The following is a 288,358-nucleotide window of genomic DNA, read 5'->3' on the forward strand; positions in this document are numbered from 1 at the left end:
TTGGGACCTCGGACTCCATCTCGTCCTCTGTACGAGACGGTACAGAGGACGACAGTACTGTCTCTGGACAAACCGACCCGGCTGGGGAGGTTTGTTCAGAGACGATGGTACAGCGTGAGGGTGAGACTGCAGTCGCAGAAAAATCTAACCCGGCTGGGGAAGATTTGTCTGCGGCTGATCTCGCAACCGAAGCTGTGGCTGAAGTGACGGCCAAAGCTTTGGTTTCGCTGGTCCCATCCATTCAGGAGAGTCCTCTGAAGGCCACTTTCTCAGGGTCCTTTGAATCACAACGTTCCCCGGATGGGGAACGTTTGTCCTGTGCTCATTTGTCTGAAAAACCGTCTGTGAATGTAAAGATTTCCGTTGATGTCGAGGTTTCCTGTTCCCCTAATGTTAATTCAGTAGACTGCGTTGGGTCGGATCTGCCAGATGTAGGGACGACATCTGAGGGACCAGGACAAGCGGAGGAGAACTTCAAGTTCTCCGATGAGCTCCAGAACAGCTGGGTGAACGCAGCGTTCCAGAGCGTCCTAAACCTGAGCGTCACCAAGCGGTGTCTCGCTAAGGAAAGGATTTTTCTGGAGGCATCGTCCATCCCCTGCTGTGGGAGTCTCCTCCTCTCTGCTGTCCATCAGCCCGGCAAACATTTTAGTCAACAAGACCTTTCCCCAGTTCTGATGGAGCTGAGGGAGAAGAAGCTGCCGTCGGATGTGGGAAAGGACTACGACACAAAAAGTTTGCTGGAGTCTGTGCTGGTCTGGCTGGATTCGTTTGGCGGCGACACAGATAGAGAGTTGTACGACAACGACTCCTGCACTAACTGTGGAGCCACTTCCCTCAGGCGGCTGAACGACGGCGCCCTCATTGCCCTTCCACCAGTGTTATTTTCAACCAGTATGCCTATACTGCTTGAATACTGGTTGGATTTGGCGTGCAAACGCCGTTGTTCAGGCTGCGGGTCACCCTGGCAGAAAAAACATTGCCTGACCGATAACAAGGTCCTGGTATTTTTTCTGCACAGGTTTACCAGGGAATACCAAACAAAAGCCACCCAGACCATCGATGTCCCTGCAGAATGTGGGACGGAGACGTACCACCTGTCCTCCGTCATCTGTGCCGATCCTAAGCTGACAGACGTCTACTGTTACTTAATGAAGGGAGAACGAACCGTGAAGGCAGACAAGGAGCATGTCTTCACTGCAGACAGCGACTGCAGTGAAGACATGTCCAACAACGGATTCATTTACATTTACGAGAAGAGATGATCAGACACCAGAGGACAAAAGGTAAAAAGATTCGACAGGTTTCCTGTTAGCAGGTTTCTCTCCGGGCGCTCCGGCTTCCTGCCACAGTCTGAAATCTCCACTGAAATGATCCAGTAGGCAGAGGTCCGATCGATCGATCGATAGATAGACAGACAGATCGACAGACAGATCTATAGATAGATCTATAGACAGATAGATAGATCTATAGATAGATAGATCTATAGATAGATAGATAGATAGATAGATATAGATAGATAGACAGATCAATAGATCAACAGATCTATAGATAGATCTATAGATAGATAGATATCTATAGATGGATAGATCTATAGATAGATACAGATAGACAGATCTATAGATAGATAGATCTATATAGAGACAGATAGACAGATATATAGATAGATATCTATTGATAGATAGAGAGATAGATCTACAGAAAGATCTATAGATAGATAGATAGATAGATAGATAGATAGATAGATAGATAGATAGATAGATAGATAGATAGATAGATAGATAGATCTACAGAAAGATCTAGATAGATAGATAGATAGATAGATAGATAGATAGATAGATAGAAAGATCTACAGAAAGATCTATAGATAGATAGAAAGATCTACAGAAAGATCTACAGAAAGATCTATAGATAGATAGATAGATAGATAGATAGATAGATAGATAGATAGATAGATAGATAGATAGATAGATAGATAGATAGATAGATAGATAGACAGAAAGATCTATAGATAGATAGAAAGATCTACAGAAAGATCTACAGAAAGATCTATAGATAGATAGATAGATAGATAGATAGATAGATAGATAGATAGATAGATAGATAGATAGATAGATAGATAGATAGATAGATAGATCTACAGAAAGATCTATAGATAGATAGAAAGATCTACAGAAAGATCTATAGATAGATAGATAGATAGATAGATAGATAGATAGATAGATAGATAGATAGATAGATAGATAGATAGATAGATAGATAGATAGATAGATAGATAGATAGATAGATAGATAGATAGAAAGATCTATAGATAGATAGAAAGATCTACAGAAAGATCTATAGATAGATAGATAGATAGATAGATAGATAGATAGATAGATAGATAGATAGATAGATAGATAGATAGATAGATAGATAGATAGATAGATAGATAGATAGATAGATAGATAGATAGATAGATAGATAGATAGATAGATAGAGAGATAGATAGATAGATAGATAGAAAGATCTATAGATAGATAGAAAGATCTACAGAAAGATCTATAGATAGATAGATAGATAGATAGATAGATAGATAGATAGATAGATAGATAGATAGATAGATAGATAGATAGATAGATAGATAGATAGATAGATAGATAGATAGATAGATAGATAGATAGATAGATAGATAGATAGATAGATAGATGGATCTATAGATGGATGGATGGATGGAATCTACAACTAGACACATATGGAGGACCAAATCTGACATAATAAGAAATAAAAAATAAATATGTAAACAAAAGAATATATATATATATATAAATCACTCAAATTTTATTTGTATAGCACACTTCAGCAGCAAGGCATTTCAAAGTGCTTTACATAGTTAAAATAAAAATAAAAACAGTTAAACAGTGAGAAAGAAAGACTTTTTAAAAAGATAAAACATTAAAACCCCTTTAGGACTTCAGTTAAACGTCGATTAACTGGGATTCTAACCCTCAGGGACTTTAGTCAAAAACACCGTTTGACAAGGACTCCAACCTCTAGGTTTTTAGTTCAACGCCGTCAACTGGGACTCTAAACCCTGTAGAAATTTAGACGTTGTTTAACTGGGACGTTTTCCTGGGGGGCTTTACATCATTAAAACGTAAACAGTGAGAAAGAGAATTAAAAAGAAATTAAAAAGTAAAGATAAAAACATTAAAGAGATTTTTAAAAAAGAAAAAGATTAAAAAGGTAAAAACATCAAAGACATCAAAACCCGCACTCTAACCCTAATTTAGTCATAAGCAACTCTAAGCTGGTGTGTTTTTGTTGAGATTTAAAGGCACTCAGTGTTTCAGCTGTTTTACAGTTTTCTGGAAGTTTGTTCCAGATTTGTGGTGCATAGAAGCTGAATGATGCTTCTCCTCGTTTGGTTCTGGGGATGTAGAGCAGAACCAGAACCAGAAGATCTGAGGGGTGTAGGCGGTTGGTACAGCAATAACAGATCTTTAATGTATTGTGGTGCTGAACCGTTCAGTGATTTATAAACTAACATCAGTATTTTAAAGTCTATTCTCTGAGCTACAGGGAGCCAGTGGAGGAACTTTAAAACTGGTGTTATGTCTCCATCTCCATATATATATATGGAGACAAACTGGTGTTATGTCTCCATATATATATATATATATATATATATATATATATATATATATATATATATATATATATATATATATATATATATATATATATATATAAATACTGCTCAAAAAAATAAAGGGAACATTTAAACAACACAATATAACTCCAAGTAAATCAAACTTGTGTGAAATCAAACTGTTTTCCATGTCTGGCATATAACCATTAATTTTAGCTTTTAAACTGGTTATATTGATCCTGTGTCCAGACAGAGGGATAATCAGTAGCCCAGCATCATGACCTGTTTGTTCTGAAGATCCTGCAGCTTCCACTTCTCTTCCTAACATGGCGCCTCCTCACCCCGACTCTCATACTGATAGGAGGAACCACAGAGCTGTTAGGTTAAAGCTCATCTTCTGAAGTTGGGATATTTTTCCTCCAACAGGTTCCAGAGGAATCACCTCAAACCAGATGTTGGACTGGATTTTATTTCACTGTTATTTGTGAATGTTAGAGCCTCATTTTCAACAGTGGAGCTATAAAGGTTGAAAAAGGCTATCATTTTGGAGAAAATCTCAACAACATCAATATTTCCACAAAATAAGAGGCAAAAAAAAAAATTGTTTGATAAAGGAAAAGCCTCTCAGACTCTGAGCCCGACAGCACCAAACTATTTTTTTATATTAGACAATTAATTTAATTACACACAATTATCGCGGTAGAAGCCATTTGTTTGAAACATATTTACCGTGTTTGATGTTTGTTAAACATATTTACCGTGTTTGATGTTTGTTGTAAATGACGTATATTCACAAAGAACGAGGTAATTAGTCCAAGTTTGTCGTTTATTGAATGTTCAGAAACTACAGCGGCTGTGATGAGCCAAGACAAAGGTAAAACAACCTGAACAGGTGATCAACTCTAAACCACTCGCACATTTTTATTCTCCGTCTCTCTCTGTCATTTAGGCACACCCGTTGCCATGGCAACCTCCTGCGCTCCACAAGCCGACCAGAGATTATGTTAAAAACGTTCAGTCCATTATGATATTAGGTTTGCAGGCTTGATATTTATTTTGCGATCATTAATAAGCCTCTCATGAACACAGAGGTGGTTGATGAGTTAATTTTAAACTCCTGCTCTGCTCGTTATTTTGGTAATGGAATCGAAACGCACAGAATTGCGCAACACCTTGTTGAAACAATAATCACTGAGATTATTATTGTTGTTGGGTCATTAATTTGAACACGTTATGTTGATTTTTTTATTTGTTCTTTAATAAAGTTAGGAACGTTTTGATAAGGACCCAGAGGAGGACGTTCTGCTCTCAGCCTCCTGACGCCGTTCAGTTTGTCACCTCATGCTGAGATCGACTCAAAACCCTCAGCGATCGACGTGTTGCAGCCCTGCTCTACAGCACGAACAGTTCAGAAACAATATGGAATGGGAAAAAAGTTATTTATTAACTGATTAAGTCGTGTTTTAGATTGTTCTTGAAAAACGAATCAGTCACGGCTGATTAGTGGGTGAACTCACTGCTGCACAGTGAACCCACTGATTTTATACAGCAGACAGCCGCTCCCCTCTCTTGCAGGTACTGCGTACCCTAAATCTTTTAGGGGTACGCAGTACCCCGCTAAATCTTTTAGGGGTACGCAGTACCCTGCCGTACCCCCCTACTTTCACCCCTGTCTAAGACCAACTGTTTTCATCGGACGCAGCTGTCTTCTGTTTGACCTTTGACTCTAAGACTTTTACCGTTTGCTTCCTCTGTTTTCAGTCAGATTACTCTGACCAGAAACAGATAATCTGTAAACCAGAAACGGATAGAAATGTTTGGCAGCTAGTACCAAAAACATTTAAGTATTTTTTGTTTGTTTTTCTTGTTGCTCTATATTTATTTTACTTATTTTTTGGGAACTGAGCCAAACTGCAGGGAGTGACAGTGACGATAAAAACATAAAATTACCAGAATTAACAGTGGCAGTAAATAAGTCTATGTTTTAACAATGTTGATTTAAAATGTGGGGTGAAATTAGTTATATTGGTGCTAAAATCTTCCTAGATTGTTGGGTTGCAGGTTTATTAGCCAGGATTTATTAGCATGTTGCTAGCTTTCAAGTTAGCTAGTTAGCTGTCCAGGGTAGTAACTTTTCAGGAAGCTAGTAAGCTAGCTAAGTTTTCATCAACACATTGGATATATTGCTGAATTTCTGTAAGAAGCTGTAATTAGCTAGCTAGTTTGCTTTTAAGATATATAGCAAGTCAGGATCATAGCTATTACTAGCTACAATCATCTGCTAGCTGCTAAGCTAGCACAGTTCTTTGCAGGCTGTTTTCTCTTTTACTCATTAATTTCTTATCTATTCATATTTTTGTAGCTCCAAGCCCAGAGCTAATTTTCATAATATAATAAGAAATCTCAGTTTTTATGTAATTTATTTATAAATTATCTCCTTAAAACTTTATATTTATTCGTGTTTTAGCTGATTGTGATTGTTGTGCAGATTTTATTTTTTCAGAAAAACATTCAATAAAATCAACAGTTATGATGTAAAAATACAAAATGTGTTATTTCTTAGGAAACACTCTGTAGCAGTTTGTCTTATTCTCTTTTGTCTTTCTGACTTTTTCCAAAAGTAATGCTTTATAAAGTGATAAACAAAAATTAGCTTTGCCCCAGTTTGTAATGAGAGAAAAACAAATGTAAATGCTCCATATTAAGCCCAATTAACTGCACCATTAACCATTATGTTTGTTCATTTTGCTATAAACAACATTCAATAAAGAATCGAGCGGAAACACTCGAGCTGTACGTAGTTCCGTCTTTATGACTCGCTCCATGAATGAATTAGCATCTAAACTGCAGGGATTTTACAGCCTTTTCCTCAGCGAGTCCAGGTTCTGCCGCTCTGCTGGGCTGGCATCGGTTCCTGTGATCCATCATCTCGCAGAGTCACCTCCGCCTCACGCTTCTCCACAGGCTGCTGCTAATTAGGAGAAGCACAGAGACGTAGCGACGCAGCTCCGGTCTGATGAAGAGACATCCAGAAGCAGAAACGCTTCGGGTTTAATTCACTGCTTAAAAAGTTCTCAGAAAATCTCAGGTTTTCTTTATGTTTAAGATGAAATGTTAATCATCTGTGGGACTTTTTCTGTATCGGCCACACCGGACGGTTCTGTATGGAAGCCAATTTCCGCCATGCAAAAAAAAAAAAAAAAGATGAACAGGAAGTCATAATTTCGACTTTCAAAGTCATAATTATGAGATTTAAAGTCATAATTTCGACTTTCAAAGTCATAATTATGACTTCCTGTTTATCTTTTTTTTGTTACATTGCGGTAATGGGCTTCCATAGTTCTGGGAACTAATTTCTCATAATCTTTGGGGTTTCCAGTTGAAGTATAAGAATCTCTTCCTGGAATATTTGGTTCATTTCAAACTTGTTCTCTGTTTTGGTGTCCAAATAAGTGGAAGTTGGACTCATTTTTATCTAACTTTTACATCATTGACGTGAGATGTGTTGTAATCCTGCAGCAGAAGAAGACAGAGGAGTTAAATCCAGACGTAAATAAAGGCCAACAATTAAAATGATTGTAAACTAACAAGACGTTTCACTGACCTGACGAGAAATGGCTTCTGTTTTTATCAGACAGAAGAGAAATACCAGAAAATCTAAAATTTGATGCTACTCCGTTTTTATTTACATTTCATGAAGAAGGACTTGGTTGTTTCCATGTTGTTTCCTTCAGAGGTTTTTTGTGCGGCGCCCCCACAGGCGAGGAGGGGAAATGAAAATGAAACAAATGTTTAAATTTTGGGACTAGCACTAGATTTTACTTTTACATTAGAAGATTTTTTATGTAATTGCTTTGCTAAAAAAAAACAAACTATGTTGATCATTATTGGTTTGTAAAAGCCATAAAAAGGATAAAACGTATCAATACGTTATTTAGACACTATATCACCAACAATTTAACAGATAATTTTGTTAATTTTTCAGGTTTCATTGAAGATGGGAACTGATTTTCACCCCGGCCCGTTCCAACATATCTCACATTCCAGTGTCAGCAGCCCTCAGTCTCAGTGATTCTAAGCAGCTCCGGCTCCGCGGGTCACGGACTTTACTTACCTACACGTCACTGTGAAAAGATGGACGCCGCGCAGAACCCCGTTAAAAACCCCGAGGTGTGCGTTTCTCCACATTTACTCAGGCTCAGGTTTTTCTGTGACTTTGTGTATTTGTCTTCTCTGAGGTCACGTATACAAAGGAGCTGAACTGGTTGCCACACACAGACCCAGAGCAGATCGAACGGGGGAACGTCGGACCTCCCACGTCTCCGAGAGCCGACCTGTCATCATGCATCTTCCTCACACCCCGACTCCTATTTCACCTTCGTTTGAGTGTTTTTCAACACTTTTCCAAACCTTTTTATTACTCCTTCTTCTGAAGGTGAGCGTCCGGATGCCGTTTGGAGGAATACACACGACTCCTCTGGGAGAAACCGTAACATTTCCTCTTGTGTGAGAACTGGATTCATGCGAGAAAAAGGGAAATCGGCGACTCTTCGGTTGGTTTCTGACGCATCGTTTATTTCAATAACACCGGCCTACATGTGCGCTTCTCTCTGGACGCCAGCAGAGCGGAGCTTTTAGTCTGTTAAGTGACTGTAACCGCCTCCAGCTGGGCTGCACAGACCCGAACAGTCGCACAGCGGATGGAGAAGTGGAGGGAAAATGATAAATGCTCCTTCAAATCAGAAACAGGCAGAGAAAAAAAACACTTTTTCAAAGCAATATCTTCAAGTACATGTATACAGACACACTCTGTAGAAAAGGCCAAAAGGAAAGGGAAAAGGTTGATGGAAAGTTGAGTGGAAGGAAAAAAATGGTAGAAAAAAGTGAAAAAGAAAGAAAGAAAGGATTGTGAATCAAGTTTTATTTTTATTTTTCTCAGTGATCCAAAGCTTCCTTTATTTATTACATGTTATTTATAATAAGTTGTATTATAATGAAAAGTTGAGTGGAAGGAAAAACTGTTAACTGCAATTCTGTTTCATAAATTCTTCAGTATTTGTATTTTTTCCTAATATTTATGGGGAAAATTAATTATTAATCAGTTATTTGGAACTGGAAATGAACCAAAACTAAAATTCATAAAGAGTTTATCATTCATATATTTCATGATATATTTATGTAATTTTGTCTCTTTTGGCCTTCCTTACACCTCAGGTTTCAGATAACTGTGATTCTGAAAATCATTTTGTGACCCTCGATTTCATACCTGACGACCCTCTGGGGGTCCCTGCCCCTCATGTTGGGAAGCCCTGATTTGAACGGTTCCCTCTAACCAAACAGCGGCGCTGAAACATCAGATCAGGTCGAATTAATCAGCTTTTGTCGACTCGACCCGCCTCTGTGATGAGTAAACTCAAAGTGAATCATACTCTACGTGTGTGTGTGTGTGTGTGTGTGTGTGTGTGTGTGTTTTGTTCTGGCAGACTGTAATTGATAACGACTCCATTGTCTCGGCCAACACAGTCGTCTGAGAGGCGTAAATGAAGCAGGACAGGCTCGTTGGCCGGGAGATGAGGTGATTATCGCTCATGGATTAGTCCTGCCTGCCTGGGTGAGGTGGAGCAGCGCCGTCAGGCTGCCTGCTGCGCTGCGTGTGTGTGATGAGTCTTACATTGCGCTAACACATAGGTGAACCCGGTGACCCCAGGTGTTTGTCACTCAGGTGTTCGGTGCTGCAGCTGCTGCCTTTTGGCTCCGCGCCGTTTCCACGTGTTCGTTGTTTGTCATGGTTTTCAAAGTCTTGAGCTTCCACTCTGAAGGCTTCTTTTCCTCTTCAGAATGTGCATCCAGGAAGTACAAGGGTTTTTTTTTGCCCCAATGAAAAATATCTGAAAAGTGTGGCATGCATTTTGATTTAAAGGGGCAGTATCGTGTAAAATCGACTAATTTTAGTTTTACATCATGTTATGATGTTTCTCCCTAATAAAAAACCAACCTGGTGTGTTGCTTTGATTCTTTCATGCATGTTTGAGAAATCCCTGAATCTCCATGGCAACCGTTCAGCCTGGGTGGACGTAGCCCCGCCTTCAATGACGAAGCTCCTCCCCTGAGCTGCAGGTTCCAAACTTCAGAGCTGAAGGTTTGTTGGATTCATCAGACCAGAGAACATTTGTCCTCTTCAATAAAGCAAATGGTTGATTTTCCCACCTGAGCTGTTAATCTCTGCAGCTCCTCCAGAGTTATCATGGGCCTCTTGTAAACTCCTAGGATAAACGATAATCATAATTTTATAGCAGTGAAACAGTTATAGTTTCTATATTAACAAGTTAAAATGAGTGAAAACTTGAACAAAATAAATTCAAATCTATTTGAATCTGTTGATCATGAATTTTTGTTAATAATTTTCCGGGTTAGAAATCGCTAACTGTGCGAATCGTAAAGTTGTAATCATAACCATTAGTTCAGCTAACATTTAACAGAAGCTAATGCTAAAGCGCTACACTGAGGCAGTCTTTAGTAAAAGCCAGTTTTAAACAAATTCAAACATATTTTATTGAAATGTTACAGCTCATTAATTCAGATACATAGTGATGGCTGTTGGCAGGAAAGATCTCCTGTAGCAGTCTGTGTTACGGTGAACTTGAAGAAGCCTCTGACTGATGCTCTGCCTTCCCAAGACAGTGTCACGAAATAAGAATATTGAGTGGGAGCTAAAGCTAAATCACTGACTTGGTATTTAGCAAAACCAAATTCCAAAGTGTGATACGGTGTTTAGCAGAAGCTAATGCTAAAGACAAATAATCATTCTATTCCATTCACTCTGATGTTTCTATTTTCATAACAGATACAGGAAAATTAGCCTCTGCTCTGAAAATGTTCAAATATTTAATATCGCATTAATTGACGATATTAAAAGCAACTAAAACGATTCAGGCGATGCATATTTAGTTAGCAGAGGATGCTAATGTCCATGTAGCAGGAGAACTAGCTGGGTTGCAGATCTGTTTCATCTCCGTGTTGCATTTCCCATCTGCTTTGCTGCTGTGCAACAGAAGCTGAGAAAGCGTCAGTTTCCAAACAAATCGTTTAGAAACGTGGCGTCGGCTGGAGGCGGCAGATGGAGGGGGGAGGCTGACGCAGGTTGTCACCGATAATAAAATCCTCTCCTGATTCCTGGTTCCTCCTTTTGGGAACAACGAGATTCACTGGATTCTACCGGAACGCTGAGAAATTACTGCACGACTTTTCATCTGTCCTTATGATCAGGCATGATGTGCTGCTCCACACCTGCTAGCTTCATAAAAAGCAACAGAGCTAAATTTTTAGTTTGTAGTTTTACTATTTACTAAGCTAGCTGGATTAGTTTGTAAACTAAACAATTTGGTCAGATCTACATATTTACCTTGCTAACCTATTTAGCTACTAACTGAACCAAGCTTGGGGCTAAATATTAAGCTTGATGCTAAATATTTAGCAATAAAACTAAATAAATAGTTTGGTTTATCTATTTTACTATTTACTGAGCTAGAGCTAGCAGGTTTAGGTTTTAGACTATATTTTTAGTTCAGATCTAAATATTCAGCTTGCTGATTTGATATTTAGCTACTAATTAAACTGTTTGGATCTAAATATTTAGCTCCAAACTATATATTTAGTTTGCTTATTTACTATTTACTAAAATAGCAAGTTTAGTTTGAAAGGTAAATATTTAGTTCTGAACTAAATGTTTAACTTGCTAACTTAATATTTCTAGTTTGAAGCTAAATATTAAGTGCAAAGCCAAATGTTTTGCTCTAAACTAAATATTCAGTTTGTTATTTCACTATTATCCTAATTTATAAAATTAGTTTAGATTTTGTTTGCCAGCTATTTCATTTGCTAACTGCATGTGATTTTGATTGGCTTTGATTTCCGACTCCCTGATGTTGAAATCTGCAAAAAAAGTTTGTATTTTATTGTTTTTAATGGTGTGAAGATGTTTTTTCATGAATTACTTGAAAGATAAAGAAAACAGTGTAAAGTTTTTGACACGTTTTAGGTGTTTTACATGAGAAACTGCATTCATGAAGTAAAAAATATATATATTTGTGTTTTTCTTGAGGAAAAAATATTTATTTTTTAAATCTAGCATTTTTGGGGATAGAAAATGTATCAGCATCTCTTATATGAGTGGAGGACTGAAACTAATGATTCAATTTATTAAAAAAATAGAGAAAACATCAGGAAAGACAACAACTTCTGTAAAACTGCATTTCAGGGATTCAAAAAACAAAAAATAAAATTTTTGATGCAAGGTGAGGACTGTAGTTAGTCATGACATTCATAAAATTTAAATAAATATGTAGACTACAGGTTATTAGAAAAGGATTTTTTTTAATGGGTTCTCAATAAATGTTCAGTTTAAGAAGGCTTTCCTACTTTGACCACAGTGGGGCGCTGTGGGTCAGAAGCCATCAGTTCAACATGAGTTTTTATGCAGAAATCCAAATAAAATCAAGTTTAAATCACCATAAAAGTAAATAGCAGATCTTTTATGATGCATCTGGAGCGGAGTTGTTTTTACACACTCAGGGTTTTACTGAGTTTTGACCAAACGGATATCGAACCTCCAGACGAAGCGATGCGGTCCGCGGGAAGCGGCCGGGATCAGGGAGCAGGTCTGGGAATGCAGCAGCAGAGCAGCTTGTTGCTTCAGTAAGTCAAGCTGCTGCCATTCAAACATCCCAGAGCCAATGAGAAGCAGCGCAGCTCCAAACTCCACGCTGTAAGAAATGTCTGCAGCAAACAGCAGGGGGATCACAGGCGAAGGGGCGGACCGAGCAGGAACGGCGCCCTGGGCAACCACCCCGATCTCAAACTAGGATTTATACAATATCTGTTCGTTATAGAATAACCCACTTCAGCTTCATTGACTGGAGATTATAGTTTATTGATAACAGGAATCATTTCTAACTGATTTAATGTGAGAAAAAGCTTTTTTTCCCAGTGTGTGTCTGGTTATATTCTTATTTTCATTCTGGTGGTCCAGTGGTCGATTCTATGGAGTGCCAACAGGAACATAATTAAATAAATAAATAATTAATCAAATGTTTTAATAATTTATTCAGCAGAAAATTAATTGACTAAATGTTACTTAAACATTAAAAAGCAAACTTTTAATCGCAGATGAAGGTAATTGATTAATTATTTCATTGTTTGTGGTCCTGCAACATCAATGATTTTATCAATCAAATTATCCCATCAAAGACAAGAGGTGAGGGAAACACTGATCTGATACTCCACCAGTTTAATCTGACTCTTAAAAAAACATGGCAGCTGCTGTAGTGGAGGATTTTTATGGGCTGATTTGATTTGTAAAATAATAAAACACAATGTTTAATTTTGTTTAATTATCTGCATTGGCTGCTGCAAGCTTATCATGGCCACAGTAATCATGGAACCTCTAATCAATGATTCAATTATGTATTTATTTGTTTAATTTTGTTCCTTTTGGTCCTCCATAGAATCAACTATTGGGACAAAAGAGTGAACATAAAAATAACCAAACACACAATGTTATTCAAGGTGTGTTAATGTAGCTTCTGATTTGAGCTATTGTAACAACAAAGTTTGCAAAATAATGATTTTTTTAAGATACGTAATAAATAAATTCACTATCTAATTAAAGTTGATTTATTTAATGGTACATTGCATTAAGCATTTAGTGCTGTTACATGTATATTAATGAATTCACAATATATTGAATAATTACCTGACAAACATCTACTTATTTAATGATACATTTAATGGGCATAATTATATAATTTTGTTCTTTCTGACCTTCCATATGTTCCTTTAATGTTTGTCCAGATTTCAGCAGGAAAACTGCTGTTATATATGTTTTACATATTTGTTGACATATGCAATAAATTCCATTAAATATTTATATATTTTGATTCATTTAATTTTGTCCTTTCTGACCTTCCAGAGTTTCCGTCAATTTTTGCCCTGATGTCAGCAGGAAAGTTGCTGATATATTTGTTTTAAAGATTTGATGATATATAAATGAAAACATGTATGTAATGATTAATTTAATGCATCTGTTTATATAATTTTGTCCTTTCTGATCTTCCATATATCCCTTCGACATTTTTCCAGATTTCTGCAGTAAAGCTGCTGCTGTAGGAATCAGATGGACGGATTTGTTCTCAGTTGCTGTGGAAATTGAGCCTGAAGACTCAACAGGAGAACATTTCTTCCAGCGTGCGGCGGCCGGTGCGGTAGGAGGGAGTCCGGGGGAGAGAGAGGGAGCGAGGAGGGGGTTGGTCCGGGGGAGAGAGAGGGAGCGAGGAGGGGGTTGGTCCGGGGGAGAGAGAGGGAGCGAGGAGGGGGTTGGTCCGGGAGAGAGAGGGAGCGAGGAGGGGGTTGGTCCGGGGGAGAGAGAGGGAGCGAGGAGGGGGTTGGTCCGGGGGAGAGAGAGGGAGCGAGGGAGCGAGGAGGGGGTTGGTCCGGGGGAGAGCATGGCAGCGGCAGCCACAGCGCTGCTGACTTGGTTCTCCTTCACTTAGACCCGAAAGCACCGCGTCCTGTGCGCTCCTGGCGCAAACCCCGCGCGTCATTCTGTTGTTTTCTTTCCGCCTCGCTTCACTCTTTTTGCGTCAAGAAGCCGAGACCGGGAGCGGCTGAGAGTTCAGCCCGGATCCGGAGAAAGCCGCCCCTCCTCGGCCGCCCTGAAGCCTCCGGACCGGAGCAGCGGCGCTCCATGTGCGACCCGTCGGTCCGACAGCTGAACCCGGAGTTACGCCGAACGGAACCGACCCGAGATCTGCTGATTTGACAGAAAGCAAGCAAACACACGCAGAGGAAGGCTAAGTTAACGCTCCGCAGCAGAACCAGAACCAGAACCAGAACCGGACCTCAGCCCAGCGCAGACATGCCGCAGGTGGAAATGATCCTGTTCCTCATCCTCATTATTGGGATGTGCGTGTTCGGCCAGGACCCGGCGTCCAAGGTGGTGTCGGACCGCTACGCTGTCTTCTGGAACCGGACCAACCCAAAGTAAGTGTCCCGAACCGAACCGAACCGAACCGAACCGGGAGTCCCCGGAGCGGCGCTCAACTTTCAGTAAAGGACCATTTCACCGCGTTTTAAGGGAGGAACTTTGATCCGCTCCAGTTCGGGATCTGGATCCGTTTGACCGACCGAACCGGGACCGGATCATTCTGCACTGACTACAGATTCTGAAAAACGCATTTGACATTTTATGGAACCTTTATTTTAGTTGTGAAAACACTAAAAATGGAGCATTTTCAGCGCTGCTCATGCATTGATTTTCAAACCTGGACTGAGTTGTTTCCATTTTTCTTAAATCTCTTTAAAAAAAAAAATTTATTTGTTTTATTTTCAAGGAGAAATCAACAAAAATGACACAATGTAATGGTTTAGACTGAGAAACCAAAATACTCTCAGGTCAAACACATAAGAAAGTTTAATTCAGGACTTTTAGTACCTAATTAGAGACAAACTCTTTACAACACATGCAGAAATTGAGGAAAGTGTCGTTTTTATTGCAGTAAAACCACTTTGGATTGAAGCAATTGTCAAAATTGGACCAATTTATTCTGCACTCAAGTCAGGTTCTATAAAATCCAGTTTACGATCCGTGAAGAAGTGTTTCCAATGCTTCCAGACCCGAAGCGTGAAACTCATTTCTGCAGAGACGCACTGATCAGATTTCCAGCAGGACCGATTTTTACACGATTATTAAGCAGAAAACAGAAGAAATGAGCTGAAGTTTCTCTGATTGAAGCAGAAATCAGATGGAAAAGGAAGGATGCAAAACCTTTATTCAGATTTTTTTAATCAAACATGACTATAATAGGTTGGTTGGTGTGTTTATATACAGAAAATGATGATATCTTTAAATTTAAATTAATCAACTGACAGTTTTTAACCTTCGTCTGATTGGTTCGTCTCCACTCTGCAGTCAATTTATCCAGATTTCATCGTCGCGTAAATACAGAACGAAACAAGAACTTCAAGGTTTTTCAGATTCTGACCGATAAAATTAAAGTTTCCCAGATCGTAAACTCTGTTAGGAAACATTTGTAGGCGTCGTAGAATCATTTAGATTTTCAATTTGGCGCTAAAATGTTTAAAAATATCATAAACTAAAACCTGTAATGTGACTCGACCACTAAAGTTTTAAGATTCAACCTAAATATGAGGTTTAATAATGTAAAATCATTATTATCTCTAATTTGTGTGAAACAATTCAAAGCAGGTTCTAGATCTAGATTTTAATGAATATATATTTACTATTTTTTGTCATAAAATAAACACTTAAAACGGAGCATAAATGTTTTTTAGAATGACATAAATAGTCCAGGTTCAACCAGTTTAAGTGTTTATATTCAGATCATGTTTGACCCAATCTGAGGCGGTTCTGGTGCAAAACGTTCACATTTTTTGCATTTTACTCCTAAAATAAAAGTTTCACGGATCATAAATGTGTTTCGTATTGAATCTACAGTCAGTGTGGACCAGTTGGACCAGGTTGAGTGTTTCCCTGGAAAGCAGAGCGTTATCCGGTGTGTCTGTGTTGATGGAGCCACGATGTGGCCTGAGCTGCCAGCTGCTGTTTGGAGGCTTTATGCCACTGATTATCAGCTGCTTCAAACTTTCTGCTTTGCTTTCAGACTTTTATGCGTTTGTTGACTGAAAGGCTTAAGACGGTTCGCTAGAGTGACATTTCTGGAGCTGCGAGCTGCAGGCCGCCTCCCCGCATGAGTCAATGCCACATGTTTGGCGTTTCACCAAAAACACAGTGACTGTGGGAGCAAGAGTGAGTGTGTGTGTGTGTGTGTGTTTGTGTGTTTCTGCAGCGTTTGGGGTTAAATCAGCATTTTCTTCCTCCAGGATAACAAACGTGTTTGTTGGCCCTCAATAAAAAGCTGTTTCTGTGTTTCTGTTGCCGCTTTTCCATTACAAATGTGTGTAAAACTTTCTCCACATTTCGCTAATGTGGAAAAAAAAATCTAAATTTGGATGTTTTTCCATTAAACAAGAAACACAGCGTGAATGATTGTTCCCGCGATGTCATAAAAGAAACATGCCATCATCCTCCCACCACTTCCTGTCGTCATCTTTGTCATTTCTGGCAGTGGAAACATCTGATCGTAACTCATGATGTGAAAAAATGTTTCCATTGCAGTTTTACGAAATAAACCAATTTCAATTAAGCTCAAAAAACACTATTACTTATGGCAAAAACTTTTGATCAAAGACATATTTGGGGTATTGTCATTAAACAAAGTTTTATTTGCTCAATTTTAAGATAAATGGAAACTTCAAGGCCACATGCTAATCGGGGTGATTAAGTGAAAATTAGAAAACTGAAAATTATGATCAGCATCAGTTTGTCCTCGTCTGTGTTTCTGTGTTTTAAAAAAAGAAAAGTCATGGAAATCATTTCTGTCTGTTTTGCCGTATCCTGGCCGTCGTCGTCTTTGATTCTCATCTCCCTTCGGTGCTCTGTCTGGACTTTCTCCCATTTCCTCTGGTAGAATTAAACCAGACCAACAGGAACAGAAGGAGAAGTTGTGAATGATGACGTTGATTTTCGGCATGTTTTAGATTTGCGTTTTGTACTTTTAGCAGCGGTGGCGGAGGAAGTGAAGGAAGCCGTTCAGTCCATGTCGGCCACTTTCACAGCCATCTTGTTCGCCTCGGCTCTTCTGCCTTGGATGGTTGTTTACAGCACAGGAGATTTCTGGTGCATCGAACTGGTGCATCAAACTGGTGCATCAAACTGGTGCATAAAACTGGTGCATCAAACTGGTGCATCAAACTGGTGCATTGGGCATGTTGAGGCCAAAAGTCCAGGAAAAAATTGTGTCTTGATAGGCGAGAGATCAGATCCTTAGACGAAGAAAATAGCACAGAGCAAGAGGCTTGTTTTTACCAGGCTTAATTAATCCTGTTCTTAGCTCAGGTAAAATTTAGTGCTAACTGCTTAATTTACCATAAACATTAAAATAAACTTTATATCAAAGTTAAAAAGTGATGTTTACTTTAAACCTCAAGCTTTAAATGCAGCCGTTTAAATCAATGTTGGCTTTTCCCTTAACATAACTGACATAACATTATGTAATGTTTGTTTTAGCACTTACTGTGCTCCGTATTACTGTCTTCAGCAATAAAACCAGCCGGCCAAACGGACTGGACTCCGCTGAGGTTGCTAGGCAACGGGCTGGACTCCGCTGAGGTTGCTAGGCAACGGGCTGGACTCCGCTGAGGTTGCTAGGTAACGGGCTGGACTCCGCTGAGGTTGCTAGGCAACGGGCTGGACTCCGCTGAGGTTGCTAGGTAATGGACTGGACTCCGCTGGGGTCTCTAGGTAACGAGCAGGGATTCACTGCAAATGCTAGGTAACGGGCTGGACTCCGCTGGGGTTGCTAGGCAACAGTGGCTGCTGATTTGTGACATTGCATTCAAGAGGTTTTTGAAACGGGTCATTTTCCAGAAATTAATAAACACCTGTGTGTTTTTTATTTTTTTCTATTTTTTGATTTTCGTTGAGTTGCTATTAGAAACACAAAATCGTGAATTTTATTTCGTCTTTAACTGGTCTAGAGGAATCAAAGGGCCACTGTAACTCTCTGTTAAGTATTTATTCTGGCCTATCACATCGTTTTACTTTCATCCATTTATTGTCATGGAGGTGAACTGTTAAATGTACCATGAGATTGACTTCAGGTCCTTCGTTTCTCCACTTTTTCCTGGCGTTGAAACTCTTCCCAGCGTCCAAGTCTTGTTTCTGGGTTGCCATGCGCTGCCGTCCAAACCCCCTCCGCCCCCCTCGGGCCCTGTGGGAGCTCCGCATGCCGGGGTCACACACTCGGCTGTAACCAGGCGCGGCGCGGGTTAAGCGGCGCAGAGGGGGCCGTTGTCAGGGTCAGAAACGGGGCGCCCCGCCTGGGCTTTGTCCCCCCCAGAATGGAGGGCGAATAAATGAGTAACTCCAAATGACTTTTTCCCTTTTCTCATTCATGACTTTGAAGCTGTATGATGTAAACGAGGGCCATGCTGGAGGCACGGAGGGCCCCTCTGACCTGCGCTGCCGTCATGCAGCTCCAGCCGGTGTAGCAACCTGCTGCTGCTGCTGCTTCACCCCCAAACCACAAACTCTTCTTCTGCTGATTCTAGTTTTCCTTCTTCTCTGTGGCGGAGGAGAACCAGCAGTCCACACTCAGCCATTCATGAAATCCCCCAACAGGAACCCTGGAATTGAAATGGGAACCGAGTCGTGAAAATGGAAATGCGTTGACATTTTCATGCCTTGCTCCCCCCTCCCCACCCTATTGTTTTAAAGAAGCTGAAAGGATTCCTTCTGTAATTTAGATAAACATGAGCTCTGGTTTGTAAAGCTTTGATCACAGAGAGAGAGAAAACGTTCCCGCGCTGATGGGAAGAATCTGAAGCTAAAATCTTCAGCATTTCGGTTTCTGGTCAGAGTTACTCCATTCGGGATGTTATCACTTGGTAGATTTATTTTGACTGGGGGCCAAAATGGCAAAATTTGTTACATTTTCACTCTGCACTGTGTCAAACCAACCAAACCTGTTCCCCTCCTGGCCTGTGGGGGCGCTGCTCCAAGAACTACTGAAGGAAACGACACAAAAACCTGTGAAGAAAAAGTGCAACTTTCGTGTTTTGTCACAAAATATAAACAAAGCTGAAGTGAGATTGCAGGATTTCTTTTGTCTTGGGTAAAAAAATCTATGAGCCATTTCTACTGGTAGCGCTAAGCTAACACATTTGTTTTTGTTGTATTTACCCAGAATGCTCTGTGCTGTAGTCCACTTCCTGCTTTTAGTGCAGTGTCCGGTTCACATATTCAGTCAAACTGAACCAGTTTACTTTTTGGGACTTTCTAAAGTTCGAAGTTTTTATCAGACCGTGTTTTTATCATACCGTGTTTTTATCATACCGTGTTTTTATCATACCGTGTTTTTATCAGACCGTGTTTTTATCATACCGTGTTTTTATCATACCGTGTTTTTATCATACCGTGTTTTTATCATACCGTGTTTTTATCGTACCGTGTTTTTATCGTACCGTGTTTTTATCATACCGTGTTTTTATCGTACCGTGTTTTTATCATACCGTGTTTTTATCAGACCGTGTTTTTATCGTATCGTGTTTTTATCGTACCTTGTTTTTATCGTATTGTGTTTTTATCGTATCGTTTATAATTTGTTGTGATGATTTTACTCCACTTATTGTCTAAATCCTCCCAGAACTGCCTGTTCTGGGAGGATTTGTTGTGGTTTTTAGTTTTTCTATTTTCTCCTCTGTTTGTTCATTGAGATCATCGAAACATCAGGAAGTCTGGAGATTTGATTAAATGCCGTCACTGTGAGCAGATTGGACACAAATCACTTTTTATGTGACTGGTGTCCCAAAGAATCGTATTGCAAATGGATTTATTTTCCAAAGCAGCGTTTGTGTCGGTGCATGCAGCCACATTCACAGTCACATAAAAAAGAAGTAATAAATGATTCCTATCATCACTTTTATCACTGTAACAGTAAAACTTTCAGTCCAAACCCTCAAACACGAGTGTTGAGTTTCCGCTGAACATAAACATAGAAATAGTTGGAAAATCGGTTTCATCTGAACCCATTTAGTTGTTTAAAGAAACTTTAATCTTCAGTTAAGCAGCTTTTTTGTTTCTAAATTCAAACTTCAACGTTTCTTTGATGTTAAATCAAATCCTCCTCACGTCTCTAAAAATACATTATTGCTAAAGATTAAGATGTTTTATAACCAAACTGGTTACAGTTCATGGATACCATCAAACTAACAACCACAATATTTATGTATACAGACGGATGATGACGGGTCAACGTGTTCAGATCAATTCAAAATATAAGATCATAAGAATCAGATTCCTTTTTTATTTAGTTGGAGGATAAAACTGATTCTGATTATTGGTCCACCGATTGATCTTTTATAAAGCTCAACTTATCGATTCCGATTTTGGCCGATACCATGTTTTTGTCTGAAATGTTGCTCCATATACCAATAAAGTTACTGAATTGGCAGCAATGGGGCGACTATTAACTGTAAATGTGCAGACATGAGCCGGTCGGCCGGTTTGTCAGTCAAACTTTTCTCAATCAGTGGTTGATTTTTAGACTAACATCGGTGGATCAGATCAGCTACACATGTAAAAATCTGCCGATTACGGATCTCCTAACATTAAAGAAATCGGCACTGATAAATCGGTGCACCCGTAATTCTGATGTTAGTTTCTATAAATCCGTCTGGTTCTCATAAATCCTGTTTTGTGTTTATGGATCTTATTGTTGTTTAATCAAGTCAGAGTTTCATCTCCTGTACATTTATGAAGAAGTTTGACTGAATCCAGTTTTCTCTGAAGTGGATTAACTGACTCTGTCTCCACTGCCTGGTATCTATAAAGTATTAGTGAAGTTTGCTTTGCCCTGGAATGAGTTGGATGGACCAGAATAAACATCGACTCCAGGAAAGTCAGGATCAGGACGGAGCCTCGTGGAGCATGTTGCCTTTAATCCGTTGATTATCACTAACAGTCGTGGGACAAATTACAAATCCCACCATCAATGGGCTCAACTGGAAAGTGGCACCAGAAGGAAATTACCCCCAGAAATCCAACCAGGAAAAACACAAAGTGCAGCTTTTTCCAGGCAGAAAGTGAAATGAGGCCCATATGTTCGCCGTCAGCCGCCTTGGAACCCGAACGCTGGAGTAAAGTGTAAGAGTCGGGTATTTACTGCTGCTCTGACAGGCAGCCATTAGTGAATTCCCCGCTCAGCGGCTCTTTAGCTGCTTCATTAGAGCCACCCGGGTCCATATGGTCCGCCTGCAGCCGCCGCCTGTTGCCCAAGGTGTTTATTTGTTGCTGATAGGCGGATCAGCGGAGAATCGGGGCCGGAGTTCCTTCCCTAATCTCGCTGGCTGTTTGTGTCTCCAAAGCCATGGAAACTGATACCGGCTCCGTCATGAAAGAGGCTCTCTGGGTGGGACGGCGGCCCGGACAGCTGGGGAGGGGGGAGAGAGAGCGCAGCGTCACCCCAGGGGTCTCCTTTAATCCCTGATAATTCCCAACCGGAGCTGCAGCAGCAGATGCAACATATTCCTCCTCAAGACAATGAAGGAATCTGCTCAGGTTGCCGTTTGCTTCACGTTCCGTCAATAGATCCGAAAATAATCTGATTAATCGCTAAGGCTAACTTTGCTAGCTTGAAATATAGATTTACAAGCAGTTGCTCCTTCTGCCAAACAGTTAAAATGGAAATAATCTGATTTAGTTGCAGCAGAAAACAACAGCGACTCAAGGAAAATGACTCCAATTCATACAGTAAAATATCCAAAAGTTTTACTCAATAAGAGTAAAAAGTATTTGGTGATCAAATTATTTAATATTTAAAAATTACATCATCAGACGGAACAAAATATAAAGTTATGTAAAAAATAAAATTATTAAAATGACAATAATTTATATAAGCAACTAAATCAGGATAAATGTCCAAATCAGTTTCTTTCAATAAAAAAACTGATGAAACTTTAACAGAAGCTGCAGGTTTGTGAAGTTTTACTCAGTTTAGTGTAGAAATGCTTCATAATATAATTAATTTAGGAGTAAAAATACTCCTAAAAGTTACTCATATAAATATAATGAGTTGCCACCGAACTCTAAACAAAAGTAGCAACAAACTTGTACAGATTTACTTAACGCGTATCGTTGATGTAAACAGTAACGCTCTGATTCTGTTCGCCGCAACAAACGTGGAAAAACTCGCAGAAAAACCGTTGAAGAATAACTGAAAATCGCTCGTTTTCCTCCTTTCCTCGCTCTCTGTGCGTGCGCGCAGTCGTTGCCATAGCAACTGACAACAAGTTACTTTTATGCACGAATCTAGTTTTGTTTAAATATAAAATGATGTAATCTGATGATGTCGTAATTTAAACAGAACCTCTAAAACCGTTCGAACAGAATCGGATCGTGACTCTAAAAAAATCAGAATCGCTAAAATGTTCGTATCTGTGCTGAGAAGTCCTCTGAGATGATTCAGATTTTCCCACGTTGACCTCTGCCCCTCCGCTCTCTTTTTAATCTCCACTTTGGGGCTGGACGCCGTGTTTTTTTTCGCGCCGGGTTGTGATATTTTCCCAGCGGCATTGTGAGCTGCCCCGTTTGCATTGTTCCCACTGTTTATCCTCGCTTTCCCCTCTCAGCCTTTTCCCGGCTCCCCGCCGCTCGGATTAAGAAACGGACACAAAAAAAAGTGAGGAAGGAAAAAAAGAGCCAACCATGTCCAAATATTGACTGGGTCTCGGGACGGAGAGGTTTCTCCCAACGCCGGAGCGGCTGAAAGCGCCTCCTTCCTCCTGCCACAGGACAAATATCTTTTAATATTTTAACATTAAAACCACAAACTTTAATGTTTGGCTCTGATATCATGTCAGTCCAACACATAAAAAAAAAAAAAAAAAAAAAAAAAAGAAAATCTGAAAAGTGAGGCAGGCATTTGCATTTAGCTCCCTTTTACTCTGGAGCCCAGAACCGTATTTAGAAGGACGAGGACTGGAACCTGTTTATATTTAAATTTATCATCAGTGATGGACACAACTATCTACAAACCTAGCAGCGCTAACTCTAAATCACTAATCATAAGCTTTAGCTGCGTTAGCACTACTAGTATGGGATGCAGCAGAAGCTGAAGCTAATGTGCTATATTAACATGGTATTGAGCGTAAACTAATGCTAAAGCGCTTTACCAACATGCTATTTATCAAAAGCTAAAGCTAAAGCACCACAACAACACAGCATTTAGCAGAAGCTAGAACTAAAGTGATATACTAACATGGGATTTAGCAGAAGCTAAGTCTAAAGTGGAAGCTGGAAGCTATTGCTAATGCGCTATATTAACATGGTATGTAGCTGCAGCTAAAGCTAAAGCTAAAGCGCTCTACCAACATGGTATTTAGCAGAACCTGAGACTGAAATGCTATAGTAATGTGTTATTTAGCTAAGGCTAAAGCGCTACACCAACACAGCATTTAGCAGAAGCTAATGTACCGTACCATTATGATAATTAGCAGAAGCTATAGTGCTAAATCCAACCACCGTGTGCTAATGACACCATGTGGTTCACCGTGGTATATCGCCCCCTACAGGGCTAACTGTATCCATTCATCTCAGCTGGATGGAGCTAAATCAGGTCCATCCTGGATAAAACCAGAAGATGGAAAAGAGTTGAGACCCGTTAGGAGTTTTGTCTTCTAAACACACAGAAGGAGTTGACTTGAACGGTTCAGACCAATCCATCCTCATGTCGTTGAATGGTCTAGTCCAAGTCAGGACTGAGAATGTGTGGAAAGACTCGTATCAGATGCAAATTGTGGGTCTGAGCTGTAAATGCAAATGGACGACCCAGTTTTTCTAGATTGTATTTGGGAGAATTTTCCACTCCTTTGTGTTTGTTGACATGAAACCCAGAGAGAGAAAACACAATGCCGTCTGCGGCTGCGATGAGAAAACCGTAGGAAGCTGCTGTGTGTGAGGGGAGGCCGTAACCCGAGGCGTCCAGGCCCAGGAGTCTGGAGGTGGGGTCACACTCCGCCTTTCCACCCGCAGGAAGCGTCAATCTCCAGAGGCATCAAAGGGAGCGCAGTGAATGTGATTTCCTGCCACCGCGCGCTTCACAAACCTCCAGTAAACAGAGGCTTATCTCCCGTTTCATTACAGAGGCCCGCAGCATTATGCCTCCTTCGCCACACTTCATGTTGTCAGGTTGCCCATCAGTTTTGCCCGACATAATCAGAGACTCGACTTTCTGGTCAGGTAAGCTGTGAATTTCACACTCGGCTTTCTGCAGCGGAGGGGCGTCGTCGTCATGAGGCGACACCCCCCTGTCCCTGCAGAGGTCGGCCGCCTGCGACCTCCCCGCCCCCCGACCTCCACACACCCTTCATGCTCTGACTAATAAGGCAAAAGGCCCCAGGCTGCCAGCGAGTGATTGACAGAAACGACTGACTGCTAATAAGAACGGCAGCTTTTATTGCTGCAGTTTGCGGCTCTGCGGACACGTTAACAACCAGAACAACTTCTTACTGTTTAATTTTATTGAGGTTTTTAACTGGCTTTACACTAAAAAAACATGCTGTATTTGCCAAAAATGAAATGAAAGGAATCATTACTCACAGAAAAAACAAATTAAGTCAGTTTATTTCCCAGTGTCTGTGTGACAAAAGACAAAACAAACTAATAAAGCTTTTTAAAAGCTTTAAGGTGGAACACTTTGGTCTAAATTTGGTCTTAAATTGGATTTTGATTAAACGTAAAACACAGAAGAGCTTTGCAAATAATTAAATATCTAAGAAATGACTTGGAGGTTATTTGTTTAAATAAAACAACATTAAAAGAGTGTGCATAATCCACATTTAATGGTAAACAAATTATTCTTAATGAAAAAAAGATTGTCATTTTCTAGTTCAAAGTATTTCAGCAAATAAATGTAATTTCCTACCAAATGTTATCTATAAATATTAACTAGCAAAACTCAGCACATTAGCTTGTGAGTGCTAACGCTGCTAACGTTAATAAAAAGATTATAAAGCACTAAAATTAATAACTTGAATATATAGTTTATTTTTATGTTAGTGGTAAATACACTTTAGTTAGCCTGGGTAACATTTAGAACTGATAACATTTACTAGCTGGCAAATGCTAATGCTGCTAATGCTAAAATAAACATTAGGTAACGTAATTAATGTTAACGTAAACATTACATATTTATTAGTTGTATTAACATAGTCACATTTAGAATAGCATTTCCTAGCATATGAGAGCTAACGATGCTAACGCTAACAGTGATCACTAATTTATCTACCTTTATTTTAATGCTAATGGTGAAATAAACATTATTTAGCTCAGTTAACATTCAGACCTGAGAACAGCTTTTACTAGCTTATGAATGCTAACGATGCTAACGCTAACAGTTAACACTAATATATCTATCCTTATTTTAATGCTAATGGTGAAATAAACATTATTTAGCTCAATTAACATTTAAAGCTGAGAACAGCTTTTAGTAGCTTATGAATGCTAACAAAGCTAATATTAAAATAAACAGCCATTCTGTCAGGCTTTCTTCAAGGGCAGCTAACACTTTTAAATAACCTTAAAAATTCACCCACAACGCTAAAAACGTCAATCACCAATATATTTACTATAATGCAAATAATCTGCTGCAGGAAACTAACGAGTTCAATTAACTACCCAACGTAAAAACTCTCCATGCTAACCAGTAGAAGGTGGTTAGCATGAAGTTCTGAAATTTTAATAGTTTTAATATAAAAACCATCCAGAAAGCCCAGAATAAAAATCACATTCCTCGTAATAAGAGAGGCGAGATTTGTGGATCATGACTGAATTTATTGGATTGAAAGTTATCAGAGACTTGGAGTCTCTTTGCCGGTACTTTTAATTTGTTTTTATAATGAATTATGAATTATAATATTAAATCTCGGATTTCATTTAGCCGTATATTATCCTCTGAAGACTTTATATTTCCCCGCTTCCATTTCCTGTGGTTTGGATCCATTTGGACTCATAATATCTGAGACATGATGATCAAACTAAATCAACCCTTGAGTGAACTCCACTGATAGATGTTGCTTATTAAGGCAATGAATCAATGGTTTTCTACTCTAGACTATAAGAAATGCGTATAAAATCACTTCTAATCTTTGATGTTGAATTCAGCTGGTCAGTAGAAAAGCCTCCAAATTTGGTCAAACTCCCAAAGCCGCTGCTTACAAGAATGTTTGTTGAACTAATTTGTCAAAGTTTCCAAGGACTCGTTGGAGTTCAGTTCCTGGAATTTGCAAAGAAGATGCCACAGAGCTGAGAAAACGATGCCTCGATGCGACCCATTGTGTCCAGATGTGAAACAGTTTGGCTTCTTCAGGTCTAATCTCTGCACAGAGCCTCACTTTTTCCTGCCGTTTTAATCTTAGTGGGGGCTTCTTTGTGTACTCTGTTAAATGCGAGTGGTGAAATGGCATCCCCTGTGTCTTTGTAGGCACCGGTGAGGGTATTAGCAAAGAGGCTCTAAGGGGCTTAAGAGGTCAGTCTTCCCTTTGTGTGGAGACACAAAACACTTCCTGTGGGACCCTTCACCCCTCTCTGTTCCTCACTCAGAAAGCCAAGCCCTGCCTGACCATTCACATTAATCAGCCTTAGCGCCTAATGACTGCAGGAAAGCCTCTGAAAAGTGCTTCGAAAAAAGGTCCTAAAGAGCCACTAAGCTGCTAACAGACTGGCCACAGCTGATGCTGTTTGCAGGGCATCACTAAGCATCAAAGATAGGCGGCTGGGGGCTCATCCGTCCCTACAGCTCCTCTTTAATCCCCACTAAATCTAATCTAAAACTTGAGCTGAGGCTCTTTCAGTCTCCTTGATGCATGAAGGTGTTCTTACAGGTAACCGAGCCACGAGGAGACTTCCGAAGCATCAAGAAGGTTTCGTTATAGATCCTTTACCAATAAGGACGACTTCAATACACCAAGACGTTTTCTGTATAGGTCACTGCCCTATGATGACAACTTACAGAAAGAAGTGAGTTTTTTGGCAAGTGACCCAAAATGACAGATTCAGTACATAATGAAAGTTCCCTCTTCTGTCATTTACCAATAAGGTCCCATTTGATGCACCTAGAAGGTGATTTTATACCTACAAAGACCAAGAAGTTGTCTTTTATAGGTCACTGCTCTATGATGATGCATCACCAAGATGCACTTTTATGCACCTGGGCTATTAGGATGTGAATCGAAAAGTGTTTTCTTTGGTATATTACCCAGAATGGCACCTTCCACACCATTAAGAAAGTTCTCCTTTAAAACATTAACCAATAAGGACCCATTCATTGCATCTAGTAGTTGTCTGTATAGGTCACTACCCTATAGTGACGCTACAGAGCTGCACTTCTACGCAACTGGGTTACAAGGATGGAAAGTGTTTTTTTGGTATATTACCCTAAATATACCAAAAAAGAAAGTTAATTTTTACATCCTTTACCAATTAGGATCCATTCAATGCATCAGGTGGTTATATTTATAGGTCACTACTCTATGGTGACATATTTAATACATCACAAAGATGCAACTGGCCTATAAGGATGTGCATCGAAAAAAGTGTGTTTTTTTGGTAAGTGACCCAAAATGGGACTTTCTATTATTCATGAAAGTTTCTATTTATGTCATTCACCCCTTACAACCTGTTCAGTCCATCTAGAAGATGTTTTTATAGGTAACTGACCTGGACTTTTGCTCCTTTTCCATTTCATACAGTTAAAGTTTTCAACTCTCTAAAAGTAGCTCGCCTTTCGCCGCAGGACATTTTGTACCGACTGACGTTAGCTGGGTTGATGGAAAACGTTTAAAACTGGAAATAATTCCTCAAACTCACAGGACAGTTTTGTTGTGGTGAGTTTTGATTTTTCTGAAAATGAGTTAAAAGTTAAATGGAAACACGTTTACTGAGTAAATTCTGGCATTGGAAACATTTTTCTGCTCATATCAGCCATTTGCACCATCTGACATTAACACACTTTCTGTATCCTGGTTGATTCCAAACATGGTGGATGGAAAAACAACTAATTCACATTTTCTCTTTTGTGAAATTTCTGGAAGAATTGAAATCTGAATTTTATAAACAACTCCTTTGGGTATGAAAGGATCAATGAGACGCTTAATACAGGAAATACTTGAATTTCTGCCTTCTGCTGTTTGGGTTTGTGTTGGTCTGTGAGGTTTGAAAATGGATTTTATTCTCTACCGATTCAAGAATGAAAACGAGCCAAATAGCCACTTTGGAAGCAGCTGGATTAAATATGCTAATGCAAAAAGGAGCAAACTGCGAGTAATTACCTCCATAACGGGTCATTTCTACCCGTTATGGTCAGGTTTTCGCAGATGCTTTGACTTTACAATAGTTTTCTATATTTTACTCAAAATGCAGTACGATTTGGCGAGTACCAATATACGTTTTTTATCAATTTATTTAGAGTAAATGAATATTTTAAATCAGCCACCTTCTGGATGTTTCATCAAGCATTTTCTGCTGTAAGTAAATATAGTTTTATGACTAATAAATCCCGTCAACCACAGTGGATTTGTTGTTATAATTTGATCTGGGGTCATAAAATGTCGGTTTTTAAATCAGGATCAGATCCACAATCAATAAAAACAGAACAATCCAAAGTTTTGGGAACATGATGTGCAGCTAAGTTGTGGCTTCTTTTTTTTTTTTTTACGATTTTTGTCACAGTTTATCTCCCTTATTCTTGAAAACACAGACAGTAAATTGGCTCAGAGTTTTTAATCCTGCTGAATGATTCAGATATTTTCTTTCAAGCGTCATTGAGTCCAATCTTGGACCTCAACTTTTAGCCGCTTCTGCGTCCAATTCGTCAGTTTTTTCCCTCTGAGAGGGAAAATCTTTGCTGTCTCGTCTGGTTCGAGTAAAACGGAGGTAATGGGGATAAACCGGGGGTCACATCGTTCACAATTAGCGCTTGATTAAAAAGCCAAATCCTGATCATTCTGACAGCTTGGGCCCGAGAGCGAAAGTTTTCTGGAAGTGGAGGAGTGTTTGTCAGCGCGGCTTTGGAGCGACGCCTGAAGCTGAAAGCGCGCAGACCTTCTCGCCTGATGCTTAATGGCTGCTGACTTGTAGCTTTCTGTGTTTCTTGGAGGGAAGCTGATGTGGGAGTTTCCCAATGAATCAGGGTGACAAAGCTCTGGACGAACCAAACGAACCAAAACCTCTCGGATGAAGAAGCGTCTTTTAGTCCCAGACTTGTGTAACTCCTCAGGTATGAACCGTTTTTTTGTTTTCAGATGAAGTAAATCTGATTTATCAGCAGTTTGTTCCCTGAACTTGTCCGGACCTTCGTTCTGTTTCCTCATGTTGGGTTTCTGCTCACTTTGTGCTCTGGGACCCATGAAATATTCAAAAAGCTGTTTGTGATCTTTGACAAACCTTCACACGCAACCAGGAGAAATCCAGGTCACGGCTTCAACACCGGGGTCGACTTTCCTTTTTCTTTTTTTTAAATTTGCTCCTTCGTTTAAACGAATCCCCTCCTGGACAGAATTACTGTAATAAAAATGTATTTTGGACAGTTAAACTTAACGGGTCATTAATTGTAACCCCTGACTCAGAACATCTCTGTCTTCTCCCTTTTCCTACGGAGGCGTGCGGCGCGGAGCGGCGGCCATTTTCCAGGTTCGACTCCATCTTGTTTGAGGGAGTAAAAGTAGGTTAAGAATCTCGGGACGTCAAACAAACGTCTCCTAATCTGTCCTGATCCGACGGATGAAAACCTGCGCCGTCGTTTTTGGTCTTTTGTGTCGTTTAGGAGGCGCTGAAGTCAAATTGAGTCGAAATCTGTAACGGTTTTTATTTTAGGTATTTACAAGTAAAATAAAAACATTTTAATGACTGAAACGTCACTCAACTTCAGAAAATTTTTTTAGTTTTTAGTAGAAAATATTTATCTGCTTCTGTTGATAATTTAGTTTAATAAAAAAAAAAACTGATGATGAAATACTGAATAAACTTTAACAATCCTTAATTTTACCTTTTTTTTTTTTTTGATCAACGTTTTCAGTTCTCAAATTAATTGAAACATTTTGATGTAACTTTATCTTTTATTTGTGGCTGAAAATCACTCAGGTTTATTAAGCTGCTTATAGAAACATTTTAATATAAATCTCAGGTCTAAAAGTGGTGAAATTTAGATTTTAATTTAAAAAAAAAAAACCTTCAAGTAACAATATTTAGTTTCCTAATTTTGATTAAACCTTTTTTAAACCGTTTAATCAGTTTATATAATCAGTTTATATATATATATATAAAAGTTTATTTATCTTTTCATCAGTGCTCATCTCTGATTTTATCAGGGTTTATTTTATGAATATTTGCTAGAATTTATTTACGTTTATTTGGAAATTTTGTTTCTGAACAAAAATTGTAGATAAAAATAATTTCTACAAAAAAACTTTGTTTTGGATCAAGTTCAATGTCAAATGTGTATGAAAATAGTGAATAAAATTTATGGCTAATAGAAGAAAAGTCCAGTTTAGTAACTTATTATGTAAATGAATAAAGAATAAACTACACTGGAGCCACTAAAATAATGAATTTTATTATTTATCTATTTATTTATTTGACATTAATCAACATCATTTAATGTAAATGTGTCCCAGTTTGCAGTTAAATCCAGTGTTTATGAATAAAAGCAAATTAAAAGTCAGTTTTCACCAAAATGTAAATAAATATTCACCAGTTGCTCAAATTTTAGATTTTTGTAATTGTGAAAACAAAAACTTTTAAAAAAACTGAAATTATGTTATTAAATCTCAGAATAACAGATAAAAACTTTGAAGTTTGGGATCCGGAGAGTTTTTACCTTTTTCCTCTTTCATAATTTGGACATTTTTGGCTGAATTTTGCTACAATTTTAAAATTTTATTATTTCCTTTTTTTTCATTTGTCTTAAATTGAACAAATCAAATAATTATCATGTTGATTTGTTTACAAATGTGTAGAAATTTCAGTAGAAAAATTTGGCAAAACCTAAAAAGGTTAAAGGTTAAAGGTCACTGTAGTGAATATTGGAGCAACGTTTACATTTGGTGACTTTTAAAACGGTTTGATTTAGGGCTGTTGTAAACAAATATTTTAGTAATCGAGTAATTTATCGATTATTCTTACGATTAATCGAGTAATCGGATAAAAATTTTTATAAAATAAACTATTGGCAAATCTGCAACAACACCAGTTAGTCCAGATCAGTCCAATATCTCCGTTTTGAGCATCCCTAACAATTAAATGTTTGTAGTTTAGAAAGTTTACTTTAACCTGAAGAAAAGTTATACTAAGATATTAAATTATATTCAAATAATAAAGTGGCAGGCTCACAAATATGCTTATAAAAATGTCTATACTCCAGCTTTTAGTTTATGTATTTATCTTCAGTGAGTAATACACATACACGTAAAACAACTAAGTAAACAACTCATTTAACTCTTTAACATTTTATTAATAACAATGCAATAACATTAAACCTCCAGTAAAGTTTCAAATCAGTAGTACAGCAAATCTCTTGCTTTTTTTGTTCTAAAGTTCAAACAGAAAAGATAAAGAAAATACTTGATTTAAAAATAAAACAAGTTTAGTCACAATAGTAAATACTGCATTTTATACAATATATTTTAAGTCTAAGGTGCAACAAATATAGAATTACTACAAAATATGAATCAAAAATTTCTAATTCATACGTAACAGTAGCGAGAAGAAAAAAGATTGTAACTTTTCAGGATGGAAAGACACCAATAAATAAATGCTTTTCAGCTTATGCCTGTAATCTGTTGCTGCGTATTTTTATTAACAAACTTACATTAAGTCCTGCATAATTTCTCTCAGTTCCACCCTCACATACAATTTACACTACACCCGGTTAAGTAACCGCTATGTTTACGCGGTAGATGTAACGTTAGCTAAATAATGTCCCTCAATTTACATCTATATCATCACAGAACGTAGTTAGCAGAGAGAACATAAACGTTGCCTGTTGGCCACCGTGTACGAGTTGGACTCACGTAGCGGCTGTTTTCTCTTCAGATGCTGCAACATTGATGTCGTTTTGTTGCGGTTCGCAAATTCTGCTTTGCAGTGGATGCATTGCGCTGTGTTGTCCTTTCTGTTTAGCCTAAAATGTTCCCAAACTTTTGACATTTTTTGTCGCTTTCAGGGTTCTTTCCCCTTCTGAGCATTCTCCGGTTCCCTCCATAGCTACAAACTTAGCACATGTGCTCCAGGCGCTAACGGAAGTGGTAGCGTTGTGCAACACAAAAACCCTCCGGCTAGACCAGTGTGCTGCGTGTTTAACAGCATTGCTTATAAACGTCTTTATTCATGTAATGTTTACATTTGACTTAGTAGCCAAATAACCTTATAATTACGTTTTTTTATAATAAACTTTAGAGCTTTAGACAAATCAAACTAGGGCTGAAACGATTAATCGAGTTACAAAAAAATCCTCGAGGAAATTTATCTGCCTCAAAGCTTCGCTAAATTTTATTGTATTGTAATGAAAATAGTTTTGGTCCATCTGTGGTTCTGCTTAATTAATTAAGTTTATTTGCATAAACCATTTCAGCAGTTCAAAGAGCTTCATTCAAACAACGACAGAGAAACAAACGTTGCGTTTAGTTCAGCGTCGTCGTCATAAATTATATCGGCAAACTGACAAATTTCTGTGTTGCGTAAATTTGAACGATACGTTAGGAGCAAAGAGAAATACTGAGTTTGCTTTGGTCTGAGTTTGAATGTAGAGACTCGTATTCGTGTTTATGACACCAGTTTTCCAAACTTTTGGGGCCAAAATCCCCAGATTGAAAGTCCAAAATGAGCATTTTTACCAAAACCATTTGACATTTACTTTGATTTTTTACATCCATTTAACCTTTTGGGACAATTATTTACCATTTTCCTGCTTGGTTTTGGTTCATTTCCAGCAATAAAAAATGATAAATTTCTTTTCCAGCCTTTGTTGCGAGTCGCCCAGCTGAGAAGCTGCTGGAGCGACTCAATGCTGCAAAACCACAAAATCTACCAAGTATTTTTGGTCTAGTCCAAGTTTCTCTGTACTCTTGAAATGAGAAAACTCGACTTAAAAGTAACTTTTCATGAAGATATAAGAGCTTGTTTAAAATCAATATTTTCTTTTAAAAAGTTCTGGTTCTAATTGCAGATTATTTAACTTTGATAAAATGTAAAATGTTATAAAATCTGCCAGTGGAACCAGAACTTCTCTGTCAGTATTAAGGAACCAGAATAAAACCAGCTCCTCTGTCTTGTTTTAAAGTTACTTTAGTGTTATTTTAAGAATGCTGACATGTTTGCACTGGAAACTAGAAATACTTGGTGAGATTTTGTGTTTTTGCAGTGATGCTATGATGACGATAATGTAGTAAAGTTTTCATTTAAGACACAAACTGTATGTGGAAATCCTACAATTAGTGTCCATTTCAGCTGCACGGCCAAATTTGCACCATTCCACGGGCCACATACGGCCCCTGAACCGCGTGTTCAACAGCGCTGTGCTACAGGAAAGCTCCTGTGTTTGGTTTTACTCCCAGTGTTCCCAGTTCCAGTCTGTCCTGACCTACTAACACATTGCTGGTGCCGCCGCCGCACTGTTAGCATTAGCATTAGCCTCGGTCCCCCTCCTCCTCCATGTCTTGGCTCCATCGGGGCCCGGAGTTATTCTAGTGCATAATTGATGGAGGAGTTAGAATAGCGGAAGTAATGCGATGAGAGGGTGCAGCCAGGCGGAGCGGGGCATCGCGTGCGGCGGCCTGCAAACATTGCAGGGGACGAGAGGAGGGCATCTGGCGTAACAGGTCGCCATCTTGGCCAATCGCGACCCTGCTCTCCTCCACCAATCACGCGTCTCCACTGGAGCAGAGTACTACGTCCTCATGTTTCTTTATTTTGGTGGTTTTTAAGTTTCAGATCGTTAGTTTTTGGTTTCTTTAGGTCGGTTTTTTTGGGGGGGTTTTCAGAGCCAACATGGCGGATATCACACAAAGAGAAGCTAACGGCTAAACAAGCTAACATTGTCTGATAACCTGCCTTCACGGCTGCAGAGACACGGAGCGGCTCGGCAGGCAGCAGGTCAGAGAGGAAAAACTGATTTCACAACAAAAACATTAAAACAACAACAAGTTTTTACACTTTGGAAAGTCAGAAACTCAGTCATGAGGCTGTAATTTCCACCGTTTGGCTCATTTCACTGAAAACAGATTTTAGTTTTACATTTAAAGAATCAAATACGTGGGTTGTTCTCAAACATTATTTTTAATTTAAAGTTTTTTTTATATAAATTATTACACTATTTTATGTTTTATTGTTTAGCTTTACAGTATTTAATTTTTTTAGAAATAATATTATTAATAGGAAATAGGTTTTTTTATTTTCTTTATTTCATATTTTGGAATAATTGGACTTTTTCTTATTATTTTACCATACCGCTATCATGTTCAAGATAAAGTTAAATTAATTGTTCCATGTTATTTTTAAATATTTTTATTATTCTTATTTTTAATGACTTATTTTTATTGTTGAAACAGTTATTTTTACTTTTTTTTAATCAACTTGATTTATTTCTCCTTTTTAAAAACAACTGTAATTTATTCTTATATTTATTTCTGAATTGTTTCATCTTAATCCCAAAGAAAATGCTAAAAAAGTTTATCATCCTATCAATAAAACCAAGTGGATCATTTCTTCTGGCTAAAAGTTTGTTGAGGAGAATCAATTAGAAACTTGTTTTCATCACTTCGTTTCCTTCCCGGTTCGTCTCTAACGAGGATTTATTGCCGGCAGAGAAAGTTTTGAGCTGCTGGGCTCTCCGTATGAAAGGAGTGAGTTCTGTGGAGCTTCGTCTCGTCGTCGGCTGAAAACCTCGGATCCGTCCAAGCGGAGCACTTAGACCCGGAGCGAGCCTATTAACTGCAGCTCATAAAGATGTTTTATTTGTTTCCTGAGTGTGCCGGATGCTTAGGTCTCCATCAGAAACCTTTATGACTCGCTGCTCATATTTCTGTCTCTGGACGGAGGTGAACATTAAGTTTTAGTGGACTTCAGTCTGGTCACAGAAAGTTCACTGACTGCAGAGTGATGCTGCTGGTCACATCAGGATGTTTTTAATGGCTGCTGGAATAAAATGTCTGACAGATCAATAGAAAAAATATTTAAAATGATTTTAATGGTACATTATAGATAAATTATGTTTCAGTTTAAAAATGGAATTTTCTGAAAAAGTAATAAATTACATACGTAAATAGTTTCCACTTGGATTTTTCATTTAAAATGTTTGATACAGAAAATAAACGTTAATGTGACGGTAATGCAAGAAAAAAGTAAAATATTAGAATAACTAAAAGATCAATACAGTTAATAAGTAAAAAAAAAAATATAGGATGGACTAAGAAATCAATTTTTCACTCTGGTGTAATTTGTAAATATATACACGATAAATCAAGTTAATAAATAAGCAAATATGTAATAAAGCTAAAAAACAAACTAATAAAACTACTTAAAAACTGTATTTCACGATGGCGTAATTTGTAAATATCTTATTTTTCTTCAATCGATGATGAAGCTCTAAAACTTTAAATGATAATTTAAGTTAAAAAGTAAAAATGTAATTTGGTAAGCAGCTCAAACGAAGAAAAATATAAATAAAACTAGAAAACTATTTTTTACAGGCGTCATTTGTAAATATTTTATTATATTTTAAGTCGTTGAAGACGCATTAAATTCTTCTATAAACTAAATTTATTGTTTTATCCTGTTTTCTTTAGTTGTAAAAGAAAAACTTAAAGATTGTAATAATAAAAATGGTAGATTTTATTTAAAATGCCCTTTTTATGTCGATATCTCACGAGTTGAAGATTATAATTAGGGTTTTTATTTTTCTAATATTCAACGTAACATTGAAGAGATAATAACCGAAGCAAATGAAATAAATTTAATCTATTGAAAACGTATTAAACGCAGCAGAATCTGTGATTATTTCACGTTTTCATTCAAACTTCATCAGACATTTTGACCCACATGTAGCAGGAAAGTAAATGTTTTAGCTGCTGCTGTGATGTCATCGAGAGAGAGAGAGAGAGAGAGAGAGGGAGAGACGCATCAGGCTGGAGATGCTCCTGTGGTCACATGATCTCCTTCCAGCAGCTTCAGACACGCGATGCTCAGGGGGGTTGGAGGAGCCGCCGCCGTACGGAGGTCCAACCCGCTCCAAACTTTGCCCAGCAACCGAGCCGCTCGCTCACGGTTGACACACTTTCTCACCTGAAATGTGTTTAAAATGTTCAAATCTGCTTAATCATGACTGACTAAATTACACAAAGTCGTCCAAAAATCGGTTTGCTACCAAAAAAAAAAAAAAAAGCTAATTCAAGCCACCGTTTTTCAAAAATAAACAGGTCGAGATCCAACCAATCAGGTCGATTCGTAGTCGTTTGGTAGCCAATGAGGCGCGAAGCAGCTGAGCCCTGATTGGCCCCTGGGAGCCCGGATAACCAAACGCCAGCGAGGAGATAATGATGATGATGATGGCCTGAAGGAAGCCAGGCTGGTTTAATGCGACGTGATTAGCCGTTGCCGTGGCAGCAGCGTGTTGCCGTGGCAGCCGCGTGTTGACGAGTTCGGTCACTATGAGCTCCGACGAGGAGGACAGGAACATCAGCTTTCTGTCATTTATCTGCCATGAATATGAAACATCTGGACAGAAACTAAAGGGTTAAATACGATTTTATTCAGATTTTAAATATAAAACTTTTTTTTTAAATTCACAAATAAAAAAAAACAATTAAAATGATGTCATAGTTTCAGTTTATGATACATTTTTAAAGTTTGTTTATTATTAATTTGAATTCTTGAAACTTTTCAACTGGAATCTTGTTGGTAAAAAATTCCAGTTAAACTTTGTAATATTTGTGAAAATTCCTCCTTTTTCTTTTTTCTGTAAAGTTGAAGCGTTTGCATAAACTATATAAAATATATGTCCAATCATCACCTAAAATCTGAAATATCAGTTTTGATACAGAACTTTTAAAATGTAAGTAAACAATGAAGCTGAATGAAAGTCAAATAAATTGGTGGAAATTCTGCAAAAATTATGCTGAAATTTTAAAACGCAAACTATCTTTTCAATTGTTCAGTCAAAATCCAACAATCTGAAATTCCAATTAAAGATAATTAGCTGAATATTGACATTTTTTTCTTAAAAGGATCTTTGTGAGCAAAATGTTTCTGAATTCACTCAACTTTTTAAAATTATTTTAAAAAATTACTAAATATTTTCCCAGGAGAGGTTTAGTTCTTTGGTGTCAGTTTGAAGCTCAATAAAAGATGATTTACAGTTAAATAACTTATTTATTTTGTAGTTTTCAGTTACACATGCTTTGTTTCTTAAAAAGCACAAATAAAAAATGTTGAATTTTTTTTTACATCCAAACATTTTCCTAATGTTAAAACTTTGTAATAAAAGTTTGTGGAAAAAAAAGTGAAATATTTGAATTTAATGTAAACATCTTTAAAATATAATCTGGAAATTAAAGTTTCCAAAATGATCACATGAACTTTTCCACTCTTTTATTCTGAAATTCGCCCCGTCGTTCCTCCTGTTCGCTCTTTGACCCAGTTTTTCTCAGATCTGGCTGTAACGTCTCGTCTGCGTCGGGTTTAATTCGCCGCCGGTTCTGCGGCTGCAGGCCCGTTTCACCCGCCTGGACTGTGGTGGGATCTCGCGCCGCGCATGGCTGCACACACACTGTGCAGACTGTGTGTCGCATGTTTATCCTGTAAGTCAGATGTTTGATCACAATTTGTGATTAATCAGCCGTGAGAGCTTTTGAATTGAGTGCAGCTTTTCGTGTCGGGGAGCTGCAGCCTAATCCGTCGGGCCTTTTCTTCAGGCGCGTCGTGACACGGAGCTGCTTGTTCCTCTCTGGGGTCGCAGGTGTTTCTGCCGAGCGTCTGATTTGCTTTTCCTGCTTCTAAAAGTCAAGAAGGAGAAAGAAATGATGCAAAAACCCCAGAGAAATTACAGAAGTGCAGCTTTCGGTTTGTCTCCTGACGCGTAGGAAGCATCAAACCCATGGAGGAAGGCGCTCGGTCAGGGAGAGCAACATTTAACGTAGCTTACGCAAGGAGACACGGTGTTGGTAGCATCATGCTGTGGGGGCCGAGATGGAGCTATAAGCTCTAAATGTCTTAAGACAAGCTAAGATGGTCATCGACATACAGCCAGAGATGCAATTAAAGGGTTTACATTAGAATATATTAGAATGGCCTAGTCAAAGTCCAGACCTAAGAAAATGTGTTTGCCTGTCACATTAAATCACATTGAAGTTTGTGGTTTTAATGACAAAAACAAAGTAAAACAGTAAAACTATCAGGATTGTTTCTTTTAGCTTGTTAATGTTAGCAGGACTGCAGATGCTAATTAGCTTTAGCTATAATTTGATGTGGCGCCTCGAATGGTGACATTTATGTTTCCCCTTTTAAATAAAGTTAACATCACATATAATGTTTATAATTAGCAATTTACGGTTAGCGCAGCTAACGTTACATTTTAGCTACTGATTAAATAAAGTTAACATCACATATAATGTTTATAATTAGCACTTTGCGGTTAGCGCAGCTAACGTTTTAGCTAGTGATTAAATAAACTTAATATCACCTAGAATGTTTATAATTAGCACTTTGCGGTTAGCGCAGCTAACATTTTAGCTAGTGATTAAATAAAGTTAGCATCACATATAATGTTTATAATTAGCACTTTGCGGTTAGCGCAGCTAACGTTTTAGCTAGTGATTAAATAAACTTAATATCACCTAGAATGTTTATAATTAGCACTTTGCAGTTAGCGCAGCTAACGTTTTAGCTAGTGATTAAATAAAGTTAACATCACATATAATGTTTATAATTAGCACTTTGCGGTTAGCGCAGCTAACGTTTTAGCTAGTGATTAATGGTTTTCACACGTCTGTAACCGGATTTGTTAGTTAAGTTACCTAAATAAATGCAACTACTTCCATGAAACTCTGTCGCTCTTGATGTTTTTGAACACGTTCTTTGTTTTAGACTCAGAAGCTCAGCTGGTTCAGCTCGGTTCTGACTGAAGCGCGTCGGTCGGAGCCTCTCCGCATGGCGCGTCCCGGCCTTCACCGCTTCCTCCCCACAAACTGCCCCGCTTTTGTTGCGGCGGCAGAATGGATTCGACGCGTGTGAAGCCGAACGTGGTACCAGGAGGCCGGAGCCCTTTATCTGCCGGTGTTCTCACGGGGCGAGTGAAAAACCGGCCCTTTGTGTCCGGGGAGAAGAGCCTTCCTTCCTCTGACCTCATGGCTGTGCGGCGTAATGTCAAAAGGCCCCAGCGGTTGGTGAGGCCAGGCCGCACCCACTGCGCTGAAGCGCCGCTCATTCCTGCGGAGGAGGGAGAAAAAAGCTCCTTGTAAACAAATGTTTGGATCCCACATGGTGGACCGCCACTAATTGGACCTTGGCTGCCTCAAACCGGCGGTTCTGCCAGTCCAGAAAGTACATTTTCTGTTCGCTGCCCCCTCTGAACCAAACTGCTGCTTTCCAATTAGGCGAGCGCGTTTTGGCATGAGCAGGTTTCACATGCGGAGCGTCGGAAGAGACGTGAGAGGCAAAGAGGAGGAAAACACTGGAGAAAAGGAAAAGGGTTTATCAGCAGAGTGGAAAACAGACACGATGATACCAGAATATAGTCACAATAATGTGGAAATACAGAGAAAATAACAGAATAAAGTCACAATAATGTGGAAATACAGAGATAACAGAATAAAGTCACAATAAAGTGAAAATAAAGGGATAATAAGAGAATAAAGTCACAATAATGTGAAAATAGAGATAACAGAATAAAGTCACAATAATGTGGAAATACAGAGATAATAACAGAATAAAGTTGTAATAATATGAGGATTAAATCATCATAGCTCCAGAATAAAGTGATGTCAACCAGAATAGTTGTAATAAAGCAAAAATAAAGTCATAATAGCATGAAAATAAAGTGACTTTACCATGTTATCTCTTATAAAATTAAAACATACTGAAAAAAAAAAATATATATATATATATATATATATATATATTTTGGTGTTTATTAATCTATTTATCAGCTTTTAAACCTGCTTGTTTCCACACAATCAGCTTTTAGCTCAGCGTTTATCTAATTACGACGCGCTACATGATCATCGTAGCGGCTACGCTAGTCTGCAAAATGACGACGGCAAAAGTTCAGAGAAAATATCAGAATCAACGATTATTGAATTAATTTATTGAAAACTGATTTGTTCTGTTGAGTATTCGATACATAATCAATGTTCATATAATCACAAAACTTAATTTCTGTACATGAAAATTAATCAAAGTGTGAAAAAGCTGAAACCACCATTATATCTAATGAAAACTAAACTGAAACTGAATGATTTTTAATTAAAATAAAGTAATAAAAACTAGGAGTCACACTGTAAAAACTAATTAAACTAGATTATAAGTGCCATCAGTTCTAATTACACTTCAAAATGAGCTTGTTTAAAGTAAATAATTACTTCGTATTGATGAAAAACAGACATTTTTCCCATGCTAATGTGAAATAATCTGCCGGTGGAGTTTAGCACGTTTTCATCTGAACCAATTAATTATTTATAAGCTTCTGTTTCGCGCTGAAAAGTTACTCATAAGTTAGTTTTGTCTTTTTTTAAGTGCAGTGAGACATTTGCTCCAGGATATCTGGTGAGGTTCTGTGTTTTCGTGTCGGGTTGGATCCGGATCCTCCGTCCAGCTAGCCTCCCGCTTAGCGCCTCCTTGTTAGCCAGGAATGTGGAAGCGCCCCGTTTCTGCTAAACTTCATGGGAAAAGCAGCGTCGCTCCTTCCGTGGAGGAAGAAGCGATAATGGATTAAGTGTCTGCTGTTTCCCACCCGGGGATCGAACCACCTCCACCCCCTCCATCTGCAGAGCGGCTAATGGGCATGGCTAGCATAGCGCGGCTTTAGACCCTCGTCCTCCGCCGTGAACTTGGCTTTCTTTGCCCCATTCATGTCTCTTGTTGGGTTTTTTAAGTGTGTTCACTTTGGACGGCGATGAAAGGACATGGGATCTTAAATCACTTAATGAGGGGAGACAGGCAGAGCTTTTGTCAAGCTTGTTCTGGGGCTGCGTCCAGCCAGCGGCCTGTAACGGGCTCTGACACCTCGCTTCGCTGCGCACCCCACTGTGTGTGTGTGTGTGTGTGTTGGTGCTACGCCAGCGTTGCTTCAGTCTGCTTGGTCCATTTTTTACTCCTCATCTCACGGTTCCTGCCTGTTTATCTGGTGAACTCTGTGGATCTGGGGAGCAGGAAGCGTTTTCCTGCAGGCGGCGAAGGCGGAGCCCCCGCGGTCGGAGGAAGTGTCGGAGGACGGCGGCTGAATCCCTGCGGCGGTTTTTGGCCTCGGCCGTCAGTTTGCATGTGCTGATGGAGAAGGAAGGGAAAACCCAGAGCAGGAAATAAACAAGTGAGAGGCAAAGATATGAAGAGTTTTACTTCGTATGTTAGTTTTATTCAGTTAGTTTTAATTAGTTTTTAGAGTGTTTGCTAGTTTTTATTAGTTATTATCAGAGTGGAGAACCCATAAGTTGTAAGAGTGTAATAAATATTAGTTTGTCATCTGCATATGAACTGACATGGAATAATTTGGTGGTAGAAACCAGATGTGGGGAGTTAACAGTAGTAATACTGACACATATTTCTTAGTAGAAAGAATTTTGTAAAAAGTGATCAAATTATCAATCATTTAATATTTAAAAATTACATCATCATCATCGGACAGATCAAAATGTAAAGTTAAGTGGAAATTTTGGTATTTTGAGGACCAAAACAACAATAAATCACATACGGAACAAAAACAACAAAATCAGGGAAAAGAAAGTAAAAAAAACTTTAACAGAAACTGCTGGTGAATTTTTGCTTAAAACATGTTAGTAGAGATACTTCATGGTAAAATGACTCAGTTAAAAGCAAAAAGTACATTTTCTCAGAAACAGTTGCTCACCGAGCGGCCATCTTGGTAGGCAAATGCATCACAAAGCTGGACCTGAGTGACCAAAATGAAAGGATGTCGACTTTCCTGACTGATAAATATAAATCAGCTATTAATTGATATATTAATATGATGGTTCTGACCATCAATGACCAACAAAAACAAAATAATATCAGCTTTTCTTCCTTATCCATTAAATATTGTTGATTTTTTTATGATTTGTTTATGTTTATAAAGCTGGTTAGTATTTTTATGACCAATTCCTTCATATATTTTTGTTTTATTTGTGTTTTTTTTAGTAATTTTTTTATGTGTTGCAGTTTGGAAACTCTTCCATCTTGAGGATTTGAACAAACAGCCACTAGTGGAAAACTCCCCCAGTGTCGTATTTGGTCAAACGTCAGTGGAAATATGTGGTTTCTGATTCGTTTTCTTGGAAATGAAACGAAAAGGGGAAAAACTGTAATGGATGAATGTGGCTCTTTTAGAAGTTTCTGCGTTCTGTTCATCATTCCACGACATCTTATTGGACCGACTTCGTACTATAAATGGACCTGCTGGTCAGGAATCCGGTCATTTTTTAAAGTAATTTGTGGAAAACGTTAAAGTTTTTCTCCTCCTTTCATCCTGGTAAAGTGATATTTTAATGGTTTAATTGGAAATGTGCTTTATGATGCAGTTTGAAGTGACGAAAGATTAAAACTATTAATGATTTTATGACGGCCAAAACAAATCGGAGGAGGTAAAAGGTTTATTGGAGGAATTTGTTTCATTTGTCATGTTGTGACAGGAAAACCTTTTTGGACTCTTTAACTTGGATTTCACTCAAATAGGAGTCCATCTCATGAAAACAGTTAAAACCAGAACAGACTTTGTAATTTACAGGTTAATATTTTACATTTTATCTGTATTATAATTTAGTTTTACTTCCGTTTCTGTTTTTTCTTCTTTAATAACATTTAGTTGTCAAATGAAGGTAGATACATCAGCTAAATTAGGTAAAATTAGCTACACTAGCTAGCAGTGCTCAGAAAACTTTTAATATTTCACTTTAAAATCCAGTTAAGGATTATTTATGTTAGCTGAGTTTGCTGAAGTAGCTGGAAATAGAAAGCAAATTTTAGAAAACTGTAAAATTTAACTTTAAAATCCAGTTAAGGATTATTTATGCTAGCTGAGTTTGCTAAAGTAGCTGGATATAGAAAGCAATGTTTAGAAAACTGTAAAATTTACCTTTGAAATCCACTTAAGAATGATTTATGTTAGCTAAATTAGGTAAAATTAGCTAAACTAGCTAGCTGTGCTCAGAAAACTTTTAATATTTCACTTTAAAATCCAGTTAAGGATTATTTATGTTAGCTGATTTTTTGAAGTAGCTGGACATAGTAGCTTGTTGTTGTTGTTTTCTGTGAAAGCGTCACTTCTGATCAGGGTTTCCCGATTCTTCAGAACAAGATGCTGAAGTCCGTTTCCACTCTTGCTAGCTCTCTGCCGCACGTCTCCCTCCAGTTTTCCTGACATCTCTTCCTGCGGTGAGCGTTAGCGCCTCCATGGCTGTGTGGATTTGTCACTTTTTGCTGCTCGCTGTCTTTGATTCCCTCCTGCTTCCTACCACCAACTGTCTCGTTTCCCTCTTTCACACGGCCGCCTGCATGCTGGTGTGTAGCTACAGGACACCTTTTACTCTTTCACCACTGCCTCGTTTGCCAACTTTCATTAGCACTCCAGCTTTACAGGCGCTACTACTTAGCAGGCTGGGGATGAACTGCTCACTCCTGCAGCTCATGTGCGACTCACACATGTGTGAGTGATTGCGTGTTTCTAAAAACCCAGAGATTTATATGTTGTTCTCAATTTAGCCTGAGTGCCGCCGATTGTTGGCTGTCGGACCTCTCTGTTCCCCTCAGCTGGCTCTGGTCCGGCTCTTTTCACAGCCACACAAAACAAGAGGAATGCAGCAAAGTTCCCATGGTAAATCACATTCGCATTTACATACGCAATGCCTGGCCAGGAGGCTCCTCACATTATGGGACGGTTTGGGGTTTTGGCCCCCCAACATGGAAGTCCATTAAAAAGCCATAATGGTTTTCTCTGATGTCGCTGTAGGTACCAGAGGATTTACAGCTCACAAGAAAACACTTTCCAAATGTTTGTAATGCGAGAAATTTGTTTGAAACACTTATTTACATCAGATAATTTAGGTAAAGTTAGCTAAACTAGCTAGAAGCGATCAGAAAACTTTTAATATTTCACTTTAAAAACCAAATAAGAATGATTTACATCAGCTAAATTAGGTAAAATTAGCTAAACTAGCTAAACTAGCTAGCTGTGCTCAGAAAACTTTTAATATTTCACTTTAAAATCCAGTTAAGGATTATTTATGTTAGCTGAGTTTGCTGAAGTAGCTGGACATAGAAAGCAATGTTTAGAAAACTGTAAAATTTACCTTTGAAATCCAGTTAAGAATGATGTATGTTAGTTAAATTAGGTAAAATTAGCTGAACTAGCTAACAATAGGAAGCAATGTTAAGAAAACTTTAATATTTAACCTTAAAATCCAGTTAAGAATTAAATTGTTAGATGTCTTTTTAATGTTCAGTTTCTGGTTGTTTTTGTGTTTTGATAAAACTAGACGCCACTTTTATTAAAGTAGTAAAAATTTAAAAACACAACTGACAACTTTGAACTTGATTGCTGGAATAGTTTTAACAATAAAGTCAAATCTTTAAATGTATCTTAATATTATAAATCTTTAAATAAGTGGTGGGACTGAATAAAATGTTAATTTCACGTTTTGTAATTAATTAATCGCACATTATTGAAAACTATTTATCGACAAAAAAATAGCTAAAATTAACCGTTTGGGTTAAGAGATGTCGCTTGTGCATCAGATTTAAAGGAGTACCAGAAACATGCGAATACAAAGGTTCCGCTGGGAACTTTCCTTAAAAAAAAAAGTTATTAAATCTGTATAATTATTGAATTGAAACGAACTGGACCAACAAAACAGATATTTCTTTAGTAGAAGAACTTGCTTTAGTGTTTTGAAAGAGAGTAAATGCTGGATTTCCTGGATATTTGACAGAACAAATTAATAAAACACCAGCCAAACCACCTCGTGTCTAAGTGTTTGCAGGAGCAGGGCCTACTCAAAGTTTTCCTGCTGCATTCCTCACAGCAGAAATCTTTCTCCTCCGGGTTTCCTGACCTTTTCTCCACCTGTTGGGCTCAACAGACTCGGCGGCATTCAGACAGAAAAGCTTCACGCTGCCAAGCCAACCCTGCAAAGTGCTGCATTGAATTTGCAAAGATAAATATGGACCCTGGTTTGTGCGTCCAGACATTGTGCCCGCCCCCCCCCCCCCCCTCACCCCCCGCCGTCCGTCCGTCCGAATCGGGCCCATGAGAAACCCGCGACTTGAAAGGCGTCGTCTGCAAACCAAGGAAATTCTGCTGACACCTAATCAGAAAACGGAGCGGCGCGGACGGGGTGGAGAACGGCTCACAGCGATCGGCCCGGGTTACCCTGAAGGAGCGTGACCTTTGTGACACTGATGGGATCTGAGACAAAGGAGGCGCTTTCACCATCTTTCTTCTTTTTGGGTGTGCGACGCCGAGGGGCTGGAGGTGACGGACGTCTGATATGAAACCGGTGGCAAAACTAACCGCAAACATAAAAAAAAGACAAAAACTCTGAGCTCCTTCTGGCTCTGCTGTCCGGTTTGCAGCCCAACACTGCAAAAACACAAAATCCTACCGAGGAATTCTACTCCAGTTCCGACTGCAAAACAAACTTATAATAGTTCACTGGCAGATTATTTAACGTATTACAAGATATTTTACCATTAATCTGGCAAAAGAAACTTAATTTTTCACCAACATTAAGAAATTATTGGCTTAAACTTGTAAGTTAGTTTTCTCTTATTTCAATTGTAAGATTTTGTGTTTTTGCACAAAATCTTGTGCAAAAACACAAGATTTTTGGTACTTTACCAATATTTGGGTAAAGTACCCAAATATTGCACTCAGCTAATAGTAGTACTACCTCAACATACTTTTAGTCAAGTAAAAAGTAGCCATCTAACAAATTACTATAAAAGGTACAGCATAGTTTTCCCAAAAGGGTTACTCTGCTGATGTCATAATTAAATAATTTCTCACTAAATACTTTATTTTTAGTTCAGTAACTTCTCAGGTGGATACTTTTAACTGTAGAAAAATATACTAAAGTCATGTTTCGATTATTAAGAGTAAAAGTTTTGGTAGTTTATAAAAGTAAAACTATTTCTAAAAGTAATTCCCCCCCCCCGAAAAAAGTGACTCGTGTGAAATTATAAATCATTTAATATTTAAAAATTACATCATCAGAGGGACCAAAATATAAACTTAAATGGAAATTTTGGTATTTTAAGGGAAAAAATGACAAAAATTCATTTAAATGATGAAAAAATTATTTTTTTCCAAATCAGTTTCTATCATTAAAAAACTTTGTTTCTCTGTCTGCTGAGTTTTTGGTCAAAACATGTTTGTTTTTTATTCAGTGTTTAGAAAATCCAGAGCAGAAATACTTCATAATAATAATAAAGTTACTCAAATCCCTTTTTTACTAAAAAGAAGTTACCACGGTAACCGTAACTACACTCTAAAAAGTGGTTTTTTTTGGGCTGAAGTTCATCTTATGGACTTATTTACATTAATTTAACTTAATTATTTTGCTTTTGCTACGATAACTTACTGTTTTGTGTTCATTTAACTCAAAGCTTACACTCTAAAAAGAAAATAGTTGAACCAACTTATATGAATTGCTTCCATAGGTAACAAGCAATTCAATTAAGTTTATCCAACTTAATTTAAGTTTAACCAATTCAATATATTCTAATCATTCAACCCAATTTGTTAATTTTATTTAACACATTTATTAAGTATGTTTAAGACAACAAATTTAAGTCACTCTTACTCAAATCATTTATTTTCTTTAATAAACATTTAAAATCTCTTTGTCTTAATTCTACAGAAAGTCAACTCAAACTTTTAAGTTGTTCCAAACTAAATATTTTGAAAAACTCTTTTTACAGTGTCCACTAAATACACTCTAATTTAAATCTTTTCCTTAAAGGACCTTTTTACTTTGACTTTACTTGAAATAATTAAGTTCAATATTTGTATCCCACGTCTGACCATGACTCAAGCTACCAGGACAGATTCCCCAGTAGGTGACTGTGGCTCTGTGGGTAGAGTCGTCGTCTTGTAATCGGAAGGCTGTAGGTTCGATTCCAGCTTCTTTCGGCCGATATGGATACTGGTGTGTGACTCTAATGTGAAGTCACTGCCTTAAATCTTAATAAATTTGTTTAACAAATTGAGTTGGATGATTAGAATATATTGAATTGGTTAAACTTAATAAATTCAGTTGGACAAACTTAATTGAATTGCTTGTTACCCATAGAAGCAATTCAATTAAGTTGGTTCAACTGTCTCTTTTAATAGTGTAGTTTCCACCCAGCTCCGTCCACACCCAACATTTCACACCCAGTAAAACGTCCCAGTAAAACGTGTTTCTCTTTCCCTCCTGAAGCTGGTCAGAGCTGGAGGCCGACCAGTAAAACCAGTCTCTGGGATCCACTTGGACCGGCTTTGATTTGGGAAAATACGCTTAAAAAACGTAAATGAATGGAATTAGACGGAAGAAACAGTCGAGTTTTACTCCCTGAGGCTCATTTAGAGGGTCGATCTACCAGGTTCTACACTGAAAAAAACACAAAATCTCAAGCCTTTTTCTACAGTAAATATCTTAATACATTTTAAATCAGACAAAACTTAACTTACAGGTAACAGGAGCAACATGAAGGAGCAGGTTATGAGTCAATAATCAGTTAATATTTATGAAACAAAATCCAGATTACTTCATTTATAAGATGAGAACATGCAGTGTTAAAAGTGAAATTGCTAGTAACTATTAATTTTAAAATCAATATCAAGAAATTATTTATTTAAAACCATCTGGCTAAAATGTTTCCACTAGAAACTAGACCAACAAATTTGGTAAGGTTTTGTTTTTACAGTGTACCGAGATCACAAATGTCCTCAAAGTGTCTGTGGATCCTTGAAAAGGCTTCAAATTGACTTATTATGGAAATTTCCACTCCTTCTAGAAACTGTAAGCACTTAAAAAACCCACTCAGACAGTTTTAGGCAATAACTTAAAGCTTTTAGTGTCTGGAAAACAAGCCGTTTGAAAAACTTACAGAAAGTAAAGCCACAAGTCAGCGGGTACTTCCCGTTACCTAGCAACCCCAGCTGAGCTCCAGCATTTTTGGTCAGCTGGTTTTACCTCTGTATATGCTGTTCAATGGCTGCTGGAAAAGAGAAGCGTTTTGTTTTGTTTTTTTAGCATCCTAAAACCACTTGCTGCTTTCTTGTTAGTTGCACAGGAGGCTCTACTAATGCTATTCATACAACTGTGGTTGCATAATTGTGCATCTGTTTACAGCCATTTTCAGATGTGAGTTTAAATATTAATTTGGGGGAGCGGCGATTATTTGGATTTAAAGTGACAGGACGCCATAATACTGTTAAAATCTCATTATATAAGAATAATTTTTTTAACAAAAAAATTTAATGAGCATGTTTTGTATAGGCCATAGACGTATCCTGACCTGTTCAAGGAAACGTAACAGATAAACTTTCATCAATCAAGTTTATTTGTATTCCTTATTTCAGGCAGTTCAAACTGATTTACATCATGGAAACTAAACGATTGTGAAAACCAGCAGCAGCCATTGTATTTGACAAGCGATTGTTAATATCAATATTCATCAGACTTTTGGGACAATGTTTCATTTATCGTGGTTCAGAAGCTGCTCTAAGCGGTTTGGGTTTTTAGTTTTTATTTAAAGGAACTCAGTGTTTCAGTTGTTTTTCAGTTTTCCGTCAGTTTGTTCCAGATTTGTGGAGCGCAGAAGCTGAATTCTTGAACTGAATCCTCTTGTATCCTCATTTCAACTCGTCATGAAAACGTTGTCAGCGCTTTATTTAGGACGACCCAAAGTCTCGCCGCGCATAGAATCAGACGCCGGCCGCCACTCGGCTCGTCACGCTTGAGCTGATGCTGCTCCAATCCGACTCTCCGCGTAGGGCGATTAGCCGCGGCGCGTCGAAACCGACTCGACCGCTGTTCACCTACGTCTGTGTATCGACCCTCAGAGATAAGAGCAGACGGACTCCCACGCTCACAGGCGTTTGGTGTCTCAGTGTGGACAGACGATGCTTTGACTGTTGACGGTTCTGTTCGCTGGTTTCTGTTTGATCACCCACTCAGGCCCAGATTGCTGAGATAGCACTTTCCCCTCTTGCTACTTTCACGGGAGTTTTCCCTCTCCAGCTACGTCATCGCTGTAAATTTGTCATGTTTGATAGAAAACAGGTGAGCTGGACCCGATGGAGGGGATCTGACGCATGTTTGTGTTGATGTTTGGAGGATTATTGTGTCTCCCTGTTGAAATCAAGCTGGTTAAAAGTCGTTCTTCTCTCCAGCAACAACAAAAAAAAATCCAAAGAATTTCTTCACAGCGAGCTCTCAGTGCTACATGTGGATAAGTAAAGACAGGCACACATTCCACTTTCCTCTTCATTCGCCTGTGCAAATCAGATGTGGAATAATACTCGGTTCTGTTTGATGGGAGAAAACCTTAGTTTCATTGAAGTACGCAAAATGCTAATGCTAGCTGTGACGTCTTAAAACAGAAGAATCGGCGACAGAGGAGTCATCCAGCAGAAAGAAAACTTAAACAGGAATTTTATTGGTTGGATGTCATGAAGGACTCAGTGGATCTGATGCTGATAATTAGAAACGAAGCTCAACTAAGATAAAATATGGTCAGTATTTCAGCAATATGCTAGTGACGTGTGGGGTATCACTACATTGAATTAGCTTTACACATACTCAATTCAGTATGCTAATGTGGCTAATGTATCAGAAATGAGCTAAGATTCTTATTTTAGCTGTAAGCTAACATTAGCATGAGGGCTGTTACCAACATGCAGAGCAACTAGCATGTTGCTCTACATGGGGTTTCACTTGCATGCTAACTGTGACTTCATTTATTATGCTAACATTAGTGTATTAGCTAAAATGAGCTAAAATGCTAAAATCAGCCTAGATTCTGTATGTAGCATGTGGACGTACTCTATTTAATATTCTAGTTGTGGCTAATATATGAGAAATTAGCTAAAATGTTTATTTTAGCTGTAAAGCTAACTGACATGAGGGCTATTACTAGCATGTAAAGCATGTAGCATTTTGACACTACCAGTAGCCTGTGGGGTTTGACTTGCATTAGGACCAACAGTGACTTACTCCATTTATTATGCTTACATTAGTGCATAAGCTAAAATTAGCAAAAACACTAAGCTTAACTTATATTTTATTGGTAGCATGTGAGGTTTTTAATAAAGTTATTTTTTATTGATCCTAAGGGGAAATATTTCCGAAGAAATTTTAAAGTGCGTGTCAGTCAGACCTGCATTAGGGTTTCTGATGATGAAAATTAGCAAGGTTAGCTAAAATATAGTCAGGCACATGTTAGCAATATGCTAGTGATATGTTGGGTGTCACTAGCATTGACTTACTCCATTTATTTTCAAGCTAAATTTTCTCCTAATTTTATCTAATCTCATTCATTTCTAAATATTTTGACATTCTTGTAATATTTCGACTTTATTGTAATGTAATATTAACGTAATATTACGAAATCTTTAGCGTACAACTTTACTCTGGTAGTATAGTGACTTTATTCTGGTGTTATTACTTTTTTCTCCTAATATTATGACTTTATTCTGTAGTATATTGACAGCATTGTCATACGACTATTTCCTCATAATAATGTGACTAAATCCTGTAATTTACTTTTTTAAGCTAATCCTCAGTCGTAAGAAATGTAGCTTATGATTAATTTTTTTTTTCCTTTCACAAAAAATTGGCCTGAAAAAAATCCGTTCAAGTTTTCCTTCCTTTATTTGTCAGTTTTCAGAATAAATTGGATGTTCCACCGGAAACGACTCAGGGCTCGGATGAGGTTGGATTTCCACTGGACCCTTCAATCGCCGTGGCGACAGCAGGAAACATGGCGTCAACGTCAGATCATACAGATTTTTAAATGGAAAAACCAACATGGAGGCTTTATTGGCTCGTCTTTCTCTTGTTATTCCGTCGCCTTCGTGTCACGAGGGGTCGGCCGGTCTTGACCCCGTGACCCCGGTGTTATTTAAAAGCTTTTGTGCGATGGCGGCCATTGTCCGGATGTCATCCTTCAAACAAAACGGCTGTTCACGGAGCGCCGGAACAAAAACGCAGCATCCTCGGCTGTCAAGCGCCCCGACAACAACTCGTTTTGTTTTTACCGTCGGGGGCGGAGGACTTCTCACCCCGGATCAAAGCCGGATCAAACATGGCGGCGGTCCCGGTCCCGACACGAGAGAGAGAGAGAGAGAGCGGGAGAGAGAGAGAGAGAGAGAGAGAGAGAGAGAGAGTGTGATTTGTTCATGAAAAGCCCGCTGTGGGCGAGCTAGCGTGGATAATTAGCGTGTACACAACTATGTCAGCTGGCCTGTGATCTCTCCGTGTTCGTCTGGCGTGTGGAGCGCCATTGTGAGCTGAGTGTGTGTGTTTATGTATGCTGTGTGTGTGTGTGTGTGTGTGTATGTGTGTGATATCAGAGTTCCTGTCTGTCTGGTTCTGGTCTCGTCTTCATGTCAGCTCAGCGTCTTGATTTACGGCGGCGGCGGCTCCGCTAACAGCCGTTTACGTTAAGCTAGCAGGAGGTGAGGGAAAGTTTGGAGTTCAGTTTCCTCAAGTGGTGTGTCCTTTCCTCCCTTCCTTCCTTTGGTCCTTTCTATCTTTTCTTCCTTCATTTTTTTCCATTCTTTGCTTTTCAGTAACTTTACTGTGCTGCATCCTCCCTCCTTTCCTTTAGTCCTTCCTTCTTTTTTACCGCATATCGTCCTTCGTTGCTCTCTTCGTTAGTTCCTTACTTTGTTGCATCCTTTATCCTTTCCTTTTGTCCATCCTTCTTTCTTTTTTCTTCCTTTCTTCCTATTATCTTTACCTTGTTACAACCTGTTTTGTTTTAGTCTTTCCTTCTTTCAGTTTCATTTTTGCTGAGTTTTTCTGAATCCTGCGCTGTAGAAACTTCTTCCTTCCACTCAGAGTGAATTTCAGTATTTTATCTTTTCATAGGAGCATAAATGAAGTTTTTTACAGTAAAACTGAAAGAAAACTGGAAGTTGGGTCTCTGTCCTCCCAATCTTTGTTTTCCATCTATGTTTTGTTTTTTTGTTTTCTCGTTCTTTCGGTTGATTAAAACCTGATTTCCAGGAAGCCGTTTCAGACGGAGATAACAGCGAGGCGCGTTATCTGTGTTTGAAGTCCAGAGCGAGTCCTGCGTTATCAGCGAGGCGCGAGCGGGGGGTCGTGACCTTATCGCAGCTCCTCTTCCTCCCTCTTCCTCAGACGGTCAATAAAAACTCAGCGGCCGACCCAAACAAAGAAGATCAGAGGAAATCCTCCGCAGCGGCTCGATGCGCCGCTCAGCGCCGCGCTTTGAACAGGCGGGACGCCCGCTAGCGCGCGGGAAGCCGATAACCGATGAAACGGTGGGTGACGGCGGCGGCGGGGCGGAGGCGTCATCGACCTGTGGGCGTCCGGTTTCTTCTTCTTTGATTTATGGAAACCCGTTAAAAACACAGAGGTTGGCACGCTTTGATTTCCCTAATCAGGATTCACATCTAATGGAGCCAAAATGTGTGAAAGTGACACAATCTGGAAGATCTACTGGCGATCTTTCTTTTTCCTGCTTTACGTGAAAGTTTCCTTTGTGAACAAGTTTTGTATCTTCTTGCAATGAGTTTCTCAGTTTAACAAGTTTCAGATTTAATTATAACCTTAAATGTTCTCATTTCTCATTGGCCATCCAGTTATAACAAAAAAAACTTATTTTAACTAGTTTTGTTTTCTGTTGTAGTGTTAGCCTTTTGACTAGCATACGGAGATTAGCGCTACAATAAAGTCTAAGAAATTTTTCACTATAACTATTAACAATATAAATTTGCACCAGTATGAGACTATGTCTGAATGAAAAAACAATTTAAATAATATTATATTTAGATCCAAGTACAGATTTTTATTTTGTCAGGTTAACCTAACAGAGAATCAGTGATTAACTCGCTTAAGCAACAGATGGTTGGCTTATGATTGAAGAACTAAAATGTCTTGTTCTGCTTTCCAACAAAACCAAACAACAAAACGAGATAATTTTATCTGCATATCTAAATTCTCATTAGTTACTTTGCTCACCTTTGTGAAAATATTTGTATTTTTTATTCTGTAATGTATTTCTCGTTCCAGTCGGTTCTTATTGGAGGTACATGAATTTCCTGATGGGCGCCGTCCCCTCATGGCCACCCGTGGCTCTGCCCCTGTGGAAACTCTAAACATAAAAAATGACCCTGTGAATGATTATGTCTTTGTTCATTTGGCACATAAATTGTCATTTTACTGCACAGCAAACATCTGCTCTGTCAACACAGCTCCCAGAGACAATGTGTGCCAAATTAAATTAAAACCATCAGCGCTCAAACCGCCAGAAGCCTCTTTTTTCCCCTTGAATCGTTAACAAATCTGGACGAATTGCATCGCATCATCACTCTGATGTGGGCCTTGCTGTCCGCCTACTTCCAGCTCATGTCTTTGGAATTCGCCTTGCTGCCATTATTTGGGGATTTTTGAGGTTTAGTTCACCAGCGGTGGAAGAAACGCGTTATTTTCACCCCAACACTCCTCCGTAATTCATGCCCCGTGTTTAGCCGTGCGGTAACAGCCATCATCTGTTTCAGAGCGTGTTGGGGAAGTCATTCAGTAACCCTCAGCACATGTGACTCGTTTAGCTAACACGGCTATTAGCTACGCTTAGTTTTTCCCTCTGCCTCCCTGGAGGGAGGCGAAAAGTAAAAATGAAGGTCGTTTCCTGGCCGCCGGCAGTTTGAGTCGGTGACGAGACGAGCAGGAGAGTCACTCGGTCCGGTCCGGTTGAGATTTACAGCGAATGGCCGCCATGATGGGGAAAAGATCCCCGTTTACTGCTGAAGGATGGCAGCTGGTTGCCAGATTGGTCAGTTTCAAGTAAATACAACGTAAAACCTGCTCATGTTAACCCACACACACACACACACACACACACACACACACACACACACACACACACACACACACACACCACACACACACACACACACACACACACACACACACAGATGAGTTAATTTCCACCAAAAAACTCAGAAATCTTCTAGAAAAAAACTTACATTTTGGAGTTTGAAAGTTTAAAATTTGCTAGAAAAGAGCTCAAATTTTGAGAAAAACTTGATTTTTTTTTCTAGTTAAGAAATGCGATGTTTCTAAGTGTATAAAGTTTAAAAAAAAAAGATTTAGGGATTAATCTCAGATTATTTTTTTTTTTGAAAAAGAAAGGACATTTCTGAGCTAAGAAGTAAACAATCTGAGATTTTCTAAAAGTTTTGTAGGAATAATTTGGACATTTCTGAGTTTCAAAGGTCAAACATTTTGTAAACTCTGTAAAATTCCAAACGTTGAACATTTTTCTGACAAATTTTTGACTTTCGAAGCTCAGAAATGTTTTTTTCTAGAAGATTTCTGAGATATTCTCAACATTTTTTAACTTTTTCTGGCAGACTTTTTAAATTTCATGAATTCTAGCAAATTCCTTGGATTATTCTCAAAATTTGAGATTTTTTTTAAATCTCAGAAATAATTTTTTTATGTAAAATGTCTCAGATGAATCTCAAAATGTCCTATTTTTTCTAGCATTTTCTTTTTCTTTTCAAATCTTCCAAAGATTTCTGAGTTTTTTGGCTAAAATCTGTTTTTTCTACCTTCAATGGCCCAATTATTTGTTTCATCCCTAATAAAATCTCTATATTTATACACATATTATTGACCACATTTATAGAGTTGTGACAATTCACTACATTTTTGGTATTTTGACCAGAACCAGATCCAACTGGGACTGAAAACAGTTTTTGCTTTTGTGTGAATGTGTCATTATAAATCATAAAGTTTCTGTTGGATTGCACTTGGTTAAACATTTGCTAATCATTGATGATGTAATAGCATTTTATTAAACGTTTTGATGACAATTTTCCTCTGAAACATTTATGAAAAACATTAATAAGCCCTCAGCTGTATTTTTCTGCACCAACCTGGCAACCCGCATGTGTGTCAGAGGTCAGGGCTCGTCCTCCATTTAGCTAATGGCCTGCTGTCTTAACGACCCACCGACCGACCGAGAGTTATGGCTGGTCTGGAGCTATGCTGGGAATACTGGGAATGCTGGGAATCACCTGCTTCACTGGGATAAAAGATCTAAAAACCACAAACCAAACAAAACGGGAGCAAAACCCAAATAAAATCACGACACTCGGTTATATTTTGGTAAATGTTTTATTAATTTAGATGAATCAGGGATGGAAAATTAGACATGATTCTCATAATTCTGTGATTTATCTCCTTATTCTTGTCAACTTTCTCATATTATCACCACTTATTTGTTGTAATACTTCTTTATTCTTTATTTTTGCACAGCTTGCTGTAAAGTGGTTTTATTCTCTGAATATTTCAGCTTTATTTTATTCAACTTTTCTCAATATTTTCACTTATATTCCTGTAGTTTATGCAGTTTTTCTCACTCAGTCACATATAAAACAAGGTCATTTTCAGTTCCTTTTCTGTCGTTTTGTTAAAATTTTCTCCATAAACGTTTTAATCAAATCCAGGAATCTCAGTAAATGTTGTCGCCTCATAAAGTCTGTAATCAGATTCCCAGGATCCAGAGTAACGATCATCCTCTGCATCCAGCTGCAGCTGCAGCTTCTCCACAGTTTATTTATTTGTGTGCGTTTGGCTCTGGCTGTTTGTTTAGGTAGAAAATCCCCGGCGGGGGAAGCGGAGTGTCAGGAGATCCTCATCGGTGTTTGTGGAGCGGATTATGAGGGATAAGAGAGCGACGCTCAGACAGAGGCAGTCCATTTGCAAACAGCAGACAGTTGGGTTTCCTCCTCTTCCTCTTTGTTCTGCGCCGTCGTTCAGCGCTTTCATCCAGCGGGCCCGGCCGGCCCGGCGCCGCCAGGCAGCGGCTCCTCGGGGAGCGCGGCGGAGCCAGGCCGGTGGTACCGGGACCACACACGCCTCGTTAGCCGCGCTGCTCCAGGTACAGCTGACAGATCTGCACCTTTACTCTGAAATGACTTTATTCACAACACAAGTCTGGTTGAAACGTCTGGAGCCGCAGCTTTTATCAGCCACACTGTGTTGTTTCCTCAACTTCAGCTACCAGAACAATTACAATCTTTTTACCTCCCAGCTAATCCAGTTGGTTTCAGATCCAATAGTTTTCTAAGTCGATTATTATATTTTCACACCTGATAATCTGTTAGACTCGGTTCTATTTGGGACCAAAGTTGCAACATTTCTAACATTTCAGCTGCTGTGGTTCTGTTTTGCTTTGCACTGTGTCAAACCAACCAAACTAAGTGAAAAAGCTGTTCCCCTCCTGGCCTGTGGAGGCGCTGCACCAAGAACCACTGAGAAAAACTCCATTAGCACCTCAGACTACATCTTCCTTCTTTGTGAAAAGTAAACAAAAGGAGCAGCGTCAGATTTGAGTGGTTGTAGGATTCCTCTCTACTCATTTCTCCTGCTATCACTGGACTGGTGCACTTGTTTTTGTTGGATATTTACCCAGAATGCCCTGGGGTTTCGCAGGGCAGGCACATGTGCCACATATCCTAAAATTCCCAATTCCGATGTTTTTTAGCCCCACAAAACCACTTCCTTTTCTGGAACTATCTGAAAGCGACTCAGTCTGAGCCGCCATGTCTCTTTTCATCCACACAGCGCCCCCACAGGCCAGGAGGGGAACAGCTTTTCAAACAGTTTGGTTCTTTTGACTGCAGTGTGAAGGCTGAAAATCTAACAAATGAATCTGCTGCTGAGGAAACAACTTTAACTCAGCTTCAGTTCCTAAAGTCAGGTAAACACCGTTTAGCAAATGTGAATGAGTGAAAGCGTAAAACGTTTAAAACGTGGAAATGCTGCCTAGTCAAAGTTTATCTATCTGACACATTTATACCAACATCAGCTGATCAAAGTGCTTCACCGGTAGAGAAATGAAGAAACAGGAAGTAAAACTAAATGTTGCTGTAACACCAGAAGCCTTTTCTTCCTTTCCTCCCGGTGTGGCGGCTCCGTCTCCAGTGGGTTTTGTGACCCGCCGCTCCTTTCTGCTCCTTATCTCGTCGTCCACCAGCCTGTCGCTGGTCCTCCACAGCTCACCTCCAGCTGTCAGGCCCGAATCAGGCCCAGCAGACCAGGAACAAATGGGTTCTGTCACACGAGGGACGGCGATACGCCTGTCATGGCGGCGACGGCGGCGGCTTCGCCTGAACTCGGCCTCTTCTGCTGTTTTTATTATCTGAGGAATGAGGGCGAAAAGAGGCGAAGGCGGCGCTGACAGGCTCCTCTCTACGGCGACACCTTCTGCCGAGGATTAGCGCCTCGGCCGCCGACCGCAGAGCGTTTCTCTGATCTCTGATCCACAACGGAGCTCAGGTCTGAGCCCAACACAGGCTGGAAATCCCTGCTTCACTGCAAAAACACAAAATGTCACCAACTAGTTGTGGTCTAGTTTCTACTGCTAAAAACTAACTACAGCTAAACTACAGCAAAACTAACTAAACAGTAACTTTTCAGCAGCTTGTTAAACTAGCAGTTTTATTACTAATTAGACATTTTTTCCCATGTTATCAGAGAAATAATCTGGAGAAACTCCAGAAAATTTAGTTTACTTCACTTGTTATAAAAATGTTTATATTTATTTCAAACAGACAAAAAGTAAAAACAAGAAAAATAAAAGTTATTTTGCCCATCAACGCGCAATTTTACATTATTTGTTAGAAAAGAATCAGGAGGAGAATAAAAGATGTTCTTAACCTACAAACATTTAAATCTACGGATAAACTGAAATTATCCCCACATTAAATGACACTTAAACCTCACATTCTCATCCTCACAAAGCAAAATATTTACACATTTTTAATATCAGATGCAACATTTTTGGTCTTTAAATATGATTTAGAAGACGTAACGCCTTGAAATTGGGCCTCTGTCTCTTTAAGAGCTTCTACTTGAAGCTCCGCCTTCAGGAGGTCATCCCAACATGGCTCCTCCATTAACCCTTTAGCAACGTTCATACCAGCATTTCACTGAGCAGGTGTTTGCTAATCGCTGCAGGCTAGTCTGAAGGAGCTGAGTGGGGGAGGAGTTTTGTCCTCGGAGGCGGGGCTAGGGCCAACCAGGTGTTTAGCACAGCTGAACGGTTGCCATGGAGATTAAATAAGTTATAAAACATGGTGAAAGAATCAGGGAAACACCCAAAGTTTGTTTTTGATGAGTGAAAAACGACACGCTGTAAAGCTGGTAAAAGGTTTACTTTCCAACACACTGACCCGTTAAGCTTCTCTCACTTCAAGTGTAGCAAGATATCGTCACTAAAAACAATTGGTACGGTTTAGCAGCATATACCTGCTGCTATCGTTTGAATTTAAAGAGAGGAAGTCAGACTGAGCTGAACCTTCGCTTCCTTCATCCACGTCTCATTTCTGCAGCGTTAAACTGAACATCTTCACATTCGGGAGACGGGTTAAACGTGACCAACTAGCAGTCTGAACGACACAATCCTGATCTTTTCACACCTCAAAAATCTGATCTGAGTCTCTTCCATACGGGGAATTAAATCAGAAGCAATAGATTTCAGAGCGTCTGCAGCCTGAATGGCCATCGGTCCAGGTTTCACTTTTATCACATTAAATCTCCACAAAAACCTTTTAACCTTCTAAATTCAGGAAACACATCTTGACGCTTCCCTGTCAAAGATGGCGGCTCCGTTTTTGGTGTTTTCTCCGTATTTGTTTCTCCTTCAGTCGTTTTAATCTTACGTCTCGTCACCAGTTTAGGAAACGTTTAGAAACTGTCAGTTTTTGCTGACCGGAGCAGTTTTTGATGTGTTTGTTCGTAATTTATTGGCTTCAGATTCAGATTTTTGTGTTGGAAGTGGAAAAAAAAACAAAACAAACGGTATAAAATAATGAACCGTAAACAAATTGGGCTGATTCTGCTGGATGGATCCTCACAGGCAGATTGCAGCAAGCGCTCAGATTGTTTGGCATGAGGGAGATGCAGCTTCACCGCAGAGTGTTAATGAGAAGCAGATCTGAGGTGTGTGTGTGTGTGTGTGTGTGTGTGTGTGTGTGTGTGTGTGTGTGTGTGTGTGTGTGTGTGTGTGTAGCCGTCTCATCTCCGGTGACAAAGGATTGGTCGCTTTCATTTACAGCCGACTTTACATTTAGATATTCAACATCCGCTTCAGTTTGTGCTCTTGATGATAAATGTTGTTGGAGACATGAGAAGTTTAACTTCCTCCCTTCAGATCTTTGACTTCTGGTGACATTTTTGTTCCTAATTAAATGTCAGATTTATAAAGTATCTCAGAACAAACATCTCAAAATCATCCATAAAGTTTAGAAACACCTTAAAGTTTCATTTTGAGGTCAAAACTTCAAATTGTGAATGGGTGAGGTCGACGTTACCTTCAATCCAATATGGCCGCCGCTCGCATGAAACGGTGAAAGTTTCAGAAATTATTTTTTTAATTTGTGGTTTTTATAAAACGAATCAATATTTGAACCAGAAATATTTTCCCTTTTAGAGGAAAAAGTTTTTATGCTTTGACACAACCTCAGTTTGTTTTTTATTCTAATGAAAGGAAAGTGAATTTTTCCTCCAGATTAAAATCTGTAAAGTGCGGCCTGCATTTGTGTCCATCTCCTTTTACTCTGATGCTCCTAAACAAAGTTCAGCTGTATTTTGGAGATGAAAATGTCTCAATAGACTGTATGGAGCTACATTGGGGCCATAAAGTTTGTAGTTTTGAACACAGCTCAGTTTGTTTTCAAACCAATGAACTGGGCTCATTGGTTTGGAGCCAATGAGCCCAGCTGGGTTCAGCCCTTCACTTCACTCCATGTCTGATTGTCTTGCATCCTGCCACGAGGGAAACGGCGAGAGATCGAACACTGAAACCAGGGACTGAGGGAACACGATGCTGGTCCTTCCTCTTGCTTTAACTCACCATCAGACGTGGGCAGAAATTACACTGGAGTAAAAGTAGAACTACTTCAACTTCAACCGACCAAGAAATAACTCAAATAAGAGTGAAAAACTCAAATTGACCAAGATGTAAAGTAAAATGGAAATTTTGGTATTTTAAGAACCAGAACGACAATAATTTGTGTTAATACCAATAAATAACAAAGTTAGGCAAAAGAAAATTTTCCTAAACCATTTTCTGTCAATAAAAACCTGATGAAACTTTAACAGACCGTCAGGTTTGTCTGAGTCTGCTGAATATTTGGTTAAATGTTTCACTTAGGACTCTGTTTCAAGTAAATAATTTCTTAATATTGATGAAAAAAGTTATAGTTTCTCTTATATGTGGGGAAAATATCTTGTTATAAATTAAATTATCTGCCAATGGAAGCAGAAATCAGTCGTTAATTTAAAACAAGCTCTTGCATTTTGCTGAAAGATTATTTGTAAGTTAGTAAAACCAAAATACTCTGTAAGTTTTTGTGTCTTTGCAGTGCGCATTATAGTTTAGCTATAATCTGAAACAATCCTAGTAATAAAACACGTTTTACAGACCGAAGTGAATCGGTGAACCAACTGAAAGGGCTTCCTGTGTTCAGCGGTAAAAATGGCCGACATCCTCAGTGTCTGATAAGTGATAAAGGTCAACGAGGTCATTTACATTCAGCTCATGTGCCGCCTGTGAAACCTGCTTCACATCTGCTGCGGCGCTGAAAAGAGCAAATGCTGCTGCGCCCAATTAGCAGCCGTCCTCCAACAAACACGTCTGTTTCTGTTCCTGGAGGTTTTAGGACGCTCGTCTTCACTGCCAGATTCATTTACTAACATTTTACTCAACTAAGAGTAGCAATGCTTCATGACAAGATTAGTCAAGTAAACGTTTTTCAAGAAAAGTAACTAGTTGCTACCCAACTCTGCTGGTTTCCAAGTGGATTTTAAAAAAGAAACCTGAATGTTGTAGAAACCCTGAGTTTATTTCCATTCGCAGCCGTTCCAGCTGATGTTCTTCAGCTCTTAGCGGGTCGGAGCCGTTTTCCCCGAGGCTGGAGTCTCATTTTTGGAAACAAGCTCTCGAGTTGGGGGCCCCCAGCAGCCACACACACACACACACACCCATCTGTGTCCCGCTCCGGGTCTCGTCACCTGACACCATCTGCATGCTAAGAGGGCCGTGAAAGCCTCTTCAGGCCGACCTGCACACACTGCAGGGCCCTCTGCGCCGTCCGGTGACAAGTGTGGTGGGACGAGAGCCAGAAGGCAGCAGGAATGCTGTGTGTGTGTGTGTGTGTGTGCGTGTGTGTGTGTGTGTGTGTGTGCGTGTGTGTGTGTGTGTGTGTGTGCGTGTGTGTGTGTGCGTGTGTGTGCGTGTGTGTGTGTGTGTGCGTGTGTGTGTGTGTGTGTGTGTGTTCCCTCACAGATGAGCCAAGAATTGCTTCATCCAGCTTAATAAAGGAAGTTCTTGTTTGTGCAGCTTTCTCAGCCCATATCTGCTGTTTCTGAAACCGGATCTCCTTTAGCATCTTTTTGTTTTTATTGCTGATGAAAATCCTCAGCATGGAAGCTCACATATTTACTATTTAGTGCATTTCTTCTCATGATTTATGGTTTAGAGATCAACTGTCAAACTGTGGGAACAGTTTAAACCAGTTTGATATAACTCAATGTGTAGCTGCTAGCTAAAAATGTTAGTTTTTCTAACCTTGAACAGTAATCATAAACATTAGTTACAGTAATCGCTACACTAATGCTGTATTTAGTGGAAGCTAATGCTAAAGTGCTTCATTAACACTATTCATCAGAACTAGTGACTAAACTTAGACTTATTTCTACCATTTGATTCATGCTAATTTGACCGTATTTTACCTGCTTAACCTACTTTTTGCTCATATTTTTGAGTGAATTTTCACTCCATAGTATTTACTAAATGTCTTTGTTTTGATATTGCTTTATAAATGAAGCTGAGTTGGATAAATTATTATTTTTGTCATTAATCTGCAGTCATAGACCAAAAACTTGAATATGTTAAGATAAAAGAAGCTTCCAAACTTTATTTTACAACATAATTTGGTTTGTAACCATCAACAATGCAGGTTTTTCTACCAATCAGCTATTAAATATTAGCAATAAGCTGCTAATATTTTCACCAATATTTGATCCTTTTCCTGTTAAAACGTTTCTTATTTTCGTTCTGTGGGATTACAGCTGGTACCTGTAGCTAGCTTAGCTTTGGGTCTGGACATGTTTCACACGTAAAGCCACAGAGACTCACACACCTGTGTGAACACGGGTCGGGTCAGAGCCGTTTGTGTTACCTGAGTGATGCTCGCCGGGCTGTCAGGGCAGGAACGAGGCGGGTCAGCCGCCCGCCTGCAGGGCGCGGATCGGGTTTCCATCTCAGCGGAGGCGAGGCGAGGCGAGGCCCGCTTTGTGCCCCGCAGGTGTTAAACTGAGGCCTCTACTCAACCGGGACGGCCCGGTTCTACGACTGGACCGGGTGAACATAAGAGATGGCTTCCTGTTTGGGTTGAGTTGGAATCGCTTGAAGAGAAATACAAGGTGGGAAAAACAGCTGCTGCTTGGTTGATTAGCATCAAAACGGCTGGTGCTTCATAAAACTCTGAGGATTTTAGTTTAATCTCATATTTTCTTAAAACATTTCATGACTTGTTTTTGGTGAAAGTTCACCAAATTCAAATACAACTGAAATTCTTCAGGACATTAACTCTTAATCTGCTGTCACTCTGTGTTTGTATGTTTGTTATATTGTGATGATTCAAAGAGGATTTTATTGAACATCACAGTTTGTGTGTCACCACTATGAATAGAGCATCTATACTGGGATCAGTGCTGTGACGTTCACAGCGTTCGGCTTCTTCTCTTTTTATACAAATAATATAGACATTTTTCCATTTAGATTAAAACAATCTTCTTTTCTGTGCATCTTTTCCACCCAAAACTCATTGATTAGCGTAGCTTTAGCTTCAAATTCTGTAAATAAAATCTCCTATAAATATTTTTTAAAAATTGATTAGTAGACAGTATTTTTTTAGTGACAGATGATCAAACATTCACTAAAGTAATGCTGTGTTACTACAGGTTGGGAAATAACATTCTTTATTTCTTATTTAAAACAGGAATTGAATTATTTTCTGAGTTATGTTTGTAAGCTGCCAGTTTTTTGTTTTTATCAAATTGATGATCAAAAATAATCGATTACTAAAATTATTTACTTCCAGTCCTAGTTTTTACAAAAAGGTTGTATAATAAATACTAGCTTATCATCTGCGTATAATATAACATAATATTCTGCTTCCATGGTAGGAATTTGGTGTAAAACGACGTTTTGAAGGCGAAGCAGCAGCTTTTTGCTCCAGGTTTTGTTTAGGGAGACTCGGCACATGGTTGAGGTGTTTGGCAAATATTCCTGCAGCGACGGGGAAACAAAGAGGGCAGTAACTGCCCCCAGCTGGCCAGGGCCCCTCGCTGGGTTAATATGGCCGCCCTGCCAATTACGTTTGTATGACAGTTTTCATCAAAGTGCTTAACAAGCCCTGTGAAAACGGGAGAAAATAGTCCGTTTGAGAAACGATGGCACTGAAAGACTTGGGCATGTTTAACAGTAAGGTCTGTGTTGAGAAATGGTTTCAACTGTGTATTTATTTCTACAGCCAGGAATGTTCGCTGCTTTGATTCGGTTTAATTAAAACCAAACAGCGTCGTGTGGAAAACACGGAGTACGTCCAAATGTTTGCGCCTGTGCGGTTGCTAGCTGCTGAAAGCCGACCTGTCCGGGTAATTGGCTGTTGTTCGGAGAGTAAACAGTTTCTGAGACGTGTTGAGCACGTGAAGTGCTTTCTGTGAGTGTAAAATGTGTGTGTGTGTGTGTGTGTGTGTGTGTGTGTGTCGACTGATGTCGGTCACTTTAAACCCTCTGACTTCAAAATGGACTCTAATATCCAATCGTTCTCCACTTTATGATCATTTCAACGTAAAACACCAAATAATTCTCGTGTGATGTGGTAAAATATTGTAAAATGACTCTTTAAAAGTTTAAATGTTATTAAAACTCTGACCTGGGGCGACCAGGTGCTTTCAGCAAAACCAAACGCTATCCTCCCAAAATCACCTTACTCTCACATTAAGCACAAATCATTAAGCATTTCAACTGTTGCCATGGTTACATTGGATGATAATTACTGACGTTTATTTACAAGTATGGCAAAACAGATTTGAAATTTAAAAACACTTTTACTCCAGAGTTTAAATCTTTCTGTAAATGCTGAAAGCAGAAGACAGACAGGATCTCCTGTAGCAGTCAGTATCACATCAGATGTGAAAACGCCTCTGACTGAAGACACCTTGTTGTTTTATGATAGTCTTATATGTAGGGTTTCTGATAACATATTTGCCAAAATTATAGTTTCCAAGCTAAATATTTCACTCAGAATTGAGCATTTAGCTAATTTGCTAAATCAAGTTCAGATAACCGGAAGTGAACTTTCAAAATTCCATAGTTCCATTGAGCAGCAGTGAAGGGAAGTCCGTTACGCTAGCTGGAGTTTATGTAGAGGATCTCAAAACACAGCTTTTATAAATAAGATAAAGGGTGTTTGTTTGTTAAATCTTAAATGCAATATGTTTATATTTATGTGCAATTTTGGCTTAATTTCTACTCTGTATTTGTTTTTTTTCAGCAATTGGCCTTTTTTTGAGTCCAAATCCCCCCGTTAATAATTAATCAATTTATAAATTAATTGTCTGTTATGTCAATAATCCATTAATGCCTTCAATGTTATGTTGTTTATAATATATTTGTGAGTAGATTTCAATTTAAAAGTTGTAGTTTTGTCTTCATTTATTGAATTAGAGGGCTACAACAATCAGTTCACGGGCCAAAAATGGCCCGCGACCCCTACTTTGAACACCCTTGGTTTAGCTATTTAGCTATAATTTAAAAGGAAATAATTCATACTATTCAAACAATCCCAGTTTGCTTGATCAAACCAATGTTTTCCTCTGGATGAAAGTGAATCCTGCATCATTAAAGGACTCAGATTTATCGAGGTTCTGGCCCGGCGGCATCGATTACACTCAAAGTCGTCTCAGAACTCTGGTAATTCTGAGGAAATCAAACCTGCGGCTGTTTTGCTAACCGGATGGTCTCTCCCACCACTAATCTCCCTCATCCTCCGGCCTCAGCCACTAAAAGACAGGAAGGATGGGACATTAAGAGCCGAAGAAGAGAAAGTCGTAAAAAATAATGACGTCTTCTGGCGAGCAGCTGAGCAGTCCAGCTATGTGGCTTCGCTCCTGTCAGACGGTCGTATCTTTTTACAGCGATGCTAATGGTTATGGACCAGAATGAAAACGACGACGGCGCTCTTTGCCTCTCTCCACTAACGGCATGTAGGACATCAGAGCTGCTAACAGCGCTACGGAGCGGGCCGGACCAGAGGAGGTCCAGGTCCAGCTCAGCGGTGCTCTACGTCTGAAAAAGGAGAGCATCAACATTCAATGGAGGGGAGGGGATTTATATATCCTCACAACCCCTGGACTCACGTTTAATCTGAGTTTAGTCCCTTTTGAGATCCGTTTCTCTTTAGATCTGTCATTTTCAATTTATTTCATTCGGTTTTTCACTTTTTTATGTTTTTTAGTAAAACCTCTGATATCCCACCACATGAACATCTGATTATTTCTGGACTGGACCATTAAAACTAATGTTTTACCATTCTATTAGAATCTATTTCTGAGGTCAGACACTGATGTTGGACAACAATGCTTGGCTCTTTTTTCTTTTAAATCTTTCATTTTCAATTTTATTTATGTCTTTTTAGTTTTTTGGCATTTTTTCTTTGTAAAAGAAGCTGTGAAACGTCCTAAACATTTAACATGACTATTTGTGAACTTTCTGAGTACGGTCAGAAAATACCACAAACATTCTTCCAAAATTAATCTCTGAGGTCAAACACCGATGTTGGATGAGAAGCCTCTTTTTTTCCTTATAAATCTTTCATTTTCTATTTTGTTCAAAGAAACTCAGAAATTTCCACATTAATTTCAGTAATTTTTCATAAAAAATAAGGAAATTCTCTGAGCTTGAAAAGTTGTGAATTAGAAAATTAATTTTTAGTTGAGTTTCATAAATTTTCTAGAAAAATAAGGATCTTGATAATTTGTGAGTTTTTGACTTTTGGAAATTTTCAGAGCACCAAAAATCTAAAATGTCCTTTTTGTTTTCTGAAAGTGCCTCAAATGTCTGAGTTTTTTTCCTCACAATTTTATGACTCATGGAGCTCAGAATTTCCTTGTTTTTCTCTTGAAAATTTCTGAAATTTTTCATGCAAATTTCCGACTGTACGAGGTTAGATAATTTCTTTATTTTTTCTTGAAAATTTCTGAAATGAATCTCAAAATTTAGGTTTTTTCTCACAAATTTACGACCTATGAAGATCAGAGAATTTCCTTGTTTTTTATTAAAAACTTTAGAATTTTTGCAGAAATTTACACCTTTTTTGTATCTTTATTGGCTCAAATATGATTTCTCTGTTTAACTGAATTGTTCTGGACTTGAATTTGTTGGCTTGATGCTACATTTGTTGGGGGAAAAGCTGAACTGGGATGAATAATCCCATGTTTTGTTAAATTTTCTCTCATTTTCTGAGGCGATAATTGCGTCATCAGGAAGAAAGAGAAGAAAAGGAGTCTGAGCAGCAGGCTTGTATCCGCACTTCCAATAACAATTACATGAAGTGTTGTGTTAAATGAGGGGTCCACGGTTCAGGGGCCGGGGCTAATCGCTGCGGTCTGCACCCTAAAACACGGCGATAATGACGGGATTTGGCTGTAATTCAACCCAGAGGCTCGTGCAGCAGAGGTGCAGAACCAGAAATAAAGCCAAACTTTCAGCTGTGAGGTCGTCAGGAAAAGAGACACACATCTGTCTGGACGCCGCCGGTGAGGCGATCCATCAGCGCCGCCTGTGTTCCTCCTTTATGGCGCTCTCCATCATCACATCCACGCCGTAAATCCTTCTTCAAACCGACACGCAGCCGCCTGCATGTGGTTCTTATCCAGCGATTTTTCCCGGGTTCAGCTGAGGTAGCCGTCCCCGCGGCGCTGACTGGCGATCCGACTCCAGGTACGGAGTTCACTGTGGGAAAGATGGGAGCTTTACGCGGACGGAAGGAATGTTTTGTTTTAATGCTGATCAGCTGTTGGAAAGCAGCGACGGAAAACAGTTTGTTTCATCCAGAGCCACATTTCTGCTCCTCTCTGCGGCCATTTTGGTCAGAATACCAGGAGAGTCTCACTGTGAAGCACATAAAGATGGATAAAATTATGCAAAAATTAGCATTGCTGCACATGTTTTTACTTTGTTTTGCGCCAGGAATGTATTATTTTTCTTGACTCTTGGTCAGGGGCTAAACAAAATCATTTCAAGGGCCACAAATGGCCCCTTTTCCACACTTTGAATACAGTTCAGGTAGATTTTTTTAAGCAGATTTTGACTCATTCTTGTTATTTGACTAAATATTTACCTTAATCAGCCTGAAAACTGAACCATAGCAGTATTTGCTCTTATTTTCCCAGGCTCTTATTTTGAAAATGTGGTTAAATATGACCACATTCAACCATTTCTGTAGTTTGATACAATTTTAAACTTTTGTTCCCAAATTGATTAAAAGATGTCAACAACAGACAACACAACATGAATGAAAACATCGTGTAAACAAAACCTCGACAATGTTAGCGAGTAAGCTAACGCTAGCTCCAAGATCATGACTAAAAACATCTGGATCATGTGATTCCCAAGACCAAAATGTCAAAAACAAAGTCAAACAGTGAAATAATAATATTCAAATGCAGTATGGTTATGATCTCAAGGAGCTAACAGCTAGCATGCAGCGCTAACAGGAGAAATGATGCTAGCTACTGCTAGCAAAACAACTCAGCATTATATGGCCAGAATAAAGTCGTAATAATATGAATAAAAACTGAACTGAATAGCAGAAAAAATGTCTTGATGAATGTTTTAGAGCCAAGTTATTTATTGCACTGAACATTAAAAATGATGCTAAATAACAGCATGTCAGACGGGGGAAGAATTAGTCGTAAAGTTTCTGTCTTTTCCTCATTTCCTGCCATAATTTCAGCTCCATCTTTTTCTCTCTCTCTCTGTAAATCATCATCAGCTGTTTGAAAGCTTCTATCTGTAGGAAAACATTTCATTCCCACTGACGTTTCCAAACGACGCGCCGTAATCAGCAGAGTCATCCTGCGGGTGTGGATGTAATATACAGCCTGTGAAACCGACCCGGACTTCTGAAGGTGTGAATCTGAGCCGCGGCCCGATGAAGGCGGTTCTGATGGACGAGACTCTGACAGGGAACCGGGGCGAGCGATGGAGCGGGCCAGGTGGCGCTGCTGGCATGCTGGGAACGCGCCGCCTGCGGCTAAATTTAGCGGCTTTACACGACGCTGCAGCCGCGGCTTTTTCTGGGTCCAAAGGACGGCGGACCCAGAACCTGTCCTCAAGTCAGACGGAAAAACATTTGGCACAAAGTCAACTAAACTACTGAGTAACTGATCAGGAAATGTTTAAAAATGACATCATCAAATGGACCAAAATATAAAGCCAAGTGGACATTTGTACGGATAAAATTTGGCAATAATTCGTATCAGTAACAAAAAATAACAAAATCAGGCAAAAATAAAATGTTTCCAAATTGGTTTATTTCAGTATAAAACTTCTGTTCTCACCCAAACACACACAGCAAATTCAGAAGTGTCAGATTACCAGTGAAAGTGTGGAAGGTTAAGAATACAGTGTTGATACAACAACATGAGTGTTAGATTCCCTAAGATGTTCCACAGAGTTACTCCAGTCCAGTGTTGGTTTCTAACTCAACACTCAGTCTGGTGTTGGTTTAGAAACCTTATATAGTAGGTGCTCCATTGTTGACTCATGGTTGCTAAAAACTTTACCAGACTGACTGATTTTAGTGACACTGGGTGTAAAATATTGAATAAAATGTTGACTGGCTTTATTTTCACTCTTATATTTGACTTTATGACACACAAAACAACAAATTAATCGTCCTTATTTTCTCCAGGTGCATTCTGGGTAAAGCTTGTCACCAAGGTCATCATCAGTCACTTGGCAACAAATGGCAAACTAGCTAGATTGGGTGCTGTGGTGGCGCAGGGGCAAAGCGCAACCCATGTACTGAGATCCTAGTCCTCATGCTGGTGGTCACAGGTTTGATTCCTGGAGTGAATTGACAGAAAAGTGGGTAATGAGAAGAAGGGGAAGACCAGGAAGTGAACCCATTGAAAACTAGAGTCTTCATATGCGGGCTGTGCTTAACCACCACAGCACACCCTGCCAGTAGCATTCTAAAACTCAGATTTCTATGTTGTTCTATTCTTTACAGTGTTCTGTGTTAGATTAACACATTTATAGTGTTAACTTTTGACAATATCCATCCATCCATTTTCTTACACCCTTGTCCCTTAATGGGGTCGGAGGGTTGCTGGTTCCCATCTCCAGCTAACGTTCTGGGCGAGAGGCGGGGTCACCCTGGACAGGTCGCCAGTCTGTCGCAGGGCAACACAGAGACACACAACCATACACACACACACTCACACCTAGGGACAATTTGGACAGACCAATTAACCTGACAGTCACGTTTTTGGACTGTGGGAGGAAACCAGAGTACCTGGAGAAAACCCACCATACACAGGGAGAACATGGAGACTCCATGCAGAAAGACCGGGAATCGAACCCAGAACCTTCTTGCTGCAAGGCAACAGCTCTACCAACTGCGCCACTGTGCAGCCTCTTTTGACAATATACACTAGTTTTTGAGTAAATTAACACTGAAGTGTATTTGATTTCAGCTACTGAGTGTTGATTCAACTCTATCACAAATAACTTTGAAAAGTGTAACTTCTACACCATCCAGTGTGAACCTATATAGACACCTTAAAACACCTTAAAAGTGTCAAATTTAACTCTGTAGGAGTTGATGGAACATTTCCAAATTTGCTCTGCATTTTGCTCCTAATTTTTAACTTTCAACAAATGAAAATGTCACAAAGTTGGAGGGTAAAAAGTCGATGATCTTAAATGCTCACTGTAAAAACTCTGTTAGCTAAATGAAACCTGGAGATGTTGGTAATTTACTGCTCTGCGCCACGGCAAAGGGAAACACAACCAACAAAAACCGTTAAAAAAAACAACTAAAACCCGTTTTTTTGTCTCTGTCGTTTGTGCCGCGCAGACTCGTTGCCATGGCGACTGACAACAGTCAGGACTCGACACCAAAAAGATTCAAAACCAAAGAACAGAAGATTCAGTTTGTTACAGTTTTATGTCTTCAGGCTTAGTGTTTATTTAGATCATCGATAAGTGATTGTTGTGGTGGATTAGCTGCTGCTGCTGTTAGCCGAGCTAACAGAGTCATAATAATACGAATAATGTGACGATAAAACGACACAAAGGCAGTAATGATACGAGAATAAAGTCAGTATCAGCAGAATGTCTGAATAATTCAACAGTAGAAATAAAACAAGAACAAAACTGTAATAAAATATAAAAAAGTTGTGAAGTTAAACTTCAGACTGACTTCTAAGTTGAACTTAAAGCGAAATGGAAGAAAAAAGGTTTAAATACGGACCTGTGTAGTACATCTAATGAAGAATTAAGAATTTTAATTATGTGGCTTTAATCAAATTTGGAGGCCTAATGTTGCGACAAACTCTTCCTCCATTAGCTGTTTTAATTAGCATTAATCCAGAATGTCACTTTCTATTGTTTCCTTGTAATTTGCAGAGTTGTAAAGACATCAGAACAAAAGTTTTACAGGGAATTAGCAAAATAAAAGCCTTTCAGAAGCTTTTGTCTGGTTTGTATCCAGTGAAAGATGAAAACCAGCAGGGAGAGCTGGTGCTTCTCTCCCCGTCGCTCAGGGATGGGAACCGGAGAAGCTCCGGGCCTGTTGAGACATCGTGAGTGAAACTGGGCCAAACAAATAAACTGGGAGCAGAACGGTTTCATGTGCAGACCGCCTAGATGGCGTACCGGACCAGAGGGAGCTTTAAATCAAACATGTTCCCTCAGTTTCTGCTCACGTCGTTTCACCTCCTCCGCTTCTTTCACTCAGACTCGTCTGTTTCTTCAGCTCTCAGGCTTCGGTCCCAGAACAGGGCCGGAGGAAGCTGACCGGGGGCCCAAAGGCCCCCTGGGCCCCCGATGACCAGCAATTCTTTTCTCTTCATTTCTACAGCAGAGAATAGAGTTTAGTGAGAAAATAACTAGAATAAAGTTGTAATTTTATGATTTTATTCTCGTAATATAACAACTTTATTATCTATTACTGTATTAGATAATAAATTATTACATGACCTTAATATATTAAATTATCAAAATGTATTATCCTAAAGTTTATTATAAAGTTAATAATAATGTAATTATAACCTGAATAAAGATATAATGTTACTTTATTCTCATAATATTGTAAATTGATTATCAAAATCCGATTTATTTCTCATTATTTCAACTTTATTCTTTCAATAGTATGATTTAATTCTCATAATATAAGGCCTTTATTTTGAAAATATGATTGTTTCTCGCATCCTTTCACTTTTATTCTTGTAATATTACAACTTTATTCTCAGAATGTGACTTTATTCTTGTAATGTCATTTTTCTTGTTTTTTATTATTATAATTTTGATGGCCCTGCTGCTCCTACTACTAATTACAAGAATAAAATCATAATATTTTGAGAATAAAGTTGTAATTTTAAGACTATTTATTGAAGCTTTAAACTCGTGTTTTGTCAGAAACCCCCAGAGTTTCCCTTAAGGAAGATTCAGACATTTTAGTTAAAAATATAAACATAAATAATTTCAATAATTCAGATTATTTTTGGTGTGAAGCGCGTTGTGGGCGGAGCTTCGCTGCGGTTGAACTGAAACGCTTTTCCAGGTTTTCGCCTGTAGACGTGTGGGAGATCTCACTGGTGGATAAGTGTGTGTGTGTGTGTGTGTGTGTGTGTGTGTGTGTGTGTGTGTGTGTGTGTGTGTGTGTGTGTGTGTGTGAAAGCCTCCCTGCTTTGTCACAGCCGGTGATTGACTCCAGACGTTGTGGGTTCCTCTCTGCCCCCGGTTTTTCAGAGTTCAGAGGGCGGCGGCCCCGGGCGCACGGGGGCGCGGCTCCCCGGGGTCCAGTAAAGCGATAGGGCCGCGCGGGGGGGGCCGGCTCGCCCCCGGGGAGGGAGGTCAAAGGTCAGCGTTGGGGCCGTGTTAGCCAAACAGGCTTCAGGTGGGGCCTTCCTGCTGCTTTAACATCTGGATCTCCGGGTCTTTCTGCTCCTCTTAGGAGCCAAAGTTTATGTTTTTAGAATAAAGTCGGAGAGTCAAAAACCAATTATTGGTTTAAAAAAAAAACGATTTCCTAATAGATTTATTTTACTTTTTCCTTTGGTAAATATTTAATGTTGACACAAATGTTCCTAAACACAAAGTCAGGTTTTTACCCGCTGAACGTTTTGAGATTAAAGACGTAATTTTAGCAGATTAAAGTCGCAATGTGACCAGAATAAAGTTGTAAAATTACAAGAAAAGCTTTGATGCAGTCATCAGGATCTGGTCTGACCAGCTCTGAAGGTTTTTCTCCATAATCGTTTCAAAATTCTGCAACTGAAAACAATTAAATTCTGGTGTGTTAAGAGAAATATTACAGTAAATTAAATTATTGATTATGACTGTTCTTTATTATTATGGCTTTTTTCTCAAATTATGACTTTGGCCTCATGATATTGACTTTATTCTTGTATTATTGGAATTTTATTCTCACAATATGATGACTTTTTTTACCTGTTACTACACATTTGTTCTCGTAAAATGACTTTATTTTTATGTTATTGATATTTTAAATTCATATTATGACGTCATGTATCAGTAAGACTTTGTTCTCTTAATGACTTTGTTCCCATATTACAATTTTCTCATAATATTACTACGTTGTTCTTCTTTTATTTTCGTGTTATTACAGCTTTAATCTTGTAATATTATAACTATTATTGTGTTATTACAATTTTTTTCTTGACTTAATTTAAGTACATTTATTTAGGGATAAATGATAGTTTTTAACTAAATCTAAAATGTTTTTGAAGGTGTTTCTGTGAACCTTCTTGTTTTGTGTCAAAATAACACGATTCAAAATGGGAAAGACCAAAGAACATGTGGCACTAAGAGCACTCCCTATAACTACAGTCAGAGCAGCTTTAATGAAACATTTTATTAACATAACTTGGTGCTAATTCAGTTGAGTTTGTGTTGAATTAAATGAAACCCATTTGGAAGCTGGTTGGGATTACCAGATGATGCTCAGATTATCATCCTGAAGCCCTGGGAACATGTGAAGATAATCCAGCTGTTAACAGATCTCTGCCTCCCTCTGGGACCAGTTGATGCTAAAACTGGGTTCGTGGAAGTTAATTTAATAAAAACAGACGCTGGATGAAATCTGCCGTGGCTTCATCCTAAACGCACCGACGGTTTGCGTCTGTGTCAGTTTCCTCCTTTCCGACGCGGCGGCAGGAACATGAGCTCTGCTTCGCCATCAGTCGCCTGCAGACGGGAGGAACAATGAGGCTCAGCGGCGCGGAAACAAATCTGCTGCATTCTTACGTAAGGAGATAAAACGATGCAGGAAGAACTGATGCTGGTTCTGGATGAAAGCAACAGAGTCACTGGACTCAACAACAGCATGTCTTATAATACTAATGCAACTAAAGAACTTATTTTTTACTTTATAAGTTAATCAGACTGGAAACTAAATTAGCAGATTTTAGCTAGAACAGTTTGTAACATATTGTAATATTTTAATTTTCTATTTTCACCTGTTTGTTAATTTTGTTTGTTTCCCCAAAACAGTTTAGTTTATGTCAACTACATCTATTCAGCTAGCTAAACAGCTAGCTGCGCTAACCCTAAAGCGCTCATCAGAAACATAAATTATGCTAATGCTAATGCGCTACAGCAACATGTTATTTAAAAGCTAACAGGCTAACTTCTCAACAGCCGATAATCAAAACTTCAAACACAGTTAGAAATTTATTCAACTGAAAGTTTTAACTACTGCTTATGGGAAGCTAAGTGTGCCAAATGCTAAAAGTTATCAAAAACGCTAAAGTGCTAAACAAAAAAAAAGCTTCTACACAACTTCAATTAACTGACAATTTACAAAACTACCAAGTGAATTAGCGCATCAGAGTTAATGCTGAAAGAAACTAAATTATTTTAAGGGAAGCTAAGTGCGCTAGATGTTTTAAATTAGCAGAAGTGCTAGCACGCTAAAAAATTAACCACAACTTCAACAGACGTTGAACTGAAAGTTTACTAATCATCCAAGTAAATTAGCGCTTTAGATTTTGCCTGGAAACATTTGTGTGTACAAACTGCGTTCCAAATAATTAAATTCCTTTTTTAATTAAGAAATACACATTTTACTGCCTAAAACTAAATAAAGTTGTTTTCCTTTAGCAAATTTCAACCAGGCGAAGCTAAAACTGGCCTTTGAACATATTTACAGACAAATGATTTATACAGTTTTGGTTTAATTACTGTTTTTTATTACTAAATTAGATGGTGATTATTTAAATAATTGGTTAATTGTGACTATTTATTTCTATTGAGGGTTTTTTTTTAACAGGTTAATGATCTAAAACATGTGGAAAAACCCAAATGTTTAATTAAAAACCAAATGATGAAGTCAGCCTCATCATCTAATTTAATTTAAATTTTTTAGTGAAGTCCAACATGGCGGCGAGGTCAGACTCCGACCAAACAGCGGCTCTCAGGCTGAATAATTGGCTGTCAGCGACCTCTGACCTCATCTCAGAGTCTAAGGTGTCGGATCGATACGAAGCGGAGGAAGATAATCAGCTCGCTCAGTGATGATGATGATGATGATGATCAGAGTCTGACCGAGGAGCGATCTGATTGGTCGAGACGTTTACTCAGAAACATTTAAATGATAAAACTGAGAGGTGAGTTTTGATTGAGCCCGGCAGCAGCTCTGCACGTGGGAAAGGCTGGAGTCCAGAACGGATTCTGTTGCCATGGAGACGGGCTCGGCAGTAAAACGCGGGTCCTTGGTGACGGGGAAGGTCCGAACGTTGTCCTTCTTTTCTCTTCTTGCATCAGTGAAACTTCAGGAATAGTTTTTCAGCAGCTCTAGTTTCTGTTTCCGTCACATTTTCAAACTGAATCTGAAGAGAAGTTGAATTTGATCGATTCCAGCGACGAGTTTCGACGAATTAGATCCAGAAATTTCTCTCTCTTCTTTTTTGCCATAATCTCAATCGTTCGGTTCCCTTTTGGGTCTGAGCGACGGAGCGCTGCTGTTTGCCTAGCAGATGACTGACGCTAAACTCCTCTGACCTCTGACCTTGAACGACCCCGTCAGTAATTAACCTGCTGCTTTCTTCCACTTGTCTCAGTCAGTTTGTGAAATATTCATCCAGACGGGTCGGATCAGATGGTGACAGCAGTTGCACTGCAAAAACACTAAACGTTTTCCTGACATCACAACCTGCGTTTCCTTTACACACAAAACATCATTTTGCAATTAAAATTTTTTCTGCTAAAAACTTTGTTGATATTTTGATCATGTCGAAAAAAACTGTTTCACAGTTGCAATGTTTCAGTTAAATATTAAATATTCACTCAGTCATTTCCTGTTGTTGTCTTCGTTGTTTCTGCCAGCAGCAACTTCCTGTTGCTGATCATGTGGCTCATGTGATGCAACAAACTTGACTCCTTTGCAGTTTTGACCAAGTAAACAAATTTCAATATGGCGGAAAAACTTTTCAGCAAAAAAAGTGTTAGTTTTTTTTTTGGCCTGTGCAAAGTTGCTGAAATTGTCTTTGTCGTTTCTGCCAGCAGTAACTTCCTGTTGTTGATCATCATCGTGTGACGTGAAAAACTTGTTTCCGTTGCAGTTTAGACTGAATGAGGTCATTTCAAATCATCTCCTCCGAACACATAAAAGCTTTTAGCGAGGTTTTTTCGAAATTGTCGTGTTTTCAAGAAGCAAATAAATTTTCGTAATTCATATTTATTTGCTCAATTTTAACGCTGATGGAAACACAGTTACACAAATCATCAAATGGTTGCTATGGAGACCTGACAACGACAGGATGTCCGCCTCTTCTCTGGAGTCTCCATGTCTCTTCTGGAGTACCTCAAGGCTCTAGTCTCAGTCCCAAACTATTCTCACTCCATGCTGACACTAATTTAAGGAAACATTGCATCTCTTTTTAAAGTTATCTTTTGCCTAATACGGAGTCCAATTAGTGACAAATCTATCTTCTTTTCCTGTGTTGTTGGAGTCTTATTTATACAGTTTACCTAAACCCAAGTTGACTTTTTTTTCTGCCAGAGTTTAACGTCCAATCAGATTAATTTGTTCTCAGCTTCATGTCCAGCTCTTCGGTCAGAGTGATTGGTTTTCACTCCGTTAGCGTTCTGGATTCGATTTCTTGACTGTTACGGCCTTTTGTCTTCAGTCGCACACTGAAACGACTGTGTCTCTGGTCTCTTGAAGTTGTTCCTGTTGGTGATTTTAGGCGGTCAGGACCACCGGGGTGCATCCATTTTCCCGCCTCTTGTTGTGTTTTCAACCATCTCAGATGTCTTCCCACGAGCCGAAATGTGTTTTTAATCTGAGCCCAATTATTCACCTCCTCTGGTTTTGTTCCCAGCAAAGACTCAGACAACTGTCTGCAGTTCACAGGCTCCGGTCTGCTGTCAGCGCCCAGTCGGACCAACCGGGCCCTCTGGCTGATCAGTGTGTGTGTGTGTGTGTGTGTGTGTGTGTGTGTGTGTGTGTGTGTGTGTGTGTGTGTGTGTGTGTGTGTGTGTGTGTGTGTGTGTGTGTGTGTGCGAGATTAACCAGTTAAGTTGTAATGAGTTGAACTTCCCACTCGTCCAGAGCTGTGAATGATGGGACAGGTGGAATGAGATGGCCAGACTGTGTCTTGTTTTATACGGCTCCCCCTACAGGCAGCGATGTGGAAGTGCAGTTAGTAGTTTGCTGGATTTGTTGGTTTGTTTTCTGTTTAGTTAGTGCCGACCAAAATATAGTTTTTTTGAGAAGGAAAAACAAAATGTAAATGTTTTCATGAAAATGCGTGTATGATAAAAAGGATAAAAAGAAATCACATATTTCTGTTTTTTTTTTATTTATTTAAGTCAGTTTTGGTCCTCCGTAGATAAATCTCTTCTGATATCGCTGAGAAGTTGGCCCTGTCCTGACCCGGCCGTGTCCTGGAGGAAAACAACGGGGAGGCTTTATGCTGCTCTCCGCCTCCCTCTTACCTTCCTCTGCTCTCTTGTTTTGTCAACATTCATCTTCTTACAAATTATCTTTTGCTCTCCTTTTCATTTCTTTCTGCTCTCCTCCCACGAGGCCTTCGCCGTTTTTCATCGTCATCGTTTCTTTTCATCTCTGTCCGTCTTTTTAGATTTCATCCACCATTACGTCTTACATTGTCTCCTCTTTGCCTGTTTTAATGCAGCAAAAAATATGTCAAGAGTCGAGACGAGCATAAAAATAACTACTTGTATTTTGATATTGCCGCCATTTTTGAGCGTTTTAATCAATTATTGCCTTAAAAAGATTAGAATTTTTCGTCACCTGGATGAAGTTTATGTCACATAAAATGTTCTTGACTTTGGACATCCTGTTTATAGAGCCTTATAGTAATAAAATGTATTAAAATCAAAAACTGAAAGGAGATGAACTGACTGAATGGTTAGCATTAGCTTCTGCACACTTTTTGTGTTTAGCTGTTTAACTTTACCCTCTGCTGGTTTTTTAATGTGTTTTGAGGTTTACCATTATTTTCGTTAAAATTATTTTAGGTGTTTAGTGGTCTAGCGTTCTCTTCAGCTAATTTTTATGTGTTACAGATTAGTGTTAGCTTCTTCTGCTAATGTTTTTACGTGTTTAGCGATTTAGCATTAGCGTCTGCTAATTTTTTATGCACTTAATGGTTTAGCCTTATTTTCTGTTAGCTGTTTTTATATGTTAGTTGTTTAGCATTAGCTTCTGCTGGTTATTTTATGTCATTAGTGGTTTAGCCTTGTTTTATGCTAGTTGTTTTAATGTGCTTAGCAATTTAGCGTTAGCTTCTGCTAATTTTTTAATATAAGATTCTTGTTTTGCCAATTAGTGGTTAGTGAATGAATGTTTTTTCTTAGCTGTGCTCATCACTGGTGAAAATTATTTTTTATGACTTTCAAAAGTAAAAACTTGAAATCTCCAACCTTCTGAGTTTTTTCTATCAGATTTTTTTACTTTGGAGCGTTGAAATGTTTTCTCTTTAAAACTCAATTATTCATATTAAGCAGATTGCTGTAATCTTGAATCGTGATCCGATGAAGATAAACATAAATACAGTGAGGAATGTAATCACTGGCATCATTCAGACAACTTGAAACAATATTTTCATGCATTTCAAGTTGCGAAATAAAACACTTTTACTCTCAGTTCCAAGAGTTTCCATCAACATCTCCCAGAAAGCGGCTTGACGTCTGGCTGAGTTGTAGGTTTGGACAGGAAACACACAGAAAATCAAATGAAACAGCTGATGGAGCAAGTAAAACACGAGACTTGTCCTCTCTGAGTTTCCTTACCTGCTCCAGGCCACAAACACAACAGATGGGGCTCAAAGAAAGCAAACAGGTCTGGGGGGCAGCTGACAGAAAAGAGGGATTATCCCTGATGTGTGCTTTGTTAAGAGCTCCGGTTACTGATTCATCGATTAGCTCCTCCAAAGTGACTAATTCATCCAATCAGGGAAGATTAAACACCAAGACAAATGCATTTAGGATTTAGAGGCTTTCGTTTGGCTCGTTATGACACATCCATCACCGATTCTCAGCCGCTAAAGCATGGCTCTTTTTTATTGCTCATCACTCCTCCCGCCTGCGTTAATAAAAAGCTCCGACTCTCTTCACCTCCCGCTGCTCAGGAGGAAAACTCAACTGGTGAAATTGTCTCAATAAGCCTTAATGATTCTCTAAAATGCCTACAACAACAAAGCAATTTAGAGAAATAGAGGAATAAATCTGCCCTGTAATAAAAACAAAGCAAGCTGAGGAGAATGAATTCATTCTTCAGAGAAAACGGGATTAAAGGAGGAGAGCAGAAGGCTGGGATTGTAGAAATGTCTTCTGCTGCTTTACGTCTCGAGTCGGTCTGGATGTTTACGGCTCTGGTTCTTTTCAATATTTCACTTGTGCCACTCAAAAATCTCCATCTGGCAAACAGCTGCTCATCTGCTGGTGCTTTTCTATCTCTGGAGGCAGTCCGAACCGTCTGGACCCGGCAAACCGGCTCTGAGCTCCACGGCTCAAACAAAAACAAGATGGAGGAGGAAAAACACTCAGCAGACGCTGCGCTTCCTTTCACCTCACAATCAAGGAAACGCATTTACCTAATTAAAAATAAAACACGTTTTCAATTATGTTTTTGTGCTGGGTTGAGGTTATTTATATTGAAATTTGTGTTTTTTTGTAAAACTGCAATGGAAACACACAAGTCAGACGATCAACAGGATGTTACTACTGGAGGAAACGACAAAGAAGACAACAGGAAGTGGTAGGAGGATGATAGTGCAGCGTAATTTTATGGATTATGGCGTGAACATCTTGTACATGTCTGATTTTATTTGCGTTTCTTATTTAATGAAAATTGTGCTATTATAAAATTGTGCTATTTCAACATTAGCTGAATATCAATGAAATCATCTGACATCAAACTAGGTGCAAAATTACAGAAGAGGATTATGTCCACTGGGGGAAAAATTATTCTGACTTTGACTTTTGAAAATCTTTTTCTCCAGATTTTGACCTTTTCATTTTTTTTCCTCAAAATTTTTACTTATTTTTCAGAGCCTTGATCATTTTCTCAAAATGTTAAGTTTAATTTTAGAAATCTTTTTCTCTGTATTTTGACTTTTTCTCCAAATTCCCAGTTTCTTTGTCTAAATTTCTTACTTAAATTTTAGAATTCTTACTTTATTCTAAGAATACAGACTTTTTTTTTTACCCAAAATTCTAACTTTTTCTCAGAATTCTGACTTTTATTGTCAGAATCTTTAATCTCAGAATTCAGATATTTATTTTCTACGTGTCAGACTAAAGTCAGGATTCTGACTCAAAAAACAAGAAAAAGTTTATTAATTTAATTTTTCATGGCCCAATTTTAACTTGAAGGGAAGAAAAATGTTTAAAAAAAAAAAAAAGTAAGGGGGCCAACAATTCGGCCCTGAGGAACACCATTTCTAACCAGATTGCTTACATATATATATATATATATATATATATATATATATATATATATATATATATATATATATAAATCCGAGTTGTGGGTAGACGGTGGTTAGCAGCTTTCTAATTTTGCCTCTACAAAATGATAGGGATCAGGCTGAGGCATACTTTGTGTGAGCACCTTTAATTAAAATGTTTACACAGTGCATCCTGAGCTGTGTGGGAGGTAATTTGTGCACCTACCAGGTTGAATGAACTGGAAATGTGAGGGTTAGGCTGATTAAGAAGTGGTGCATCCTTTGCATTGTGAGCCTTCATGCTGACCTGTATTGACTGGTGAAATCCAGAGGGGATTTCTGACCATTAGGCTGCAGAAACCACCACAAAAAGACGGCTTTATTTGTTTTCTTCATTTCGCCACATTGCAGCTCTCCTCTCTATCTCTCCCAGGTGAAATCTTTCAGTCTGTTTGCTATCAACACCCCACCCGGCTGATCTCTGGTGGTATTTCTGCAGCGCTCCACAGTGATTTGTATTGATCTGTTGTGGCTATAGAGGTGGATGGGATTCAGACGGACTTTCCAATCAGATTTTAACTTAGAATCCAGCTGTCCCTTACCGCTGCTTGGGGGTGTATTTACTTTACATTTTCACACTGACGTTTTCCAGAAATATTGTTTTCAGAAATGTCAGTCACAGAAGTTTTCATACAGTTTTATTTCCAAGTGGATTTACGTTTTAAATCTTCTTCACCTCCACTGCAAAAACACAAAAAAACATCTAGAGTAGTAAACTTGAAATAAGACAAACTAACTTTTTAAGCCAGTAATTCCTTAATATTGATGAAAATGTATTTGATTTTCTCACGTGCTGGAGCTCATATCAGACATTTTGTAGAAAAACAAGCATTCCGATTTCTGAGTTAGAAAAACGTAAAATTTCTAGAAAATACTTGGAAATTTCTGAGTTTCAAAGGTCAGAAATGTTCTACTTTGGGCTATAAAATCTTCAAGTTTTATTCTAGAAAATGATTTTCTATAGAAAAGTTGCAAATTTGCTAGGAAAAAAAACTTTTCTAGAGAAAATCTTGGAAATTGATGAGCATCAAAATACTTTTTTTTTTTACTCCAAAATTTCCATGTTTTTTTATGCAAAATTTCTGACATTAATTAAAAATGTTCAACTTTTTTCATTTTTTTAAAGCAATTTTTCAAATTTCAAACTCAGAAATTTCCATGTTTTGTTCTCCCACATTTCTAGAAAAAGATGTGGAAATTTCTGAGTTTGAAAAGTCACAAATTTGCTAGAAAAAAAATACTTTATAGAAAACACTTGTCACTTCAAACGAGAACATTTTGACTTTTCAAACTCAGAAATTTCCTCTTTTTTTTTCAAGAAAATGTTCAGTTTTTACCAGCAAATTTTCAACTTTTCAAACTGTGACTGTTTTCCCAGAATGTTTCTGAGATTAACCTGAAGATTTCAGATTTTTTGCTGAGTTTTGTTTGTGACTCTGTGGCTCATTTAGCCTGATAATCAGGAGGAACAGCCAACCCACCAGTGGAAGTTTCTCAGCATCCTCGGCCGTTCTCCGGCCCACCCCCTCTCTAATTATAGCCCAGTAAAATGTGAAACCAAAGCCCTTGTTGTCCCTCCGCCCCCAGCCGACTGCTTTGGCTCTGGACAGCCTCAGTTTCAGCAGAGCTTGCTGATATTATGACTTGAAGCGGTCAGTATCAGGATATCCCGCTTTGTCCGCTAGCCGCACTAAGACGTTCATGTCGGCCTCCGCTTTGTTTGTGTCAACTGCTGTCAATCAACGCCGGCCTGCAGAAGTAACACCTGAGCTTAGCCGGGATCGGGAAGGGGTTTGACTAATCCCTTTGTGGGAGAAAGGTGTGAAATAGTTTGTGAAAGTCACGGTGACCCGGCTCAGACGGAGACGTTTGGATTTATCTGCAGTGTTAACAAGCATCTCAAAGCAAAGCAAGTCTCCAGCGACTCATTAGGTTTCCACTCTGCTCTTAAACCTGGAATGAACCTGGGTGGTCAGCATTTTGTTTGTGTTTTCAGTGCAGGAAGATCAATTAAAGCTGTTCACACTGCAAAGACACAAAATCCTACCAAGTATTTTTGGTCTCGTTTCCAGCGCAAACATTTTAGAGCGCTTGAAAAAAAGACAAAACTAACTTACAAGTAACTTTTCAGCAAGAAACAGAAGTGAGTAAATTCTTAATATTGACAGAAAAAGTATTGGTTCACTTATAAAATGGGTCAAATGTTTTGTTACAAGTGAAATAATCTGTACGTTACCTAGCAACCCCAGCGGAGTTCCGTCCGTTACCTAGGAACCCCAGGGGAGTTCCGTCCGTTACCTAGCAACCCCAGGGGAGTTCCGTCCGTTACCTAGCAACCCAAGCCTGGTCCATCTGATTATGCAATTTTTTAAAGACTAAATGTTTGATCATTTGATCAGAGTTGACTTTTTACCAAAAACTTTTTTATTCTTACTTGAGTCGTTTCTTTCACAGCTACTTGAGTAAAATCACATCGAACCAGAGCTGCTCTTACTTGTTTATGATTTTTGGGTACTCTACCCCCCCTCTGTACTTTGGCAAACACATAAAACTCACTGAGCTTTAACCGTCAGATCCTGATAACTCTAGACGCTTCTCTTAATTTTGAAGATGTCCTTCTGGTAAAATTCTGTCTTTATTCTGTCAATATGACTATAATCTAATAACTAAATAGAAATTCTTGTAGCTTGTAGCTACGAGAGCCTCACCACTCCCTCCACCACGGCTGCCCACGGCTGATGGACACCGCTGGAGTATTGAAGACATCCTTAGCATGTCAGTGATACGCGTTCGCAGGTCATTAGCAGCTGCAGGCAGTTCGGGCTCTGAAAAGGCCTCAGCCTCTCCTGCGCTGGTGGGAATATGTGTTTCCAATCACTCCGCCTCAGGAATGAATACCTGGCATATGCTGTGGTTGCAACTCGTCTCTCGTCCGATCGGTTTACAGTAAACAGCAGGCGGAGAGTCTGCATGTAGGCTTGGGAACAGGCCTGTTTCTCACAGATTTAACAAGAGTTTGGGGTTCGTACATTGAGCTGTCATCTGTGGCTAATGAAAATCTCAGTCTGCGGCGGGATCCTCCTAAAGCTGCTAACGGCCCGTCCTAACCAGGGGATTAGCTCTGCAACGCTGGGGGAGTTTAATTTCAGCCGCAGCATAAGTCATCTCAGCTGAGTGCCAGCATTGATAAATGGCTAAAGACTGACGAGTGACGACCATCAAAGGTTTCTGCTGGGAGGTAATTGCTACAGGTTCAGACTGACATAACGAGACCTTCTGCGTCTTCACCCATCTTTCATTCTGATGTCTTTATGTCCTCGAGTTCTCCTGTAATAGCAAGGAAATCTCCCAAACCAAACAATTAAAGTATTCCTCCAAAGGAAATTTGAGGATTTCCTGAAAGATGTTTACAGGAGATGCACTGATTAGGATTTACCTTCAGGTTCTTGATCTCTAGTGTTTGTAAATCTTATTTGTTTTTAAGAACTGCAAGGTAGGAGGATGTAAGAGCACCCTGGCCTTTATTTACTGAGTAGCCATAGTTATTTTTGATGCAGCTGCTGTAAAACAGGGTTTGTTTCAAGTGGCCTAAGCTAGCGTTTTGTATGGTTAGCATAGCTAGCAGGGGCTAAAACAGCAGAGTGAGTGTGTTGTAATATAGGAATATATTATATACATAATAACGTTCCTTAAAAATCTTGATTTAAAGTTTTTGACTGGTCAGTCAGCAGTTTGGGCCAATCAGGCTAAAAATTGTTTTTTGTTGTTAGCAATTTGCACTATTAGCAAAGCTAGCTAAGCAACATTTTCATTTCACACTTTTGCTAACTTTGAAAATGTTCAGCATGATTAGTTTCTCCATAAATAGTGTTTGTGAGTACGTTCTTTATTTCCTCATTTAGATTTTAAATTGTTGTTTTATGACTTTCAGTTGACTCAGAAAAACAGGCCAATTGCTGGGAAAAAACTATTTATTCAGAACAGTAATTAAGCCACAACTACACAAAATATATTTGCATTTAATATAAAAAAAGGCCTTTGTCTGTAAATATGTTTTATTTATTTCATTTAGCTTCACATAGTTAAAATTCCCTAATGGTTGCTATTGCATTTTAGGCAATGAAATGTTTATTTTCCTATTTGTATCTTTCCAAGTATTTCCAATATTGCATCAAAAGACTGAAATGTTCAAATCAAAAAGCTGCAGGGTGTTTCTGCCTTGGTATTTGTTAAGTCTGTTCCTGGAAAAAGGCTTGAAAACCTCTTAAAAACCAACAATGTCCATTTTAAATCTGCTGATTTTCCCCGTCAAACACTCACCATCACTGTTTGTGTCCCTCTAGATTTTACCGGGGTGATTACCACATCGACGTCTGCATCAACGACTACCTTGACGTCTACTGTCCGCACTACGTGAGCCCGGTGTCGGACGATCGGGCCGAGCGCTACGTCCTCTACATGGTGAACTACGACGGCTACAGCTCCTGCGACCACACCGCCAAGGGCTTCAAGCGCTGGGAGTGCAACAGGCCTCTGTCGCCCAACGGGCCGCTCAAGTTCTCCGAGAAGTTCCAGCTCTTCACTCCGTTCTCCTTAGGCTTCGAGTTTCGCCCCGGCAGAGAGTATTATTACATCTGTGAGTATTTAAGTTGGTTTAAGGTTCCTGTGATCTTCCTAATTACCTGAAAGTTGTTGTTTGTGGTACGTTAAAACTCAAAATTACTTCAAAAATTGTGATTTTTGAAGTAAACTTGGGTAGATTAGAGTGAACTAGATGTTTTAAATAAAAAACGAGAATTCAAAGCTGACTATGTTGGTTAGCTCAAAGTTTTCATGTCGTCATACAAGGGATGTGGCACCGGGCGCAGGGCTGTGGTGGGGGCTGGGGGGGTGGATGGGGGCCCAGGTCTGGGGGGAGGGAGGAATGGTTTCAAGTCGCTTAAATGTCTGATTATAGACGGAGAAAGTGCGCCCTCACCTGTTGAGAAAGGTGTATTTAATGTTAAAGTTACCTTCCCCAATGGAATATATACTAGTCAGTCCCAATGGCAGTTTCACTCACAGTTTAGCCAAAATGCTTCCTGGGTAAAGAAATCAAAAGACAAATGCGCCCCCCCCGCAGTCGATGGACGTAAGGGGCCCGGTGATTCGTTAGGGGCCCCGCCCCCCGGCCCGACGCTGACTTGTTCCGCTAGTGTGTAACACAATTCGCAGAAGCTAACACCATTAGTAGCAGCTAACATAAAATCAAACTGGATGATAATGAATTGATTTTTAAAGTGACAAACAGCTCGAGTTAGAAACTGGAGCTCTGTGCAGCTACGCCTTCGTTCTGGGTGGCAGTTTGGAGCAATACTCAAAATTCACAACAAAACCAAAACTTTAAACTATGGAGAGTTACAAGGGACAAATTTAAATCATTAATTTAATAAATAAATGTTTAAATGTCCAAATAGGTCACTAAAACATTAAAATGCAAATCATATGCAATACAAATAATTAATCACCATCAATATATATTAGTCAACCATCAAAATCATCAGTTTAATTTTGTCTCGTTTAGCCTTCCATACATCAGGAGACTGATATAGTTGAAATCAGCTCAGCTTTCTGCTCCTCCTGAGAAGACTCACCCAAACAGGCAGCGGGGAAGTCGTGTTTTCATAAGTGAAGTCAGCGCCCTGCAGGGAGAGAAGCGCTGGGCTAAACAAGACACAGTGGTGGGTTTGGAGATATTTGGCTGACATCTGAGGTCAGCCTGAGACTTCAAGGGTTTTAACAGGAACCAGTAATAAAGTGGAGCGAGTCAGCCATGTTTTGGCACCAGAGCGCAGAGGAAAACAGGGATAACCAGACACTCTGAGGAGGAGGAGGTTGTTTTTATATCCATGCACCCCCTGCTGTCCTGCTGAAGCTTCGTAGGCGTCTGCTAAAATTAGAGTATTAGAGCGATAAATTCAATTTTATCAATGAGTAAAATTACACTTTTGGAGATTATGGAAAACTTGTCTGTTTCACAGCTTCTATTTGTTTGGATTTTTAATTCAGGTCAAGTATAAAACAAGCTACTAGGACCAGAGCGAGTCTGTAAAATGTTTTAAATACAAATATAAAGTCGTAACATTACAGAAAATACTGTGAGAATAAAGCAACATTACCAAAATATGATCGTAATGTTAGGAAAGTGAAGCAGTAACTTTATGAGGACAGCAAAGTCTGTCGCAATTAATCACAAATAAAATGTTTTGGTTTCCATGTGCACTGCAAAAACATTAAATCTTACCAAGTATTTTTAGTCTATTTTCTAGTGCAAATATCCTGCTACATTTAAAACAAGAAAAAAACAACTTAAAAGTTACTTTTCAGCAAGTTTGTTTTAAGTAAATAATTCCTTAATATTGACAAAAAAAAGTGCCAGTTCTATTGACAGATTATTTCACTTATAACATGTTATAAATTAAATAATCAGCACATTTTTATAAATATTAGGGAATAACTGCCTGAAAAGTTGGATTTGTTTTATTTCAAGTGAACAAAGGAATTTGCACTAAAAACTAGACTAAAAATACTTGGTCAGGTTTTGTGTTTTTGCAGTGTATCTCCTTTTCTACCAAAAACTGGATGATAAAAGTCTTCAGTCTGGTTCAACTAGCTAATTTTTTAAAGGACAGTTTTGTTTACTGAGTTCAATATTCACTTTATTTGTTGTTTCTGTTGTGTTGTTTATTTATTACGAATATTTAAAAGCCTTCCAGTTCCAATGTTTAATGTTCTGTAGGGTTTAAAATTTAATGGTCTTGGAGAATCTGTTCTTGCATTACTATTATAACGCCGTCACCATTATATCTCCTTAAAATGGTCTCAAAACAACAATGTTATTGTTTATCGCCATAATTACTGGGACAATTTATCACCCAGCAGAATAAAATGAGGAATGTTGAGCATCCTGTGAAGTTATACTTTGGTGAGGTTTTGGCCTTAGATCACTCTAAAAAACACATTTTTCTCTTAATTTTATGATGTTTTTCTGGTAAAACCATCTTTATTGTGATAATATGACTATATTCTTGTAATTAAACAAAAAAAATATCATTCTGGCCCTAATAGTCTGCCATAAAACTCACAAAAGGAATCATAAATTAAATCTGGAATAAAAATCAGTGGATTTTATGTTTAAGCCCCATTGTCCAGCCCTAGTTTACGGTCAGTGAAGGTGTTTTATAAGTTGTTTTGCTCTTTTGATCAATGTTTGGAGATAAAACATCCCCAAGAGTCGCCTGTAAGGCTGCATTGTTTAGAGAGGCTGTGGTCTCGTTAGACTCATTCCAGGGAATTGTTGATGTTGCCGTAATTCCTTGGAAGTCAATAAGTCAATTCATGGCTTTCCAAATTCAGCTTTATTTGTCCAACTGGCTCTGAGTTCTGTGAAGGCGAGGCCCGTTTTGTCTTTGATGGTGATTGATCGTCTAAGGAGCGAGAGCGACCCAGAGACAGTCCGTGTGCCTTTGGGCGGTTTTTGGGCGCTGACTCAGATGTGTGACTCATCTGTAAGATCTTTGTTTTATCTTTAGTGAGCGCAGGAAGAGATGACAAACGAGGAGAAAACACCTCTGGGAAAATGTCGGAACATACAGTCCTGCCATCATGGGGGGTGGCTAATGTAACATCCAAGTTTCCCTTTGTTCCTTTTCACGGAAACAAGGAAACGTTTGGACGGTTGTGTTCTTAAAGGCTTTGGCGACACAAGCAGCGTCCCTTTTGGATTATATCACCAAGTTATGGACATCATCGAGTCTTTGTCGTGATTGACACCTGTTTTAAGCTGCATGCAGGGCTTGATTGGAGAGTCTCCACCAGCTAACCACAGATTGTACTTCCCATCTCCAAAGGGAAAGTGTAGGATGTTGGAAAGGAGGCTCCATCCGGATGCCAAACCTCTGATTCATTGGGAGCGGTGCGGACTCTGTCCTTGTTCTGGCTCAGTCGGGAGAAAGAGTAGCAGAGGGTTGGTTGTCCGGTCTACATGTGTTTTCTGGATTTGGTCCCGGAGCCTATGACCGTTTCTCTCAAGGGACCTTTCAGGTACCGCCAGTTGGTTTTTCCTGGTACTTGTTTCCCCAAAGCAAGAGTTGTGTCAACATTTTGTGTCCAAAATGTTGACACAACTTTGAGACTTGACACCTGTTTCCACCAGTGTGGAAAACCAACCATATGTCGTCAACTGTGGGCGTAGTAGCAGACGTATGCGTGTTACCACTTTGTTTTTCTTCGTGATTACACAATTGTGGAAATCCAGTCAAAGTCAACAGATGTCCGCCTTTACTTTCAGCGTACAATGTAAGGCGTTTGCCAAGAGATTGGGAAGGTTGGGATGAGAGCCAGTTCCTCTGATAGCGCGTTTCTGCAGAAAGGTTTGGGCGCCTTCAAATGTCGGTGCCTTGTTGAGGAACCAAGCATGCATTGACAACAGTGAGCATAATACCAAGATGGCGGCGCTGGCAGATCTGTGCGTGTTACTACTTTGTTTACATATCTTCCATTAATCCTTCAATCTTTTGTGATTACATGATTGCAAAAATCAACAATTCTACAAATGTTTTTCACGTAGATCAATTTTTTTCGAGTTTATTTGACAAAAATTGAAAAACATTGGGCTTAAGGGATGCTGACTCCCACCTGCAGGTGGCAGCATTTCTTACTTCTACTACACTAAAGACGAAAGATAAATCCTACAAATGCTAAAATCTGACGCCACTCTGTCAGTGTTCACATCTTCTGAAGAAGGAAGTTGCATTCAGTGTCTTCAAAGGTTTTCATGTTGTTTTTTTCAGTAGTTCTTTCTGTGGCGCCCCCACAGGCGAGGAGGGGAACAAGATTTTCAAAGGTTTTGGTTTGTTTGACTCACTGAGAAAAAGACTGAAAATGTAACCAATATCACAATTTTAGTCCCCAATCGAACTGAAAATACTGGACTATCAGTTGGGAAAACACCTGATAATCCTGAAGCTCTGATTCAGTTCTAACACTGAATAAAAGCGTTAACAGAAATTTAGCTTCCCTACAACAAATGCCTGTTAAGGTTACTTTCCAAGGCACTGCAGTCGTGTCAAACTGCCTGTTGACCATTGTCTAAACACAAACAATACGTCTCAGTGAACACAGGCGCCTCTTTGTGCTCTGTGAGGCTCATTTGCTCATCAGGAAGACGGGATGGGTCTTCATGTTGCCAGACAGACACCTGGGGGAACCCCGACCCGGTGTGGGTTCAGCGTTACGGCCCGTCCATGGAGGTCAAAGGTCAGCGGGATGACAACGAGCGGTGAGCTATGAGCTCCTTGTGGTCTGGTGTTTTTCTAAGAGAGCCGCAGTGGAGCTGGGGAAGCCTGATCCTAATCTCAGGGGATAGAAATCCAATTTTCAGAGGAGACAGTTGAGAGTCTGGCTCTCCCTGTGTGAGAGCGATGACTGTCTCCCTGCAAAGCCTTTGTGCTTCAAACGGCGGCTCTGTACAGTCGCCGCAGATCTACATCGATAATGACGAATCCCACACACACAAAAGGCTTTGTTCTCCGAGATAACCTGATCATCACAAGGAGAAAAACCCGGTGTTTATATCAGGATCCGTTCTAATTCACCCCACAGTCACCAAATCCTGTCTTCTGATCCGCGATAAGGCGCGACAGCACATGACTGAACATGTAGAAATGCGTGACCAGGAATTTCATGCCGCCGTGATGGAGAGGGGCGGCAACACGAATGACCCGACCGGCAGCGCGGTGTAGAGTTGCAGGCAGAGCTGGAGTTACAGGCCGCGTCGCTGGAGGACAGAAAAGCCAGACTCTGACCTCGGAGGCAGACGTGAGAGAGGAGGAAGAGGAGAGACGGTCGGATGGCGTGTGAGAGTGTTGGAATCCGGGAGGGGAGGGCGGAGAGGTGGGAAACACGGGAATAACAATGATTAGAAAAACAGAAAACGATCTGCTAATGAAGCTAAAACTGTGAACATAAAAACCTACTCAGGATTTAAATCTGCATTTGATTATTTTTTGTTTCATCGTCTAATTTTACAAACCGTTTATTTCCAAGCTTAATAACAACCTTGGTGTGTTGCAGTTTCAACAGACGACATACGCTCCACCTGAAGACTGTATCAACACTGAATTAATTAGCATTACGAGGTAAAGCCTGTTACCGTGGCAACCGGTACAGACACGTTGCATTTTATCGACACATCCGGAAATTTCACACACAGGTGCAGAAGGCTGCAGGGCAAAGAGACGATTGTTTTACCGTAGTCGAACATTTCCGTTTACAAAATGAAACCTGGAGATGTAGCTGTTATTTAGCGCCACAGCGAAGGGAAAAACAATGCAGAAAAAAAACATTCACCGCTCCTATTCTTCCTTTTTCTCACTACAAGCTGACCTGTTGCCGTAGCAACTGACTGACAACAGCTCCACTAAGCGTGTCAGGATTCAACGCCAAGAAATACCCAAATGCAAAGAACAACAGAACATTCAGTCTGTCAGTTTTACGTTTTCAGGCTTGATGTTTATTAGTGAGTGATCATCTGAACTCAGCAGTGGTTGATTAGTTAATTATGTATCTGCTTTGCTGACGAACTGTTGGAGTCAGCAGCACATCTACATGTTAAGGTTGTCAAAGTCAAGCTAGCAAAACTGAGCTACTTCCCTTTCCTTTGCTACTTTAATTTTTTTCTGACTTTTCTAATATATTATACTATTTTCCATTATTAACTTTGCTCTATTTGCTAATGCTAGCATCTAGCAACAAGTTGGCAAAGCTATAAATATCTTATCGGGGCTCAATAAAAAAAAATATTAATTAAAAAACGTACTCCAAGCTATATGATGTATGTGTATATATACAAAACCCATTGTGTCATATATAACAAATTGCATCGATGAAAAAGTACTAGTGCCACTGGCAGATTATTACACTTTTAACAAGACATTTTATCTGTTATTTGTGAATTAATCTGACAATTGAGATAATATTTTTTCATCAATTTTATGAAAGTATTGATTTAAAACAAGATGAAAAGTTAGTTTAAGTTTGTTTTGTCTTATTTCAAGTGTATAAAGCCATCTGTATTAGAAAATAGACCAAAAGTTAAAATAAACGTATTTATTTGTAGCAGAATCTACTCTCCAGAGCTCATCCTGTATTTTATAGGAGACAGGAAGAATTGACTGATTTTCCGTTTTTACAGGAGATTCCCTAACAGACAGCCAGGGAATCCTGGATGAGAGAGCGCCTTTAAAAGAAAGAGACAGTTTAGTTCGGTCAGGTTTTGATCCAGAGGAGAAACTCGATCCCTGCTGTGACTGACAGCGCTTCTCTCGTTCATTTCCTTCCCGGCCAATATTCCTCTCGTGTCGACGCTTAGCGAGGATTTTTGTCTCTCCTCACTCCACGTCTGATAATAAAGTGTCTTTTGAAATAAGAGCCGAGTCGGTGGAAACCCTGACACAGTTTGCCTCTTTCAGGAATTTACCGCTGGCGAGAATCCATCACGGACAAACCGCAGACACGTTTACCAACAGATGCACATATGTGGCATACACGCACGTACAAACGCTAAAATACCCAGAATCCTCAAAGGTTGTCTGGTAACAGATCAGTGGAGACTCAGACTCTTGACCAGAGCTCAGTAGTAACTAGTTATATTTACTTGAGTAACTTTTTTTGGGGAAAAAAAATACTTTTGGAGTACTTTTTACTTTTACTTGAGTAATTTTATTACGAAGTATCGCGACTCTTAAATGACACCTGGAGATGTAGGTATTGTTAATTTACTGCTGTGTTCTACTGATGGTGTTGAGGTCGCCCTTTTTATTTATACTTTAATTGAACATAACACACCCAATTCCACATCACATCTACATGTTAAGGTTGTCATAGTCAAGCTAGCATAGCTGAACTGCTTCCCTCTGCCTCACTAGTTTTTCCTAATTAAGACCTTTTCTTGACCTTGTTGTCTAGTTGTGATGGTGTTGACTATTCATATCACGTTTTCTTCATATGTCAGGTGTACATATTAAGATTTTGCATGTTATATCGACAACTTAACAGCTAAAACCAATGCTAGTCATCGTCAGCTATGATGCAGGACGTCACTCTGCAAAGGGTTTATACAAATTATTCTCACTTTGGTCTTTAAAATACCAAAATTTCCACTCGACTTTATAATTTGGTCTGCCTGATTGTGTTATGTTTAATTATCAAATGACTGATAAGTTCATCCATTAGTCAGTACTTGAGTAAACCTTTTTGCCAAATACCTTTTCTAATTTTACTTCAGTACAATCTGCCACTGCTACTCTGCCCACCTCCCCTGTTGACTTGCAGAAAATGTTAAGAGGTCATGTTATTGTAACACGTCTGCGTTGGCACTGAAAGAGCCGACAGAGGATAAGTTCACGTTAACAACACTGTTGACAAGAGCACAAGCTACTTGGAAATGAATTCAGAAGAAAGGGTTTTAATCTCTGCCTTTCACAATCAGGAAACACAGGAAATGAGATTCTGCAGGTGAGCGTAACGCCGTGCCACACAGCAGCAGAAATGGCTGCCCCAGGCCAAATTAGACTTGGAAATATGAGGGTGACATTGACATAAAATATGGAGGCTGAAACACTCACATCAGGGCGAGCGGCGAGCTCCGACAGCGCCATGAAGCTCTTCAGTCGGGTTTTAAAAACATGGATAAGTGTGGAATACCTCTAATGAAGAAACCATCGACCTTGTCGGATTGTCCATTCTTCCTGTTTTTGACTAAAAGTAGGTTTAGTGAGTGAAGAGATCTTATGAAAGAGGGTTTCCAGCGTTAAGCCCTTCAAATCTGGGGCTTTGTTAAGCTATCATATGCATTTTGGTATTCTGGTACTTTTACATGACATTCTGTAGCATAAAAAGTGGGAAATGTCACAAAATGTGAGCCTGGTAGAGTTTAGGAAACTTTCAAAAACATGATGTTTTAAATATGACTCCCAGTACAATGTCAATACAGCTCCGTGACTGCAGAAGCATCAACTTTCTCCATAAATTTAGAAAAATCAGTCGTGGTTCTGACATTTATTCTGGTATTTATCACTTTTAGGCTACTAATTATGACTTTAATTCTCCTAATTAGATAAACATCCCAGCAAAAGTTACATTTCTTGTTCTGGTGCAGCAGAACACTGTGAATTACACAGCCCCCAATACAGACACATTATTCACAAAAAGAGAACATAGAAAGTATTAAAAGATGCTGTAAGCAGTATTTCCTCACATTGATTTATACTGGGTAAATAGATGATGCTACTGCCCAACTGAATTTATTTTACATGCGTTTAATTAAAAAATGACTGTTTTAAATATAAACTGATTCGAGGAGTCAAAGAGTAACAATCAGGATAATGGGCTCAGCTGGAAATTACTCTGAGAGTACAGTGCTGATGCCTCAGAGGCTGAAAAACCTTCATTTTATTATATCACTCATTGTTCATTATGCCTTTTGTCGAATTAGGTTCAAGTGCAGTAATGACGGTGACATTTAGACTGACATTTTAATGGCATTTCCCATGCTCACACCGCCGCAGATTAGTTCACAGGGGATCCTTTAACACGTAGCAGTGAAGGTAATGTGTCTGAAGTGTTCTGGTCTGACACGTTGTCTCGTTTTCTGCAGCCTCCATCACCGACGTCAGAGGAAGGAGGAGCTGCCTTCGGCTCAAGGTCTTCGTCAGGCCCCAAAGTGAGCAGCACGTTTGTTGTGTCTATCACCAGATTTCCCATTCTGTTTGGAGTTTCTTCGCTTTAATTCGGCTTGTGATCTGGCTGCTGTGACGATTGACGTATCTAATCTTCAAATCTCTCTTTCTTTCCTCTTTGTTTTCTCAAGACAATTGTGTGAAAAACTCTGGGAGCTCGCAGGAAGGAGTCGAATTTGACGAGAACAGTCACAACTCACTTGAACCCAGAGGTTAGTGAGAGTTTACTGACAATACTGACTGGATTTGGATGGTTAAATGTGCGTTTTTTACCAGTTTGGCAGAATTAAAGACAAAAAAAAAGTCAAAAATAAGAAAATAGTCATAATGTTATGGCAATAAAGCCATTATAATACAACTTTATTCTCAAAATATCATTGAAAAATTGGTGGAAAAAAAAAACATATTTCAAGATTAATCTCAGGAATATTATTGTAAAAACACAAAAATTTCTGAGTTTGAAAAGTCAAAAAATTGCTGCAAAAATTTTTTTTTACATTTTCTGTGAGGAAATTTGCTTCTTTTCTTTCTATGGCGACATTTTGAGAATAATCTCAGAACATTTCTAGAAAAAACAAGGATATTTCTGAGTTTGAAAAGTCCCCAAAAACACAAAAAAAAATCTGAAATTTTCAGATTAATCTCAGAGATATTCTGGGAATAACAAAACCAAACAAAGTCAAATGTTTTCAGGAAAATATCATTCTGAAATGTAGACATTTTCTGTGATTAATCTCAAAATTTCTTAGAAAAGAAAGGAGTAAATTTCCACCAGAAAACTATCTACAATGGCCCCAAATATAAGAATAAAGCATAGTGTCATCATGTTTTTCCTCAGACTAAAATACTTTATTTTCACGATTGTGACTTTACTCCTCTTTTTCTATCTACAGTATAGCTAAAACATTATTGTAGTCACATAAAGTCCAAATAAAACATGTTAAAATGTATTTTTCCTAGTGTCTGTAAAGGCCCAAACATCAGAAAACTCTTAACAGGGAGACAAAATGTCAGCATTTGCTGTATAATTGTGTTTTAGTTGAACGTAGTGACGGTTAAAACTCAAGTAAACCAGTAAAAAACAAGCCAGGTTTAAATTAAAAATGTCCCTTTTATCCTCTCTTCAGATGGAATCAATCACGAGTCGCCGGAACCAGCCAGGCAGGACGTGAACTCTGCCGGTCGGCGGCGGTTTTCCATCCTGCTGCTCAGCTCTGCCCTGATGCTCCTGGCAGCCATTTTGTCTTTATAGCGGCCGAGGCTCCTCACCGGGGAAAGGACTGTCCTGGTTGGACCACAGCTCGCCGCTCTACACCTCCCTCTTTAAGGAGCACTTTTTAAAGAAATTTAAAAATAACAGAGGAGAATCTCTCTGTTTGACAGGGGAAGAGACTTCGACAAGCGAAGCCTTTTGCTTGTTTTCGTCGACTTTGTGACTCTTCGCGGCGGAAGAGCCTCGCTGTAATCCACAGCACGCCGATACTTTCACCGTTATTTTTAAAACGTTCCCTCTCGGGACACCGTCCGTCTACACAAACGCGACACTAATTAGCTCGAGTAGCAACGAAGCACAGCAGGATCCTGAAAAAAGTTTACAGACATTTTTTTTCCCTCCCCTTTCTTGTGGTTTTTTTTTTTTTTTTTTGGGAACTACGTGTCACTTCGCTGCGGGAGGAACAATGGCGGACGCTGCTGCTGTGATGACTTAACCTTCCTCTCAGGTTAGAAAGGACACATCGTCACGGACTGTGGAGCCGTTAGAAAAAATATTAAGGAAGCACTCATCTCTTAGTGTTTGGACAGAATCAATTTAATGATCAATTAATGCATTTATTTGTCGTTTTTTTATTTTTTTTTTATTTTATTTACCATGTAATTGTAGCAGCCAACACGGGTGTACAGTAAAGTATTTGAACGGAGTCCAGGCAAAATGGTGGACTCCTTGACCATTTTGCCTGGACAAGGAGTTTTACCAGGCAAAATGTTATTTTCCTATTTATTGTGCTTTTTTTCTGTTCTGGTTTAGTCTGCAAGTGCAGTTAGAACGGTAATAAAAACAAAAACCCATCACAGGATGTTGGCTCATACTACACTTACGTTTGGAAAAACAAAAAAGGGAAAAAAATAAGAGTTTGTGTCCGTTTTGGAATGATCACATGTGATGGATCTAGTTGTTTTTAACAAAAGTTTAGGAAAAGAAGAAGAGACTGGTGTGCATCAGGGTGTAGAAATCGAGTATTTGTGTTTTGAATTTGCCACTGATGAATGTCACGAACGTAGTTTTGCTGTTACACTCTTGTTTTCGTGGATCACTATTTACACCGCTACTGTAAATACAGGCAAATTTAAAATTCAGGGATGTATCCGTGCCGAACATGAGATCAATAAAAAGAACAGCTTTTTATGCCAATCTAGAGGGAAATTCCCCTTGATTAATACAAAAGTACGGAACTCAGCAAGGGCCAATTGCCAAAAAAAGAAACAAAAAGGATGAAGGTGGGGAAATAGTTTAAACTATTGGTAAATTGCTTATTTTGCTTTCACAATTTAATATTTTTAAAATAGACCCCACACCAAGCACCCAACTTAACACTCCTCGAAATGTTTAATAGATAAAACAATTCACAATTTCAGTAGAATAATTTCTACCTATAATTTGGTTGGATGATCTCAGTAGAAAACTCATAAAGAAATAAGAAATAAATGTTTTTCTAAATTGTTGGTGCCGCTCTATAAAAAAATAATGTGAGAAATTCACCTTGAATAAGGAATATGTTACCTGGTTAGTGCCAAGAGAAAATTAAAGTTATAGTAAGCTCCCAGTAAGCCGTTTAAATATTTTCACGTATGGATTTTATATTTTTATTATTCCCTCTACAAACAACTATTGATGTTTCACGAATTCAAACTTAAAAGTTTAATATCTTTAAAATAAATCACATATACACTCCTCTCCACAATTATTAGCAACACGAGTAGAGTTGAAAAAATGTTTTTTAAATTAATCTATTTTTGCACTAGCACAACTCCAGCTTGAACATTTCTGAAACCTCAAGCTTTTAATTTTGGCACATTTTTTGAGTCTTGGATAAAATAATCAATGTTAATGTTTTTGTAATATAAATAATTGGTGGCACAGGTTTTGGCATTCTTAATTTTTCTGACAAACAATTTCAGGAAAATTCCCTTAGGCAAGTAAAAAAAAATATGGAACTCAGTTAGTGCCAGATGTTGAAGTGATTTTAAAAGTGGGGAAAATCAGGTCAGGTCTTAAAGCAGATTGCTTTAGTAAGCAGTTTGGACAGATTTACTTATGTAAAATATATATTCACTGAAGTTTAGAAGTTTCATTAGCTTTGAATGTCCATATATTTGAAATAATTCACACATCCAAACACTGTCTAAAATAATTGGCACTTCTGGTTAAGATGCATAAATCAATAAATTGGAGTGAAAATCTTTAGTTGGGATTTTAAAAAATTATTCATTTACAAAAAAAATCTAAATAATTGGAACCAAATTATTATTATTGCCCTTAATTATTAAACTAATTGAATAAATAAAATGTTACCTGATTTCCAAAACCATAATTGTTTTTGCTGATGGATTTTCTATATTGTTATTTTTTTCGTCAACAAATATAGAGAGCTGTTCATACACTGCAAAAACATAAAATCTTAATTTTGGTCTAGTTTCTAGAATATTTAAGATAAGACAAAATTAACTTTTCAGCAAGATATGAGATTGCTTAAGTAAACAATTCCTTAGATGAAAAAGTGCTAGTTCTATTGGGAGACAATTTCACTTATACACATTTTCCCATGTAATAGGATCAAAAATACTTGGTAAGATTTTGTGTTTTTGCAGTGTATGTTAATATCTTCAAAATATACTTCCCACAAATATTGGCACCCCCTACAAAAATATGTTTTCATTTTTACAATCTGGCACAACCTGGGCTCCGTATTGGGTGAGATTTATCAGTGAAACGGCAAAAACAATTTACAGCGCAGGCAGCAGAGTTGGGTTGCCGGCTGAGTGATTCAGTTTCTGTGTTTGATCCTGGGTAACGTGTCGTCTGAACAGAAAATACACCATGTACCCCTGCGTAGCGGTTATTTCTGGAATGAAAAATTGACCCCCAGAGAAGAAGGAAAACACAGAGTGTGGTCGATGCAACCTGAGCCTCCACCAGTAAGGGGGAAACGGGGGACTATAAAACGCGTGGAGATGGTTTCAATGCTACGCTCCATTCATATTCAGTCAGCTGGGAAAGCACAAAGCCTCGTGTTGGCTGCTTTCTCCAGAAAGTTCAAAAAATAATCAGGATTTACACTGAAAGTCAAATAATCAAAAACGTAATGAGTCACTGGGGAATTTTAATTAAGGTTAGCATATGTTTTAATTAACACATTTTAAGAAAATTATTTTGTTACTGAATTAAGTGTGAATTTATTAAACTTTGCATTAAAAAAATACAATTTAAGTTTTCAGAATACATTTTTAAAAATATTAAAAGAGAAGCTTTAATAAAAAAAAATTGAGATGTCAGAATAATTTTTACGAGAATGTAATTATGTATCATATAAGTGTAAGATATGTAATAATTACAAGTCTTGTTAGAATTATAACATTTTTGAACTCTTACAAACTTTTACAAAATAGCAAAATAAACTTTTTTATCCTAATTTTAAGTGAAAATTGTTTCTATAAAAGTTTTGAGAAATGTCCTTTGTGAAGCTCAGTTTTTGTATTATTTAGAGAATCAGAGAAATTCCCATTGAGGAGTCAAGCTAACATCTAAACTTTCATTTTTCACTTTTGTCAAAGTAAAAAATGGTTTTCATATTCAATTTCATAATCACTTATTCTTGCTATATATATTTCTTTTTTAAAAAGTGGAACCACAAATAGCTCTGATCCGATAAATTTAGGAGCTTTCAATTAGCTCTGCTTAGCTAAACTGGTTACTTAAATTGAGTGAAGCTAAAAACTAAACTGTCACTAGCTGTAAGTTTACTGTTAGCTTGAGTATGTATATGTTTGGCTAGCTGTTGAATAGCTTTTAGTTAGACTCCAAGTAGTTGTCAACTTGACTTTAAAAAACTATTAATTTGACACTTTCTTTAAGTAGTTAGCTATACTGATGTTAGCTTAACTTTGATTTGCTATTAGCTTGATGTTGACAAACTTGAGCAGAAATAAGCTTAGCATTAAGTATCTGTTAGCATTATTTTAACTAGCCCCATCAAGAGTATTAGCGCAACTCTAAGTAGTTGTTAGCTAGATTTTGGTGGATGTTAGCCCAACGCTGATTAGCTTCGAGCCTGGTTATATCTGAACTTGACTACCCCAATTTGATTTGCTATTAGCTTGATGTTGACAATTAGTTTGACTTTATGTAGCTGCTAGCAATAGTTTAGCTAGCTCCTATCAAGATATGCTATCAGCTCAACTCTAAGTAGCTGTTAGCTAGACTATGATGGTTGTTAGCCCAGCTCTGAGTAGCTTAGCTCGAGTGCCTCAATGAGAATTTCTCCTTGATTCTCTTATCTGAAATAACATTTACCAGCTTTCTAGTCCAAAGAAGACAACAGTTGAACACAAACCCATTGTAGAAACATTTTACATTTAATTTATATCTTTTAATTTTGCCAATTCCCAAACGGTGAAACACTACTGCTCAAAAACTCAAACATTTCATAAAACCCTGCCTTCTTTTTTTTTTTTTAACTAGTAAATCAAAACATTCATAATGTTTGGTAAACTGAAACTGATGAGTAAAACCGCTGGAGTTCCAATTTAAAATGTAATTCAAGATCTCTTTGCTAATGCCCTTCAGCATACGACATTTGGAGCTGATTTTGTTTGTTTTAACTGGGTAGAATTATCGCCTTCATCCGTCAGCGACCTTTTTCTAGATTTTATATATTTTTTTCTCTCTTCCTCACAGTTGTATTTCTGTTTGGACTGAATTTAAACCCAAGGGTGAAACCAGACCACTGTGGTATTCACTTGAAAAGACAAAACATAATCATTTAATTCATAAACTGATGTCATGAATAGCTCAAAAACAAAAAAAATGGAGTCAAAGAGGTGAAATGGTTGAGTGACTTTTCCTGTTGAGACTTAACATTATAAACACATCTCGGGTTAAATGATCGCCTCCCGTCGGCCTACAGTGACAAATACCAGTCGGATCTTTTCCTGGATACTGTGTATCCCAACGGTTTAGTCTGTTGTAACCCACTCTGTGTCTCTCAGCACCTCTTTTTAAGGACGACTCAGTCGACGCATTATGAACAAGTTTGATACCGAACTTGCCGCCGACTTTCATTTTGTATGTCTTTTGTATAAAACAAGAAAAACAAACGGCCTCGTATCTGTAGATATGTTTGTCCAGATAGCTCGTATCAGACATGCAGTACGGTCGCGTTGCAATCATTGATCGCCGAGTGGAAAGTAGGTGGGTCTGTCCAACTGTTTCTGTTTCAGGCTTCATGGTTCTGTTTTCACATTCAGCTGTTTGTTATGGCGGAGTGTCAGGGACATTCCTGGAAAAATAAAACTACAAGAGTAGAGCTGCAGTTTTACGAGAATAATTCTATTACCAGAAGAACATCGTAATATTATCACTGTATACAGTTTTATCCTTGTGTCATTTTGATTTTATGCTCTTAAAATTATAACTTTACTCTCGTAATGTTATTTTAAATTTTCTTTGCATGGCCCTAATAGTCTGTCAGTTTTAGAATCCAGTCAATGGGTTGGATTTCATCAAATACTCATGTTTTATTATGAAAATCTGCAACATGGACGGTGAAAACGTTTCCTGATGGACTTCTTCTTCTTCGTCACCTGATTTAGGTACCTTGTAGCTCCTACCACCTCCTCCTCCTCGTTTTTCATCATCTGTTCTTCTTTATCTAATAATCTGACGTGTGTTTTTGTCGGTGGGAACATTTTTTGCTACCACAGAAAGACGTGGCTGTGGCACAGAACCGCACACTTGTTTTAACGCTGTAGTGACTGAACCTTGTGCCTAAACGAGCCCCGTCTAAACTCTTCTAACGTCCCGTCTCTCACCAGACTTTTCTACAAGAACATGGCCATGTCTTTGTAAATACACGTGTTGGAGCAGCTATGACTAACTGAAAGAAACAAAAAAAAAAAGGTTTAATAAATACTTCTTTGTGGTTGTAATTGCGGTGTCTGATCTGTTTCATTAATCTCGCCGTTGAGTGCCAGGTTGCGAAGTGGAAAAACGTCCGGAGAGTGTGATGTTTGTCTTGGTTGGGTCTGGGGGTTGAAGTGGCTGTACAGCTGCTCCCCCTGTAATCTGGCGGTAATTTGCAGACTGGAATAACAAAAACAGAAGTGGCTTGAATTAATCTTGTGGGAATGTGCAGCGCTTCGGGGAGTTCTGCCAAGAAAACGCCGTCTCACGCGGTTTTGTTGCTCCTCGCTCCGGTCTGCCTCCTTTGCTGTCGGCTTCAATTTTTCACCTGCGCTCTCCGTGTCAGACCTCCTCGTTCCTCCCTGCTGTAACCGGCTGCACGTACTTAAAGATGGGATTGTGTTTAACAAGGATCAACGCAAATACGATGACAAGTCATCAGGCAGGACTCTGAAACCTTCTGGCTAGCTGTTTCCACTCTAAGGAACAGCTAGCAGGATCGTGGACCATATTGAACATTGCTACGTTTACACCTCAGGTCTTTATGCTACCTTGTGATCCTTTTTTTGTTGTTTTGCAAGGCCTTCATACTACTGTATTTTCTGCACTATAAGGCACCTAAAAACCTTCAATTTCCAACAGTGCGCCTTATATATGGACCAATATTGAGCCACAACAGGTCTATCAGCTACGGTAAGCAGCCGCCAACTTCATTTTCGCCCGTAGAAGAAGAAGCGCGTGGTGCATGCTGGGATAGTTGTCAGAACGCTGGTTTGTAATCTATTAATAAAGTTTGACTGACCTATCTACCTACTGACCGTCTAGAATCAGGTCGTCTGCAGGTCATTTAGCATCACGTTCTCCACCAACATGCTGAGCGCTAACGGATACGGGTCGCCATCGTCCGGTCGAGGAAGGCTCTCCTCGCCAACAGGAGTCGGACTGTTTTGTTGATATTCCCTTGAGTGCAGCTCCATCTAGTGGATGCATAGCGTAACTCCAGCCTCTACTGTAGCGTCTATTCTATGCATAAAATACGGTACTAATTAAATGTGACCACAATTGGACTTTTGTGTGAACGGTTTACAACCCCAAAGTGACCCGGATGCATGTAAGAAGAAAACTGATGTCAAACATCAACACTGTTTATAAAAATAAAAATGGACGGAGGTGTTTATTGTTACAAACTCATAAGACAAATGAAGCTAATAAAAAGACAACTAATAGCATCGACCTTTTAGTTGAAGTGAACTCTGGTTCGGTTTGAATGCGTATGTGAACACCAAGAGGACTGGAGACCGCTGCAAAGGCAGGAAGTGGACTACAGCGCAGGGCATTCTGGGTAAATACAACTAAAACAAGAGAAATCCTACAGCATCTGACCCTACTCCATTTTTGTTTACATTTCGTAAAGAAGAAAGTGTGCTCTTCAGAGGTTTTCATGTTTCCTTCAGTGGTTCTTGGTGCAGCGCCCCCCACAGGCCTGGAGGGGAACAGGATGCTAGCTGAAGATGTAACAGAGTTTACCGGAACATCAGGAGTAAAAGAAATACCTTAAATGTGCGTTCACACCAGCCCTGCTTAGTCCGCTTTAATCAAACTCTGCTTTGTTTGCCCAGAAAGTTCTGTTCGTTCGGGGATTTGTGAACGCATAATTTAACTTTACTTTGTACAAAAATAAGCTCAGCCCACAAACCTCGGTCTCGGTTTGGCTGAAGTGAACTCTAGTGCGGTTTGAATGCATATGTGAATGCCAAGCAGACCAGAGACCACTTGTGGACTGTAGCTCAAGGCATTCTGGGTAAATGCAACCAAAAACAAATTGATGTTTTGTCAAAATCTGCAACAATTTGTCTGCAAATGTAAATGAAGAAAAGACAAACCAGGAAAAAAGTTTGTGAAATCTCTGAGTCTAAAAAAAAAAGTTTTCTTTCTACACTAAGAGTCAAGAAACCCAAATTCAGCGCCACCTACAGGCCTGCTGTATACATGAACATGAACATGCATCCATTCCTGTGATTTGGCTCCCTCCGGTAGATCTTGTGCTCCACGCTGTCAGGTGGAGAACTGTGGGAACGTCTCCTGCTGGCCTTCCCACTGATAACCAGCCTCCTGTTATCTGCAGCTCTCAGGGCCTGAGAAAATAAATCAGTCCGCCTCTTCTCTCCCGCTCCTCGTTTCCCAAACACCTGTATCAGCCGTTGAGACGCAGATCTTCTGTAAATCCTGGAGCGTGTTCTCTGTGACGATGCAAAGATCAACACGAGACTCGAGCAGCTGCTGATTATCCAGCAGGGATCGCTGCGGTTGTGAAAGGTTCCCACGTGTTTGTTTGGTCTGGGGTTACAGATGTGTTGGGTTCATGCAGCTGAACACAAATTATCCCGTTTCTGGACAACAGGCTTCGGTTTCAAAGGAAAGACGTTTCAGCGGGAGGCTGATTAGCAGCAGAGGCCACTGTTAAATCACAGCACAGTTTGATTTAATGTTACACAGACAATTTCTAACAACGATTTATTACTTTTTCTGACCCTAATTTCAGAATTTATGAGGAGTTGTTTGTAAAATTAGAGTCAAAAATGAACAACAATAATTTACATTACTTAGCCTATAATAAGATAAAAACAAGGGCTCATGTTTTCACCATATTCATTCATTCATAAATGTCACAGTTTCAAACTAAATATATAGTTATGCTAAACATTTGTCATCAAATATTTAACATGCTAACTATTAAGTTTGCTAGCTAAATATTTAATTTGCTTACTAAACATTTGGCTAGCAAATTAAATGTTTAGTTAACGAGCTAAACATTGTGTCAAACCAAATATTTGGTTAGCAAACAAAACCTTAATATCTAACTAAATATTTAGCTAGCAAATGAAGTACACTGTAAAAAGAAAAAGTTGAACGAACTTAATTGAATTGCTTCTATGGTATATTCTAATCCAACTCAATTTGTTAATTTTTAAACAAATGTATAAGTCAGTCTTACTCAAATCATTGAACTTACACAACACTTTTCCAGTCACTTTTACTACTCAAAGCACTTCATATTAGAGTCACATTCACACACCAATATCCACATGTGGCAGGAAGAAGCTGGAATTGAACCTACAACCTTCTGATTACAAGACAACGACTCTACCCACAGAGCCACAGTCACTTACTGGGGAATCTGTCCTGGTAGCTTGAGTGGGAAACAAATATGGTGTTGAACTTAATTATTTCAAGTAAAGTCAAAGTAAAAAGGTCCATCCATCCATTTACACCCTTGTCCCTCAGTGGGGTCAGGAGGGTTGCTGGTGCCTCTCCAGCCAACGTTCCAGGTGAGAGGTGGGGTCACCCTGGACAGGTCGCCAGTCTGTCGCAGGGCAACACAGAGACACACAACCATACACACACACACTCTCACACCTAGGGGCAATTTAGAGAGGCCAATTAACCTGACAGTCATGTTTTTGGACTGTGGGAGGAAACTGGAGTACCTGGAGAGAACCCATCATGCACAGGGAGAACATGGAGACTCCATGCAGAAAGACCGGGAATCGAACCCAGAACCTTCTTGCTGCAAGGCAACAGCTCTACCAACTGCGCCACTGTGCCGCCCTATTTCAAGTAAAGTAAAAGTAAAAAGGTCCTTTAAGGAAAAGATTTGTAACTTTTAAATTAGAGTGTATTTAGTGGACACTGTAAAAAGAGTTTTTCAAAATATTTAGTTTGGAACAACTTAAAAGTTTGAGATAACTTTCTGTAGAATTAAGACAAAGATATTTTAAATGTTTATTAAAGAAAATAAATGATTTGAGTAAGAGTGACTTCAATCTGTTGTCTTAAACATACTTAATAAATTTGTTAGATAAAATTAACAAATTGAGTTGGATGATTAGAATATATTGAATTGGTTAAACTTAAATTAAGTTGGTTCAACTATTTTCTTTTTAGAGTGTAAGCTTTGAGTTAAATGAACACAAAACAGTAAGTTATCGTAGCAAAAGCAAAAGAATTAAGTTAAATTAATGTAAATAAGTCCATAAGATGAACTTCAGCCGAAAAAACACTTTTTAGAGTGAATTTACTAAACTACATATTTAGTTATTAAGCTAAATATTCAGTTTCAAATCAGGACAGTTTAAAATTTTCCAAGTCCAGTCGGACTGGATGGAGAAAATCTGTAAACATAAAATGCTCTCAATTGGACTTTGGGTGTTAACTTTGACTAGGCCATTCTGAGACATACTGGGAATGTAGAACCTCCAACTATTCTTGAAAATACTAAAACTCTTCTAATTTCCTGAGGGGAAAATAACAAAAATAATATTTTTGCTTAAAATTTCAGTCTAAAAATGTTTAAAACTCTTATGGGTTTTTTTAATCACAAATGTTGTGAAATATCTCAAAATTTGCCAAATTAAGTTTAAAAATCTAAATTTTTGCAACGTGTGATAAATTCAGTGTAGAAACCAGGAGGATGTACGTGATGCAACGTTCTTAAGCTCATTAGAGAAACTTTCCTCTTTTAAAGAAGAATCATTTAATTTTTCTCATTTTGGGAAAACAAACAGAGTGAAACTTAAATCTGTTACTGCTTTCCATACATTTTCTTTGCCGCAGCATTAATCTCCTCGTTCCGGTTTAAATAAATCCAGATCTGAGGGAAAAATCCCCCCTCAGGAATCTAAGCTGAGTGGTTTCCAGGTTTGACGCTTTCCGACTCCAGACTCGTTGTTTTCCCGATCAGTTTTCCTCTGATCGGAACGTCTCGTCTCGATTTGATGTCATGGGGAGAAAACGCCGCTCCCTCCACTTCATTTCCCGGATCTTCCTCCGTAGAGCGCCGGGTCGAGGTGAATCAATCGTTTTTCCTCTGGTTTTGAACCAGCAGCCAAACGCTGCGAGTTGAGCTGGCGACCGTCTGAAACCCCGAGGATGAACTCATGTCAGGAATCATCGCAGAGCGCGGCGTGTTCCCCTGATGGAGGCCACAACGGCACGGCGGCCATTTCTGCCCCTGCTGCCATGATGAAGCAGTTCGATGTAAGTTAAAAACAGAGGCTGTGAGCTGAATGAGACGCTGGAAGCGCAGAGAGCAGAGCGACGATCTGCTGACGGGGCAGAAGACGCCGAGCTCGGCAGATTACATCCAACAGCTGCACAGAAACAGGGCGGGGAGGGGCGACAAAGGGAGCTGCGGGGTGGAAACCACCAGCTGATTGGTTGATTTTATTCACCTGGTTAAAAAGGTTCATCCATTCATCCACCTGAAAACTGAAACTTTGACCTGCAGTAAATCAGGAGTAGATTTTATGCTGTAATCAAACATAATCACTACAGTGATAATCACTCAGCACCACTGAGCCAACGGCGTTGGCTCAGTGGTGCTGAGTGACACGGTGTTGGCTCAGTGGTGCTGTGGGACACGGTGTTGGCTCAGTGGTGCTGTGGGACACGGTGTTGGCTCAGTGGTGCTGTGGGACACGGTGTTGGCTCAGTGGTGCTGTGGGACACGGTGTTGGCTCAGTGGTGCTGTGGGACACGGTGTTGGCTCAGTGGTGCTGTGGGACACGGTGTTGGCTCAGTGGTGCTGTGGGACACGGTGTTGGCTCAGTGGTGCTGTGGGACACGGTGTTGGCTCAGTGGTGCTGTGGGACACGGTGTTGGCTCAGTGGTGCTGTGGGACACGGTGTTGGCTCAGTGATGCTGTGGGACACGGTGTTGGCTCAGTGGTGCTGTGGGACACGGTGTTGGCTCAGTGGTGCTGTGGGACACGGTGTTGGCTCAGTGGTGCTGTGGGACACGGTGTTGGCTCGGGTGCTGTGGGCTCAGTGGTGCTGTGGGACACGGTGTTGGCTCAGTGGTGCTGTGGGACACGGTGTTGGCTCAGTGGTGCTGTGGGACACGGTGTTGGCTCAGTGGTGCTGTGGACACGGTGTTGGCTCAGTGGTGTGGGACACGGTGTTGGCTCAGTGGTGCTGTGGGACACGGTGTTGGCTCAGTGGTGCTGTGGGACACGGTGTTGGCTCAGTGGTGCTGTGGGACAGAGGAGAACCTGAGTCGTTCCCATCAGCTCATTCAGTTCAAACTGACATGAACTTCATGGCGTTTTGTGTTTAATCAGGAGTAAAAACTCGTTAAATCGTTTAACTCTTGTCACATTAAAGTGCGGCACAGCGCCATCTGCAGGCTGTCAGTGTATTTGCAGCACGTTTACAATGAAAACTGCAGCCTCAGCACGAAACGCGGAGTTTGGTGAATGATAAAAGTTATCAAAACAGAGGATGCAGATGTGCTGACCAACGCAGCAGCTGCAGCGTTCAGCCCTCAGTAGCTGCAGCACAACAACAAGCTGAGGCTCATGGGACGGCAGGTGTTCGCTCCGCCTGGGGCCCCCAGGGGCCACCTGGCTCCCACCAACACAAACAGTATGGAAGGACACACGTCCCCCATACGACGTGGCGGCGCGGCGTCCCAGGAGCCGACTCACAGACGGGGCAACTCCACACACACACACACACACACACATAAAAACACACACACGCCGCTGAGACAAAACTGGTACAAATAACTGGAGCAACAACGTTCCACATGTCAACATGGCCGATTGATTTTATGATTGTCATAAAATCAATATGTCAAAAACAGTTTTTATGTGGTTTTTGGTGAAAAAGAGTTAGAGCAAAATGGAAAAAGGAAAAAGTTTTATTTATATATTTCACTTTTTCAGCAATAAAGCAGCTCAAAGTGCTTAAACTCATTTTCCATTTGTGTCGATAAGACAAAAAAAGTGCCAAAAATCTTAATTTCAGAAATGTACAAGAAAAAAACTGTTTCAAAAGTCAACAATTTGCAAGATAAAATCAGAAATATTTAGATTAATTTCATAAATTGTCTGGAAAAAAGACACATTTACATAGAATATAAAAATTTACATAGAATGTTTTTGCAGCAATTCCCTTTTTCTGCAGATTTGTTTTTGTTCATCTCTGTTTTATTCTTCTTACAACGTGAAATTCCCACGTTGGAAACCAAAGTAATGTTTATTCTTTTGTGTCCTGGCTGCTGTTTGTGTTTTCTGCAGAAACCTGTGCTAATATTACTGGCATGAATATCGAATTACATGTTAAATGGAAACACTGGTTTCACGGGGATCTGAACCAGTTCAGTTTCATGTTGTTCACATATCCAGTGGCTAATGGCGGAGGGTCTGTGGCCAATGCCACTGAAGAACGGGACCATAAGTGGAAAATCTCAGCACAATGAGTCATTTTCACATAATATCTAAGTTGACAACCAAGCCTGTGTAGAGTGCAGGCAAAAGGAAATGTGCTCCTATGTTCAGTCTAGTCTTTAGAAATCAATGGCTAGCAATTAGGAGGCCCAACTAATGCAAATGTAGTGGGAAAAGGACAAACACCAATTACCCGCCTGGCAGCGTCTGCATGTTTTTACAAGCTCTTTGTGTTGAGACCAACGTTGGTTTGGATTTTTATTATTTCAGTTGTTTTTACGGCGATAAAACGACTAAAACCAATAAAGAATGAAGGAATGACATCTAGTGCTTACTTTTCCGTCTGAACAATCTTTTTTTAATTGGCCTGAGAAACAGAATTTTAGATTTTCGTCGATTTTAAACAAGAATTATCAACTTAACAGACATGAATTAGCTCAAGTTCATCCCAGTTTGTTATCATCTGACTTGCTGAAATAAATTAACTCTCCAGTCATTAGAACATGTTAAAGGTTTCAGAAGGCTTTGCTGTGGAGAAAAATAACTAAACTAGAAAATTCCTGCAGAAATTTTAAAGGGGCATGCCAAAGTGTGCCCGTCGGCTTTGAGCCAGTGTTTTTATACTAAAAATTAGCATTAATGCTAAAGAAAGCTGCAACGTAGTCAATAACCTGTGGAGAGGCAGAAGCATGTAGAATAATCTGTACTTGTACCATTCATTATGTTAAAATTGATGCATATGCTAAAATTAGCCAATATGCTAATGTTAGCTCAAATGCTGGCAGTAGGATGTGGAGCAACACGACCATGTTGTTTTAATTTTACTACTCTATTCAGTATACTAAACATTTCTAATTAATGAGAAAATTAGGTAAAAGCTAACTTTAGGTAAAAGTGCTAGTGCACTAGTCATAGACAGTGAAATGCTAACTTTTGTACAAATGCTAATGACCTGCCTTGCTGAGCATCACCGCTCTTTTCCTACGACTACTCTTCCGCTCTCTGTCAGGTTTGTGATCTGTAGCATCACAGGCGCTGCGTCTGTGCCGCTGGTTCCTTAAAGGAGCAGCGACGTTATTTTCTGTCCATAGACTTTTAATCAGCTATTTATTCTTATTTATGTCAGATTTTAACATGGGGGGACATATGTGTAATGGTTATAGTCTTGAATCAGTAGTATAATGCTGAAAACACAAGCAGTTGTAAATACCAGTAAACCCTACAGTGCAGTCCTGGGGAGCTGCAGTTCCAGACACTCTGTTCTTCTGTTGCTATGGTAATTAATCCCTGCAGCTGTGAGAGCCAAAGAGCGGGAAAATCCTCTTCAGACACAGTTTCTATACTTGGGAGACACCAGGCGTCAGTCTGAAGGACCCTGACAAAAAGCATAAGCCCTAGCAAATTTTTGTAAACATTGTACATGAGCAGGCATGTGTATCTATGTTATGACCAACTTTCAGACCAATAGGGCGATATTTATGCCTGTGAGGGGGATTTAAAAAGGGTTTTTGAGTCAGCCATAAACAGTCCTGTGTGTGTGTTTCATAGAGAAAGATTACTGATTCTGTGAGACACAAAATCTCAAATTTTTTCGTTTTTATTAATTTATGTAATCATTTTAACTCCAATCCCCAATAAAAGTAATAGCTCACTTGCCGGGATTGAGCCGCACGTTTTGATACCACTTTTGTGGGTCAGCATGCAGCGGTACGAGCCGCATTAACGGTAACGGAAGAATAATAAATTATATTTACTAGAAAATTCCTGCAGAAATTTTAAAGGGGCATGCCAAAGTGTGCCCGTCGGCTTTGACGCAGCGTTATGATGTTAAAAATTAGCATTAAGCAATCATGCTTAAGAAAGCTTCAGTGTGGTCAATAACCTGCGGGGAGTCAGAAGCATGTTTTCTTAAGCTGTACTGTACGGTAGTATGCGCATTTTTGCTCATTTTAGTATGTTGCATAAGCTAAAATGAGCCAAAATGCTAACAATAGCATGAAAGCTATTGGAGCATCAGTAGCATGTTGTCTGTCATTACTTGCGTCACACATGGCAGACCAATCCTTGCTCCGACCAAGCTTCCAACCAAAAAAAACCTGACCTGTGTAACAGGTCACAAACACGACAAAAGTCTTTTTAAATCCTGAAATTATTCAAATAAATTCTTCATAAACCCAATATATTACCCGGATAACAGTTTATATATTAACCTGATAACAGTTTATGACGGAGTATTTCCTTGCAAACGGCTACGTTTTTAGCCTTAGCTCTCTGCTAAAAGGAAAAGTACAACACGATGAAAATGTAAGAAAATAAACACAAACTCACCAAAACCGATGTAACTTAGTTCTCATTAAATCCCAGTCAGTTTTCGACCAGGTAATTTATGTTTTCTCAACTATATTAAGCTTTTCGGTTCATCACCGCTCTTTTCCTACGAATCCTCTTCTGCTCTCTGTCAGGTTTGTGATCTGTAGCATCACCCAGGCGCCGCGTCTGTGCCGCTGGTTCCTTAAAGGAGCAGCGACGTTATTTTCTGTCCACAGACTTTTAATCAACTATTTATTCTTATTTATGTTAGATTTTAACATGGGGGACATATGTGTAATGGTTATAGTCTTGAATCAGTAGTATAATGCTGAAAACACAAGCAGTTGTAAATACCAGTAAACCCTACAGTTCAGTCCTGGGGAGCTGCAGTTCCAGACACTGTGTTCTTCTGTTGCTATGGTAATTAATCCCCTGCAGCTGTGAGAGCCAAAGAGCGGGAAAATCCTCTTCAGACACAGTTTCTATACTTGGGAGACACCAGGCGTCAGTCTGAAGGACCCTGACAAAAAGCATAAGCCCTAGCAAATTTTTGTAAACATTGTACATGAGCAGGCATGTGTATCTATGTTATGACCAACTTTCAGACCAATAGGGCGATATTTATGCCTGTGAGGGGGATTTAAAAAGGGTTTTTGAGTCAGCCATAAACAGTCCTGTGTGTGTGTTTCATAGAGAAAGATTACTGATTCTGTGAGACACAAAATCTCAAATTTTTTAGTTTTTATTAATTTATGTAATCATTTTAACTCCAATCCCCAATAAAAATAATAGCTCCCTTCTCGGCATCGAGCCGCACGATTTGATACCACTTTTGTGGGTGGGCACGCAGCGGTACGAGCCGCATTAACGGTAATGGAAGAAAAATAAAGAAATAAATAAAGAGACATTCTATTGGGTGTAGAACAATAGGTGCCTGCCATGCAATGCATGGAGGCAGTACTGACTTGCTTCGCAAGTCAGTACTGCTCTCCTTATGCATTGCTATGGCATGCCCCTAATAATAATAAAGAGACATTCTATTGGGTGTAGAACAATAGGTGCCTGCCATGCAATGCATGGAGGCAGTACTGACTTGCTTCGCAAGTCAGTACTGCTCTCCTTATGCATTGCTATGGCATGCCCCTAATAATAAAGAGACATTCTATTGGGTGTAGAACAATAGGTGCCTGCCATGCAATGCATGGAGGCAGTACTGACTTGCTTCGCAAGTCAGTACTGCTCTCCTTATGCATTGCTATGGCATGCCCCTAATTAAAGTAAAACCGTTGGTATATCTCAAAATGTAACAATCCATTTTGTTGTCAGAAAAGTGAAAGTTTCATTTCTTGCAAGTGTTTAATTATAAATTTTATCCTGTTGAGGGCAATATACTAACGTGTCATCGTAAAAGTTGTTGTTGCTTAGCGCTTTAGCATTAGCTTCTGCCAAACACTGCGTAGATGTAGCATGTTAGCAGAATAGTTTATGATCAATGCTTTACATTTAGCGTAGCTAGCGTCTTACCTATCAGTTTTCACCACTGCAAATATCTAAGAATAAAAAAAACACATGTGCTAGCTTTTTAGCTAGTACCTCCCACTACTGCAGATATATAAGGATATTAAAAACAAATAAAAAATACATAATTGTAAATTTTTGGGTCGCAGCTAGCTTCTTAGCTAGCTGCACTGCAAAGCAGTTTTTAAAAAAAAGACATTTGTAACGTTGCGAAGTGGAAAACGTCCGGAGAGTGTGATGTTTGTCTTGGTTGGGTCTGGGGTTGAAGTGGCTGTACAGCTGCCCCCTGTAATCTGGCGGTAATTTGCAGACTGGAATAACAAAAACAGAAGTGGCTTGAATTAATCTTGTGGGAATGTGCAGCGCTTCGGGGAGTTCTGCCAAGAAAACGCCGTCTCACGCGGTTTTGTTGCTCCTCGCTCCGGTCTGCCTCCTTTGCTGTCGGCTTCAATTTTTCACCTGCGCTCTCCGTGTCAGACCTCCTCGTTCCTCCCTGCTGTAACCGGCTGCACGTACTTAAAGATGGGATTGTGTTTAACAAGGATCAACGCAAATACGATGACAAGTCATCAGGCAGGACTCTGAAACCTTCTGGCTAGCTGTTTCCACTCTAAGGAACAGCTAGCAGGATCGTGGACCATATTGAACATTGCTACGTTTACACCTCAGGTCTTTATGCTACCTTGTGATCCTTTTTTTGTTGTTTTGCAAGGCCTTCATACTACTGTATTTTCTGCACTATAAGGCACCTAAAAACCTTCAATTTCCAACAGTGCGCCTTATATATGGACCAATATTGAGCCACAACAGGTCTATCAGCTACGGTAAGCAGCCGCCAACTTCATTTTCGCCCGTAGAAGAAGAAGCGCGTGGTGCATGCTGGGATAGTTGTCAGAACGCTGGTTTGTAATCTATTAATAAAGTTTGACTGACCTATCTACCTACTGACCGTCTAGAATCAGGTCGTCTGCAGGTCATTTAGCATCACGTTCTCCACCAACATGCTGAGCGCTAACGGATACGGGTCGCCATCGTCCGGTCGAGGAAGGCTCTCCTCGCCAACAGGAGTCGGACTGTTTTGTTGATATTCCCTGAGTGCAGCTCCATCTAGTGGATGCATAGCGAACTCCAGCCTCTACTGTAGCGTCTATTCTATGCATAAAATACGGTACTAATAATGTGACCACAATTGGACTTTTGTGTGAACGGTTTACAACCCCAAAGTGACCCGGATGCATGTAAGAAGAAAACTGATGTCAAACATCAACACTGTTTATAAAAATAAAAATGGACGGAGGTGTTTATTGTTACAAACTCATAAGACAAATGAAGCTAATAAAAAGACAACTAATAGCATCGACCTTTTAGTTTAAGTGAACTCTGGTTCGGTTTGAATGCGTATGTGAACACCAAGAGATGGAGACCGCTGCAAAGGCAGGAAGTGGACTACAGCGCAGGCATTCTGGGTAAATACAACTAAAACAAGAGAAATCCTACAGCATCTGACCCTACTCCATTTTTGTTTACATTTCTGTAGAATTAAGACAAAGATATTTTAAATGTTTATTAAAGAAAATAAATGATTTGAGTAAGAGTGACTTCAATCTGTTGTCTTAAACATACTTAATAAATTTAGATAAAATTAACAATTGAGTTGGATGATTAGAATATATTGAATTGGTTAAACTTAAATTAAGTTGGTTCAACTATTTCTTTTAGAGTGTAAGCTTTGAGTTAAATGAACACAAAACAGTAAGTTATCGTAGCAAAAGCAAAGAATTAAGTTAAATTAATGTAAATAAGTCCATAAGATGAACTTCAGCCGAAAAAACACTTTTTAGAGTGAATTACTAAACTACATATTTAGTTATTAAGCTAAATATTCAGTTTCAAATCAGGACAGTTTAAAATTTCCAAGTCCAGTCGGACTGGATGGAGAAAATCTGTAAACATAAAATGCTCTCAATTGGACTTTGGGTGTTAACTTTGACTAGGCCATTCTGAGACATACTGGAATGTAGAACCTCCAACTATTCTTGAAAATACTAAAAACTCTTCTAATTTCCTGAGGGAAAATAACAAAAATAATATTTTTGCTTAAAATTTCAGTCTAAAATGTTTAAAACTCTTATGGTTTTTTTAATCACAAATGTTGTGAAATATCTCAAAATTTGCCAAATTAAGTTTAAAAATCTAAATTTTTGCAACGTGTGATAAATTCAGTGTAGAAACCAGGAGGATGTACGTGATGCAACGTTCTTAAGCTCATTAGAGAAACTTTCCTCTTTAAAGAAGAATCATTTAATTTTTCTCATTTTGGGAAAACAAACAGAGTGAAACTTAAATCTGTTACTGCTTTCCATACATTTTCTTGCCGCAGCATTAATCTCCTCGTTCCGGTTTAAATAAATCCAGATCTGAGGGAAAAATCCCCCCTCAGGAATCTAAGCTGAGTGGTTTCCAGGTTTGACGCTTTCCGACTCCAGACTCGTTGTTTTCCCGATCAGTTTTCCTCTGATCGGAACGTCTCGTCTCGATTTGATGTCATGGGGAGAAAACGCCGCTCCCTCCACTTCATTTCCCGGATCTTCCTCCGTAGAGCGCCGGGTCGAGGTGAATCAATCGTTTTTCCTCTGGTTTTGAACCAGCAGCCAAACGCTGCGAGTTGAGCTGGCGACCGTCTGAAACCCCGAGGATGAACTCATGTCAGGAATCATCGCAGAGCGCGGCGTGTTCCCCTGATGGAGGCCACAACGGCACGGCGGCCATTCTGCCCCTGCTGCCATGATGAAGCAGTTCGATGTAAGTTAAAAACAGAGGCTGTGAGCTGAATGAGACGCTGGAACGCAGAGAGCAGAGCGACGATCTGCTGACGGGGCAGAAGACGCCGAGCTCGCAGATTACATCCAACAGCTGCACAGAAACAGGGCGGGGAGGGGCGACAAAGGGAGCTGCGGGGTGGAAACCACCAGCTGATTGGTTGATTTTATTCACCTGGTTAAAAAGGTTCATCCATTCATCCACCTGAAAACTGAAACTTTGACCTGCAGTAAATCAGGAGTAGATTTTATGCTGTAATCAAACATAATCACTACAGTGATAATCACTCAGCACCACTGAGCCAACGGCGTTGGCTCAGTGGTGCTGAGTGACACGGTGTTGGCTCAGTGGTGCTGTGGACACGTGTGGTCGTGGTGCTGTGGGACACGGTGTTGGCTCAGTGGTGCTGTGGGACACGTGTTGCTCAGTGGTGCTGTGGGACACGGTGTTGGCTCAGTGGTGCTGTGGGACACGGTGTTGGCTCAGTGGTGCTGTGGGACACGGTGTTGGCTCAGTGGTGCTGTGGGACACGGTGTTGGCTCAGTGGTGCTGTGGGACACGGTGTTGGCTCAGTGATGCTGTGGGACACGGTGTTGGCTCAGTGGTGCTGTGGGACACGGTGTTGGCTCAGTGATGCTGTGGGACACGGTGTTGGCTCAGTGGTGCTGTGGGACACGGTGTTGGCTCAGTGATGCTGTGGGACACGGTGTTGGCTCAGTGGTGCTGTGGGACAGAGGAGAACCTGAGTCGTTCCCATCAGCTCATTCAGTTCAAACTGACATGAACTTCATGGCGTTTTGTGTTTAATCAGGAGTAAAAACTCGTTAAATCGTTAACTCTTGTCACATTAAAGTGCGGCACAGCGCCATCTGCAGGCTGTCAGTGTATTTGCAGCACGTTTACAATGAAAACTGCAGCCTCAGCACGAAACGCGGAGTTTGGTGAATGATAAAAGTTATCAAAACAGAGGATGCAGATGTGCTGACCAACGCAGCAGCTGCAGCGTTCAGCCCTCAGTAGCTGCAGCACAACAACAAGCTGAGGCTCATGGACGGCAGGTGTTCGCTCCGCCCGGGCCCCAGGGCCACCTGGCTCCCACCAACACAAACAGTATGGAAGGACACACGTCCCCCATACGACGTGGCGGCGCGCGTCCCAGGAGCCGACTCACAGACGGGCAACTCCACACAACACACACACACACCATAAAAACACACACACGCCGCTGAGACAAAACTGGTACAAATAACTGGAGCACAACGTTCCACATGTCAACATGGCCGATTGATTTATGATTGTCATAAAATCAATATGTCAAAAACAGTTTTTATGTGGTTTTTGGTGAAAAAGAGTTAGAGCAAATGGAAAAGGAAAAAGTTTATTTATATATTCACTTTTTCAGCAATAAAGCAGCTCAAAGTGCTTAAACTCATTTTCCATTTGTGTCGATAAGACAAAAAAAGTGCCAAAAATCTTAATTTCAGAAATGTACAAGAAAAAAACTGTTTCAAAAGTCAACAATTTGCAAGATAAAATCAGAAATATTTAGATTAATTCATAAATTGTCTGGAAAAAAGACACATTACATAGAATATAAAATTTACATAGAATGTTTTTGCAGCAATTCCCTTTTTCTGCAGATTTGTTTTGTTCATCTCTGTTTTATTCTTCTTACAACGTGAAATTCCCACGTTGGAAACCAAAGTAATGTTTATTCTTTTGTGTCCTGGCTGCTGTTTGTGTTTCTGCAGAAACCTGTGCTAATATTACTGGCATGAATATCGAATTACATGTTAAATGGAAACACTGGTTTCACGGGGATCTGAACCAGTTCAGTTTCATGTTGTTCACATATCCAGTGGCTAATGGCGGAGGGTCTGTGGCCAATGCCACTGAAGAACGGACCATAAGTGGAAAATCTCAGCACAATGAGTCATTTTCACATAATATCTAAGTTGACAACCAAGCCTGTGTAGAGTGCAGGCAAAAGGAAATGTGCTCTATTTCAGTCTAGTCTTTAGAAATCAATGGCTAGCAATTAGGAGGCCCAACTAATGCAAATGTAGTGGGAAAAGGACAAACACCAATTACCCGCCTGGCAGCGTCTGCATGTTTTTACAAGCTCTTTGTGTGAGACCAACGTTGGTTTGGATTTTTATTATTTCAGTTGTTTTACGGCGATAAAACGACTAAAACCAATAAAGAATGAGGAATGACATCTAGTGCTTACTTTTCCGTTGAACAATCTTTTTTTAATTGGCCTGAGAAACAGAATTTTAGATTTCGTCGATTTTAAACAAGAATTATCAACTTAACAGACATGAATTAGCTCAAGTTCATCCCAGTTTGTTATCATCTGACTTGCTGAATAAATTAACTCTCCAGTCATTAGAACATGTTAAGGTTCAGAAGGCTTGCTGTGGAGAAAAATAACTAAACTAGAAAATTCCTGCAGAAATTTTAAAGGGGCATGCCAAAGTGTGCCCGTCGGCTTTGAGCCAGTGTTTTATACTAAAATTAGCATTATGCTAAAGAAAGCTGCAACGTAGTCATAACCTGTGGAGAGGCAGAAGCATGTAGAATAATCTGTACTTGTACCATTCATTATGTTAAAATTGATGCATATGCTAAAATTAGCCAATATGCTAATGTTAGCTCAAATGCTGGCAGTAGGATGTGGAGCAACACGACCATGTTGTTTTAATTTTACTACTCTATTCAGTATACTAAACATTTCTAATTAATGAGAAAATTAGGTAAAAGCTAACTTTAGGTAAAAGTGCTAGTGCACTAGTCATAGACAGTGAAATGCTAACTTTTGTACAAATGCTAATGACCTGCCTTGCTGAGCATCACCGCTCTTTTCCTACGAATCCTCTTCTGCTCTCTGTCAGGTTTGTGATCTGTAGCATCACCCAGGCGCTGCGTCTGTGCCGCTGGTTCCTTAAAGGAGCAGCGACGTTATTTTCTGTCCATAGACTTTTAATCAGCTATTTATTCTTATTTATGTCAGATTTTAACATGGGGGGACATATGTGTATGGTTATAGTCTTGAATCAGTAGTATAATGCTGAAACACAAGCAGTTGTAAATACCAGTAAACCCTACAGTGCAGTCCTGGGGAGCTGCAGTTCCAGACACTCTGTTCTTCTGTTGCTATGGTAATTAATCCCTGCAGCTGTGAGAGCCAAAGAGCGGGAAAATCCTCTTCAGACACAGTTTCTATACTTGGGAGACACCAGGCGTCAGTCTGAAGGACCCTGACAAAAAGCATAAGCCTAGCAAATTTTTGTAAACATTGTACATGAGCAGGCATGTGTATCTATGTTATGACCAACTTTCAGACCAATAGGGCGATATTTATGCCTGTGAGGGGGATTTAAAAAGGGTTTTTGAGTCAGCCATAAACAGTCCTGTGTGTGTGTTTCATAGAGAAAGATTACTGATTCTGTGAGACACAAAATCTCAAATTTTTTCGTTTTTATTATTTATGTAATCATTTTAACTCCAATCCCCAATAAAAGTAATAGCTCACTTGCCGGGATTGAGCCGCACGTTTTGATACCACTTTTGTGGGTCAGCATGCAGCGGTACGAGCCGCATTAACGGTAACGGAAGAATAATAAATTATATTTATAACTAGAAATTCCTGCAGAAATTTTAAAGGGGCATGCCAAAGTGTGCCCGTCGGCTTTGAGCCAGTGTTTTTATACTAAAATTAGCATTAATGCTAAAGAAAGCTGCAACGTAGTCAATAACCTGTGGAGAGGCAGAAGCATGTAGAATAATCTGTACTTGTACCATTCATTATGTTAAAATTGATGCATATGCTAAAATTAGCCAATATGCTAATGTTAGCTCAAATGCTGGCAGTAGGATGTGGAGCAACACGACCATGTTGTTTTAATTTTACTACTCTATTCAGTATACTAAACATTTCTAATTAATGAGAAAATTAGGTAAAAGCTAACTTTAGGTAAAAGTGCTAGTGCACTAGTCATAGACAGTGAAATGCTAACTTTGTACAAATGCTAATGACCTGCCTTGCTGAGCATCACCGCTCTTTTCCTACGACTACTCTTCCGCTCTCTGTCAGGTTTGTGATCTGTAGCATCACAGGCGCTGCGTCTGTGCCGCTGGTTCCTTAAAGGAGCAGCGACGTTATTTCTGTCCATAGACTTTTAATCAGCTATTTATTCTTATTTATGTCAGATTTTAACATGGGGGACATATGTGTAATGGTTATAGTCTTGAATCAGTAGTATAATGCTGAAAACACAAGCAGTTGTAAATACCAGTAAACCCTACAGTGCAGTCCTGGGAGCTGCAGTTCCAGACACTCTGTTCTTCTGTTGCTATGGTAATTAATCCCTGCAGCTGTGAGAGCCAAAGAGCGGGAAAATCCTCTTCAGACACAGTTTCTATACTTGGGAGACACCAGGCGTCAGTCTGAAGGACCCTGACAAAAAGCATAAGCCCTAGCAAATTTTTGTAAACATTGTACATGAGCAGGCATGTGTATCTATGTTATGACCAACTTTCAGACCAATAGGGCGATATTTATGCCTGTGAGGGGGATTTAAAAGGGTTTTTGAGTCAGCCATAAACAGTCCTGTGTGTGTGTTTCATAGAGAAAGATTACTGATTCTGTGAGACACAAAATCTCAAATTTTTTCGTTTTATTAATTTATGTAATCATTTTAACTCCAATCCCCAATAAAAGTAATAGCTCACTTGCCGGGATTGAGCCGCACGTTTTGATACCACTTTTGTGGGTCAGCATGCAGCGGTACGAGCCGCATTAACGGTAACGGAAGAATAATAAATTATATTTATAATAACTAGAAAAATAGCTGTTCCTAGCGAAACAGCCGTGAGAATGCATATTTGCAGAATGACTGCTGCAGAAATGCAAGAAAAAGTAGAGAAAAGTTTAAGGAGTAGAAGAAAGTAGAAGAAAGCAGAAGAAAGCAGAAGAAAGCCGAAGATAGTGGAAGAAATAGAAATAGTTGAAACTATTGAATAGTGAATATACTATATTAATATATTTAATAGTGAATTAATAGTGAATTATACTGCATAAATTATACAATTATATAATATATAAATTATAGCAGAATTCAGCAGAAGCAGGAGTTTGTGTGCAACCTGAATTATTTGAAAAAGTCAAAAAGTGAAACAGAGTTTAAGAAAGAGCATAATTGAAACAACAGGAAAAAATTTGTGCAATCCCAGGAATAGTTGAAACAATTGAATAGTGAAACAGTAATAAGTATAACAAGCAAAGCCAGTGATGCAGCACCTGGGATTGCACAACTTCTCGCTAACTGCACTGGTTGTTATTCTATGAGAGCATGCTCCGTCTGTCTGTACGTCGCAAATAACATGGTTAAAAACATTCAATGTCTTAACTGATTTCCCATAATTAATTCCAAGTATTTAATGTACTGTTTTATAGTCACCAACTGTGTGTGTATCGTGTTTCGTGTGCTGAGGAGCGATCGAAAACGGCATGTTACTCGAGACGGCAAACGCCATACAGATTCGAGGTGAGGTATTCAGTTCTCTGCCTCATCGCTGGGGGCGCTCATGAACCCAGATATTGTAACTCCACAAACGAAGAAGGGAGAACGTAACGGCAGAGAACGCCAAGCAGAACGTCAGAGACATTCAGGAGCACTTGGATATTTCACTTCGAAAGATTTGGCACCAGTTTGGCACACACACACTATATATCAGTGACGTACGGTGAGGTTCATTGCTGGTGAGGCACTGACTTATGACTTAGACACCATGCATGCTATTGGACCTACGGAAATTTCGCGCATGCATACAACGCTGTGGGGCAAAAAGACTAATATTTACATGTCATCTATAGCCGCGTTAACTCAGTGAAACTTCAATGTAGGTATTAATTTCGTGCTATGATCCACAGCAAAGTGATCTGTTTTCCCCAAGCTACGCAGACTCGCTGCCATAGCAACTGACAATAATGCCACTTTATGTTTTAGGATTTAACACAAAAAAAATCAAGAATTTTGCACACACAACAAATCATTCAGTCTGTTGTTGTAGTACGTTTTAAGCTTAATGTTTATTAATAAATTATTGCTGTGGTAGATTAGCTACCGCTTCTACTTTACTGAATTATTTAAACATTAACTGTAGCCCACCAAATGCACATTTCATTAAAAAACTAAACAAAAACATCTTATTGCTGTCTTACCTTTACCTATCAATGAAATCCATGCACCCCTAATTCTGCACAAAAATATCTGTTCATCCAAAGCCAAGTTGATCCTCGGCATGTCTTTTCTACTCGGTTTGAGAATCATCAAACTGTCTTGAAGTAAAACCTTCAGCTCCGGTGTTGGTCTTCCTTTAGTTATCATCTCCTGCTTCAATTGAAAATCCACTTTAGAAAACTGTTTAAGGGTAGAAATGTAATCTTTCATGTTCGGAGGAGAGAAGAAAACAAATATATCGCTGTACTTTACTTATTTACTGTGTGGCTAGCTCCATGGCTAGCTCACTGTGTATTACTCTGCAGTTGTGCAGTCACAATATCTGGGATCATGAGCGCCCCCAGCGGTGAGGCAAGAGAACTGCCTGCCTCACCTCGAGTCTGTTCTCTGCCGATTGTTATCGCTCCTTCGCACACAAAACACGATATACACACACAGTTAGAGACAAAAAACAATGTGCATTATATACATAAGCAAAATTATGGAAAATAAGACCATATATTAAATGTTTTTAGCCATTTAATTGCTGGCGTACAGACAGGCTCCCATAGAATGGCAGCCAGTGCAGTTAGCGAGAGGTTGCGCAATAGCACGTGAGGCTAAGCTCGCTGCTTCCTCACCGGCTTCGCTCCTGAGGTTTTACAGTCATGTTTTTGGACTGTGGGAGGAAACCGGAGTACCCGGAGAAAACCCACGCATGCACAGGGAGAACATGCAAACTCCATGCAGAAGGACCCCAGGCCGGGAATCGAACCCAGAACCTTCTTGCTGCAAGGCAACAGCTCTACCAACTGCGCCACTGTGCCGCCTACCAATTAAACCCAGAAATTAAATAATAATTTCTGGGTTTTTGCCAACGCTAAAGAGAACACTCACCTTTAATGCTTTTCTTTATTATCATTATTTATTTTTTTAGCTTTTAAAAAGAGGCTTGAAGTCATATATAAAGTATATATGACTTATATATATATATATATATATATATATATATATATATATATATATATAGTGAAACTTAGTGAAGGTATACCAGAATTCAGCAGAAGCAGGAGTTTGTGTGCAACCTGAATTATTTGAAAAAGTCAAAAAGTGAAACAGAGTTGAAGAAAGAGCATAATTGAAACAACAGGAAATTAGTGCAATCCCAGGAATAGTTGAAACAATTGAATAGTGAAAGTAATAAGTATAAAAAATTAGTGGAAACAGTGAACCAGAAATATTTGAAGGAGTAAAACAGAGGAAAACCAAAGCAAAAAGGTTTAGAAGAAGTAGAAATGTTTGATATATGAATTTATAAAATTGATTAAAGATTGTAGAATATCTTAAAAGATAGTAAAACCCGTAGAACCAGAAGGCAAAGAGAAAAGTAGACAAGCAGAAAGCATAGACACAGATAAAAACAGAGCACAAGAAGAAAATACATTGAAAGAATAGGAGAAAGTGTGACAAGGTTGTACTCCAGAGGAGTTTAACAGAAAACAGTAAATCCTGTTGCAATAATGGTAATAATTCAATAAAGTAGACACTATGGCTATATTTTAATGCATAAAATATTTCTCTACAGTGAAATATGTATGAACAGCATAATTTTGTTTGTCAAAGAGCAGAAAAAGTGAAAAAACGGCAGTTCGCCGAATTTCCCCATTCATTTCAATGGGCAAAATATTTGCACAAAAGTGCAATTATTTCAAAAAGTGCAATAGTGAAGGTTACCAAAAGTCATAGCACCATTCTCCTGAAGGAGCTGAACGTTTTGATATATAATTTAGTACAATTAGTGAAAGATAGTGAAAGTAGTTAAGCGACAAAAAACGTACGGAAGACAGAATAATAATAACTAGAAAAATAGCTGTTCCTAGCGAAACAGCCGTGAGAATGCATATTTGCAGAATGACTGCTGCAGAAATGCAAGAAAAAGTAGAGAAAAGTTTAAGGAGTAGAAGAAAGTAGAAGAAAGCAGAAGAAAGCCGAAGATAGTGGAAGAAATAGAAATAGTTGAAACTATTGAATAGTGAATATACTATATTAATATATTTAATAGTGAATTAATAGTGAATTATACTGCATAAATTATATAAATTATATAATATATAAATTATAGCAGAATTCAGCAGAAGCAGGAGTTTGTGTGCAACCTGAATTATTTGAAAAAGTCAAAAAGTGAAACAGAGTTTAAGAAAGAGCATAATTGAAACAACAGGAAATTAGTGCAATCCCAGGAATAGTTGAAACAATTGAATAGTGAAAGTAATAAGTATAAAAAATTAGTGGAAACAGTGAACCAGAAATATTTGAAGGAGTAAAACAGAGGAAACCAAAAGCAAAAAGGTTCAGAAGAAGTAGAAATGTTTGATATATGAATTTATAAAATTGATTAAAGATAGTAGAATATCTTAAAAGATAGTAAAACCCGTAGAACCAGAAGGCAAAGAGAAAAGTAGACAAGCAGAAAGCATAGACACAGATAAAAACAGAGCACAAGAAGAAAATACATTGAAAGAATAGGAGAAAGTGTGACAAGGTTGTACTCCAGAGGAGTTTAACAGAAAACAGTAAATCCTGTTGCAATAATGGTAATAATTCAATAAAGTAGACACTAGTGGCTATATTTTAATGCATAAAATATTTCTCTACAGTGAAATATGTATGAACAGCATAATTTTGTTTGTCAAAGAGCAGAAAAAGTGAAAAAACGGCAGTTCGCCGAATTTCCCCATTCATTTCAATGGGCAAAATATTTGCACAAAAGTGCAATTATTTCAAAAAGTGCAATAGTGAAGGTTACCAAAAGTCATAGCACCATTCTCCTGAAGGAGCTGAACGTTTTGATATATAATTTAGTACAATTAGTGAAAGATAGTGAAAGTAGTTAAGCGACAAAAAACGTACGGAAGTCAGAATAATAATAACTAGAAAAATAGCTGTTCCTAGCGAAACAGCCGTGAGAATGCATATTTGCAGAATGACTGCTGCAGAAATGCAAGAAAAAGTAGAGAAAAGTTTAAGGAGTAGAAGAAAGTAGAAGAAAGCAGAAGAAAGCCGAAGATAGTGGAAGAAATAGAAATAGTTGAAACTATTGAATAGTGAATATACTATATTAATATATTTAATAGTGAATTAATAGTGAATTATACTGCATAAATTATATAAATTATATAATATATAAATTATAGCAGAATTCAGCAGAAGCAGGAGTTTGTGTGCAACCTGAATTATTTGAAAAAGTCAAAAAGTGAAACAGAGTTTAAGAAAGAGCATAATTGAAACAACAGGAAATTAGTGCAATCCCAGGAATAGTTGAAACAATTGAATAGTGAAAGTAATAAGTATAAAAATTAGTGGAAACAGTGAACCAGAAATATTTGAAGGAGTAAAACAGAGGAAAACCAAAAGCAAAAAGGTTGAGAAGAAGTAGAAATGTTTGATATATGAATTTATAAAATTGATTAAAGATAGTAGAATATCTTAAAAGATAGTAAAACCAGTAAAACCAGAAGGCAAACAGAAAAGTAGACAAGCAGAAAGCATAGACACAGATAAAAACAGAGCACAAGAAGAAAATACATTGAAGAATAGGAGAAAGTGTGGCAAGGTTGTACTCCAGAGGAGTTAACAGAAAACAGTAAATCCTGTAGTAATTATAGTAATAATTCCATAAAGTAGACACTAGTGGCTATATTTTAATGCATAAAATATTTCTCTACAGTGAAATATGTATGAACAGCATAATTTTGTTTGTCAAACAGCAGAAAAAGTTCAAAAACGGCAGTTCGCCGAATTTCCCCATTCATTTCAATGGGCAAAATATTTGCACAAAAGTGCAATTATTTCAAAAAGTGCAATAGTGAAGGTTACCAAAAGTCATAGCACCATTCTCCTGAAGGAGCTGAACGTTTTGATATATAATTTAGTACAATTAGTGAAAGATAGTGAAAGTAGTTAAGCGACAAAAAACGTACGGAAGACAGAATAATAATAATAATAATAAAGAAAAACAGAAACACTATAAGTGAGAATGCAGAATGCATTCTCACTGATAATAAAGAAAAACAGAAACACTATAAGTGAGAATGCAGAATGCATTCTCACTGATAAAGAGACATTCTATTGGGTGTAGAACAATAGGTGCCTGCCATGCAATGCATGGAGGCAGTACTGACTTGCTTCGCAAGTCAGTACTGCTCTCCTTATGCATTGCTATGGCATGCCCCTAATTAAAGTAAAACCGTTGGTATATCTCAAAATGTAACAATCCATTTTGTTGTCAGAAAAGTGAAAGTTTCATTTCTTGCAAGTGTTTAATTATAAATTTTATCCTGTTGAGGGCAATATACTAACGTGTCATCGTAAAAGTTGTTGTTGCTTAGCGCTTTAGCATTAGCTTCTGCCAAACACTGCGTAGATGTAGCATGTTAGCAGAATAGTTTATGATCAATGCTTTACATTTAGCGTAGCTAGCGTCTTACCTATCAGTTTTCACCACTGCAAATATCTAAGAATAAAAAAAACACATGTGCTAGCTTTTTAGCTAGTACCTCCCACTACTGCAGATATATAAGGATATTAAAAACAAATAAAAAATACATAATTGTAAATTTTTGGGTCGCAGCTAGCTTCTTAGCTAGCTGCACTGCAAAGCAGTTTTTAAAAAAAAGACATTTGTAACTACATTTTTGGGTAGTTAAGCTAACGTTTTGGCTAACATTGTCCATCCATATTTAAGCTTTTTTAATTTTTTAATTAAACATACATCAATGTACATTTTTGGGTAGTTAAGCTAACGTTTTGGCTAACATTGTCCATTATTGCTCATATTGAAGCTTTTTTTTTTAAACGTACATCAATGTACATTTTTGGGTAGTTAAGCTAACGTTTTGGCTAACATTGTCCATCCATATTTAAGCTTTTTTAATTTTTTAATTAAACATACATCAATGTACATTTTGGGTAGTTAAGCTAACGTTTTGGCTAACATTGTCCATCCATATTTAAGCTTTTTTAATTTTTTAATTAAACATACATCAATGTACATTTTTGGGTAGTTAAGCTAACGTTTTGGCTAACATTGTCCATTATTGCTCATATTTAAGCTTTTTTAATTTTTTAATTAAACGTACATCAATGTACATTTTTGGGTAACGCAGATAGTTTTTTATCTAGCACTGTCCATCACTACAAATATCTAAGAATTTAATAAAAAACATCTCCTTTGACAACATCAACCTATGGAAGGTTGAAAAGCTAGATGAGTAGACAGAAATGCCTGGAATAATCTCTGAATCTGACAAATGACCTTTTAAATAATCTGAGGTATTCAAGCCGCCTTTCTCCGCTTGACGTCTGTGGTTTTCTGCAGAGGGCAAACATCTGTCCTCGGCGGCTCGACGCGCCACTAAGAGCTTTTGTTTGTGTGGACAGTGACAGTGTGTAGGACGTCTGGCTGAGTGGGCAACATGCTGCGATGCATGCTGGGAGCCTGAGGCTGGAGGATATTAATTAGCTCAGCCGAAACAAATACATGAAGCGCACAAAAAAAAAAGAGGCTTTTAAACAGATTAGTTTTCATTCTAACTAAATTAAATGCACCGTGATGGTGTATTTTTCTTTTTGGATCGAAAAATACACTCATCCAACCGCAATTTTTCATGGAGGCACGTTAAAACAAGCTCATGTTGCATTTACAGGGAAAGATGAAACTGAAATGAATCTTTGTAAGGCGATCTCAGCACAGATAAGCCCATGAAATGCTCCACAGTGAGGCTATAAACCTGTTTTCTAACGTATTATAGGACTCTGTACTGCTGCTCAGCATTAGCTTTCCCATCAGGTTTTTAACACTGATTAAAATTCTTCGCACTGTGAATTGAAACATCTCTTTGTCTCAGCTGCAGTGCTTCTGCAGCCTCGTATTTAATCATTATTTTATAGTGAAATGTTTTATTTCTAGTTGTTTTGGGATTCGGTCTGACATCAGGGCATTGTTTTGTTAAATTACGACTAAGTGAAACTGCCTTTCATTAAATAATTCACATGAATTTGCCACAATATTAAAATCCTCTTTGTTGTGCAGAAGCGGCTCTAAATAACCGCGATGTTCACGTCAAAGCAACGTCTCCATGAACTCCAGGAAACCGCCGCGCTGCAACAACATGATCGTTGCTAATCACTTCAGAACTCAGTGGGGCTGAAGGTCATCAGTGTTTCCTGCAGCTAGAGAGCGGCTCTGCTTTTCCAATATATATATAATCCACATCACACTTCTTCTGTCTTTAATGTTTTCCGTTAGCTCGTTCTGTAAACATTCACTAAATGTTAGCTGTGCTGTGGCTGGAGGTCTTCAGTTAGCGTCCGCCGTGAAGTTCTCCGTAAAATATATCTACATTTTATTTTTAACTGAAATGTTGTTATGGTCGCAGCAGTAACTTTTAGCAGTCAGTGCCCAGATCAGAGATATTTAGCTTCTAGCTAACGATTCTTATCAATTGACTATTTATTAAAAGTTAACTAAATGTTATAAATAAATAAACTTTTTTCCTTTCATGTTTACTAGCTTTGCAGCTACATTCTTAGCTATCTTTAGCAAACGTTCCTAAACGTTTGCCTGATTTATATCCAGTAAGTTTGGAAATGTTTATTCACTTTTAGCCAAACTAGCCAGTTTTTCATCTTACATTTCTATGAAAACAACTATAAACTTCACTAAGGTTTGCTAAATGAACCTTTACAGGACATTACTTAATCTTAATCTTTTTTTATGTCCACTAAGTAAATACAAAATGTTTGCAGGTAAATTTCTTGGGTAACATTTTATTTGAAGGGGCTGAATAAGACTGTAATAAACATGTCATAACACATGACATGAACATGAATAAGCCTTCATGAATATTTATGACTGTTGTCATAAAGCGTCATTCAGTAAATTATGACATTTGATACAAAGTTGACATTATTCAAAATGTCTTTATTATGACAACTTGACATTAACCAATAAATCATTACTGTTTAAACTTTACCTTTAATTACATAAAGTTACCTAATTTTTAAAGTGCAATCAGTAATACTTTTATAACAAATTTACATCAGTAATGATCAAGCTTATTCATGTTCATGACATGTGTTACGACATGTTTATTACAGTGTAATGACAGTCTTATTAACCTTATCAAATGAAGTGTTAACATTTCTTGCAGCTTTTATCCAGTTTTCCAGATGTTTCATCGCCTGACTTTATTTTTTGTTTTCCAACCACGATGAATTCTGAAACTTTTCCTAAAGACTTTATTTTGAGCAAGTTTCAGCTAATGTTTCCAAACTGCTCACCTAACTTTTACTTTTTATATCAACAGAGCTTTTACAAAAGGCTTGCTTGATGCTCTAGCTAAACGCTAACCATCCATCAGCGTTTAGCTAGTTTGTGTTAGCAGAATCTTAGTTTTAGTAAATATGTCTATTCAGAAACCGTTTGCTAAACTCTGAACCTTCCAGAAACCTTTTCCCAGACGTTTCCTTTCCCATTTTTTTTTTAAGTCAACATGTTTGAAAACAATTTTCTGAAAGCTGCAGTTAAGTTTTCAGTAGTCTTTAGCAAACATCACTTATCCAAATTGTTTTGCTAACAGAACATTAGCTGGAGCTCTGGAAACACTTAGGCTGCAGCTTGTTTGTGTTTACCAAACATTGATTTTTACATGTAAAGTTTTGGTGAAATGTTCACCTTTCCGTAACGGTTAGCAAATGTTTCCAGAAGCTAACGTTCCCCAGACATGTTCTTGTGTCAACAAAGGTTTGCAGCCGACGTTTCTGTGATGTTTATCAAATGATTCAGTGTGTTTTCAGGAGACTTTACACTAAACGTTAGTGGATGTTTCCCATTTGTTGCATGAAAAACTGATATTTTTACCTAAAGGTCATAAAACCTGCAGCCGTCAGAGAGGCTTGCCTGAACTTTCTCTGAAGGTTGTGTTCTGTCCAACCCTCGAGAGAAACTTTTCAAATGTTCCCTTAAGGTGAATTTTAATTCTAGAAGTAAGTAAGGCCATATTTTCACTCATTTTTCCTGCCTGTGTTGCTACTTTACATTTCACCCTGACTCACGGCGCCTATAATTTATCTCAAGCTTTAAAAATTCACCTTCACCGAAACCTAAAAGCAGCAAGGAAGCACTAAGAGCGACGATTTACTGGGCCACTAAAAACCTCAAAGGGCGCAGCGTGACACGTGCAGAAATCACCGCCGCTGCTCTGCGGTGACGAGGTGAAGCCGTTCCTCTGAGGTGGTGAAACGAGCACTTCAAGCCTCCATTTCCGGCCATTAAAACCAAAAAAAACCCCGATTCTGCTGTCGTTAAGAGGCAGCTGCGTCTGCGAGGGTCAGCCCTGAGCCAGAGCCGGGCTCTGATAGCGTGTCTCCAGCTAATTGTGAGCGCGATCATTATGCCTGATAAAGAAAACCATAAATCACAAAGAGAGGCTTGACCTGTGGCTGCCCCCGGACGTTTGGAGGAAGAAACTCTCAGCGGCCGACTCAGAAACGTCTCATTATGTCTTCAGCTTGACAAAGCACCAGCGCCATCTTTGGCTTTTATTCTTTGGTCAGATAAAAGCAAAACCTTCTTTCTTCACTGGAAGCATCAATGAGTGAAAGGACTTAATATTCAGTCTTTAAGTCACGTTTACGTCCATCTTGTTGGGTTTTATGAACCTCTGCAAACGTTTTGCTTTGGATTCTTCGATTTTTGATGTTTTGAAGATTTTCTATTTTTTTCCCTTGATTTACTAAAGTTCAAAGTGATGTCGGTGCGCCCGCGGCGGCCATCTTGTTTCTTTGGGTGAAACTAAAATTGTATTTCCTACATATTGAGAATATCATCTGAATATTAGGAAAATTAAGTAGAAACTTTATGAAAAGTCTAACACATAAAAAAATTTTAAAAATACGATGAGGATTCTTGAGCATCTTGTTACGACAAAGTATTAGGACAGTCTTAATAAAAAAATAAAAATAAAGTTATAATATTACAAGAATGTAGTTGAAATAACGACGATTTCAAATTAATATGAGAATAAAGTCGTAATAATATTACTTTGTATCCTTGTTTTACATAAAGTTACTGGGGGGAAAATGGAGACAGCGAAAGGAAACTGAACTGCACGTAAACAGTCTTCACCCCTTTCAAAATAAGAGCATTTACATAAACATCTAACTACCTGCAGTGTTCTTAAAAGCCGATAACCAAAACTGCAACACAGATGTTGAACTTTATTCAGCTGTAAGTTTACAAAACAGCCAAGAAAATTAGCGCTTTAGGATTTAGCTGGAAGAATTAAGCTAGCAAAATGCTAACACGCTAAAGTGCTAAGCAAACTGCAGTCTGCTCTGAAATGATTGGTTTCCTTTCCTATGCTGGAGCATCTGGACATTAGCATCTTGAATAACACAGCTGCCTGCTCAGCACAGGGAAGCACGATGATGAGGTTGAACCTTGACCTTAGCTACATGCTAACCGTCCAGAGGCCTGGTTTCTCTCTGTTCCTCCCAGCTCACCTCGGTCCTCTCATCAAGTGTAATGTGTCCATGTGTTACTGCAGGCTTTGACATTCTTTGCTGTTTTTCTTAACACACGGCTGCTTTTCTCTCCACACGTTGAAAGCCAAAGCAAATATTCCCTTTCGCTCCACGGTGAGCTTGAATTATTAGCCAGGAGCGGCTCTGCAGGAGCCAGCAGCCGGAAACTTTATGCCACCACCGCCGACTCCAACTCATCTGAAGATTAAGTAGATGAATAAAAGGCTTTATTTGGTTATTAAATCTACTTTCATTAGGTTTTTAAAGTGTCCACATCCCTGGACAGTCAAATGAGTCAACAGTGACTGTACACGTTAGCATTTCCAGATAATTCCAGATGTCTGAGGATAAAGCCACTGAAAACATCTGCAAACCCGACGTTCCATCTGATTTAACCTCCAGACAGAACAGAAATTATTTTTAATGCCATTTAATGCCGTGCACTTTAATATTTCCATTCCAAAGGTCAGAAGTTCACATGACAATTTAACACCATGTAAGGAAACCAGAGAGCCCCACAGCCACGCTGAGCTAATCGTCCCGACTCGGTGAAACTATCGCATTTATCAGCAGCCATGATTGTTTGGCTGTAAGGCTGCATTCCCACCAGTTTGGTCCAGTTCGTTTAGGGATGTGTGAATGAGTAAAATTAAGTCTAAGGCCTTAAAATGTCTTAAATTGTTGAAAAAAAAACGGCATGTTAGCCTTAAATATGTTAATTATAAGTCTTAAATTATGTCGTTGCATCACTATTTAACCTCAAATATTCTATGTTTTTTTTTTCCTCGCAGGATTTTTCGGTCAGGCAAAAGTTTGAGTTAGTGGTTGAGGCTACCGCTAACTAGCTGCTAATATAGCCTTAGTAGCTGGCTAGCTTTTTGGCATCTACTATGAATGAAAGCAAATGTTTTTGCTATGCGTGATACAGCAGGATCCCCCAACCATAGCCAATATATATATATATATATATATATATATATATATATATATACCGAAATGAAAGTATAAAACATGCAAAATAGGTTTCCTTTAAAAATCACATTTTTGTTGATTTTTTTTTTTGGTTGATTTTTTTCGTATTTAGTGACTAAAAATTTTAATTTTTGTTTTTTTTTTTTTTTAGATGACCTTCTTTTTTCAGATAAGTAAGAAAAGGATAATGCATCAATATAAGCATTTATTAATAAAGACACTGAATGTTTCAGGGGATTTTTTCCCATGACTTTGTGGCATTGAGCGGTCTGGGACGCTGGGAACGGTGGCTGATTACTGGTACCAGTTGACAAATGGATCTCTGCTTCTCATCCGTTACACCATGTGAACATCTGACAGCAGCCAGACCGCCTGGTACTGTATGCAGTGCAGCATGGGAAACACAGCCAGGTGTCACTGCAAAGCTACGCTAATTAGCCCGGTAATGAAGACGAGGAATGTCAGACGGAGAGGGCGGCGCGAGCTCACGACGACGACGACGCGGAGAAACGTCCGAACACAAGCTGAGAGTCTGCAGGACGCCCTGCTGAGGCTCTGCTGGTCCCGAGGGATCCGGTTCAACGTTTGCACATGAGAATATCTACAGTCCGTCCGCTCTGCTGCTGAAAGGTCAGAAACAAAGGTTTCCTTCTTGTTGCTCTTGTGAAGCTGATATTTGCACAGGTGCAGCTGCAGAATCTTCCTGCAGGTCTTTTTACAGTCAGGCAGGAGGTTTTATTTCCCGTCCAGACCATGAACTCACCTCCAGTAGCGAAGGGGGAAAAATCTAACACATCTTATTTCAGATTTGAATTTATTTACTTATTCTTTTTCACTTTCTTTGCTAAAAATGAGATTACAAACAGGAGTGTGTCTACATTTTTGTTAGAGGGATTAGGCAGCAGCACTAGTACAACAGTAAATTTCACCCAAACAAAATTTAGACTGATCTCAGACATTTTCTAGAAAAAAAAAACTACAAAATATTTGAGCTTGAAAAGTCAAAAATTTGCAAGCAAAAAAATCTAAATTATTTTCGACAAATTGTTCTCACTGTATCTTGTTGGCTGCGCAGGTGGCTCCACTTTCGCTTTTCAAAGATGCACGCTTGTCTAATTGTGTATCTGTTTGGATCCATTTTCACGTGCGAGTGTAAACGTTGAGCTGGGTTTGGATTTGGATTGAATTTAAAGTGACAAGACGCCCTAAAACATCTCAGTCTGGACTGATCAGACTAAAATCTCATTGTTGGACTTTGTGCTAAAAACGTAACAAACATAATTTGTCTGGCCTATAAACCTATCTTAACCTGATCAATCATAATAGGTTGTCTTTAATAACAGGAAATGTTGGTAACTTAAAAAGCCGAGTGGAAATTGCAGCCTCATTTTTTTAAGTTGAACCAAGAAAACATTTTTTACAGTGTATCAAGGCGCCCTCTGATGCCTGTCTGTTAATCACTACTTTTTCAGGGCACCATTAGTGCATCCCACCATCTCTATGAAACCTTTATTTGACCCCTTTGAAACACGGGGAAAGTCAATATATCGATGTTTTTTTTTTTTTTACTTTAAGCTAAAATCAAATTTCTGACCCAGAAGCAAAACCAAATCAAACCGAGTTGATTGATGATGAGCAGGAAGGAGAGTCTGGATGAACCTCACTGCTTTTATTACAACAGATAATCCTCTTCAGACTGATTCATGTCTGCAGGAAAATACGTAACCATCACCTGTACGCATGATACAGGCGTATGGGGACAATTCATGCCAAAAAACAGCAGAATCCATGCTAATGAATGCTAATTGTGCATCTTGCATGATTCTATGGTAACGGTTAAAGATGCAGGACATCAGTTCCCGGCAGATTTATCCACAGAGTAAATATTTTCCAGTTTTTCTTCTGTCTGGTTCTGATAGCTACACACTCGTTTCCTTTTAGGGGTTTTCCACGTCTCCATCCATCAAAGGGAGGATCCATCACAGAAAAGAAGACGGAGAAGCAGCAGCTCCATTGGCCAAGACTGTGATGCACAAAAGAGGAATTTGGCTCCGTTTTTAAGGCGTCAACAGATATCAAGTAAAATATATGAACTTAAGATGAGATGAAATAAGGATAAAAGAACGAAATGTACATGTAATTTCAGCCAAATTGATCATTTTTATAGACTAAGAGACTCTTGGACGTCCTGAACCTTTTTTCTTTCTTCTCTGCAGCTGAAACTCCTTTTAACGGCTGTTTCTTGGATCTTTTGATGCCTGCTGCTGCTAACACAAGATCATCATTTCAGGAACGTTCCTCTTCCAAAGCAGCCGTGGAATCAGAGCATGAAGGAATGCCAGTCTGAAATTTTAAGATTGATTTCATGTATTTTCTACAAAAGATATGAAAATTTTCTCAGGTAATAAAGTGGAACATTTTTGATTTATGGAAATTTTCTGTGTTTTATGCATCTCGACTTCAGAAATGCATAAATTTCTGAGATTTTTTCTTACAAATTTTCAACTTTTAAAATGAAAAAAATTGCAGTATTTTTCTAGAAAATTTCTGACATTTTCTCAAAAATTTGGGTTTTTTGAAACTCAAATTTCATTAAAAAAATTCTGGAAAATTTCTGAAATTAAAATTCCTGTGTATTTTCGAACATGGGAATTAAAAAAAAACCAAAAACAGAAATGTTCAAAACTCAAAAATTCACCACTAGCTACAAAGCCAGCTATGCTAATCCTAAAGCGCTGATCATTAACGTTTCTTCCACCAATGCTAACACAGTATTTGGCGGAAGCTACTGCTAAAGCATTACATCAACATGGTAGTTAGCTAAAGCTAATGCTAAATCACTAACTTCAAGTTATATCTCCCCTTAAAGACTACAACCATCAAGCACCAATTTAATTTTTACATTCTAGTTTATGTGTTCTACATTTTTCTTAAACATTGTTTTTTTTTATCTACTGTCCGTGTTTTATTTATTAATTACGTCAGTTTTGGCCCTCCATATGTATGTTTCTTGTTTTAAATAAAGTTATGGGGGGAAAAAGAGAGAAAATGAGGAGGGGAAACAAAACTGCTGTGTAAACAGACTTCAAAATAAGAGCATGAATTTAAACATCTCACTACTTGGATATTTTTTAACGGTTTATAACCAAAACTTGAACACAGATGTTGCAGCTTATTAACCTGAAAGTTTACAAAATAACTGAGTAAATGAGAGATTTAGAAATGATCAGGAAGAAGTTACTGTAGGGGAAGCTATGTGTGCTAATGTTTTCAAAGTTAGCTAAAATGCTAAACAAAAACTTAGCTCTGCTATTAGCACATTAGCTGAAATGTGCCCACCAATGGAAATTCCCTAATGAGAGGATCTTTGACCTCCGGAACGTTTTGTTTAACGTTCTGGTTGTGCATTTTATCATTTATCATAAACCAGCAGTGATGCTGCAGCATGTTTGCATCTGTTCAGGGAGCAGAACCTGTTCCAGAACAACCCGAGCTGCAGCGGAGGGAGGCAATAAAACGGATTGTAAACCGCTGAAACAGGAAGACGTTTGGATCCCAACACATCTGCGGAGTTTCCAGGTATTTACGAGAAACACCAGCAGGTTCTGGTGAGACAGAACTAACAGACAGTTATCTGTGAAAACCAGACGAAGTCAAACCACAGACGATTTAACCGAGTCGTTGGCTGACCATAGGAAGGAACAACTCCTTTTCTACAAGGAAAAACGTACAAAAGCACCAGAACCAGGCTCAGAACCAGCCTTCGTCTGCTCTGGGCTGAGAAAACAGGAAAGAAACACAAAATCACAACAGCTAGCAGTTTGGGGAAATGCTAATATTACTGCTAAGGGTTCCACTTGTAAAGATACACAGTCAGAAATTAACAGTAGTTTGAGTTACTGAGCCTGTCAGAGAACAAAATGGGGGTTAATTTTACAAAGTGATACTTAGGTAGCTAGCTTGTAGCTACTACTTAGCAAGACGAGCTACAAGTGAAAGATTTAGCTTACAAGCAACATATGTAGCTCCAAATTCAATAGTTAGTTTGCAAACCAGTTTTCAAATCACATAATTTGTTAGCATGCTAAGTATAAGCTTTTGCTTCTGTCTACATATCTAGTTAGCAAGTTAGCTTCAAACAACATAGTTAGCCAGATAAAATATATATCTAGCAAGGTAGATTCAAACTAAATATTTGGTTAGCAAAATCCCGTAGCAATTTAGTTAACAAAGGGAATATTTAACTCCAAACAAAATATTTGCTTACATACAAATATTTGTTTAGAAAATTAAATATTTAGCTCCAAAATAAATACCTAGATTAAAGCTAATATTTTTGCTTCAAACTACGTATTAAGTTAGCAAGCAAATTATTTAACTACAAAACATTTTGTTTGCCAACAACTGTGACATTTACAAAATGAATCAGATAAATGGTGATAAATGAACCTCATTTTTTCTTATGTCAGGCTAAATAATCCAAATTACTGCTGTTGATTTTTGACAGTGTAGCTACTAACAGCCTCCCATAAACCTCAGCATGCTAGCATCTTGACGCCGTGCCAAAGTTAGCATTAGGCTCAGATAACCTGCGTGGCCGTCTATAGATTTACAGTCCTGCTGCGGTCCGAGCCTCCGAATGATGAATAATGAAAACAGGCAAACATAAAACGACCCCATAGATTCGCTCTTATTAGATCCTAAAAAGCTCCGGATTCAGAGCGGCGAGGATTTATGTCTCGCTTCGTCCTGCTTTCATGTGGACGGACCCTCAGTGTCCTCCTGTTTCTGTCGTTTGCATTAAGCTCAGAAAAAACACAGAGCTGAACCATCAATTACAGGATGAGGCCGATTTTTGGCCGTAACTCTGCAAAGTCCTGCAGAATGTAGCCGACTAACGGCGGTTTAATGGACGATCTGTGACAAAGATGAACAGGAGCCTGAATCCTGACAGCAGAAGCTGCTAATTAGCTGACAGAGCGAAGGCAGACAGACGGCCGCACTTTGATTCCCATGTGGCAGAGCGGAGAGAAATGAGGGGAGCAGGTTTCTGCAAAGAAATCTGCTCAAATTAATTAAAACTAAACTATTATAATGAAAAAAACTGGAAAAAAATCTGGAAAACACTTTGAAAGTCAAAAAATGCTAGAAAAATTCAGAAATTTTTAGATGAATCTGACATTTTCAAGTAAAAAACTTGGAAATTTATAACTGGGAAAAGAAAATTCTGACTTTATTTTTGACAGAATTTTGAGGAAAAAGTGAATTTTTTTCCCTTGAAATTTCTGCATTTGAACAGCCAAACATTTGCTGCAAAAACATCTCAAGAATGTTTAGTTTAATTTGAAATTTTCTGAGTTTCAGAAGTCCAGAATTTTTTATTTTTGTAACTTTATTTTTGAGATTAAGTTCAAATTTTCAGCTTTTTCAAGCAAATTTTTTTGACTTCTCAAAATCTGTTTTTCCTCAAAATTTGCTGATATTTATCTAAAAATGTCTTAGTTTTTTTCTAGCAAATTTGACTTTCCAGATCAGAAATTTCCTTTTTTTTCCTCGAGATTTTCAGGGATTAATCTCCAAATTTTTGATGTTTTCCCAGGACATTTTTGACTTTTGAAACAGGAATTTAAAGAAAAAAAATCTAGAAATTCTTAAATTAGCTTTTCCAAGTCTTTTCTAGCAAATTGTTGACTTTTTACACTCGAACGTTTCCAAGATTTTTCTATAAGATTTTTTAGCTTAAACTCAATATTTCTGACATTTTTTTTCTAGTAAATTTTCTACATTTCAAACTCAGTTATTTCAGTGTTTGGTGGAAATAGACTCATTTTGTTGGCGTCCTAACACTCCTGTTAAACTCATGAAATTCCCAGATCATCACTAGCACGAACCAGAACAAGATGGCGGATGATCATCAGCATAACGAGCTCTGATCGCCGCCGCCGCTCGTCACGCTGCTGAAATAGAAACGTGTCACTGCAAACAGACTCAACATGCCAAGTTCCATTATTTCAAATCCCTTTCTCATTTTTCTCTGTGATGAAGCGTGACAGACTCAGGCGTTGTTGTAGGGATCTGCATGGAAAACGTCTCGTGTGTTTGGCTTCTGGAGGAAAGTAAATTAATTTGCAGAATAACTTTAAATGTTTGTCACAGAGGAAGTCAAAATAAATCTTTGTTTCACGAACCTCGGCTGGTTGAGCCATTAAAAACGAGCCGTCGCTAGTCATTAGCCTAGCGCTGGTGGCAGAGCTACGGAGGAACATTAGGGCCCGATGAATAAAAAAGATGTTTGTTTTTTCTCAAAATTCTAATTTTCAGTCAAAATCTAAAAAATCTTAAGTTTATGTCAAAAAGTGATTTTCAGAATAAAAAATAAAAACAGATTTTTATTGTTATGGGATTTTAAAACTGGATTCTGATGGATCCGTTCATCCATCCATCTGTTCATCCATCCATCCATCCATCTGTTCATCCATCTGTTCATCCATCCATCTGTTCATCCATCCATCCATCTGTTCATCCATCCCTGAATCTCGACAGTTAATCTGGAATATTCCAGTGAATCTCCCGACCCGGATGAACCAGTATTCCCAGTCTGATTCCTGAATCATTCCCACCCTGGTGAACATCCTGGTTTTCCCGTGTTCATTGGCTCTTTACAAACTTTAATCTGCCTCCTTTTCTCCTCTAAACATCATTAACTTTTTAATTATTTGCTCCTCACAGATCATTTCATGTCTTTGTCTCGTGTTTTATTTCCAAAATCCTCATTTCCAGGCAGGACAGAAAAGCCCTTGTGGATTTAAAATTAATTAAAATAAAACTTTCTGGATAATAGCAAAAGCTTCAATTTATTTTCCTTTCATATTTTCCTTCAAAGGTTTCATCCGCTGCACCCGAAACGTTCTGCCCACCTTGAACTGCTGCTAATCGATGTTGGGCCATGAAGCCCGTCTGCGGCGGAGCCTGGATGTGGAGCCGAAACCGGAATATTATTATTCCGGGCCGCTGGAATAACTCCCACTTAATGAAGCAGATGGTGTTTCTACCTGGGACGTCCAGACGCTCCGGAGGCGGGAATTAATCCCACTTAGAGTCTGAAAAGAGATTCATGCGACTCGTAATAAACACCGAACTGAACTGAACCGAATCGAACTGAATCAAACCAAACCAAACTCAACTCAACTGAACTGAACTGGTTCAGAAAGGTTCCTGTAATCCAGCTCAAAGATGGATCCACAGATTAGGATTAAAACTGTCAAAACATTATTACATTCTGAATAATAAGTTTTTTTCAGATCTCCTACTTTCTTCTCAGATTTATGTGTTTTTTCACATTTTGACTTTTTTCTTATTCGTGATTTTTTTTTTTTTTTTTTTACAAAATTGTCTTTTTTTCTCAGATTGGAATCTTCTCAGAATTCCGACTTCTCAGATTTATTTTTTTTTTTTCACAGAGTTCCAACAATTTTTTTTCTTGAATTTGCGACTTTTCCCAAATTTCTATTCTGATTTTTTTTCACAGAATCCAAATTTATTTTTTGTCTCAGATTGGAATTTTCTCAGAATTCTAAATTTTTTTCCCTTAATATTCTCACTTTTTGTCTCAGATTTCCATTTTTTTTTTTACTTTTTTCTGTTTTTTTATTACTTTTTTTCATTCTCAGATGTATCTTAATTATGTTGTTAGTGTGCAAAAACACTCAAAAAACTGTTCCTGAATTCATATACCTGGATTTTAAATGTCAAAACTCCTGAGATTAAAGTCAGAATTCAGTTTAAAAACAGTCGACATTTTTTCTAGTGGCCCTAATCCTCTACATACCGATCTGGGAGAAAACCAGAAGAAAAAAAGTGTCCAGCTCCATGTGTAGGTCCTTTTATAAGGTAATGTGGACTCCTGCAGTGCAGACTGAAGGCTCGGGTTGGAACCTTGTTAGCAAGGAAAACACTGGAACATGACGGGATTAAGCAGGAATGTGAGGAAAACCTCAAACTGGCTCCAATTACTGCATTCTGTCCTGTAAAATAATAAGTAATTATGACTAAAACGAGCTGAACTGATGGCAGGAGGGTCATAAAGGAGCCGCTGTTGGGAAATGAGAGTAAAACTCACTGAGTCACGTTGGTCCAGAGAGACACAAACAACCCAACGATTTCTAGGTGGCCTAGTCAAAGATTCACCTCCTAAAAAACACTACAGGACAATGATGGATGGATGGATGGATGAATGGACAGATGGAAGGAATGGATGGATGGATGAACAGATGGATGGATGAACGGATGGATAAATGGATGGATGGATGGACCTATTTGTTGTTTTCCTATAAAATATTTCCCTTCTCTTCCTCTCCCAACAGGAAAGGCGGCCATCTTTGACCTCCTCTCCCTCCCCTCGCCTCTTCCTCCTCCCTCCCCAGCTGAACCTCCTCTTTCTCTCTCTCTCTCTCTCATTGGTATTTGAGCGATGTGAGCTGCTGCCTGGCACATTTCATGGCTAATCAATGCGATCGCCGCCGCAAACAGCCGATCAATCGTCCAGATCGCCGCATCATCCGCTCCGCCCGCCGCCGTGAGCGATGGCGACACCTGTAATTGGATTCACTCCGTCAAACAACGGAGGAAAACCGCCGGTTCAGAAAAAAATGAGACAATTACACCCAACAGTAATGCCCTGCGTTCAGAACGGCTCATATTTATTCTGAGAGGCAAAGCGGAGCAGAACGTTCAGCAGGCGCTGCTCAGACGTGTTTTATTGAATTTGTCAGGCTGTTTCCTTCTCAGAGGCCCGATCTTTTCCTCTATCTCCTGTATCCATCACACACACACACAAACAAAATGAAAATGATGGGTTTCTCCCAGCACCCCGCTCGACCCCTGCACCAGATTAAATCTGACACTCACGACCAGCTCTGACAGCGGGGGAAAATGCTGCGGGCCGGCCGGGTCTGGCTCAGGCTGAAGTGTTAGTTTGGAGTGACGGACTAATTAGGGCTTTCCTGCGTCTAGCTTTATTTTCATATTTACTCCAGGAGCCAAGCAGCATTCCCAGACCTGTTCGGGAGAAGGCAGGTATTCCTGGACCGGAGGAAGGCAAAGACGAGGCTGAAGACGGGATAAAAGCCACAACCACGCCCTCTGCTGGCGAAAACAGGCACCGCAGGAGCATCAGGCAGGAATCGGGTTCAGTAATTTAGATGATTATGGAGTAAAACTGACAAAAATAAACAATGAGTGCTGCCTCCAGACAACTGCAGCTGTCTGGAGGCAGCACTATCAAAATATATCGAATAATTGGAGTTATTTATTTCTAAAAACAAAAAAAATGGGATTCATTTATACATCTTTTCAGCATGTTGTTGACCATTTCAACATGAAGAATATTTAGATACAAACTAAATATTTACTTAGAAAACTAAATGTTTTCTAAATATTTAGTAAGGAAGTTAAATATTTAGCTGTTAGCTACATATTCAGTTAGCAAACTACATACTTAGGTGCACCGGTTAGATAAGTATATTGTATTTAGCTTCAAACTAAATATTTCATTTGGTGCTAAATATTTAGTTAATTAGTAAACTAAATATTTAGCTCCAAATTAAATTGTTAGCAAACTTCACACTAAATATTTGAAGCTAGCTAAATATTTAGTCATTTAGATCCCATGTGTTTTTACTGTGTCGGGTCCGGTCCGGTCCGGTCGGGTCGGGTCCGGTCCGGTCCGGTCCGGTCGGGTCCGGTCCGGTCCGGTCGGGTCGGGTCGGGTCCGGTCCGGTCGGGTCGCTCTGAAATCTGAAACCTGCTCAAATCTGACGCCACTCCATTCATGTTTACGTTTCATAAAACTGGAAGCTGCGCTCAGCGTCTTCAGAGGTTTTTATGTCGTTTCCTTCAGTGGTTCTTGGTGCAGCGCCCCCACAGGCGAGGAGGGGAACAGGTTTTTTATTTAGTTTGGATAATTTTATACGGTGCAACATGAAAGAGAACGACAGCAGCTAAAAATGTAACAAATGTTGCAACTTTGATCCCAAATCGAACCAAATCTGCCAAAATATCAGGTGTGAAAACACAGTAAACTTCAGAGCCAAAACCATCAACCAGCTCTTATTCTCTTCTGAACTCAGACTCTGAAATGAAAATATTTTACTAAGCGAGCCGATAAATTTATGGAGCGACTTTCTCTGCGCTGCAGTAAATCATTCAACATTGTTATTAACATCAAACATTATGGGATAAATCCCTGCAGCTGTAATAAAGCAAACAGCTGTTAGCGGCCAAGAGTCCGCGGCGCTTTCAGAAGACGAATGGGATGAAATCACACGGATGGAAAACATCCCTCAGGTCAAAACGCATGAATACCCACAAGCCTTAGCATGTACAACACGTTACTTTATCACGAGTCGTATTTCCTGCGGCGTCGTTTGGGACAGATTTGTCCCCGGGGACAATAATTACACCCTCCAAAGTTTAGCTTTTTTTTTTTTTTTTGTTCCTCTGGTGATTTCCTGCCCCATGAAATTAGGCCTGGCTGCGTCCATTCATCATCCCATTACCTCCGACTGCTGCCTCTATATATAGAGCCGCTGTGGAAGGAGAGCAGAGAGGAAGGTGGCAGCAGCAGCAACATCAACATCGCCAGCAATCACACAATCACCGCGCGTGATTACGGCTCGTTAGCCGAAGCAGAGAGCTTTCCAAGGAGCAGCGTTGACCTTTGTGTTGCATCTCAGAGGAAGATGGCATCGTTTACCGTCTCAGATCTCCGATAGCTGCTTTTATTTACTTATTTCCAACATTTAAATTGGTTTTTCTGATGGAAGCTTTTCCTTGTTTCTAGCTAACATAAACTCTGATATGAAATTAAAGCACAATAAGTGAATTAGCTGCAATATTATTTTATTCTCTCATTCAAAACAAGAAAGTCAATGTTTTACATGTAGATATTTATTAATAATAATAATTTTCCCCATAGCACTTTATAATTTACAGTGCTTATAAAAAGTATGTTTTTATTTCTTTTACAAAATTGATTATGAGCAAAAAAATTTACAAAAAACAAACTTTAATACCAAAGTGAAAACTGATTTCTACAAAATGACGACAATGAGAGAAAATATTTAACAAAGTGATTGAATAAATATGACAGAATACTAAGAAAAAAAAATAACTTTGAAAAGTAAAATTATGAGAATAAAGTCTTAATATAACAAGAATAAAGTAAAAAATTACAGCTTTATTTTTGTAACACTATGACTCAATTCTTGTTATATCTTTTATTTCTTAGCCCCATCTATCACTCCGTCATACATAAATATTCACCCCTTTAAACTGTAGCTAACCTCTAAAAATAGACACATTTTGGCCAAATGATCTGGAGCTCCACTTAGGTTGCTAGGTAACGGGCAGAACTCTGCTGGCGTTACTAGGTAACAGCACAGCGCCATCAACTGCAAATTAATAATTGGAAAGTTTTTTTTAAACGGCTCATTTTTCAGACACTGAAAAACATGACCTTATTGCCAAAAGGACATCTCAGTCATTTTGTTAAGTGTTGAAGTTGATTTTAGGAGCAATTTAGACCCAAATGGAAGCATGAGTGTGGGAATTTTCCCTTCATTTTGTCTTATTTTTGATTTCCTAAACATAATATTTATGCAGTCACTTATTTTACTGTTATTATTTTTAAAGAAATCATGTTTTACTTTGAAATTATATGGTCTATTTTTCTATTTTCTTGTCTGAAAAGCCACATTTTTGCAGTAAAACATCCAAAGGGGGGTGAAAACTTTTCACAGGAGCTCTGAGCTCATTTTCTTCCAGGAAATACGTTCAGAGAGCGACTATTAAGATAAAGGTTAAACGTGTTAGACTAACAGTGACCCATGCTGGTAGCGCAGAATATGATGGGGACATGTTTGACTTTTATGGGGAAGAAGAAACAAGCGGCACCACTTGTCCTGCTGTTTATTTGACAGACCCGTCAGTCGGAGAGGAACCTTTTAACCGACCCATAAACACACTGCGCCTGCGGTTTAAACAAAGTCTGAGCCCCAACACTTCGATTCTGCGTGAGAACAAGACTCTCTTTTAGTCCTACAGCAGCAGGGGGCGAGGTTTATTTTGAAAGGAACAAGTAGGAACACATCTATGAAAAGAGTTTGACCTCTGACCTTACGCTGAGTTTAGATTAAAAAGGTGGCGGCGGGTCGGACCCAAAAGGCCGTCGGCGCTGCGGCGTTATGTCGGTGGGAAAACGACGAAGCGGTGAGGGGTCACGGCGGGGTCACGGGGCCAGATGACATATTTCTGCCTCCAACATGTCGGATCTGAACGTGTCAGTCTGAAACTTTACGCTTTAACGTAAAAACGACGGAAACGTTTACAGGAAACGGAGCAACGCAACATGTTGCTGTGTGGAAACATGACTGATCGCCGTGGAGACGGAGCTACAGAATGTAATTCATCTCACTGGGCTGCAGCAATGTTTCAGCTCTAAGATGTTTATGGAGCTAAAGTAGGGTCAAAAAGTTTGGTCTAAAAAAAATAAACTGAAAAAATAATTTTGAGACAAAAAACAATTTGAAACTCAAAAAATAGTGAAACTGAAAAATAACTTAGAAATAAAAAAATACATTTATATATATTTGAAACTGATGAAAATGTGAAATTTGAAAATAAAGATCTGAAACTAAAAGAAATATTCTGAAACTTAAAAAAGATTTGAAACTAAAAATAATTCTGAAAGAATAAATATTTGAAACAAAAAAATACTTCAAACTGAAAAATAATGTTTTCAATCAAGAGAAAAGGGAAACTGAAAAACAATTCTGAATTTGAAAAAAGATTCAAAATTGAAAAATTATTGTAAAAACAGGTTTAAACTAAAATAAATACTTGAAACTGGAAAACAAATTTTAAAATGAAAAATAAAATTAAAGCAGAAAACTAATTTTGAAATAGAAAAAAAAAACTGAAAATTAATTTTTAAATTAAAAAAAAACTAAAGCTGAAATTTTTTTGGAATTTTGTTTGTAAAAAAAATCAATTAATTGTATTAAAATGTTTATTGTATTAAATATTGCGTAATAATCCAATTGAAATGAATGTGTCAAATTTCAGGTCCTAATTAACTGATATACGAGGGACGAGTTGGTCCATATTTGAGAACCAATTATTTAGATTTTTCTACAATCTGATCAGTGACATGTGGCTTTGTGACCTAATGTTTCATTTTCTATGAGGACCAGATAGTCAATCTCACTTTGACAACGGTGCCAACCAACACCAATCCAAGGTCCACAAATGGCCCCTGCACCGCATTTTGGACACCCCTGCACTCTGACGAGCATTTTCAGGTATCACTTTGAAAATATGCAGATTTCCTAATGAAATAAAAGCTGAAATCCAGAGTAATTTTGACAGATTGTTTAATCTAAGGAGACAGTGGGGAGGTTTTCCTGCATCGTGTGGGTTTCAAACAGTTTTACGAAGATTAACAAGCAGTTAGCTTCCACCTCCAGCCCCATTGTTCTGAATCTGAGCAATAAGGAAGCAACAATGGAGGAGTGGGCGGCTGCAGCTGCATGTTTGACTTTACTGGGCCTCAGATTTGTCCGTTTGACGACTCAGCCGGGTTTTCACCGCCTACAACCCGAAACGCAGATCAAACAGGATCTAAAGCTGCATCAGAGCCAAACCTGTTGGGAAACATTCACACAGAACGCAAATAACAACCAAATACCATCATTTCACCCCAAAAAATCCCATTTGGGGTTCGAAGTGGAACATCTTTTACTTTTAAAAGACATTTTCAAGTTTATGTAGAACAGTTTGGAGATTAATCTCAAAATGTGTTGTTGTTATTACGTCTTTCCCGCAAGATATTAAACTATAGGGATGATTTGATTTGATTTTTTCTCATATATCACCAGACAGGCTCCAAACGATTTGAACTTCAAGAGTAAAATATTTATTGAGAAAAAATTCAAGAAATTTTTGAGAAAAAAGTTTGTTTTTTTCTAGAACATTTTCAAAATGTTTTAGAAGACATTTCTAGACAAAGTGGAATTTTTTTCCTGTATTGAAATTTTTTAAGTTCAACTTTTGAAATTTAAAATTTTTCACATTTTTTTCCTAGAAATTTTCAGACATTATTCTCTAAATTTCTGAGATTTTTTTTGCAAAATGTTGTCTACTCCTTTGGTTTTTCTAGTAAATTTTGGACTTTTTAAACTATGAAACGTTAAAGTTTTTTCTAGGAATTTTGAGATTCCTCTCAGAATTCCTGATTTTTTTTTTCTAGCAAATGTCTGACCTCTCATACTCGGAAATAGCCAATTTTTTCTAGAAAATTTCGTAGATTAATCTCAAAGTTCAGAGTTTTTTCTAGCAAATTTTGGAATTTTGAAACTCAGAACTTTCCATGTTTTTTCTAGAAAATTTCTGAGATTAATCTCATAATTTCTTGTTTTGTTTTCGAGCAAATTCCTGACTTTTTAAACCGAAATGTTCAGTTTTTTTTCTGAAATTTTTTTTTTTTTATTGAGCTCAAAATGTATATATCTTTTTTTTTGGTGTAAATTTAATCGTTTCTATCCATTTAAAATGGCCGTAAACTCACCATCGTAGAACCGAACATCAAGCCCTGCAGTGACTTCAGTCATTGTGTTGGTGGGAAACAGCAGCAGGCCAACAGGAACCGGGCTGCAGATGGTTCTGCCGTCTCTTTCCTCCGATTCAATACACAGAAGCAATAAAGGAGTAAATAAACAGTTCAACCTTCATTAAACCTGAAGATTTGTGGCTGTTATTGGTTTTTTTTCTGTTGGTGAAGCAGCAGAGGGCGGTGGGAACGTCAGGACTCCGTTTCCCCACGGTGACCGGCCGGCCGCCTCCTGCACCGTTAATATCCATTTGAACTCGATCTGCTCGGCTCCGTGTGACGCCACATCAAATACTCAGCCTTCGCTTTTGTTTTGATGTTAAGGAGAGCTCAAGCAAACCCGCTCTGATGTTCTTTACCTCATAAATGTCTCCCCTCTCCTGCTCTCATCGTATTTCCTCGCCGGTATGCGTCTCCTCTCCCTGCCGGGAACTAACTCGAAGCACGTTTGAAAACAAAATGGCGGCCCGGGCCGAGACGAGCCGGCGGTTGATCGTTACAGGGGACAAACTAAGTCAGCGGATGGAAAGGCATGTTTTCACTTAAGGCTAGTCAAAATAAAAGTGATGAAAGACATTTTACAATAAAATAAAGTATGTTTAGAAAACATTCATAAAGGAAAAGTAGTGAAAAGCAGGAATACCAAATACCTTTTAAGTGGGCATGAGCCAACACATACGCAGCCTGACGTGGTTACTCCTGTTCATCTTTTTACTTTTTATTTAATATTTACCACTTTGGAACCAGCTTGTGAAGAAATAACCAATTATATAATTATATTCTGTTTTATTCTAAAGCTAATGATGTTCCAGTTATTATTCAAAGCCAGTTAGTCTGGCAGATTCGGTTCAATCGGAGACCAAAATTTCGACATTTGTTCATTTTCGGCTTTTGCGGTTCACTTTCACACTGCATTGAGTCAAAAACACCAAACCTGTTCCCCTCCTCGCCTGTAGGGGCGCTGCAATAAGAACTACAGAGGAAAACAACATGAAAACTTCTGAAGAGCACACTGAGCACAACTTCCTTTTTCACAAAATGTACATAAAAATGCAGAGGCGGTTGCAGGATTTCTCTTTTGTTTTTAGCTAAAGACCACTAGCTAATTCTCCTGCTAGCGCTAGACTAGAATGTTTGCTTTGGTTGTATTTACCCAGAATGCCTGGCGCTGTAGTCCACTTCCTCCTTTTGGAGCAGCACCAAGTTTATGTCTCTTGGTGTCTGGAAAATGAAGCGCTTCAAAAACCTTTCGAATGTAATGTCCCTTGCTGTTACCTAGCAACCTCAGCAGAGTTCCAACCGTTACCTAGCAACCCCAGCAGAGTTCCGACCGTTACCTAGCAACACAATCTGAGCTCTAGTGCATTTGGTCCACTGGTTTTGCTGCTTCACAATAGCTGCTGGAAAAGACGTGTTTCGTTGTTGACTTGCTGTCATGAAACCGCTTGCTGCTTTCTTGTTGGTTGTGTACGAGACTCCACTTCTGCTTTTCTAAGATGTATGATTGCATAAATGCGCACCCAAATGAGCAGCATCTTTTTTGGATTTAAAGTGACAAGAGGTGCTGAAGTCAAAATGTAAAGAATAAAGTTCCTCCTTCTCCAATGCTTCCTAATGACTTGACAAACTAGTTCAAACAAACAAACAAACAAACAAACAAAATACCTTCTGGTCAGAAGAGGAAATAAAAACAAATCCGCATCAAGTAGGAATGAATTTGAGCAGATCGAGGATCCTTATCACAACCTGCTAAAGATGACAGCTAATGAGTTTAAAATCCAATCAGGTGTAAGCGTTGATGATCATGGCGGCGGCGATCGCTCAGCAATCATCATCATCGCCGCCGCAGTGATGAGGACAACAAAACCCAGAATGTGATTACAGCGAATGGGAGAGACGGAGGCGGCGGACGTTGGAATTGGAAAATATGAAGGTACTTTGTATTGATATACGCGGCGAGATTTAATTTACTTCCAAATGAAACATTACTCGTTCTCCAACCTTACCAGAGAAATGAACATTAAGGCTCCTTAGGAAATTACAGATTAGCGTCTGATTGGTGTTTTTACACGTCGGTTCTCAACACTCACAATGTTCCTGTTGTAGGAATAAAAAGTATCATAATGGAGGAAAGTTTGAACCTTTGAAAGGTGAGAAAGTTACAAAAAAACCATCATGAACATGTTTAAACTAGAGTTTCGTCTCTTGGGGTCAGAATGACGTCTTGCTATTGTCTGAACTTTTCACCTTTGACCTTTGCGGTGTTGATTTTCACAGATTTTAGTTCTCATTGATTTTTAAGCTATTTCTTTAACTAAACTTGTTTTATTTTTCTACAGATCGTAGCTTAAGTTCAACAGATCTGGGCAGGATTTGTGTCGAAAACACACAAACATTGACGAGTTTATCTGGGAATCAGAGCCTGGAGGGAAACCAAAGAGCTTTTTATTTGTTTTCCCAAAGTGTTCCTGGCTCAGCGTTTCTGTTTTCTGTGAGAAGCAAAATCATTCATGCTTGTTAAACTTTTAACACTTTATGACAATAAAACTACAAAACCCATGTCAGTGTGTCGTTTTGGGTTTTAAGGAAATTCATGAATGTAAATGTGAAGGAAAATACAAAATGTTTTGCATAAGAGTCCAAGTACTGTGGTGAAATCATTTCATATTTAGATTTTGTTCCTTTTTTGTTCCTCAGAATTGAGACCAATAGTTTCCAGCATCTTCAGGATGTTTGATGTGTTTTTCGACCAGATTTACACAATTATGGAGCTAAACTGGTGCCAAAAAGCTTGCTAACTAAACATCCCATCCATCCGTTTTCCTACACCCTTTTCCCTCATTGGGGTCGGCAGGGTTGCTGGTGCTGATCTCCAGCTAACATTCTGGGCGAGAGGCGGGGTCACCTGCTTTTTTCTGGAAAACAGAAAAAGTTTAATACTGAAAATAAATTGAAACTATAAAATAATATTAAAACTGAAAAAAATAAGGATAAAATAAATTGCGTTGAAGATTAAAATTAATTTTAAACCTTCTGCTTTATTTTTCAATTGAAGCTAGAAAAAAATTTTGAAAAAAAAGTTTAAACTGAAAGATAATTTTGAAACGAAAAAAAAAAATTTAACTAAAATTTAATTTTAAAACTGAGAAAAAGAATTGAAATTGAAAAATAATTATAAAACCAAAAAAATTATTTTGAAACTGTAAAAGCTAAACAGGTCATTTTAAAACTGAGGTAATAATTTCAAAAATTAAATATAATTTTGTAATAAAAAAATCATTTTAAACTAAAAAATAATTTTAAGACTAAAAAATATTTTTAAACTGAAGAAAAGTTCAAAACAAAACAAATTTTATGGCCCCATTTTAGTCCCATATTGGTCTTTTTGTAATGCAACGCTGCATAATAAAGTCATAATTTTGAAGTTAGAATCCAGATTTCCACTGAATCTGAAGCTGTTCATTTCAACAGTGGAGCCAGAAATATTCAGGAGAACAGGACGATGTGTTATAGATCTATAGAAATAATACATTTAAAGGACAAAAGTTTGAAATCCCAAAAGGGAATTTTTTAAAAGTAATTAAATATTAAGCTGTCCATATCCAGGAGTAATTCTCTCTTAGTTTCATTTAAGAATTAATCTCATGTTTAATCCAAACTGGGCTCAGATTAAGCAACTGATTTATTCTAGTGCTTTTTATAAACGTCTTGCAACCTGATTTAACTCTACAATTATGGATGGATGGATGGATGGATGGATGGATGGATGGATGGATGGATGGAACAATAATCATTTGTTCCCTTGAAGCAGCTGATATATTTGTTACATGAAATTCTCACAAAATGAACAAAAACATAAAATAACTTCAAGTTTGGATCAGAAACGGCTCATTTGTACAAACAATAAAGTTTAAAACAAAAGAAAATTCATTATTTTTATCTGTCCAGATAATGAAATCAAAAACTTTCATGAATAATAAAACCTTGTTTTTACACATTTTTATTGTCTAAGGTAGAAAAAACAGAAAGATATGAAGAACACAGATGATCAGATCATCTCCAGTTTCCTGACTTTAAAAGTAAAAACAATAAATTCACCAAACCAGCAAACTATCAATCATAAAACCAATCAATCATCTGATCAATAAGGATCAATTTGTCCTTCATGCTGAGATCATCAGAGCTGCTGTTTGATCACAGAGATCTTCATCGGTTGGATCTTTAGTGTTTTATCAGTACTGAAGAATGGAAACATCTTCTGAGTGAAGGTGTGTGTGAAGGTGTGTATGTGTGTGTTAGTATCCAGGTCAGAGAAGGACAGTTTTCCTCTGTCCCAGTCCAGATTCACTCTGATCCTCTGGAGATTCTTCTGGACTGAGAGACGAGTGGAAGGAGCTGGTAGAGAAGATGCATAGTATATACCTCCAAAGAGCCAAATATCGAACTGGCCACACTTTATCTCTCCCTTCCTGTTCACAGATTCTTCTAACACACCGAGTCTCCAGACTCCACTGTCTCCAACATCAACATCCCAGCTGTGGTTCCCCGAGTTAAAACCCTCAGAACTCAGAACGGAAAACCAGTAATAATCAAATCTCTCTGGATTATCAGGAAGCTGCTGTTTCTCTCCTTCAGTCAAACCAGTCAGATCTTCAGACAGATGGAGTTCTGTACCAGCCGTGTTTGGGTCCAGAACCAGAGGAGTGTAGGTCACCATGGTCTCCATGTTGCTCCAGATGTTGAAGGCCAGGTTGCCCAGATGTTTGGCCTGGTCTATCAGAGCTCCTGAGGGCAGCTGTGGATCCTCCAGCAGGGGGCAGCGCTGGACTCTTTCCACTGCAGCCTTGTAGTTGTGCAGGAATGAGACGTCTGCAGCTCTCAGCTCCTCCTCTGTGGCTCTGACTGTGTCTGAAAGAGCTGCTATCTCTCTGCTCAGAGCCTCCATCTTCTCCTTCATCATCCCTCTCTTCTGCTCCTCTTCCTCCCTCAGTGCAGCCAGCCTGGCCTCCTCTTCCTCTGCTAGAAACTGATGAAGCTGCTTAAACTGATCCCTAATCTGCCTCTCTGTGTGTCGGGCCTGGACCTCCAGGTGTTCTGCTGTCTGATCAAACTCCTCCTGAACTTTCTTCCTGAGCTCCAGCTTCTCCTTTAAAGGCTCCAGAGTTTCCTGAAGCTTCTTCTTGTGTTGCTGAGCAGCTTCATCGATGGGTTTGAATTTATGGTTTTTGTGTAAATCTGAATGACTGCAGACGACACACACAGGCTGCTGATGGTCCAGACAGAAGAGTTTGAGTTTCTCAGAGTGCAGAGAGCAGAGACCCTCTGAAGCTGTTTGGTTTCTCTGCTGTAACAAAGACTCACACAGATTCTTCAGAACCAGATTTAAAGGTGGACGTTCCTTAGAAGATCTCCTCTTACAAACTGGACACTGTTTTACTGGTTTCTCTCTCCACCAGTCCATCAGACATTCCTTACAGAAGCTGTGGCTACATGACAGAAGAACCGGATCCTTAAATATTTCCTGGCAGATCGAACAGCAGAGATCCTCCTCTAACCTGGAAGCCATTTTGTCTCAGAGTGAAGCTGAAACCACAGCAGACAGAAAGTTAAACCAGGAAGTCACTTTCTCTCCTGTAGAAACTTGATTCTCTTACTTTCACTTTGATTTCCTTGGTTTTCCTCCTGCAGCAGTCTGTGTTTCAGCGTCTGGTTCCTCAGTTTTCTCTCTGGTCGCCTTCAGTCTAATGATGGACCATCTGGATCCAGGCTGGTACCGAGTAAAAAGGGGGCGTGTCCCATGAAGTCCCGCTTCGAGGCTTGTGTCATCTTGCTGAAAACCACGTGACTGGCAACAAACGAGGCCTCGCATTGCCTGGGTCACGTGACTGCTTCATTTTGCGTGACGGTTTTCAAAGTAAAAGCGCGATGAGCCGCGCTGCATCATGGGTTGTTGTCTATTTGGTCTCGCATCAGAGGAGGATATTTGTCTTCAGTGGCCAAAATGAAATGAACATTGACCAACATATTTGATGTGTATTGATGATGATCATCAAAATGTAATGTTTGTTACTGGTTTTCTCAATTGTAGATTATTTTGTTTTTTATAATTATATTTTTGTGATTTTATGATGTAAATCTCTTTGAACTGCATAGTTGCTGAAACGTGCTACACAAGTAAACTTGATTGTCTGAAATGGAGCCAGAAAGAGGAAAATCTCTGACATCTGGGAAAACTTTGATTTTATCCTCACAATAAAATTATTCTTAGATAATAATTAACCCTCCACCTCCCAATTTCTCACCTTCTGCAAAGTTCCATTATTATTTGTAGTCTAATTAGCAAAGATATATCAGTCTTTCACAGCAGAAACAGATTTAATCCTGTTGCAGAACTAAAATTCAACATGTAGCCAAATATAAGGGATCAGAGCCAATTATAAATCCAAGAAAAAGCCAACACCCCAACATGCACTGCACTCCCAAGACACTAAAACTTCAAATGTCTTTATTGTCAAATGAGTCTATGCAGGGCCGTGCAGAGACCACTAGAGGGGCAGGTGCTCAAAAGAAAAGGGCCCCTCTAACCACATTATAGGACAGAATATTAACAAAGCTTTCAGAGTTTAATAAACAATGATAAATTACAAAATTGTGAGACATACAATCAAAGGAGAATCTCTATACAGAGCATAACACTACGCCTATGTAAGATATTTTATTAGTAATTTCTTTCTGGTCTATTTTGTTATAGGAAAGTTTTGTCATATTCAAACCCGCAACTCAGAGCTGGACCACCAGACATAGTTTGTCTTTACATAATTACACTATTAAAAATATAAACAAGGGAACAAGGCAACCATTTAGTGACTGTAATCTATAAAAAGTGCTGCCTGTTTGCTGCACTTGCTGAATGCAGCGCTGCAGGAGGTCTCAGGTTATCCGACACGTGAAGCCGAGCGCTAAACGATGAAGAGATCAGCTGATTTTATCACCGTCTGTCATCATGTCAGCCACAGACTCCACACCTGATCGGTCGCTTTCTGCTCCCACAGCCTCGTTCTCCATCAACACAAAATGATCTGACTTCTGTCATATTCGACTCATTCATTCCTGCTCACGTCTAATCACTCACCTTTCTGCTTATTGGTGTTTTTACAAATTTATTCCACTTTTGAAGGAAAGTTGCAAAACTACAACTGAACTTTATTTAGACGTACCACAGCAAACGGGGGAAACACAAACGCAACAAGCCACACTTTTCAGATTTTAATCTGTAACTTTCCTTCATTAGAATAAAACTCTAATAAACTGGTTTGTGTTCAGTCCAGAACATGGAGCATGATAACTTCATTCTCCTCCACAATAGAAAACATTCCTGCTTCAAATGCTGATTCATTTTGCAAGAACAAAAAAAAAATATTTCTGCAACTTTCACTGTTTCGTTGACTGGCGGCCATATTGGACTGAAAGTCAACATTCAAAGTTTTAATTTTTTACCTGAAAATAAGACTTTAAGGTGTTTTAGAAACTTTAGAATTAATTTTTATGTTTGTTTTGAGCTACTTTCTAAATCTGATATTTAATTAAGAACAAAAATGTCACCAGAGGGACACGTGAAGGCAGGAAGTCACCTTGGTTTTGGTTCTGAGTTGATTTAATGTTCTCATGTCCGCTGTAATAATTCACGACCCCTGCAGCTGTAAATGTGACTGCAGACCAACATCCCTCACTCCAAATGAAGCTCCGACTCTCAGCGCGGTAATGACGGATAATTCATCCGAAGGCTCTAAAATATGCAATTACTCTGCAGCCGCTCCGGATCCATCGATCACCGCGATCCGCTCGCAAACGTGACGCTTCTGTCAACGCCGGAGTCAAGAAACAGACAGGTGGACGTCTGGTTACGATTTAATGGTCTTCAAAATCCAACGTAAAGTAGCAAATGTAAAATACGGAGGGAGGAAAGTGTCGTAATGTTGCTTTGTTTTACAACTTGTTAAATTTTGTTTGGGTTTAGGTCTGGACTTTCCAACTCATGAATTATAAAAATTTCAAATGATTACAATGGATTGTGAGGTGTCTATGGAGAACTAACTCCACCAAAATTGTCAAAAATTCAGAAATAAAAGGTTTGATAAAGTAATTAAAGTGACAAATGTTGCAAAAAGTAAGAGATTTACCAATTAATTGAATTGAACAGTATGGCAAAAATAATAATTATTATTTTAAACAATAATAACATTATCATGATTAATTTTCCATTTCATTTTAAAAACTTAGTTTTACTAGTTTTATTTTTTTCTGTTTTTTCTATTCTGACTTTTGAAAAACATTTTTGTCTTGTTTTATTATATTTTATTGATTTATTTTTATTTATTCACTCTTTCTTTACCCATATATCAATTTGTTTTCTCTAAATTTCTTTTTTGCATTTTTTCTCGTTATTTTCTTCAGTCAGTTTCCTTTTTTCTTTCAAAGAAAAAGGGAAACTGATGAAGTAATAAAAAATACATTTGTAAATAAAAAGGCAAAAGGAGAAAACAGGAAGAGAGAAAATGGACAGAGGAAATACTGATATAAAACATGAGTAATTTAAAAAAACATTAAGAGTAAATCTGTTCAGAAGCAGCTGGTTAGGATTTCCTGCGGTCTTTGAACGCATCAGGGTCTCAGCAGCTCATCAGTGAAAACACATCAGCGTTTATTTACTCCTGTGAAGCCACTCAGCACAAGAAGCGTTAGTGTCCATTACCAAGTTGTTCAGCAATAATATCTCCGCTGAAATTATGAGTGTCATTCAAAGCTGGCTTTTAGCATAATGGAGTCATCAGAAATTAGCATAAAGGCTAATTTGTTTGATTATGCGTGAATTTGGGGAATTAGTGTCTAAATGATGACGGCTGTGAGGTGCTGGGTGTTGATAATGTGTCCATCATGGCGGCAAATCACCGACATGCTGAGAAAATCTGGTGAGTTTCATCTCTGACATTCATGGTTTATTAAGTCGCTCCTTCCTGTGACCCGGTTCTGGTTCCGAACCAGGAGAAACATCCCAATGGGTCAGAAAGATCACGATCATTTAACCACCGATGGTGAAAAAAATGATAACTTTGTGGATAACAAAGAGATTTCAAGTGGACGGCTTGTGAATGACTAAAGCTGAATTTCTTCCGGAGGGACCTTTGTATGGAACTAAATTGGGGCCATAAAATTTGTTAAATGAAAGCGGACAAAAAAAATTGAAACTGAAAAAATACTTTGAAACTCAATAAGGCTTTAAAACTGAGAACAAATTAAAAACTGAAAATAAAGATTTGAAACTGAAACAAAATGTTTTGAAACAGAAAAAAATGTAAATTGAAAGTATTTGAACTTTGGGTCATCTGTCACTTTTAAATATAGTTTCCATGGAAACAATAAGGATATCACAAAATTCTAGAAAGAAAACTTGTTAGACTGCAGAGGAAGTTCAGCAGAGAAATTATGGGATGGTTCAGATTAACTGGAACAAAAAAAATGCATTTTAAAACTAAAACAAAGGGCCTAGGGAAGATTGATGCTGCCAAAATTACCAATAAATATAGAAATAAATGGTTTGATAAAGTGATTATAGTGCCAAAAATATGCATTAAATTATAAGTTTATTTTCAACAGTATTGATTTAACATTACACAAACTATATTCCTAACCCTAGCCCTATCCAAAGATTAGAAAAATAATTAAATAACACTGTTAAAGAAAAATTGAAACAGCTTGTTTCACTATCATTAAATAAGTTCAGAAAGTTTTTTTTACATTTTTGGTGCTATAACTGGCACATTAATTTATTTCTATATTTCCATTTTTGGTAAGATCAGCCCTCCGTAGAGGCAACATGTAAAAAACACTGAAGCCAACACAAGATGTAGAAAAGTTTTATTAGTTTTTACAGTATGCAAAATCATCACCTGTTAACCAGATAGTCATCTCAAACACAATCAGTTTTATAAATAAAAATGTCCCATCATCTCACAGCCAATCAGAAACATCCCCTGTAGTGATGTCATCAACCTGAGCTTGAACCCGATCAACAGGAATAAACCAACTGAATGATTCCTGCAACCCAAATTACATTAGAACCAAGAAAAAGGCAAAAAATAATTATTAATTTACAAACATTCAGGTTAGACTGGCTGGTTATTTGTTCTGAAAAAATACTAAATATAATAAAAAACTCAATAAGAAATCCCTTCAGCAGACGGTAAAAATGTGTTTTAATGGCTGGAGGTTTAACTCGGTCAGTCCAGGCTCCAGGTTCACATCCTGGGAGGAACGAACGCACCAAATAAAAGTTCTGGCGCAAAATAAATCATTTAATGTTCATTTTATGTCTAAATGTCAAATACATACAAAGTAGGAATAAGTTTGGTTCTCCTCTTTGTAGGCTTTTGTGTTTTATTTAAAAGGACAACAGCTTTATTGTGCTTTTAATAAAACTGTTGAGCTTTATTAAAGGCACAAACATAAATACCTGAACATTTATGTTCGGATATTTACGTTGAATTTTTAGAGAAAATCCACCATTAATTTTTACGTCTGCACGCCTATATGGAGGACTGATTGTGCCATAATTGAAAATATGCAAATAAAGTAATTAAAGTGCCAAATATTGTAAAACAAGAAGGGAAAAAAATACAAAGAGGAAATATTAGAGGACCTAGGTAAAATAAACATTTGAAAAAATACAGGAGATGAAAAAATAATGCAAAAAAAGGAAACCCTTTGGAAGTAAACTTTAAAATTAATAATAGCAATGATTGATGGCACATTCTAATTAAATAAGTTTGGACAATTTTTATTTTTTGGAAACAATATTAGACAATTTAATTACCTTATGAAACCAATTTCATTGTATGTATTTCCAGTTTTGGCATGATCAGTCTTCCATAAGGCTGAATGTGGAAGTTGAATGATCAAATCCATGATTAAAAGTTGAAAGTAATGACATTCCTCTCTGTGCTGAATGTGATCCTGTGACCAGAACTGAGTGAGTCCAGAGTTGGCACCATGACTTTTGAAGCAGTTTTCCTTCCGTAGTTTCAGCCAAAACAGAACAAACATTCATAAATGGCTCCAGCTGAAGCTGGGAGGATTTCACCCTCAGTGAGGCAGCTTGGAGGAAAAGCCCAACGATCTGGTCCTGAAGTCACTTTTCCACAGACGTGTTTGTGCAGAAATCCATCAGTTTTGGATGTTTTTGTGCAACATGGCGGCGGCGGCGGCGTTGCTACCTGGAGGCGTCTGGGATGAGTTTCTTAAACCAGTGACCCACGGCGACGTCGACCCTGAGCACCAAGGAGACTCCGATCAGCAGGAAGCAGCAGCTCACCACGAAGCCAGACGCCTCAAACAGCAGCCTGGGAAGCAAAACAGACTTTAGAGGCAAATTACGTCCTAATGAGGCAGATTTTAGCTCCATACATGTTAAAACCATGAAAAACTTTAAGATCAACAGGTTTTCAGGCAGAAAACACATCCAGATACTTACTTGGGTGCAAAAACCTTCCACACCATCAGGTGTCTCCTGAGAATAGCAGCAGCACAGACTGAAGAAAACACCTGAGAAAAAAACCAGAAACAAGTTAAAACAAAACGGCACAGAAAGAAATACGGAAGATAATTAGTGCCACTGAAAAAATGGAAAAAAAGAACTTTGACTTAAATTATGCAATCGCAGAAAATTAAAGTCAGAATTACAAGAAAAGTCAAAATTCTGAAAATTCAGATTAAATTGAATATTCTGAGATTAAAGTTAGAATATTGGGGGGGAAAAAAATAAGAATTCTGAGAAAAAGTCAAAATTTGGATTAAAAAAACCAGGTCTGAGTTTAACGTTAAAATTGAGAAAAAAAAATCTGAATTTTTAGAAAGTCAAAATTTTGACATTAAAATTCAAAATTCAGAAGGAAAAAATAAAAATCCCAAAATTTTACAGAAAAAGAGCCAAAAGTCAGATTTTTTCTTTTCCCAGCCTGCTGGTTTCCTCTGACTGACCTGAGCTCCCAGAATAAAGACGTATCGCGCTGACAGCTGCAGCAGCGCGGCGCTGAACTGATGCGGTTTCTCTCTCAGGCGCATTTCCATCACGGCGTCTTCGCCTTCCTCGCCATGACCTTTCACCCCCCTGACCTCCCGCACCAGAGGCCAGAACAGCAGCAGAGGGCAGCCCACTGGTGACCAGAACATCACAGGTCAACTCTTTTAATGCCACAAGGAGTCAGATATTTAGAACAAACAGTTTCCATTGTTAAACCGTAACATATGAAAATTTGTTGTTTTTTACTTTGTTCTTATTTTTTCTTGGCGTTTAACATAAAAACAACTAAAACACATTAAATTTGTACATCTGATGTAGAAAACGTGTAAAATCGTCTCTTAACCTGCGAACAGGATGTGTGAGGCGAACGTGTTGAGAGTGACCAGGCAGGCGGGCAGGAAGGTGCCGCTGTGTCCATCTGGAAACCCCACAAAGGCGGCGCCCCACTGGATGGACGGGAAGGTGGGCAGGTGACCAGTGGAGTGGAAGAACTGGGAGGCGGCCAGCGACCAGAGAACCACTGGAGTCCAGGCGACGCCGAAAACGCCTGGATGGGAGAACAGATGACCGTCACCATGCAGGGAAACCAGAGCTGCCTGGTGATGGTCAGAGTTTCAGGAACATCACCTGTGCTGGCTGCAGGCGACCCGCCCAGGTTGGCGGCGGCGGCGTGGATGTGCAGCAGCGCCGCCGCCTCCAGCAGCAGCAGCAGGAAGGCCAGCGCCAGGCCCTCCGGGTGCAGCAGCAGCAGCCCGACTCCCAGCAGGCCGCAGTGCAGCAGCAGCGGGGCGGAGTACACCGTGCCCAGGCCGTACGCCTCCACGGCGGGCCGCCCGTCCTCCTCGCCGCCGCCCAGCTCCCCGTCCTCCAGCGAGCGCCGCATGCGCTGGTAGATCTGCGGGATCAGGTGGCGCAGCTCGGCCTGCGGGCTGATGGCGGTGCTCGCTCGGTAGCGCGCCGGCAGGGCGGGGCTTCTGGCCGAGGCGGCGGCCCGCGTCTTCAGGAACACGGTGAGCGGGTCGGCCCAGATCAGGGCGAGGCCGAGGCCCAGCAGCGCGAAGGCGGCTCTGGGCAGGGCGAGCTGCGCCACGCGGATCAGCTCCGCCAGCTTCCTGAAGCCGCCCTGCGGCGCGGCGCCGACGGCCCAATGCAGGCCGGCGCAGACGCACAGCAGCGGCAGGACCCAGCGCGCCGCGAACGCCGTCCCGCCCGACGAGTTCAGGTTGCCGTGGTGACACAGCCAGAGCCGCAGCAGGAAGGCGCAGACGCCCAGAGAGGCGACGGACAGGATGTAGTAGAGGTTCTTCAGCTGGCTGTCCTGCAGGCGGGACAGCGGCGAGAGGAACGGCGACGGCGAGCAGCCGCCCTGCTCCTCCCTGCAGCCGTGGAACCACAGCGAGACGCAGGCGCACAGCACCAGCACGCCCAGGCAGCCAATCAGAGAGCTGCTCTCCTTCCTCACGGCGGCCGGGGTCAGCGCCGGCGAGGGCAGCAGCCCCGCCGGCTTCAGCGGGTCAGAGGTCAGAGGGACGAGATGTCCGTCCCAGTTGAGGCGCAGGGGAACGTAGAGCGCCAGAGAGAGCAGCAGGAAGGTCACGACCCGGCCTTCGTAGATGACGTAGCTGTCGGAGAGCAGCGAGGCGCAGCGGAGGAGCGGCACGGCGAGGGACGGCGCCAGCAGGCAGCGCGCCGACAGCCTCCACGTTTTGGCTCCGTTCTTTAAAACGACCTGCCGGTTCAGTCGCCACGCCCTCCACAGGAAGAGCGCCTCCGAGGCGAAGGCGCCCGCCGCCAGACACCACGCCGCCTCCACGTAACCGCGGGCAACCAGCTGAGCAGCGGCGACAGCGACCCCGACGGTTATCGCCGCGGCAACCGGACCCTTTAGTCCCGCATGCTTCTCCTCCGTCAGCACGGCGGAGAGCTCCGACATCACCAAACACGCCAAGCAGGCGAACGTGAGGACGGCCAGGCCGGCCGCCATCTTGGCCGGGTTGAATCTGGCCCACGTGGCTCGACAGGTGTCCCTGACGGAGGTCAGGTAGGCCTGCAGCGAGGAGGCCAGGTGAGGCGGCGGCGGCCGCCCGGCGCCGACCGAGCTGAGGTAATCAGAGGAGAGGAGGGAGAAGGAGGCGGTCAGCTCAGAGAGACGCTCTGGAGGGATGTCAGTGGACAGAGACGAGTAGGTGTCCAGGAACCGGTGGACCTGCAGGAGGACAGGAGAGAGAGAGAGACGGAGGAGACAGAGAGAGAGAGAGAGAGAGAGAGTGTTGATTTTATGTATAAAAGGAAGTGGATTATTTATTTATCTGCATTTTTTAAATAATGTATAATAATGCTTAAATGCTTAAAATGCATTTAAGCATTTAAATTTAAGTATTTAACTGCTTAAACATGTTAAAAAAGTTTAAGCAGTTAAATGAAAAATCTGCAGAATGTGACAGTTTCTCATTGGTTCATCACCAGCACCTGTTTGGTGTTGATCCACAGCGCCTCCAGCTGGCCGAGTCGCCTCCCTGCGCCCTGCGTTGGCTCATGCGGGGGGAACAGGGGCAGCAGGATCTGACCCACGCTGCTGAACGGGATCGGGATGCCCAGTAACAGGGCCAGAGTGGGAACCAGGTCAGTCTGTGGGACGACGTCCGGCTCATCCTGTGGAAAAAGGAAACATTTCTCATCTTTCTGAGATTTACAGCTCGGCTCTACGGAAGACCTATCCTGACAAAATTAGACATAATAATGAATGTGTCAAATATTAAAATAAAAAGAAGTTTCAACTTATTTGAATATACGGTGTGACATAAATTAGCATTTATAATTTCCTTTATTATTTAATAGATTTGTCATATTCTATTTTTTGTTTCATTTTTTATATAAAATATTATTATTTCAGGTTTTGTTTAACCATGCATTGATTTATGTTCTCCTGTAGTTTTTCCTTGTTGAACACTTTTCTCATATAAGATAAAAACACATTAATCTGTAAAGATGTTCTATATCAGCCTAAAATCTCAAACCGGATTATTTTTACCTGAGTCGGCGGTCCAGGAAAGATGGCGGACGGGCTGTAGAGGAAGAGCGCAGCGTCCGTCTCCTTCTGGCTCTCCCCTCCGTGGTCTCCGGTGTCGGTCATGCCGTGGTCGCCCATCACCACCAGCAGGGTGTCGTCCTGCAGACGCTCCATCACCGACCTGGAAGGAAAACCAAATATGGTCAAAACCCTGCAGCTTCACCTACGTTAGTGTCCGTCTGCGTTCCTCTGACCAACCTGATGACGCCGTCCATCTGGGTGAGCTTGTCGGCCATGGCCGGGTGGTCGGGTCCGAACCGGTGCCCACAGTGATCCACTCCCAGGAAATGGGCCAGCAGAACGTCCCAGTCGTCCCCCATCACTGCAGAAACCAGCATGGAGAGTAAAGCAGCAGGCAGGAACATGAAGTTGGCTTCTGATTGAGCTAAAGTCAAAAGTATCCGTCCAAGAAATCCCTCAAGTAAGAGTTAAAAAGTACAGCGTAGCACAAATACTCCTAAAAGTAAATCTTTTCAACGTTAGTTTTATGGAACTGATACAAGTGAAGAGTTAAAATGGCCGCTGTGGGTGTTCATACATACTGGTGGAGTAGAGATGCTGCAGGATGCCGTTGTCCACGGTGTCCAGGTCTTTGACGTTAAAGGACGGGAACGGCAGAGAGCGGTAGAACTTTTTAGGGAAAAGGTTTTCCCAGGTGTCGTCGCCCATAAACACGACACGTTTACCTGAAATAAACACTAAATAATTAATAACGTTACAGCAGAATGTTGGGATAAACTGAGAGAGGAGAAGGTAAACATGTTCTATTAAAACTACAGAGCTCAGTTAGGTAGGAGGAAAGAAAAGAGGAAAAAATACAAAAACAGAAATAAAGAAAAAAACAGAAATAAAGGAAAAGGAAAAATGGAAAAAAGACTAAAACAAAAGAGAAAAATAAAGACAGAGGGACAAAAAAGATAAAAGTAGAGAACATAGAAAGGAGGAAAAAGAAAACAGACAGAAAGGAATGAACAAATAAAGAAAAAAACAGAAATAATGACAGAAATGAAGAACTAAAGAAAAACGCAGATGAAAAAGGAGAATAAATAAAGAATAAGGGCAGAAACACGAACATAAAAGACAAACAAGAAAGAAAGAAACGTGTTGCATTGACATGTGTCCCTCTTCTGCTGAATACTAGAAACCCCTCAGCATGATGCTGCCGCCACCATGTCTTACAGTCAACCATGTCGATCCATCCATCCAAGACACATGACGTCACCAACTCACCCATCTGCCCCAGCTGGTGGATAAGGTTGTCCTCCAAGATGGCGCTGGAGGCAAAGTTATTGCCAACGTCCACAAAGGTCGGCAGGGAGCCCGTGGTGAAGCCCTTGATCCTCTGCATGGTGGTGGTGGGAGGGTCGGCTCTGAACGGGTACAGCCGGCTCTGCGCGGGCCTGGCCGACACCGTCTCCTCCAGCACGGGCAGCTTGTTCTCGTAAGGTCGCGGCGCCGTCTTGGTGGGGTCAAACCGGGCGAAGTCGATCTTCAGGGCGTCGATGATGAGGACGACGACCCTGCGGAACCGGGGGGGACCCCGGCAGAAGTCCGCCGACTCCGCTCCGGGCTGCAGGACGTCCCCGCAGGCGCTGGTCCGGTTCACCTCCAGCCTCACCAGCAGGAAGCCGCCCACGAAGAGGTAGATGCCCACGAAGTAGGCCGCGCACAGCCACAGGAGCAGGGAGAGAACCGTGAGCCCCTTCATCCTGAAGCGGAACCAACAGAGGAATTCAGCGAGTTCAGGTAGAAACCGGCTAACATCACCGGCTAGCTGCGGCTGATCCGTCCCGTTTCAGTCACGACTGACCTTGTATCGGCTGGGATTTCACCTCTCTGCGGCTGGGGGCGGCCGAGAAGCTGTGTGTGTGTGTAAACACCACAGAGGTCCAGGTGTTTCAGGTAACCACGGAGCAGACAGGAGCCTCCCTCACCTTCATTGGGACGGATACATTCACATTCCAGGCAGGTGGACCCGGCGGAAGTTGACGGCGGACTGGTTTTACTGTTACCAACCGCCGAGATGTGTCCTTCTAGCCCCGCACTGAGACTGTCAGGAGAATTCAACTCTTAAGTTATTGTAGATAAATTAAGGTTATAGTAGATAAATAACAACGAAACACAACAGCTGCCCAATTTAAGGAGTATAATACTTCTTAGAATTTAAATGTTGATTTTCTTTAAATGCAGGTCTGAAATAGTTCGTCAGGCCTGTGAGACAAAGTTCCGGGTTTAATGATTGAGGATAGCAGGATGTAGAGATGTGTCACTCTGTCAACATTTCGCCAAAAATTCAATGAGATGAATAAAGATTCAAATAAAATTGAGTGGGAAACTGATGCAAATTAATCACATTTTATAAGTAATTATACGATTAAGTATTTTTTTGTATAATAATTAATTAAATTTAGCCAATCAAGTTGTTTAAATTACCTCATAAAGTTTGATTTCATAGGGTAACATATTTATTTACAAAGAGGCAGGTACTCAAAAATTAAACTCAAGAAAAATTAGCACTACTGTAGCATATTTTAAATGTTTATTAATAACAATATGTTAAAGCCATTCAAAAAACGACTCAAGTAGGAGTGAAAACATATCTGGTATAAAGACTAAAATATTGAGTCTTTATACTGGTCATGACATCTGATTTAATATTTAATATGAATTTACGAGTTAATTATATTAGAAACATAATAACACAGCTGTTAGCTAAATATTCATCAAACTAAATGTTGAGCTCGCTAACTAAACATGCAGTTGGGAGCTAAATGGAGTTATGATTTAGATCATCGTTAGTACAAAATAGAATCTTTTTCTTTCAACATTTTGCATGTTTAGTTTATCCATCCATCCATTTTCTTACTCTTGTCCCTCAGTGGGGTCAGGAGGTTCTGGGCGAGAGGCCGGGTCACCTGGACAGGTGGTCAGTCTGGTGCAGATGTTTAGTTTAATAGTGAGCTAATAAAAATAAAAAAAACACAAGAAATGTATTTTTTACTTTTATTTTTGAACTAAGTGCATGTCGTGGCCCTCAACAACTTTCAGCTTGATGGCAAAGTTTCCAATCTTCAAACTGGGAAAGACTAGAGAGCATGTCATTCAGAGAAGGCAGGTTCACGTTGATCTCCAGAACTTTCACATCAGACCAACAGAATTGTTCATCTTCCCTCTATAGAGTCATGACGACGACGACAAGGTAAAAAATCTGTTACTGCAATAAAGCATTAAATGTATTCACAGGTTTTTTATGCATCTTTATTAAGGTGGTCAATAATTGTGTTCGGCGCTTATAAAGGAAAACAAATGTCTGAAAACATGAGTATTTCTGCATTTACATTTGAGACAACATTTGTGTCCTGGAGGCTGAAGCCGGTTGAACAAACAGTCTGTGAGGATCGACTAACTGGAGATCTGATCCGGAGGTCCGGCGGAAACCAGACCACTGGGTTCGGTTTTCCTCCCAGTCCGGTCGGGTCGGAGGGAACTGTTCGGTCAGCAGAGCCGCCTCCACTGGATCCGCTTCATCACTTCCTGGGTCAAACATCCCGATTTCCTTCACTGAGTCCTCTGCTCCTCTGCTGACGCCAAACCGTCAGGAAGCTCCGCCTTCTCCTCCTCCGCCGCCGCCGATGATGATGATCCTGCAGGAGTCGTCTTCGCCAGCTGGCTGTAGATGGTCATCGCCTGAACACGGCAAAAAAAAAACGAGTCGGTAACCGTTAGCAACCAGACGGATGCTGCAGGCGGCGGTGGATACGGACCTGAGTGACCATCCCGGTGACGTCCCCGGTGTTGGACGGCAGCAGGACGGTGTTGGTCTGCTTGGCCAGGTTGGAGAAGGCCAAGACGTACTGCTCAGCCACGGTGAGGGAGGCCGCCGCGTTGCCGTTCTGAGAAAACAAAATGGAAGATGCTTCACTACAGCGGCGTTCACACACCTCAACCACACGGCGGTCAGGTTTTCAGACTTCATCACACTGATAAAAAGACTTTATTTCCACTTCATTTGTTAATATTCTGAGAAAATTTAAAGACTAAAATAAAATTTCTAAAGTCAAAATTCTGAGAAGTGACAGGAAGAAACACTTTGACTCACTTGCTCTGTTAGCGCGTCAGACAGCAGACGGATAGCTTTAGCTTTAGCCTCAGCTTTGGCCAACACGGCCTGAGCTTCACCTGCAGGAAACCAACACCAGCTTGAGATAACAGGAAGGTTTCATCCAGTAAACAGACGGTGGCCAAACCCACCAGCTGCCTTGTTGATCTGCTCCGCCTTCTCGCCCTCTGAGGCCAGAATCTGAGCTTGTTTCCGACCCTCAGCCACGTTGATGGCCGACTCCCTCGTCCCTTCAGACTCCAGAACCGTGGCTCTCTTCTTACGCTCAGCCTCCACCTTCACAAAGTTAATCACATCAACTGGTGTTTCTGGTAAAGCTGTAAGATTTCACAGGACAACTGGGAAATGCAAACTTTACACCCCAAAAAATCTCATCTGTGCCACATATATTCATATTAGGACAAAAGTAGACAAAAAAAGGAGTTAATTTCAACTACAAAACTTTTCTGAAAACATTTTTTGACTTTTCAAACTCAAAACATTCAAAGTTTTTTATAGAAAATTTCTGAACGTAATCATAAAAGTAAAAAAAAAAAAAGAAATTCTGGAATCTGGGGTTGCTAGGTAACGGGCGGAACTGTGCTGTGGGGTTGCTAAGTAACGGGTGGAACTGTGCTGTGGGGTTGCTAGGTAACGGGCGGAACTGTGCTGTGGGGTTGCTAGGTAACGGGCGGAACTGTGCTGTGGGGTTGCTAGGTAACGGGCGGAACTGTGCTGTGGGGTTGCTAGGTAACGGTGCAGTGCCAGTTGAATGTGACTTAACATTCGGTGGGTTTCTGAAACGACTCATTTCCCAGATAAATCATGAACTTGTTGCCAGTGTTTTCAGAAACAGAATCTCAAATGGAAGAATAAAAACATCCACAGTGTGACCCGGTCCACGACTCCCACCTGCATCTGCATGGACTCTTTGACCCGCGGCGGGACGCTGATGTCTTTGATTTCGTAGCGCAGGCAGCGGATCCCCCACTCGTCTGACGCCTGGTTGATGGAGTGGACGATGTTGGAGTTCAGCGACTCTCGCTCCTTTGGGATCAAACGGACGGTGATTAAAACCCTCCACAGGTTAAAACTCCCGGAGGGACGAGAGACACTGCTGGGATTTACCCGGAAAACCTTGTCCAGGGTCAGCTTCCCCAGCTCGGAGCGCATGGTGGTCTGGGCGAGCTGCGTGACGGCGTACTCCGGGTCCTCCACGCCGTAGCTGGCCTGAAAGCAGCGCGCCGTCACTTTAAGATCACGTTAAAATGGCCGCTAACGGCCTGCAGCCGTACCTTAAACGGGTCCAGGATCCGCAGGTAGAGCACACCGTCGATCTGCAGCGTGACGTTATCTAGGAGGGTTAGAAATGTGGCTGGATGCTTTTATTTTGAAATGATGGGAGCGTAAACTTGGTTGGAAGCTTTTATTTTGAAGTGATGCTCACCCAGAGAGACGGCGGATTGCTCCGGGACGTCGATCACGATCTCCTTCAGGCTCTGGACGTAGCGCACTCTGTCCAGCACCGGGATGAGGAAGTTCAGACCCTGCAGGGAAAAACAGAGAGAGAGGAGGTAAAGCACATGATGGAGGTCACAGGTCAAAGGTCACGATCTGTGGAGATTCACAGAGACATGGTAAACGATTCAGTCAGAAAACTAAAAATTATTCTGATAGTTTCTGGTTAAACTTTTCAGAATCAATCTTCATCTAAGTTTATTTTAAATGAACAACAGATTCACAGAGAGAGAGAGAGAGAGAGAGAGAGAGAGAGAGAGAGAAGGCAACAGGAAGAGAAGAAGGAATGAAGGAAGAAGAAAAGAACAGATGAAGAGATGGATAGAAGGAAAGAAGGAAAAAAGCTGGAATATTATTCCAAATTCATCCAGACCCGTAAAATGAATAAAATCTAATCTGGGTGGGAACCCTCAGGGTCCAGTTGGGAGCGTTTCCATGGTTACGGGCGGTTCTTACGGGCTCCAGGATGCGGTGGTACCGGCCCATCCTCTCCACCACCCAGGCCTCCTGCTGGGGAACGAACAGAACCACCGTGTTCATGGGCAGACTGGAGGCCCAGCGCTGCTGGACCGGACCGAACCGCTGGCTCTGCTGCGCGCGCGCAAACACACACACACACACACACACACACACACACACACACACACACACACACACACACACACACGTAGTGTTACATTAATCTATGACTCACATCACCTGATTTGAGTAAATTACAGCAGATTACTGGAATTAATCTCCAGTCGGTCTGTCAACAAAATTGGTCATTTTTTTCTGCAAACGGTCGTGTAATCTTAAATTTTCTTTTTCCGTTTCAATTCTTCTCTCTTTCTTGTTGTTTTCTTGTTGTTCTCGTTTCTTTTTGTTCCTTCCCACACTTTGCCATTGCTTCATTCCTAAAGGCATTTTGTGAACATTACAAACAGAAATAAATAAATCATACACGTCTGATGCAAAGCATTATTTAGCAGCATGATCTACTCCAGTAATCTGCTAAATTATGAATCCATATTAAAGGAAATAATATGAAATCCTATCAGATACGAGCTGCTTCACGGAGCAGCGCCATGTTTTCAGGTTGTTTTAGCAAAGAAATGCGTGTAAACTTCATATTTGAGGCAAGTCGTCTCTATTAGGAAAATGCTAATTATTATGGTGACCCTAATTGACCCCAGATATTAATATCTGGTCTCTGTATGGACGCTCCTGCGTTACAGGTAAGAAAATTACGTCAAACAATTTGGACAAACAGGTAAACTTCTAAAAAAAAAAAAAAAAAAGCAACACAACAAAACAATTTTCAAATGTATTAGTGGTAAATAAAATAAAAAAACGCTTGTAATAAAATCAATTTTCTACTCTAAAATTAAATAATGTTTTTATGTTTACACTAGCTTGTTCCAGACCCGCAGGTGTAGAGTAACATTTGGTTTAATTTTAACTGACGTCTACACGCTGAATGACGTCTGGTGGCACGAGCTAACAAGCCGAAGAGAACCGACACTGACCTGCAAAATGGCGCCGCCTCTCCGACACAGCGTCCGTAGCATTCTGCTTATTTATGAAATTTAGTTCTTAGTTGTTACTTTGATAGCTCCAGTTTTACAAACCGGTCTGTAAACGAGCTCACGGCTCATGTGAATGACCCTCTTCTAGGAGGAAATGAAAGTTACATCAGTGGTGGAGTACTGAAAAGGTCCGTCTACGCTGGAAACAGAAGCCGGGCAAAAGTAGTTCCGCTTTGATAAATAATGGAGCAGGTTTTATATTGTTCAAACAAAGTATTTTAGTATTTCTTTTTTGCTAGTTTTCAATTTTAGATTTATGTATAAAGAAAACATCTGCTAAAATGTATATATTTTTTATTTTCTTTTAAATATATAGAACAAAATCAAGTAATAAAATAACAGTACCTCTAAAACGCAAATTGTCTTATTCTTGTTGCAAAAATATGGAAATAAAAATATTATTGCTATTTCCCTGTGTGTTGCAGTATGCACTATTATGTATTCATAATTTTACACTGATTAAAAATGTCTTTTTCTCATTTTGGTTTAGTATAAATGTAATGATAGAATAGTCTCACTAGATGGTGCTGTTTGTTAATTGTTCATTAATACTTATTTCAATAAGCCCCTCGTTTTCCTTCCCTGTCTGCTACTAAATCAAACTTAATGTTTAATGTTTTAGAGCAGTTTGGGATTCAAACATCATTTATTTATTTTATCTAAACGCCCCAATTACAAGATATATTTTAAATAGATTTTATATTATTTCTCTAGATGTTTGTGTTTATGTTTTCTTGAGATCAGGACTCTGTGATGGTCATTCAGAAACGTCCTTATTTTTCTTTTAGCCACGTTTTAAACATTTAGCAGACAAATTTGACTGATGTCTTGAGATCTCGCTTCAGTATTTCCACATAATGTGATGGAATCCATGTTGTGAAGCGCACCAGTCCTTCTTCCTGCAGCAAACAGTCCCGCATCATGATGCTGCCACTACTGGACTTCACAGTAAGGGGATGATATTCATCTTTTCTCCTGGTGTAACAGGCAACTTTCTAACAACAGTCAACTTGATATGTTTTTCTTTTTCTGCCTCTTGTCAGATTTATTATTTCCCATTTATTTCTCCATTTAGCTCATTTCAGATTCCAAAAGTTTGTTTTATAGTATTTTATAAAATGTGAACTCTTCAATTACACTCTGATGTTTAGTAAATAATATAACTGTGTCAATTCTAACTGACCTACAACAAGAAAGATTAATTTTGAGTTCATGTTTAACATTAAACTAACTATGACAAAAATATATAAATAATGTATATAAATCTCTTGTATAACTGGACCAAATGCAAATTAATAAAAGAAATAATAATAATAATTTGGGTTATTTCATCGTTAGGTCAGGAAAGCGTCACCTGTTCCCTCCTCCCTCACTCTCTTCACCGATTGGTGAAAAGTCTAAACACGCCCCGCCCTCCAGCCGCAGCGCTCCCTCTGATTGGTCCGCTGTGACGCCAGTAACAGGTGTCCTCTCCTCCTCCTTTCAGGCGCTTTGTCGGGCTTTTCCATCCGAGTGGAAAGCTGGGATGAGAGTTTTAATAATGGCGTGGACACAGCGGGGAGCAGCTGCTCTTCACTCCCGGTCCGGCGCCGGCCACAAACCTGCGAGCGTCGAAAAACGGATTTTACTGGCGCTTTGAGAGCATTTTTACGGATTTTATTATGTTACCTCACTGAAAGTAAATCTCCGCTGAGCTTCAAACTGTGAAAGTACCTGCTGCTCGTCGCTGGAAGCGCTTTGTCATGTCGTTACTGTGTGTCAGAGGTACGTCTTGGCTTTTTACATCCACTTTAAGTGAGTTTCGTGTAACTGACGGTGGAAAATCTTCGTCCCTCAGTAGTAACTTCAAAATTAACTGTATGAGGCACAAAAAGTGCTACAGTCCTATAAATCTATTATTTGTTTAATACATATTTGTTTTAGTAAGTGCAATACACAAATAATATTGTATCTTAAAGTATTTAAGAATCAATTTGTATTTCCTCTGAAGTATGGCATGCCAAAACTGCCTTAGTTTCACAAATAATAACTGCCACAAATGTATTGAATCACAATCAAATAAAAAAGCAGAAATTAAGAATAAAAATTAGATTTCATGACTATCAGATGACGTAATCTTAGTAGTTATTTTATATGTATTATGATGAAATATGGAGTGGCAAAAGTGCCTCAACTTAACAAAGATAATACTTAAGTCAAAATTAAGAATAAGAATTTGATTTCATGACATTATAAAGTTGTGTAATTTTAAAAGTTATTTTTACATGTACTGCGATATTTTTATGGAGATCCAAAATTGCCTCAATTTAACTAAACATGATATTTAGGTAATACAGTAGTTTAAATATCCCCCACATGTATTCAATTGCAATCAAGTATTTAAAAGTGAAAATGAAGAATAAACCTTGGGTTTCATTACATTCTAAAATCATTTATAATTTCAGTAGTTATTTTATTTGCTTTAATAAAATATTTGTGATTGCTACAATATACCAAATTAAGAAATAATGAAGTAGTAGTTTGAGATTAATGGGAAATAAATACATTTGATAAAAATTGTATAAATGAACTAGCATCTGATTGGTTAATCTGCCCATCAAGTTGACTTTGATCAATTATAATTACATGAGTTGTGTTGGTTTTGATGGGTAAAGCCTAATTTGTTTAAATATTTTTTTATTGCAGTTAAAATGTAATTATTATAGATTTTATGATTTTTTTGTATATTTGTTGCCAAATTTAAGTAATAATAAAGAAAAACAAATGTAAAAAAAACCCCATTTATCTAATTATGGTACGTTTAGACCTCCATAGTAACAGTTAATCATTACATCCTCCTAATATCTGATTGTTGAACATCGTCTAACGCAAAAATTATGACGTTATTAATTTAATATGAAAATACACATCGCATTTAATAAACTATTATGCTAGTTTCTAAAAAAATAGTATTTTAGGTTGAATTTAAATGACCAAATTGTTCCAGTTTTGCTGTTTAAGTTTTTGTGATCAGTAAAACTCAAATCGTTTGTGAAAATAATTAAGACATGGTGCCTCTGAAGAGACTGTTGACCCAGTTCTAACTTATCGGAGCAGCAGCTGCTTGAAGCTTAATTACAATTTTATTGTTTGTTTACACTGAGATACGACAAAACATATGAGAGGAAACACTAGGAGATTAAAATGGGAAGGCAGGATCCTGGTCGGCCATCTTTACATCAGTAATCTCATGTAATTTCTAATTCTGCGAAACGGTTTGACCCGGTGATGCTAACAGAGCAGGAGTGAAGAAGCTGCAAGCCCAAAACAAACAACTGGACCTGAGAAAACCTGCTGACTGGACAAAAACCCAAGACAACCCTTTAATGGTTCCAGTCGGTACGGAGACGGACTCGGCTGTTCTGTTAGGATGAACTAATAAACGGAGACATTTCTGATGGATTTGGGCTCAATGGTTCCGGTTAGCAGGAGAACAGAGTCAAACACTCAGCAGGAGTTTGGTTGGTAGTTTATGGTTGTTTAACGTCTTTATGTGATTAGAGAACGACTGTAGTTTAATTATAGAGGTAACAGCAAATGGATCCATCCATCCATCCATCCATCCATCCAACTGTCATCCATCCATCCATGATCCATCCATCCAACTGTCATCCATCCATCCATCCATCTGTCATCCATCCATCCATCCATCCATCCATCCATCCATCATCCAACTGTCATCCATCCATCCATCCATCCATCCATCCATCCATCCATCTGTCATCCATCTGTCATCCATCCATCCATCTGTCATCCATCTGTCATCCATCCATCCATCTGTCATCCATCCAACTGTCATCCATCCATCTGTCATCCATCCATCCATCCATCTGTCATCCATCTGTCATCCATCTGTCATCCATCCATCCATCCATCCATCTGTCATCCATCCAACTGTCATCCATCCAACTGTCATCCATCCATCTGTCATCCATCTGTCATCCATCTGTCATCCATCCATCTGTCATCCATCTGTCATCCATCCATCCATCCATCCATCCATCTGTCATCCATCCAACTGTCATCCATCCATCTGTCATCCATCTGTCATCCATCCATCCATCCATCCATCTGTCATCCATCCATCTGTCATCCATCCATCCATCCATCCATCTGTCATCCATCCATCCATCCATCCATCCATCCATCCATCCATCCAAGTTGTATGATTTACATTAACTTATGGAAGTGGCAAAAATCTGATTCATATTTTTTGGGTGAAAAGATGGAAATGGAGTCGTTCAGAGTGCCTTGTGTCTTGCACTGGTCGCATTCTCAACGTTTTCTGCTAAAACGGTTTTGCTGTGGGATCAGGTTGTTCCTCGGTTGTAGCAAAGTGGATTTATTTTTGAAAAACTGCAATGGAAACACTTTTCACGTCACACGAGTCACGTGACCAACAACCAGATGTTACTGCTGGCGGAAAAGACGACAGAAGACGAGGAGAAGTTGAAAGATGATGTTTTTAATAACTTATTGTGTGAACAACAGTTTCTTATTTAATGGAAACACGGCCCTTGTGAAATTGTGTTATTTTGACATTTTGCTCTCGTTTTGTAATGGAAGCTAAACTAATGAAGTGGCTTTTGGTTGTGGAAAACAGAAGCAGTTAAGCTTTGTTGGATAAATCCTACATTAAAACAATGATATTATTCTAACATCTTGCGTATATTTTAAATCTCAGCAGCTAAAAGGTCGTTTTGACCTCAACAAGCTGGATGAGAGGAGAGACGTTTGCTTCTGTTCCAGAGAGGAAAAGGAAAACTTTAAACCCAGCTGGTTCAAAGATGGAGGTTTGGTCACCATGAGACGCAGCAATACGTCAAAACTCAAACCCCAAATTCCCTTCAGTGGGCAGATTGAACCCAATCTGGACGTTTCATCTTTTGAGCTGATGTTATGACTCAGGCCCTCATGGCTCGACTTAACATCGTTGGTTATTTATTGCTAGTTGCGATGATTGGTCTCCATGGCGACGCCATTTCACAACAGATAAGTGTGTTGCCTTTACATGAGGCTATTTGCGGACGTGCACGGGTCGCGTCACCCGTTTCCCATGATGCTGCAGTGTTTAACTGGTCTCTGGCAGATTTAAAACCACTTTTATTGATTTCAGTTTGGATAAAATGTAGCATAATGCTGCTTTTAATAAATCTATTGTATATTGCATCCAAATTAATTTCTGTCATTGAATTTCTTTAGTAAATTATTGCAAGTTTTTATATTTATCTATTATTCAGGAAAATATACATTTTGTCAAGAAACTTTAACAACTAAAACATGTGTAGGTTGGTTATATTTAAGCAAAAACAGTGAAAGTACTAATATAGAACAACAAATATGGAAACATACTTATCTTGCTAAATTATTGAATAAATGGACAGATGATGTCAACTGCAAAGATATTTATTCATTTTAATCTGTGAGATTATTACTCCATCAGATTGGTGTAAACTTCAGCTTTTCAGTGTTTCAGGATCATTCATGGAGCTTCTATAGAAATGCTCACTAATATTAGCATTAGCGTCTGCTGCTACTGGTTAGCATTGAGATGCTATTTTAGGCTTCATTAGCTTCTCTGATAGGCTAACTCCTGTTAGCACAATTTGAACACAACAATAGTCTTTTCCAGGGTCCAATCAAATCATTTCTAGATGCAGAACTTAACCCACAGTGAGACGAGAGAAGCAGCTTTCACTGCTGTTGCTGGCGGATGTAGCTTGTGCGTCAGATTTACGGGCGTACCACAAACGCAACACAAAGGTTCCAGCTGGAACATTAGAACTAAAAGTTTAACATGAAAATAAATAAACTGGAGTTGAGCTGCAGATAAAATGATCCTTCAATGTTAAAGTAATAATGTGGAAAAAAGAAACCTGACATTTTGAAGGCGCGTCTCGTTCGTCACCCAGCCGATGTAAATATGGCCGACCAGAACCGTCACCGCAGAGCTGAGAGGAACCAGAAGAGGAATTATGGGAGAGAGCGAGGGATCGTCCCGGAGGAGTAATCCCCACGCCATCTGCTCTCTCTCTCTCACTCTGTGTCTGTTTCTCTCCCTTTTTCTCTCATTTGCTCATTCTTTCTTTCATTCCCTCTAGTTTTTTCTTTTGTTCATTTGTTTTAGATTTTTCTCTCCGTTTTCTCTTTTTTGTTCTTTGTCTCTTTTGCTCTTTCTCTTGTTTTATCTTGATCCTTCTTTCTCTCTTTGCTGTTTTGTTCTCTATTGTTTTTTGTTCACTCCGTTTTTCATTTTTCCTTTTTTCTTTTTTTGTTTTCTCTTTCCTTCTCTTGTTCTTTTGTTCTATCCTTCAATCTTTCTCTTGTTTGTACCTTTTGTTTCTTTCCCGTTTCATTTGTTCTTTCTGTTTCTCTCTCTCGTTATTTAGCTTTGCTTTCTCTTTATTTCTCATCTCAGGTCAAATCATGATGTATATCAGTGAAAATGCATTGTAACACATTTCTTCTCTGTAGCTATTAACTGTTGGCTTATTAGGTAACAAAGGGGGAAACGGTTTAATTCTCCAGGTTCTTAAAATCATTAACATCTCAGCAGGTTAATCTGCATTTTCTGCATAATGGCTGGAAAAACAGCAGCAAAGAACGACCCAAAGTTACTGTTTAAATCAGTTGATAAAGATCTTTTTGCAGCTCTGTGGTTCTCTGTTTCTTCCACATTAAAGTTTCTCTGCCTGCTTATTTACACCAGTCGAAAAAAAGAACTAGTTGCAGATTTCTCTGCATTTATGCCTCTCCATTTACTCAACCCCCTGTTGTCATTAGTGGAGATCATGGGAGGTTTCAGTCCTTTAGTTAAAGCAGACTTTTTGTGTAAAATTCACATTTTGCTCTTTTCCGTACTTCCAGTTGGATTTCTGATGCTTCTAAAAACAACAAAAAGGCTTAGAAACAAACAAACAAACAAACAAAAAACCACCCAGTTGTTTTAGTTTTTTTTTTTTTTTTTTGCCAAAAAATGTTTTTTGGTGTCTGGAAAATAAGCCATTTCAAAGACCTCTGTAATGTAATGTTACTGCCCGTTACCTGGCAACCCCAGTGGAATTCCGCCCGTTACCTAGCAACCCCAGTGGAATTCCGCCGTTACCAGCAACCCCAGTGGAATTCCGCCCGTTACCTAGCAACCCCAAACAGTCATTTTGAGTTGGGGGTGTGGCCAGCAGCTGGTTGTTTTGATTTAAAGTGACAGGTGCCAAAAAACAGCAAAAATGTAATCTGAGTTATTTTTGTGCAAAATATGTAATGAACATGTTTTGTTTAGGCCATAAACCCATCCTAACCTGTTCAAGAAAGCATAGTGGGTTGCTTATGGCGCTAACTCAGAGAGGATGGAAATATGAAGCATCGTTTGGTCCGATCCCTCTGTTCCCATCTGGCATGTCAGGCTGCAGAGGTTTAACACACAACCCTACCACAGCAATCACCACTAATCCCCAACAAAGCTCCTCAAAATCCCATAAACGCTATTGTACGAATGCATCAGGGGTAAAGATGGCAGGTCTGATAAAAAAATAAAATAAAATCAACCAAAAAGTCATTTTTTTTTTTTATTCCTGTCATTGTGACGTTTGTTTACCAGATGTTGTGTTTTGTGCTGCAGCTGTCTCAGCTTATGTTTCATGATTATGTTGAAGTTTGGCTGGTGATGAAAGGTTGGCCTTAATTCCCAGGAATGAAACGATAAACACAGGAGGATTTCTGAAGACAAAATCAGTCAGACATTTCCAGTTCTAAGTAAAACTCTGATTGGAAGCATTGATGCTGCTTTTCTTTATTGTAACTCTTCTGCTTAAAGGCTGATAAATCTGAGGAACAGCTGATGTTACTGGATCTGATCTTATTTCTGGTGGGAAAGTCTAAAATACTGTTTCTGTCTTTAATTCATTTATGTTTTATGCAACATACAGTTTACACTAGATGTTTACAGTCGTCACAACGACCATTTTGTTTCCCCCGTTTGACATGAAATTAGACGAAACCTGGTATTTTTCTAAAAAGTAAAAAGTCGTGAGTTGTGATCTAATATTTCTTTTCTGTCTTTGTCTTTCTCTAGTGAAAAAAGCCAAACTTCAAGGAGCACCAGGTGAGGACTGTCAGCTCTACTTTAATCCATCTGGGGTCGCGGGGGCAGCGGCTTCAGAAGATAATGAAGAATCAAAACGATTCATATTTTACACATATAAATGACGTTGCGCTCAGCTTCTTCTTCTGAGGTTTTTCTGTTGTTTCCCTCAGTAGTTCTTGGTGCAGCGCCCCCACAGGCGAGGAAGGGAACTGTTTACTTTGGTTCATTTGACTCAATGCAAATTGAAAGCGTTAAAATTTTCATTGCCTCTGGAATCAAGTCTGCTGGACTATCAGGTGTGAAAACTCCCTTAGAAAGCATCTAGAAGTTGCGTCACTGAAGCTCTGAAAGCTCTTAATTAGTGCTGATTACCTTAAAGTAGGTGTTGCTGGATGTTGGCCACCTGCAGGTTTCTCATTTAGGTTAATCGGTTACATTCTGGCGAGTGAGTGAAAGCAGGTTGATGATGGATTAATCCTGCGTCCTTCAGCTGCAGCCAGGTGAGCTGGGAGTAAATCCAGCCTGAAGCCCGGTGACATTCAGGGAGCAGCAGCCAGGAGCTCCAAGTGGAAGTTATGATGTTTGACTCGCATCGATTGGAAACTTAATCATCCCTGCAGATGTTTGCATGTGCTAAGCTTCTACTTCTTCTTCTGCTGTAAAGTGCACAGCCTTCCTGTCCCAGAGCAAACATGAGAGATGACTCTGCTAATCCCTGAGGTGTCGGGTTATCACAACAGACTCTTCTTTTAAAGAGTTGAGCCTTGAAACATTGTAAATGTTAGTTTTGTTGCAAAGCCTTTCGCATTCAAAGATGTTTGATATATTTTCTAGAAGTGCTCAGCGATGCAGATTTAGAGAACGTGATACAGTCAGTCTGAAATTCATTAAATGCAACTTAATAAATACAAATAGCAGCAAAAAATGATTTTTTTCCCTGAAATTAAATGTAGAAAGTAAAACTTGTATTTTGTTTGAATTAATTCTAGACAGACAGAAATATAAAGTGTTTGTCAATTATGATGGTTATTACATACAGCTGAGTATTGCAGCATATTAACGGAAAGTTGAGTGGAGGGAAAATTAACTGGACTTCATTAAGGATTGTGAAGTCAAAAGTTTTCATAGAAATACTTTGTGAACGCCAAACGGACCAAAGACCGCTCCAAAAGCAGGGAATTCTGGGTAAATGCAACCAAAACAGACGTGCTAGCTAGCCAACGCGCTAGCTAACCAACGCTAGCTGAAAGATGCCTCATGGTTTTTTTTACAAATAAAAGAAAAATCTTCAAACCATTAAAATTTGACTCTACACCATTTTTGTTTTCATTTTGTGAAGCTTCTTCAGAGGTTTTTGTGTTTTTTCTTTTGTTAGCTCTTGATGCAGCGCCCCCACAGGCGAGGAGGGGAACAGCTTTTTCAATTAGTTTGGTTTTTTTAGACACATGTGGCAACTTTGGTCCCACATCAAACCAAATCTTCTGGACTCTCGGGTGTAAAAACAGATTTACTCTCAATCTGCTTATCAGAATCGCTGACTCAGCGTTTTCCCAGAACTGAACAATATTTGTGATTCTTGGCGCCGTCCGTCTGCTGCCTTCCCTCTCATTCGTCATCATTTCCTCGTCTTAATCTTTATTTGCTCTTCTTGAGCAGACGTGAGGTTTTGGGTCTGAAGTTTACATAAGGTTGGCCTGAGGAATGTTTGCATTGTGCTGCAGCCACACCTGCCTGTCTTTCCCACCTGGTTCTGGCTCACGTGTTGCTCCTGAACGCGCCGGCCGGTCCGTTTGGATCGGAGCGTGACCTTGTCCGGGCCGCCGGCCAGCTGCCTCCGTTTCCACCGCCTGCTGCAGGAAGCCGCGGCTCGATAAGGAAATATTCAGCACCTCTTTGTGTTTTTCTTCTTCTCGTTTTCCCACTGAGCCTCATTCTTCGCCTTTAACAATGGAAATAATTCCGACTCAGATCAGATATTTCTGAACATAAACCGTTTAGATCCTCTTGGTGACGGCAGAGGTTTGTTTGACTGCGTCCCAATTGGAAATGTCAGTTTTCCGACTGCCTGGGTTTTTCCTCAGTAATTTATTGGGGGGAAAAAAAACTTGATGGATAATAAATGAAGACATTTGACTGGAGCCTCGGGCTGCGTGGGAGGTTGATCTGATGACTGATGTCTGCTGCTCTCCAAACATCATCCTACGGCTGTAATCCCTGCGTGAGAACAGGCAGCAACTGCAGCTCCGCTTAATAACAAAACAAAAACACATTTTAACTTCTTATTTATGTCACAGTAAAAAAAATAATAAAGACTTTCATTTTCATGACGCCGGATTTGTTACTTTAGGATTAAGTTTTGGACATTTTGTCTAAACGATAAAGTATTTTCACTGTAAATTTTTTTTATTCGCTTTCAACCAAAGTACACAGATTAAACTGGTGTTCTTCAAATAATAAGTTTTCAGAGATTAAACTGTAGTTGAACAAAAACAATGCTGCAGCTGAAGAAATCTGAATATTATCAAACAGTAAATGTATTTCAGTTATTTAACTCTAAAAGTGGTATATTTATATGGAAACCTGAAAGTGCCATATTTAAGCAATTCCGTTTAACTTTTAGACGTGTTTCTGCTTCAACACACTTCAGCTTGTTTGGATTTAAAGTGACAAAACGCCTAAAATCTCATTATATATGAATGATTCTGTACAAAAAATGTGATGAAGATGTTTTGTTTTAGCCTGTAAATGTAACGTAACCTGTAGTAATAGGTTGTCTTTAATGAAAACAGTCCTACTTTTTTAAAATTTTGCCCAAATAGTTACGTTTCCATCTAATTGTGAGCTTTTAAAATGTCAGAAAAAGGAAAAGAAACGTGCATTAGGTCTGGAGTGAATCATCCAGAGTGAATTAGCCAAATGATAACACTGCACATGACTTTAATAAACAGGAAGTAGACGTTTCAAACTAACAGAAACCTTTTCTCAGTTTGGTGCCTCTGGTAAGGCACAGACCCACCAGTGAACAGGAAATGTTCTTTCTATCAGAACTTATCCAGCTAACGGGTCTCAACTTGTTTTCGTAAAAAAAAAAAAATAAAAAAATCTAAAAGTGAGCAAAATGTTTTTTGTGTGTGAAATTGAGGAAGTTATTTAAGAATTTGTTTGCTCCCATCAAAACCCTTCATGGAGACGCAGTTAGTGACTCGTTTGCTGCAGACGGAGTTACACTTTGACTGGTCAGATGGGCGTTTGGGTTTTTGCTGCTTCCTCCTTAACGGAGCCGATTACATCAGGTTGGCGGCACCTGCTGTTAAAAGGCCCACAGCCTCTAAACGGCTGTTATCTAATCCATACATCCTCTTCCTGTTATCTGGTGCTGGCTGGAGTCGACCCAAGTGAGGCACAAGGCATGAGCGATCTGATTAGGGACGGGCCGGCTCGTCCCCCCAGGCTGCGTTTTGTTGCTACTGTCGGCTTCGGACGCTAATTAAAGTCGTCTGGTTACCTTCACAGCAGCTTTTGGTGTTTAAATATTATTATTTTTTAAAAGCTTTCCTCTCAGTGAAGTGATGTCCAGATCTTCCTCCAGTGTGTTTATCTGGCACCAGGGCAGGGTAAATGTTTTGGGGGTGTTGCCGCGGCAACCAGGAGCGTCTTTGCTGATCAGCAACAGCTGATTGTTGGCTTTTGTTTCCCAAAAACCAAAAGGCGGGTCTGATTAAGCCTGGTTTTACCTTTACACCCTGATTCCTGGGCAGAATATTGTTTTTATTTTTTACCCAATCTAAAAATGCTTATTTTAAAATTTTAGACACCAAATTTACTTTAACAAGCATTAATGCGCACAGGGGAAAACATCTTGGCGCTACCACAGAATCAGCTACCGCTGATTTTATTAAATCCACTTTTAGAGAATCAGCCAATCAGAGCAAAGGAAAAATGAATGCCGCTACCAGATTGGCTGCTTTGTAAAAGCCAGCCTATAGCGTGCCAACTAGCGTTGATGCTAGGTATCTTAGCTTCCCAACTTGCTTTATATTTATAATTATGTTTATTTATATTCATAAATTTTTCCAGACACCAAATATCATGAACTTAATGAATGTTTTTTTGTTTTTTAAGCCATTTTCAGAAGCGGTAAAATGGAAGAACAACAATGTGCAAAACGGTGAATTTTATATAATGCGTCTGTTTTAAGGAATAAAACTTTTTAAAATCCAGGATAAAAACTCATAATCACTGGAATATTGAACAACATAAATGTGGTTTTTAATTTACTATTCTTGTGTTTTTATCATATAAAACACTTTGAACTGCCGGACACCAAATATACACGTCAGGTTCTGCAGAAGCTACTTAAGCTAACTTTATATTGCAGATATACAAGAAAAAACATTTAAGTAAACGACCCCTTTAGCCCTTTTTTTTGTTTTTAATCTATCATGTTTATTTGTGAAACACATTTGAGCAATAAGATTGATCACCAGAATTATCGATTACTAAAATAATCATTAGCTGCAGCTTTACTTCTGACATAAAATCGTCCGTTCTGCTCCTGTTAGCCACATGTTCCCTGTCAGAGCGGCGAGTAGTAGGAAACGTGCTGCTGCTCCTGTTGCAGTCATGAGGAGCTCATGCAGCTCAGGCCTCCTAATCTCCTGCTCCTCCCCCAGCAGCAAACATCTGGCTGATCCATCCATCCACAGATCTGTGGGTGTGAAAACGCGCTCCGGCTCTCTGAGCTCGTCTCTGATTGGCTGGTTTTTCTGAGTCGCTCACTTTGAACCGGGTCGTTTCAGGCGGCTTCACCTTTGACCCGGGTTGATTTGAGTACGGTTTTGATTGGGATTTGGGCTGACGGAGACCTTTAGCTGCACGTCGACAGGTCAAGGGTCACCAGGAAACGGCCCAACGTGGCCACGGACTTCATGGTTTCCATGGAAACAGAAGCGCGTTCATGAGAGGAAGTGGTTGAGGCGGCGCAAGCTGAGCGTTTGGAGGCGATAAGTTTGGTTCTGAGTAGATTAACGGGTCAGTGGCCTGGCAGAGGCAGAGTGATCTGCTTTCACTCTCAGTGGAACGACTGACGACTGATCCTTCACCAGGAGACGGCAGAGCAGGCAGGTCGGGTCCGTTTGGGTCAGTTTGGGTCAGGTCAGTTCAGTTTGTTTTGGTTCAGTTCAGTTCGTTTTGGTTCAGTTCTATTCGGTTTGGTTCAATTCAGTTCAGTTTGGTTCAGTTCAGTTCAGTTTGGTTCAGTTCAGTTCAGTTTGGTTCAGTTCAGTTCAGTTTGGTTCAGTTCAGTTCAGTTTGGTTCAGTTCAGTTCGGTTTGGTTCAATTCAGTTCAGTTTGGTTCAGTTCAGTTCAGTTTGGTTCAGTTCAGTTCAGTTTGGTTCAGTTCAGTTTGGTTCAGTTCAGTTCAGTTTGGTTCAGTTCAGTTCAGTTTGGTTCAGTTCAGTTTGGTTCAGTTCAGTTCAGTTTGGTTCAGTTCAGTTCAGTTTGGTTCAGTTCAGTTTGGTTCAGTTCAGTTTGTTTTGGTTCAGTTCAGTTTGTTTTGGTTCAGTTCAGTTCGTTTTGGTTCAGTTCTATTCGGTTTGGTTCAATTCAGTTCAGTTTGGTTCAGTTCAGTTTGGTTCAGTTCAGTTCAGTTTGGTTCAGTTCAGTTCAGTTTGGTTCAGTTCAGTTCAGTTTGGTTCAGTTCAGTTTGTTTTGGTTCAGTTCAGTTCGTTTTGGTTCAGTTCTATTCGGTTTGGTTCAGTTCAGTTCAGTTTGGTTCAGTTCAGTTTGGTTCAGTTCAGTTTGGTTCAGTTCAGTTTGTTTTGGTTCAGTTCAGTTTGTTTTGGTTCAGTTCAGTTCAGTTTGGTTCAGTTCAGTTTGGTTCAATTCAGTTCAGTTTGGTTCAGTTCAGTTTGGGTCAGTGTGGTTCAGGTAAAGGTGAGAGATTTAGAGTTTCACAATAAAAGTTCAGAAGAATCTGTTAGATCAGGAAACAGGAGGCCATCCATCCATCCATCCATCCATCCATCCATCCATCCATCCATCCATCCATCCATCCATCCATCCATCCATCCATCCATCCATCCATCCATCCATCCATCCATCCATCCATCCATCCATCCATCCATCCATCCATCCATCCATCCATCCTATGGCTGATTATTCTTCTCTTCCCATTGATCCTCATCGTTCCTCCACTTCATATTTTTCTGTTTTGTTTCAGATAAGTTCAACACCTACGTGACGCTGAAGGTGCAGAATGTTAAAAGCACGACCATCACGGTGCGCGGCGACCAGCCCTGCTGGGAGCAGGACTTCATGTTGTGAGTTCACTTTCACACTTTCATCAGAAACTAAAACAAATGTTCACTTGTTCTAAACAAACCTTCGTTTATCAGAAACAAACCTTCATCATGGCTCCGAGACAAAATGGCTGCAGCTCTGATGCATGTTGACCTTTGACCTACTTTGACGGAGTTATGCTGCAGCTGTTTATGCTGTGACTGGTTTGATTTTCTAAATTTTCCAATGGCGCAGCGTTTCCGTGGCGATGGCATGGCCACCATGTTGGTTTGCCTTGCGTCATTGTTTGTCTTTGCTGCAGTGTTTGTTTTTCCAGACCTTCATCTTCACTGATGTGTCGCCCTGAAGTGATTCAGCGTCTATCGGAGGCAAAACGTCGAGTTTCCAGCAGCCGATCGGCTCAAATCCAGACATTTAGCACTTATTTTCCAGGATTTTTATGAAAAACATTTTATTCTCAGTTCAGATTGTTTCTTTTTAATTAAATCCCTTTTTTTTGTTTTGTTTATTTTGCATGATCATACAGACTAAAGGTGTGAATGAAGTTATTCTGGGAATAAAAGAGAAGTTGAGGAGAGGAAATGGAACTGCTGCGTCATCCCTTTCAAAATAAGAGCATGAATATAAACATCTTGCTACTTAAAGAATTCCTACTACTCATTAAATGCGACTGAAATCAGATTTGTGTGACCAGCTTACGACTCCAAACTGATGTTGGCGTCGGTGTTTACGACTGTAAAAATGGCCGATTAACGGTTTATGATTAGCACAGCTAGCTTTTTAGTTAGCCGTGTCCACTTCAGAATACATTCACTGAAAAACAAAATCAACATTTTTAAAGCTTTTTTCTTTAATTTTTATGTTACCTGATTATTTTTGTGCCGTTAAAGCTAACGTTGTCCTTATTGGTTATAAAAAGTCATTAAAGTTTGAGATTCTGTTAAATAATCTCAAACTTTTATTAGACAGACCCATTCAGTAAATTATTGAAAAGATTGTTTATTTTAATTAAACACATTATATAGATTAATTAGTCTCAGAATGGTTTTTTTCTGCCCTTATTTCTATTAATTATGATGATTTTCCACTTGCAGTTAATGACAACTTGACATTTAAAATTAGAAAATTACATTAAACCTTTAAAAAAAAACACTTTGCAGTATAAAAAGCATGCTTTATACCAGCTTAAATGTTTATTTGAAAAAGAGGCTTACCAGAGAGCATATTTTAATTTGAGTTTCTCCAAAATGCTTGTCTGTTTTTACAGCAGCATTTATTTTCAGTTGCTTCCTGAGATGCTGTTTTGCATTAAAGTGGGAGTTTTCTTGTATTGAATGATAAAACATGTAAACTATTGGTTTTATCGCCACCCCAGACAGTTAAAGTCTCCCAGTTGGTCCCAGTTTGATGATGGGATCTGCTGTTTATTCGTCTCAGCCTTCATCTCTGCACCTGGCTGCTCCGTCCCAATTATCTGCTGCCTTTGATTAGCTTTTCTCGCATCTTCCTTTTGTTGTCTCGATGGTTCTAAACTTCCACATGCAAATGTCTGAGTGATGCAGCTCCTTTCAGAATAGAGGCCCCTTTTTCATGCTGCCATCGAGCCCTTTGAGTGGCATGTTGAATGAGACGAGCAGGGGTGGACTATAGCAGCTAAAACACAACAAAAAGCATCTTTTGTTCCAGCCTGATGGTAATTATGTCCAGAGATTTCAGCTCCATTAAATGTTTTTCCAAGCAACAAAGCTTCCCCTTCTTTTATCTGTGACATTTTCCACCCAGTGCGTCAGCAAAACATCAACATTTCCCAGTAATACAGCCGTTTCTGCCTTCCAGTGAGATCAACCGGCTGGACCTGGGGCTCATTGTGGAGGTGTGGAACAAAGGCCTCATCTGGGACACCATGGTGGGAACGGCCTGGATCCCCCTGAAGAACATCCGCCAGTCAGAGGAGGTCAGGGCTCCACGTAATAGCTGCTACAGCTAACTACAGCAGCTAATTTCTGCAGCTAGCTACAGCGGCTAATAGCTGCTGCAGCTAGCTACAGCGGCTAATAGCTGCTACAGCTAGCTATAATAGGCGGTATAGCTAGTGCCTATTAGCGCCATCATTGTTTAAGCTTTCAGAAACGACAGCGGCTGATGACATCACTGCGGTTTGGGTGAAATGTTTTACCGTATCTAATCACAGGAAGGTTCAGGCGAGTGGATCTTCCTGGACGCTGAGGTTCTGATGAAGGCTGATGAGATTTATGGCACCAAGAACCCGACGCCTCACCGAGTTCTGCTGGACACGCGCTTCGAGCTGCCGTTCGGTGAGTCTCCGCCTCACATAAAAATATACTCATTTGTTTTTACAGTGTCTTATCAAACTGTTGATCCCAAACAAAAAAGCTGGAAGATTAATTGATTTTATTGATTAACCAAATTCTATGCTTTTGAAGATTTAATGTTTGAAAAATCCATTAGTGATTTTCTTTGTCCTTTTTTTAATAATTGAACCCAAATGAATATATTCACTTGAACCTGTCTTTTTAGTAAAGTCGTATTTTATTTCTTTCATGAAATACTGCGTTGTCAGTTTATTGCTAATATTGTGCTGATAAATCATTGCTTATATTTTATTAAAATATCTTAAGTTCATGGTTAATATTTAACATTTTACTGTTAATATTATAATTGTTTATTGCTAATATTTCACTACACACTGCAGCCTGAAGTGACCCAATTCCGAGTTTTTTGCCGGAGCCGTTCACACTGCCAGTAAATGCGACCTGTATGTGTTCTGCAGTGTAAACGGGAAAACTACCTGAAAGTGTCCCGCATGCGCAGTAGAGGGCGCTATAGCGTCAGCGTTCTCAGTGTTCTGCCAACCGCCATAAAAAGAAGAAGAAGAAGAGCTAAGAGTTTACGGAAGTAAACATGGAGGCTAACGGTGGAGCTTAGCTTATATATTTGAAGTTGTTATCCGGCCGGAGCAGCAAATTAACAATTTAATCCTCATTTAGTCCGTCATGGTTGATGTTTTTCTTCCCACCTGCGTGTATCAGGACGCAGAATAGTGAGATTTTTTCAGAATCAGTGACGTTCGGTTCGAATGAATGCGACCTGAACGTTATGGTCGCATTTGAATCGGATACGTATCGGATATGGATCAGATTCGGATAAAGAATCCGACCTGTGCTGTTCACACTGCCATGAAAAGATCGGATACAGGTTGTATTACGTCAGAAAAAAATCGGAATTGGGTCCCTTCAGGCTGCAGTGTTCTAATATTTTGTAAAAACAATTTAGCTAAAATTTTCTTGCTAGCTTACTGCTAAAATTTTATATAAAATTGTTTGCTAATTCTTCATTCAATTTACCTAAAAATATAAATTGTTCACTTCTAATATTTTATCAATAGTTTTTGCTAATATTCTTAAGTATTTTTTAGCTTAAATTTCTTTGTTTTTTCTCCTCGAGTTGCTTTGAAATTGACCTTGTTTTTCTTCTACATGACAAAAATATACAAACCTCTCATCTCAATGGAAGCGCGTTTACGTGTTAACGGCCTAGTTAAAGTGCAGACTTAAATCCAATAAAAAAAATTTGCATCAAAACAAGAATATTAATATATTTGGAAACGTCTCCATTAAAATCTTGAGCTGTTTCTGGGTGAAACATGTCGGTTTGTGCAGCAGTAACAACATATTGACATGGATTCCAGGAAATCCGTCACATTTTTAGTCTCTTTGTGGCCATCGTCACGTTTTCGTCGCGTTGTGGTTCTGATCAGATCAAAGCTGCTGCTGCGCGGCGCCATTAAAGCTGCAGGTCGCCGTCTCTTTGAAGGCTTTGTGCCCTTTAATGTGCATCTGCAGCCGCGCAGCTTCAGCTGGGAATAATGCGACGCTCCCACTTTGCTCCAGTTTATTTCACATACACTGTAAATAAATAATGTTGTGTTTTCTGCGGTATTTACCTCCAGATATCCCAGAAGATGAAGCGCAGTATTGGACGGGGAAACTGGAGCGAATCAACATGGGAATCCATGATGAGGTAAAATCCAGATAAATTTAACTTCAGATGAATTTGGTGGATTTGTTTTTTTTAGTTACCGACTGAATCCATAAATACGATCGATCATTTTTCATCACCTTCTGCAAATTAGTTTTTTTGTGTGTGTGAGAAATACACAAACCAGCATCTGTTTCTGTTTGCAATGAGAAAACACAACACAACTAGTTTAAATGGTTCTTGTTGCAAACACTTTCTCCTTCCACTCAACTTTTCATTTCTTGGATTTAACTATTATGCACTGCAAAAGAACTAAATCTCAAGTATTTTATGTCTAGTTTCTAGTGCAAATATCTTAGTACGACTAAACTGAACTACAAATAAGTTTTTAGTGAGCTGTAGGAGTTTCTTTTAAATAATAATTACTTAATATTGATAAAAATGCACAACTACAAAATGTTTTCTTTCCACTAAACTTTACTTTAGTGTGTTTTTGTTACAAGTAATGACAGATGTAGCCCATGTCCTGGTTGGGTCTGTGTGTAATGACATTTGAAGCATTAATTCCAGCCACAGCCAATGATTACAACATTTTTTCCTTCCAGTCAACTTTCCATTAAATTGTTTGGATGCATCTAATGACATTTGTTTTGATTGGATCTGAGTGTAACGGCTTTGAAGCTTTAAATCCACCCGAAATCAGTGATTATTTTCCTTCCACTAAGCTTTCCACTAATGTGTGTTGTTGCACGTTGTAGCCCATTCTCTTGTAGTGTTTCTGTGAAATTACTTTTGAAACACTGAGTCCTGATGCAGTCAGTGGCTGCAACACTTTTTCCTTCCACTCAACTTTCTGTGAATATAGTTGGATATTCGTAATGACACTTAAGCGTTTTTTTTTTTTTTTGTTGCGTCTGTCTGTGATGGCTTTCAGAACATTAAATCCGGCCACAATAAGTGGCAAGAACACTTTTTCCTTCCTCTTAACTTTCTATTAATGTGCTTTTGGAAACTTCTGAAACTTTTAAAATAATAAACCCAGTCTTTACAACCCTGCCTGATGTTTGATTCTCTGCTTTCCCTGTAGTTTCCTCTTCCACATGACGAGCAGAGGGCTCCGCTGCAGTGTGCACCCTCCCAGTGTTGTGAGTTCCCTCTGTTCTCCTTTCAGCCACTAGAGGGCGTCAGATCATTTATTTTGAGTTTTGTTCTGCTGCTTGCTGTCATTTTTTTTTTACCAGAACAAACCAAACCTTTTTTCCACAGTGGTTCAGGTTCATGTAGAGAACGTTTTATTTATTTTTTATTTTTTTGCTGCCTCCGTTTGGACTGAACTCTCATTTGTAATGTTTCACCAGGCAACTATTTCGGATGGGCTGACCCACTGAGTATGTAACGCAACTTAGTGGATCTCTTCCCCTGGCCGACCCTCAACCCCTTTGTGCACATCATAATGTTCCTGTATTAAATGTCACCTACAGCGTTTCCATTCATTTTCTTCATGTTTCTGCAGCCGGATACATTTTTTTCCTGCTGTTTTCCTTGATGCCCTTTCATTTCCCACCAAACTCTTTCTGCTGGATTATCAGTTTTATTATCAACACTTTTGACATTAAATGTTAGAACTGAAATATTCTGAGCGTTTTGGAGGGAATTCTTTCCTGAAAGTCTTCCCCTAAGAGATGCACGGATTCAAAAGAGACATACTGAGTTAGAACCAATAGGAAAATTCAACTGCAGTACCACTTTTCCACCCAAAGAGGGCAGCACTGAGATGGTTTTAGCCCAAAGTGTTGAAGAAAAAAAAAAACAAATTTCCACAAAAATGTTCACATTTTAACAGAAATCTGAACAAAAACATAAAGATAACACCCTTAAAGGCTAATTTATAAGGAAAATAATTTTAATTGGGGATTAGTTACACTTTAAAAATGATTAAAATGTTTAAAATCTGAGGGATTCTCGTGTTTGTGCCAGGAAAATAAATTTCTGCCTTCAGATTATGGCCTCCTTGCAGCCATCTGAGGACAGCAGGGCGGATCTGTAATAATCTGCAGCCTCTAATTAAAAAGAGGGCGATGTCTTATTGTAGTTTCTCTCTGTTTGCCCAGATTGAATCACTTGCACATCACACTATGCTGCTCCTTAGTAACCGTTCACAGCCCCATTAAATCCAGCTGCTCATTTAGCAGTAATGTTGCTCCTTAATCCTGTTTTTGGTTTGGATTGGATTAAATTTACTGTTTATATTTACTGTTGCGTGCTTAAATCTTATTTTATCTATAAAATCAAAGCATTTGTTTACTGCATAAATGTGTCCGTCCATTTTTTTTGTAGAAATTTAGTCTAAATAAACACATCTCCTCCCTTTTTTGCACTAATACATAATTATGGGTTTATTACAAATTTTCCGCAAAAATAATCCAAACTGTTGGGTTTAAGTGATGCCACCTCCCACCAGCAGGTGGCAGTGTTTCTTCTACTACTTTACTGCCTCTGGCGTGATTCATGTTATCGTCTGTGATCGATGTGACGAGTAACAAAAACTCCCATTTACCATCTTACATAAGCACAAATATTGCAAAATTCCTCACCTAGCAACCCCATCAAAGCCCGGCCGTTACCTAGCAACCCCGGTGGAATTCTGCTCGTCACCTAGCAACCCAAGCACAAAATCTTATTTTTATCGTATTTTTGTCCAATTTCTAATGTAAATATCTTAATTCATTTCAAATAGAACGAAACTAATTTACAAGTAACTTTTCAGCAAGACAGAGGAGCTTGTTTTAAATAAATAACCAATTAGCATAACGACAAAATCCACTGGCAGATTATTTTACTTAACACATGGGAAAAATGTGAAATGATCTGCCAGTGTAAAAATTAATTTTCTTTAGATAATAATAAGGAATTATTGACTTAAAACAAAATCCTGTATCTTGTTGAAAAGTTGACTCTTATTTTTGTTACTTCAACTGAACTATTTTCACTAAAAACTGAACAACAATACTTGGTAAGATTTTTGCATTTCTGTTATGCAGGATTCTACTTGTATAATTGCGTGTCTTTTAGCAGCCATTTTCACATAAATGTTGCGTTGGGGGCGTGGCCAGCAGCAGTTTATCTGGATTTAAAGTGACAGAACCCAGAAAACGGCTCTCTCTGAAATGAGCAGACTAAAATCTCATTATCCAGGAAGGATTTTGTGTAAAAAGAAATGTAATGAACGTCGTTTGTGTTGCCTGATACACCTATCCTAACCTGTTCCAGGAAGCATAATAATGTAAACATTTTAAGGTAATGGGTCGTCTTAGTTTTATTGATCGGATCTTCCTGCTGCAGCCTTGGACGACCAGGACAGCGCCGTAGACGACCGGGACAGCGACTACCGCAGCGAGACCAGCAACAGTTTGCCGCCTCGGTACCACACCACGGCCCAGCCCAACTCGTCCGTGCACCAGTTCCCCATGGGGCCCCGCGGAGCCCAGCTGCAGCAGCCAGACTGCTGCAGCGACTCGGTCCACAGCTTGGACCTGGACTACCGGGACCAGAGGGGAAGCAGGTAGAGCCGAGCAGAAAAACACTTTACACTGCAAAAACAAACTCCGACCAAGTATTTCTGCTGCACATGTCTTGGTACACTTTAAACAATGCAAAACTAACTAGCAAGTAACTTTTCAGCAATATATGAAGCTTGTTTATATTAATAATTTCTCAATATTGATAAAAACTTACTATTAATGTTTTACCCAATCTTCAGGTGGTGGGACTGCATTTTGTGTACTAAATGTCTATTTTCTTAATTTAAAAGGAATTTATTAGATTATCTGCATATTTTAATGTATTTCTAATGTTGTATAAAAAGGCTTTTTTGTAGAATGTCAATTTTTTTTACAATTAATTGTCAGAATAATCAATTGATCAATTACTAAACTAATCGTTAGCTGCAGCCCTACTTTTCATTAATATAATTTGAAACGGCTACTAATGACATTTTGACTGGTGAAAATGTCAAAGTTCTGCCTTTAATTGTTGTTGTTAATATATTTTATTTTTGAGAAACTGCATTTTGACTTTTTATTGAATATATAATAATAATCAGATTTAAATATTTTTTTAAATGCATCACTTTTTATGTAATTTATCTACATAACGTAAAACTTTTCACTTATATTCTAAATTATCGAGATGCAGCTTTGATCCATTAAGACTGGTTTCACTTTTACATCAGCTGAAATGGCATCATCCTTTTTTAATTTGGAAATATCACTGAGCAGAATTATCTGTTTACATTAAATTTATTTTTAAAAACCAAACAATTTTCAAGGGAAATTTTGAATATGCAGTTTTTCGACCATAGAGAAATGCTGTTGGAGTCATTTACACCAGTGAGAACGTCACAAATCTGTCTGCACTTCCTGATAGCGAGCTTCTGATTCTGCTGCAGGAAACAGAATAAAAAATGGGATTCCAGCTCTTTGTTCCATTCCGTCAAAGAATCTGTTGTGTTGCTTCGACTCCACGGCAGTTTGAAAAGCTTTTGAAAGAGGAAACCTCTCTGCGACGCTCCCAGAGGGAGCGGGTCAGGCTGCTCTCTTTGGGGATTATAAACTTCTGAACCAAATGCCGTATGTTGGTGATTTAGGGTTTAGAGCTGCTGACTGTGACATTTGTCCAGGCTAAATCTACATTTGTTCAGGCTTAGACAAACATGGTGACACACAATCTGTTACAACGCAAAAACAGAATGATAAACCTGCAAAATGCACATAGAGGCATGAATACGTCGATATCAGTCCCTCCAGGATGCTGTGATGCTTATTTGTTACTGATTTTGCAGCACCTTTAGTTGGAATTGCACATTTCAAGTTTTACTATTTTTGTCATTTTATTTCCTGACCTTACCATCCTGCTGCTGATCTAATGTTTCTTTGCTTTTTCTAATGATTTCTTTTAAGTATTTAGAAAGCAACAGTGAGCAGAAATTAAAGGGGATTTGCTTTATTTCAAGCTTTAACTAATTAGCAAGAGATGTAAAATGGTTAATGGCAACATCATTGGTATTCTTGTTAACATGATACGGTGACATGGATTAATCATCATTTAGCTAACATCCAGCAGCACACTGTAAAAACATAATGTCTTATTTTTGTCTAATTTGAAGTGTAATTTAAAAACAACTTTCCAGAAAGATGTTGAGACTTGTTTTAAGTAAATACTACTTTAATATTGATTTTTAAAATAGTGTTAGCTCCACTGGCAGATTTTTAAACTTTTATAGGAAATATGTCTTGGTATAAGTGGCAAATATCTCCCAGTACTAGTGCCTTTGATCAATATTAAGGAATTCACTTTTAGTTGTTGAAAAGTTACTTGTAAATGAGTTTTGTCTCATTTCAAGGGTATAAAGATTCAGGCACTAGAAACTAGAAAGAAATTGTGCATATTTTGCGTTTTCAGTAAAACATTGCGCAACTTACTTGGTTTGTTTGGAGGAAAGCTGCAAAGTTTTTTGCATAGTAGTCCATGAAACAGAAAGTTAAATTAGAAGGAGATTAAAGGAATTGATCCAAATTCAGCCAAGCTGCAGCAAAACCTCCTGGAGGAACTGAAATATGTCTTTAAATCATCTGTTTTCTGCTTGTTTTACTATGGTGCTTTTATTGCTCTACCTTTGCATGCAGTTTTCCTGTCTTAATGTCTTCTTTTGATCTTACTGTCTAACTTTTGTGCCTTTTGTCTTCAATTTTTCTTTTTTTCCCCATTTGCTTCCCCTTTGTCTTTCTATATGTTCCCATCCTTTCCTTACTAAGATCTTTAAACCAGAAGGGAAGAGTTAGAATAATACCTGTAGATTCTGGCATGGGGTTTGAAGAGTGGGAAAACAAATACAAAGGACGATCAAAGCCTCAGCTGAGCGACTTCTTGGATGATCAGGAAGACACTGTAATCTTTCGAATGGGAAGACCTTACCCAGAGCTGGCGAGAACAACAGTCAGCCAACCTCATAGCAGTTTTGGGGCTGCAACTTACCCTGAAAGCTATGACACCATCGACCGAAGAAGAAAGAAAAGAATAACGGACCCTGGAGGGCTTCTCCATAAGCAGGGGCAAGAGACATCTCCCGATCATCTTGCAAAGCTTCCGGAGAAAAGAGGGGAGCCGTTCCTGCGACAGGTAGCAGAGATGCAGGAGGAAGAGGAGCGCTTCATGACTTCATCATGCCTCAGGCCATACAAAGACGGGCTTCTCTACAAAACAAGGATGTGGGCGAAAAATGACCTGGATAACACTTTGGAGAACTATGTAGCATATAAAAAAGGGTGCGATCCTCGACCGAGAGAGCGGTTTGACTTTGAATTTGACTGCGGGGATGCTCCATACCCCCCAGCGGTGGATAAACATACTAATCACTTTGTGGCTGGAGACTTTTACGAGCAGCATCACAAGGAGCGGCATCCCAATGAGGGCTACATGGACTATCCCCAGGGTCTCCGTGAAAAGAAGTGTGGCAGAACTGGAGGATGGGTTTCTGAGGCGATACTTTCCCCTGTTGAGGAGCCGATTGACGAATATGTTGACCCGATGGATGAGCTGCAGTGTCTTGTTGAGACGGTCTCTGAATATCTCGCTGAAAAAGAGGAGGAAATTAGCAAATATGGTTCCCTTCCCAAATCAAGCAAGTCGAGGCTATCATCTCTGGGTAGCAACCGGACAAATTCACTCGGAGAAGATCAGAGTATTTCAAAGGACTGCAAAGGAGCAGCTGATTCTGATCAGGGTATTTCAGGTGTAAAGAACGCAATGAGTTCATTGTTTTGCTCCATCACTGACAAAGTTGGAGGAGGAATCAAACAGCCTGCACCGGCTCCACAACCTGCACAGTCTGGAATAACGCGGCTTCTATCCTTTATCCCCACAAAGGCAAACAGCACGGCTCCGGTAGCGGTCGTATCTCCGGTAGAAACCTCTCCCAACAAGTCCTTCAGTTCTCTGCCTCAGAACAAAATGCGAGTTCCACAGGAAACGGGAAGTGCTACTCGAACCGTACGAGAACACTCACCCAAGATCCAGACTCCACCGCAAACTACAACAGGAAACTCGGTTATAGAAAAACTGAATCCTTTAAAGCTTTTCTCAGGAGGTGAAGTACAAAGTTCTACTGAATCCAAGCAAGAGTTTGAGTCTAAATATTCCCAAGCAAAGTTCCAGTCAGAGGGAAAGTGGGATGTTGAAGCCGTTCCTCAAGGTAAACAGTCAATGACGGACGCTGGTGCTATGAAATCAGTGAGGTTAGCGAGTTCAGCTCATGACAACTATTTGCTGCAAAATCATGACAAGAATTTACACTGGAGACAAAATCCAGATATTTATGAACAAAATTTAAATCCTCCAGAGCCTCAGAAGTCTACTGACCAAACTGCAAACACAGGATTTTTTAGCCCTTTCAAGAAATCCTTGAGTTCATTGATTACACCAGTCGTTCCTGTTCCAGCCCCAAATGCTCCTCCTGTGGTGGTTTATCCAATGTTTCGAGCTAATGAGAATCCACAACCACAGAAACCAGTGGGAAACCAGCCACTAAGTAGCAAGCCAAGATTTCCTTTTGTCCCCTCAGAAAATGTTCCTACTCAGCAGTGTCCAAAACCAGAAGGAGGTGTTCTGTCTGGTTTTTTGAGATTTTCATCCACTGAAGATGCTGGTGCCTCTATGAAAACACAGAATTACCCACAAGAATATTACGATACAGCTTCATCCTACGCCACTTCCACCGTCCAACAGGAAAACACAGAGAAAGGATGGTTTTCCAGCATGTTCAACCCCTCGCCCAGTCTTGCTGGTCCAAACCAGAAGACTAATGTTCATCCTCAGAGCAGCAGAGTGCCAACTGACCAACAACATACCTCAAATCAGAAGCCAGCAAGAATGCCACAAAACCCTAATCAGCCTGGATCTCAGCATTTTAGCACAACTCCTTTGAGAGGTAGCTCAGCTGAAGACATTTCTCAGATGGGCTCTAGTCAACCCAAACAAGGACTGCTATCTGGACTACTTAATATTGGTTCTAGTAGTGACTTGTCTGGCAATCCATCACCAAAAGGCAATATTCCCTCACACTCTAGCTCCCAACAAAGTTTCACCACTCCCCAAAAAGGTGGCCTTCTCTCAGGACTATTAAAGTTTTCGTCAACAGAAAGTGTACCACAAAATGTACAGCAGCAGCCCCCTGAGGCTGAGAGGCAAAGGGAAATGCGCAGCAGCAGCCCTGGACAGCAGCAGACATCGGGCGAAACTCTGCAAGTTCAACCTCAACCTCAACAGAGAGGCTTGCTTTCTGGCTTACTAAAATTTACCTCCAGTGAGAATAGTTCAAATTCTCAAACAGTTCCTCAATTTGGCAGTGATCAACATAAACAAGCCAGCAGTGTGCAGAAAACTCAAGGACTTAGTGGAGGTCTGAGGAACAGAACAATGAGCCACCAAGAAGTACAAGAAACCTCTAAACCAGGCTTCATTCGACAACAAACCGTTCCACCTCAGCAACCTTCGCAGCAAGGTGGTCTTTTATCTGGTCTTTTCAAATTTTCTTCAGCTGACAGCATAAATAAACAAAGTCAACCATCAGCACAGCAGCATAAGATTTCCTCTAGTAAATCAAGTCACGAGCAGGCAAGACAAAGCGATTTCCCAATTTCTAACCAAACTCAATCTCAAAGTAGCACAACCCAAACAGCTCAAGGAACTGGACTCTTTTCTGGACTATTTAAATCCTCTTCAGAAAATGTGATTCAGCAACTGCCACACAAAAGCCCCCATGAGATTACAGTAAATCAGCAAGTGCCTTGTAGCCAGCCTTTCCCAACACAGACAGAGACGGCAAGTCAATCGGGAGTGCTTTCTGGGTTGTTCAACAAGTTGACAAAAACGTCTGAAAGTACAGACCTGACCTGTCAGAAATCAGCAGAAAAATCAATACAAGAAAGGGACATTGTATCTACAATCACAAAGACAACTCCACACCAAGACCAGGCCCTTCATTCCCTTGCCAATTTAAAACAACAGCCCTTACAAGGACATGTAGATAAAGATAAAATGATTCATGGTGCTGCTCAGCAAGGATTTTTGTCAGGGTGGTTTAGCAAAAATGCAACTGAAAATCCTTGTTTCAAGCAAGCAAAGATGGGAGGTCAGGATGCAGGGCAATCAACACAGTGTGCCAAGACGACGGGATTATCTTCAGATTTGATAAAAAGTAGTACCACAGGTTTTGCAGATGAGAGGGTGGAAAGAACTGCTCCAATTTGTCTGACTCCAGGACAGAGTAGGCATGTTTTAATTAGCACACCTGTGGCCATTCACAATGAGAGTCTAGACCTGCGAACTTCAGCTGCTTTTGCAAGATCTCTTCAAAGTCAGGCAACACACTATTCATTTAGCACAGGTAATCTATCTCAGCTACACTTCTCTCATTCTATTCCTTCAAATAACCCAATGGCTTACAGCACAGGAAATATTCACTCCCATTTTGAGAGCTGTACTACTTCTCCAGTCATGACCCTGGAGTCTTTTAAAGGTGGAAGTGTTCCCTCTTTGTTTGGGATGACAAATCAGAACCTTTACCAAGGTAATTTTTCTGAGTTTGGGATTAGTCCGTCATACGATGAAAACCAGTGGATCCGTGAAAGTGCTCTTTGGCAGCAGTTTCAGAATGAGTCTTTAAGCTACAACTTTCAAGGAGAAGATCAAGGGTACACACAAAACTGTGAAGGCATGTCATTACCGTCATCTACACTTCACTGCAGCTATTCAAATGTTAATCACCCAGTGAACGAAATTCCTTGGCAAGATGTTGCACATCATGAGAAACAAATGGTATCACATTCATTTGAAGGACCACGAAATGAATACCCCCAAAGAAAGTCATGGAACAGTTATGAAGACTTAGGAAATATTGCATGTTCATCTAATAAAGAAGCTGCTCTGAACTTAACAACTAACCACAGTAATGCAAAATTTGGGAAATGCCATTCGTTTAACGATGGCAGTTCTTACAGCTTGAATGGAGTCTTGTATCATGAAGGCTACTATGAGGAGAACGCACCAAGCTTGTCTTACTCAGCAAACTGGCAACATGCAATGGAAAGGGAAAATGCACAAAATGCTCACACAAACTATTTAAGTCAATATAGTCAATTTAACTCAAATAGAAACTGTTCAGCAGGTGCTAATGTTGATGCAGAAGACTCGCTGTACCTTGAAGACGCTGAATGGTATCAGCAATGGCTTTCCCTTCTGGAGCAAGGGATGTGGTGGCCAGCAGAGGATGGCGACTGTGGGTACTTTGTTTACACAGACCATGAGTATATTTACGCCTTACTTACAGATGCAGCAGGTGAATATGTGTATGCGTGTACACCTGAAGGCGAATCATGGGACAACGGACAGACTTTAGATAGTCTACCCAGTGCGTGGCTACACAATGAAATGGTCCTGGTCTGTGGTTTTAAAATTCCACTTTACAATGAGGATGAGCTTCTTTGGCTTCCTGGTGAAAGTCATGGCAATCCTCAACTTCTCAATGCTCCCCTGGATTTATCCGCTGCATACAGAAAAGGGAACCAGATCATGAATTTAAATCTCCAGCAGTTCACTGAAATGTTTGAAAATTCATTTATGTCTCAAGGGCAGCAAGGCATGGATTTTGCATCTTACAGATTAAACAAAGTAAGAGTGGATCCAAGACAAACTTCTTATGGCTATCAAGATTACTACCAAGATATTATTGATCTTTCATGCCATCAAAGAGACCACGCTAGTCTGTATTGGAACAACCATGAAGTAAAGAAATTGCTTGCTCAGAAAGTTTCTGTTTCTCTAAACTCTACTCCTGTTGAGAATTTAAATCATCAGATCCTTAACAAATGCTATCAACCTAGCCAACGGCGGCGTTCTTCTACTGCTGTTACAGTGAAACATGTAGATGATGTTTCAGAGGATGAATGGAGAAAACGGGTATCTCAAGCTGAAGAATTTCCCAATCGGCAGGTCAAAAAGATTTCTTCCCTGATATCATCTTTTGTTACCAAACCATCTCAAGTGGAGGTGAAAAAACCTGGGGAGATCTATTCTGATCAAGCTAGTCTGAAACAAACTAAGAACATTCTGTCATCAGGCCTCCAAAATCTTAAGTCTAAGATTATCAAAGATGACTCTTCTGCTGCTGTTGCCCCGTCAGAAAGTTATAAATTACAAACAACTTCGCAGGGTAGAATTTTACCAACAGTTCCCTCAGTTGCTCAAGTCACCCAACCCTCAACACTCTTAAATACGACTTCAAATAAACCAAGACTTTCACGTCAGACTACGATGGTACAGCAAGCATCCCCACCAACAACAAAGCCCAATGTTACTGCACCCATTGCATCAAAAGAATCTATTATTAAACCAGCACAACCTACGCCTGCAACTGACAAGACAGTTGATACAAAAGGTGAAAAGCCACCTGAACAACCACAGGGAGGTTTTATGGGTTTTCTCAAGTCTGCTGTAGGCATGGATGAAATCAAACCAGATATCCAGACAGCTTCTCAGCCATCTCCTAATCTTCAAAGCAAGACTGGGAGCACTACTTCCTTAACAGGCAGTGCTGCTGGAAATAAAGAGAGTACAGGTGTGTCAAATCTCTTTGGTTCAATTGGCAGCTTGTTTAGTACTGAGCCCTCCCCACCTCCACCACAAAAACAGCAAATGAAACAGAGTGTTACAGAGGGTTCACTTTCATCTACATCTAAGTCAAAAGGTGAAGTAAGACAACAAACTGGTGACCAGTCTGGTCCAACACAGAGCCAGACACCAGGTAGAAGTATGTCTGAGGTTTTCTCTAATTTACCCAAAGGTGTTGAAACTAGCAAGTCACCAATTACAGGGCAAACAAAACAGGAGGCAGGAAATAAACCATCTGGACCATCTGGTGGACTTTTTGGATTGTCCATCGGCGATGTGCTGGTTGGATCAACACCACAGACATCTGCACAAACTAGTGCTCCACAGGATGAATCATTTAGTAAAAGTATTTTTTCAATGTTTACGGGGCCAAGTCCTCAACAGGCTGGTCCTAAACCAGAACCCACACCTCAAACACATCCACCAAGTGCAGCTCAACAACCTCCTCAACAAGAAACATTTGGTAAAAGTCTCTTATCAATGTTTGGAGGATCAACAACGCCTCAACCTCCTAGCCATGCAAAGCTGAACACTGAATATTCACAAAAGTCTACTGTTCCTCCAAAAGATCCTCCATCTACAGGATTTATGTCAATGTTTGGTGGGTCCAGCACCCAACAATCTCAACCTCAAACAGAATCTTTTCTCGGGGGACTTTTACAAGGGTCATCAAGTTCATCGGAACGGACAGTGAAAGGACTGTTTTCAGTGTTCAGTGATGCTGGCCCTCAACAACCTCAGCCACCGACCACGCCATCTCACCAAGCAGCTCCTCAGTCACAAACACAGCAACGGCAGGAGCCTCAGGCACAGTCTACTCCAAAAGTACCCTCTCAACCACAAGAGCCGACTGCTGCTTCTGTTCTCGGAGGTCTGCTAGGTGGATTATCTGGCTCCACTGAAAGTCCACGAAAAAATTTGTTTTCCATGTTTAGTGGCCCAACAAATTCTCAAACACCAAATATTCCCTCTACACCAGCAACGGTGTCACCACAACAACAAACTCCTAACTCATCGATTGGTTCCAAAGAACCCCATCAACAAAAATTAGCACAAAAACCTGATTCCAGTAGCCATTATCAAGAGATGAGCCATTCAGAGACTGGAGCTGCCAGTGTTACAGGTGAATTGCATTCTAGCATGCCAAGTGACATTGCTTTGAGTACCACAGTACCCAATAAGGAAGAAGCCACAATTGCAGACATGGAAGTTTCATCTGACAAACCGAAGTCAGAGCCTACTGGAATGCCCAAGGAAACCAGTGCAGCAACAGCTCACCTGGATGCTGGTACTACTAAAGAATCATCAGCTCCTGGTTTGCTTTCGATGCTCACTGGATCAGGCCCACATCCTCAACCTTCTGGAGGATTTAGCTCAGAAGGTCCAGGTAAAGGGTTGCTTTCTTTATTTTCTACACCAAGTCCTGAGGCTGCCAGCAGCCAGACAGGACCTTCACCTCCAGGATCTTTGCCAGCATCTTCAGGCTCCAAAGAGCCACCAGGCAAAGGTTTGTTCTCCATGTTTGGAGGTTCTGCTCCTGAGCCTTCCTCCCAGCCTGGAGGTTCACTGTTAGGGGCTATGTTTGGAGGGTCCTCATCTCAAACTACCACATCTCAGACTGGAGGATCATTACTTGGTGGTTTATTTGGAGGCTCTGCATCTCCACCTGTGTCTCAGGTTGGACCTACAAAGACTGGCGGGTCTATTCCTCAAACAGCTGGATCACAGGCAGGGACATCATTACTTGGAGGCTTATTTGGTGGATCTGGTCCTCAGGTTGCTGGATCTCAAACATCTATTTTGGGTGGGATTTTTGGAGGCACTGCACCCTCACCTCACCCTCAGGCAAGTTTAACAACTCAAAACAAAAGCTCTCCACTGGGAGGGATTTTAGATGGACCATCCTCCCAAACTGCTACAGCACAAACTAGTACATCTTTTCTTGGTGGTATTTTACCAAGCGTTGGTGCTAATGATGCCTCTAGTAAAGGTGTGTTTTCAGTATTTAGTGGGTCTGGTCAATCTACAGCACCTACAGAAACGGATAAAAACAGTTCAGACAACAAAACATCTACTGGTGTTGAAACGGGTGTAATTGATTCTGCTGCCCAAAGCACTGAGCAGAAGGAAACACAGCAGCAACCTGAGGATAGTGGCCCTTGTCCTGAGGTCAATGCATCAATAACTGATACCAAAATCACAGATAATTGCCCAAGCACTGAAAAGTCAGAATCTTTAACTGAAGATAACCAATCTAAAGAATTAGAATCAAGCACACAACCACAATCTGAACTTAAAATTAGTGCAACTCAAGATTTAGCAACTCCTAAAGTAGAAGAGACTTCTACAGTTAGTCCTCCAGTTGAGACACAGCAAAAACCTCCAGAACCAGACAAGTCTTCAATTGATTCTGCAGCAGATGCTGTTACTGGATTTATGTCTTCTCTGTTTAAACCTGCATCTGCTCCTACCGAAGGCTCTCAACCAACCCAACAGCAGAAGAACTTGTCTTTTGGACAAGCTCCTACAGGTCAGTCTGGGGCATCTCTGTTGGGAGGACTTTTTGGAGGGTCTAACACTCAATCGCCAACTCCCCAAACAGGTGGATCTTTACTAGGAGGCTTATTCAAAGGAACCCCTCCACAGTCTGGTCCTCAGACCACAACACCTGTCACTGGGGGGTCTATATTAGGTGACATGTTTGGAGGAGGATCCACTGCCAAACCATCAGCTGCCTCAAGTGGTGGATCACTTCTGGGCGGGATGTTTGGAGGTGCAGGGGCAGGAGCGACTTCACAGCCAGGCGGTTCTCTGCTTGGAGGAATGTTTAGTAGCCCCACTGGGCAGGCTGCAGGACCACAAGCTGGAGCATCTTTACTGGGAGGCATAGGTGGATCTCTGTTTGGTGGTTTAAGACAACCGCCTAAACCCCCTGAGCCAGTGCCAGCTAAGGCTAGGTTGGCTACTCCTGTTGCTCCTGCTGCTGTCGCTACTGCTGCTGCAACTCCTTCTACTTCTGCCATTACTACTACAACTGCCACTACTACTGCAACTGATCACACTGCTACAGATGCTACTACTGCAGAAAATGTTGGTATTGCTGCCACTACCACTACTATCAGTACTGCTACGACTGCCAGTAGTGATGTAACAATTGCTAGTACCTCTACCACTCTTGTAACTTCTACCACAGCAACTTCAAAACCAGGTTCACAGTCTGAAAATGAAAATGTCTCACCAGAAGTAACTCTGCCTATTTGTGAGAGTACAAATCAGAAAATGCCTCAAACAGAAGAAACAAACAGTAGCAGTAATGGGAAGGCATCTGATGCATCTTGTCCAAAGGTTTCTGGAGTGAGTCAGTCAAAAGATGCATCAAAAGAACCTACTAGTCAGGTGGAAAAGACTGAGCAAGAAATGACAACTGCAGAAAGACTAGTGATGCATGAAAAACCAATGTTCATTGAAGAGAAACCCAACACTAATGAAAATGTCAAGTCAGTTCCTCCTCAGTTGGATGCTAGTAAAGCTACACCAACTAATCAACCTTCCAGTGGTGCTGAACAACCTCAAACTAAGTCTTTCTTGGGTTTTATATCTGCTCAGAGTGAAGCAGGAAAATCCCTCGGGTCGTTATTTTCACCTGCTATGCCATCAGTTGTTTCATCATCACCTCAAACGGAAGGTACCGGCGGTCTGTTGTCAGGACTGAAATCCTTTTCTGGAGCCTTGTTTCAAGAAGAAAAAAGCGTCCCAGGAAAACAAGAGCCAACAACATCATTGTTTGGAGCGAAAATTAGTTTTCCATGGCAGGCAGAGCCACCCAAGTCTCCAACTTCCCAGGTTACAACAACTCAACCCCAATCTGTCAACAAGCCAGCAAGTGGTCAAGCAAATAGTGCACAAAAGGCTCCAACACCTGACCCCCATAAAACCGAACTGGTAGGTTCTGCAGATGACATAGTAAACCCCCAGATTTGCATCTCCGCTCCTGATGTAGATCCTTCAGCGTCCCAGACCCTAACGGAGAAGGAGAGGCTTGTAGAAACAGACCCCTCTGCAGGTTCTGCCGCAGGAGTGCAGCTGGACAACCAATCCAAGAAGGATCTATTGATTGAAAAAAGGCCAGTAAAAGCATAATCAGTGGTATCTTCCTTCACCATTCATGCTGCATTGGCAGCTTTTAAACCTGTATCCCCTGTCCAGCTCTGCAGTCCATTGTCTCTTGCATAGTGTGGTTGTGAATTTGTTGGTGTGTCTGACTCTGCACATTTTTAAATTCTCTCAAAACAGAACTCCAAATAAATGTACACCAGAATAATTATTTAGACCAATTTCTTCCTGTATTTGGAAATGTTGTTGTTTGTCAAGAGCTACTATGTGTTTTGTCTGACTATGGAGTTCTGATTTGATCAAATCCACTGTTGAAACCGTTTGACACTGTATGAAAAGATATAAAATCTTTGACCTCACTTTTTGAGCATAAACATTTAGGTCTGTTATGATTATGAAATCTGCATTTGGCTGTTAATTGCCAGAGTAAAACTGATATTTTCTTATTACTTTCTTCAGAAGTTCAAATGTATTTAGTATTCAACATTATGACAGTGCTGGTATTTGTTTCTTATTTGGTTGAAATTACTTTTGAACTGCTTGACTTGGGTTTTCACTATAATTTGCTAGAATTTCTTTCTCACTGAGCTGTTTGGCTGTTCGGTCAACTCTACTTTTTTAGTTTTAACTATAATTTTGGGGGGGAAATGGTCACTCCAAAATATTATCTTTGTTTTTCTCAAGTAACTTTGCAACTCATTTGTTTTGGTGTTCATGATCATTTGGAAGACAAATTATTCTAGGATTTAGGAAAAAATACTTTTGGTAGCCTCAAGGGACCTAATAAAGAAAAAGATTAGATTAATATCAGACAGTCTTTTTATACAGTGTATCTGGTTCCAACTTTATGTTCTTCTGGTGTTTGTTTTATCCCAACAAATAATGTCTACTCTAAATATAATAGCTGTGATATCAAACACACAGATTAAATCTGCATATTTTAAACATTCAGCTCTTTTTCTGGAAGTTTTTACTCGAAGTAAGAAACAGCAAGAAATATGCAGAAGCAATTGTGCAAATAATCATCCTTGTTTTCTCACACCAGTGTGTAATGCGCCATCTCTATGCAGTTTTTACCTTTTCCATCATGCAGCAGTAAGGTTGGGTATCTAATTTAAGGATTTATGTGGTGTGTGTGTAGTAACCCAGCTAACACTTTTGAAATATTGTTGTTCAATTGACACTTTATGTGCGCATGGCTTGTAGCAGGTAAGTGGGATTTATTTAAACTAGTTATATTGTTTTGAGGTTTGATTCTTACAATGGATCCATGGGACTAGGTTTTACATTCCACTGAAAAATCTCCAGAAAATCAGGGGTCCACTGTACTCTCAACTGCTATGATTTAACAATCCTCACTTATCTGATTTAACTAGAAGGTAAGAGAAAATGTCCCGTCAGTTTTCTGAATGTTTCCCTCACTCCTTTCTCACAACTGTAGTCCGGTGGAAAGTAATCGTTTCGGGTCGTCTGGGAACCTGAGCCAGGCTAGCTCGCAGCTGAGTGAGACCGGCCACGAGAGCACCGGCGGCTCCGAACTGGAAGAGTCTTTCCACTCCTACCACAGTACCGGCTTACACCCGTCCACCAACGGCCAGCAACGTCCCACCGGACCTTCCTACAGACACTCGACTGGCAGCGAGAAGGACGTAGACAATCAGTCTACTGAATTACTGCCACGTTTAAACAGCGACGCATCAGAAAAAGAAGCACCAAAACTCCCACGGTAACGTTTTGGTTCAGGTTTCTACTCTCTTTTACTGAAAGTGGATCTGTGAAATTAACTCTCCCTCTTAGATTCCATGATGGAGGTCAGCCATTGCCTTTCTCCCCGTCTAGAGTTCGTTGGCTGAAAGCCATCAACAAAGTGAGAGTCCAGCTTCGGGAGGTAAAATCTTCATCATCTTCTCTTTACTTTATGACTTCTTTTCCCAAAACATAAAACAAAGATGTATTAAATAAGCTTTGCAACGCTTTGACACTCTGGTTGAATTTAACCTCTCTTGGTGTTTCAATGTATGGGATTGTTTGAAGTTTCTGTCTAGTTTTCCTGTCAAATACCATTTTTACAATCAGTCAGTCTAAAGTGGTTACGTTTTTAAAAAGACTGACCTTCAGCAGATGTTGCGTGTTATTGTTTACATATGGAAATTTCACACATGCACTCAAGGGGAAAATAACTCAGAAAAACCTTTAAAGAATAACTTTCCGTGTCGACTCGTTGCCGTAACAACTGACAACAATGTCACTTTATGTTTCAGGATTAAACACCAGAAAACACTCAAACATTTCCCACACAAAGAACAGTTCGTTACAGTTTCATGTTTTTAGGCTAGATGTTTATTTTGCGATTATCAAGTGATGGGTGTGGTAAATTAGCTACTGCTGCTATTAGCTAATCCAACATGATTAGCTAATTTAAACATCTTCAGTGTGTAGGTCACCTTTTTAAAAACCTTTAGCTGAACCAAAAATACACAGAATTCACATAACATCTATATGTTACGGTTCTATATCTATAATCATGCTGGCATAGCTGACCTACTTTGCTTTCCCTTGCTATTTTTTTCTTAATTATAATTGACCTTATTTTAGTTGTTGTAGTGTTCACAACTAGACGACATCCCTTTATGTTTTTATTATCATTATTTTATTTATTTTTATATTATAGGAACATTTAAGATTTAGCATGTTATGTTGACAACTTGAATCAAATATTGAAACAATCAACTAATTTTGTACTTAATTACTTACTGAAGAAAAGCACACAAAATTGTACAGAAAATATATAAATTTTGCATTTAAGATGGGAAAAAGCATCTATGTCTGAAAAAGTGGTAGTTTTAGTTTCACTAAGCACCTTTTTCTCTTTAGTTATTAATTAATTAACCAACCTAAAAACAGTGAACAGATCAGCTCTACTCTATATTGATATTACAGAAATGCAGAAATGTTGTTTTCCACATGATGTTAGGAATATGTTTAAGCTGAAGATGCTTCCTAAGAATTTGCTGCATTTCAGCCTCAGGTTAGAAATTAGTCAGAAAATATGGAGAGAGAGGAAGAGGAGGAAGACTGCGCGCCGGGATGGGCACTGAATGTGGTGGGAGGGGATCCAGGATGACTTTCTGAGGAAAACGCGTCTCCTCCCGTCATTCTTCTCCTTTTAGTGGCTTAAATTAAAGCTGTAGCTGTAAAATCGTCTGAAATGTAGCAAACACGTCTTATAAAGCAACAAAAAAGCCTCACAGATCTTCACCATGTGGCTCTGACCTTCATTTATTCCCAACAAGGTAAGGTCTGAATATTTATATTTACTTGTTGGTGTTTTTGGTACAGTTAATATTTGGCTTTTGATTCGTTCCTTGACATTTGAAAACTTCAAAGCAAGGACAAATTTTTGTGTAAGGTAGATTTAAATGTTTCCTTCCTCGTCTTTTAAAACTCAGATTTGTTTTTGATTTTCATATCAGCTTTAATTTAGTTTAAATTAAACCAAACTGCAACTCGCTGCCTTCAACTAATAAGCAGAGATGCTGAGGAGGATCAGGACCAAGGAAGAGGAACATATTATTTTTTTTATCAGAATTATGACTTTTCTTTCTTCTTTCCCTCCTTTACATTCATCCATCCGTATGCCATTTATCCATTGCTTTCATTCTTTTGTCCTTTCATTGTTTTTACTTTCTTCCTTTCATCCTTCCTTTACTACTTTATGTTCTTCTTTCGTTCATTTCTTCTCTCCATTCATCTTTTCTTTCACCCTTTCCTTCCTTCCTTCCTTCCTTCCTTCCTTCCTTCCTTCCTTCCTTCCTTCCTTCCTTCCTTCCTTCCTTCCTTCCTTCCTTCCTTCCTTCCTTCCTTCACTAAAACTCTCCAACAGGAAATAACTGAATCATCTGCTGTTAAATCAGGTTTTATTTAGTTTTCTTCCCTGTAAAGTATCGTCCGTTAATCTCAGAGTGATCGGTTGTTGCAGCTGGTTGGGGTTTGAATGATTGACATAACTTCAGGATTAAGAATCTGTTTGTCGTCTAATTGCTGCTCTGCCTCTCCAGAGCACCTAATTACAGACAGCTAAGCAGCTGCTGGTTGTTCCCTCCACACATTTAGCTGAGAAGTCACTTCAAACTGGACTGTTTGTCTGATTTCTGCACTACAAAGACTATAGTTGTCTCTCAGTCTAAAATAGATCCTTCAATTGTCTGTAAAATGACAATTTATCCAACAAGTTTAACTATAATTTGGCAAATCTTTCATTTTTCTGCTCTTACTGTGGAAATGACCAGATATTTATGTAGACTGTATAAAAAGACACATATTCAAACAGTTTTATGTAATTTTAAACACATCAGTCAGAGTTCAGGAAGCAGACAGGTTCTGTGGACCAAAGCAAAAAACCTTATAAATATGTTGATTAGTTAGAAACTTCCATTTTCCGTAGTTTCCTATCCAACATGGACTGAAAAGCTGCTCCATAAAGAAGAATCAATATGAAAAACCAGGTAGTATCTTAATTTTAAGAAACATCTGGGTATGGATAGGAACTACACAGTAACTAAATCATATTGGGGAAAAAAGAATGTACTTCACATCCCTATTGTGAAAATAGATGTTATTATGGAGAAACATTTTGAAGAAACGCTGATGAAACGTCTCAGAAACTTAAACTTTGGTCACAAATGGGTCTTCCAAATGAATGACCTAAAACTTATCTGAATTAGATGCCATCCATCCATCCATCCATTTTCTTCCGCTTATCCGGGGTCAGGTCGCGGGGGCAGCAGCTTCAGAAGGGAGGCCCAGACTTCCCTCTCCCCAGCCACTTCTTCCAGCTCCTCCGGGGGAACCCCAAGGCGTTCGCAGGCCAGCCGAGAGACGTAATCCCTCCAGCGTGTCCTGGGTCTTCCCCGAGGCCTCCTCCCGGTGAGACGTGCCCGGAACACCTCACCAGGGAGGCGAACAGGAGGCATCCTTACCAGATGCCCGAGCCACCTCAACTGGCTCCTCTCGACGTGGAGGAGCAGCGGCTCTACTGAGTCCCTCCCGGATGACCGAGCTTCTCACCCTATCTCTAAGGGAGAGCCCAGCCACCCTGCGGAGGAAACCCATTTCGGCCGCTTGTACCCGTGATCTCATTCTTTCGGTCATGACCCAAAGCTCATGACCATAGATGAGGGTGGGAACGTAGATCGACCGGTAAATCGAGAGCTTCGCTTTTTGGCTCAGCTCTCTCTTCACCACGACGGACCGGTACAGCGTCCGCTTCACAGTAGACGCTGCCCCAATCCGCCTGTCGATCTCCCGCTCCCTTCTTCCCTCATTCGTGAACAAGATCCCCAGATACTTAAACTCCTCCACTTGAGGCAGGACGACCCCCCTGACCCGGAGAAGGCACTCTACCCTTTTCCGGCTCAAGACCATGGCCTCGGATTTGGAGGCACTGAGCCTCATCCCGGCCGCTTCACACTCGGCTGCGAACCACTCCAGTGAGAGCTGCAGATCGCGTTCCGATGAAGCCAACAGGACCACATCATCCGCAAAAAGCAGAGATGCGATCCTAAGGCCACCAAAACGGATCCCCTCAACACCTCGGCTGCGCCTAGAAATTCTGTCCATAAAAGTAATGAACAGAATCGGTGACAAAGGGCAGCCTTGGCGGAGTCCAACTCTCACCGGAAACGAGCCCGACTTACTGTCGGCAATGCGGACCAGACTCTGACACCGGTCATACAGGGACCTGACGGCCCGTATCAAAGGGCCCGGTAACCCATACTCCCGGAGTACCCCCCACAGGGACCCCCGAGGGACACGGTCGAACGCCTTCTCCAAGTCCACAAAACACATGTAGACTGGTTGGGCGAACTCCCATGCACCCTCCAGGACCCTGCTGAGGGTGTAGAGCTGGTCCAGTGTTCCACGACCAGGACGAAAACCACACTGCTCTTCCTGAATCCGAGGTTCGACTATCTGACGGACCCTCCTCTCCAGGACCCCTGAATAGACCTTACCAGGGAGGCTTAAGAGTGTGATCCCCCTGTAATTGGAGCACACCCTCCGGTCCCCCTTTTTAAACAGGGGGACCACCACCCCAGTCTGCCAGTCCAGGGGAACTGCCCCCGATGTCCATGCGATATTGCAGAGTCGCGTTAGCCAACACAACCCCGCAACATCCAGAGCCTTAAGGAACTCCGGGCGGATCTCATCCACCCCCGGGGCCCTGCCACCGAGGAGCTTTTTGACCACCTCGGCGACCTCGTCCCCAGAGATTGGAGAGCCCAGCCCAGAGTCCCCATGCTCAGCTTCCTCAACAGAAGGCATGTTGGTGGGATTGAGGAGGTCTTCGAAGTATTCCGCCCACCGGCCCACAACGTCCCGAGTTGAGGTCAGCAGCGCACCATCCCCACTATAAACAGTGTTGGTGCTGCACTGCTTCCCCCTCCTGAGACGCCGGATGGTGGACCAGAATCGCCTCGAAGCCGTACGAGGCGATTCTGCTCTCCAAACTCCTCCCACGCCCAAGTTTTTGCCTTAGCGACAACCCAAGCCGCATGCCGTTTCGCCCGCCGGTACCCATCAGCTGCTTCTGGAGTCCCACAGGCCAAAAAGGCCCGGTAGGACTCCTTCTTCAGCTTGACAGCATCCCTCACCGAAGGTGTCCACCAACGGGTTCGAGGGTTGCCGCCGCGACAGGCACCAACAACCTTGCGGCCGCAGCTCCGATAGGCCGCCTCGGCAATGGAGGAACGGAACATGGTCCACTCAGACTCAATGTCCCCCACCTCCCCCGGAACGTGTTTGAAGTTCTGCCGGAGATGAGAGTTGAAGCTCCGTCTCACAGGGGACTCCACCAGATGTTCCCAGCAGACCCTCACTACACGTTTGGGCCTGCCAGGTCTGACCGGCTTCCTCCCCCACCACCGGAGCCAACTCGTCACCAGGTAGTGGTCAGTGGACAGCTCCGCACCTCTTTTCACCCGAGTGTCCAAGACATACGGCCGCAAATCCGATGAGACGATGACAAAGTCAATCATCGAACTGCGGCCTAGGGCGTCCTGGTGCCAAGTGCACATATGGACGCCCTTATACCTGAACATGGTGTTCGTGATGGACAATCCGTGACGAGCACAGAAATCCAACAACAGAACACCGCTTGGGTTCAGATCGGGGGGGCCGTTCCTCCCAACCACGCCTCTCCAGGTCTCACTGTCATTGCCCACGTGAGCGTTGAAGTCTCCCAGTAGAACAATGGAGTCCCCAGGAGGGGCACTCTCCAGTACCCCCTCTAAGGACTCCAAGAAGGGTGGGTAATCTGAACTGCCGTTCGGCCCGTAAGCACAAACAACAGTCAGAACCCGTCCCCCCACCCGTAGGCGGAGGGAGGCTACCCTCTCGTTCACTGGGGTGAACCCCAACGTACAGGCGCCCAAATGGGGGGCAACAAGTATGCCCACTCCAGCCCGGCGCCTCTCACCGTGGGCATCTCCAGAGTGGAAGTACGTCCAGCCCCTCTCAAGGAGACTGGTTCCAGAACCAGAGCCATGCGTCGAGGTGAGGCCGACTATTTCTAGCCGGAACCTCTCAGCCTCGCACACTAGCTCCGGCTCCTTCCCCACCAGAGAGGTGACGTTCCACGTCCCAAGAGCCAGCTTCTGCAGCCGAGGATCAGACCGCCAGGGTCCCCTCCCTTGGCTGCCGCCCATAGCACAATGCACCCGACCCCTTTGGCCCCTCGGACAGGTGGTGAGCCCATCGGAATGAATTAGATGCATTCTACAGAAAAGCGTGTGAATTGTTTTTTGTTACATACTTTCATAAATTCAGATATTAGGCTAGTATAAGAATAACCACTAATAGTCTAACTATAGCTAATTTTCATCAATAGTAGGAGGTTTAATTTGATTTAATATTAGAAAGGCGGGACATAAAGTGTATGCAGCAATGTGATTTCAACTGTAAATCTGTTTTTTGTTCTATAAAAATTACTAAATAGATTAGCTGTAATTGCTGTTAATGTAATATAACTTCTCTAGTTTTTTAACTAAAAAATGAAATTGCCAGGTGAAGAAATTGTTTATTGGTTGTATTAACAAAATTGCCTAAAAAACTACTGAAATCATGTTTCTTTTTCCCTTCTAACATCGACAAAAAGTCTTACTGTAGGGACTCTCTGTGGCAGAGCTAGCTGTTTTCCCATGCATTGGACCAGTTGACAACGGGATCCAACTACCAGGAATGTTTCCCAAAGGACGGATTGGTGGACAAGATGAAAATCCATTTCAAGTCTCACCAAAAAGGCAAGAGATGCAGACAAAGAGCTCAAAGAGCCCAGACTGTGGGGAAAGCTTGCACAGAAAGCCACTGGGGCTGGAAGGTAATCCCCCTTGTGATGTTTCAGCGGTCAACTCTACCGGCAACAAAGCTAGCATAGCCTCAGTTGGGGAAAAGAGAGTAACTCGGCACCAAGATGGCAGTGCAGCTGGGGATGATGCCAAACATGATGCGCAGAAGAAGATGTCAGTTGAGGAAGCAGGACAAGGTTCTGGTAACATAGTGGAGCACATCCTTAAAGAGTTGAAAGGTATCAATAAGATCCAGGAGGAAATATCTGACCTGAGGCAGTATTTAACATCCGTGCGCGGCTCAGTGGATGAAGTATCTTGTTGTGTCGACGCGGTTCTCAGTGAAATAGGGGAGCTGTACTGCGGAGCATCAGCTGCACCTGAACCGAGTCCAGTTCCTCAAACAGCACGCATCAGACGAGGAAGTCTGGGCAGACAAAACGCAATCATGCGTCTCCATGAGAGAGATCCAAGTCCAGCGTTGGATAACACTGTGTATGGAGAAGATTCAGGCTCTAGAGCACCTAAAGGCTGGCAAGAAGACAACAAAACTGATGATGATGTTCGTCCATTTAGTTTTGGCAACTTGGAGCAGAGTTCAAATCCTGAGCTCTGCCACTTGGAGCGTCATTGTGGGCAGAACTACCACAGCACCAGCTCTCTGTCATCATCTCGGAGCTCAAACTGCCCGGGAGCAGGTTTTCCTTCTGGTGATGCAGAATGCAATATCTGGCGTTGGAGCGAAGAAGATATCTCCTCTTGTGGCCAAGACACTTGGAAGAAGGAACCACAATGTGTTGCAGTGGGATCTTCCCCAAACAGCAGTTCTGAACACCTTTCTCTGTTGTTTGGACAGCAGTACAACTCTTCCTCAAGTTCTTCTAGTAAGGTTGGGTGGAGGACGCCAACCAGTGAAGCTGAAGAGGGAACCCTGGACTGTGACTGCGCTGCAAACTGCCCATTTTCCCGAAGCTCTGGTTACCACACAACGGATGTTTGCGCGAACGACCTCGACAGCGAGCCATCCAGGAGCTTAAGCTGCTCTACCGTGCTGTTGACAGACTGCGATGACGGTTACCCGGTGCAACATTCGCCCTGCGATGAATATCCATCATCTGGAGATACTCTTGATCTGGGGTCGGCTGAGAGTCTGGACAGGGAATGGACAGATCAGAGCCTTTCCAGAGAGGAAGTACTGGAATCATCATCACAAACATCTTCTGAGATAGATTCAGAGACCACTCCCAAAACCCCCATCGACAAGGTTGACGAAACGATCTTAAGCGAGGCTGTGGTCACTTTTAGATCTGCTTTGAAAGGGGAAATGAGGAAGTTTGAAGTCCTCAACCATGAGGGAGTTCATGAGGGAGTTCCTGACTCTCAGTTGTCTCCATCATCAGTTAGACGACCCAGTGAACCCGAAGAGAAGGATGTTCACCAGTTTACCTCTGCAATGGGGGACAGTGGGACCAGTCAAACACATAATACACCAGTCTCTCCACAAGAGTTTCCCACTCCAACTAAGTATAAGTCATTAGAGTTGGCACAAAAAACCGTGGAGAGCAATGGAGAGTTGTCCAGCATTGATGTAACCCCAAACCACAGTCCTGTCGTACGGGCGAAAAGTCTCCTGGAGCCGATCAGCGAAAACGGCCCCCCTGCTGAGGGGGACAAAGCAAAACCAACTGATGCCAGCCATAGAGAGCGAATTGCTAATTTTCAGCGCATATTGAGAGAAAAAAGACAAACACATCGTCAATTCTCCAGATCCACTCAGGGTTCCTACGGGTCTCAGGGATCCCAGGGATCCCAATCTCAAGATGAATTCATTTCAGGTATCTTTAAATTCTTCTTCTTCTCTAACTTTAATAACAATGCCAGAAATTAGGGTTGGGTATTAATTGGTATGAATTGGTTTTATTGATTTATAGTTTTTGAAGATTTAATTTTTGGATCCAACCTGGATGTTGGGGATGAAATTGGATTTCAGCAAAAAATTGCAATGAGTGAACATAGACTTTAATGTGCCTGAATTTTTAAAAAGATCATTTAAACTACTTTATGTAATTTATATTCTCTATGATCTATTGTTTTGTCTTTTTTTCAGAGTTTGGAAGAGAAGAAAATCAGGTTACACATAAAATATTAGCCTTCTTTTTAATTTTTCTCCCATGTTTCCCTCCTGATGTGTTTTTTGTGGAGTTTTTTGTTCTCACTTGTTTCCCGTCTAGAAAACATGAAAACAATATGGGTTGCATGTATTTTATTTTGTTTGCAAGTTTTACGACCAAAACTAAGAGTAAGGGAATATCTGCGTTAAAATATCATTCTGATGGGGAAAACCGATGTCAACAACTGATAAATTCTCCTCCATACTGTTATGAGTCTCTTCCTTTATTTTTATATTTTGACCTTTGTGCTACTAAATAAAATATATTTTTGTTTTTTTTCTCATTTTCAACATCACAGGGTCACTATTTGTACAGTTATTGAGTTTAATAACTAATAAAGTTTTTTATGTGACATCAGAGAGGTTAAACTCAACCAGAACCATTTTTCCTTTCCTCCCTAAACGTCTTCAAACTAAAATCTTTAAAATATTCCCACAGGTGAGAGATGTGGAGCCCAACACCAGACAGGCCTGGGTTAAACCAGGGTAAGTTTTACCTTATCAATCCATCAATCAAATTTTATTTGTATAGCACATTTCAGCAGCAAGGCATTTCAAAGTGCTTTACATAATTAAAATAACAGCATGTGACAGTGAATAAACAGTTGGAAAGACGGAAGATAATTTTTTTATTCTTTAAATAAAAAGAGAAAAGGTTAAAAAAGATTAAAAACATTAAAACCTTGTAGGACTTCAATTAAACGTCTCACACCTCAGTTTTAGTTAAAACGCCATTTAACAAGGATTCTCACACCCCTAGATATAGATTTGTTTAACTTGGAAGTTTTCCAGGGGGGCCTTTATATAGAGTGAAAGAGAAATGAAAAGTAGTTAATAACTAGATGAAAAGTAAAGATAAAAACCTTAAAAACATCAGATATCAAAACACGCAATTTAGCCATAAGCAACTCTAAGCAGGTGGGTGTTAAAAGTTTACTGATCACAATGTGAATGCTTTGTCTACCAGTGCAGACAAAATGGAGGTTTTCTGTGTTGAATGAATTTCTGCCCTCATTATGTTGGCAGTGGTGGATCTGGTCTGTATGGAATCGACAGCATGCCAGACCTGCGTAAGAAGAAGCCCATCCCCCTGGTCAGCGACGTGGTCAGTACCGTTCACTCATTATTTCACTTCTATTTTTCAGGTCATGTTTGTTTTAGCTTCAAGTTTTTTATTGTGACACCAACAGATGTCGCTGCTGCGCTCTTACGTTGCCTTGTGTGCATTTATATGTGTTAAGCTTTCATTTCAGTGTTTTATTGGAAATTCTTACAAAAAACAACAAAACGTATCTCAAAGTTTAACGGGGAAGGAAAATGATGTGATGTTCAAAGTTTTATGCAGAACTTTGGTGGACCAGAACAAAAATGGTATATTTGAACTTCATTTTCTGAATATAGTGGAGTATACTCAGTGTGCTAAAAATATACTTCTAGTCCATATTTTAGTGTTTTAAGAATACTTTTATTAATAACTAAAACTGAAATATATAATTTTTGCTATTTTAATAGTTTAAAATATTATACATATACTTGCCTAGCATATTACTTTTAGCATCCTATTTATACACTAAAACATACTTATTAAACTATTCTTGAAGTTAACCCATGCCATATTTACACTACAATGCAATTTACAAAATCATAAGAATATTAGAATATTGAGATTCTAAAACATATCATGTTTTAGAAGATATTTACAAATATCTACCCAAGTTATTAAAAACTCTAACGAAAACAAAGAGCTTCTGTGAAAGTAAGGTCTTTAGCTAAAAAACATATGTGAAAGAAAAAAGTTCATATTTGCATGTAAAAATATAAACATGATATTGTATCCAGGATGAAGTCCTTCTCTGTCCAAAAAAGTGAGCATTTCCGTATAAAAATGTAAACAAAGTAGCATCTCCAACTGAAAACATATCAAAAGGGCACAACTGTGAAACCAGAAATAAACATTTGGATAGGAACAAAAACATACTTTACGACTTCTATGTACTATATGATCTTCTACATGTAAGTTTATTAAAGGGTGATAACTTAATACGAATGTATGTAGTGAAAAACGAATGCTAATTTTTCTCTCCCTCCTCTCCTAAACCTGAAACTATTCCCCCACAACTCTCTTGAATGCATTCTCTCTTCCTGGTCAGGCTATGGTAAGTTATAGACGCAGATGCCCCTCCCCTTTTCCTGCTGGGGTAAAAATAGATAAAAAACATCAAGTAGGGGGTGATAACGCATCTAGCAGCATGGTGCACCGGTTTAATCTGAATAGAAACCTGCATGCACCCTGTAGGTCCTGGGCGACTTTCCTTCCTGCTTCATATTATCAATTATATATTATTCACCAATCATTCCCTCACCCTGTGGCTTTCCTGACTTCTGTTAGTTAAAAACTAGTTTAAATTAGTGACTCCAGGGCACTAACACAGTTCACATTGCAAAATCACAAAATATTACCAAGTATTTTGGTCTAGATTGTTGCACAAATATCTTAGTTCACATAAAATAAGACAAAACTAATTTACATGCAACTTTTCAGCAAGATATAGGAGCTTGTTCAGTAAATAATTCCTTAATATTGATGAAAAACTACTAGTACTGGCAGATATTTCACTTGCAACTTCAGAAAAATGTATTCTTACAAGTGAAATAATTTGCCCGTTACCTAGTAACCCCAGCGGAATTCCGCCCGTTACCTAGCAACCTAAATCTGGGCTATACAAAATATGTTCATTACATTTTTTTCACTAATTTTTTTACATGAAATAATTCTTAGATAAGATTTCAGTTTGGTTATTATTATTTCACTTAGAAAATGGCAAAATATCTTGTTTTAAGTGAAATAATCTCCCAGTAGAACTGATTTTAAAAAATGACTAACTTAAAACAGGCTGCTTTATTATGCCGTAGAGTTGTTTGTAAATTACTTTTCTCATTTCAGTGTAATAGGATATTTGCACTAGAAACTAAACCAAATTTACTTGGTAAGCAAAGTGCTGTTATTCTGTTTCGGACTTCTGGTCTAAATTTCCTGTTAATCTCCAGCTGCCTAAAACTAACAACACTCACATGGGTTTTTGACTGAAAAGAAAACCAAACTGTGCTAACCCCACTGACCTCTCCTTTAACCACCATCACTCCAAATTGCTACAGCAATAAAAACGGAGCTGCATTGGGTTTTTATTTTTTTGTGTGGCGCATAAATTTGTTTACTGGATGCAAACTTATGCAAATGTTCCCTGTTCAGTCGCTCGTTCAAGCCAGGAAGGCAGGGATCGCCTCTGCCATGGCGGCACGGTCCTCATTCAAGGACGAGGAGCTGGTAAGTAAAACTAACTTGCTTTTTTATTTTATCTGCCTTTTTTTCAAGGCCGCATGTGGGTTTTTAGAAAGAATACGCATTTAAAGGTTACACCTACAGCGTAAACCAGATATTTACAGATAAACATGTTTTTCCTCACAGTCTGAAGTTAAGTCAGACCAAACTTTTCTTTCTCTTAAAATTACCAAATGATCCCTACTTGCTAAATTCAAATGGTGGGAATATATTTTAGAGATGTTTTCTGTTACATTTGGTCAGTATCCCAGATAACAGTCTGTTGGGTTTACATCGACAAGCTTCTGAATGGTTAATTGGAGTCACACTTGCTTTCTGGTCTGATTTAACTTCAAAGAATGAGTAAAAATTAGTTTTTGTCTTTTTATTCACCTGTATCTGCCCACCTTACATAATAAACACATGATCTCCAACTATTCGTAGAAAAACCACGTGTACAAGAAGACCCTGCAGGCGCTCATCTACCCCATTTCCTGCACCACGCCGCATAACTTTGAGGTGTGGACCGCCACCACTCCCACTTACTGCTATGAGTGTGAGGGGCTGCTGTGGGGAATCGCCCGCCAAGGCATGCGTTGCTCCGAGTGCGGCGTCAAGTGCCATGAAAAGTGCCAAGAGCTTCTTAATGCGGATTGTTTACAACGTGAGTATAGACGAGCTTCATTTTATTGTTTACATCTGGAAATTTTACGCATGTCCACAAAAGTGGAGGGCAAAAAGACGATTCTTTTACATGCCGTCCTGCTAACGAATTGAAACCTGTTAATGTAGACATGATTCATTAGGGCTATGTGCCACAGGAAAGAGAAAACTAACAGAAAAACCATTAAAGACCCATTCAAAACCACTTGTATTTTTCTTTTTTCTCACTCTCCGTGTTTTTCTAAGCTACTCGTTGCCATAGCAATGGACGACACCACAACTTTATACAAAAGAATTCAACATCAACAAAGACTCAAACATTTCCCCAATATAGAACAAAACATTCAGTCCATTAGTTTGATGTTTTTAGGCTAGATCTCCATTTTGTGATTATTAATAAGTGATCATTGTGGTAGATTAGCTACCGCTGCTATTAGCTAAGCTAACATAGCAGTGCTTGATTAGCTAATTTAAGCACTTGTTGTACTGATGATCTGTCAGAGTTAATGTGTTGGCAGCCATTTTTATATTTTTTTAACTGAACCGAAACGCACCGAATTCCACATCACATCTACACGTTAATGTTGTCATAGTCAACCTAGCATAACGGAGCTACTCCCCTCGCTGTTTTTTCTTAAAGGCCCTTTTTATCTAGTTGTTGTAGTGTTGATATTATTTAGCAAAGAGTTGCTAAATAAGGAAAAGAGTTGCGTCTTTTTTCTATTAAATTATCAAGCGTACATTTATCATGCATTTTGACAACTTCAAAGCTAATACCAATGGTAATCATCGTTGGTGAGTAGTTTCATTACAAAACCGAGTTTAAAAAACACCAATTAAATTAGCCCTTCTGAATTTACTGGATATATTTACTGGAAACTAAATTTGCTATATATTTTCTAAATACTTATTTTTCTCTGCTATTAGCACATTAGTGGATTAGCCCTCCACTGGCAGTGGGTGCGCCACATTCTGTCAGTTGATGTTTCCGGCGTTTTGATTTTTGGTTGAATTTTTAGGTGCGGCTGAGAAAAGCTCCAAACACGGAGCAGAGGACCGTACCCAGAATATCATCATGGCCATGAAAGACAGGATGAAGATCAGAGAGAGGAACAAGCCAGAGATCTTTGAGCTGATCAGGGAGGTGTTCGTCGTCACCAAAGCCATTCACGCTCAGCAAATGAAGACCATCAAGCAGAGCGTGTTGGACGGGACGTCCAAGTGGTCGGCCAAGATCACCATCACAGGTACCACTCTGATCAATACCTTTGTTTACAGGTTAATCTCTGTGTACGATTATGTTTGTCTTTGTTTCAGTGGTTTGTGCGCAGGGACTTCAGGCGAAAGACAAGACCGGTTCCAGTGACCCGTATGTGACCGTCCAGGTGGGCAAGACGAAGAAGAGAACCAAGACCATTTATGGAAACCTCAACCCAGTATGGGAGGAAAAGTTCCACTTGTGAGTAAAGAATCCTCTTGATTTGGAAATAAAAAAAAAACCCAACATTTTTTTAATTTGCTTTTTTTGTTTTGACGATGCCTTTGGCAGTTAAATGTATGTTCCTGGAAAACATGTTAATTTTCCTTTAAAAGTTTCTTTTATTTTTATTTATCTTACAAATATGGTTGCATTTAAAGGGAGTCAAATGGATTAAATGCCAACACGCATTATTGAAACGGGAAATAACTGGCCAAACAGAAACTTTTCTTTCTTTTTATGGTAAGCTTGTATCTTTTTTAAATTTTTTTTTCTTTAGCGAGTGCCATAATTCTTCAGATCGCATCAAAGTTCGCGTTTGGGACGAAGACGATGACATCAAGTCCAGAGTGAAGCAGCGCCTGAAGAGGGAGTCTGACGATTTCCTGGGTCAGAGTATCATCGAAGTTCGAACTCTGAGTGGAGAAATGGACGTCTGGTACAACCTGGGTCAGTACAGAGTGGACAAATGCAAATATGGCCACCAGAACAGAACAACAAAGGTTCACACAATAACAAAAAAATGAAAATCAGATTAGCAATAACAGCACTAAGCAATGATAATACTGTGTTGTTGTCGTATTGTAGCATTAGCTTCTGCTAAATATCTTCTTGGTGCAGAGTTTTAGTGTCATCTTTAGCAAAGTACTGTGTTAGTGTGGTGATTTAGCATTAGCTTCTGCTAAGTATTGTGTTAGTGAAGTGCTTGCACACTGACTTCAGCTAAATCACATGTTGTTGTAGCCCTTTAGCATTAGCAGAACTAACTTTTTGGCTAGCATTCCCCACCTTTGATTATAACCAGCTGTGACATTATGCCATAAAACATTCCCAAACCATTTGGTCCTCTTTCTCCTTTCTTCCCATTTCCTGTTTTTTCAACACAAGATAATCAGATAGCTGGAAATCATCCGTTCTGCTGACGTGTGAAAATTGCCCCTAATAACGACCCTGTCAGGCAAATAGCAGGCTGAGCAGCTCACTATCAGCCGGAGGACTTCTATTAGCGCTGCAGAAACAAAGACTCCCTGCAATGGAGCTGCCATGTTGATAACCTGTAATTACAGTGAACAGATCTGGCTTGAGGTGCTGTGGAGCTGCAGCCGAATTATGAATCCAGAAAGGTGCAAATGTCCAAATGACTGTGTTTAATTACAGAGAAGCGGACGGACAAGTCGGCCGTGTCGGGAGCCATTCGCCTCCAAATCAACGTGGAGATCAAAGGAGAGGAGAAAGTGGCTCCGTACCACGTCCAGTACACCTGTCTGCATGAGGTATCGCCTTCAGATGCATCTCCATAATACAGAAGAGGATCAGGGCCACTGAGAAAAAGTCACAAGTTTGAGAAAAATGTCTAAATTCTGAGAAAAATTGTAAATTTTGAGAAAAAGCCAGACTTCTGATATTAATGTCAAAATTCCTAGAAAAGTCAGAAGTTTGAGAGAAAAAAGGACAGAATGTTGATTTAAATTTCACATATTGGTCAAAAATAACACAGAGGTTCTTTAATTTGTCACTGGATGCCGATTTAATGTATCTGAAGAACACATTGCGGTTATCACTTGTTGCATGTGGAACAGTTTTATTCCACTTTTTCCTTACAATAAACTTCCTATTGCGTTTGGACACCACATTATGCAAACAGCCACGTTGTTTGGAGCTCATTTTCTGACTTTTCTTCCATGTAGGTCCTTGTAAGACGTCACTACTCCTCACGTGGATCAATGTTTTTAATGTTTTTATCTTTTTTAAACTTTTTCAAAATCTCTTTCTCACTGTTTATTCAATATCACATGCTGTTTTTATTTTAATTATGTAAAGCACTTTGAAATGCCTTTCTGCTGAAATGTGCTATACAAATAAAATTTGATTGATTGATTGATTGATAGCTGATGTCAGTGAGCGAACAGAAAACTTACATGTCTGTTTTTAAAACTGTTTTATTCTATAATCTTGTTTTCAAAATTTACTGAAAACGGATGACAGTCTGATATTCACCAGTTTTTAAGGACCGTGTTTTTGTTTTGTCCTGTAGGTCATGTGATCAGAGCCAAACATGTTTCCGTTCTTCAGCAGGAACAAATAGAGTTTTGTTGGATTTGGTTATAAGCTTATTACAGCCTTATAAAACCAATAATCCCATAATCAGAAAACCCAAAACCTTCCAACCAGTCACAACATGATTTCAAATTAATGAAAGTCCTTCATCTTCCATGTTGCTGATGCTTAATTCCCTATTATCCTCTGGTTCTGAATGGTTTTCCTTCTATCCGCTGCAGAACCTGTTCCACTTCTCTACCGATGTTCTGGGTCAGGGCGCGGTCCGGATCCCCGAGGCCAGAGGAGACGATTCGTGGAAACTTTACTTTGACGACGTGGCGCAGGAGATAGTCGACGAGTTTGCAATGCGCTACGGGATCGAGGCCATCTACCAGGCCATGACGTGAGTCCACTTCCTGTCAGTCAAAATTAAAAACCTGCTCTTCAGACCGAGGGTGTTCAAAGTGAGGTTCGGGGGCCATTTCCTAACCCTGGATTGATTTTTATGCGGCGCCCCAACCACAACTCAAGAATAAGTTGGGACAAAGCTACGACGTTGAAATCAAAATCTAGTCTTTTCTCTTTGTTTCTTGTTAAATCTTATGTCATTCTTCATACGTAACGCAGAACTTATGCTAAAATGGAAGTTATTCTAAAATGAAAGTTTAGGATAACTTCCAATTTATCAAAATTCTGTTTTAGCATTTATTTTGAAATGGAAGTCATACTAGCATAACTTTAGTTTTAACATATCTTCCATTTTTGCCACCACGACCATCACAGCATAACTTCGATTGTGGCTTTTTGATGTAGTGTTGCTTTAGTAGTGTTGGCCCTTCTTGGCCACCGTACATCCTGACCAACGTTTTTCCTCACCTAACCTTGACTGTGTCTCTGTCTCCAGACACTTTGCCTGCTTGTCCACTAAGTACATGTGTCCTGGGGTTCCTGCAGTGATGAGCAGCCTGCTGGCTAACATCAACGCTTTCTACGCCCACACCACCGCCTCCACCAACGTGTCCGCCTCCGACCGATTCGCTGCTTCCAACTTTGGGGTTTGTACAGCTGTAGCACAAACAACACCACCTTCATCATCATCTTCTTTTTCTTTTTTCCTTTTTCTTTTTCTTCTTCTTCTTTTTTTCCTTTTTCTTTTCTTTTTCTTTTTCTTCTTCTTTTTTTCCTTATTCTTTTCTTTTTTTCTCTCTCTTTGTCCAACATTTCTCCCTACGGTTTGCTATTATTAATGTAGGGCACAATTTTACATTTCTTCTTTCCTCACATTACAGAAAGAGCGTTTTGTCAAGCTTCTAGACCAGCTTCACAACTCCTTACGTATTGATCTCTCTACCTATCGGGTAAGTTTTGTATATAAAACGCCTCAAAGATGTTTAAAAATCTGTTGGTATATTTTCACTCAGAAAAGTTAATACGTTTACATGTAAAGGAAGTGACTTTACATTCCAAGCACCAAACTATTGGTTACACAAAATGGAAAATAATCTAGAAATTAAAGTTTATTGATATTGAAGAGAAATTCTTGCGATATTATTCCATTTCCGTTATCTTACTTGAAAATCGTTTAGCCCATCAGTGCATCCCTAAAGTTAGTTTTTTCTGTGCAGAACCACTTTCCTGCCAGCAGCAAAGATCGGCTGCAAGATTTGAAATCAACAGTGGATCTTCTGACCAGCATCACCTTCTTCAGGATGAAGGTACCAAACAACCTCAAGTTCTGTATTTCTTCATTTTCATGCTTCATGTTAACTTAACATGCTTGTTTTTGTATATTTTTTTCCTAGGTATTTTGTATTCTACCATGTTAGCTTCTTTGTTGGTCCAATATGGCCGACTTCACCACAGGTTCACTGGACTTATTCTAATAAGACAGTAAAAAACTCAAGCTGGTGGCTAAAATCAGCCCAGCAGCTTCTGCCCCACGGTTACCGATGGCAACAGAAAAAAGGGGAGGGGCTGTCAGTTAATGGTTGCTACGGTAACCACCAACTGCCAAGCTCAGCGCAGCAGAACTTAAGTAGCAAAAAAATGCCAAGAGAAAAACTGGATAAAAGTTTTTCAGACAGTTAAAATCTAAATAATGAAATAATGAAAAGTTTATATTGTGATATTTCTTTCCATATAGGACACTGATAGTGGATCGGTTCACGGTTAGCTGAGCTGGTTCTGGATCTGCTGAAGCTGATGAACCTCCTGATGGTTCCAGGAACTGTTGTAACCTGATTTAGTTGTTTTTTTTTCTCTCAGGTGCAGGAGTTACAGTCTCCGCCCAGAGCCAGTCAGGTGGTGAGGGACTGCGTCAAAGCCTGCCTCAACTCCACCTACGACTACATCTTCAACAACTGCCACGAACTCTACAGCAGACAGTACCAGCCTGCTGACGCAGTGAGTGACGCATTATGGGGATTCTGTTAGATTCATGGCGGTTTTTATTTGGTAAAGTTGAGGTTTAATTTCCAGAACAAGGAGGAGCTTCCCCTGGAGGAGCAGGGCCCCAGCATCAAGAACCTGGACTTCTGGCCCAAACTCATCATGCTCATCGTCTCCATCATAGAGGAGGACAGGAACTCCTACACACCTGTTCTCAATCAGTCAGTCGTCCGTTTTGGTCTACGGCTTGTTTGTTTTTTCCTCAAAATGGTTTTGATTTCTGAGTGAAATCTTTTCTACCAGGTTTCCACAGGAACTGAGTGTTGGAAAAGTTTCAGCTGAAGTCATGTGGACGTTGTTCGCTCAGGACATGAAGTACGCTCTGGAAGGTTGGTCTCAGTTAAATACCTTTAGATCTTTACATGATTCTTTTTTTGTTAGATTTTCCTCAAATTGACTTAGTGTGTGAAAAAAGTTGTGAATTTTTCCCAAATTCACAACTTTTAAGGATTTGAAATTATGGAACGATTAATCGCAATTAATCGATTATTGAAATAACTGTCAACTAATGCAGTAATTGATTAATTGTTATCCAAAATACACAAACTAAAAAAAAAACCCAACATATTCAGAGCTGTAATTAAGACAAAACTATAAAGTATATACACATTTCACATTTAAGATAAAAACACTTTTTCTTTTATATTCATGAAAGGAGTGTTATATTGTTGCATTTTAGGCAATAAAATGTCTTTCTTATTTAAAATCTATTCAAATTACTTTTATTTCCATCTTTTAATGTTTTTCTAAAGTTTTATAGAAAAGGCTTAATTTAGCGTAGCCTGTTGTGAATGCTAAGGCCAGTTAGCATGACGCTAGATAAACGGCTTTCCCATGGCGGTAAGTTGTACATGAGGATGATTGGCAGCGCTAGGCTCTGATTGGTTGTTTTTGGAGGTGGAGACCGATCTTCCCACAGATTGTCTGACTCACTCTGACAGTTGTAACAAATATGTTAAAGTTTTGTTGTTTTTCTCTGTAAAAGTTACATACTGTAGCTTTAATTGTATTGCTAACGGCAGGATTTGTTTGGTTTATAAAAATTGTTTTGTGTTTTTTCTGCAGAGCACGAGAAGCACCGACTGTGTAAAAGCACCGACTACATGAACCTGCACTTTAAAGTCAAGTGGCTCTACAATGAATACGTCAAGGAGCTTCCCATCTTTAAGGATGTCGTTCCTGAATATCCATCGTGAGGTTTTAAACTTTTCAAGCAGAGACTAAAATGTGTGGATGTTGGTGCTAACGGTTGTTTTTCTGTTTTAGTTGGTTTGTGCAGTTCGTTCTGCAGTGGTTGGATGAAAACGAGGATGTGTCGATGGAGTTCATGAATGGAGCGCTGGAGAGAGACAAGAAAGACGGAGTAGGAACATTCAGCTGTCATTTCTCTGTTCTTACCAGTAGCTGCTGTTTCCACACTAAACCCAGTCTGATCCAGTTCCAGCAGACGTCTGAGCACGCGCTGTTCTCCTGCTCCGTGGTGGACATCTTCACCCAGCTCAACCAGAGCTTCGAGATCATCAAGAAGCTGGAATGTCCCGACCCCAGCGTCATGGCTCACTACAGCCGCCGCTTCTCCAAGGTAAACCTCAAAACCTATTGTTTCTTTAATAGTCTCCTTATTAGTAATACATTTACTCTTGATATTTTAAAAGGACTTTTTTTAATGTATTGTCTTGTTAATTTTATAAAAGACTTTGGACACACTGCTATAAAGTGTTGAATAATCTTTTATCAATAGAAGTGGTGGGAACCCTTAAATAAAAAAAATTTGCTCTGCTAACCATAAAGGACTAACCAGAAATATTAGTCCTGCTAATGCTAAATTGTTGTGCTAACATGGTATTTAGTGGAAGCTAATGCTGAACACTATACCAGCATGTTATTTAGTGGAAGTTGAGACGACAGTGTTGTGCAAACAAGGTACTTAGCAGAAGTTAATGCCAAAGTCCTGCATCAATAGGCTTCTCAGAGGAAGCTAATGCTAAAGTGCTGTTGCAACACAGTATTTAGCAAAAGACGGCACTAAAGCGCTACACCAACATGATATTTAGAGAGAGCTAATGCTAAAGAGATATAGCCAGGGGTGAAAGTAGGGGGTACGGCAGGTTACTGCGTACCCCTAAAAGATTTAGGATACGTAGTACCTGCAAGAGAGGGGAGCGGCTGTCTGCTGTATAAAATCAGTGGGTTCACTGTGCAGCAGTGAGTTCACCCACTAATCAGCCGTGACTGATTAGTTTTTCAAGAACAATCTAAAACACGACTTAATCAGTTAATAAATAACTTTTTTCCCATTCCATATTGTTTCTGAACTGTTCGTGCTGTAGAGCAGGGCTGCAACACGTCGATCGCTGAGGGTTTTGAGTCGATCTCAGCATGAGGTGACAAACTGAACGGCGTCAGGAGGCTGAGAGCAGAACGTCCTCCTCTGGGTCCTTATTAAAACGTTCGTAACTTTATTAAAGAACAACAAAAAAATCAACAAAATGTGTTCAAATTAATGACCCAACAACAATAATAATATCAGTGATTATTGTTTCAATAAGGTGTTGCACAATTGTGCACTTTTCGGTTCCATTATCAAAATAATGAGCAGAGCAGGAGTTTAAAATTAACTCATCAACCACCTCTGTGTTCATGAGAGGTTTATTAATGATCGCAAAATAAATATCAAGCCTGCAAACCTAATATCATAATGGACTGAACGTTTTTAACATAATCTCTGGTCGGCTTGTGGAGCGCAGGAGGTTGCCATGGCAACGGGTGTGCTTAAATGACAGAGAGAGACGGAGAATAAAAATGTGCGAGTGGTTTAGAGTTGATCACCCGTTCAGGTTGTTTTACCTTTGTCTTGGCTCATCACAGCCGCTGTAATTTCTGAACGTTCAGTAAACGACAAACTTGGACTATATATATATATATATATATATATATATATATATATATATATATCAGTGATGTGCGGTGAGGTTCATTACTGGTGAGACACTGACATATGACTTAGACACCATGCATGTTATTGGACCTACAGAAAAATAGGAAAAATATCCCAACTTCAGAAGATGAGCTTTAACCTAACAGCTCTGTAGTTCCTCCTATCAGTATGACTCAGGGTGAGGAGGCGCCATGTTAGGAAGAGAAGTAGAATCTGCAGGATCTTCAGAACAAACAGGCCATGATGCTGGGCTACTGATTTTCCCTCTGTCTGGACACAGGATCAATATAACCAGTTTAAAAGCTAAATTAATGATTATATGGCAGACATGGAAACCTGGGATGCACTCCATGCCATGATGTTCAGAATTTAGGTCTCATGGCATCTCAAGGTGTCAACATTGCAGCCTGTGGGCTGAGGGAGGAAATACAGCTTTATTTTGTAGCAATTCAAGATATATATATATATATATATAATCAGTGACGTGCGGTCACCTACTTTGCTTCTGAGCATTTGAATGGGAAAATGCGAAAATCCAGCGATTTTGAAGAAAAACAGAATTGGTTAAGCTAAGTAAAAGTAAATACTTTATACTACAAACCACAGGGTGAAAATGGCAATAAAAATGATTTTATATTATATATTATTTTTCCATGATGACGGGTGAGACAGAGCCTCACCTGCCTCCCCTGACCGCACGTCACTATATATGTATGTATGTATGGATGGATGGATGGATGGATAGTTTTTGGGTTTTTTTGTACCCCCGAGAATTTAAATTTAAAACTACTTTCACCCATATATTTTATTTTTTATATATATATGTCGGATATATATTTATTCTTTAGTTTACATATTTGTTTTTTATTTCTTATTATGTCAGTTTTGGTCTTCCATATGTCTAGTTGTAGATTCTATTTATCGATCTATAGATCTATAGATCTATCGATCGATCGATCGGACCTCTGCCTACTGGATCATTTCAGTGGAGATTTCAGACTGTGGCAGGAAGCCGGAGTGCCCGGAGAGAAACCTATCTATAGATCTATCTATCTATCTACAGCTCCATATCTATCTATCTGTCTATCTGTCTATAGATCTGTCTATCTGTCTATCTGTCTATAGATCTGTTTTTCTGTCTATCGATCTGTTTATCTGTCTATCGATCTGTTTATCTGTCTATAGATCTATCTATAGATCTGTATCTCTATCTTTCTATAGATCTATCTATCTATAGATCTGTCTACTATCTATAGCTCTGTCTATCTGTATCTACAGATCTGTCTATCTATAGATCTATCTATAGATCTGTCTATCTAGCTATAGATATCTGTATCTGTCTATAGATCTATCTATCTATAGATCTATATCTATCTATAGTTATATATCTATCTATAGAGTTATATATCTATCTATAAATCTGTATCTATCTCTATGTATCTATAGATATCTATCTATAGATAGATATCTGGCGTGATATATAGATCTGTAGATCTATATAGATCTATATCTATAGTTATATATCTATCTATAGATCTATCTCTATAGATCTGTCTATCTATCTATAGATCTGTATCTGTCTGTATAGATCTATCTATAGATATCTATCTATATAGAGCTATCTATAGATCTGTATCTATAGATCTGTTTTTATGGATCTATCTATCAATCTATCTATAGATGTATCTATCTATAGATCTGTCTATCTGTCTATAGATCTATCTGTCTATCTATAGATGTATATCTATAGATCTGTTTATATGGATTTATCTATAGATCTATCCATCTATAGATCTCTATCTATATATCTCTATCACTATCTATAGATATATCTATCTGTAGATCTCTCTATTATCTATCTATCTATAGATATATATCTATCTATAGATCTACCTATAGATCTGTTTATATAGATCTATCTATATATCTATCCATCTATAGATCTCTATATATCTCTATCGATCTATCCATAGATCTATCTATCTATAGATCTGTCTATCAACCTATAGATCTCTATCTGTCTATCTATAGAGCTGTCTATCTGTATAGATCTATCTATCTAGAGATCTGTCTATAGATCTGTCTATCTGTCTATCTATATATCTGTATCTATATATCTATAGATATCTATAGATCTATCTATAGATCTGTCGATCTATCTATAGATCTATCTATCTGTCTATAGATCTATCTATCTATAGATCTGTCTGTCGATCTGTCTGTCTATCTATCGATCGATCGATCGGACCTCTGCCTACTGGATCATTTCAGTGGAGATTTCAGACTGTGGCAGGAAGCCGGAGCGCCCGGAGAGAAACCTGCAAACAGGAAACCTGTCGAATCTTTTTACCTTTTGTCCTCTGGTGTCTGATCATCTCTTCTCGTAAATGTAAATGAATCCGTTGTTGGACATGTCTTCACTGCAGTCGCTGTCTGCAGTGAAGACATGCTCCTTGTCTGCCTTCACGGTTCGTTCTCCCTTCATTAAGTAACAGTAGACGTCTGTCAGCTTAGGATCGGCACAGATGACGGAGGACAGGTGGTACGTCTCCGTCCCACATTCTGCAGGGACATCGATGGTCTGGGTGGCTTTTGTTTGGTATTCCCTGGTAAACCTGTGCAGAAAAAATACCAGGACCTTGTTATCGGTCAGGCAATGTTTTTTCTGCCAGGGTGACCCGCAGCCTGAACAACGGCGTCTGCACGCCAAATCCAACCAGTATTCAAGCAGTATAGGCATACTGGTTGAAAATAACACTGGTGGAAGGGCAATGAGGGCGCCGTCGTTCAGCCGCCTGAGGGAAGTGGCTCCACAGTTAGAGCAGGAGTCGTTGTCATACAACTCTCTATCTGTGTCGCCGCCAAACGAATCCAGCCAGACCAGCACAGACTCCAGCAAACTTTTTGTGTCGTAGTCCTTTCCCACATCTGACGGCAGCTTCTTCTCCCTCAGCTCCATCAGAACTGGGGAAAGGTCTTGTTGACTAAAATGTTTGCCGGGCTGACGGACAGCAGAGAGGAGGAGACTCCCACAGCAGGGAATGGACGATGCCTCCAGAAAAATCCTTTCCTTAGCGAGACACCGCTTGGTGACGCTCAGGTTTAGGATGCTCTGGAACGCTGCGTTCACCCAGCTGTTCTGGAGCTCATCTGAGAACTTGAAGTTCTCCTCTGCTTGTCCTGGTCCCGCAGATGTCCTCCCTACATCTAGCAGATCCGACCCAACGCAGTCTACTGAATTAACGTCAGGGGAACAGGAAACCTCGACATCAACGGAAATCTTTACATTCACAGAGGGTTTTTCAGACAAATGAGCACAGGACAAACGTTCCCCGTCCGGGGAACGTTGTGATTCAAAGGACCCTGAGAAAGTGGCCTTCAGAGGACTCTCCTGAATGGATGGGACCAGCGAAACCAAAGCTTTGGCTGTCACTTCAGCCACAGCTTCGGTTGCGAGATCAGCCGCAGACAAATCTTCCCCAGCCGGGTTAGATTTTTCTGCGACTGCAGTCTCACCCTCACGCTGTACCATCGTCTCTGAACAAACCTCCCCAGCCGGGTCGGTTTGTCCAGAGACAGTACTGTCGTCCTCTGTACCGTCTCGTACAGAGGACGAGATGGAGTCCGAGGTCCCAACATCCATCGCCTTTTGAGAACAAACCTCCCCAGCCGGGTCGGTTTGTCCAGAGACAGTACTGTCGTCCTCTGTACCGTCTCGTACAGAGGACGAGATGGAGTCCGAGGTCCCAACATCCATCGCCTTTTGAGAACAAACCTCCCCAGCCGGGTCGGTTTGTTCTTCGGAAGTTGATGGAAATCCTTTCCAAAACGGATCGTCCTCTTCATCCTGATCGTGTCCTTCGTTGGAATCCTTCCCTGGGAAGAAACGATCGCACACTTTCTTCATCCCAGTCGTTACGGCATATCCGATGCCCCAACCAACCGGGAAAATCAGGGGAACAAGCGCTGTCGCAAAACTGAACATGGTTGCTTTACACAAATATGAAACTCCAAGAAATGTCTGGATCCTGACTGATGCTTAGAGATTCCAGTATTCAAGCATTAGAACTTCTTTGATCTACTGTGACGTGCATGATGTCATCTATGACCTCATCAGTGAGCTCACTGGACTTCTGGCCAACACATTGCTTCTGATCGTTGCTATGGAAATGATCAGATCAGATCTGCATGACTCAAGTGACATAAATATTTAAATAAAACGTTATACTTTTTATTTATTTAACGTGAAGAGATTAATAGATTTGTATATGATTTAATTTTTTCTTTTGTGGTTTTCCATACCTGCTGTGGTATAAATGTTCTGAAGCCTTTGATCCACTATTATTTGTAATTACTATTAATTCATTGGGATTATTCATGTATTAATCGTTGCACAGTGCTAGGAACAGTCTGTGACTTATTATATTTAATTTTATTAATTTTCGCAGACAATTTAATGCTGTGACTATTTTACCAAACATAGGAAACAAAAGCAGAAGAACGATCCAGACCTGCACTTGTACATAATTTTATTGAGGTCCAGAACTCAGAAGTTCTTGACTTGTGTCATTCAGGAGCCTTGGAGATAAAAAGGCAGATTTCAAGAACAACTCAGGCAAAAGTTTGGGTCAGACTGTGCTATTTGAAGAAGTAGACGTGTTTAGGAATCTACACAATGTCAGTAACACAGAGTAGCATGTCGTAGTAGGTGTGTGTGCGCGCAAGTAAAATGCTTGCTACCTTTCTGTGCACAATAGTGGATATATATATATATATATATATATATATATATATATATATTTTTACATTTATTTGTCATAGTACCCCCAAAAGTTTAAAACTACTTTCACCCCTGGCTATACCTTTATGGTATTTAGTGAAATCTAACCCCAGAGTGCTACACCAACACAATAGAAGCTAAAGTGCTATGTTAACATAATATTTAGCAGAAGATTATGCTAAAGAGTTGCAGCAATATCGCATTTTGTTGCTAAATTAAAATTAGCTCAGTTATTGGCACATTTGCAGGTTACTAGTAAGATTCTTTGATTTCTCATTTCTTGCAGACAATCGCCAAAGTTCTCCTGCAGTACAGCGCCATCCTGACCAAGAGCTTTCCTTCTTATATTGACAAGGAGAAGATTGTAAGTTGTCCAGGTTTTTGTCGTGGAGCATATTCTGATAACTAACATTTATTTTAAATAGATATGAATGCTGTTATTGAACCCCCTCATGTCCTCCTGCAGCCCTGTGTCCTCATGAATAACGTGCAGCAGCTGAGAATCCAGCTGGAGAAAATGTTTGAATCAATGGGGGCCAAACAGGTGAGTCAAATGGGAAACAGGCTTGGAAGGGTTTAGGAATACAAACATGGTAAAAGCATTAAACACGTCGTTAATCTGCATTGGAATTGGCTCCTTGTGTGTGTCAGACTGCAACAGAGGAAGCGCGGGTATGTACGTTAGCGCTAGCTTGGATGGTTTGGTAGATGAAGGGAGTCGTTGGATTGGTTCTGGGCTGTAGATGCTGGAGTTTGTGATATTTTTTTAGGTTTTATAATAATTGAGCTGTTTAGTTGATGGCTGGATTGTAGGTTAGTTTACAAATCAACACATTTATTCACTTTACAATTAAAGCAAGACGAAATCACAGAGGAAGAGGAGGAGGAGGAAGCAGGAGAGGAGGTAGGTTTGAGGTTCAAGGTGGATATTTCTCTTTACATAACTCATCTGCAGTGACTGTTTGTATCTTCCTGAAGCAGCAGGTTGTTGCAGAGGATGAGAAACCAAAACCTGTGGTGGGTGGATCAGTTGACTAGACGTTAGTAGCTAGTCTGTAGGAGTCGACCCTCTAGCTTCTGCTTTTTCTGCTGAAACGTCGCTGCATTGCAGGCTGCTGGTACCAAAAGTCTTTTCTCATGAGCTGCTGCTGTAGAAGCTCATTTTCTGGCAAAACAATAAACAATCGACGCTCAAATTCCAAACTTTTTTGAAAAAGATTTTTGTTTTACGTCTCATCACCATGACAAAATTGGCAATAAACATAAAAATAAACAAGTGGCTTGACAAAATAATTAATGTGCGAAAAAATAAGAACTTTCCCAACTTATTTGGCGATGTAGTGTGATATAAATTAATTTATCAATAAGGAGAGACGGGAAGTGATGAGAAATTGGTGATTCTATCATATCAACTTGATTCCTTATCGATTCTCATTGAGTTGCTAAATGCACCATGTTGTATTCATTTGAAACTAAATTAATTAAGGCTGCCTTGAAAAAGAATCACTCTGTCAAATGAACATTTTAATATGAAATTCAAAAGTTTTTGTCCAGAAAAATGTGCGTTTTCCTTTATGGAAGGATCTTAATGTGTCTCAAACTGTGGAAAAAATTCCCTTTACGCTCAAATATCTTTCTGAAAAGTTACTTGTAAATTAGTTCCGTCTTATTTTAAGTGTCCTAATATATTTAAACAAGAAACTAGACCAAAACTACATGTTAATAATTAGCGGTTTTTTGATAATATTCATGTTTTGACCCAATAAGAAGTCATTTTTGTAACTATTGCTGGAGAAAGACATTCTTTACCTTTTCTCTGCTTTCCTAGCTGAAGATCGGCGCGTTAGCATGGCAGGCAAGTCCACCACATATGCAAACATGTAAAACATGACTGCATATAAGCCTTTTAAAAAACCCACTGTACAATGATCTGAATGGAAGCAACCAGACAAAACCTTTGTGTCGCCTCTTTACTGCAACTCCTAGTTTGAAGGAAGTGAGGAAGAGGAGGAAGTTAAAGAGGAAGGGGAGGAAATGGAGGCCGAGGTTTGTTGCAGTGTGACGTGGTTTTTAACATCCGTCTTTCTCCAAATCCAAAGTCATTTCTGATTTTCCCCAAACTGAAACTAAAACATCCAACATGATTTTATTCCCATCTGTGAGGATTTCCTCTTTAGATTAGCACCATTTTCCCTTATTTTCCATAAAAGTGCCACTTTCACTTCCCCCTCAGTTGTATTTTTTCATTTTATCACTTTGTTTTGCTCCTTTCCTAAATCCTGTCATCTGGGTTTAAATCTCCTTAATCTGAAGCAAAAAGTCCAGAAACCATTTGTTCTGCAGCTCCTCCATCTTTCCAGGGCTTTTTGACACTTTGTTTGTTTATATCTCTAACAATTTTCTAACACAAAGACGGACGAACCGTTTGAGCAGGTAGGCACAAGCAGAATGTCCTAATGAAATCCTTAATATGCAGCTAAAAAGGGGCATTTCATCCAAAATGTCTTGTTTTACCTCCCAACTTTCTGCCACATAGAGAGAACATGCATGTGAGGATCATAAGGTGAGTTGATGTTTGTTACAGGAGGTGAACTGTAACATGCATGTTTAGTAGAAATGGGCTGGAAATCAATGCAAACCTCACCAACTGAGTCTAAGCTGCTAGTAAAACACCTTAAAACTCCCAGGTGTTTTCTACTAATTTAACTTTAGAAGTGATTTAAAGTAGTTTAGGTTCCAGTTTTGTCCTCGTCTTTCTTTCTGTCTCTGAAACCACATCATCATCATCATCATCTTCTCTCCTCCAGATGGACACGGAGGCCAGCGACCTGCTGACCGACCTGCAGGTTCGGCTCAACAACGTTCTGGACGACCTCAGCAGCACGTTTGGGAACAGGTACGCTAACGCTCCCCGTGGCTCCGCCTCCGTCCGACTCCATCACTCCTTCTCCTTCTTCTTCTCCTCTTCCAGCTTCCAGAGCCGCATCACTGACTGCATGCGACAGATGGCGTCGCTGCTGTACCAGATCAAAGGACCGCTCAACGAAAACGCCAAGAACCAGGTGGAGGCCGACTCGGACAACATGCTGCGGCCGCTCATGGACTTCCTGGATGCGCAGTGGGTTCAGTGGGATTCTTCCCAAACACGGCTGCTCTGTTGGTGTGTGTAAGTGTGTGTGTGTGTGTGTGCGTCTTGTTTTTGCAGATTAACGCTGTTCGCCACGGTGTGTGAGAAAACCGTACTGAAGCGCGTTCTGAAGGAGCTGTGGAGGATCGTGATGACCAGCCTGGAGAAGAACATCGTCCTGCCGCAGGGCAACGACACCTTCGTGAGTCGACAGCTTCATTCAGTTCATTTTTAAAACGTCCTGAAAAGTCTGAATGACAGAAAAGACACAATTTACCAAAGATTTGTGGTCTAAACAAAAAGTGCAGAAATCAAACGAATCACTTGATTCACTTGGAATCTGACAAAACTACCTTGAAAGTTACATAGGAGTTTGTTCCAAGTCAATAATTCCTTAATATTAATGATTATTTCACCTAAAACAAAATGTTTTTGCCATCTTATAAGGGAAATAATTACCAGACTAAAACCTCATTATGTAATGATGATTTTTGCAAAAAATAAAAAATGAATGAACATATTTTAGTGTTTAATATATTTATTAGTATTTTCACATTATATTCAAAACCAAGGAAGAGGAAAGACAAAATATACAAAACAAAACGCACAATAAACAACCAACGTTCCCATAAACACTGTCAGAAAGAAAAACTGAGATCATTCATGTCAATATTTCTGGAGCCGCTGCTCAAAGTGTCCAGAGTTTCTGTTCCTGATCGACTGCTGAGGCTTCACTGAAAGATCAGAAACTATTTCCAAGTTTTATTCAGTTTATTCTCACAGCCTCTCATCACATCCCTGATTTTCTCTACTTTTAGCTTTAGCACTACGTCTTTTATCCAGTTTGAAACATAGTTTGTTTAGCCTTCACTTCGGTTGCTAGGTGATGGGTGGAATTCCACTGAGGTTGCTAGGTAACAGGCAGTTTATTTCAGTTACAACAAAACATTTTCCCTTGGTATAAATTAAATAATCTGCCAATAAAACTAGAACTTTTTCATCAATATTAAGGAATTATTGACTTAAAAGAAGCTTTTTGTTCTTGCTGAAGTTTCTACCAAGTTAGTTTTGTCTTAAAGTGAATTAAGAAATGTCAAAATTCAGATTCAAACCGTTTATTGAGCCCAAAGGGAAATTCAGTGTTGCTGTAATTCATAATGGTCACATTTACCATAGAAACTGGACCAAAAATCTTAGTTTTTTCAGTGTAATTTTCTTTTTTTCAACATTAGAAACATTTGCTCAAAGTTTGTTTCACACTGGATGGAAACATGGCTGCCATTTTGAAGTGAATCAAATCATAATTGTGTCAGATGATTTACGTATTTTCTTAAAATAAAAAAATAGATGTAGACATTTTGACAAACGCGATCCAAAAATAAATCTATTTTTATTCATCCTGATTTATTCATTCAGTTTAATTATGAAACAACAAGCCAAACATCTTACAGTCACACAGAGCAGATGAAAACATGGGACTATGAAGATGAACATGAAATGTTCACCAGGTTTTATCTATGTTTGTTTTTTTCTTCCATCTTTTCTAATCCGATACTTAAAAAACAAGGCTACTGAGAACCAAAGTTAATCATGACTTTTTCTGTTTCCTGAAGGGAGCACAGATCCTTTCTGCTGCCAAAGAACTGGGACACCTTTCCAAACTGAAGGTATCAGGTTCCCTGTCAGTTTCTCTTCTCCGGTGAGTTGGTCTAGTCTAAGTCTTGGTTTGGTTGTTTAGGATCACATGGCAGGAGATGCTAAAAGCCTGACGCCCAGGCAGTGTGCCGTCATGGACGTGGCTCTGGACACCATCAAGGTGAGACCAGGACGTTGACCTCTGACCTCTGACCTCTGCTCCATCGGCTCAACGCCTCTATCTGTACAAGTTCATACAGAGAAAATTATAAAGTGAAATAATAACCAGACTAAAGTCTCATTATATAACAATGATTTTGCAATGAACATATTTCGGATAGCTCATCCTTGGGTTGCTAGGTGACGGGCGGAATTCCGCTGGGGTTGCTAGGTAACGGGCAGATCGTTCCACTTAAAATGAAACATTTTATGTGATTTGTAGATGTCACATAAAATCCCAGCTTCCAACTTATTTTAATATTGTAGGTAATTTCTTAATATTGATGAAAAATAACTGGTTCCGGTGGCAGATCGTCACATTCAACTCATTTTAAAGGTTAATAATCTGCCAGCAGAACTGTCACTTTTTAAAATCAACATTATGGAATCATTGACTCAGAATAATCATCTTGCCAAAACGTTACTTGTAAGTTATTTTTTGTTTTATTTTAAGTGCATTACAAACTAGAAAAAAATACTTGGCAGGATTTTGTTCAGTTTGTAGAATTCCTTCATTTTTAAGGACTTTAACTGGTTTCTATTGAGTCTTTTTTCCACTTTACGTCCAGTCATTCCGTTTCCAGAGTTGTGATTCCTCTGGTCGTCCCGTCTTGTTTCCTGTGCAGCAATACTTCCACGCGGGCGGGAACGGCTTGAAGAAAGCTTTCCTGGAGAAGAGCGCCGAGCTTTCGTCGCTCCGCCACGCTCTGTCTCTCTACACCCAGACCACCGACACGCTCATCCAGACCTTTGTGACCACGCAGCATTCACAGGGTAGGTCCAGAACGCCTCAGAGGAGCTCGGACACGGGAGCGTTTCAGATTCCTGGCTGCTTTTACCTTCTGGACTCGGTTGTTTAAGTCGCTGTCTTGTTTTTATCTCCTGCTGCCTCTGTGCCAGTGCACAATGGGAAGGGTGTTAGGTTAACTCCTAATGAGAAAATCCAGCCCAGCAGGGGTAGGTCTCCATGAAATCACCATCAACCCGCCTTCCCTTCATCGTTGTGTCGTCTTTTGTTTCCTGGAGCCTGTGTTTCTGTCGCATGACTCTATAAAAAGGGTTTTTATTTGCCTCCGTTGGACCAAATGTTCCCGTTTCTGTCACACCAGGCTCAGGAGTGGACAAACCCATCGGAGAGGTTTCCCTGCAGATTGAGCTCTACACTCATCCGAAGAGCGGAGAGCGGAAAGTTACCCTCAAAGGTCCGTTTGGGATGGTTTTTAACCAGTAAAATCAAAGTTGGAGCGTTTTAATGCAACTCTAGTTGAAGTTTTTGTGTCCATACATATCAATGCAGTGATTGAAGCCAGCGATTTGAAGTGGCAGACGTCTGGGATGTTCAGACCCTTCGTGGAGGTGACGATGATCGGGCCGCACCTCGGCGACAAGAAGCGTCGATTTCAGACCAAATCCAAGAACAACAGCTGGTCCCCCAAATACAACGAGACCTTCCACTTGTAAGTTAGAGAGAAACACACTTAGGGATGCATTTTAAATTATTCCATGTATTTTTGTTCTATAAAGCAAAGTAGGCACACTTCAACTAATGCACTTATGGCAGAGCCAACTCTTTGTTGGGTTTTTTGCTAACTTTGCAAACATTTGGCAGACTTACATTTTCCTAAAATAATTTTTCTTTCCAATATATTCAGAATTTATTCTGAGAAGTTCCTTTAGCGGAAGCTAAGTGCACCGATAGATTTTAAAGTTAGCAAAAAGCTAGAATGGTAGCAGATTAGCGTTAGCATGCCTTCCACTGAAAATTTATAAAACAGCAAAATTAAATCTGTGCTTTAGAATTTAACTGGAAAACTAATTTAGGGGAATCTAAGTGTGCTGAGCAAAAAAATATTTCCGCTATTAGCATTTTAGTAGGTTAGAGACAGTGTAGCCTGGCACTGCTGATCTCATGACAAATGAAAATTTATGACAACCAAATTAAAACAGCGCTTTTGATTTTAAATGGAAAATTAATTTAGCGAAAGTTAAGTTTGCTTAAGGTTTTCAAAGTTATCAAAAAAAAGCACAAAATGAAAAATTAGCTCTGCTATTAGCGCATTAGCACCACTGGACCAGGAAACTGGACGTTAACATGGAGTTCTGCTCTCGGCCTGCAGCGTTCTGGGTGTCCAGGACGGCTTCGAGTGCTACGAGGTCCAAGCCTGCGTCAAGGACTACTGCTTCGGCCGCGCCGACCGGGTGGTGGGCCTGGCCGTGGTGCAGCTGAGGGACATCATGGAGAGGGGCAACTGCGCCTGCTGGTGCCCCCTGGGGCAGCGCATCTCCATGGACGACACGGGCCTGACCGCCATGCGGATCCTGTCCCAGCGCTCCAACGACGACGTCGCCAAGGAGTTCGTCCGGCTCAAGTCTGAAACCCGATCAGTGGAGGAGGGAAGATGATGAGTGGGTCTGCTGCTGTGACCTTTGACCTGTCTTGGCTGCTGTGGAAAACCTCACCAGCTTCCAGTGTTCTCCAACTTCACATTTTTAACCCTTTCAACTCTCGTCCGGCTCTGCTGAGGAGACGGAACCCATCCAGAACCGGTCAGAGGGCCGAATAAGAACCCACCCACCCACACCAAGTGTTCTTGTGCAATAAATCCAACCCACCCGTCCCAAAGTGAGGCCAAGCGGTTCAAGCCTTACACTCTGCAAGCTGTGAATGTGTGTGTTCATGTAAAAATCCCTGTTTTTAATGACTGGAAGGCAAAGATTTATCTTCACTTAGCAGAAAAACTACAAATCACCATTTAGTTTTTGTTCTCCAACAGTTTGAACAGAAACATTTTTTATCCTCATTTTCAAATGAAAAATGTTTGGATTGAAATCAAAGCTTCGTTTCATCCTCTGTCTGGTGGCCATTTTATTTATTTTTTATATTTATTTCCTTTTTAAATTTGGGGATTTGATGTGATTTCTGCTCCATTTTTGTTGAGTTTTTGGGTTTTGTTACAAACTGAGTTGGGGTTAATTACAAGTTTACATTTTTCTGTTTTTTGTTTTTCCTTCTGCTCTTCATACAAATGGCCTTAATTCTCAAAAAAATTATTTTTTGTTGATGTTTATTAATCTTTTGAAATTATGATTTGCATTTTATTTCCCCAGATTGATGTCAAATTGCTGAATTTCCTTAATATTTTGTATTTTTCATTGTAGTAATTTGCTGGTTTTTGTGGGAATCTGTTGTGCTGAGTATCAAATCCAATGTTTCTTTTTTATTTGTTACCAGTTCTTTATACTTTCTGTAGACAAAGTGGTTTATTTAGTTTCAGCAGCCTTTAAATGAAGCCACAGATCCAGCCTCCTCTTCCTCACCTTCCCTGTTGATGGGAGAAAACATCCTGGAGCATCACTTTCCTCGTGCCAAGTTTTTTCTTCACTTTAGGTTTTTTTTTTTGCACATTTTTGTAAAAAATAAAATCACTGCATTACTCTGGAGTTTTCATTGGAATGTCACATTAAATCTGTCTCACTATGTTGGCTTTACATTTATGTTTCTATAAACATACATGTATTTTTTTCTCACTACAGAATAAAGTCATTTTCACAGTGAATATCTTGGTGAGCTTGAATACCACGCTGTGGCAGCAGCCATTTTGTTTAGGAGGAAACTTTTGATTGGTTGCACCATAATGTGGCCATAACTACCTTTTTTATTGTAAACATGGAAACAATTTATTAGCTTCCAAACAATTGTTTATTAGATAAATTGTTCAATCAGATTAATAAAGTTTGCTTAAACCTTCTAGTGTTTGGCGCTGCTGGTGATTCTGAAGCGGAGCTGTTGATACATGATGGTAGCAGTATCCTGAAAAAGGAAAAACAATAGGGATTGCACAGTTTGGGGTCTCCATACATGGTTTGAACTAACAGCATCAATTTACTGCAGTGGTCCCCAAACTACGGCCCGCGGGCCGGATCCGGCCCGCCTCCACATTTGGTCCGGTCCCCTTGACAACACCAGAGAGCATTCAGATTTTTTTTTTCATTTACTGTATTTTCTGAACTATAAGCCGCTACTTTTTTCTACGCTTTGAACCTTGTGGCTTATGTGGATTTTTCTTCAGCCACCAGGGGGCTCTTTAGCAGGAAGTGAATCATTGGAAGTCAAAATTTGAAATAAAAGACAAAAAGAAGAGAAAGAAGAAAGCGTCATTAAAATGGAATTAGGTTTTGATAGAGAATTGAAATTTGAGAATGTTGTTGATCAGTTAAATAGCATTGAGGGGAAAAAGATTATTATTTTTTTTATATAATACTGAGATCATTATGAGGATTTGAGGCATAGATATTAGGATCCAGTAGATGGCAGTAGTGCAACAATAATGGATGCAAGCTGCTGTTGAAATCTAAAGAAGAAGAAGAAGAAAGCGCCCATTTTCATTTAGCACATGCTAGTAGCAACACGAAGGATCAGCACTTTTACTGTTACAGTTACTGTTCAGAAACTACCGTAATAAGTTCACTTAAATCTAAACTGGGCAACTTTTTCTTTTTCAACGTAATAAATGTGACATTCAATTGACCTGTTATCACTCAAATTGTGTCTGTCCGCCCTCCTCCTCTGCTGCTGCATCACTGTGGAAAACCTGGAGCGGCAGAGATATCTGCGGCTTATAGTCCGGAAAATATGGAAAATTTTTATGAAAATTTATTTCATAAATAGTGCTATTTATTTCATGGATTGTTTCTGTGACAAACCCAGAGAGGGTTATTTGATTATATGAGAGACCCCAAGGGCCAAAACTTACAAACTCGTACATTCACAGTCAAACTCTATTACAGAGTTTGATTGCAACGGAAGTTAACTTAAAATGTCAGTTTCTGATTGGACCCCAGGCAGGAGTAGGCGGGTTTTCACGGACAGGAAAATAGCTGAGCGGCAGCGACAGCACAAGTTATGGCGCTCTCTTTTCAAAATAAAAGTGCATCTCCGGTTTATGTTTCTCTCTTGCGGCTTTAAAAATGTAAAACTTTGTGTTTATTGATTAGCTAAAGGAAATCATGTATCTGAAAATAAATTAAAACATAATATGTGGGCAAAAAATTCTGTAAACCTCATATGTGCTACCATTGCTGACATTTGACATGCAAAAAATCTTTCATAAACAATAATTCTCTCGCTTCAGGATGACGCAGGGACACCTATAAGACCAATTTTAACTGAGGTTGCACGTATGTGCTTTACAGGATTTTTTGCCTACACAATATATTAAATTTTTTCAGATACATAATGTTGTTTTGCAAATTAATTAACACAAAGTTTTAGCCTCTTATAGCCGCCGGGGAGATACTTGACGTGTGAATCAAACATGAACCGGAAATGCGCTTTTATTTTGAAAAGAGAGCGCCATAACTTGTGCCGTCGCGCACAGTAAAATCGAGTGCAGGTTGGTTTTATCCCACTGATAGACGGGGTTTCTCATGCTGGCTGTCGGCTTCTAAACACTTCTGATAATGCTGACATTACCGTAGCAGCGCTAACAATGTCATTTAAATTATTATTTGCCTCTGTGAGTCGCTGCCGCTCAGCTATTTTCCTGTCCGTGAAACCCCGCCTACTCCTGCCTGGGGTCCAATCAGAAACTGACATTTTAAGTTGACTTCCGTTGGAATCAAACTCTGTTAGAGAGTTTGTAGGTTTTGGCCCTTGGGGCCTCTCAGCATGTAGGCCCTCCTGCAGTCACACTTGTTCTGTCACAAACTGACTCCGGCCCCCAGCAGAGAAGGGAAAAGTTATGTGTCCCTAACAGGAAAAGGTTTGGGGATCCCTGGTTCACTGGATTCAACTGACGATTGATAAAACGTGGAGTTTTCTGTGCATTTTTGTGCCATAAACAGATTGTAAAGTAAAAACCATATTTAATGGAACTCAATTAAAAATAAAAATGACTAAATATGTGGTTTTGAATCTAAATAAAATGTAAAAATAAAATGTTTGTTGCATCCTAGAAGTATTTTATTTGAATTCCTATTTTTTAAATCTATGGACAAAACACTTCATTATTTTATTTCCCAGTTTTTGTTCAGCCGCATAAGAATGATACAATCTGAGTTGCGTGCTGCGTCGCTGATCAGTTGGTTGGGTGACTGACGTGCGTCCGTTGTAACGTTGTAGCGCGAGGAATAACAAACATTTTAACGGTTTTCTGCCCGGCCACTTCCAAGAAGAACAAATAGAAAATACACAGCGGTGTATTGGTGTGGTGGATCCAACATGAAGTTGGCGTTTCCGCCCGGTTGGATTGTTTTTCAATCTGGTTTTTTTCAGACTGCAGTCCACAGAAACAACATTACTAAAAGTTTGTAGTGACGTGTTGATGGCAGCTGATTCTGGAAACTATATTGTGTTTGTGGTTCTGGACTGGATTCTACTTTTCACACTGTTCTTATCAACAGACTAAGAGATCTTTTTGGTATTTCTGGTCTTTTACTTTTTGATGAATAATGTTCACTCCGATGTTGCTCCGCCGTCATGGTTAATTTTTAGGCCCACTGCTCTTTTTATTGAACTTACACTCTTTAGGTTTTATTTTAAATTGCTACTTGGTCTCATACCAAGTGAATGCTGACAATATTCAAATATACTGTTTGTTCTGATCGTCTGAATTAACTTCCTGTCTGACATCAAAATGTGGCTGAAAGACAAAGACTTTCAGTTCAATGCAAGTAAGACGGAGACACTTATTGTTGCTCCTAATGATAAAATTGATGAAATCAAGAAGCATCTTAGGTTTTTAAAGCCGTCAGGAAAAAATTGTCTCCAAAATTTGGGTGTTCTCTTTACCAGTCTTTGGACAATCGTTGCAAACTGTTAGTTCGTAATTGTTTTTACCATTTAGTTTGCATTTCTAAGCAGCAAACTATTTTATCATTGAAGGAACTGGGAATAGTGGTCCATGCTTTTATTTCTTCTACTGTAACAGCCTTTTAGTGGGTCTAAGTCAATCCTCCTGACTTGCCTTCTGTCTGTGCAAAGCGCTGCAGCCAGGCTTTTAACTAAAACCCAGAGAACAGCCCACATAACTCCTGTTCTGGCCTCCTTGCATTGGCTCCTGGTGTATTTTAGGACTCATTTTATAATTTTGGTATTAACTTTTAAGGCTCTTCATGGTGAGGCTCCCAAATATATATTTCCCTTTTGATTTCTTGTGATTTTATTTTTTCTTGATATGGCTGTAAATGCTTGGTTTAGTTGTTGCATTACTTTATTTTTTTCAGACATAATTTATGTCTTCTGGTATTTTATTGACCACCAGACGGGAAAGCAGGAGGGTTTTTTGTGTTTTGTTGGGGAGTAGGTAGGTGTTTAAATGTAGTATTTATATAACATTAACATTTGAACTTTGAACTTTGGTTTGTGGGTTCATCCTGCCTCAGAAAACCTCAGGGTTACTCTGGGGTTTGCAGTGCTCGGTTTGTCCAGCAGATGGCAGTCATAGACCAGAGATCGTATGGCTCAGTTTACAGCGGTTTTCTCCTGTAGAGCTTATTCAGTCTTGTCTGATAGATATTAATGTGCTCATATTTACCTGTAGGGGCCAAGCTAATCGGCCAAGCTAATCATCTCTGTATCGTTCCAATTTTAGTTGATGGCTGGGAGATCTTTGAGCCTGACAAAAGCTCCGGTTCTTGTGAATTCAGCTCACCGGTTACTTTGTAATGGAATCCATGATTACCCATCATGCATCTGTGTATTGAAACGACCAAGTTACAAGAATAAACAACACATTTGTACGTAGTCTGGGTATATTTTTGAAGTAGTCAAGTACAGGTATGAGGTAAAAGTTTATTTAGCAGCATACCTTCATGTTTGGAGGTTTTTTCCTTGTTCTGAAAATGAAAATAAAACCGTTACGGAGAAGTGGGTGGACCAGAGGGCTATAAATACTGCTCTGAGACTGTATGCTAGTGTCCTAGTTCTCTAGGACATATACTAAAATTGGAACGATACAGAGAAGATTAGCATGGCCCCTGCGCAAAAGAAGGGAGCCAATCTTCTCGGTCCCCCCTGCTGGCCAGGTGAGGGAATTGTTCCATTTTTAAGGCTGACCAAGCATGGCCACCGCAGTCTGTTTTACTTCAATTGTTGAATTTTGAATTTTGAATTTTTGACATCTGTTTCATGACGTGTTATTAAAAGAGGAATAAACAGTATGCTCAAACAATTTTCTTTATTTTCATCACCCACAAACATGTGAAAAGCAACAAAGTGAAATAAAACTATTTACAAAATTATATATGTATATATATATGTACAATAAAAACAAAATGTTCATTTCTGATTGTCCTTCTGTCTCATTCTTTTCCTCCTCTCCCTTCTCCATTTGTTATACCGATCCTTAACTTCAGTTTTTTTATTGTACATCCTCATTCTATCCACCACTTTCTGCCTCTGCATCTTCTTCTTTTCTTTTTCTGCCTCAGCATTTGTCTTCTTCTTCTCCTCCTCTTTCCTCCTCTTATCCTCTTCCCTTTTCATCCTGTACTGCTCTCGTCTCCTTCTGTTTCTTTTCTCTTTTGTGTCTTGCTTTTTTTGTGCCCTTCTTCTTTCCTGTTCAGCCTCATCCTCCTTGCTGTCCTCTTTCCTCTTTTCTGTCTTCCTCTCCTGCACCTGCGGCACAAAGCCTCTTCTCATCCTCTCCAGCCACTCGTCCACGCTCCAGCCAGAGGGGTCAGTGGACTCACAGAAGAAGGTCTTCTTGTACCTGCTGTGGCCCTTGTCCCTGGTCATTGCCTGGTGGCACCTGGTGCAGATCCTGACTTTGGGAGGCCTGGGAGGCACACCTGCCTCCATCAGTTCCTGCTGCACCTTCCAGCGCCACCTGGTGACCTTTGGGACATTCAGCCTGACCCACTCCAGCAGGCCGACTCCACCGGAGGTGGACTCGCAAAATATTTTTGTCTTGTGGACAAAGTGGCTGGAATCTGCCGTGGTCTCACCACAGGCAGGGCAGAGAGGAGGTTTGGCTGACGTCGTCCTGGAGGCGACCTTTGACCCGGTTGATGTCCCAGGCTGGGGTTCCTCTGAGACGACGTGCTGTGGTGCAGGAGCTACAGGGAAAGTGCACCAGGCAGACTCGTTATTGCATATGAATAAAGCTCACACCTGCATGTGTTTGTGTTCATCTGTGAAGAAGCAGCTGCACCAACCTGTTGCTGGCTGGGAGACGGAGGAGCAGGAAGATGTCTTCTTCTTGCTCTCCTTTATCTCCCCCACCTTCCTCCTTCTCTTCTCTGCACTCTTTCCTGAAGAAGAAAATGATATGATGAGATCAAAGACAGAAGACACAAAAAAATGTAGTTGTCAAAACAGCAAATGATCTAGTTACTCACGTTTCCTGTCTCTCCTCTTTTCACTGTCTTTCTTGACAGGCGGCCAGAAGGGAGGCTGAAACCGGATGGCAGCTGGAAGTTTGTAGGACTTTCCAGCTGCCTTCCATTTCCGTATTTCCTCCCTTCTGTGTGCGCTCAGTCCCCTGTTAGTCTCCATCACTGACAGAGGACAGCAGACAGTCGTCAGAGCAGTCTCGGATCCTAATTGGCATCGGCACCTTTCAAACCTGTCGACCAATGAGCAGCCAGGAATGCAGGAATGTGATGGTCCTTTGTTTCCACTGAAGGTGTGAAAAGGGGAGCAATAGTTGCAAATACCTTTCTATTGTACCTCTAACTGCTCACCCATTAATGTGTCCCTGTCGACCAATCAGCAGCCAGGAATGTAATGGCCCTCAGTTTTCACTGAAGGTGTGAAAAGGGGCAGCTGCACCTGCAAGTAACTTTCTGCTGTACCTCTAACTGCTGACTCATTAATGTGTGTCAGTCATCACCTTGTCCTTGTTGCATGTCTTCACATCAAAATATTTAATAATAATATTATATAATATTATATATAATAATATTTAATATTTTGTTCCTTGACTGTCAGTAACATCTGTTGCTAGTTTTTCACTTTTAAAACAGAAGTAAAAAGCTAAATAAAAACACTTAGCTGTTCACATCCAATAGGATGAAACATTAACTGGTTTAGGATTGTTTTTGGTTTGATTAGTTTCTTCTGACTGGATCATGTATTTAAAAAATGGAAATGTGTAAAAGTTAAAATTTATCATTTCAGATTCATGAGGTGAATTGAAGAGGAAATGAAACTAAGAAGCCACTAAGAATGTATATGATAAGGGTTAGGGTATATGTATATGTATATGTATATATGTAATGTATATGCTTTTAGCCGTTTTCTCTTTGTTCCAAATGAACGGCAAAATAAAAGTTTATAGCAAGGCTGCAATTGCTTATTCTGATGATTAGTCAATTCACCGGATTGTTTTGATCAAACTTCATCTTTCTGCTGTAATAAAAGGTAAAAATAACTTTGGTTCCACCGTCTCGTCTTTGCTCTCATTTTTTAACAAAAGGATCCACGACTAGTTGAACATGTTGTAATTTTCATATTAGCTAAAAAGTTGCTGTTAGTGATGCATCAAAACTCAATTACTTCTGAAAATTTACATCCTTTGTTATATTTGTCACAACGGAGGTCGCCATGTTTTTCATCATCGCAATGCATGATGGGTTGATGGTGCAGTTGACTCCGTTTTGTACTGGGATCCATAGACATAATATAAGGATAGACGCCTCATGCTCTCGCCTATTGTCGCTGACGAGATTCAGGGCGGCCATCTTGGAGCGGTCCACCACTCCACTCAGCTTATGTTTAGCAGCACAATGACGTATCAGCGCATTTAATAGATCATAACACGCTTTTTTGTTACTGAAAACCATATTCAAACATCTATCAAAGCTACATTTATAAACAATTGTATTATTTAAGTATGTTTTTAATAAATAGTTCAGCATATTTATGCTTAGTGGCTATAACAATAGAATAGGAATGGAATATTCTGATATTGATGTATGATGAGCATATTACAAACCACACAGCCGTTCATAATTTATTTAATAAATTATTTAGTAATATCAATACATATTAATATAACTATACAAACACACATAAATAATGATTAATACTGAATAATATATATTGGATACATGTTTACATGTATGTATATACATACATATATAGATATATATATCTATGTTTTTCAGCAGACAAGTTCTAGCTTCAGTGATTCAGCAGCTGAGATTGAGTCTAAAATCCTATGTGAGATTCATCTGTGCTGCAGTGAATCTGTCTCTCTTTATAGATTCTCCCTCTTCTTCCTCACATCGTGTCTTTAGGAAACTTTCAAAACAAAAACGAAAGATTTGGGATGGATCTTACTAGTGAAAGAATTATATATAAATAATAGTCTTTACCACCTGTGTAAACTTTGCTGGTGAATGTTATAACACATAATATAAGTTTTATAATATGTGTTATGTTGTTTCATTTCTAATATAGGCTCTTGTGTCAGACAATCTAAGTCAATGTTAGAGAATAATAATTTCTTTTAGATTTACAGAATCTCAGTTATCCTTCATAGCGGCTGAACCCGTATTACACCGAGCACTGTAGCTAATATTAGCTGGTATCTCGCCAGTGGACATAAATACAATAAAGTAATATTCTAATCACATTATATACACAATAATATGTCCATCTTACTTGTGAAATATTGTCTGTGGAGCCCTCACATCAATAGTACATCGATCCGAACAACAATATCCCTCAGTGCTGAGGCATCTTCTGCTGTTTTGATTGAGCAAAGTAGGAGGGACTACCGCTCCAAGATGGCCGCCGTATTTCCTGCGCCGGAGCAGCCAATGCGGGGTCTACTCTTATATTATGTCTATGGGTGACCGGGAAGGCGCTGTAAAGGAGTCCATGATTACCCATCATGCATCTGTGCATTGAAACGACAAAGTTACAAAAATAAACAACACATTTGTGGGTATTCTGGGTATATTTTTGAAGTAGTCAAGTACAGGTATGAGGTAAAAGTTTATTTAGCAGCAGACCTTCATGTTTGGAGGTCTTGTTTTGTTCTGAAAATGAAAGTAAAACCGTTACCGAGAAGTGGGTGGACCAGAGGGCTATAAATACTGCTCTGAGCCTGTGTGGTAGTGTCCTAGTTCTCTAGGACAGTGTTTTTCAACCATTTTTTAGTCAAGGTACACTGTTTTAATTTAAAAAATCCCGAGGCACACCACCAACTAAAAATGGAAATAAAGATACTCTGTAGCCGCCTCTGTTACATTTATAGTCATTCTTATCAAAGTCTCTTGAATAGGAATCAAACACAAAAATGTATTTTTATCACATTTTACATTTCTTATTTCAAATTGCACTTAACATGTCCACTTCAAAAATACACCTGAACAGTGAAACAACACTGTGGTGTTAAATTTAAAGAAGTTGTAGAAAACATCAAAGTGTTTTACAAACTAATCCACGAGCATCTTATAGCCGGAATACAGAAAATAATTATTATTCTGAAAGAAGCAATAATATTTGGGAAAGATTTCACTTCATATTCACTGTTATAATATGAAGAGTTGCATGTACAAAATGTCAATGTCTGTATATTTTACCAGTGGTGGGAAGTAACGAAGTACAAGTACTTCGTTACTGTACTTAAGTACAGTTTTCGTGTATCTGTACTTTACTTAAGTAGATTTAATAATGGGTACTTTCTACTTTTACTCCCTACATTTTACAGTAAGTATCTGTACTTTCTACTTCACTACATTTCTACAAAACTGTCGCGTTACTCGTTACATCCAAGTCTCGTTGCTCTTTTCTTCCGTCAAAATGTGAAGTTCAGGGACTTAAGGTGGCGCCGTAAAATCCGAGCAATAACGTGACTTAGTGTCTGTTGTCACCCATCGGCTCCACCTTTACTCGCACTCGGAGCTCCAGACATGCGCAGTGGTTTCCTCTGAGCGGGAGGAGATGTTTGTCTATAATATAATAGCGCTGCATAAATTGAAATGGCGACATGTAAAATTAGCAGCGCTTCGCTTTCACAGACGGTGGGACTTCGTCCAACTTTTAGCGTCACTTGGAAGGAAAGCTTAAAGAAAGGTAAGATCTGCGCTAGCAAAGCTAGCTGTACTGAGACACATGTTGCATCTGATGAAAAAAAGTTGTCACTCATGCGCTGAATTATTGTGTGGAGGTTTTGACTGAGGTGTCATATGGGACAATGCTGTGACCAAAGTCTGCAATATAGTGATATGACATTCAGGAACGATCCGATTCTTCTGGACGGATCTTTACTAAGTCCTAAGGACTGAAGCCTCACTGAGAGCCGTTCTTTGTTCTTGTGTACACTGCGGTAGCTATATATATATATATATATATATATATATATATATATATATATATAGAGAGAGAGAGAGAGAGAGAGAGAGAGAGAGACATTCATTTAATCGCTGAATAAGTAAAAGTTGAACGTATGAACACAGAGCATGCTCATTGCTCATTGATTGATTTCGTCTCCTGTCATGGTGGCAAACATCGCAGTGGGAGGGAGGATGAGAACAGTCACGATGCTCATTCTGCTTAGTTACTTGTTGCGCCGTTGGACAGTGTTCATAGTTGAACGTTATTTACTGTTAATTGCGATTTTTCAGTTGTGGTTTCTGACATATGCAATATGGGCAACCGCCCAGGGCGTTACTTTTCTAAGGATAGCAGGAGACATCTACGGATTATATAGCACAGTGATGAAAGCAAAACAGAATGAAGTGAGTTTTAATTGATACTGGTTAAATATATTTCAGCTCTAAGTATTTAATATCTAGGTGTTTTTATGGGAATGTGGATCTTTCAGATCAATCTGAAAACCAATTTTGATAGGTAAACTTAATGTTATTGTGTCATTTAGCGCTGGTCTTGGTCTTGGGTTCGGTGGTCTTGACTACAACTCTGCTACATGGCTCCTTGGTTGCATGTCCTCCACCCCGCCCGCACCTTCTTTACATCCCCTTTCAGTTAGATTTCTTTCTAAATAAATGTGACTAATGAAGTTCATGCTATGTTAGGACAGGAGACAAAATGTTTCCATCCCTGAAATTATGATTCATAGAATCACATATCTAAGTCTAAACTGTTACAGAGAATAAACACAATAAGAACATGTTTAATCTGTGGTAGTGTTAATTAAAATGGCACATTTCTGATGTATTAAAATTAAATACGATCGGCACACTTAATGATATTAGCGATTAGGTAATGCATTCAGCGAGTACTTTTACTTTTAATACTTAAGTATTTTTAAAAGCCAGGACTTTTTTACTTTTACTTAAGTAAAATGTTAATGTGGTAGTTTGACTTTTACTTAAGTACATTTTTGACTGTGTATTTGTACTTTTACTTAAGTAAATTTTTTAAGTACTTTCTCCACCACTGTATTTTACCCACCTGGTGTGAAAGCTGTGCATGTTTGGATGAAAACAGCTGATTTCCTGGCAGAAATTGAAGAAAGACAAAGCTCTTCCTCAACATCTCAGTCTCTCCAAAGCAGAACCATGGTTTCGTTCACACCGAGCTTATAAGTGTAGCGGCTCTATTTCCCTCCTGTAGTGCCAGATCGACAACCCTCAACTTAAAAGCTGCATGATATGAGTTTGAAAACATTTCTCCGTCGTGCCTGCTGCTAGCATGTGCTTGTTCTAAATGAAAATTAGCCGTTCTTCTTTGATTTACAATTTTGACTTCTAATGATTCACTTCCTGCTAGAGAGCCCCCTGGTGGTTGAAGAAAAATCCACATGAAAGCCACAGCGGGCTACAATCCGCATGGTTCAAAGTTAAGGAAAAAAGTAGCAGCTTATAGTCCGGAAAATACGGTACTGTAGTGAAATTGAATAATTTCCACAGCACACCTGACGATCACTCACGGCACACTAGTGTGCCGCGGAACAATGGTTGAAAAACACTGATCTAGGACATATCCTAAAATTGGTACGATACAGAGAAGATTAGCATGGCCCCTGCGCAAGGATGACACGCAACCGTATGGAAACGGCGAGGGATCGCCAGACGCCGCTCTGCCAAGCCCACATGGCCCATCCACCAATCAGCTTTCACAGATGAACTCGGCATCACCTTTTTCTGTCACCAGATGTAATTTGACATTTCTGAGTCAGAGAGTAAAGAACAACGTCATCAGCAAAATAGTTGACGGCCAAGGCATTTGGAGGCGGGGCTAAGGTGATGTCACCAACTGGCCATGTGACCGTGATGAGCGCTGCTCTAAAGTGAATATATAGATATCTAAATGTGAAGACATCTGGTCAATGCCCCCTGCATTTTCACACAATGAAAACAGGGGTAAAGTCTCAGGCAGAAAAACTTGCGCTCCGACTCACCAGTGACTATACTAGGGGGCGCTGTGTTACAATTCAATGTTATTGAGCTCTTTAGAGGTTATCAAAGGTCAATCATATCAAGCTTAGTGCAAATAGGATGATACATGTATAATTTAGAGACGACCGTATGCAAATGGCAAGGGATTAGAATGAGCCATTCAGACACGCCCACATGCTGCCCCCAGCAGCCAATGTTAGGTGAACAATATTGTATTTATTGTGAATTGTTTTTATCAGTTAATGGAAAAATATTCACCAAACTAGACTGTTGCTCACTATGTGGGAATCCATTTGAAAAAAGGTAAAAAAAAAACACGAAGAGTAACGAAGTGGGAGGATCTTCTAAAAAAAAATATATACATATTTAAAAAAGTTCTTAAGCATATACACACACAATTCATAAATAAATAGCACCTATAACACTTTATTAGATAGAGATAAATCTTTGTCATTGTCACAAGAACAACAAAATTTAAAAAGTGCCGTAAGTCAGTGCATATGCTAAAAAAAGAAAAACTTGTGTCACACTTTACATATACTGTAAAAAATACATAACAAGTAGGTGATAAAATAAAACTAATAAATAAGAATAACCACATTCTCACACACATCATTCATAGTGATTAATGGTTATTTGATTGCATTTAGTTTTGTTATTGCTGTAGGATAAAAACTGTCTCTGAATCGGTTGTTTCTTGTTCTGATTGCTCTGTATCATCTGCCTGAAGGTATGGACTCTGACTTCAAGGCAGAGTCCATACTCTCTAGATTCCTTTTTAACTAAAATTACATCCTTTTTGTATTTTAGATTTTCATAAAGAAATTTTATATTCTTTGTTTTCTTTATTTTATTTATTGTGAATTTGTTTATCAGTTAATGGAAAAATATTCACCAAACTAGACTGTTGCTCACTATGTGGGAATCCATTTGAAAATAAAGGTTAAAACACGAAGAGTAACGAAGTGGGAGGAGCTCCAAGGGAGGAGCTTATAAATAGGAGAGCAGCTCCACTCACTCTCTTCATTCCTGCTCGGAGCAATAAAGCAACAAGTACTGACACCAAAAATCCATTAATTATTTCTTAGAGACATTTAGTCTGCCTTTGCCTGAGGAAGGCAACAACGACTGAAACGTCACAACAGTTGGCGCAAAATTTAAAAAGGCTTGGTTTTTGATACATTTTTTTTCTTCAATTAGGTTATTTTTAATGTACTTTCCACGCATTCTAAAAAAAATTATTAAAATGCACATTTAAAAAAGTTCATAAGCATATACACACAATTCATAAATGAATAGCACCTATAACAATAACACATTATTGTTATAGGTGCTTTTATTGATTTATTTAAATTTATTATTGATTTCATCTTTGTTCAAGATCCGATGGCAAGTGGGAGCAGCGTGATAATCACAGAACAAGGCACACCTGGGAACAGTCGAGAGGGATGACGAGACAGCACAGAGACTCAGAACACAGAAAATTAAAGAAATTCATAGGAAAAACCTGACACACTGTACCACCAAAACCACCAAATACATAAGAATAACATGCATTAGTTTATTGTTAAATGAGTAAAAACATAATTTCTTTTTAATTAGATGTTTAATTTTTTATCTAAATTAAGTACTTAAACTATATCCCAAACCTTTGGTAGAAATGGCTCGTTAAATTTCAGTCTCTTTTACATACAGAACAGGGAAAACTAAAGAGAATGCAATATTGTGTTAATCCATTTATAGTCTAAACAGAGGAACTGGCAGTTTATCTTGAGGAAATGAATAAAAGTGTAGAAATGAATTGGACCTTAGTCCACTGCCTAACCAATGTCTCCGCCGCTGTGAAGAATTAAACTTAACATCCTGCGGTTTTAACAAATGGAGCTGAAGACGTTTCCCTCTCGCACCCAGAAAGAGAGCGGCGCTCAGAAGCATCTGACCGTTTCAGGGCAGTGAAACCACGGCAAAAGAAAAATAAAACCCTTGTATAAGGTCACGTCAGGAACACGCAGGGTAAAAAAAGTTCAACTGATCAATTTGGATCCAACTGACTGACTGACTAATACAAATTTCACTGCAGATGCAACCAGGAGGGATTTTTGAGGATGTGGGTTCAGACCGCAGCAGGTGAAGTGATGTAATTTAAGTGGAGTCGTTTAATTGATTATAAGTTATTGGGGCCACAGTCAGTGGTTTCTTTCACTACGGAGAAAACGTTAGATCCGTTCCTGGATTCATGGTTCAACTAGGTGAAAATTAACTAAACCGCATAAAAATGCGGCTAAACAGCCGATGTTGGTGTGATTGTAATTTGACGGGTAAAAATGACCTATTTTTGTTAATCCTGTGGGTCAAAATGACGGAGAACAAAGTCCAGAGTTGCCTTGTTCTGTTTCCTTCCCCTTGATTGCTTCCCAGCTGTGTCTCGTTCCCTCATTACCCTCCCTGTTATTTAGTCCACCTGCTGTCTTTGGTCCTCTCAGGCGTCTCGTCTCCTCCGTGTTTCCTTGTGCAGCTCCTGTTTTCTGGTTTTTCACATTAAAACTTAATTTCATCTCGTTTACCTGGACTCATCTGCATTTCTCCTCACCTGCAAATTATGGCAATATTCTAAAACAATGTGTGATTTTATTACACTCTACGAGAAATGAAAACTTTAGTCTTCACAAATAAATTAATAAAAAAACAAGTATGAATATAATGAATAACATTTTCTAAAGCCCATCACTGTAGCTCTATAATGTGTTGCAGTAACTCACCACTACCTGAAGGTAACAAAGACTCTTAAAAGAAAATGGTTTATAAATAATCTTCTGTCTGAAACCTTTGAATAGTTTTATAAGATTTTAAATTAATGTGAACTTTGAATAGTTTAAAGGAATTTTAAAGATGGACAAGTAGTTGACAGCAGCTAATATAAATAAATTACCAAATAAAAATATCCAGACTATGTTCTAAAAGTTCCTTACATTGGAAAATGTCTAAAACATGAGAAACTATCCTTATGCACTGGACCTCACATCCATGGAAGATGAAACCACCATGAAATAATCGGTCAATAATCTCTACTCCAACTTTTTCTCATAACTTGTCACTACAGTGTCCTGCCACCCAGTGCAGTAGGACATAAAACGGCAAATATGAGTTAAAATAACATTAATAATTAGAGATGTGCCGATCAGGTTTTTTCCTGCCGATACCGATCACATAATTATTTTTTAATCATAAACACTACCAGTTGCATTATGTGGAAAAAGGAACCATGAATTCACCTTAATTTAGACAAAAACTTGTTTTTAATAACTTTTTCCAAGAAAACTAAACAAAACAGGCATTGTGCAAATTGTACTATCAGTAAAACTATCTTTAACAGACTGATAACATATGGAGGCTCTGAAGGGGCTAAATAATGCAAAGAGCCAAAATAAAACCTCAACATTGCCAAAAAAATTCAAGTATAAAACTTAACATTCAAAGGCAAAAACAGGATCCATTACAATAAACAATCCAGAGTTACTGAATGAAAACTTCCTGTTAGCATGGCGGCTAGCTGATTACTGCTAGTTCTGAGTGGCTGTTTCTGACTGAGCGGAGTAATTATGCAGAACAGAGAGGAGATCGATTATTTTTTTAGAGATTATCTGTCTCATGTTAGGACAGCAAAAGTTTTAATACGTATGTAAAATGTATTTTTTTAGGTTAGATGCTGCAGCTTTAAGCAGAGGTTTGGTGTGAGAGTCACTACCAGGTGGAGCAGAAGCGGCGCTCGGTCTGTGAAATATTACTACCTGTAGCGTAGCAGCGGTTCAACAGCGAGAGCAGAACCAGCGTCTTACATCACAGCTCCAAGACTTAAATAATTTTGCCGGTTATTTGTTTAGCTTTCTGACCGTCATGCATTAGCATGACAGGTGAGTGTTTGTAGCTGTGCGCTGCTTTACCTGCTATCTGATCCTCCATATGTCTTTTTTACTGCAATGAGCCTCGATGTAGTCAAACTCCGTCAAGTATGGCATTGTTTTTATGTCGTATTAGCTTCGTTGTGTTGATGCATTTTGACGTGCTTCAATTTTCCGCCGCAACACGCAAACTTCCCCATTCACTCAGTGCGTTATAATTCAACATCGCTTAGGATTTGTTGCTGCGCGTTTGTGCAGTGTGAAGGAAAGAGGAGACCAGCTGCACAGGCAGGCTGCGAAATGAGATGCAGGTGATCGGTTTGTGTGATCGTAACAAGAGACCGTGATCACTGATCATACACTTTTTCACGAAAATCAGCCGATTATGATCGGTGACCGATCGACCAGCACACCTTTATTAATATAAACCACCAAATGAATCTGTTTTGCTTTCCAACTCGGCTCTGAAAAACACAAGACGTAAAACACAATGTATGCAAAACTCACTGACGTGTAAATATCCCACTCTCTTCCTCCCTCACACCAAATTCCTCAATTTATCTACTTTCCAACCTGGAGAGATGGTCTCATTTTACCATGTTACAAAAATAATTTAAAAACAAAACTATTGACAAGGCATTCAAAATCAACACGCATTTATTTCAAAACTTAAGTAAACATAATATTAAAAAATCAAAACAACTTCACAAACTATGTACAGACAAATTAATTGAATGGCTTCATCTATCATGGCCTCTTCTTCCAAACAGGATTCGTCCATTTGTGTGAAGACATCAAGTTTTTCTGAACGATTAACGTAAAAATAAATATTGAGATGAATCTAATACTGTACTGAACATACAAAATGCTAGATTTAATTACCATTAAATCAACTAAATTTTCATTCAAAAGAAAATTCATCTGTGAATGATTCTCATAAATTAATCTTATAAATTCAATTCTTTATAAGATTAATCCTTTAATCAACATCACATACTGAAATACCTGCCATCAGCAAATAATGCAGCACAACACTGCAAAACCTCCAGTTTTTCATTAACCATGGCCAGTTCAATTGTTGCAAATAGTCAACTTTCTTGGGCTTTTAGCCTTTTCAGCCGTACAAATCCGTTGTACCACTGAGAGAGGGTCGCCTGGTTGACGGCGAAGAGCTGGAGGGAGGTTCTGGTCTTGAGGGCTGGATGGCTCACCACCACAGACCTGCTGACTGGGTACATGGCGCACAGCTCCTTCATCACCGCCTCCACCAGGCGGCAGGAGGCGGGACCGCTCCCCGTTCCCACCACGCAGCTGAAACATCGATGAAGAAAGTTCAGACGTGTGTCGGAGAGGAAGCTGCAACTTCCTGCAGACGCTCACCGTTTCATGCTCTCCACCCCCGGCTGGGCTACGCTGCCAGGAGCGTAGGTCTTGCTTTTCTTGAACCTCCCCTTCGTCAGGGAGTCCTTGTAGCGCGACGGGTACGCTACGGACCCCTTATCCACCTCGGGGAGGTTCTGCCACAGACCCACGATCTCCTCTACCTCGGCGTTGTTCACGTAGCCCTTCCTGCAGAGCTCCACCAGCCTCCGTGACAGATGGACCACATGCTGGTAAACCCCTCATCCAGATCCTCCTCCAGAAGGTCCCGGTGCTCCTCGTCGTCCTCCTCCTCTTCCAGGACGACCTCCTCACTCCCGTCCGGGTCGTCGGGAAACATCTGCAGCTCGCGGCCCGTCTGAGCGTACAGGTAGCTCATCCCAATCAGCTCCCCTGAGGATCATCAGGGACACGTTTCATGAGGAAAATCTGGATTTTCCAGCAGAACTGCTGCTGCACATTTACCAGAAATCCTTGGCAGGTGCCTCCGTCCTGCCTGTGTACAGCAGCGGCTTGCTGTACGTCTCTGCCAGCGTCACTCCCAGCAAGCGCCGAGTCAGCTGGTAGAGACAGTGCTGCTTCTCGCCCACCGCCACCTGAGCCCGGTCCTCGTTCCACCTGGTCAGGCCTTCCAGCAGGAACATCTGGAAGTGGCAGCCGCTGGCTGACGTTCCTGCAGCAGAGAGGAGGAACAGCAGGCATTAGCAGAACGACCAGAGAGCTGCAGGGGGATTTCAGTCTGACGGACGCCAGCGACTCACCTGGGATGAACCTGTTGAGATGCAGGTGGAACGACTCAAGTGACGTGGAGCCCCGGGCGCAGCGGTAGACGGGGAGCACCACTCCCCCTTTGGTCAGCTTGCCGGTCCTGGTGTACAGCTGGACACTGGCTGGATCCTGGATGTGTAGAAACAGGTGATGGAGCAGCAGAACCTGGGAAGAAGCTGCCGACCGTCGGTCACATAGCGCAGACTCACCTGGATGCAGGCCACGTGTTTCTGCTGAGTGGCCCAGATCTCCTCCATGCGGGCCCGGTCCAGGAGGGGGATGTTCATGGTGTCGGTGGCTCATGAACGCCTGGATGGCCTCATCCAGGAGGCGTTCCGTCTCCTGCGCCTCACGGATACGCCTCCAGCAGTGCCGAGCCATCTCCCTGGCACTCTCCACCAAGCCCCTCCTGGACCGCTGTCCCTGCCTGGCTGTCCTCAGGTTGGACACGTCCTCCGCGTCCCACTCGAAGATGGCAGTAGAGATGAGCCACATGAAGTCTGGGTACAGCGGGTGGCTCTCCGCAGTGACCCCATCCGCCAGCCTGCGGATGTAATGCCAGATGTCCAGCCGTACCTGGAGCTGTGGCCACGAGGGGAACAGGGCCGCCGTCGCGCCGCCTTCGCCACCCGACCTGCAGCAGTCCAGGTCCACATAGAGGACCTGCGGTGGGCAGCGCTCTGCCTGCTTGTAGCGCTGCTGCAGGCCGGCGGCCATGTCTCTTAGGCCATATCCCTCCGCCGCCGTCTGGACGCAGATCAGGACCTGACCCAGTTCGTTGCCCACACTTGTCATCCACTGGGCCATCCGTGAATCTGCGCCCGCCATCTTCTTGATGATCTGCAGAGGATGGGGGGGTAAGACGGCAGCCATCAAGGTCCAGAACTTTGCGCACGGTCTTGAGGCTGTACTGCCACATCCTATATGGGGCCCAGAGGAAGAAGGGGCGCTGGTAGAAGGCGTCGGGCGAGGCGGGTGGCTGGCTGTATGTAAAGCGGAGGCCAGGTGGATGATACCACAGCTGCAGCTCTTTGGTTAGCACGGCCCTGCCTGTCTTGTCCCTGACAAACAGGGCTTTGCTCAGCCAGTCCTGCTGCTCCTCCAAGACTCGAGCAGGACGACCTGCAACAAAGCATGTGGAGGGCAGTGAATTACTGCTGTAAGATAAAAGAAACACAGCAAAAAACATTTCTTCTAAAACCAACCTGGGCTGCAGCTGTGGTGCTTGTTGCAGCTGGAGGAGGAGCAGAAGAAGGACAAGCAGGAGGTGGTGGTGGAGCAGCTGCTGTAAATAACACCGTCATCACCAAGCTGTAACACTGATGAAACATAAACACAAACTGCAGCATGAATCCCACCTGATGCAGACAGCTCCTGCTCGGCGGCAGCAGCAGCCTCCACCATCAGCTCATCGTCTTCCTCCGAGGAACCTCAAGACAAAAAGCAGCAGCTTCAGCTGAACTTGAACACAGTCAGCAGAGAACTTACGGTGGAGAACCATGGCCCTCTTCTTTCTCGGAGTGGAGAGCTGAGGGAACGGACGCCTGCTGGAGGCGGCGGCCGGGCTGGAGGAGGCATGCTGGTCTCTGTCCCTCCTCAGCACATACTGCTTCAGCTGGCTGAGTCGGGCACCAGGGTTCTGGACCAGCACGTCTCTGACCCACCTCCTGTAGCTGAGAAGGAAACTCAGAGCGTTGAGGTTCTGCAGAACTTCTGATGAGCCGTCAGAGAACCGGTCGGAGCTTTCTTACAGCTGCTTGTACGTGAGGGAGCTGTACTCTCTGAAGCCCACCAGCCGCTGACCCTCCGACTCGGTGCCTCTGCTCCTCTTGTCTGCGAGGGCAGAGGTCACCTCCTCAAAGAGCCGGGCGTACTCCAGCAGAGCGTCCTTGTGCAGCATCAGAGGGCTGCTGCTGCCGTTTCCTCCCTCTCGCTCTGCCTCGTGGCTTGCCAGGACCCCCACTGTGTAGCCAGGGTCATGGGTCAGCAGCCACAAGAAGGTCTTTCCCCTGTACAGACCGAACTGCACCTCCATTTGGCTGAGAATGCAGCGTTGGTATGAGGCATCCCCTCCGAGGGCCCTGACCCGACCCCGAGCCGCGGCTTCCACCTTCTGGTGCGTCCCGATGGACAGCTTCTCCCTGCTGCCTCCTTCCCTCACCTGCTGGGCGGCAGCTGTGGCTTCGCTGGAGGCCTGAAGCCGCAGCTGGGTGGTCCCAGGCAAGAAATCAAAATGGGGCTTGTACAAGTTCACTGACAAATGCAATAAAGTCCAGAATGAAAATCTCATCTATTATGGATTCATAACTGATTCATATAACTCATTAATAAACAAAGAACATAACATTACTGTGTATGTATCTTTAATCTGAATGAATTACATTTAACATACAGCTTTGAGTCAAATTAGCACCGTATCTGTTAACACTTAATATGAGAAAATCAGTGGATAACTACTGATTTGTCACTTGACATCTCATGTATTTTTTGGTTTTCACAAACAATGACTTGGACATGATCACTAAACCATTTAGGATTTAAAAATATTTGGAAAAAGACTTTGATAAGTTTTACGGAGGTAATGTTACCTTATAAAAAACTTTGCTTCTGTTTTTGTGGGTTTACCAATTTCTTGGTAATATGATCCGAATGGTTATTAAAATAATTTGCATCTAGTTTGATTGCTTTATAGCGCAACAGATTTCTAAAATAATGCAAAATACTTCAAACCGGGTTCGCGCCGGTCGCCGAGGTCCTTTAGCTTGTTACGTCTAATTTCGCTAACGTGATAATTTTAGTATTTTACTAAAAAGTTACAAAGTCATACTGAAAAATAATAGTAATACGTTACCAGACAAAACGGCGCTGTTTGTCCTTACGATATCTGAGCACTTTCAGTGGTACTGCCTCTGGAGCTAACTGGGACAGAGAAGATGGCGTACCGGATGGCGCCAGGATGACACGCAAATTCGTCCTCAAACGTTCCTCATTTTCTTCTTTGCCAGAAGAAAAAAAAAATCTGCGAAAAAAATAAAGGTACAAAACGGCACAGTCAAATCACAGGTTCCTGAACACTTAGCTCTCTTCCTAGAATGTAGCTAGCTGACCGGTAAAATAAGGGATTTTCTGTTGTAAGGTTCAGAGCTACGTGATGTCATCAATCAACCACACCAAAGTGTTGAGCAGTGTTTCCTGATGAAGCACACAACATCTTCAGCAGATTGGATGATGAATCAGGGAGATATTGCTGTTGAAACAGTCCAGGGGGCGCTGTGGAGTCAAATTCCAACATAATCCTGCAAGTTTTGTGCCTCTTATCGAATCGGATTCAAATGCGACCCAACGTTCAGGTCGCATTCATCCGAACTGAACGTCACTGATTGTCAAAAAATCTCACTATTCTGCATCCTGATACGCGCAAGTGGGAAGAAAAACAACAACCATGACGGACTATTTGAGGATGAAGTTGTTAATATGCTGCTCCGGTTGGACAACAACTTCAAATATATAGTCTGGGTTTAAAGTTGCTCATAGCACTGAATCTGCATTGCTCCGAGTGTATAATGATCTCCTCTTAACAGTTGATTCAGGCAACGTTGCAGTTTTATTACTTCTAGATTTGAGCTTTGCATTTGACACTGTAGATCATCAGATTCTCTTACATAGATTAAAACACAGTGTTGGCCTGAGGGGCTCAGTATTCGAATGGTTTAAATCTTACCTAGAAAACAGAACCTTCTCTGTTCTTCTTGACCAATCCTGTTCTGGAGCCAGACCTTTAAAGTATGGTGTTCCCCAAGGGTCAATTTTAGGGCCCATTTTGTTCATCTTGTATTTACTGCCTCTTGGTAAGATTTTTCAAAAATTTAATATTTCCTTTCATTGCTTTGCAGATGACATCCAGATTTATTTGCCCCTTCAAATTCAAAATGGTACAAATGATTCTCTTCAGCTGTTGCTAAACTGTTTAGCTGAAGTTAAATTATGGATGGAAAAAAACTTTCTTCACCTCAATGAAAGCAAAACTCAAGTTCTGTTATTTGGTCAAAAACTTCAGACTACAAACCCAGATCAGATTCTTGGTTCCTTGGCTCGGTCTTATCAAACCTCTGCTAGGAATCTTGGTTTCACTTTTGACAGCTTTTTAAAGTTAGATAAACAAGTTAGTTCTGTCGTTAAATCGAGTTTTTACCACCTTCTGCTTTTAGTAAAAGTTAAATCTTACTTCTGTTTTAAGGACTTTGAAGGACTCATCCATGCCTTCATAACAACTCGTCTGGATTACTGCAACTCTTTATATAGAGGGATGGATAAATTACAGATTCAGCGACTTCAACTGATCCAGAACGCAGCAGCAGCATGGCTTCTCACTGGAACCAGGAATCCTGACCATAAAACACCAACTCTGGCATCTTTACACTGGCTGCCTGTTTTTTATCGAATAGAATTTAAGATTCTGTTGTTAACTTATAAAGTTTTAAATGGGTTAGCCCCCCCTTACCTTCGGGACCTTTTAAAATTCAGTTATTACTGAATGTTCCTCGGACTCGACTTGAGAGGAAAGGAGATGGAGCTTTTTCTGTTGCTGCTCCTGTTTTATGGAATAACTTGCCTTTCCAGATTAGATCTGCCCACAGCCTGGAGCATTTTAAATCACTTCTTAACTCATTTTTACTCTTTGGCATTTAATTGATGTAGTTTTGTGCTCTGTTTTGTTATTTGTGTTGTTCTTGTGCAGCTTTATACCTGTTTTAAAGTGCTATATAAATAAATTTGACATCGACATATAAACTAAGCTCCACCGTTAGCCTCCATGTTTACTTCCGCAAACACTGAGCTCTTCTTCTTCTTTTTATGGCGGTTGGCAGAACACTTAGAACGCTGACGCTATAGCGCCCTCTACTGCGCATGCAGGACACTTTCAGGTCGTTTGCCCGTTTACACTGCAGAACACATACAGGCCACACTTACTGGCACTGTGAACGGCCCTGGCAGAAAAATCAGAATTGAGTCACTTCAGGCTGCAGTGTGAAAACACTTGAAGTTTCCTTAATAGTTAAACAATTAGCCATAAGGTGCAAAATATTTACATCCTTAGGTGGGAGAAATTCCTCCAGTGGCAAAAGTTATAGGTGGTGTGGCTGAAAAGAGCAGAAAAATAACAAAGTTATCCCTACTATGAATGTTTAACTACTTCATTCTTTTACTAGCAGTGCAACTAACAATTATCCCCTTGGCCAAAACAAACCTTAGACCAGTCCTTCTCCACCCTGGTCCTCACCTCACTGCTCTGCATGTTTTAGATGAGCCTCTGTTCCAGATCAGCTGATTCAAATGATTTCATGACCACTAAGTACTTCAGAAGCCTGTTAATCACCCAGAGATACAATTCAGGTGTGTGGCAGAAGGGAAACATGCAGGACTGGATGGACAGACAAGACGCATCACACCAGTCACAGAGTTTGGGGTCTTAATCTACAAACACATGGCACCAAATCATCACATTAGTTCATTTTGAACAAAAATATAAAGCATTTGTAGCAATCTTAAGTGTTTTCAGCAAAACACTTAAGGTTTCACTATTGTATCAATAATTGACCTAAACATGCAAAATACTTACATCCTTAGGTGGGACAAATTCTGCGCTTGTAACATAATTAATCTGCAACTCTAAACAAGAATGCAGAAAAAAAATGCAGATAAATAGTCATTCTTGCAATGTGTCGGGTTTTTCTTATCCGTTTCTTTAATTTTCTGTGTTCTGAGTCTCTGATGTCAGCTCTTCCAGCTGTGTGAAGCTGACACCCCACCCACGTCAAAAAATCCAGCAAATAGTCTGAATGGTTAGTGCTCCGTTTGTGCAGGTTTGTGCCGTTAAAATTTTCGTTTGTGCAGTTTTGGTTTCTGAGATATTAAAAGTTATAATTTTGGCCGATGATGTCACCGTCACGCTATCATGTTCCAAATCAAACCTAAGTGTGGGCTACTTCTTTTAATTCTTCAGATTCTCAGCTGTTGTACAATGTGTACATTTTGTTTTGAACTTCAATAAAGACTTAGAACAAGAAAAAATGTCTCATTTCAAGAAATGTTTTAAGATAGCAATGTTTTTTCACGAACGTAGCGTTCTCTCCACAATAATTGAATCCTGCTAATAAAGGACATGCAGCCTGACCCTAACGTAATGTGTATAACCTGTTCAACTGTGCTTTGATTTCGGAGGTGGCCTGAAGAATTATATTCACATTGTTGATGTACTGTCTGTTGATTATGCAGCAAACGTGTAAAAAAATTACATGAGCCTATAACGGCCAATTTGCTAGTTGCTTGAGCAAAGTTTTTGCAGAGTAAAACGGAAATGTGTCATTATTTCAAAGTTCATCCAAGTAATGTACTTAATATTTAGTAAATATATTTTCAATGCAACGACTTTCATTTCATCCAATTTCTTACATTAAATGTATATGGGCTTCAAGGATTTTGAAAAGCTCCACATGTTTTGCGAACTTTGACATAGTTCTCACACAACTGGGATTGGCTCCACCCACACTGTAGTGAGCCCCCTCCCCCACCACCCCCGATCTTGTTTTGGCGGCAGAGCAAGTGTAATTTCAACCTCTCGTTAATATTCTAGCGGTCTCAAATCTTTTTGAATAAGTCATTTTTGGAATTTTTTCAACCCCGATTTTGATTTTTGAACAAGGTAAGTAAATTAATGCTCAGGTTTCACATAAAATATTGACTCAATGCAATCCATCCCCATAAAAGCAGAGAGGATGTATGCAGGGCTAGCTTATATATGCATTTATTTGAATTCACAACTTGTATTAAGTGGATATTTCAAACCTTCTGAAACATAGCGAGGCATCATCTTGCAGCCTTTACATTTATATTGAATCATTAACACTTAAGCATATGCACAAAGGGCACATCTTCTGAATTCAATTAAAAAATGTATTCCAAAGGAAAATAAAAATTTAACAGGTACTTACATTTTCAAGTAACGATGCATTATTGAATTATAAATATTTTTTTAAATTCAAGACTTTTTTTAAGTGTGCAGACACTGCTAGAATACAATTTGTGGCTTCTTTGTTCTTCTTGTTTGAAGCAAAATGGGAGCGGATGACGTCATCGGCCAAAATTATAACTTTTAATATCTCAGAAACCAAAACTGCACAAACGAAAATTTTAACGGCACAAACCTGCACAAACGGAGCACTAACCATTCAGACTATTTGCTGGATTTTTTGACGTGGGTGGGGTGTCAGCTTCACTCAGCTCCGTCTTCCCCCTCCACTGTTCCCAGCTGTGCCTCGTTCTGTGATCACCGCCTGTGTATTTAATGCCACCTGTGTCTGTGGGGTCCTGGTCGTTCATGTCGCCTCTTTGTTGCTGTCCAGTTTGTTCTTCAGTTGCTAGTTCCAGTCTTTTGAAAATTATCTCAATGCCTGTGTGAACATTGTTAACTGCCGATGGAGAAACTTTTCCATGACAGCCAGCATGTCAGTGTAGAAACGGACAGGATTTAAGGGAATGTAACATTCCTTCAAAGTCACCAAACTGTTCACCTGTAATTAAAATGTAAATTATTAAAATACCTGTAATTTATCAATAGATAAAAGCCTCACAGACCTTGTAAGAAACCACTTTTGTCTTGGGTGGATCAGACAACACATGCAATTCGTCTGAACAAATCCTCTGTAAAAATAAAATATACATACATTTAGAATGATTAGCCACTTTTTTTTTTAACAAAACATCTTTATTCCACTGCAAACAAACATAAAATATTCATACCTTCCTGCCAGATCTCACAAGTGTCCCATCTGATGAAGGTGTAGGAGGATCACGTTCCACTCCTTTCACTAAATCTGTGCTTACTGCTCTCAACCATGAATTTGGGTTTACAGAAGCTAAGTAAATTAATTACCAAAACCACCAAATACATACAAATAACATCTGTTGGCTTATTATTTAAATTCCTCGTTTTTCTTAGGGGTGGCGTCCCGGAAATAACCCACGATAGGCGAAGTTACCTTTATTTTTTACAATTATTACACAGCATAAAGAAATACTCTACATTGAAAGCAAAGAACAAACCTATTTTCAGGTCAGCGTATGTGCGTCATGTCGTCACAGCGTCTCCTCCACGTTGCCCCGCCAGATCCACGGCTGTATCTACGGCAAAGCGACGGATCTCATCGAGCCTCGGGTCGGTTTTGCGCTGATTCTGCCCACAGTTTTTTCAGCTTTCATCTCCTGAATGGCCAAGCTGTGTTACTTATATTTAAATACCGTAACGTTATTGGTACAAAAGTAGAAAAGCAGCTTGGAGACTGTTTAGCCAATCAGGACGCAGAACACAATGCACTATGAAAAAAAACTTCACAAAAAAATCCACGAAGCAGCGAGACCGCGAAAGGCGAACCGTGTTTTATGGCGAGGGATCACTGCATTTAAAATAAAGCTTCTCTAACAAGCAGAAATAAGTCAACTGGAAAAAACTGCTGGGCTCTTTGCACCTCGGTTTTGCGTGTGAATATTGTCAGCTGCCGCGTTCGGGGAAAAGCGGCTCGGTTGTTGCAGATCTATTGAAAAGCTTGATTAAGCTATGAACATCGATCCAAAGCCTCAACAAGTCAGCTGGAGAAAAGTTTTAAGATGTTCGCCTCGTTATACATCCACTGACACGAAGGAAGGTCAGTTGTACTTTCTTAATCTTTGTGGCTGACATTAACCTTAGCTTATGGTCGTAGGCAATATCTTCTGACATTTTTCTTGTAAAAATGTGCTATTTAAGTATCATCGTTCTAATGGACAATATTTTTTACCTTATTTTCAAGTATATTGTGTGTTTTTATTGTCGTTAGTGTCAAAGGGGAGGTTATGGTTTTGGCTTTTCACTGACGAAGCACAACAAGCCTCACAGCTCAACAGTAGCAGCTTTGGTGTCAGAAATCTGGTTCAAAGTTGCTGCTTTTAGAAAAATGCCACCATCTTAATTCAGGGTCGCTTGGAAATTAATGAAAACTTAAAAGCCCATTATATTAGGAAGACAACAATGTTTTTTTTTTTTGCGTCTGAAATTATGACTCTTTTCTAGCAGTTATGGCAAAAAGCGGAAACAAGGGAGCCGCATGCAGATGTGACCAAAAAACCAAGATGGCTGCTTGCCTGTAGACGTTGTTCTGAACTTCCCTCCAACTTTATTCTTCTCCTGTCGGAACAGTTATTTTTGTAATGTCTTCAACCTTTACGACAAAACGCAAAACTGTTTGAAACTTTACACTCAAGTATTGATGCTCTTATTACAAAGTTTAATGATATTATGATGATTTTAGGAGGTGACTTCAACATTACTGTGAATAATGAGGTTGACCGATGGCCTAGCAGGTAAAGATTAAATTCTCTGATTGTTGACTTTATGAATGAGCAAAGTTTAGTAGATATTCGGAGGGTAATTAATCCAAACACAGTAAACTTTACATGGAAAAACAAAACTGGTTCGCAACTCTCAAGAATCGATTTCTGACTCCTTACAATATTCAAATTGCAAAGCTGAGATTATTAAAGCCTCCCTTACTGATCATAAAGGCATTTTGTTATAGGTTGGTATTTCCCATGATGGAACTACTAAAAGGAACCCTGCATATTGGAAGATGAATAACTCCTTTAACAACAAATTTGTCTGTTTTACAGTTAAAAACAAAATTGCAGAGCTTCATAAATTAGCACAATCTGAAAACAATTATGGACGTTACTGGGAGCTCTTAAAATATGAGTTGAGAAAAATCTTAAGTAAAGCTGGGGCAAGTAGAATAAAAAATAGCTTTAGAGTTTATTTCATTATCCTCTACTCTTCCTGAAAATCTTAATGAACAACAAAGATACAAACCCTTCAGCTTAAACCCGATCAGATTTATATTAATAAAGCAAAAGGAGCTTTTATACGTTCACGGGCCAAATGGTTAGAAGCGGGGGAACAAAACTCTAGCATAATGCCTCTGGTTGTGGGCACACCTTCACCTGAATTGCCATCCCCATCTCCTTTCACTGTTGAAGAACAGGCTGGAAGTTCAGTCTCTGTTTCCAAGAGGGCTTACATGCGCATAAACAGGTCAAAATTGACCATTTTTATGCAGGAGCTGGCCTTACTGGCATTCACAAAAGAGGTCCAATCCACCTTCACTGGAAAATGTCTTCCAGGGGTAACACAAAAGAAGCAACTGGATCCAAAGAAGGTGCTGGCCATAACTGGAATTCCCAAATTCAACGGCTTCGGAGGCGCGCGTAGCTTTTCGCCGGAAATGCAACAATGAATACTTCATGGAAAATAAAATGTTATTGGAGAATTACAATGTTCAACTTAAAATGTTTATTTTGGTTCTTTGTTTTTGAATTTTACAAGTGCTTTTATTTATGTTCTTAAAACAAATATTCTTGTTTTGTAGTCACTACAATTTTTATGTTCATTGTGTTCTTGTTTTGACCTGAAAATTTATAATTTGTTAAGCTTATAATGTTTTGATTAAAATTAGTTTTAAAATTTCTGTAATAAAGCAATATTTCAATTGCATAAAAAAACCTCTTGTCAGTTAATTTGCAGTAAAAATAAAAATTGATACAACTTTACATTGAACCATAACTCCATCCAAGCAACAACCGCTTAGTAATCTCTCCAAGACTAAAACAAATTAGTCCTATCCTCTACTTATTTCATAATCCAAGTTACGTTAGTTAACTATTGAAAGCGTATATTTATTTACAACAGCAGCACAGCATACAACGGCTTATATTTAACTACCAATACCGCACCACGTTTCAACAAACTCGCATTCATAACATGATTGTCGAGGTCATTACCTTCATATATTTGCTAAAGATATCTTGTGAAAATCAGTAAACCACCAAAAAAAGCTTTTTGCTGAAGCTTTCCCTGATGTTTGGAAGGCTTGAAAACTAATATTCCACGAGGTTCACTCAGCGTGTCTGAAACAAACTAAATCAACTCTCAGGACAGAACGATACAAAGGTAAACGACTAATCAGTTTTAAAAAAAAAAAAAACTAGTGACTTAAAAACAATTATCAAACCAATGGACCACATTGCATATGACATCACTGCATTTACATCTGGAACGGCGCCATCTTTGAAGGCCACATGACCAAAGACAACGTTATTCCGCCGTTAACCAATGGATTTAAAAAAGGACACCACCACTCAGCCAATAGAACTTCAGAACCAACGTGACGATATCTGACGTAATGGGGCGTTTGCATCTCACGAAGTAACTCGAGATGCGCATCTCTGAAGATACCAGACAAACTTTATTTCTACAACCTCCCATTCATGTAACCATTGAATTATACATGTATAAACTAAAAGTACCTTCCAGTAAAAGTATTTCCCCATTAAGCCAACAATTCTAACGAACGAAGCTCGGGTCGGTCTTGGGTCCATTAGTCTGTCCTTTTGTTATGTCTGTGAGAGACGGCCCGATCTAAAGACGGGTCCTTCGAAAGCCACAAATATGGACGACCACAAGAGAGAATCTTTGTAAAAAATCATTTTGTCATTTTAAGTGTAACACAGCAAACATAATTTTGCCGCCATTTCTGCTTTTCTGAACACAGCTGCTTTTGACTCCCTCTAGTGGTCTGGAGCACTTCCGTTTGCGCCTGTGGGCCACCGTAACGTATGACATCGTGGTACGTGAAGGTCACGTTAACATGAAAACGTAGATAAATATGACGGGCAATTTTAATATATATTCAATTTTGAATGACTGTCCACGTTCTAGATGTTCAAAAAAGCATTTTGACTAAACAAAATTAAATTTACATTATTTGGATGCAACCTTTCTGTCCCACTTCTCACTCTCCACCTGCTGCAGACGTTGCTACAACGTAATCCTCATCCCTCGCTCTCCTCCAGGTCCGTACTACAACAGATTCTGGTGTTGGTTCTTTGGGTTCTCCACACCATTCGTTAGCCATCGTCCATGTTGTTAAACAGTAAAAACAGAAACCAACAAAATAACTAAAATCTTCCCTTCCAACTGAGCTCTGTAATAATAAAATATTACTCTGTAAAAGTGAGTGCATTTTAAACAAAATAAGATTTTTTTGTGCACTATATAAATTCTGAACAATGCAAAACCACATTAAAAAAAATTGCTCCTTCCCTGCAATCAAAATTTATAGAAAACTTTTAACAACTGTTAGTCCTTCCCTCAAACTTTAACTTAACTTCACGCTACAATATAACCCATAAAGAGGGTGATCTTGTTTTATCTTGTTACAAAAATGTAAAATGACTCCATTCACAAATGCAGAACTCTGTTTAATTAACACATTTTCAAAAACTAATCAAATTAGAATTGTACAAATTAAACAAGGATTTTAGCAACACATATGAACTTAAAGAAAATAAAATAAATTTTCAGTGCTCCAGCTCATATTTTGCTCTTCGTCCTGTTCTGTTTGTCTGATGGCATCAATTTTCTTTGAAAGATTTCAGCATAAAAAGTGTCAAAACACATACAGCATTTCAAACTGAATATAGTAAAATAAAAAAGACAGAAGACAGTCTCATATTAAATGCCCGGCAACTGACTTTGCATCTGTCATACATTTAAAAAAAGAAAATACATTTTTATATATAACAGTGCAGGTTAATATCTACAAAAATTAGACCAACTCAAATTCTACCACGGAAATCAAAATCAATTGGAGAATGTCAGACTATGCTATCAAATATTGTAATCCATTTAAATTAAACAGGAACACAAAGACCAATGCATGCGCATGGTCTTCTCTTTTTTTTATCACAATTACACAAAAACACACAATTTATTCGACATCAATATTTACATAACCATTTCTGTATTGGTGATGTTTAGGAAGGTTACAGCAGAGTAGCTATTGTGCGGTAAACAAAATATTGTAACTATATATTTATGCAATATCAATAAAGAACTTAACTACTTAATTTCAAATTAATTCAGTCTTACATAAAACTGATTAAACGCAGGTGATGCTTCACGTTCGAAACGTCTTGCATTTATTTCACCCCCTGAACGCACCTTCATCTGTCCCGTAGTCTAACGGCGGCACATCCAAAAACAATAACTATCAATCGAAATACTTATCAATACACAACCTTCGAAACACAATACTTTCTAAAATTAGTTACCAACTGCTATACTTGCACAAGCTAACCGGGTAGCATTCTGAACTGTCCGCAGTTTTTGGTCCGACAACTTTGGGAGCTTCAATGGTGAAAAACCTTCCATTGTCTATAAAGAACAAAATAAACGAAAAACAATAAAAACCTTAGCTTGTTCTTCAAATATTACCATAAAACACACACTTGCCTTGCTGCTGTAGAAGAAAAAGAAAATGTCCGTCAAGGAATCTGAGAATATATGACAGAAGGAACTCCTGTACTGGTTTTGAATCTTAAAGTAGGAATGCAAGTAAACTTTATTTATTTAGCACATTTACAGGTCAGAAACCGTAAAATACCAAACTCATGAGAAGAACCTCCGCTTACCGCCTGGTTTGTCCTCCAGGTTTGAATTTGCGGATCTTTTCTCCGACATCTCCCCGAGTTTTGCTCGCCGGGAGCAGATTATAGCCATGGTGTCACTTCCTGTTTCCATTTATTTACATATTTAACAAACAAAAAATTAGAAAAGAAAGTGAATGCAGTCTTCAATCCTCTTTTTATTCCTTTGCAGTGGTCCGTAAAAGTCACGTGACCACGGCGTGCCTCTTTCAGAAAAGTTACTGCATGGTACAAGAATACGTGCTCTAGGAAAGATGTTTCTTGTGTCCTTAATGAGGCCGTCCAGATCATTGCGTAGAAGTGATGGAGTCCGTTGTGTTTTATTGCAAAGGATGACAGTTTGGACCAAATCTGAGGAGGTAGTGTTATGTTTCAGCAGATATCTAGCCTGTTGTAGGGTAACTATCATCCTGCACCCTAGAATCCGTAATGTGAGGGTACATTTTACATTAAATAAAAACGTACCATTTTTGTGGGAATGTTTGTGGTGCCGCGTCTGTCTCTCTCCTGCTGTCTGTCTGCGTCTGAGAAACTCCTGCTGCTTGCCCACCTGTTTCCAACTAACAGCCAATTTAATTGGACACAGGTGCGCGTAACGCAGGAAGTGGGAGGGACTTCACAAAACGTACGAACAATAAGTGATGTGGCGAATGCGGCCCCCCTGCTGGCCAGGTGAGGGAATTGCTCCGTTTATCAGGCTGACCAGCATGGCCACTGCTGTCTGCATTTGGTTCAATTTTTTTGTCCCTTCTCAGTATATCATGACATCTGTTTCATGACGTGTTATTAAAGAGGAATAAACAGTATGCTCAAACAATTTTATTTATTTTCATCATCCAGAAACACAAACACGTGAAAAGCAACCAAACATGTGAAAAGCAACACACTGTAACAACAATAACAACAATAACCATTAATAATAAAAACAAAATGAGGGCTCCTCCTCCTGCAATCATTTCTGATCGTTCTTCTGTTGCCTCATTCTTCTCCTCCTCTCCCTTCTCCATCTGTTATATCGTTCCTTAACTTCTGGTTTTTTATTGTAAATTCTCATTCTATCCCTTGTCCCTGGTCATCTTCTGGTGGCACCTGGTGCAGATCCTGACTGCACCAGTCAGGATCTGGGAGGCCTGGGAGGCACACCTGCCTCCATCAGTTCCTGCTGCACCTTCCAGCGCCACCTGGTGACCCTCGGGACATTCACCCTGACCCACTCCAGCGGGCCGACTCCACCGCAGGTGGACTCACAGAATATTTTTGTCTTGTGGACAAAGTGGTCGGAATCTGCTGTGGTCTTGCCACAAGCAGGGCAGAGAGGAGGTTTGACCGACGTCCTCCTGGAGGCGACCTTTGACCCGGTGGAACTCCCAGGCTGGGGTTCCTCTGAGACGATGTCCTGAGGTGCAGGAGCTGCAGGAAAAGTGCACCGGGCAGACTTGTTCTTCCATCTGAATAAGGTACAAGGTAACACGCATGGCCCTCTCCTCGTCTTCATCTGGTGGCTTCAGGATGATGAAGCCATCTTGTGGATGTCTCTGGAGATGGCCATATCTGCCAGCGGGGTCTGGCCAGCATCGACGGAGCTCACGGAAATCCCATCGGCGGCCTTTTTGCGTCCAGTTCTGCATGGAGCGCTTGCTGCTTTCTCTCCCCCTCTGGCACGCCCTTCATGCAGGCTCTGGTCTGGTGGGTTGAAATGTATTTCTGTGGCAACATGCACACAGGGCAATACACAATGTGCCTGTTGGCTCTGCTGGCAGGCACAACAAAGGAAAGATGACAAAATCAGTCAGTCAACAAATGAATAAATCAAAAGGTAATACAGCAAATGACAAAGGTTTTGAACCCCAATACATCATTGATTAGTGTGCATCAATTAAAATGTGTCCAGACATCACTCTACATTCAGACTTTGACACAGCATGGAACAAAAAATAATTAAACGTTGCTGGCAACAGTGGCGCAAAAAGTGGGTATGCAGGGTATGCAACGCATAGGTGCGCAGCACCAGAGGGGGCGCCAAAACCCCGTCTGGAGGGGGCGGCGCGCCGATGATGTTTTCCCATACACTTCAGCGCGCCTTACGCTCCTTCACCTCGCGCACATAACGAGGTAAATGTAGCGAGTTTTACCCTTCAGGTATCGTCGCCCTGAGAAACACTGCTCTAGATCATGCTGAAACATAAGTCCTCTAATCCTAGAGATGTTCTTCAGGTGATAGAAGGCCGACTTTGTGACTGTCTTAATGTGGCTCTGAAGGTTCAGGTCAGAGTCCATCACTACTCCCAGGTTTCGGGCCTGATCGCTGGTTTTTAGTTGTAATAACTGAAGCTGTGCATTGATTCTAGTTCGCTCATCTTTAGGTCCAAAGATAATAACTTCAGTTTAGTTTCTGTTCAGCTGGAGAAAGTTTTGGCACATCCACACATTGATCTTTTCTAAGCATTTATTCAGTGATTGGATGGGGTCAAAGGTCACCTGGTGACATCGTGATGTAGAGCTGTGTATCATCCACATAATTGTGGTAGCCAATCCCATGTCCTGTTATAACCTTAGCCAGTGGGAGAATATAAATATTGAAAAGAAGGGGTCCTAGGATTGAACCTTGGGGTACCCCACATGTGACCTTTGACCTCTCTGATGAGCAGTTTCCGATTGAAACAAAGAAATCCCTGTTTCTTATGTAAGATTCAAACCAGTTGAGCACTGTACCGGAGAGTCCAACCCAAGTCTCCAGCCGATTCAGTAAAATGTCGTGGTCAACAGTGTCGAAAGCTGCACTGAGGTCCAACAGAACCAGCACTGTGGTTCTCCCACAGTCTGTATTTATATGGATGTCATTGAACACTTTGACTAGGCCATCTCCGTGCTGTGGTGAGCACGAAAACCAGACTGGAAGGAGTCAAAGCGATTCATTGTTAGGAAGTTATTTAATTGTTTAAAAACAGCTTTTTCAATAATTTTGCTGATGAATGGGAGGTTGGACATCGGCCTGTAATTCTACAGTAGTGATTTTTTAGATTGTTCTTTTTTATCAGTGGTTTGACAACTGCCATTTTCAAAGCCTGGGGGAAAACACCTGAAGAGAGCGATGAGTTTAATATTTGGATCAGATCATTAGCAACAACAGGCAAGACTTTCTTAAAGAAATGTGTGGGTAGGACATCCAGACAGCAGGAACTGGAGCTTAATTGACTTATAATTTCTTCTAGGGTTTTATAATTAAATAGTTGAAATTGGGTCATTTTTCCTGCATTTGTTTTGTTTGGGCACAGCATTAGTACCGTCTTTGGAGTGGATGTGAAGATTAATCCTCTGATCTTTTGAATTTTCTCTGAAAAGAAACTAGAAAACTTGTTGCAGGCGGCAATAGATTGAAGTTCAGGTGGCAACGTCATTGGAGGATTTGTGAGCCTGTCAACAGTAGCAAATAAAGCTCGAGCATTGTTAATGTTTTTGTTTATGACATCTGCAAAGAAAGCCTCTCTTGCATGTTTTAGTGTTGTGTGATAGTTACGTAGTCTTTCCTTGTAGATGTCACAATAAACGTGCAGTTGAGTTTTACGCCATTTCCGTTCGGCCCTACGGCAGAGTTGTTTTGCAGATTGAACTACTTGTGCATTTCTCCATGGAGATTTCTTCCTACCAGTCACAACCTTCACCTTAGTGGGGGCAATGTAATCAATGATATCTGAAAGTTTGCACTGAAAATCATCCACCAACTTATCTACGTCACTATAACTTAAGAGTGAGGAAGAAGAGTAGATTTGATTAAATGTTTCTGCTGTGTTTTCTGTGAAAGTACGTTTTGTGATGGTAGCTTTTTGTCCAAGTGGGTTAACGGATAAAGAACTGTCAAAGAAAACAGCAAAATGATCCGACAGGGCAATATTAGTTACAGAGACATTGGAAATATTCACACCCTTACTGATAACCAGGTCCAGTGTGTGTCCCTGAGTGTGTGTTGCTTGTTTGACATATTGTGTTAAACCAAAACTCTCTAATATATTACAGAGCTTTTTAGCCCCTCGGTCTTGGGGGTTGTCAACATGAATGTTGAAATCACCGACAATTATCAAACAATCATAATCAATACATATGAGAGATAGAAGCTCATTCAAGTCCGTAAAGAAATTTTCCACATATGTTGGAGTTTTGTATAGAGTTAGTGTCAAAGTTCGTTTGTGGCCTTTTACCTCGATTCCAAGATATTCAAAAGACATAAAATTACCCAAAGAGATTTTGCTACAGTTTATGGTATTCTTAAATATTGAAGCCACGCCTCCGCCTTTTGTGTGTTTTCTATTTTCACTTAAAAAATTGTAGGAGGCGCTGATTCAATTGATGCATTTGCTTCATTATTGTCATTCAGCCATGTTTCTGTCAGAAATCAAACATCAGTATTGTGCTCAGTGATTAAATCATTAATTAATAGAGCTTTAACACAAAGAGACCTGGTATTTAAAAGAGCCAGTTTAAGTGACTTGGACACTGAAAGTTCTTCAGTCTGAGGTTCCTTTAGACGGGGGATCAGTCTGAGGTTTGAATTAAGACCTCTGCTTTTTGTATTTCTGTTTTTCGTAACTTTTCTTGCAGTGATTCGGACAGGTATTGTCCTGCTATAAAATATTGGGGGGCCAGACACATTCTGGAGGAAGACGGTTGTAAAGATAATATCTGGACCCCGGTCTCAGTCCTCAGAAGAGCAGCGTGCATAGCTCTGCTATGTTAGAGCAGTGGAGAGTCGTGCAGAGGCGAACCTGTTGATCCATACTATCCTGCTGGGAGGAGTCCGTCCGTCTTCCTCTCTGACTCGGATCCCCCACCAGCATCTTCAGGCGGCTCAGGTGCAGCCCGATTCTCTTTAGTGAATGACTTAAGTTTTTAGATTCATTTAACCATCCTGAGTAACTGTGTTCTTGTGAGTGAGTGTAGGAACAGAGAGGGAGGGCGGAAGGTGAAGGGATGGGTGAAAGATTAGAGAGGGGGCAAAGAGGAGGGGAACCAGTCGATCTGTCCATATTTGATGTTTTGTCCCTTTGTATTGGGACGCTGTGTTTCTTAGAAGCGGAGGGTTCCATCCTAGTCAGACATCCTTGAGCCTGTTTCTTGTTGATAAAATGAAAAATGTTTGCAGTGAGCAGCCTTATTCCATGTTTGTTAAGATTGCGTCCACCTCTTCCAAAGAGGTGAAAGCGCTGCCAGTAGATCCAGAGGTTATCGATGAAGGTCACTGAGCTGGCAGAGCAGGTTTTAATCAGCCATTTGTTTATCATAAGCAGCCTGGAATGTTTTTCGTCTCCCCATTGAGGCGATGGAGTTGGACCACTGAGAAAAAACTTCATTTTTAATTTTCCCATAGTGTCCAGAAGAATATTAAAGTCTTTTGGCATGGAGTGCATCCCAGTTTTCCATGTCTGGCATATAACCATTCATTTTAGCTTGTAAATTGGTTATATTGATCCTGTGTCCAGACAGAGGGATAATCAGTAGCCTAGCATCATGACCTGTTTGTTCTGAAGATCCTGCAGCTTCCACTTCTCTTCCTAACATGGCGCCTCCTCACCCTGACTCTCATACTGATAGGAGGAACCACAGAGCTCTGTTAGGTTAAAGCTCATCTTCTGAAGTTGGGATATTTTTCTTCCAACAGGTTCCAGAGGAATCACCTCAAACCAGATGTTGGACTGGATTTTATTTAAATGTAATTTGTGAATATTAGAGCCTCATTTTCAACAGTAGAGCTATAAAGCTTGAAAAAGGTTATTATTAAGTCTCATCAACATCAATATTTCCACTAAATAAGAGGGGAAAAAACAAAAACAATTGTTTGATAAAGGAAAAGCCTCTCAGACTCTGAGCCCGACAGCACCAAACTATTTTTTTTATATTAGACATTTAAATTTCACATAATTATCGCGGTAGAAAACATTTGTTTGTTAAATACTTAATGAAACATATTTACCATGTTTGATGTTTATTGTAAATGACATATACTCACAAAGACCGAGGTAATTAGTCCCAAGTTTGTCGTTTATTCGTTCAGAAACTACAGCGGCTGTGATGAGCCACAGCAAAGTCTCTGTGTCATTTAAGCACACCCGTTGCCATGGCAACTGTCGTGAAAACTGGTATAAGGATGTGAGATCTGTCCAGGTACACGCAGAAAATGGAATAAAGGCCTGAGAAATAACAGCAAATCTTGTATATTGATTTAATGATGAAGAGAAACAAGTATAAAATATAATACACATGTAAAAGTAAGAATGTCTGTAATGTATTATCAAAATATATGTTCTGTATTTTTGATTAGTTAGAATGTTATAATGCATTATGGAAATTTAGGTTTGTACCTTTGAGTTAACAGTAACAACTTGATTGTTGTATAAGGATCATTAATTATTAAAGATTAGAAATAATGAGTGAGGAAGAGTCATACTGAAGTAATAAGTTGATAAAGTAACACATTGATTATGTTTTGTGATGAATTACAGAGATGAAATGAAGAAAGACTTAAGATTGTGAGAAATAGAATAGACTGTGTTGCAATTAGTACACTGAGCTGGGCGGGGGTGCTGGGGAAACAGATGGCCAGTAGAAAAAGGGAAGTACCAAAGAGAGTTGCTGCAATGAGTCATGAGAAAAAGGGAAGTACCAAAGAGAGTTGCTGCAATGAGTCATGAGAAAAAGGGAAGTACCAAAGAGAGTTGCTGCAATGAGTCATGAGAAAAAGGGAAGTACCAAAGAGAGTTGCTGCAATGAGTCATGAGAAAAAGGGAAGTTCCGAAGAGAGTTGCTGCAATGAGTCATGAGGAGGTGATGGTTGGGGAAAGTTGGAACTTTCCACAGACAATGGGACGGTTCGGAAGTCACATAGATCTATCCCACATACGACCAGGGGTTGAGAGGGTATAAAAACCAGCGGATTAGGGAGAGAAGTGGTTCTTTGTCCGCGGCGCAGAAGAGGAGCCAACAAGAGGACGCAGGCTGAAGACCAGCAGAGGACCGCACCCCGGGACCCAGGGAAGCTCAAAACTTCATGCCGCCAAGAAGGGACGAGTTCCATCAGCCCCGACCCTGGTTCCTGATCCAACCCACTCCTCTGCCTCTACCCAACATTCTCCACTCTACTGCAGCAGACTTGGAGAAGAGACGGAGGTCATTTAATGACAGAGATTCTGCACGTTAGAAGGATAACGAACAGTTCTGCTCTGCTTCTCTTCTGAAAGAGGACTTTGCTCCGTCGGGGCAAAGACTTTGGCCAAGGATATCTGAAGATTACAGCTGCCGAGACCAAGTGCCATCGGGTGTGAGTTGACCTGCCTCCACCCCAAAGCCTCGCTCAGTAAACTTAGTAACACAGGTTAGGGATAGGAATGAAGACAGGATGTGATTGATTTTAAATTGATTTTATTATATCCTTACCAATTTCATAATCTTTGGAAAATAAACCTGCTTGTCATTTGCCCCTGCTAAAGCTTGCTTAATAAAGTTATATTCTAAAATATTAATGAGAATTGTGGACAGTGAATTTAATTGTGTCATATTTAATCATTATTGGTTCTCCCGATTGTAGTGAAATTAGCATACATGATTCTAGAGATGTGGTGGCTTTGTATTTTCCTCTGGTGAGTGTTAGAATAATGACCCTGGGACTTAAATCTAAGTCACTAAACCCAATCTAGCTGTTAACAAGTGCCGTTATTTTAGGAAAGGAGCTACCGTTAACAGGAGTGGTTGTAGGGGTTATGCAGCTGTGAGGGGTCGTAACTTCTGGATCGAAGGTAGTTAGAGCTAGACGAGTCCTTTCTGCCCCCAGTTTGACTAGATAATCCTCCATAAACTGCCTCTAGGGTAAGACCCAAGTTTTGGGGATTTTCCAGACCTGTTAGACAGAGAACTGGGCAGTAGCAAGTCTGAGGAGTGGTGAGACGTAGGATGGGGTTGACTACTGCAGAATAACAAACACAACCTCCTGCGCTCCACAAGCCAACCAGAGATTATGTTAAAAACATAACATTCAGTCCGTTACGATATCAGGTTTTCAGGCTTGATATTTATTTTACTATCATTAATAAGCCTCTCATGAACACAGTGGTGGTTGATGAGTTAATTTTAAACTCCTGCTCTGCTCATTATTTTGGTAATGGAACCGAAACGCACAGAATTGCGCAACACCTTGTTGAAACAATAATCACTGAGATTATTATTGTTGTTGGGTCATTAATTTGAACACGTTTTGTTAATTTTTTTATTGTTCTTTAATAGTTTAATTGTTCTTTAAAAGTTCTGAACGTTTTAAGCCAGTCAGAGGAGGACGTTCTGCTCTCAGCCTCCTGGCTGCATTCAGTTTGTCACCTAATACCAAGATCGACTCAAAACCTTCCGCGATCGACACCGCTGCTCTAACTAAGCACGAACAGTTCAGAAACAATATGAAATGGGAACAAAGTTATTTATTAACTGATTAAGTCGTGTTTTAGATTGTTCTTGAAAAACTAATCAGTCACGGCTGATTAGTGGGTGAACTCACGGCTGCACAGTGATTCCATAGATTTTTTTACAGCAGACAGCCGCTCCTCTCTCTTGCAGGTACTGCGTACCCCCTCTAAATCTTTTAGGGGTACGCAGTACCCTGCCGTACCCCCTTACTTTCACCCCTTGCTACAGTGCTTGGTGTAATACGGGGTTCAGCCGCTATGAAGGCTAACCGAGATTCCGTAAATCTAAAAAAATTAATTATTCTCTAACATTGACTTAGATCATCTGACACAAGAGCCTATATTAGAAATGAAACAATATAACACATATTATAAAACTTATATTATGTGTTATAACATTCACCAGCAAAGTTTACACAGGTGGTAAAGATTATTATTTATATGTAATTCTTTCACTAATAAGATAGCTCCCAAATTTTCCGTTTTTGTTTTGATAGTTTCATAAAGACACGATGTGAGGAAGAAGAGAGAGATATCTATAAGGAGAGACGAATTCACTGCAGCACGGATGAATCTCACATCGGATTTTGGACTCAATCTCAGCTGCTGAATCTCTCTGAAGCTAGAACTCGTCGGCTGAAAAACACACATACATACGTATAAACATGTATCCAATATATATTATTCAGTATTGATCATTATTTATTTGTGCCATTATTAATCATTATTTATTTGTGTTTGTATAGTTATATAAATATATATTGATATTACTAAATAATTTATTAAATAAATTATGAACGTGTGCTTTTTAATATGCTCATCATACATCAATATCAGAATATTCCATTCCTATTCTATTGTTATAACCACTAAGCATATTTAAATATGCTGAACTATGTATTAAAAACATACTTAAATAATACAATTGTTTATAAATGTAGCTTTGATAGATGTTTAAATATGGTTTCCAGTAAAAAAAAGAAGCATGTTATGATCGATTAAATGCGCTGATACCTCATTGTGCTGCTAACACACAACGCTAAGTGGAGTGGTGTACCGCTTAGCGTGGTACACCACTTAGTGACACCACTAAGTGGTACACCACTAAATCTCGTCAGCGACAATAGGCGAGAGCGGTCCATGAGGCGTCTATCCTTATATTATGTCTATGTTGTGGACTACCAGACCAACAGAAAGTTTTTGCGTCAGGACTTGAAAAAATTGGTCAGTGGGGTAAATGTACCCCACTGACGGGGGCGATGTCAGGTATCCTGATCGTGTTTGTGGAACTAAAATTCACAGATTTCCAAAATCTGAAACGGAAAGCCTTGCTTGGATCAAAGCTTGTGCACGACCGGAATTTGCTGCTTACGTAACGCTTACAGTCTTACATTAGCTGAACAGATCAATATGCAATGTGTACCATATCTGACATACATTAAAGATTTTATTTCACCTGAAAAGGCTTTTTACTAAACTGTAATTGTGTTAGCCACGCTAGCACCGAGTACCTTGTATAAGTCCTAGGCACATTCGAACCCTCAAAACCATGAATGTCCGACCGTCACCGACTGCCAGTACGTAGCAGCGGCATGTGCACGTCCAGTCACATTCTCACCCCAGTCCATCACAGCCAATCAAATTGCTTATACTTGGTTTTGTCCTTGACTGACCCTTCAGGGTATAGACAAGTAAAAATGATGCATTTATGGGCGGTAGTAAATAACAGTTACTAACAAAACACTACATTTACTGCGTGTTTTAAGGCAACAGAAAATACCTGTTGTGTACTATAATGTTATAGACTTTTACGGTGTGTAAAGCCTCCAATATGTGATTGTAAAACATTAACCAGGTTAAGTAAAAGGCAATTAACACTGTTTAAGGTGAAAAGGTCTACAATGCATTGTACTTAAGTACATGTTTAAGGTGTGTAAGAGAAAAGCATCTTGGTTTCACTTTTACACAAGGCATCAATGGACCTGGGGAGGTCCATTTATGCCAACAGGTACATTTTTCCAGTCTCAAAAATCCCCAAACAAGATCAACCAGCAGTGTTTGCAGTTCAGCCTGACATGAACTCAGGACAATGAAATTTCCAATGATGACCCAGTTTGTTCAAAGATTCACCACCTGGATGAGTCCAACATCAGAACAATGAACTGTAACTCATTAACCCTTCTAGACTGGAACGTGTCGGCGCCGACACCTCTAAATTTGCAGTATCGTAATTCTGCCACACGTAGCACTATCTGAAAAATTCCAACGGTTTCTGAAAGGGCAGACGTTTCACTTTCCAGGAAGTATCGGGTTAATACGGAAACTTTGCAGCTGCAGAGAGCGTAATTATTCCGGGGGGCACTTGTTTAATAGACGGTATATTGCGAAAATAACTTGCTGGATATTGAAAGTTCTGGTTGTTATGGATACATGGGTAAGTATATCATCTCACAGGACATTTTAAAAACTACTTACAATTAAAATAAGGAAGATTTATTTAGGCAGACGCTCGAAAATCCGGGGCAACAGGGTTAATTCCAAATCTTCAAAGAGTTATTGTAGATCATGATGGCTGTTGGCAGGAAAGATCTCTTAACCCTTTGATACATTAATTATAATCCTTTAATTCAGAATTTATTTCCAAAATCTTTTTTATTTCTCTTTGATTTGATTGATTTGGTGGGAAAAGAATTTTGTAAAACGAAACAAAACAAAAAGAAAAAAAATCAAAATGTCCACTCAGATGTGCTTACATTTTTTAACTGATGAAATGCTGTATATTATAATGTGAGCATATACTGATCTCATTTTAGTCTGATTTTGGCTCCTCTCAGACAGTATGATATTACTGTGGACATATTTAGTTTTACAAAACTAACAACATTGAACATGACGGCTTTTTGTAGCATAACAATACAGTCTCTTTGTTTATAGACTTATAAAAATGCAAGTTTATCTTGTCTGGTGACGTAGAAGTTCAAAATCTTTGACTTTGAACTTTGAGTTTTCAGGTTAAGTAAAAGTCCAGTTCTTTTGTGTCTCTGTACAGGTGTGGCATTAGTCTAGTTCTGTTCTGTTTGGTTTCACTTTGTTATTCAGATGCTTTTCTTCATCTCTTTGAACCGTTTGAAGAAACTGTAAGTTTGCTTTGTTTTCTACTTGAACTTTGTCTACTGGAGCCTTCATGTATGTTTCTGCTTTGATGTTTGGAGAATAGGTTCACTTTCAACTTCGGCTCAGTTTCATCATCTCTCTTCTGTTTGAAGCTTAATTTACAACATTATTAGAATACTAATTAACTATAATCAAACAACATGATGAACAGATGATGTTTCTTTGTTTTCTTTGCCAAAAAACTGCTTCATGTTTTTACTTCCAGGAATCAAACGCTGTACTCCACCATTAAAGTCAGAAACAAAAGTTTCTTGTTGCTTCCATTCAAAAGAAAATATTACTACATATTATTATAAAATATTATTGCTGAAATGTGTTCAGATTAAATAGTTAATCAATATGCAGCGGGAAATCCACTTGTAGAGGTTAATAACTAACTAGAAAATTTCTGAAGAAATTTAAATAGGGCCTGCTGAAATGTGCATTTCGCTTCAGACCCAGCATTGTAGCTACAGCTCACAACACTGGCTTTCCCTTTCTAAGTATCAGGAACATATCCTTGCAATACTGTGATGGTGAACATGTTCACCACCAAAGCGCAATGACTGGAGCATTTGCCAGGTTTATCACCATAATGCTAAGGTTGACCTGTGTCACAGCTACAGTGCAAGGGCTGGACCACATTGAAAGTTTGTCCAGGACTGACAAGTATAAGTTTCTCACATGTGGTTCTCACTCACTGTCCAAAATAAAAGAAACATACAGACAGTCGGTAATTCTTTAATTCTCAAAAGAAATTTCAGCTTTCATACTAAGGATTTTAATTCACACTCAAAAATTCAGAGAAATAATAATTTTATCTAGGCAAAATATGAATAGTCACAGGAAATATTTATTCTTCCCACAATCCATTGTGATACCTTTCTCAGTGACTGTGAGACTACTCACTGCCTTTCTCTGGGACCTGTTGCTATGGTAATTATGTGCACCTGGGCTGGCTCTGTCTATCTGCTGGAGACAGAGTTTGTATACTTGTGAGACACCCAGTGTCAGTCTCAAGGACCCTGACAAAAAACCATAAGCCCTAGCAAATTTTTGAAAACATTTTACGGGAGCAGGCATGTGTATCTATGTTATGACAGACTTTTAGACCAATAAGGCGATATTTTTGCCTGTGAGGGGGAGTTTTGGAGTCAGAAATCTACCGTCCTGTGTGTGTTTCAGAGAGAAAGATTACCGATTCTGTGAGACACTCAGCCTCAAATTTTTTTGTTTGCATTTCAGCCTTACATGAACTCAGGACAGTGAAATTTCCAATGATGACCCAGTTTGTTCAAAGATTCACCACCTGGATGAGTCCAACATCAGAACAATGAACTGTAAATGATTAATTCCAAATGTTCAAAGAGTTATTGTAGATCATGATGGCTGTTGGCAGGAAAGATCTCTTAACCCTTGGATACATGAATTATAATCCTTTAATTCAGAATTTATTTCCAAAGTCTTTTTTTATTTCTCTTTGATTTGATTGATTTGGTGGGAAAAGAATTTTGTAAAACGAAACAAAACAAAAAAAATTCTAAAAAGAAATTTCAGCCTTCATATTAAGGATTTTAATTCTTAGTATGAAGTATAACTCAGAATCCCAATAAAAATAATAGCTCCAATGCCGGGATCAAGCCGCACGTTTTGATACCATTTTTGTGGGTGGGCACGCAGCGGTATGAGCCGCATTAACGGTAATGGAAGAATAATAAATAAGCTATAATAATATAGAGACATTCTATTGGGTGTAGAACAATATTTGCCTGCCATGCAATGCATGGAAGACCCTGACTAAAATCCTTCCGGTTGTTCAGGTTGAATCAGTGAATGTAAATGTTGCTCCATGTTTCCATCTAGTGGACTGATAGTAGAAGTGCAGCAGCTGATGGCAGCTTCCTCTGCCTCTCTGCAGTCTTACTGCATTCACCTGACACTGATATGAAGCAGAGAAGAAGAGCCAATCAGAGGAGGAGCAGCTGATCTTTTTCCAGCTCTAATGATGTAAAGGATGATCAGAGTTGATGTGCAGATGAATGATGTGTGTTTCCTCTGCAGGTGAAGCTAGAAAGTGTGTGTGAGGAACTGATGTGAATTCAGCAGCATGGATCAGTGTGAGAACAGAGAGGAGGGAGTCCCTCCCTCTAAAACCACTCTGTGTGGGGAAGATGAGAGCCAGAGCAAAGGTCAGAGGTGAGGTCACCATCTCTAACTGTCCACAGCCCTTTTCACACAGCGTTCACTATATCAGGCCAAAACAGACGTGGTGATGAAGCTGCTGCTGCTCCTCTTTGCTGCTTCATCCAGACTGAACAGATTCAGTTTTAATCATCATGTTTCTGTCAGGATCCATCAGAGACTCAGACCAGAACTAAAACCAAAACCAAGCTGTGTGTCCTTTAAGAGCAACAGGTCAAAGGATGATCTCATTGACTTTAAATCTCCTGGATCTCCACCATCAGAGAGGTGAGCCATTTCTAACTGCTGTAACTTATCTGGTAATATCTGTCATTATATCTGTTTATATCTGTCATTGTGGCCATGCACTCTCAGGAGTCTTAACATCCGTGGTCTTGATCTCCTGCTTTGGCCAGCTAATTATTCCTGCAGTATATCCGATTACTGGTAAGGCATAGCTGTTTATCGCACGGATCTTGTTCTTGCCATTGAGCTGGCTTCTCAGGACTTGCCTTATTCGTTGGAGGTATTTGGCTGTGGCTCCTTTCCTTGTGACCTCATCGAGGTTGCCATTTGCTTGTGGTATTCCCAGGTACTTGTAACTGTGCTCTATGTCTGCTATTGTTCCTTCTGTGAGTGAGACCCCTTCTGTGTGGATGACCTTCCCTCTCTTTGTAACCATCCGACCACACTTCTCTAGTCCGAATGACATCCCAATGTCAGTGCTGTAGATCCTGGTGGTGTGGATCAGTGAGTCGATGTCTTGGTCGCTCTTGTTGTACAGCTTGATGTCATCCATGTAGAGGAGGTGACTGATCGTGGCCCCATTCTTGAGTCGGTATCCGTAGCCAGTCTTGTTGATGATTTGGGTGAGGGGGTTCAGGTCTATGCAGAACAGCAATGGGGACAGAGCATCTCCTTATGCCACATTTGATGGACATTTGTACAAGTGGTTTCCAGTTGGCTTCAAGAGTGGTTTTCCACAGCCCCATCGAGTTTGCAATGAAGGCTCTTAAAGTCCTGTAAAAAAAAAAAACATAGTTCGTAAAATACAGACTATAATCCTTCCTGGATTTTTCTGTGAAGAACCCAGATAGGGTTATTTGGTTATTATTTATTTAATTAATAGTGTTATTATTTATTTCCTGACGTATTCTGTGAAGAACCCAGAGAATGTTATTTGATTGTGCTTTCTGGAAAACAATATATTTTGACATTTAGGCACTCCTGCAATAGTCACACCTTTTCTGTTACAAACTGACTCCGGTTCCCCACCAGAGAAGGGAAAAGTTATGTGGCCCTCACAGGAAAAAGTTACCGCCCGGGTCCCTGGAACCCAGAGAGCTGTGGTTCCAATTGGCCAGCCAAACCGGGCCGGTTTGTAGTCAGCTGTTGATTGGTTCATTGACTGTGGGGGCGGGACAAAGACCAGATCTCTGGATCTAGACTAGACTTTCTTGATGGCTGTCATTTCAAATATTTTGCATCAATAAATTCCCATCATAAACTATTCTTACCCTACACTGGGACTACAATCACCTATTCCTATTCAGCCAAAGATTTTAATGGTAAATGTAAATAACATAATAAACCGATCAGAAGTCGTTTAGGCTGTAGACGAGGGGATTTCCGCATCTCCGTCGCTCCAGCCGGGAAATCTCGCCTGACGCAGCGGTAGTTCAACTGGCCGCGAGTCCAGCTCAGAGACACATTCAGATTAGATTTGTTTATTTTTTGTTAAATGTAAAGCTGAGATAAATATTTCCCTCGGCTTCCTCGCTCATGAGCACATACAGAAGAAGCGGGATGGGAGACCAAAGAAGAAAACTGTTCTGCGGTTGCTGGGGAGATCACCTGGGTAACTTTAGCAACGGGTCGATTTACGTGACGTATTCTGCTCAATGCAAAACGACCAGGGCCGTAGCACCAATGGGACCGGGTCAAACTGAGCCGGGCCGAACCACGCCGGACCCTACAGTGCAAAAAAGGCTTAACTGACCATCTGGTTCTGGAATGAAGCTCCATCAAATCGTACGTAGATGGTGAGAGTGGAAAGCATCAACGCCAGATTCATTTTTGAGGTGGAGGGGCCATGGGATGTTTTGTCACCTCTGTTCCACACTTTGAATGTCAGGCACGCACACTTGTTCAATTAATATTATGGCACCTGTCTATCAGTTCAGTGGGGTTGTTGCAATTTGTTCAACAGTAAACATCCCTTACCTGGAGAACAACGTTTTTGGGTTGACCCCAAAACGCTGCGTTCTGGCTAGATTTGATGATGGTTTGCTATTAAATGTGCTGCCGTCATAGAGATTTAGTGGAGAATAATCAGAAAAAAATGTTAAGTTGTCAGTGGGGAACATGCAGAAGGTAGCTTTATACAGAGCATTTAGATGTAGAAATGGACTTTATTCCATTTTCCAAACTGGAGTCTGGAAAAACGTAAAAAAGGATAAATGCGGATCAATGGTATTAAAACAACGTGTTTGTATGAGGGTTTGTCATCATTACAACATTGGCACAAGTAGCGGGTGAAACGGTTCTCCAACCGGGTGAC

At 39.8% G+C, this 288,358-nt stretch overlaps 7 protein-coding genes, 1 long non-coding RNA gene and 2 other non-coding genes across 30 annotated transcripts; 4 read left to right on the top strand and 6 right to left on the bottom strand.

The window, feature by feature from the left end:
- Positions 1-14,093: 14,093 nt before the first annotated feature.
- LOC103474014 (ephrin-A5b-like) lies at positions 14,094-141,509 on the top strand. Of its 5 annotated transcripts, XR_014090089.1 has the most exons (10): positions 14,094-14,668; positions 85,408-85,700; positions 94,761-94,826; positions 94,974-95,054; positions 95,970-96,563; positions 133,037-133,306; positions 134,618-134,755; positions 134,893-135,077; positions 136,140-136,255; positions 139,560-141,509. XR_014090089.1 is itself a non-coding variant. In XM_008424718.3 (5 exons), exons 1-5 carry the CDS (start codon positions 14,544-14,546, stop codon positions 96,092-96,094), a joined length of 690 nt encoding a protein of 229 aa, XP_008422940.1. In that variant the 5' UTR covers positions 14,094-14,543; the 3' UTR covers positions 96,095-102,045. The 5 variants fall into 5 exon arrangements, 1 of the variants encoding a protein (XP_008422940.1); XR_014090090.1 differs by lacking the exon at positions 133,037-133,306; XR_014090091.1 differs by lacking the exons at positions 133,037-133,306; positions 134,618-134,755; positions 134,893-135,077.
- LOC145554061 (uncharacterized) lies at positions 67,863-148,532 on the bottom strand. 4 transcript variants are annotated; one of them, XR_014090095.1, is made up of 3 exons: positions 147,701-148,532; positions 147,300-147,408; positions 67,863-67,946 (listed from the first exon to the last, which is right to left on the bottom strand). It is a non-coding gene; the product is annotated as an uncharacterized LOC145554061 (long non-coding RNA). The 4 variants fall into 4 exon arrangements; XR_014090094.1 differs by lacking the exon at positions 67,863-67,946 and adding an exon at positions 73,369-74,273; XR_014090096.1 differs by lacking the exon at positions 67,863-67,946 and adding an exon at positions 78,080-78,212.
- A 2,791-nt stretch (positions 148,533-151,323) lies between these two features.
- Positions 151,324-155,438, bottom strand: LOC145554348 (nuclear factor 7, ovary-like). The gene is made up of 2 exons (XM_081613920.1): positions 152,996-155,438; positions 151,324-152,924 (listed from the first exon to the last, which is right to left on the bottom strand). Exon 2 carries the CDS (start codon positions 152,905-152,907, stop codon positions 151,519-151,521), a length of 1,389 nt encoding a protein of 462 aa, XP_081470046.1. The 5' UTR covers positions 152,908-152,924; positions 152,996-155,438; the 3' UTR covers positions 151,324-151,518.
- Positions 155,439-157,239: 1,801 nt separating this feature from the next.
- On the bottom strand, positions 157,240-164,472 carry pigo (phosphatidylinositol glycan anchor biosynthesis, class O). Its single transcript, XM_008424720.3, has 11 exons — positions 164,298-164,472; positions 163,718-164,196; positions 163,030-163,173; positions 162,686-162,809; positions 162,449-162,608; positions 161,887-162,069; positions 160,045-161,623; positions 159,761-159,964; positions 159,375-159,550; positions 158,869-158,939; positions 157,240-158,737 (listed from the first exon to the last, which is right to left on the bottom strand). Exons 2-11 carry the CDS (start codon positions 164,193-164,195, stop codon positions 158,608-158,610), a joined length of 3,249 nt encoding a protein of 1,082 aa, XP_008422942.2. The 5' UTR covers position 164,196; positions 164,298-164,472; the 3' UTR covers positions 157,240-158,607.
- Positions 164,473-165,723: 1,251 nt separating this feature from the next.
- stoml2 (stomatin (EPB72)-like 2) lies at positions 165,724-169,815 on the bottom strand. 2 transcript variants are annotated; one of them, XM_008424722.3, is made up of 10 exons: positions 169,613-169,815; positions 168,561-168,692; positions 168,034-168,133; positions 167,882-167,940; positions 167,715-167,816; positions 167,499-167,633; positions 166,739-166,883; positions 166,587-166,666; positions 166,252-166,380; positions 165,724-166,174 (listed from the first exon to the last, which is right to left on the bottom strand). In XM_008424722.3, exons 1-10 carry the CDS (start codon positions 169,652-169,654, stop codon positions 166,046-166,048), a joined length of 1,053 nt encoding a protein of 350 aa, XP_008422944.1. In that variant the 5' UTR covers positions 169,655-169,815; the 3' UTR covers positions 165,724-166,045. The 2 variants fall into 2 exon arrangements, with proteins under 2 accessions (XP_008422944.1, XP_008422943.1); XM_008424721.3 differs by having other exon boundaries at positions 168,561-168,695.
- Positions 169,816-171,113: 1,298 nt separating this feature from the next.
- unc13bb (unc-13 homolog Bb (C. elegans)) lies at positions 171,114-240,646 on the top strand. 11 transcript variants are annotated; one of them, XM_081613366.1, is made up of 49 exons: positions 171,115-171,436; positions 177,783-177,812; positions 184,016-184,115; positions 185,932-186,049; positions 186,287-186,410; positions 188,066-188,136; positions 189,182-189,239; positions 189,453-189,482; positions 191,437-191,656; positions 193,908-203,942; positions 205,373-205,657; positions 205,729-205,819; positions 214,883-214,929; positions 215,470-215,548; positions 217,694-217,768; positions 218,207-218,426; positions 219,445-219,672; positions 219,743-219,884; positions 220,183-220,352; positions 221,061-221,176; positions 222,182-222,345; positions 222,847-222,997; positions 223,232-223,300; positions 223,568-223,657; positions 224,208-224,345; positions 224,421-224,551; positions 224,634-224,719; positions 225,456-225,582; positions 225,657-225,753; positions 225,829-225,972; positions 232,395-232,472; positions 232,575-232,652; positions 232,760-232,780; positions 232,965-233,012; positions 233,090-233,125; positions 233,937-233,963; positions 234,095-234,154; positions 234,521-234,541; positions 234,645-234,671; positions 234,916-235,004; positions 235,080-235,226; positions 235,314-235,437; positions 236,849-236,902; positions 236,974-237,051; positions 237,716-237,863; positions 237,990-238,046; positions 238,199-238,291; positions 238,387-238,546; positions 239,207-240,646. In XM_081613366.1, exons 1-49 carry the CDS (start codon positions 171,415-171,417, stop codon positions 239,490-239,492), a joined length of 15,090 nt encoding a protein of 5,029 aa, XP_081469492.1. In that variant the 5' UTR covers positions 171,115-171,414; the 3' UTR covers positions 239,493-240,646. The 11 variants fall into 11 exon arrangements, with proteins under 11 accessions (XP_081469495.1, XP_081469492.1, XP_081469493.1 ...); XM_081613369.1 differs by lacking the exon at positions 237,990-238,046 and having other exon boundaries at positions 171,114-171,436; XM_081613367.1 differs by lacking the exon at positions 232,760-232,780.
- A 4,359-nt stretch (positions 240,647-245,005) lies between these two features.
- LOC145554437 (U6 spliceosomal RNA) lies at positions 245,006-245,094 on the top strand. Its single transcript, XR_014090397.1, has one exon. It is a non-coding gene; the product is annotated as a U6 spliceosomal RNA (small nuclear RNA).
- Positions 245,095-251,975: 6,881 nt separating this feature from the next.
- LOC145554436 (U6 spliceosomal RNA) lies at positions 251,976-252,074 on the top strand. Its single transcript, XR_014090396.1, has one exon. It is a non-coding gene; the product is annotated as a U6 spliceosomal RNA (small nuclear RNA).
- A 4,868-nt stretch (positions 252,075-256,942) lies between these two features.
- On the bottom strand, positions 256,943-259,333 carry LOC145554387 (uncharacterized). Of its 2 annotated transcripts, XM_081614007.1 has the most exons (5): positions 258,661-258,825; positions 258,445-258,580; positions 258,149-258,356; positions 257,684-258,076; positions 256,943-257,614 (listed from the first exon to the last, which is right to left on the bottom strand). In XM_081614007.1, the coding sequence occupies exons 1-4, from the start codon at positions 258,736-258,738 to the stop codon at positions 257,995-257,997; spliced, it is 504 nt and encodes a 167-aa protein (XP_081470133.1). In that variant the 5' UTR covers positions 258,739-258,825; the 3' UTR covers positions 256,943-257,614; positions 257,684-257,994. The 2 variants fall into 2 exon arrangements, with proteins under 2 accessions (XP_081470133.1, XP_081470132.1); XM_081614006.1 differs by lacking the exons at positions 256,943-257,614; positions 257,684-258,076 and having other exon boundaries at positions 258,244-258,356; positions 258,661-259,333.
- Positions 259,334-259,486: 153 nt separating this feature from the next.
- On the bottom strand, positions 259,487-261,049 carry LOC145554385 (uncharacterized). Of its 2 annotated transcripts, none has more exons than XM_081614005.1 (5): positions 260,203-261,049; positions 259,940-260,124; positions 259,810-259,881; positions 259,657-259,733; positions 259,487-259,573 (listed from the first exon to the last, which is right to left on the bottom strand). In XM_081614005.1, the coding sequence occupies exons 1-5, from the start codon at positions 260,739-260,741 to the stop codon at positions 259,532-259,534; spliced, it is 915 nt and encodes a 304-aa protein (XP_081470131.1). In that variant the 5' UTR covers positions 260,742-261,049; the 3' UTR covers positions 259,487-259,531. The 2 variants fall into 2 exon arrangements, with proteins under 2 accessions (XP_081470131.1, XP_081470130.1); XM_081614004.1 differs by having other exon boundaries at positions 259,657-259,736.
- Positions 261,050-288,358: the final 27,309 nt, after the last annotated feature.

The sequence above is a fragment of the Poecilia reticulata genome, chromosome 12 (assembly GCF_904066995.2).
Source record: "Poecilia reticulata chromosome 12, P_reticulata-male-v2, whole genome shotgun sequence".
NCBI classification, from domain to species: Eukaryota; Metazoa; Chordata; class Actinopteri; order Cyprinodontiformes; family Poeciliidae; genus Poecilia; species Poecilia reticulata.

Coding starts and splice junctions, on each gene's coding strand:
- LOC103474014 (XM_008424718.3), top strand. CDS start 14,544: ATGCCGCAGGTGGAAATGATCCTGTTCCTCATCCTCATTATTGGGATG. Junction 85,701..94,760: donor CAGAGAGTATTATTACATCT/GTGAGTATTTAA, acceptor CGTTTTCTGCAG/CCTCCATCACCGACGTCAGA. Junction 94,827..94,973: donor GGTCTTCGTCAGGCCCCAAA/GTGAGCAGCACG, acceptor TGTTTTCTCAAG/ACAATTGTGTGAAAAACTCT.
- LOC145554348 (XM_081613920.1), bottom strand. CDS start 152,907: ATGGCTTCCAGGTTAGAGGAGGATCTCTGCTGTTCGATCTGCCAGGAA.
- pigo (XM_008424720.3), bottom strand. CDS start 164,195: ATGAAGGGGCTCACGGTTCTCTCCCTGCTCCTGTGGCTGTGCGCGGCC. Junction 163,174..163,717: donor CCACCAGCTGGGGCAGATGG/GTGAGTTGGTGA, acceptor TGTTTATTTCAG/GTAAACGTGTCGTGTTTATG. Junction 162,609..162,685: donor CAGATGGACGGCGTCATCAG/GTTGGTCAGAGG, acceptor TTTTCCTTCCAG/GTCGGTGATGGAGCGTCTGC.
- stoml2 (XM_008424721.3), bottom strand. CDS start 169,654: ATGCTACGGACGCTGTGTCGGAGAGGCGGCGCCATTTTGCAG. Junction 167,941..168,033: donor GCAATCCGCCGTCTCTCTGG/GTGAGCATCACT, acceptor TAACCCTCCTAG/ATAACGTCACGCTGCAGATC. Junction 166,381..166,586: donor CTGACGCGCTAACAGAGCAA/GTGAGTCAAAGT, acceptor TTGTTTTCTCAG/AACGGCAACGCGGCGGCCTC.
- unc13bb (XM_081613366.1), top strand. CDS start 171,415: ATGTCGTTACTGTGTGTCAGAG. Junction 214,930..215,469: donor CAGGCCTGGGTTAAACCAGG/GTAAGTTTTACC, acceptor TTATGTTGGCAG/TGGTGGATCTGGTCTGTATG. Junction 237,864..237,989: donor GACCACGCAGCATTCACAGG/GTAGGTCCAGAA, acceptor CCTCTGTGCCAG/TGCACAATGGGAAGGGTGTT.
- LOC145554387 (XM_081614006.1), bottom strand. CDS start 259,324: ATGGCTGCCGTCTTACCCCCCCATCCTCTGCAGATCATCAAGAAGATG. Junction 258,581..258,660: donor AACACGTGGCCTGCATCCAG/GTGAGTCTGCGC, acceptor CTACACATCCAG/GATCCAGCCAGTGTCCAGCT.
- LOC145554385 (XM_081614004.1), bottom strand. CDS start 260,741: ATGAGATTTTCATTCTGGACTTTATTGCATTTGTCAGTGAACTTGTAC. Junction 259,737..259,809: donor GCAGGAGCTGTCTGCATCAG/GTGGGATTCATG, acceptor TGTTATTTACAG/CAGCTGCTCCACCACCACCT. Junction 259,574..259,656: donor GCACCACAGCTGCAGCCCAG/GTTGGTTTTAGA, acceptor GCTTTGTTGCAG/GTCGTCCTGCTCGAGTCTTG.